Source organism: Excalfactoria chinensis, chromosome 7 (genome assembly GCF_039878825.1).
Source record: "Excalfactoria chinensis isolate bCotChi1 chromosome 7, bCotChi1.hap2, whole genome shotgun sequence".
Lineage (NCBI taxonomy): Eukaryota > Metazoa > Chordata > Aves > Galliformes > Phasianidae > Excalfactoria > Excalfactoria chinensis.
In genome coordinates, this window is record NC_092831.1 from 13,910,823 (window position 1) to 14,146,609 (window position 235,787).

General features: G+C 50.1%; 11 protein-coding genes and 1 long non-coding RNA gene across 20 annotated transcripts; 6 read left to right on the plus strand and 6 right to left on the minus strand.

The window, feature by feature from the left end:
* Positions 1-11,387: 11,387 nt before the first annotated feature.
* On the plus strand, positions 11,388-31,446 carry ASIC4 (acid sensing ion channel subunit family member 4). Of its 3 annotated transcripts, none has more exons than XM_072342069.1 (10): positions 11,388-12,150; positions 26,937-27,081; positions 27,237-27,364; positions 27,573-27,732; positions 27,997-28,053; positions 28,137-28,290; positions 28,617-28,708; positions 28,991-29,070; positions 29,383-29,487; positions 29,634-31,446. In XM_072342069.1, the coding sequence occupies exons 1-10, from the start codon at positions 11,575-11,577 to the stop codon at positions 29,751-29,753; spliced, it is 1,617 nt and encodes a 538-aa protein (XP_072198170.1). In that variant the 5' UTR covers positions 11,388-11,574; the 3' UTR covers positions 29,754-31,446. The 3 variants fall into 3 exon arrangements, with proteins under 3 accessions (XP_072198170.1, XP_072198169.1, XP_072198168.1); XM_072342068.1 differs by having other exon boundaries at positions 11,427-12,150; positions 28,143-28,290; XM_072342067.1 differs by lacking the exon at positions 11,388-12,150 and adding an exon at positions 26,163-26,817.
* Positions 31,447-31,883: 437 nt separating this feature from the next.
* On the plus strand, positions 31,884-34,402 carry LOC140255020 (uncharacterized). The gene is made up of 3 exons (XM_072342265.1): positions 31,884-31,981; positions 32,154-32,885; positions 32,973-34,402. The coding sequence occupies exons 2-3, from the start codon at positions 32,155-32,157 to the stop codon at positions 33,736-33,738; spliced, it is 1,497 nt and encodes a 498-aa protein (XP_072198366.1). The 5' UTR covers positions 31,884-31,981; position 32,154; the 3' UTR covers positions 33,739-34,402.
* Positions 34,403-35,103: 701 nt separating this feature from the next.
* CHPF (chondroitin polymerizing factor) lies at positions 35,104-39,451 on the minus strand. Its single transcript, XM_072341617.1, has 4 exons — positions 39,062-39,451; positions 37,935-38,499; positions 37,574-37,756; positions 35,104-37,390 (listed from the first exon to the last, which is right to left on the minus strand). Exons 1-4 carry the CDS (start codon positions 39,373-39,375, stop codon positions 36,128-36,130), a joined length of 2,325 nt encoding a protein of 774 aa, XP_072197718.1. The 5' UTR covers positions 39,376-39,451; the 3' UTR covers positions 35,104-36,127.
* A 1,696-nt stretch (positions 39,452-41,147) lies between these two features.
* TMEM198 (transmembrane protein 198) lies at positions 41,148-45,496 on the plus strand. Of its 2 annotated transcripts, none has more exons than XM_072341619.1 (5): positions 41,148-41,270; positions 43,048-43,298; positions 43,403-43,978; positions 44,099-44,289; positions 44,439-45,496. In XM_072341619.1, the coding sequence occupies exons 2-5, from the start codon at positions 43,109-43,111 to the stop codon at positions 44,583-44,585; spliced, it is 1,104 nt and encodes a 367-aa protein (XP_072197720.1). In that variant the 5' UTR covers positions 41,148-41,270; positions 43,048-43,108; the 3' UTR covers positions 44,586-45,496. The 2 variants fall into 2 exon arrangements, with proteins under 2 accessions (XP_072197720.1, XP_072197721.1); XM_072341620.1 differs by lacking the exon at positions 41,148-41,270 and adding an exon at positions 41,602-41,707.
* Positions 45,497-45,708: 212 nt separating this feature from the next.
* OBSL1 (obscurin like cytoskeletal adaptor 1) lies at positions 45,709-58,045 on the minus strand. The gene is made up of 26 exons (XM_072341861.1): positions 58,035-58,045; positions 56,196-57,218; positions 55,652-55,921; positions 55,315-55,575; positions 54,886-55,191; positions 54,516-54,788; positions 53,802-54,074; positions 52,455-52,727; positions 52,006-52,281; positions 51,654-51,926; positions 51,100-51,375; positions 50,732-51,007; positions 50,310-50,585; positions 49,952-50,233; positions 49,150-49,425; positions 48,798-49,073; positions 48,459-48,725; positions 48,104-48,373; positions 47,745-48,035; positions 47,353-47,619; positions 47,015-47,127; positions 46,736-46,889; positions 46,492-46,653; positions 46,287-46,391; positions 45,949-46,215; positions 45,709-45,814 (listed from the first exon to the last, which is right to left on the minus strand). The coding sequence occupies exons 2-26, from the start codon at positions 57,175-57,177 to the stop codon at positions 45,807-45,809; spliced, it is 6,753 nt and encodes a 2,250-aa protein (XP_072197962.1). The 5' UTR covers positions 57,178-57,218; positions 58,035-58,045; the 3' UTR covers positions 45,709-45,806.
* Positions 58,046-58,891: 846 nt separating this feature from the next.
* Positions 58,892-61,306, plus strand: INHA (inhibin subunit alpha). Its single transcript, XM_072342184.1, has 2 exons — positions 58,892-59,255; positions 60,012-61,306. The coding sequence occupies exons 1-2, from the start codon at positions 58,907-58,909 to the stop codon at positions 60,743-60,745; spliced, it is 1,083 nt and encodes a 360-aa protein (XP_072198285.1). The 5' UTR covers positions 58,892-58,906; the 3' UTR covers positions 60,746-61,306.
* A 473-nt stretch (positions 61,307-61,779) lies between these two features.
* Positions 61,780-65,702, minus strand: LOC140254908 (gap junction gamma-1 protein-like). 3 transcript variants are annotated; one of them, XM_072342054.1, is made up of 3 exons: positions 65,288-65,702; positions 62,764-63,955; positions 61,780-62,677 (listed from the first exon to the last, which is right to left on the minus strand). In XM_072342054.1, exons 2-3 carry the CDS (start codon positions 63,929-63,931, stop codon positions 62,670-62,672), a joined length of 1,176 nt encoding a protein of 391 aa, XP_072198155.1. In that variant the 5' UTR covers positions 63,932-63,955; positions 65,288-65,702; the 3' UTR covers positions 61,780-62,669. The 3 variants fall into 3 exon arrangements, with proteins under 3 accessions (XP_072198155.1, XP_072198154.1, XP_072198156.1); XM_072342053.1 differs by having other exon boundaries at positions 65,167-65,702; XM_072342055.1 differs by lacking the exon at positions 65,288-65,702 and adding an exon at positions 64,835-65,020.
* Positions 65,703-67,501: 1,799 nt separating this feature from the next.
* Positions 67,502-84,455, minus strand: STK11IP (serine/threonine kinase 11 interacting protein). The gene is made up of 24 exons (XM_072342391.1): positions 84,264-84,455; positions 83,979-84,181; positions 82,533-82,607; positions 82,131-82,226; positions 81,123-81,230; positions 80,845-80,916; positions 79,827-79,956; positions 79,549-79,652; positions 79,191-79,280; positions 77,620-77,661; positions 76,933-77,100; positions 76,556-76,637; positions 76,087-76,446; positions 75,700-75,890; positions 75,214-75,324; positions 74,253-74,448; positions 72,455-72,949; positions 71,808-71,923; positions 71,506-71,603; positions 71,153-71,331; positions 70,813-70,897; positions 70,477-70,559; positions 68,813-69,039; positions 67,502-68,491 (listed from the first exon to the last, which is right to left on the minus strand). The coding sequence occupies exons 1-24, from the start codon at positions 84,316-84,318 to the stop codon at positions 68,351-68,353; spliced, it is 3,507 nt and encodes a 1,168-aa protein (XP_072198492.1). The 5' UTR covers positions 84,319-84,455; the 3' UTR covers positions 67,502-68,350.
* A 181-nt stretch (positions 84,456-84,636) lies between these two features.
* SLC4A3 (solute carrier family 4 member 3) lies at positions 84,637-114,477 on the plus strand. The gene is made up of 23 exons (XM_072341045.1): positions 84,637-84,762; positions 88,431-88,571; positions 89,246-89,402; positions 92,676-93,016; positions 93,299-93,441; positions 94,033-94,244; positions 99,076-99,227; positions 99,884-100,064; positions 100,744-100,879; positions 101,064-101,238; positions 101,667-101,763; positions 103,502-103,686; positions 105,642-105,855; positions 106,180-106,401; positions 106,778-106,926; positions 107,405-107,599; positions 108,048-108,254; positions 108,834-108,923; positions 110,501-110,667; positions 111,064-111,317; positions 111,556-111,725; positions 111,868-112,041; positions 112,751-114,477. The coding sequence occupies exons 2-23, from the start codon at positions 88,518-88,520 to the stop codon at positions 112,826-112,828; spliced, it is 3,753 nt and encodes a 1,250-aa protein (XP_072197146.1). The 5' UTR covers positions 84,637-84,762; positions 88,431-88,517; the 3' UTR covers positions 112,829-114,477.
* Positions 95,552-105,094, minus strand: LOC140254526 (uncharacterized). 2 transcript variants are annotated; one of them, XR_011904251.1, is made up of 4 exons: positions 105,006-105,094; positions 101,261-101,387; positions 99,325-99,431; positions 95,552-98,977 (listed from the first exon to the last, which is right to left on the minus strand). It is a non-coding gene; the product is annotated as an uncharacterized lncRNA (long non-coding RNA). The 2 variants fall into 2 exon arrangements; XR_011904250.1 differs by having other exon boundaries at positions 99,320-99,431.
* A 4,620-nt stretch (positions 114,478-119,097) lies between the features above and the next one.
* LOC140254740 (unconventional myosin-X-like) lies at positions 119,098-184,110 on the plus strand. Of its 3 annotated transcripts, XR_011904297.1 has the most exons (42): positions 119,098-119,215; positions 126,947-127,045; positions 129,968-130,126; positions 132,251-132,438; positions 132,550-132,684; positions 134,160-134,284; positions 135,061-135,074; positions 135,674-135,758; positions 136,589-136,692; positions 137,448-137,577; positions 138,706-138,824; positions 140,702-140,848; positions 141,579-141,679; positions 143,761-143,827; positions 144,144-144,236; positions 146,747-146,815; positions 147,399-147,481; positions 148,453-148,561; positions 149,359-149,439; positions 150,381-150,505; positions 151,301-151,415; positions 154,571-154,677; positions 157,544-157,849; positions 161,276-161,315; positions 162,882-163,673; positions 165,741-165,864; positions 166,278-166,521; positions 167,273-167,368; positions 168,982-169,075; positions 169,660-169,715; positions 170,891-171,033; positions 171,835-172,029; positions 172,786-172,943; positions 173,477-173,600; positions 175,771-176,068; positions 176,773-176,980; positions 177,403-177,539; positions 178,909-179,032; positions 179,349-179,798; positions 180,703-180,894; positions 181,706-182,440; positions 183,526-184,110. XR_011904297.1 is itself a non-coding variant. In XM_072341707.1 (41 exons), the coding sequence occupies exons 1-41, from the start codon at positions 119,195-119,197 to the stop codon at positions 181,817-181,819; spliced, it is 6,171 nt and encodes a 2,056-aa protein (XP_072197808.1). In that variant the 5' UTR covers positions 119,098-119,194; the 3' UTR covers positions 181,820-184,110. The 3 variants fall into 3 exon arrangements, 2 of the variants coding, with proteins under 2 accessions (XP_072197808.1, XP_072197809.1); XM_072341707.1 differs by having other exon boundaries at positions 181,706-184,110; XM_072341708.1 differs by lacking the exons at positions 178,909-179,032; positions 179,349-179,798; positions 180,703-180,894; positions 181,706-182,440; positions 183,526-184,110 and having other exon boundaries at positions 176,773-176,930; positions 177,403-177,537.
* A 621-nt stretch (positions 184,111-184,731) lies between these two features.
* LY75 (lymphocyte antigen 75) lies at positions 184,732-225,486 on the minus strand. Its single transcript, XM_072342419.1, has 35 exons — positions 225,337-225,486; positions 223,538-223,912; positions 222,965-223,138; positions 222,569-222,733; positions 221,939-222,049; positions 220,608-220,748; positions 219,128-219,316; positions 218,176-218,333; positions 217,691-217,801; positions 216,475-216,563; positions 215,944-216,116; positions 215,573-215,769; positions 214,630-214,772; positions 208,857-208,938; positions 208,200-208,271; positions 206,797-206,920; positions 205,657-205,692; positions 205,247-205,422; positions 204,127-204,191; positions 203,534-203,610; positions 202,264-202,400; positions 201,117-201,222; positions 199,782-199,942; positions 198,968-199,097; positions 196,326-196,558; positions 194,504-194,672; positions 193,355-193,516; positions 192,315-192,437; positions 191,681-191,875; positions 191,117-191,337; positions 190,109-190,283; positions 189,448-189,615; positions 188,118-188,240; positions 187,481-187,648; positions 184,732-187,032 (listed from the first exon to the last, which is right to left on the minus strand). Exons 1-35 carry the CDS (start codon positions 225,419-225,421, stop codon positions 186,848-186,850), a joined length of 5,199 nt encoding a protein of 1,732 aa, XP_072198520.1. The 5' UTR covers positions 225,422-225,486; the 3' UTR covers positions 184,732-186,847.
* Positions 225,487-235,787: the final 10,301 nt, after the last annotated feature.

Here is a 235,787-nt window from a genome sequence, read left to right on the forward strand (position 1 = left end):
TTTTTTTTTTCATCTCTCAAACGCCCGCTGGGGAATTGCAGCCCATGGAATATTAATGCTGCGCAGGATGCCGGCTCGTTAAAATGTCACCTGGCTGTAATTCCTCCTGCACTTATTATTCCCTGGGGAGCGCCGGCTCCCATCCCTCTCCGCCTATGGGGCAGCCCCACGTCCCCGCACCGCAGCACCAGCACATCGTCACCTTGATGCTCCTCCATCATCATCTTCCATCACCATTGCGGTGCGGTGGGATGCTCAGGCTCCAGCACGGCCTCGCGGCACTGCAGGGCACAGGGTCGGCTGTCGGGCAGGGCTGGGGGTAGGGTGGCACCAGGAACAGCTGCCTTAAGGAAACTTTGGCTCAGTTCCTGCAAATTAATGTTTTTTTCCCAAACAGTTTCCCAGCACTAAGCGCGACGCGGGGAGCAATTATCTTTAGTGTCGATGTTATTACCATAAAAATTGCATTGAGGACTTTTCTCCTCCGATTAGAAAGTTAACGATCATCACTGCCTTCATTGTTCCCCGCACCGTGCTCGCTCTAATAAAGAGTCTGTGCACTTTACTTTTCACTTAGCATGAAAATTACCCAGCTGCTGCTGCGAGCGGCTGTGCAGCCCCCGCGCTCGGCTCCCGTCACGGGCCCTTGGCATCCTCTGGCAGGGCACAGCCAGCCGCGGGCGCACGGGGCAGCCCATGGCTTCCCCAGGGCCTGGCACTGGGCTGAGTGTGGGCCGAGTGACAATTATGCTCTTCCAGGGATGTGCCACCAGCAGTCCCTGCTCCACCTTCAGCATCCCTGGCTCCCCAGCCCCAAATTTGCTAGCATGGCCTCCTACCTGTGCCAATGGCTCCCAGCTCTCCCCTTGCCGGGTGTGAACCAGCAGCATGGCTCCCTACCACTCCCCTCCCTTCCACTCCAGGAACCCACTGGGGTTCCTGCCCCGCTCTTCACTTGGACATCCAGGCTTCAGCTCTCACTGCTGGTACCACCATGTGCAATTATCACGTGGAGTGTTTGTATCATTTTGCTCGATACCAGCATAGCTCTTTAAATTCTCAAAGTGCTGTAAAAATCTTAGCTCATCTTCAGAGAGCGCATTTTTTTTTTTTTCTAAAGCTCTTCATTACTCCCTAATTGTTCAAACTTCTCTTCTTTTCCTTCTGATTAAAAGCAGATTTTAAAAGTGCAGCTCAGTTTCTCAGCTATTTTCAAGTCAAATGGATTCCATCCCCCTCTCCATGTATTAATAACCTGTTCTCGTGCATCCCCCAGTGAGCCAGTAAAAGCCCTTCTGAGCAGAGACAAGGTGACAGCAGCACTCCGGAGGGAGCGATTGGAAGGGGGTTACAGCTTGGAGGGAGAGCGATCCATCCATCCAGCTATCTATCATCCACCCCGCTATCATCCATCTACTGGAGAAATAACATTTGCAATTCCGCTTTAGCTCTTTGTAATAATCATTAATATATATATATTTTTTTTACCTTCCCCAACCGGCAGCAGGAGGAGATGCGGCAGTTTGGGGTGCAGGCGGTGCCGCAGGGTGTGTGCAGGGGGGAAACAGGGCTGCGTTGGCATTGTGCTTTTGTGCAGGATGGCCCCGCTGCAGGGTGGCCGGGCAGCATGGGGACAGGGGGACATGTGTCCTGTGGGGAAAGCAGCAGACCCATTTCAGGGGGAGGGACTCACAGACAACCCAGGTGCCTCCTCCACCTCCTGGATGCGTATTCTCTATTTGGCATGCATGGCACAGCCTCTTGCTGCTCACACCCACAGCACAGGCCATGGGATGCCCCATGGTGGCAGGGCTGATCCATACTGGGCTCCCATGCCAGAAAACCCTTTGGTGATGTTCATGGGCTCATGCCATTGGTGGCCCGGGTGTGGGGGGAGCTGCCAGGCACCATGGTGCCAGTGTCCTGTCCCGGCAGATGGCAGCAGGGATGCACCACAGTCTGGCAGCGTGGGGACCTGCCTGGTGCCCCGACCTTGGAATAATCTTCAGTAGGATTAAGAGCTTAAACGTATCCATGTAATTGCCAGGCCCCTGCTGAGCTGGAGAGACCGCGTGAGTGCCAGCACAGAGGGAGGCAGCGCCCAGGCATGCTCCCCCTTCTGCCACCACAGGCACTGGGCTTGCTGGGTCCTCGGTGCAAGTTTCCAGCAGCCATCAGCACTCAGAACATGCTTTAGGTACTCTGCATGCCCAGGGGTCTCAGGCACCCCAAGCTGAACCTGGGCACTGGGCTCAGGGCACCCTGCTGCCAGCCATGAGGCCATGAAGTGCCTGGTCCCCAGGTGCTGGTGGCCGTGTCCCATTGGGACTGTCCTGCCAGCTGTGCGGGGATGGGCACTGAGTGGGGAGCTGCCATCCCAGCCCCCTCCCTGTCTGCCTAATGGTCCCTGACATTTAAATGAGATTTAGTGCTCAGCCCGATGCTGAATATTCATGAGCCCATGCGGCCCTGACAGCCCGGCTGGGGCTGCTCTCATGATTAATAATTTGTTTTTCCCGTTACTGTAAACCTCACCTGCACTTGCTGCTTGATCCAGCCCTGCCGGCGCTATGGGAGCACCCATGTCCTCACAGCAGCTTTGTTCCACCCTGGACACCCCCTGGCAGGGGTCCAGAGCAGAAGCCTCCAGTTTGGGAACCCCCACCGCCATACATGGGGGGTGAATGTGCGACTAGGAGTGGGCAGAAGAATGAGCGGGGAGATGTGAATCATGGACACTTGCTGCTCACTGGGCACGTGGTGGTTTGTCACCAAACGGTGGCCTTATCCCACCCTGCCAAGCACCAGAAAACTGGTTTATTGCTCCAAATAGGTGCTGGCGGCTCCTGGGGTGACTCTATGCATCCCAAAATACTAGTGCCGTGGACAGATGCCACCAGGTCCTCCTCCTCCTTGCAGGCTGGGCTCTGCACCAGGCATGATGGCTCTGCACAAATTGCATAAATATTCATGGCAAACACACAGAAATGTGCCTGTCCCGGCTGATTACATGCGCCCATCCTGAAGGCTGTGGCTGCTCCCTGGGTCTTGCTGGCCAAGCACTCACTGTAGGGCAAATCATGGTAGTAACAGCTGCAGCGCCCACCCCAGTGCAGCACTGTGGGAATAAGGAGCCCCTTCCACAAGCACAAGGTTAAGGCTTCTCCAGGGGAGGCCCCAGGGCATCCAGTGCCATCCTGAGGTGCCATCTGGGGACCCACTTTGAAGTCTACGATGCTGCTCCTGGTGCTTTGGTGGAGGTGTGCATCCAGTCCTTGTGATGCCCAGCAGTGTTCCCATTCGGATCCCTGCACACTGCAGAGATTAATCCCCCGCAGACCTGACCAAGGTGCTGGGCTAATAGCCTGATTTATTCCTTCCCGTCTCTCTGGAGCATGCGAGGTTCCCCACTGTGTCCTGAACGACCTCATGCATAATACCATGCACAATCCTATTAACGCCGCCCTGCCACGCGCTCCCTGCTTAGCGCCGCCACTCGCCGATGCAATTTCCCCATGATATATGGGAAAAATAATTGAACTATATTTGAAAATATATTGAGAGTTATGGCTCGCACCCAGTGGGATTTATAGGGGCCATATTTCACAAAACCACAGCCCTGCTCACCAAGGGGTGATCCCGAGGAGGCGAGGAGAGACCTGTGGCCAGAACAGCGGAGGAATGAGCACCACCGTAGTTGTGGACTTGGAGATGAATGACACAGGGGAACTGCCCCCAGCCCATCCCTTTCACATACTTCCCCTGTTTCACCTGGTCTGTGTTGGCTTCCAGACAAATCACCATGCCAGGCACATCTTTGGTACCACGGGGCTGAAAATGATGCCATGGCACAGGAGAGCATCCATCTTTCATTCCATGGCTGTGATTTGGTTCTGCTTGGTGAGACCCAGACCTCCACTGCACATCACCACGCCTCAAGGGGTACAGGAGATGATGCACCAGATGTGCTCTGTGGGCTGGGGATGCCCCTCTCCGTGCCTCAGCCAGAGCAAAGCACCCATCTGGCTGCGGCCCAGAGAGCAGCCCTGAATGGGAACACGTGGGCACGGGGCAGCTGCAAGCACTTCCCAGGCACCCAGGGTGGCACGACGATGCCAGGGTTGTGTCTGTCTGCAGGAAACTCCCGGCGTGCCCCGGGGAAGGGAGCTATAAATAACTGGCGGGGACTGTTTGGGAGCCGCTTTGTGATCAGGACAAAGAGAGGCGGCTTTGCGCTCGCTCTTCATTAGCTGCCTTCCTCTGGCTGGCCGGGCCGGGATGCGCTCACATCGAGCGACAGCAGGATGTAGCTGCCGGTGTCAAGGACGTGAACAATAAGGGCTTTAAATAGCAGCACTGCCTTTGAAACCCGCTTGCCTGCTCCAGAGATGGAGCTGGGGAAAATTCCATGGTGTGAGAAGGCTGGGGATGGTGCACCCCAGAAAATGTCCCCAAGGATGGGACTGTGGTGGCATGGGGTGAGCAGGCGGTGCTGTGGATGGGATGCACAGAGCCCTCAGAGCCATCCCACTGCCAACATGGTGTCCCGTGGTGCAGGGCACCGCCCCAGCAGAAGGGGCTATCGGTCAGGACGGTTGGCACGGTGCTGGGAGCTGGGTGCTGCCCATCATGCTGATGGAAAAGGATCGGTGCTGGAGGGACACGTGCGCCCGCGTGCATGTGTGCGGGGGGGCCCGGCTGTGCGTATTAGCAGGCCCTTAAATCAACACAGCACTTCAGACAGGAAGGAAATAGGCTTTGCCGACGGCAGGAGCGGCACTTGCTTTGTGCACATTACAGAACATCAGGAAAATGTCAAATTTACATAAAAATGATACAAACTCATTGGAAGAAACATGCATCCAATTATCGGCCCCAGCGCTGGCACGGCTCCGCAGCCAGAGGCTGGCCGGCCGGCCGCTGCGAGGTGCCCAGCCCCAGGGCACACATTTCATCTCCAAGTGTTTAACATCAAAGCAGCGCACAGCCGGAGCTCTGCGGGATGCGGGCTGGGCATGGCTGGTGCCGATCATGCTGTTTTGGGGTGCACCGGGGCCATGGCATGTGGATGAGGCTGTCCTCAGCTGCTGCCCACCAGCTGTGCCCACTCCCTGCTGCCCAGGACTGATGGCCCATCCCGACCCCCCGGCTCGATGGATGCTCCGCTTCCACCCGAGCCGCCTGCTGGGATTGATGTCTCACTGTGTGCAGGCAGCAGCCGTAACTCACGTCCAGGAGCTGGGCTCCCGGCTCGTTACTCACCGGGCACCGACACACCATGAGTTACAGCTCTGTCTCACAGGGACAGCAGCAAGGCACCAGGGGACATGGTATGGGGACAGGGGCATTCCCATCCTGTGGCCCTGCTGTGTCCATGTACCAACCTCCTGACACTGGGGTGGGCTTGGGGGTGATGATACCACCAGGTGCCCATCTGGGGGTGGCACCCGCTGGGTTTCCCTCTATTGCACCTGCCGGAGGGTGCCCGGGCTGTGCTGTGTTGTGCCGGGGAGGCTGACGAGCTGTTAATTACAGGTGCTGCTTGGCTGCTGCAGCGCGTCTCTGCAGCTCGGCTGGCAGAGCCGTGCGGCGGGTGACACACTCCATGATAAATTGATATCCCGTTTAGCATCAATTTTCCCTTCTCTGGTGGCAGACAGCTGTGCTAATGGGATGGGACAAGTGAAAATGAAATAACAGGCCCTGAGCGCACCAGCACGCGCCGCACCGGCAGCCCTGCTGCATGGCTGTCAGTCTCATGGGGACAGGCAGGGACACACACCCATGGGGCCAGCACCCAGCTGTTTGCAGCACCCAGTGCTCTGCCCTGGCTGCACATGGGTTATCAGGCTCCTCTGTGTCAAATTGGTGCCTGCAGCATGTTTGTGGTCACGATGTGCATGGCGGATGGTTCCCAGGGATGGCTGGTAATTGCAGATTGCTCAGCACTTACTACCTGTGGCATGTTTGTTATTTGCACAGTGTTAACCCTGTGTCTAAAGCGCTGGGTGGTGGCTGCTGAAACTCCTTCAGCAGCAGTGCCAGCTGTGGTTTTCCTGTTCACCGTGTGCTCAGCCAACTCCGCAGGCAGCGCTGTGTTCCAGGTGTGCCCAGCGCCTGTTCCATTTGGCATTTCAGCATTTCATGCTCGTGCTGCTGCTATCCACAGTGTGCTGGTGCTCCTGTTTGCACCCCGTGCTCAGGATGCAGCGCAGCTTGGCACTCGGTGCTTGCAACACACCCTATGCTTGGTGCCCAGCTTGCAGCACAGGGGAGCATGTGGGTTCCCATCCCCACAAAGGGAGCTGAAGAGGGCTGTGTGCTGTGGGGTGCTGAGCCCATAGCTGTAGCTCTTGGCAAGAAGAGATAAAGGCACATATCTCCTGACAGCCCATAGGGCATGGGGGTGCCCTCACTGCATTGGAGGGGCCATGGCACAGAGGTTGAGGCTTTAATCACACAGATGTCAGGGAATCAGGAGCAATGGTTCCCATGGTAACGCTAACTCTGCCCCTTGCCCGTGGCGCAGCGGCTGTGCACACGCGGGGCCATAATGGGCACCATGTGGCTGAGCTATGGCTGCTCGGGGACCCATAACTTTGAATTCCTGACTTGGGTGCATTTAAAACCTCAGCCATAATGCCGCGTCGAGGCGGTTTATAGCTCTGTTGTTTTAGGACAGATGAGCAGGAGGCAGGAGTTGCCAGTGGGGCGAGGGGCAGCACCCCAACGCTCCTCCTGCCCTCTGTCCAGGGGTGCTGCCCACTATCCCGATGGCAACGGCACGGTCCTGGTGGCTGTAGGGCACAGGGCAGGGCCCGCCGGCGCAGCCAAGCGCAAAGGAGCAGCTGAGCAATGTCTCACGGAGCATGAAGAGCCGCTCCTCACGCTCCACTGCCTGGGCGTGCTCCCCCAGCAACCCACGGCCCCGAGGCGGGGGTGAGCAGGAGGAGTGTGTCCTGCGGGTACCAGCCCTGCTGGGACGCATCATTCCCAGACATGCCCAGGGACCGGAGCAATGGGCTCCGTACGGCTCCGGCCCCGCTGTGCCCACCGCCCTCCCGCTCCCCCCGCAGGGACAGCCATGCTGAATAGGGACGCTCAGGGTGGCACTGGGCTCTCTGCCTCCCTGTGCACAGCTGTGCCGTGCCCCTCTGCTGCCATACGGCTCCGGGGACGGCCCGTGGCTACAAGGTGCCTCGCAGCTATGCCAGCTGTGCCCACGCAGCTGTGACAGAGCGGCAGCCGTGCACAGGGACTGGAGGACGGGGACCTGTACCCGGCACCGGGGGCTGCCCAGCGGCTCGTCCCAGGACGGCATCCCGGCGCTGAGCGGCACTGCCGGAGCACCTCCCAGCCCCGCTGCTGCCCTCCCTGCGCAACTGCCGCAGCTCCCGTAATGTATTCATCCCAGGGTGCCCCGGTGCAGCTGCAATATCATTATTGGCGTTTATTACACCATTAGCTTTAAAGTTTTATAAACCACCAGGCAGGTGACAAGTGGCTGGGGGGGACAGAGGGACTGTGTGGGGATGGCGCTGGGGCGGTCCCAGCTCAGTGCTGGCCCCGGCATTCTCACCGCCCTGGAGCTTTCTCCAGCAAACCGGTGGCACCCTGCGCCGGGCACATGCATGGCTGCAGAGCCGCTGGCAGACATTTTTCTTCCCAGTCCACTCAAATCAGGCCCTCAGTCCCTACAGAAGCTCCCTGGTGCGTCCCCACAGCCAGGACCCCAAAACTGCAGCATCCCAGCATTGGTTTGCAGGAGGAAGCAAAAGGTGTCCAGGGGCACCTTGCGAGAACTCGTGCGCTCAGCTTACAAAAGAGACTTTGTAATTGAGGTTTTGCGCTTAATGAAGGAATAAATTGAATGGGAGTGCTGTCCCTAATTGGGGTGTTGCATTAATTAACGTATTGCACTTAGTTGGGGTAAAGTGTTTAATAAGGTATTGCGTTTAATGGGGTTTTTTATGCTGATGGGGTCATTGCATTGATGGGGTGTTGCATTATGGATGCATGTGCTGTCCCCAGCAGATGCCACCTGTAGCTCTGAACAGGGGACTGGCTCCCCACACGTGGGGGTTTTGACCATGCCCAGTCCCACAGTCATAATGGGACCAGACATCCCGTCATCACACATCTCCCCACAGACACTGCCCACTCTGACCTGCCAGGCGGGCACGGGAGCACAGGAAGGATCCAACTGGCACTGCGGCTCCGCAGCCACGTTTCCTCCAATTAGATCAAAATTAACGATTATCCTGCAGTCGCTCCTGCTCTGGTCCCACTACCTCCCATAGCCAGGACTGCTGCTGACAGCTGGGGAGGGGACAGGGGGACCCTCACTGGTGTGTTTGCATCACGATCTGTCCGGATGGAGGGGACGCAGCCAATAACCATCTGTCGGCTGGGTGGCAAGGCAGGAAAATCACAAACAAATATCTCCCAGATTGGCCCGAGAATAGAAAAGGACAGCGACTGTGTCTCAGAGGGGATGAATCATCGGCACGGTGCTGGAGGGCAGCAGGCAGGATCGGTCCCACGCACACGCTGCTGTGGGTCAGGGCCAGCCAAGGGGCACTCTGCTTAGCTCCAACTGCCCCATACCCCACAAGGCCCCTCCCACTGTGCTCATAGCATCCATATGGTCTAAGGCTGCAGCCTCCCTGCCTCCACTCTTGCCCAGACCCCTCTGCCTGCAGCCCACCTCTGTCACTGCTTTACTATCGCCATCCTCTGTGCTCTTTCAAATTAGTGGGGATTTTTCCTGACGGCTGATCCCGGACCGGGCATGGGGCAGCTGTGGCCAGCAGTGAAAGCTTCAGCTGCCCTATGAGCAGCGCTGCTCCTCCTTTCCACATCCGAACCAATGAGGCTTCTCCTCCCCTTCCCTACCTCCTGGCTGCTTTTCCCAACAGCTGCCTGCCTGCTGGGCATCAGGAATCCTGGCTTCTGTGTGCACAGCCCCCTGCATGTCCTGTGTAGGTCCAGCTCTCACACTGTGTGCCCGGCCAGGGCTGCCCTGGGCACTGAGCGTGGTGACGCTGCCCACTGCCCATCCACTCGCTCTGGCTGCTCACTGGGTGCTTCTGCTCCCCGAGCCAGCCTGGCTCTTCTTGCTTGTCCTTTTGAATTGGATCGGATTGTTTTCAGGCCATTTCTCCGATTTGTCAACATCATTTCGAATTCCAGTCCTGGCTTCTACAGCCCTCGCAGCCTCCCCCTGCCATCGGAGCGCAGTGCGTGGGCTCTGTGCCAGGACCCTGCTGCTCACCCAGCCCAGTGCAGCGTGAGGGTGCACGGTGAGCCAGGAGGATTCCAATTTCCTGACCCACCAGCGAGTCCCCCATCCTGCCTGCTCCTGGCACGCTGCAGTGCCCTCCTTGTCTCCTCCCACCAGCCCTGCGTGCATGTGCCATGCTTAGCCAGTCGCAGGTGGGAAGCTCCGGTGCAGAGCGGTTTGAAACCGGACATGCTGCCAAGCTGCAGCCGGGGCTGATCCCAGCTGGTGCCTCACTGGGTCCCAGGAGAAAGCAGCCTCCAAGCACTGATCTCCCTGAGCCCTCCCATCTGCCAGTCCTTGGTGCAATAGCTGCCCGTGCTGCCCCAGGAGCTGAGTTCCCAGATGGACCCATCCCATTTGGGCAGTGGGAATCTCTGCCAGCCTCTGCACCCACCTGCCAGCTCCATCCAGCACATCACCTGTGGTCCTGCTCACTGCCCTGCCCTGCTCTGCCCCTGCCACAGCTGTGATGGGGCTTGCATCACAGTGCCACCTTTTTGGTGGCACCCCGATCCCAGTCCACCCCTTGCACCCAGTGGGCACAGCAGAGAAGGAGCGGAGGGAGGAGAGAGTGAGCCTCTTTGGCCACAGAAGGCCACGGGGAAGTCTGGCAACCATGCAGCATGTTGTGCCCAAAGAAGATGGGGCACAACCCCCACCCCACGGGCTTTCAGGCATCTGTGCTCCCTGCTGTGGGCCAGGGCTGGCACGTGTGCCCTGCACACCCCAAGCAGGGTGATGCAGGCGGCTGGGCTGTGCGTGCTGCCTGCCGGAGGCAGCCCATCATGCTGTATTGACCTGCACAGAGGCAGGAACATGTGTGCCATGCACGGATCGATGGGAAGATTGAAGATGCGTGTGCGCTCGCTGGACGACCGGGGAAAGCTTTGCTGTTGGCATCGGCAGCGCAGTGAAGGTCACTCTGACCTGCGGCGGGCTCCCCGGGGGGATGCGAGGTCTCTCCGCCAGTCCCCCTGCCAGGCACGTGCCTCCGGCGTCCCCCGGGGGCTGCCCGGTGCCGGGCTTGTGTCGGTGTTCCCCCCGCGGTGCCACCCGAGGGTTGGGCGGCTCGTGGGTCTGAACGGAGCGAACCCTCCGCCTCCAGCTGGGGAAACTGAGGCGGGGAGCCGGGGAGCATCGCGGCGGTGCTGCGCACGGGGAGCGGCCGGATCCGGGCAGCAGCGGGGACCGCGGGCAGAGCCCAGAGCAGGGCGCGGGCTGGGGCTGCGGGCTGGGGATCCCGAGCTGCCACGCGATCTTCGTTCCGCGCGGGGCGAGCGCGGAGCGAGCAGGGCCGGGGGCTCGGGGGGGCGGCTCTGCCCGCAGCGCTGCCAGCCCGCGGTGACGCGCTCCCGGGACCGCACCGGCGGGGGTTTCCCTGGCGGTCTCTGTAGCCGCCCGAGCCGGGGCGCGTCGGGCCGCGGCAGGGAGGCGGTTAACGGCCAGGGAGCCGCCGAGGCAGGAGGAGTCCGCGGGCGGGCGAGCAGGAGGGGGCCGCCGGGCGAGCTGCCCGCAGGCTGCCCGCCCCCACGCGCCGCGCCGAGCCGAGCCGCGCCGTGCCGCGCTGCCCCGGGGCGCACGGGCCGGGCCACGGCGGGGCGAGGCGGAGAGAGCGGCGGCGGCGGCGGGGGGCAGGCTGCGTGCCCCGCCCGCCTCGGCACGGCACGGCTCGGCACAGCTCGGCACGGCTCGGCGCGGCGCGGCACGGCGTGGCGCGGCTCGTCTCGGCACGGCGCGGTTCCGCTCGGCTCGGCGCGGCTCCGGCGGGTCCCGGCCATTCAAACAAGTGGCTCCGGCCGCACTTCGGAGCCGGGGCTGGAGAGTGGGCGCAGCGCGTTCCCTGCCCCGGAGACGCAGGGCCCTTCACACTGCCTCTTTCTCCGGCGCTCGCTCTTTATTTGACGATGAAATAATGTTGACACGTCTTGAATTATTAAGTATTCCCTGGATTTTATTAGCACATGATGCCTAAATGCTGCCTGTATCTGCTGGGGTCTTAACCAGAGAGGAGCGAAGGAGAGAGGCAGAGACACCGAGCGAGGGAGAGGAGAGAGAGGGGTTTTTGACAGCTGTATTCGTGCTGATAAGCGAAGGCACAAGGAGACGATCGACGAGTGAGACAAGAGGGGAGCGGCGGCTCGGAGCTGCGGAGCGGGGCCGCGCTCCCTCCCGACACGGCTCGGCCCTCCCGGCGCCGTGCTGGGCCGTGGGGGGGACCCGAGCCCCCTCCCAGCGCCTGGCCGGGCTCTCGGGCGCTGCCCGTGCCGGGGGGCAGCTCGCTGGCGGGGCAGATGCCGATTGAGATCGTGTGTAAAATCAAATTTGCCGAAGAGGATGAGAAGCAGAAGGAGAAAGAAGAAGGGGACAAGGAGAGCCTGATCGAGGAGCCGGCTCGGCCGCGCTCCCGGGACCTGGCCGCGTTCGCCAGCGCCAGCACGCTGCACGGCCTGGGGCACATCTGCGGCACGGGGCGGCCGGGCGTGCGGCAGACCCTTTGGGCGCTCGCCTTCCTGGCCTCGCTCGCCTTCTTCCTCTACCAGGCGGCCAAGTCGGCGCTGCTGTACCTGGAGCACCCCCACGTCGTGGCCCTGGACGAGGAGGCCATCCGTGAGATGGTCTTCCCCGCCATCACCATCTGCAACATCAACCGATACCGCCACTCGGCGCTCACCGACGCCGACATCTTCCACTTGGCCAACATGACCGGGCTGCCCCCCAAGGACCGCGATGGCCACAAGGCCACCGACCTGCTCTACCCCGACCCCGACATGGCCGACATCGTCAACCGCACCGGCCACCAGCTCGACGACATGCTCAAGAGCTGCAACTTCAGTGGCGAGAACTGCTCCTCTCGGGATTTCACGGTGGTGAGTGCGCAGCTGGGTGCCCCCCTGGGGACCCTGTCGGTGCAAGGGGTCTGACCCTGTTGTGCCACGTCGGAGCAGGGCTGCCTGGCTCGCTCTGGCTGCTGAAGTTTGCATCTCTCCGTGTTTGAGTTTCCCTCCAAGTTTCACACGGAGAGAGAGAGAGAGAGGATGCTTGCTCCTTCCGTGGGAGCGCTCTGTGCTGCAGCACGGCACTGCTGCCGGCTCCAGGGCTGTAGGGGGGCTCCGGGGTGGCTGGGGAGCAGTCCCTGAGTGGGTGAGCAGTGGGAAGGGGGAGTGCAATGATGGGGAGCCCTGCTCCAGCTTCAGTTCGTCACAAGCTGGGCTGCTCCATCGCAGGGTGTTCTGCACAGTGAGAGTGGAATGGGGGGGCAGAAACCTCTTGGCACCTAGCAGAGCCCCTCTGCCTGTGGGGGCATGCACAGGGATGTGTGCTGATCAGGTAGGCACATGCACGTGTGTGTGTGCAAACACATGTGCCCAGAGCCCTGAGCGGGTTCTGCTCTGGGCACGGCCACATCCACGCACCTCAGGGTTGCCCTTTGTATCCAGGGGTCCCCGGCCAGCCCAGCACCGTGCTGCCACCTGCGAACCTGCCGCCAGGCACTGCAAGTGCATGGCTCTGCTAATATTGAGCCTGGAATCGCAAATCCCCGCTGTGATTTGGGAAAATAAATGTGCTGAATGGGCTGAATACCTGATGGGACCCTTTTCAGACCATAATGACTCTGGAAATGAGCCGGCTCTCTCCCACGGCTGCCAGGGGCTGCTCGGCTCGCTGCGCTCCCAGAGCAGTGCTGTCAGGCAGAGCCGCTTGGTGCTGGGGAGCGGGATGTGATGCCGGGGGCTGTGGGGGGAGAGGAGGCTCCGTGGGGCTGGAAATGGCTGATGCAGCACGTCCTGCTTCGCCACAAAGCCGTCTCTGTGGTGCTGTCCTAGGCAAAGCAACGTCTCATGGGGGTGCTCTGGGGGGCGGTGCGGGGTGGCATAGTGAGGAGTGGGGGGCAGCAGGGTCACCCCACAAGTGCTGGGGCTCTGCAGAGCTTCTTGCTGTAGCTGGGCAGCCTGGGTTTGGCTGATGGAGAGGAGTGGAGTCCAGTGGGGTGAGCGCAGGGAGCCTTGATGCGGGACGTGTGTCATTTGGGGTTTGGCCAGTAGGAAGGCAGTGAGGCCACATTGTGTCGGGGGGCAGCGTGGTGTGGCAGTGGGGTTTGGACTGAGCATAAGCTTGCCAGCATGCAGAGTGACCATTAGGACAGTCACCAGGACTGCCCCGTGTGCCATCTCTGTGCACCAGAGCAGGCTTCAGGCAGGAGGGTGGTGGGTGCTGGCTGAGCCCCAGCACAGGAACCCCATGCTCAAGGCGTTGGGAGCTGCCAGCAGAAAGGGGGCATTCCCATCGCCTCTCACTGGCTGCTTTCCTGACGCACCTGGAGCAAAGGTGCAGGGCATAGGTCTGCGAGGTCCCTTTGCTGGGTGCCACATCCCAAAGCCTTGCCAGGGAGACCTGCCAAGGCAGCAAGCTATTTACAGCAGGAGCTGCTGCTCCAGCTCCCTGAACCAAACCCATCCCTCATGCTTCTTCCTGGGGGTGACCGAAGCTCAGCACCAGCAGCATCCCAGGCACCAGCGGGTCCCGGCTGCTGTGTGTAGGTTAGAAGCTGCTGTGCCCACCAGCTGTGCCCTGGAACAGAGCACTCTCAGCCCAGCCCTGGGTACCACATCCCTTTCAGTGGTCATCGATCTCTGTGTCCCCACTGTAGGGCATCCAGTGCCCAAAGCAGCAGCTGCGACCCCAGGGAATGCAAGGAAGTTCTTGCAGCCCCCAGAGCTTTGTCACAGGGTGCTGGTGGCCACCCTCCCTTCTGCACACAGTGGCCACACGCATGACAGCCGTGGTGGCAGTGGGCAGCCCACCTGCTGTGGCTGGAGCATGCCCCCCAGCACTGCTGCTTGCATGATAAATAACTCATGCGGATCCTTTAAGTAAGAGCCGTGAGTGGTAAATGATCTTCCCCTATTTAACGTCACAAATCCTCGTTCTTTATGGGATAGCAAATTAAGAAACTATGGGGAGAAAAATCCCCAGCGTAAGCATCTTCCATGCAATAAAGCCGGGCTGGGCTGTAAATCTCCCCGGGCGGCGGGGACAGCACTGAGCCGCAGCGAGCTCCCCTGCAGCCTGCTGCCAGCTGGGCCCCATGTGCAGGCTGCCGGCAGCCCTGGGATAAGCCTTTTCCTGCGCACCCCTCACTGGGATGTGCCCCGTTGCCCGTGCTGCACAGCAGGCACAGCCAGAACCACACTTCTTAAATGCCGTGTTTTCAGCCGGTTTTTACACTGGACTCGGTGCTCTGCCTGATGCGGTGCTGCTCAGCCATCGGGGCACTTGTCCATCCCATTATGCCCCAGCAGGACGTGCCGTGCCGGTGCATCCCCATTCCCACGTCTCTGTGGCTCCCCGTGCTGCTGTCCAGAGCAGCCCTGCTGCTGTTATACATGAGCCACCCAGGCACAGCTCGAGGCGCTGCTTGTGCCAGAAAACGGGGGACTTGAATGTAATTCGTTGCCATTTAATTTTACACAATTCCTGCTGCTTAATCCACTGAGAAATGCTAATTTATACAATTCACGTCTAAAAATAAATGTCAGTCCGGCAGCTCCCAGCAGTGGGTAGCTGCTCCCCCAAGCCCCTGCTATGGCAATGTGTGAGAGACCCCAGCTGGGGGAGCACCCCATTCCTGGCCCCCATACACCCAGGCACGAGGCAACCGTGTGCCTGGATACCCATGTGCCTGTGCATTCAGGTCTTGGGGTGCAGCCATGGGGCTGGCAGATGCGGGCTGGGGGGGGATGTGGGGTACCGTGGCATGACAGCAAGCAGCTCACAGGATGTGGGGGTGTCAGCGCAGCCCTCATCACAGCAGCTCTCGGGGCTCCGTGGGATGTTGGGAGTCCCTGCAGGGGACGCGAGCAGGGTGGCTCCAGGCCTGGTGGCAGCGTGGGGACGGGCTGCTGGGGTGCTGGGGTGGCAGCGAGGGCGGTGGGTGCCCACGGGATGGGAGGGGGAGTGGGGTGCGGGGGCAACACAGCGGGGGAGCGGAGATGCTGGAGGAGCCGGCGGCTTTCCCACCGTCTCCCTGATTGAGATCGGATCACCGGGAGCATAAAAAAGCTCTCTTCATAATTATATTTAATGAATTGACTTTAAAAGCTCTTACACTCTTATCTGGCTAATTTAATATCGCACACTTAATAAGCCTGTCTCCGATACGGGGGGGAGCCAGCGGCCACGACGCCCGCACCTCGTGTGGCTCCCCGGGGATGTGCCACGTGTCCCGTCCCGTGTGCAGGGTTGGGGACGCTGCTGTCCCCTGGGGCTGGGGCACCAGCGGGGTCCCGTAGGGCTGTGCCGGGGCTCCCTCGGAGGAGGGAACAGAAGGTTTACAGAGATGCGCTAAGTGATGCCAGTGGTTTGGAGCCCATAAAGAGAGACGGTTTTATGTAAGACGACTATATAAAGCGCTGCTGTTCTGCCATTGATGAGATATAGGCCTTTATTTATAGAAGGCAATGTTTGCGGTGCGAGTGCTGAAAGCCAGCCAGGGACCCGCAGATAGGGCGTCGAGTCATTTCACATGCAGCTGCCGTCGACACTGTTCACACATTAAAGAAAAAAAATTAACAAGTTTGCAGCCAGTCAGGTGGAAAAAACAATAATTGTCGAAAACCGTATTTCCCCCTTTTTCCAATAACAAATAGCTGGAGCGCTGCTGGGGAGGCTTGGGCTCGCTCGGAGCCTGCAAAGAGCACTCTGAGGCTGCGACACGGCTGGGTGGGAACAGGAGATGGGCATCGCGAGGGACCTGGGAGCAGGAGGAGGTGGCAGCATTGTCACCACTGCATGGAAAGGGGCTGCACATCAGGTGCTACCCAGGGCACCGCATTTCCTCCCCGTGCACGCTGTGGGGCTGAGGATGCTCCGTGCGTGGCAGCTGCACACATGGGGACGGCGTGGGGTTATCTCTGTGCCAGATGTGGCTGGGCTTTTCGCCGGCGAGCGAGCAGCACGTCCCCGTGGTCAGAGCGCCCTGCCAAATTTCGTTTCATGCACGAAAGGAGGGAAAACTTCTCATGATTAATTGTGCAATAGGGGAGAACATGCAGCTCTCGAACCTGCTCCGTGCTGATCACTGCCCTTTTTTCCCCTCGGTGGAAGTGCAGCCAGGGAGAAGGGGCGGCTCTCCCCCGCGGCACCACCCGGCCGTGCTCAGCCGGGGCAGGAGGGCGTGAAACCCCACAAGGGCCGGGAAGGGGTGGAAAACCGGCCAGGGCTCAAGCAGCTTTCTCGCAGCTCCCTGCACGCTGCTGCGGGCTGATGTCCGGGGCCGTCCCCTGCTTACGCTGCAAAACCTTCCCTGTGCGCGCTGATCTGTGCCCTCGGTGTGCTGCGCCAGCAGTGGCTGCAGGCAGGGCACTGCCAGCCCCTCCGCGTGCTGCTGCCTCATGTGTCGCCGGCAGCAAGGAGAGGAGCGTGCAGCTGAGCGGGTGCATCTGGGGTCTGCGCCCTGAGAGATGCTGCTGGTGATGGGGCCAGTCCTCCTTGGACACTGGGCAAGGGTGGGGAAGGTCCTTGCGTGGGCACTTCAAGCTTGCTGCTGCCCTGTCTGGGAGCAGACAACGTGCTGGGTGCTGAAGGGCCGCTAAGTGCCGGCTCAGCTTGGATAGAGTCAACAGGTTTTATTCCAGCAGAACAAAAGGTTGCCTTCTTGATTGCAAAGCTGGAAACACAAGCACAGGTGGAAAGGGGAGGGCAGCAACGCGAGAGGCTGTGAGCACAGGGGATATATGGGGCCAGGGCCCTGGGTTGGGAGGGGAAAGTCAGCACCAAGCTCATCAGCCAGAGCCCCTGATTAATCACATGCTGCTGGCCCTCCAGCCTGCAGCTCATTAGCAGTTTAATTCCCGGTGCCCATCGCACTGGAGGGCTGCACAGCTCTGATTGCTGCCTGCTGCAATCAGACCGTGTCCCCCCGCCCCAACTGCAGGCACATGTGGTGCTGAGGTTGGCCATGCCCCCTGGGATGGGACAGCATGGGTGTTATGGGTGCTGAGGTCAGACATGGGTTCTGCACATTCGTTACAGCCACTGCAGAGAGCTGGCAGCTATCCCTGGGGCCAGGTCATGCCCATGTCCCCTCCTATGTCCAGCTAGACCCCACAGCCCAGCCAGCTCTGTGGTGACGCTGGGCCAGGAGCGGCTGTCAGTGCTGTCAAGTGCTGTGCTCTGCTGCACTTATTCCTCCTGACACTCCCACAGAGTGGTGGCCTTGCATCCTGCACATCCACATGCAGTGCCCCTCGCCTCCTGCATGCCACCATCCCACCCCTTCCACCTGCTGCAGCTCATTGGGGTCCTCTGGGACCCTTCCTGAGATGGGTATGGGGGGGTGGACATGCAAGAAGCTGTCCTGGGTGCACAGAGGTGGGTGCTCCAGGGCTGCAATCTGTGCTGTTTTGTCACAGCCTGAGGAAGGAGGGGACCACATGGAGACATCAACCCCAGAGGAGTGGAGAAGCATTTCCATCTGCCTGCGATGCCTCAGTGCCAGGGGTGGCCTTAGGAGTGGGGCTGTCCCTGGGCCACCTCTGCACAGTAGGCATCTGCTGCAGCCTCCAGCAGGGCAGGGAGCAGCCGCCTCCAGGTCAGCATGGGGAGCGAGGATGTATGCAAGGCTGAGATTGATGCAAGTAGTAATTATGTCCTGGCTGCTCAGCCGCCACTGTGGCTGCAGAGAAAAGGGGCTGAGCCGACAGCGTGTCCTCTGTGCCTGTCCCCATGTCCCCAGGCAGCTGTGGCCCCACTGTGCCCTGACTGCACCCTGCTACCCAGCTTCCTCTGCCCAACCCACAGGAGGTGGATAGAGGAGGCAGGAGTGGTACAGCCAGCATGCTTGGTGCTGAGGTCCTGCTCATCACAGAGCTCTGCAATTACATGTGCTAATTATGGGCAGAGGTTCGCAGGCGGTTCCTGCCCTGCCAGCACCGTGCTGCTATGCAAGGATAGGAACGGAAAACCAGGGCTGCTCAGCATCACTTCCTTCTACACTGGCCTTGGCACAGTGTAGAACAGCCAAACTCCTTACAGCCCCACCCTATGACATGTCCTGCAATCCCATCCCACCCCATCCTATGTCATTCCGTCCAAGCCCACCCCACCTCATCCTATTCCATGCCAGGTAAGTTTGCCCAGGCTGGCAGTGAACGATGGCATCCTCGGAGCCCCATTTCTCATGGCAGTGACGGCCACTCCACCCACAGTGCTTGGCAGATCTCATTGCAGTTGCTCTTCAGGAGGAGTTTTTCAGGCTCTAACCCCCTGCGCTGCCACCACTCTGACATCTTGTTTCCTTATCGCCTGACATGACCTTAATTAACTCCCCAGGCTGATAACACTCTGGGCTTCTCCTTCAGGAGCTGGATCTGAGCATCGCTGTGTCTCACCCATCAGGGGATGGCTGTGCACACACCGGGGCAGGCAGAGAAAGAACACTGGGTTGACATGAGTGGGACAGGGCAGCATGGGCAGGACACATTGCACATGGGAATCACGGTGTGCCACAGACCAGCAGAAGCCTGGAGCCCACTTGCAGCCCCCTCCCCAATTCCCAGAATCCTGGTCCTGTCCATCCCAGGTACTCAGCTTCCATCCTGGGGCTCCCAGCTGCTGAGCTTCTCCAGCTGTGGGCATCACTTGGAACATCTCTTGCAATGCTGGAGCTTGCAGCCAGGTTCCCTCCCCATGCGGCTTCTCTGGGGGGACCCTGGTTGTCACTTGAGCTCCTGGCCCCAAGGAGGGGTGTCCCAACCAGCGGTTCCCGCACCCAGCAGCGCGCAGGCTGGGGAGAGCCATCCCCTATCATGTTTGTTCCATTGATTTAGTGCCGCGGAGAGGGTTTAATCAGCCTTTAGCCTGCACGCTCCAGCATTAAGAACAAATCCATTAGCCACGAGATAACCACAAAGGGTTGCGCTGAGACTGGATGAGGTCCCAGCGCCTTCAAGATGCAAATTGGCAATCAAAGATCAAAGCTGTGCAGCTCCCTAATCTCTACTAAAAGGGCTCAGCTATTAACGAGCCCTTTACCGCTGGGCTGTGATCACCCCACTTCACTCCCATCCCGATGTGCTGGCAGTTGGCGCTGGCCCCTGCCACCCCCCTGACCCCTGTGCTGGCTCTGGGGATGAGGGTGCAGCAGGGGCTTGGACTGTTTGTTTGTGCCTTGCTTCCTTCAGCCTTGTCAGACCGTGTTGGTGCAGCAAGCGAAGCCCCAGGAGCAGTGGGGTGATGGGCTGGCATGGAGTGGGGGAATGGGAGCCATACAGGACTCGTGCGGTGACTTTGGGAACAGGGGAGATGGTGGCAGGTTGCCTCCCTCCTTCTGTTCATGGATTGATCTCGGTTCAGCCTCAGTACAGCCTCACCAGGTGGCTCAGGTCAATCCCTGCCAGCCCCAGGGAAATCAGCGCTGGGGAGTGTGGTGTGGGGGTGGGTTGTGGGGCTTCAGGGGGGGGACTCTGGGGCTGCGTTCCCCTTTTTTGGATATCCTGCCCGTGCACGAGGCATCAGCTCCAACACAGTGCTGAGGGCCAGCTGCAGGATGGGGGCTTTGCCCCACTTTCCTCCTGCACAAAGTCCCAGAGCACCAGAGAGCTGCAAAGCCACCAGGCTGTGACAGGAGCTGAGCTGCCAGCCCCATCAGCACATCTCCAGCAGCACAGATGGGCTGCCGGCACTGGGGCATGGCTCACTGGGACCCTGCTGGAGCAGCACGCACCGCTGCCCAGCAGCCAGCACAGCACTTCTAGCCCGGTGGGCTGACAGCCCGATGCGCCTGGCCCACTTTAGGGAGCAGCATCCTGCCTTGCCCACCGGGGAGCTTGCTTTGGGCTGGGCTCGGTGTCCTCAGGCTGGTGGTATAGCCATGCCATCGCTCAGTAAGAGGAACAGGCAGTGAGGCTCTGGCAGCATCCCAGCTGGGTTGACAATAAATCTTATCAGTGTAAACCCATCCGCAGGCAACAGGATAACCCCCGTGACAGCCCGGTGAGCACGGAGGCTTCATCTGCACGGTGGCAGTGCCGTAGATTCACAGATAACTGCCACGGCCGGAGGGACCGTGCCTTTGCTAACACCGGCAGGGTGGCAGTGGGACAGCAGTGGGGTGGCCTCACGATGCCAGCCACGGGTGTGCCCAGTGGGATGGACACATAGCGTGGAATCAGGGCAGCACGCACATAGCTGAGGCTGTGCCATGCGCAGGGACAAAGAGCAGGGAATGTGTGGCAGTGGCAGCGCACCCCGTGCCCGCACCCTGCTCCGGCCGGGCAGGGGACAATGCCAGCTGCCGTGCCATCCGCGGTGCCAGGCGGCGCGGGGACAGCGAGGCGGGCTGGCAGGAGCTGCTGCCCCGGGCTGTGCACGCCGGCTCAGCGCCTGCATTTGCTGGCGGTGCGGCCGCGCAGCCGTGGGAACGGTAATGAGATGGAGCAGCAGAAGGACGGCGAGATAAGGCTGCCTGCGCTGCCCCAGCAGATTAAACGCTGGGATTAAGCAGGCGGTGCCAGCTCTGCTGCCTTTTTATCTCGCTGCTTCTCCCCTCTTATTCTCCCGCAGTCGATAGTGAACAGTCTCGGAGCTGTCAGCAAAGGAAATTGCTTGTTAACCCTTTGGGGACGGGCACAGCGCTGCTGCACATCTGCCTCCAAAGGGAGAGCTGGAGTCCCTGGGGCTGGTGCTGCCAGCACCATGCTGGGCATTGATGTACTGCAGAGTGACAGCACACAGAGAGCAGAGCCTGATCAGTGTCTGGCCCCAGGGACCCTGCGTACCCCACCTTGGGGCATTCCTGATGTTCCTGCTTCCTACAGTGTGTGGGATGGATGGGCTCAGCACTGCATCTGGAAACGACACCGCAAGATGGGGACCATCCTTGGTCCTGCAGCCAAGTGGCACAGCCGTGCTGCGTCTGCACCGCACAGCACATGGCATCGCATCTCCGCCATTTGGAGCCCAGTACCCAAAACCACAATTATTGCTCTGTGCTCATGTTTTGTTCAGTCTGCAGCAGAGCGAGGCTGGGCTGCAGCCCATCACTGCGATTTTCTGGAGCATGATGTGCATTGCGTGCCTGGGGGCTGCATGCCCAGCATGTGGGGGGGGGGTCTGAGGATGTGGAGCTGGCAGGGGAGCGCTGGGGGGGGTGTACAGAGATGGCAGGAGCACTGCTTGGTATGGGCCAAACCCATGCCAGGGAGCACTTTCTCCTGCTTCAGGTTCACCTTTCCCAGTCCCTCTGGCTCCGCGGTGCCTCTGGCTGCCCACATCAGCCTCCTGTACAGAGCCACGGGGCAGTGCCATGGGGCAGAACCTACAGCTCAGCACCCAGCCATGTGCTCAGCATCTCAGAGAGGTTTACTGGCTGCCACCAGGATGAGCTGAGCCCCCCAGCTCATGTCCTTGCCCCTCTGCACCCCTGTGCTGTGCTGGACACCATCCCCCATTATCTGTCAGCAGCCCCAGCTCTTCATCTTCAGCAATTCCCTTTGCATTGGATCCTTCAAACCACCCAGGTGACCCTTTCTGTGTCAGCTTTAAAGTGCTCAGTGCAAGCAAATGGCACGAATGCATAAGCAGCTGCAGAGCAGCTGGGAGATCTGCAGGGAGCAGCTTAGCCCCACCAGCTATTGCCTGCCCTACGGCCAGGGCAGTGGTCCAACCCCAGTGGGGTGCTGCCCCACAGCTGCTGTGGGATGCAGAGGGCACGTTCAGGGTTTTGCATAGCCTTGCAGGAGCAGCGTGGATGCTGGGCAGCCAGGGCAGAGAGCTACGGGAGCTGGAGCAGATGCTGTGCAGGGCAGCGGGCTGTGCAAGCAAGCACAGCCTGAATTAGGAGAGGAAATGGGAGCAATTGGCACGTGTGGGCTGGCAGGAGAAAGGCTGCGAGGGGATGGGATTGCTGTTTATAAATACATCAAGGGAGTAAACACAAGGGAGGGAAGAGAGCTATTTGAGCTGAGGGACAATGCTGGCTTGAGAACAAATGGTACAAACTGGCCATGAATAAATTTAGGCTGGAAATGAGGAAATCAGCGAGGAGCTGGGACTGACACCGCCCCACCCCCCCACCCCAGGAGGGGAAGGAGGGGAAGGAGGGGAAGGAGGGAAAGAACAACCCTGAGATGGCACCCGTTGCACTGATGAAGGCAGCTGTGTGCTGGCACTGAGAACCACTGATCCCAGCCCCTAGCCTCAGTGTCACATCCACCCTGGCGCTGGTGGTGTGGTCCCTTGGAGTGTTGGTTTGTGGGAAGGGCTCCACACAAGTGCGGGTGCCCCAGCAGCTCTGCCAGCTGACAGCACAGCTGAGCACTTGGTATTCCGGCCACGAGCCCACTTGGCACCAGCAGGGCTGCACCAGCCCCAACTCCCACGTCTTCACATCGGCTCAGCTGGCCCTGCACAGAGCAGCACATCTGTGTGAGGAGGTAGCAGGAGGGGTCCCGGCCCCTCCAGGATGTGCCCTTGTTTCAGGGACATCTGATGCAATTTGAAATGCTGCGTGGGATGCTCCAGAGCATCCCTTTGCGGAGCCCAGCTTGGTGCTGGTGTGCCGTGCTTGGAGCCAGGTGTGCCCTGCTGTTCCAGCACTGTGGCTGCAGAGCACACTGGAGGTGGCGGTCCCATCCCCAAGTGGGGCTGAATCCGGCAGGAGCCATCCCTGCCGCCAGCATCAGCCCTGTGTGGGGAAGGTGCACATTGCAGAGGGCTGCGAGTGTAGGGGACGACTGCACCGGTGCTGAAGCTGGGATAAAGCCAAGCTGGCACTGGTCCCCATCCCTCCAGAGAGCTGGGAAGGGAAATGGTGCGACCATGCATGAGAGGGGACGTTTGCAAAGGCAAAAACATCCCACTGGCTCAGAAAATTGCTGCAGAATCGGGCTTGAAATGAGTTGAAATTGCTGAATCCAAGCGGATCTCATATCCTGGGCAGTTGCAATGCTGGCGTCAGCGCTACGGCTTCCCTCTCTGGGCACCCAGGCGGGAACTGCCAGCTCTGTGCAGGGGGTGGGATGCTGGGAACACAACTGAAGGCTCTGGGCAGTGGGGAGGGAGGGGGAGCTGGTGAGGGGCTCCAGCAGGGTCGGTGCTGCAGTGTTTCAGGGGGGCAATAGCGGAGTGGGAGGCAGCATCTAAGGAGATGGCATCACCCCAGCTCTGCACATCATCCAGAGGACACCCCTGGATGGCCAACCCATTATCACCAACCCCTCCATTCCCAGGGCAGCAGCACTCCGGTCTTCCATCCCCAACCCATTGTACCCTGGTGATCTCTGGGTTCAGCGGGTGCCGTGCTCTGCATGTTTCAGCAGGGACACAGGACAGGGCTGTGTGTCCCGGGATGCAGGAGCAGGACCTGTGCCCGCACCACACGTGCTGCAGCTTGTTTCCCTTGCATGCAAACATTTGGCTGGGAGCTTAGTGCGGCCTCTTGTCTCTGCAGAGCAATCAGGATTTGTTGCTGCTTGCAATGTTTAATGTCGTCTTCCAGAGGCTAAATACCATGGGGAGCCGTGTAAGCTGCAGAAATACCTGTGTGAGCTGGGATCAGCCAGAGGCAAGCACAATGGGCTTGTCACGGTGGGGATAGGGGGGTTTGGGAATGTGTGGGGGCAACCCTCGTGCTCCCCTGTCAGAAGAAACCTCAGTGCTAGCGAGTGGGCTGCTGTGAGGATGCTGAGGGCCGGCATCCACAGGGTGCCCAGCACCAGGGGAGCAGGGCAGGGAACTCTGTGGGGTGGGATAAGGATGCTCCAGCACCGCTTGGGGTGGGAGAAGGAAACTTCAGCCCCTGAGCGGCAGTGATCTCTGGCTGGGATCTGCCTGCTGCGGCGCCAGCAGCTATTTCTGTCAAGGTCAAAGTGTCTCCACGGCAGAGAGCAGGGAAATGAGGAACCGTGTTGAGAAATTACCTCCCTAATGGGGTCTCCCCTGCGTGGGGATGCCGGTGTGTGGCAGCTGAGCAGGCAGACCATGAGATGATGCAGGAGCCCTGCTCTCAGCCCCAAGGCCTGCAGCACGCATGGGTGCCCTGTGAGAGTGAGAGGAACAGGGTGCCTAGGGGGCCTTGTCCCAGCAGAACACACGCATTCCAGCCCGCAGGGCACTTTTCTGGGTTAGCTGTGGGGAGAAAATCATCTTCCCTGTGCATGCAGCTTCTCCTCTGTCCTTCCTCTCCTCCTCCTCCTTCTCCTCCTCTCGCACTCCCTGTTATCTAATTGGGTTTGTCATGCTGGAAAGCCAAAGCCCTTCAGGACTGTGCTGTGCTCTCGCCAGCGAGATTTCACAGCTGTCCTCAGCACCCCAGCAGTCGACAAGTGAGTAACTCAGCTGTGAGCTGTGGGCACCCCTGCCTGCCCTGCACACCCGTGGCTGTGCCTGCCTGCCTGTGGCTGTGATGGACGGGGGACGAAGCCGCTGCCACCTCCAGATCTGTTCTGCTCTGCCCAGCCCTATCCGCGTCCCTGGGGTCAGCTGTCCCCACGTGCCCTGCCTCTGCATCCTGCCGCATCCCTCTCCCTGCTGCAGGGAAATGGTGATGCTGCTCGCAGATGTCTGAGCTGACACGAGATGGAAGCACTCAGAGAAATGACATTTCCTCTAGCTGGGGAAGCTCATCCTCCGTTTAAAGAAAACTAATATAAAAGCTGCCCTGGTGTGTGCAGGGCTGATGCTATCGGGCTGGCAGCCTCCAGCTCGCAGAGCTGCAATCAATCTCAGAGAGGAGTCGAGGTCTGGCAGCCCCACAGAGAAGCACTGGCACGAGTCCCAGCAGTGGGGGCACACGCGGGCTGCTCCTGTGGGCTGGGGTGAGGCCGTCCCAGAGGTGCCAAGGGCAGGGAGCCTATAGCACCCACGGCAGCACTGCGCTGTGGCAGAGGCCTCACGTGCCACAGGGCAGGCTGCTCTCCACTGTGGGGCTGGGACAAGGCCCTTACTCCCAGCACAGAGCAGCGCAGGCTCCTCCAGGCCCTGCAGCTCCTCCGAGGCCTGCCCCCGGCCTACTCCTGCCCTCCTCCTGCTCTGCCGCTGCCCAAGCCCGGGCCTGCCCCTGCCCTACTCTGGGCCGTGCCCGCCCTACGACAACTCTACTCCTGCCCTACTCCGGGCCCGCTCCGGACAGGGACGCGAGGCCGGGCCGTGCTCAGCCTTGAGCCGGCGGGGCCCGGCCTAGCGCGGCGCCCTGCTGCCCCCTGGCGGAGCCCGGCCCCGCGGGCCCCGGTGCGGGCTGCCGGGAGAGCGGAGGCTGCGGGGAGCGCTTTGAAGCGGCCTGACGAGCTGTCGGGGCCCTGCCGACAGCCGGTGTGCCTCCCCCCGCCGCCACCGCGCTCTGATCACAGCCGCAGCCGTCACTTCAAAGCGCCCGCCGGGCTCGGGAGGGCTCCCACGCAGCATCGGGCCCACGGCGCAGCCCCACGGGGATGGAGGGCGATGGGGTGCCGGGGGATCCGGGGGCCGCGGTGGGGAGTGGGGCAGCACGCGGTGCCGGTCCCCTCGGAGCTGGCACCGTGCTGCCAGCTCAGGGAGAGGGCTCCCAGCCCCACAGCCGCTTTGCCACACATCGGCTGGGGGCCCTCGGGGCTGCGTGCAGGACCCTGGGCCAGAGTGCGGGGAGGGCCGCGCTGGGGCACGGCTTCTCTGGGCAGGGGGCTGGACGTGGCATCCGCGTGTCTCTGTCCTGGGACGTGAGGGGCTGCCGGGACACCCAGCCTGGGGTAGCGCCACGTCACCCCACCCCCCAGCCCGGCTTGGGGAGGAATTTTCCATTCCCAAATCGAGGTTGGGGAAGGCGTGCGTCGGCACCAGCCCCCTCCTCTCCCTCCCCTCGCCCGTCACAGCTCAGGAAGGCGCCTGCCACATTTGGCTCCGGGAAGGTGCCGAGCAAAAAGCTCCCGGGAGAGAGACGGTGAGTGGGGCTGTAGGGTGGGCGCGCAGGGTCCGTCCTGACCTCAGCCATGCCGCTGCCCCTGTCCTGCTGCCCGGATGGAGAAGCCCTGACAGCAGCACAGGGTGGTTTCCTGCGTGCCACCCGCATCCCAGGGCTGCACTACATGGGCACACGACCACAGTCCCGTCTGCGCCGCCTGCTCTGGGGCCTGGCCTTCTTGGCCTCCGCAGGGCTGCTGGCCACTGGGGCCACCGACCGCCTGCACCACTTGCTCTCACACCCCGTGCACACGCGGGCACGCCTGGCCCGAGTGCCCCAGCTCCGCTTCCCGGCTGTCACTCTCTGCAACCCGAACCGAGCGCGCTTCCTGCAGCTCACCAAGCCCGACCTGTACTCGGTGGGGCAGTGGCTGGGGCTGTCCCGGGAGGACCGCTCGCTGGTGCCTGAGCTGCTGGCCGTGCTGGGGGATGAGCAGCGCCGCTGGCTCACGCGCCTTGCCAACTACTCACGCTTCCTGCCGCCCCGTCGCTCCGAGCGCACCATGCAGAGCTTCTTCCACCGCCTGAGCCATCAGATAGAGGACATGCTGGTGGAGTGTCGCTTCCAGGGCGAGCGCTGTGGCCCGCAGCACTTCACCCCTGTGAGTCCCTGCCTCACACCAGTCTGCATCCCAGGGACTGCTCCATCCTGTAAAGAGGGCGATGGATGTTACCCTGCTTGCTGAGGGCTCTTCATCATCCCTCTCCTCTCCATCTCCAGGTCTATACGCGTTATGGCAAGTGCTACACCTTCAACGGGGACCGGAGGAACCCACGAGTGACCCGCCAGGGTGGCATGGGCAACGGGCTGGAGATCATGCTGGACATCCAGCAGGAGGAGTACCTGCCCATCTGGAGGGAGACCAGTGAGTGGGGCTGCGGGTGAGCCGGACACTGGGGGTGCTGGGGCCGAGGCGTGGGTTCTGGGGTGTACAGGGCCACGGCTGAGGGTTATGCTGTGGGCAGGCATGCAGCTCTGGGACAGGGCTGGCTGCCCACTCTCCCTTTCCATCTCCCACAGATGAGACATCTTTCGAAGCTGGCATCCGTGTCCAGATCCACAGCCAGGATGAGCCGCCCTACATCCATCAGCTGGGCTTCGGTGTCTCACCCGGCTTTCAGACGTTCGTGTCCTGCCAGGAGCAGCGGGTAAGCATGGCTCAGAGGGGTGGTATGAGGCGGAGCTGGTGCAGAGCCAAGCGGGAGGGCAGCTGGGCAGTGCCATTCGTAGAGATGACACTTCTCCCCATGAAACTCCAACTTCTGCCGGGTGGTGCATCATGTCCCGCAGCCCCAGGGAAGCACACCAGCTCCCAGTACCATGTGTTGCTGCAGTGGTACCCTTTCATCCTGGCAGCTCACCTACTTGCCGCAGCCATGGGGGAACTGCCGGGCCAGCGTGCAGGGAGAGCAGACACTGCCCGGCTACGATACCTACAGCATTGCTGCCTGCCGCCTGCAGTGTGAGAAGGAGGCCGTGGTGCGGAGCTGCCACTGCCGCATGGTCCACATGCCAGGTGAGGGGTGTGCCTGCTGGTGGGGGGCTCCCCAACATCTCCATCCTCCTTCCCAGGGCTGCTTCTTCCAGCCTGCACCCAATGGCCACCTGTACCTCATCCCATTGCACCCAAGGGTCACTCCTTTCCCATCCTGCACCCAAGAGTCACCTCTCATCACTCTGCAACCCTTAGCCCCTTCCCAGTCTGCTCCACATCTTTAGGGGAGCGAGCCTAGGAGAGGGGGATCGAATTCCCAACCCCTGACCCGCTGCTTCTCCACAGGCAATGAGTCCATCTGCTCTCCCAATGTGTACATCGAGTGTGCTGACCACACGCTGGGTAGGTTTGGGGGATGGGCAGGAGATGGGGTGAGCCGGGGGAGATCAGAGGGTGCAGCTGTGCCCAGCATTGCATGCCTCCAGATGCAGCAGTGGAGGACAGCCAGGAGCGTTGCAGCTGCCCCACACCATGCAACCTGACCCGCTATGGCAAGGAGATCTCCATGGTGCGCATCCCCAACAAGGGCTCAGCACGCTACCTAGCCCGAAAGTACAACAAGAATGAGACCTACATTCGGTGAGCTGCTGGGGTGGGAAGGGGGCTGGGGTGGCTCTCAGAGGCATGTGGGGACAGGGGATTCTAGGAATCTGGGATACCCCCACCCTGCTCCTGGCAGTTTGTGTAGGACAGGTTTTGGTACACACAGTCCCTCCAGCATCCTCTCCCCAGGGTCTCTGTGGTGTCCTCCCTGCCTGCATGTCCGCACCACACAGTCCTACCCAGTGTCCTGTAAATCCAGCTTAAATAACACACCAGGGAGCACTAAGGGGCGGGTTGGAGAGGGGCCTAGGGGAGGCTGGGTGGTGGTAGGTGAGCTGGTGACAGCCATGGTGTCCCCACAGGGAGAACTTCTTGGTGCTGGACATCTTCTTCGAGGCACTCAACTATGAGGCCATTGAGCAGAAGAAAGCCTACGACCTTGCTGGGCTTCTTGGTGACTCCCCAGCTTTTCCTCAGGACCCAGTTCATGGCTGGCCATCCCTCATCCTGCACACCCCTGCTCCCTCCATCCCGCAGCCCCCGATCCCATCACCATGCTGTCCCTCTTCATCCTGCAGCCCTATCACCGTGCTGTCCCGCTCCATCCTGCAGCCCTGTCACCATGCTGTCCCCCTCCACCCTGCTGCCCTGGCACTGCTGTCCAGCCTCAACCCCAGTGACTTTGCTCAGGCCATGCAGCAGCTGCTGGTGACCAGTTCTTCTTCTTCGTCCCCAGGAGACATCGGGGGACAGATGGGCCTGTTCATTGGCGCTAGCATCCTTACCATCCTGGAGATCCTGGACTACATTTATGAGGTGCTCTGAGTCCTCTAGGGAGCATTGTGCCAAGCAGGGTCGAGACTCCCTAGGGAGGAGTGCCATGCATGGACACCCCAGAGGGCCGTCCACCTACAGCTCCCAAACTGGGGAACTCCCAGCAGGAGGTGGTGGGAGGAGGATGGATCCCCCAGTATTCCTCAGAGGGATGCAGGCAGATATGCTGTACCCAGCATCACCCCGTGTCCCTGGGTCAGCAGTGAGCATGAGGAAGGCCCATGCAGACTGGTTGCTCACATAGGGTCCCACCTGCCTGTGGGTGCCCCAAGGCTGATCCTCTTCTGCCCCCAGGTGATCCGCGACAGGGTGAGTCGTGTCCTGCGGCGCACCAAGCCACCCCTGAAGAAGCCCTCAGGGAGCATTGCCACGCTGGGGCTGGAGGAGCTCAAGGACCAGGTACGGGGGACGTGAGCAGCTTTGTGGGAAAGGGACGTCACTCCCAGGAGCCGGGGAGCTTGGTGGCCTCAGGCAGCTGAGCCAGGCTGGAAGGGTGGGAATTAACGGGACAGGCAGGATCCCCACTGATGCTGCCATCCCTGCAGAGCCCCTGTGAGACACTGGGCCGACACGTGGAGGGCACCTACAATGCGGGCATCCTGCCCAACCACCACCACCGTCACCACTACCCTCACCAGGGCGTCTTCGAGGACTTCGCCTGCTAGGCCAGCTGGGGACAGGGGGTTCCAGCCCTTGCAACCCCATCCTCGTGGAGAGGGATTGCAGCCTTGGGACCGGCACTGCCGCAGCCCCCAGCCCCTTCGTCCAGCCCCTCCGCTTGCCCCGTCTCAAGCACACAGAGCTGGGGGGCCGCCCTGCCAGCCAGCAGCAGAAGTGGCCTCACACCCTTGGCTTCCTGCAGGAGCAGACCAGCAAGGGGCAAGGATAGGCACAGTAGGGGGGATTGGGGGAGCAGGGGCCCCCACAAGGCAGTGCGTGCAAGGGGTGAGCTGGATTTCCTGCAAACCCCTCCCAACCCCTCCCTGCTGACCTCTCCTGAGGGAGGGGGGGGGTCTCTGCCCTGCACTGTCCCCCCAGGACCACTCATCCCTTCCCAGGGAGTCACCATCCTGCTGCAGGTCAGGCAGGGCTGGAGGACACCCATCTACAGCTTCACCTGCATGGCACCAACCTGCCACCCATCTGGCCCTTGGCACCACCACCACTGTGACACCCCCCAGACATATCCCCACCTTGCCCCAGCCCCACATAGCCTGCCAGGGCTGAGGTTCCCTTCCCACTGCTGCTCCCAGCCAGACCCCTGCACTGTGACTTCCCACACTTCTGTGTTAAGCCCCTGTCATGCAAAATGACTGTCAGCCCCAAATCCTCTCCTCTCAGTGCCCCACATCCCATGCATCGCCCAGAGCAGATTGCCCCAGGTGCAGTTCCCTGGCACACCCAGGCAGTGTGAAGGCACCTGTCCTTGCCACCCAACTGCTGCAGCTCTTCTGCACCATGCACGTACCCCCGCCACCGTCCTCCCCCCAGGTGCCGAGCACCCACTGTGCCTCTCCCAGACTGTGTACAGATAGGAGGGTGCCCTGCACCCAGTCCTCCTGCTGCCGGGGATGGCAGGGCCTCAGCAGAACCCCCAGCAGCTCACTTCCCATAGGACATTGCCTCCCCCTCCACTGTAGCAAACACCAGCGCAGGGCAAACAGCCCCGAAATATCTCAGGAGGGGGGGGGCGGGCTAACAAAGCCCCCCTCGAGACGCACATATATATAGCAGAGAGGGAACCCCATGGCAGGAATTGGTGACCTCAGGGGGAGGCTGGCTGGGACCGGTCCCTGTCCTCAGTACGTGGAGACCTGAGCACAGCCATGCCCTGGCCAAAGCCATAGTTGCAGGGGGAGTCCTATATATGGAGGCATGGGACACAGTGTACAGGGACCAGCGCATCTGCGTGGCCCAGTGTCCCCGCAAATACACCCACACTTGGAACTGTGTTCTCCAATGGTGCAAACATTGTGGGTACCCAACACTCCTGCAAAGGGGCACACAAAAACACTCCCTAAGCAGGGCATGCACAGCATGCATCTGGGGGGTCCTGGTGCCCACAGGGCTTGGTATGTAATGGTGTGTGTCCCCAGCCACAGGGAATGCCCCCATCCCCCATGCCTACCACCTCCTCCTGCACCATCATCTGAGCAGAAGCAGCAGCATCTCCATGGTGCCACACGGACAGGAGGGTGCCCAGTGCTGTGTGCAGGATGCGGCCCCCTCCCTGCCAGTAGGACCAGGCTCTGGAAGGGGTGGGCATGGGCACCATGGTGGGAGGGGACCATTGGAGGTGTGCGTCATTGTTTTATAAATGTACAAAAGCTCCCTAATAAAGAGGCACAAGTAAGTCTGGAGCTGCCTGTATGACTGGGGGGCACAGAGGTGGGGAGAGGTGAATGTCATTGCCCCGTGCATCCCCAGAATGAGGAGTTGTGTGTGCCGGCACCCAAACTGTCTGGGCTGGGCTGGAGCACAGTGGGTGTCCCAGGGCAGGGCAGCACTCAGCTGGGCTCTATCAGCTTCACACAGGCAGTGCTGGGGGCGGGAGGGGGCTGTGCTCTCCCTACTCCAGGAGCTGCCAAGAGCCCAGAGGAGAACCAGAAAGGGCAGAACTGAGAGCTGGGGGCTGCAGCAAGTGCTGCCCATGCTATCACTGCACCCTCTAACCCAACGCATGGCCAGGGCTCCCCAGTAGTCACTCGGCGTTGGGGTGCGCCAGCAGCAGTGTTGTTGGCCACTGGTTCCCAGGCATCTTATCAGCTCCAGACACAGTTCCTATCAGAGTGTCACTGCTGCCTGCTGTGCCACTGCCCGCCCTCACACCGTGCTGCTGGTTGCCGCTGCTTCTTCACCAACCATCCGCAGGCCGGGGCACCGCACAGGTCAGGTTGGTGTGACCCCCGGGTGCCGGTGGAATCTGGAGGTGGGAGGTGGAGGGTGAGGGCCGGAGGGTGAGAGCTGTGCTGGAGGGTGGGGGGGGGGCAAAGGGGGAGTCTGCATGTCTGCGTGCTCCCAGCCATCTGCAGCACTGGGAGGTGCCCTGTCCCACTGCCCCGCAGGATGTCCCAGCACAAAGCCGCCCTGATCCACACCAAGGTGGTGACGGGCAGCTGGTGCTGCGTGCTGCCCCGCGGTGAGGACGTGTCGGAGGAGCTGAGCGAGGAGGAGTGCAGCATTGCCCGGCGGGCACAACGTGTGGCACTGGAGGTGCTGGAGGATGCGCTGCGCAAGGACCGCGTGCTGATGAAGAACCTGAAGGATGTGGTGGTGCTGACCGGGGAGGGAGGAGAGGGCTGGGTGGAGCGCTACGCCATGCTGACCGAGCGGCTGCTGCGGAGCCTCATTGCACAGCTCCAGCAGGCCGCCTTCCGCAAGAACCCGCGCAAGGCCGGCTCCTACGCCTACGTCAAGAAGAACGCGTGGGACCGCACCATCTACCTGTGCCCGCTCTTCTGGCAGGCGCCTGGCGAGCTGCAGAAGGACTCACAGCCCGGCACGCTGATCCACGAGGCCTCGCACTTCCTGGGCTTGCACGACATCACTTACGCCACGGCCAGCTTCAGGGCGGGCGGCGGCGGCACGGCCATCTGCACAGACGGGCACATGCCCCTCTCTGAGACACTGCGGAAGGCGCTGCTCAACGCCAACAGCATCGAGTATGAGTTCGAAATCGTGCTGAGGCACCGGCAGCCTTATCGGGGTGGCTGCTATGGCTGCTGCGGGGAGACGGCACGTCACTCCATCTGCGAGAACGCACTGCCCTGGGCTGGGCCGGCCTGCAGGCCCCAGAGGTGAGCGTGGCCCAGGATTGGGGCGGTGGGGGTGGGAAAGGCCTTGAGGCCGTGTCCCCTGAACTAACAGCCCTCTGTCCTGCCCAGCGCGGCTGCCAGCACCATCGGGGACATTGTGCAGCTGGCCCTGCTGCCTGCCCGGGATGCCATGCAGAGGTGTCTGTGGGACATGAGAAGAGTGGCAGAGGCCCTGGGCCAGCACCAGCGGGCGGTGCTGGTGGCCAACATTACCGGTGGGGTGGTGAGTGTGGCGGGGGGGGTGGCAGCCATGGCCGGGCTGCTGCTGGCCCCTGCCACACTGGGCAACGTGCTGCTGCTGGCGGCTGTGGGTTTCGGTGTCTCTATGGCTGGGAGCATCGCCAGCGCTGCCGGCACCGTCAGCAGCAGTGTGGGCTACCTGGTGAGGAAGGGTGAGGCTGAGACGCTGTTGGAGAAGTTTGCAGCACAGGCACAGGCTTTCACAGGCTGCCAGGAGGCTGTGGGGAGGGCACGGAGGCTGCTGGAGGCGCTGGGGCAGGAGGAGAGCCTGGATGTCATCCTGGGGGTGTTTCGGGTGGTGGCAGGGCTTGGGCGCAGCGTCTTCAATGGCAGCAGTGCCCTCAGAGTCAGCACGGTGCTGGCAGGAGCCGGCCCTGCCACCAGCCTTGCTGGGACAGCCACCTATGTCCTGCTTGGCCTCTGCCTGGCCCTGGATATCTTCTTCATTACCAAGGACTCAGCACACCTGCACCGTGGTGCACGCTCGGAGCTGGTGGGGAGCATCCTTGTGGCCACAGCTGTGCTGGAGAGGGAGTTTGGTGCCATCGATGAGTTCTGTGAGAAAATCAGGCTGATTCTGGAGGAGCAGGAGTGAGAGCTGGCATAGTGCTGAATCCCACCCACACGTGGTACTCCTGCCCAGCTGCTGGTGATGATGGGAGCCTTCCAGCAGCTTTGTGTGTGCGCAGATCTCCAGTAAAGCTATTGCACCTGCTGCCATCAGCACTCAGCTTTTTTAATTCTGCTGGACTCCAAAGGGCACAGGGCAGGCACGGCAGCCCACCACCTGGACACCACCCCCTGCCACATGCCCATCACCTGCTGCCTCTCCCGCAGGCATTGCTGGCCCCTGCAGCTGCTCCTTGCCTGCACTCTGCCAGGGTTCAAAGTACTGCCCTCAATCATCCACACCCTGCACTAATGTAGTGCCCAGCAGCCAACCACCGGGAGCACATAGTGCCCTTTTGGAAGGCTGCAGTGAGGGAAGAATGCCTTCAGAAAATCCCCTGCAGGAAAGCTGTGAGCAGCAGAGAAGTTGCCTTGTGCATTGCTCTCTCCGCAACTGCAAAAATACAGTACACAAATGTGCCACTCACACATGAGCGGCCAATTAAAAGACACTGTTTGCTTGAGGATCACAGCTCGGTGACAGCTCAGGGTTTGTTTTTGCAGCTGATGTTGGCTTGCTGTATTAACATGGGACGTTCTCCTGTCGGCTGATCAGACCGGGCTCCTCTCAGAATGAATGTATCTGTAACGCACCTGTGCTGGCCTCGCTCCCTTCTGTCCCAGATTCAAATTTAAGGGGAATTAAGGATGTGCTCAGGGAAGATCAAAAATAGCAATATTCAAAGCCTGCTGATTGTTAGCATCCAAACTGTAACAGCCATGCATTTACACACACACTTCTTTACAGTGTGAATCCAAGGAGCAGAGCAGGAACACCTGTACAACTGAGATAGGTTTCTTTGGGAAAGAATTGCCATACAGCCCTGGGGGCTCCAGGGGTGTGCACAGCACTCATTCACTAAGAGCAAGTAGGTTTAACTGATTTCCTTGGGGATTTCTTCTTTGATGTGGGAATTTTGTGACCAATTGCTGAAAGCAGCTACCCCAGAAAGTGCTACTGCTGCAGTAAGCGTGGCCAGGGGCCTCAGGCTGCCCTGCTCCCTGCCCCACAAGCTGCTGGAACACCTTGGGGAAACAATGAAGAGTGGAAGCAGCTCAGAGATGATGCTGATGTCACAACTTCATCAGCACCCTGCTTTAGCACCAGCAGAGCTCACACAATCAGCAGGGGCAGGAATTTAGAGCACCAGGGATGCCAAGGCACTGCCCCCTGGGAGGAAAGCAAAGCCGTGGCTGTCACCTTGCAGCCCTCGCTCTACAGTGGAGGGGACACAGTACTCACACCCCTCACACAAGCAGTACCCCCAGGCAAGAACCATGCAGAGACACTCATTCATCTCTTTTATTAGTGTAAACATCCCCCCTCCTCTCCCCACTATTAAATACAAACCAGGAGCACGGAGCAGCTCCCTCAGTCGCTTTCTCCTTAGGAGATGCGTAGCCGAACCTCCCCTGGAGCCCAGCAGTCTGGGAAGGGATGGGAATGTTGGATACGTTTCCCCCCAACCCAGGCAAGCAGAGTCAGGGGGAACGCAGGGGGTCAGCAGGGCCTATAGGCCACATCCCCGAGGCAGGGATGGCTTTTGTCAGAGGGCTGCGACCTCCAGCGTCCTATTGATACTGCGAAGGCCAAGGCGGCCCGGGTCAGGGTTCCCATGGGGAGCAGCTCACAGTATGGAAACATGGCAGGAGCCCTCTAGCACTCCTTGCAGCCCTGGGGCTGCAGCCCACCTGCCAGCAGCCTGGAAGGCTCAGGCTTCTATCTCCTTGCCACATGGCATATGCTAAATCCAACCTCATTATTGCTTTGTTAGGGGCCCACCCTGCTGCTCCAGGCTGCAGCAGCACAAGGACATAGCCCTGCCCATGGCACAGGGCTGATGCTCCCTTTTGCCACAGGGTGCCTTGAGGGCCTGGCCAAGGGAGTTGAATGAGCACCAGGCACAGCCCTGTGTCATGGGGGAAAGAAGGAAGAGCGGGATCTGCCCCAGTACCTGTTGGTCCCTCACGGCAGTCACAACTCTGCCACAGGGACTCAGTGTGGAGCAATTCATGGGACAAAGCGAGGGCCTCCTCCCCACTGGGCCAGCAGCGAGCAAAGTGGCAGTGGATAGTGCTGGGGTGAGGAGCTGGGGGTCCCAGCACGCAGCCCGGCAGCTACAGCCCAGCTTCACCCCACACACTGCAGCATTGCAGCTGCCCTGGGACCAGCCCAGGCTGGCAGGCAGTCCTGCTCATGCAGCGTCGGCAGCAATAGTGACCACCATCCCGGAAGGAGGAAGACAGATTTTGGGCAGCAGATCAGTTGAGGTGGATGGTGAGCCAGGCAGGGCCAGCACTTCTACGCCACAGGTTCAGGTGCTGTTCCCCTGCTCCTGCTCAAAGAGCACCATGGCCAACTGGGAGCGGGACCCAACACCCTCCAGGCTGCTCTGCACACAGCGGTGGTAGATTTCCTCACTGAGCCGTGGGTTGCAGGCCTGGTGCCGGTAGTGCTGCAGCAGGGAGGGCTCCACAGCCCGGAAGACATGAAGGTTGGAGTATTTGATGAACATGTCATAGATGTCCAGGGTCTCGAGGATGTCCTCATTCTCCTGCACGTCACTCGCCATGCGGGTGCGTGCTGCCATGTAGTCAGCATTGTAGAAGCAGGCCTCATGGAAAACATCACGGTCAAAGCGTCCCGCATCCCGCAGGAGGTCCAGCATGGCAGGTGGTGCCTGATTGTGGTAGGCGACAGCAGGGTTGTAGCCCTGGAAGTGGATGGGGAAGAAGACCTGCCAGTTGTTGATTGTGTTCATCCGGCAGCGGTTCAGGAAGTCAATGGTGACCTCTGTGCCCACGCCAGCCACAAAGAACAACGTGTCCACGGGATGCTTCTTGGAGATGATGTCCATGACCTTGATTTGGGAGGGGGCATCTGTCTTCACGCTGATCCACGGGATCTTCACCTCAGCATACTTGCGCTCATACTCTGTGATCTGGGCCTTTACAGGGGCAAAGATGTCATTCTGGGTCACCTGCTGGGCCTCGAATGGATCGTAGATGAATAGGAAGGTGAGCACTGCATTCTCGCTGCTCTCAAAGGCAGCTGCTGCATAGGTCTCTAGGAAGTGTGCAGCATAGTCCAGTTCATGAGCAGTGAGCGGCAAGATGACGTTGATGCGGCTGGCCTCTGTCACATAAGGCATGGGGATGATCTCCACCTCGCTGAGAGGCCGCACCAGGTGCACGCGCTTGGTGACGGAGCGGCTGTGACCCTTCTGTGTGACCACCTCCACCTGCAGGTCCAGCGTGTACTCCATGCCACGTGTGGGGTCAAAGCGCCGATAGCCATTCACCAGCTGCTGCTTGTGGACGTGCAGCACCGGCTGGTACTTGCGGTTCAGCTCATCCATAGCTGTGGCCACCACATCAGCCACATCAGCTAGGTCTGCGCCCTGCAGCTCACATTTGGGGGAGCCATCCACACAGGCATAGACCTGATCTTCTGTGAAGTAGTCCCAGCGCAGCACCTCAAAGCGAGTTTTGGGCTGGAATGGAGGAGGGATGCCGATGGGCCACGTGGCGCTGTGGTCCCCATCTGCAGACAGGCTGCTGACGTTCTGGATCTCGAGCTGCAAGTGAAGAAGTAGAGGAGTCTGAGCCCAGGTCCACCTGCCAGGTCCCGCCACATACAGCTGGTCCCACCCCAAAGTGACTGCTGGCCCCAATATCAAGGCACAAAGGTGACCCTGACTGGAAAGCGCACGAGTGATAGCAGAAGAGCCCAGATCCTACCCAGCCAAGCCAGCTCTCACCTGGAGCTGCTGAATCTCCTCGTATGTCCTCTCCAGCTCCACCTGCGCAAAGTACTTATGCAGCCGGTACATCTGGACAGGATCCAACACAGGGTGGACAGTAAATGCACTCTGGAAATGGAGGTCAGTCTCCTGCTCAGGATTTACATTCTTCCCCAGCTCAAAATACTGGTAACGTAGGCCCTGAACAAGTAAGAGATGGGTTAGAGCTGACCCAGACCCACAACCCCATCCCACTGCATAAAAGCACAACAGGTTTCAAGGCAAACAGCGCACAAGGGCCAGTCCTGTGTCTCTGGCAATCTATGGGGACACACTGCTGGGGGGCTTTGCTCTGTGCCAGCTCTGCTGCAGGACCTACCTCGTGCTCCTCGGTGCAGCTGACTGCCGTGTGGTCAATGATGCAGCGTCCCAGCCACTCGTCAGGCCGGGAGCTGAGGATGTCATTGCGGCAAGACTCCAGGTGCTGCTGCAGGCGCAGGAGGAGGCTGCGGGACAGCAGGTACCCAAAGCCGCCAGAGCAGTAGCGTCCCTCGGTGTCACCACCAATGAACTCCTCAGGGCGGCCCAAGTAGAGATGGGTGTCGATGCTGAGGTGGGCCACCAGGCGGTTGATGCGGTACGCCTCAGTGTAGGTGTCATCCTGCACCAGGAAGAACCAGTCGAAGTCATTGACGCAGTGCTCCAGCAGGTACCGGATGGTCTGGTACATGTTCCAGATGGGCCGCTCATCGCCGTGGGTCACCACTGTCATGCCGTGGGGCACCTTGCGGCCCCGCGTGCCCGTGAAGTAGACCAGGCGCTCCAGGCGGTGGGCCAGCGTGCGGTTCACGGCCACCGCCAACGTGCCCAGAGTGCTCTTGGAGGTCAGCACGCCCACGAAAAGCCGCTGCCGCATTCCCAGCTCCGTGCTGATGTAACGAGTCCTGCAGGAGGGACAGAACCCCTGAGCCCGCAGTGCCAGCACTGGGACACATGTGAGAGCAGCCAGAACCCAGCTGCCGGAACCAGGGGGGGGCGAGGGGGGGAGAAGGGGGACAAAATCCCCATCCCACAGCCGCCCCCAGCTGCCGCTCTCACAATGCTTCCCAGGTTGAATCCTTCCAGCCGGCCCCCAGGCAGGAAGCGACCCCCCCGTGGCTCCCACGCTCACACAGTGGCCCCATTCAGCCCCACGGCTCCCCCTGCCCGCCCACCTCCTGGCAGGGGACAAGGAGGGCCTTTCAGAGCTCGCTCCGTGCCATCGGCGGGGCGAGGGCTGGGGACACCACGGTGCCGGAGGGGATAAAGCAGGGTAGGCAGGGATGGGACGGAGCAACGGGGGACGGGAGGTCAGGAGGAAGCGAAGCGGCAGGAACACGCCCCGCAGCGGCGGCGAGCAAAGGGCGGCACGGCCCGGGGAAGGCAGGGGGGAGGCGGCCGCCCCACCCAGCCCCTCCGCTCGCACCCGCCGGGCCTCGATCCGCACCCGCCGCCCCCGCCCCGCACCTGACGGCCTTCTTGGCGGCCCTGCCGGGGCTGGGCGGCCGGTAGGGCACGACGCGCGGCTCCCAGCTGTCGGCTCCCAGCCCGCCGGGCACGGCGTTGGGCCTGCGCGCCGCGTTGCCGTTGTGCAGCCCTCCGGCCGGGGGGCCTCCCGGAGAGCCGTCGGACGGCGCCGGGCGGGCGGCGGGGCGCGGCGGCGGCCCGCAGGGCTCCTCGACCCAGGTGACGCTGAGCAGGCTGAGGGTAAAGCCCAGCGACACGCCGATGGCCACCGGGCCGGCGGGCCGCAGCACCGACAGCACCAGCGACAGCCGCATGGCCGCGCGGCTCCGCGAGCGGACGGGACGGACGGCAGCGGCGGGGGCGGCTCCCGCTGCCCGCTCTCGGCGCCGCCGTCCGACGTGTCACCCCCGGGCTCCGCCCCCTACGCCGCGCAGGGGAGCCAACGGGAGGCGCCCGCGTCGGTGACGTCACGGCGCGGCGCGGCGGAGAGAGGGAAAGGGGCGGCGTGGGGGCGGGGCGCGGTTGCTAGGAGACCGCGCGGCCTACTGCCAGGGCCGGCCCCGCCGCGCTGCGGGGAGGCCCTGCGGGAGGCGGGCGGGCGGCCAGCGGCTCGGTGCGCCGTGGGACTGCGCTCCCAGCGTGCCTGCTCCGGAAAAGCGTTCCCAATTAAGGAGCAATTAAGGCCTCGAGCCTTTCGGAGCCCCGCGAGGCCGAGCTTCGTGCGGGGCCTGGCTAAGCGCTCCGCAGCCCTCAGCCCCGGTGCCACGGAACCCCGCATAAGGAACGGGGGCTGCCGGCACAGCCTGTCCCATCCCCTCTGCACACCGAGGAACAGCGAGGGGCCGAGGCCGCGGGGTCCCGCTCAGGCCCTGCTGTGTGAGGGAGCAGCTGGCAGCGCCATGCAGAATGTGGGACAGTTGTCCAAATGCAGCCCATTCACAGGCTTCCTTCTCCTGAATAGGCAAGGAAGTGGAATGGGCAGAGGCGGTCACATGGAGAGCAGTTTAATAGAGGTGCCAGAAGGGAAAAGATGCAAAAGAAAGAAACGAGCGGAGATTTTCCATGGAAAATGGCCAGAAAGCAAATGGGATCATAAACAGCCAAAGTTGCTTTTGTTTTCTGTATGCACAGAAACACGATAGAAATAGATTTCCTTCCCAGATGCAAATATTTCATGTTGATCACCTTACACGAACCCAGACCATTCTGTACTTGCGATAGGAAGAGACACTTGGCTCTGAAAGCGCTCTCATTGGCCTGGGCTTGGATTCAAACACAGGAAGGGACCAGAAACGAAACCGGCCCTTCAGAGCCGAACTGAGACAAAGCGATGGGCAGAGCGAGGCCTGCAGCAGCCTCCCCCCCTCGCAGCCCATCGGGGTAGCAGCCAAGCTCAGGGCCCCGTGCGTGTCCTGAGGAGCTCTGAGGCAAAGCAGCCCCCTGCCGTGGCTCTGCTCCCCAGGCAGCCCTGGCAGCTGCAGCTCTGGGCTTTGTCTTAGGGTGGCGTGGGGCTGCCGGGGGAACGGTGCCTCTGCCAAGAGCCTGCCGCTGCCAGGAGGGGCCGTGCCAGGGGGCCCTGGGAGCTGCAGCTGGGAGCTGCAAGTGAGGGGAGTTCTGCCTCTGCAGAGCTGCTGCCCGTTCCATTTACCAGCCTCCTCCCTGCCTGAGCAGCAGCTGCAGCTTCCCCAGAAACACACACCTTTCCTTTCTGCTAATTTCCCCACGTGCGTGCTCCAAAGCAAGGCCCCAAAGACCAATGGCTGCACACCACGGAGCAGGGCCCGGTGCACGGCCCGGTGCACATCCTGATGCGTGCCCCAACGCTCTCTGCAGCGCGTGCTCCAACGCCTCGGTACACAGCCCAGCGCATGCTGCAATGCCCAGTATACCTCTCAAGTCTGAATGCACGCCGTGCCACGTGCCCACATACACTTCCCAACGCAATCCCTATGGCACCGCCAAGCGCACCCCACAGCTCGGCCCCACCGCACAGCCCCACTCACACCCGGGCCCCGCCCCATCCGCGAAGCCCCGCCCCCATACCCACCAGGCCCCGCCCCCTTCCGGCGAGGCCCCGCCCCGGCGGCGCGGTGACGTCAGGCGGAGCTGTCCGCTCAGCACCGCGCCGCCACCATGCGCGGGGGCCGGGGCCGGAGCCGAGAGCGCCGGGCGCCGCGGGGCCGCCGCCGCTGCGTGGCCGGGAGCGCAGGTGCGGGGCGGGCGTCGCGCGGGGGGAACCGGGGCGAAGCGGCGCCCAACGCACGGAGCGCCGGCGGCGGGCGGGGCCTGGAAGTACCGCCGGCCGCGGGCGGGCAGCGGGCGGGGCCGCGGGCGCGGCCGGGGCTCGGGAGAGCGAGGGCCCCGCTCCCGCCGCGGGCCGGGGGGGAGCCCCGCCGCCTCCGTCTCGAACAAAGAGCGAGGCGGAGCGGCCCGGCAGCCCTTGCGGCCGTCGCGTAGCAACGCCGCGCCGAGCCCGCCCCGCCGGGGGCCGGGGAGCGGGACGGGGCGGGAGGGGGGAGGGCGGGGGGGGGTTGGGAGCCGGCGGAGCCGGGCCGGTGGGTGCGGGGCGCGGGCAGCGCCGGGCAATGTGACCCCCTGCCGCCGCTAATAGGATCGGCGCGTGAGCGGCTTTGTGCGGATCGCGGGGTAATTCGGGGCGGGACGTGGCGGCGGGGCCGCGGGGCCGCCCCACTGCGCGGGTACGGCGGTAGGTTTCGGCCGTAGGAGCGGTACCGGAGTCCCGCCACCGGGCCCGGCGGCGCGGCGGCGGCGGGTGGCGGAGCGCCAATGAGCGGCGCGGCGCTCCCCTAGCAACACGGCCGCGCCAATGGGCGCCCGCGGCCGCCCGCCGCGCTGCCCGCGCCCCGCAGCCCTTCCCCGGTCCGGCGTGGGCTGGGGGCAGCGCCGCTCACGTGGCCGCCCGCACCCCGCGGAGCATCGCCGCCCGGCGGGTAAGGTCCGGTCCCCTTTAGCCTCCTCCCGGGGGCCGTAGGGGCTTAGGCAGGCACCCGGCTCCCGGGATTAGGGGCTGCGCTCAGCCCTCCCCGCGGCCGGCAGCGGCCGGTTTGCAGCCGGCGGGGCGGGGGGGGAGCGCCAGGTCTGTCCCCGGGGTGCGTTTGTGCCGGGGATGGATGGGACATGCCGCGGGAGCGTAATTACAGACCGGTAACGCTCGGGGGGGGGTTGCTTTGAAGCAGCTGTAACGTGGCACTCAGATGGATTACCGGTGACATTATACGGGTCCCGAACAAAACTGAACCTGGAAGCGTGTCCTAGGAACAAAGAGGTGTGGGAGCAGCCCGCAGGTGGGAGTGAGCAGACAGAGGGCTTAATTGGGCTTAAGCCGGAGCTGGATCCGTCTTTGCAAGGGATTATGACCCCTCCGTCTGTGCAGGCACCGCAGGAGCAGGGCACCCCCCAGCCCCGTCCTGACCCTGGGTCAGTGCGAGCAGGGCACGGGGTAGGGGCAGCAGCTCCATCAGCCTCATGGGTCATTGTTGGGTCGGGTCGGGCGCACAGACCTGCTTTCCATAAGGACACTGCAAGCTGCAATGGGAATGAAAAATAGCCAGAAATATGATTAGAGGATTGGCGAAAATGCCTTAGAGTACAAGCGTTAAGAGCCCAATCTGTTTAGCCTACAAAAATAGAAGATTGAGGGGTGACTTAATTACTGAACATAATTACTTCCCAGGCGGAAAATGCCAGGTAGTGGCAGGTTCTCCCATCCAGCAGGGAAAGGCAGTGGGAGGGCCAGCAGCAGGAGTTGGACGCTGTCCCCGTGCGCCTTTTGTCCCCAGCCCAGCCGTGATGAGGCCGTTTTCTCACAGATGGGTGCTGGGATCTGGGGCAATTGTCTGAGCTCGGCACGGAGCCTGGCTGGTGGCTGGGCCAGCAGCATCTCGGGGATGGGGGGATGGAGGACAGAGCAGCCCTGGCTGGGTGGGCACCGCCTGCATCCCCTCTCTCCCACCCTCTCTCTGCAGCTGGAGCCGGTGCCAGGGCACAGCTTTGCCCGCAAGCGATGGGACAGGAGCGGAGCTTTTGATGCCTCTCCCAGGACTCCCCAGAGCCATGACTGCAACTGTGCAGACGCTGCGCTTCAAGCTGTTGCCGCACGACACGGACCAGGAGTGGGCGCACAGCTGCCAGCAGGAGATTGAGCGCCGCTACCAGGTGGTGCCCTCGGTGGTGTGCGCCATGTGCTGCCTCTTCGGGATCATCTACTGCTTCTTTGGTGAGCCAGGCCGGGGCATAGCAGCTGGAGAGAGTGAGCAGGGAGGAGGCGGTGGGGGTCCCCGATGGCCGTGCCCCCTGCTGACGGTGCTGGTCTCTCTGCAGGTTACCGCTGCTTCAAGGCTGTCATGTTCCTGACTGGGCTGATGTTCGGCTCCATCATCATTTTCATGCTGTGCTACAAGGAGCGGGTGCTGGACACGCAGCTGAGCGTGGAGGCGTCGGTGGGCATTGGGCTGGGCATCGGGGTGCTGTGCGGGCTGGTCACCATGCTGGTGCGCAGCGTCGGCCTCTTCATGGTGGGGCTGCTGCTGGGGCTGTTGCTGGCGGTGGCTACGCTGGTGGTGATGGAGCAGTTCTACCACCCTCCCACGGTGTGGATCCCCATCGCGCTGCTGCTGGGCGTGGGGATGCTCTTTGCCGTGCTCACCCTGCAGTGGCAGCGTTTCTTCACCACCCTCTCCACCGCCGTCTTCGGCAGCGCCATTATGACCGTCACCGTCGATTACTTCATCGAGCTCTTCCTGCTGGTGCAGTACATCTATGAGCGTATCAAGGTGGCCCCCGCTCGCCCTGTGTGCTGGTACAGCTGGGTCATCCTGGGCGTCTGGCCGCTGCTCACCGTGCTGGGTGTCCTGGTCCAGTGGAAGGTCACGGCCGAGGGTTACTCTCACACTGAAGGTGAGCAGATGTTGGGGCAAAAAGAGAGGGGGTGACATTGGACACAATATTGGGGTGCCACCAGCGGGCGGTTGGGGTGCGACAACACTTTGAGGTGCTGACCATCCTCTCGCCCCACAGTGATCATCAGCCGGCAGCAGCGCCGTGTGCAGCTGATGCGCATCAAGCAGCGGGAGGACCGCAAAGAAAAGAAGAAGAAGCGGAGGCCCCACCACCCACCTCCCCACCAGCACAAGGCACACCCGCCTGAGCCCGCCTACCGCCGCAAGCCCAACCCTGTGCGCCGCTTCGATGGGGACGTGCTCTCCCCAGTGAGTCCCACACCCAGGGTAGAGATCTCCCCAGGCCTTGGCCAGCTCTTCCTTCTGCAGGGGTGGGACGGGATGGGTTGGGACGGGATGGGTTGGGACAGAATGGGCCAGGATCAGAGCTGCTCACCTTCTGCCCCTTTCTCATGCAGAGCTACATCCAGAGTTTCCGAGAGCGGCAGACAGGGCCATCCCTCAACAGCCTCATTGCCAGCTCCCATGCTGTGGTGGACCTGGACTATGACTGCAGCTCCACCGTGCCCCTCACCACAGGCTCCGGCCCCGCCATGCGGGTGTAAGCCAACCCAGTGACCTCGAGTGACACCAGCACCCCAGCCTGCTCCCACAGACCTCTTTGGACACATGGGGCTGTTCCTTCAGCCTCGGGGCTGTGGAGGCTACGGATGGAGAACCTTCCTGGGGCAGCACGGGACTCGTCTCGGTGAGCCCAGGATGACTTTGGGACCCAGCCATGCTGGGGACACACCCAGGCAGAAACTCAGCCCACGGACTGGGGCTACGAGCACCCATGGACTCACAGAGTGTGGTGTGAGCGGCTCTGCTGCACGTTTCCCCATGGCCTGGGCACACTCCTCCTGTACCCTGACTCCCCCCTCTCCATGTTCGAGCCCTCCCAGAGCAGTTTCCCGTGCCTGCTCCCTCCCCATCGCGCCCCACAGCAACTCCCCAAGTGCCTGTCCCCACGTTCCTTCTTCAGAGAGCAGCTCCCCAAGCCCCTGATCCCAGAGTGATTACCCTGAGCATGTGTGCCCCATCCCACCCCAGGCAGCACTCCCAAAACCCTGCCTTTTAGGGGTTCCTGCCCTACACAACCTCCTTGCCCCCAGAGCAGCTTGCCTGCCCCCTTCCCCTGTTTTCCGGGGCTGAAGTGGGGCAGACTCGGTCAGAGGCTGCCAGGGTGTGGGGCTACTGCTGCAGGGTAACGGCACCGGGGCTCTGTCCCACCCGGGCACTGTGCACACTCCCCTGAATGTTTTGACGGGAGCCAGGACGCAGCCTTCGGGAGGAGGCTGGGCTGCCCCAGGGACACCCCCGGCATCAGAGGCCATCGCTGTTTTGCTGGCGACTGGATTTTATAGCGGCTGGGGGGCCCTGAGGGCAGCACCTCTGCGGGGCAGGGCAGGAGCCCCTGCTTAGAGCACCGCTGCGGACAGAGGCTCCCGCCTTGTATATACTTCTCTTGCTGTGATTTGTATTAATTTATTACGGAGTGAGCCAGGACCTCCCCGCAGGCGGGATGTGGGGGGACCAGAGTGGGGTGCCCCCGGGTGCTGTCCCATCCCCGGCTGCCACCCCAGGAACTGCATGTTTCTGCCACGCCGTCTCTGCAGCGCTGCGCTGCCGCCGTCCCCCTTTTCAGCCTCTTTTGTAAATGTGCCAAACGCTGCTGAGGCCACGGCCACACAGTAAAGAGCCTTTCGGAACTGCCGTGCCAAGGTGGGGGCTGCGCCGGGGGGCTGGGGACCTGAGGTCCATGCGCTCCGTGTGCATCCCAGCTCCTAACTCCCTGCAGGGACAAAGTGTGTTGGGGAGCAGGGAGGGAGGCAAAGACCCCCACCCAGGGATCAGATCCCCAAAGCGGGAATGGGTGGGACAGATGGATGTGGGTGCTGGTGTCACTGCATCCCTCTGCGTGCTCACCTTCCACCAGGAGCCGCGCGGTGGAGCGGTCATCAAAGGCGTCGCAGGTGTATGAGTCCTCATCCTCGGGCCCCACGCGGTGGATGATGAGTGTGCGGTAACAGTCCAGGTTGCAGATCTCATACTTGTCACCAGCAAAGATCTCGGTGTCCCCACGCAGCCAGCGCACGCGGCCACGGGCGTGTGACACGGTGCACTCCAGCGTCGCCTTGTGCCGTGCCAACACCGTCTTGTCCCGCAGAGGCTTCACGATGCGGATGGGCAGCACTAGGGCATGGGGGGGAGACATCAGCATCTGCCACCCACAGCCCCACGGTGCCACCCTCCGTGCCTGCTACCTTCCACCTGCAGGCTGGCCTCTGAGCTGGCCCTCCTGGCTGCAAAACGGATGGTACCCGCATCCTCAGGGCGCACGGCGCAGAGCAGCAGGAAGTGCCGTGTGCCTGCAGAGGGGAGTGGAGTTAGTTCAGCACGTTGAATTCTCACATCCCCAGTCCCAAAATGGAGTGCAGGGCATGCTGCCCAGTGTGGGAGGCACAGCACCTTCTTGCCGTATCTTCACCGTGCTGGACACCTTGATCTTCTCCCCATCACGGAACCACTCGCCCACCACATCACCATGGGACACCTCACACGTGAACACAGCATTGTCACCTTCCTGCACACGGGCATCTTGCAGCTCCTGCACGATGTGGACCTGGTGCTCTGCAGAAAAGGGGCATGGTGCTGGGGCCAGCTGGGTGCCAGCACCCTCTGTGACACGAGGGTGGGCAGCCAGCAACCATACCATGGACATGCAGCATGGCGGAGGTCTGGCAGTCACCCGCCTCACAGGTGTAGATGCCGGCATCAGGCAGCACACAGCGGCTGAGCTGCAGGAGGCGGCGCCGACCTGCAGAGTACATGCGGCAGTGGGGGCCTGGCCGCAGCTCCATCCCATCCTGTGTGGGCAGTGTGGTCAAGGTCAGCTGGGTTGGTGCCCCCCACCCTGCGTACAATCTGGCAGAGAAGGTGGCAGCCGGGGGATGAAGCCACCAGCCTGGATGGTGAGGGGAAGAGCTCTCACCTTGAGCCACTTCACCTCAGCGCTGGGACGGGACAGCTCGCATTCAAAGGTGGCAGCTCCTGCCTCTGGGACCTCCAGGTCCTGCAGCAGCTTCACCATGCTGATGGGAGGCTCTGAGGGGAGGCAGTGTGATGGGAAGGGTCAGTGAGGGAAAGGCATTGGCACCAGGGCACAGGGACAGAGAGCAGTGCCTGGGGTATCTCAGCGCTGGGTAGGGGTAACCTTTCCCCAGGCACTAGCTCCCCACTGCTAAGCACCTATCTCCTCAATAGGAACGTTGTGTGCTCAGCCTTGGCACCACCCCCCCAGTACCATGCCCCATTACCCCAGTGCCGTACCCCGCACAAGCAGGCGGGCACTGCAGCGCAGAGTGTCAGCAGTGAATGTGATGGTGCCCGAGTCCTCCAGTGCCAGCCCCTCCAGCGTCAGGCTGTGCGTACAGCCCGTGGCGCTGATTTGGCACGTAGCACTGGGCTTCACCCGCACACCACCACGTGTCCAGACCCCGGGCACACCGGTGTGGGACAGCTCCAGCAGGAAGGTGGCTGTCTGCTTCTCAAAGGTCTCCACATCAGCCAGAGGCCTCCGGATTGACACTTTCTGGGCTGTGAGGGATGGGGACAGTGCTGGTGAGCGGTGCCCCAGCACAGAGCCCTTTATCCCCAGTCCTTGCCAGAGCAATCCCCAAATACAGGCCTTGTTCCTGGGAGCCCCATAACATCCTTTCAGCAGGATGACCCTGCGGGGTACTCACGCTCCACACTGAGCTTGCCCTGCGTGCGGTCATGCAGGCTCTCGCAGCGGTAGGTGCCACGGTCAGAGGGGCTGACACTGCGGATGGTGAGGGTGCGCCGGCACCCTGACTCACACATCAGGTACTTGTCACTGGGCTGGAGGAGCACGCCTTGCTTCAGCCACTGCACCTCGGCTGCCTCGTGGCTGACCTCCACCTCCAGGCACACATCCTGCTGCTCTTCTGCCACCATGTCCTGCAGCTTCCGCACAAACAGCACCTGTGCCTCTGCAGGGATGAGGGAACCAGTGCACAGCCCTTGAGATGCCCCATTGCCCCGTCCCCATCCTGCTCACCCTGCACACTGAGCCGGGCTGTGCTCAGCAACCCCTCGGCATTGGCTGTCACAGTAGCTGCATCACTCGGCTGGCAGCCACGCACGGTGAGGCTATGGCACAGCCCACTTCTGGCCACCTGCAGCCGCTCGCTGGGCACCACTGGTCGCCCATCCAGCTGCCACGTCACTGCCACGTCCTCAGGGGACACCATGCACTTGAAGGTGGCATCATCACCTTCCAGCACGGTCAGGCTCTGCAGCTCCACAATGATCTCTACCACTCTGCGCACTGAGCATGGCCATCAGGGCACATGCCCATGGCACAGAGTCGGTACTGGGGTTCTGGGGTACCTGGCCTCTGGGACAACGCTTACCCTGCACTGTCAGCGTGGCCAATGTGCGGTCATCGTTGGACTCACAGCAGTACTCCCCAGCATCCTCAGGCCCCACACAGCTCAGTACCAGCGAGCGCTCCCGGCCTTGCACCCGGACCTCATGGCGTGCATCAAGCTCCAGCACCTGCCCATCCTTCAGCCACACCACGTCACCACGGGCCTTGCACAACTCACACCACAGCACCACCGTCTCACCCTGCCGTGCCCGTACATCTGAGAGCCCACGCAGGAACTTCACCTGCAGCTCTGCACAGACAGCCATCAGTGTGCGCATAACCCCAGCACCGTGCTGGTCATCTCCCTGCCACCAGCACTCACCCCGTACGCTGATGACGAACTGCATCTGGTCATTAGGGGACAGGCAGGTGTAGACTCCAGCATCCTCCTTGGCCACATTGCTGAGGACCAGGCTGTGCACACGGCCATCACACCGCAGCTGGCAGCGCTCGCTGGGCACCGTGAGCTGCTGGGGGCACAGCCACGTGATGTCAGCTTGCTCCTTGGACACGACGGCTGAGAGCACGGCACTGCCACCCTCCAGCACCAGCAGCTTCTCCTGCACCTCCTGCTTGTTCACAAACAGCACCGGTGCCTCTGCACCAGGAGCAGTGTTCAGCCCAAGGTTGGGAATACTGGTCCTGCCCTGCAGGGGACATCTCCATAGGCTCACCTTTCACATGCAGCGTGAAGTACACCTCGTCATCCCCAGCATCACAGAGGAAGGTGCCAGCATCCCCCAGTTCCACTTGTTTGATGGTGAGGCTGCGTGCTGGGCCCTCACTGCACACCAGCAGCCGCCCACCCGAGAGCAACTTCTGCCCATCCTTCTGCCACTGTGCTTCTGCTGTCTCTAGGGACAGCTGGGCCACCAGCGTCACACTATCCCCCTCCTGCACCTCCAGCGGGCTCTGCGCCTCCTCCTTGTTCACAATGCGCACAGCCTGGGCTGGGGGATATGGGGCAGGGGTGTCACGGTGATGGCAGGGATGGCCACGGTGCCCACTGGCGTGACTTAGGGGCTTGAGTTGCTGTGGGGCTAATGGTGATCATGGTGGCGTGAGCTGGGGGTCTCTATGGGACAGGCTGACTGAGCTGGTGGCTAAGATCCCTCTGGGGAAGGGATCCCAGCAGGGATGCTGGCAGAGCCCACTCCTTCATCCTTCCCAACTGCTGAGTTAAAGACATTGATTTTTGCCCCTCACCAGCCCCAGGCCTTGCTGGAAGCTGGGATACCGGCACAGCCTGCTGTACAGCTGATAAAGGCTGTGCTGAGCTCAGCTCTTGGCAGCCGTAGCAGGAGGAGAGGCGCCTGGGAGCCTGCCAAGGATAAATTTAACCAGCCCCTGCCTGGGGGAGGCAGGAGACATGGGTCTGTTGGCCCTGACCCGCATCTTCCAGGCTGAAAGCTTTGGAGACAGGGCTCTCTCACCCTCACCTGGTGCTGCCACCCTGCTCCTGCCACCCCTGCTCACCTGTCACCTCCACGCTTGTCACCATGCGGTCGGTGGCAGCATCACAGACGTAGCACCCCGAGTCCTCAGGCTGTGCCCCACGCACAGTGAGCTCCCGCAGCGCCCCGCGGGCCTCAATGCACACCCGCTCCCCTGGCTGCAGCTCCCGGCCATCCCGCAGCCAGCGCACGGCAGCATCGGGCCGGGACAGCTCACAGGCCAGTACCAGGTCCTGCCCAGCCACCAGGCTGCGATGCTCTGTCGTGCCCATGTTCCCCACGATGCTCACTGGTGGCTCTGGGGCTGGAGAGACACACCGTGAAAGCAAGTGCTTTCCCTGCCATTCAAGCCCATCTCCACTTTATTTGCTCCCTGTTACCTTCCACGGTGACGCAGAAGATGACGTTGTCATCGTGGGTGTCACAGAGATACTCCCCCGCATCCCCGTCTGTGGCACCCAGGATGACAAGTGCCCGGCGCTGCCCATCCTCCTCCAGCCGCACATGCCCCGTGTCCTGCAGCTTCTCCCCATCCTTGTACCACTTCACCTCCCCGTGGGCATGAGACAGCTGCACCTCCAGCACCAGATCCTCCATGGCCCGGCAGCGCCGGATGGTTGGCAGTGCATCCCTCTCCAGGATCCTGACAGGAGGGTCTGTGGCACCGCTCGCCAACAGAGCCACTGTTAGCAATGGCCAGGAGCTCCCATGTGAGGGAAGACCCAGAGTGGGGATCCTAAGGGGGGGGGGCTGCTGCCACCCTGTCCTATCCATGCACCCAGCACCCCAGGTTCTCGCTCACCTAACACCTGGACGGTGAACATCACCGCATCATCGGCTGCATCACAGAAGTATTTTCCAGCATGCTCAGCTCGGGCAGCAGGGATGAGCAGGCGACGGTGGGCACCCTCCTCCTCCAGCACCCAGCTTCCCCCTGCCTCTAGCCGGGCTCCCTCCCTGGACCAGCACACGGGTGCATCTGGACGGGACAGCTCACAGGACAGCATCACTGTCTCCCCTGGAGACACCTTCACAACAGGTGGAGGTCTCTGCGGCTGCAGGATTTTCACTGGGGGCTCTACAAGGACAGCATGGCACTGGTGCAACACAGCACAGGAGATGAGTGGGGGGGGAGGGCACCCAGGATGGTACTGGGGCTTCCTCACCAACCTGTCACCTTGACATCAAATGAGACAGATTCATCCTTGCTCTCACAGATGTACTCCCCTGTGTCCTCAGCACTGCTCCTGGGGATGAGCAGGCAGCGCCAGGCACCATCCGCCAGCAGCTGCAGGTTGTCGGTCTCATCCACCTCCAGCCCATCTTTGAACCAGCGCACAGCAGCATCGGGCACAGACAGCTTGCAGCGCAGCTCCACACACCCTGGTGCCAGCACTGGCAGCTCCAGTGAGTGCTGCTCAGGGTGCAGGATCCGCACTCGTGGCTCTGCCAGTGCACAAAGGAAAGACGTAAGGATGCACATATCCTTGCTTACCCCCAATGCAACTCTAACTGCAGGGCTGCACAGGTGCCAGGGCACTGCCTCTTGCCCCAGCACAGCGACACAACAGCTGGAGGGCAGGAGCAGAGGTAAAATGTCCCATGCCAGCAGTGGTACCTGTGTGCTCATTGTGAGCAAGTGTTACAGCCAAGAACCCCTTCCAGGAGCCCACAGAGTAGCAGCAGCATGCTTCCCCACATGCTGTCCTAGCCGTGTCACCCACCTGCCACCATGACATTATAGGAGACAGCAGTGTCTCCGGTGTCGCAGATGAACTCCCCTGTGTCCTGTGGGTGGGCGCAGGGCAACACCAGGCGGCACCGCGGCCCCTCACGCTCCAGCACAAGGCTCTTGCCCTCCTCCACCTCCTCCCCATCCTTGTACCAGCGCACCGGGGCCTCGGCATGGGACAGCTGGCACCACAGCTCCACACACTGCCCAGCCACATAGGTGTGAGGGCTCTCCTCATTGGAGCTGACAATCCTCACTGGTGCCTCTGCACAGGACAAAGGACTCAGTGAGGTGACATGGGGTGGGTGTGCATCATGCAAGGATGGGCAACCCCGGCAGCTCACCGTTCACAGTCACCACAAAGCTCACGGTGTCATGCACAGCATCGCATGTGTACGTCCCCGAGTCCGATGGCACAGTCGTGGGGATGTGCAGCCTCCGCCAGCACCCCTCTGTCTGGATGCTCAGGGTCTCCCTGGGCACCACAGCCTCGCCATCCTTCAGCCAGCGCACGGGGGCACCCGCCGGGTTCACCTCACACTCCAGCAGCAATGGCAGCCCTGCCAGCAGCTCCCAGTGCTGCTGAGCTTCAGGCACTGGGGTGATATGAGCCTGTGGGGCTGGGAGGACCAAGAGGACAGGGTATAGCACACTGCCAGACCCACACAGAGAGGCAGCAGGGGAACGGGTCTGTCCCAGGAAGGATGGAGCAGCTGAGAAGCTGCATCCTGTGATGAGGCAGCTGGGCAGGCAGTCAGGGCAACGGGGAGAAGAGGAAGAAATAGGTACCCACCTGCCACCGTGATGGTGTAGAAAACTGAGTCACCACCCACGTCACAGACGAACTCCCCTGTGTCCTGTGGGTGGGCGCAGGGCAGCACCAGGCGGCACCGCGGCCCCTCACGCTCCAGCACCAGGCTCTCGCTCTCCTCCACCTCCTCCCCATCCTTGTACCAGTGCACCGGGGCCTCGGCACGGGACAGCTGGCACCACAGCTCCACACGCTGCCCAGACACATAGGTGTGTGGGGCCTCCTCATTGGAGCCCATGATCCTTACCGGTGGCTCTGCACAGGGATGTGGGGCTCAGCATGTTGCACGGAGGAATACTGACCATGGGGCATGCAAAGCCCTGCATTGCAGAATGGCTTCACTCGCTGTTTGTTTTTGGGTTGCAAGTCACCACCTATCCCACATTCTGCATGTCAGAGGTGCTGGGGCTGCCTTGCTGGCTCATGCTGTGCTGCATGGCAAGGGACACCACAGTGTCCCCATCTCTGCTGCCAGCACTGTGCTGTGGGTGCTCTGCCTGATGCAGTGACCTGCCTTTTTCCCTGCTCCGTGCAGGGTTTCCACACTGTGACCATGCTGAGGTGTTTTGGTTGCCTCCAATGCTCAGTGCCAGCACACAGCAGTGCATTGTGGCACACAGCCAGCCTGCAGGGCCTGATCTGCCCCACACCGAGCCCACATCCGTCCCACTCCCTGATCAAACGCTGTGTCCATGGGGGCTGCTAGAAGCAATCACATCGCTCCAGACACTGAACCTGAAACTCACCACCTCCCGTTGGGGTCTGCCATTTCCCCATGCCCTGAGAGACCCTCAGAGCAGCAAGTGGCATTAATCCGTTGGGAACTGGGCAGTGAGCCTGCAGTATAGTCAGCCAGAGGGAGACTGGCTGGGAACTCCCAGCATCTCCATCCCTGCCCTTAACTTCTGTGCTGGGCACCATCAGCAGTCAGGGAGAGGCTATATGCCTTCAGACCTGTTGCTTTTCACCAAGCTCAGCTTACACAGCCTTCTTGTTTGTGGGGCTGTGGATTTGGGGCCGGCAGCAGGAAGTCTTTCTCTCCTTTTCACTTCTCATTATCTTTTCCCACCTGAGCTGCCAACGGCCGGGGCAGCCACCACATGGTGCTGTTGCCAACAGCCGGTCACCAGTAGCCAGGCAGCTGCTAATTTTTAGGGCAGCAATTACCTCTGTCTGTCAGAGTGGCATCCTGCTGTGAGTTGCCCCATGCCAGGTGCCCCTACCTCTATTTTTATGCACTGGGGTCATGTTTACTGGGCAGCAAACATCATTTTTGCAGGGATTCACAGTGCCTGCTGTCATGCACCCCTCTCGGCCCTTGGGACTCACCTGCCACCGTGATGGTGTAGAAGACTGAGTCACCACCCACGTCGCAGACGAACTCCCCTGTGTCCTGTGGGTGGGCGCAGGGCAGCACCAGGCGGCACCGTGGCCCCTCACGCTCCAGCACCAGGTTCTCACCTTCCTCCACCTCCTCCCCATCCTTGTACCAGCGCACCGGGGCCTCGGCACGGGACAGCTGGCACCACAGCTCCACACGCTGCCCAGCCACATAGGTGTGAGGGCTCTCCTCATTGGAGCTGACAATCCTCACTGGTGCCTCTGCACAGGACAAAGGACTCAGTGAGGTGACATGGGGTGGGTGTGCATCATGCAAGGATGGGCAACCCCAGCAGCTCACCAATCACAGTCACCACAAAGCTCACGGTGTCATCCACAGCATCGCATGTGTACGTCCCCGAGTCCGATGGCACAGTCGTGGGGATGTGCAGCCTCCGCCAGCACCCCTCTGTCTGGATGCTCAGTGTCTCACTGGGCACCACAGCCTCACCATCCTTCAGCCAGCGCACGGGGGCACCCACCGGGTTCACCTCACACTCCAGCAGCAATGGCAGCCCTGCCAGCAGCTCCCGGAGCCGCCGTGCCTCAGGCACTGGGGCAATGTGGGCCTGAGGGGCTGGGAACCCACATGGAGGGGTAAGAAACATGGGAGGTGCTTCCCACCTGTTGCTCTTTTACTCATGGGGTGCTCGGTAAGCTCACCTTGTACATGCAGTGTGGCTGAGTCCCGCACACCATTGGCCACAAAGGTGACACGTGCACCGCTCTCTCTCAACCTTGCTGAGCGGATAAGCAGCGAGTGTTCTGTCCCGCAGTGCTGCATGCTGAAGCGCCTGCTCCCCTCACCTTGCAGCCTTGTGCCATCCAGGAACCACTCGCCCTGCACGGAGGCTGACAGCTCCACAGAGAAGCGTGCATCCTCGCCATCCTGCACCCGCGCATCCTGCAGACCCCTCTCCAGGCACACAGCTGGCACTGCAGCACAGCATGAGCTCAGCCTCATGGTGTGTGAGCACCTGGTACCACACAGCTCCCACGCTCCCACCCACATGGAGACCCTGTGTCCCCTCACCTAGATGCACGCAGCCATGGAATTCCACGGGGTCACTGCGGCCGTGCTTGTTGACAGCACAGACTCGGAAGCAGTAGTCGGCCTCGCGGGGCACGCTGTCGCCCAGCACCTGCACACGGCCGGGCAGCTCGGTGCTCAGGCACTGCACCCAGCTGCCACCTGCTGCCTCACGCCGCTCCAGAATGTAGGTGCTGGGCGGGCAGTGGTGCACATCAGGTGCAGGGCACCATGACAGCAGGGCTGCGTTGCTCTGCTCTGTGCTCAGCTGGGCTGCCATCGGTGCACTGGGAGGGTCACGCTTCACACCTGGAACACACGGCACAGTGGGGATTGGAAGGTGCCGTCCCACCTCTCTGCCATTTCAGACCCCGGTCAATGCAGAGAATGGAGGGTACAGGGAGGCCCCATGCAGCCCAGCCCAGGACTTACACTTGACGCGGAGCTGGGAGGATGTCAGTGACTCCCCGACAGAGAAGCAGATGATGCCCGCATCCTCACGGGTGACGTGCACCAGCACCAAGAGGTGTGTCCTGCCAAAGTTCTTCAGCACGGTACGTGGTGACTCGTGCAGCTGCAGCCCATTGCGGCTCCAGCAGACCCCCTCCATGGCCTCCCGCGTCTCCACGCAGAAAGCTGCATTCTCGCCTTCCATCACATCCAGCTTCCGTGGCAGCCTCTTCACAATCAGCCCTAGGAGAGGAGACATGTGAGGGCAGGGGGATGCTGGGGCTGCATTATGGGATTGCAGAGCTGGGCCCACGCCCACCTCGTACGGAGACCTCAGCGATGCTGCGGCCCCGGTCCTTCATCTGGCAGAGGTAGATGCCATCATCATCGGTGCGGGCATCACGGATGGTCAGGCGCCGCACCACGCCGCACTCCTCCATCACGTACTTGTGGCTGGGCTGCAGCTCCCGGTCCTCCAGGAACCAGGAGGTGGGGATGCTCCCCAGTGGCACCTGGCACTCCAGGACTGCATCCTCCCGCTCCGCCACCTCCACATCCTCCAGTGGCACCTGGAACCGCAGTCTGTGCTCTGCCACCAAGAGAGATGGGAGCTGAGGGTGCTTAATATCCTCCTTGCTCGGCACCCTCCCGACCCCCTGAACACCACCCCTGGGAGCACCCATGCATGCAGTACCCCCACATTCCTCCCACATTAGCAGCACAGCCGTGGGGAAGGAAGACGGCAGCCCCCTCTTCCCAGCAGCTATTTTGGGATGAGGCAGCTGGGCGGGAGGCATTTGGTATGGGGCCTCAGGGAGCACAGGGAGCAGGGGATGCAACTCAGCCCCAAGGCGCACACCTACCCTTCACCTGCAGTTGCACAGCACTCAGTGTCTGCCCAGCCGTGTTGGAGGCGGTGCAAACATACAGCCCCTGGTCCCGGGGCCGGCAGTACAGCACCTTCAGGATGAAGTAGCCCTCACGGTCCTCGTAGACCAGGTGCCGGCGGTCGGGGACCACGGCCTTGCCATCCTTTTGCCAAATGATCTCTGGCTTGGGCTTGCCAGTGACATAGCAGCGGAACTTGGCATGCTTCCCTGCGCTGACAGAGAACACCTTGGCTCTTGGTGTGCCGTTGGGTGCCGGTGCCCAGGTGTCAGTGCCTGTGTGTCGCAGTCGCCGCGGCTGGGTGCTGTCAGAAGGGGAGCACCGGGGCTCCACAAGGAGCACAGCTGCAGCCAGGGCCTCCTTGGAGCCGCTGCGTGCCCGGCACACATAGACTCCTGCATCCGGGGGCCGCACTCCAAACAGCTTGAGGTAATGCCAGTCCTCAGGTTGCTGGCCCACTGCAAAGTGGCTGCTCTCGAAGAGGTCACGCAGCTTGCGGCCATCCTTCTCCCACTCCAATAGCAGGCAGGGCTGCCCCAACACTCGGCAAGAGAAGGTCACGTCCTCCCCACGGCACACCCGTGCTGATGAGGGCCCCGCCAGGAAGGTGGGCACTCGGCAGCCATCATGGCCTTCCTCCTCCTCCTGCTGATGCTCCCCAGCCTCCACTCGCAGTGTGGCAGCAGCATAGGTCTCGCCAATGCAGTTCTTGGCCTTGCAAACATAGAGGCCGCCATCCTGTGGGGTGACGCAGGACACCCGTAGGCTGTACACGTCCCCCTCAGCCTCCATGCAGAAGCGGTCCGAGGGCTGGATTGGAGCTGTGTCCTTCTCCCAGAGGATGCTGGGCTGGGGGTCACCTGCGATCTGGCACCTCAGCACGGCATCAGTGCCACTTTGTGCTGTGAAGGCACGTGGGTAGGCCAGGAACCGAGGGGCTGTCCCATGGCTCTCCATCACCCTGGGATCAGGGCAGGAGGATGGCCAGGAGCTTCAGCCTGAGAACAGAGAGTGGGGTCAGGCTGCGGTGCAGGGCATCTCACCAGGAGCAATACCACAACGAGCCCAGACTGGGAGGTGGGAGCTGCCTGTGGGGCACGGGGCTCGCTGGGTCCCTGCAGTGCTGGGGATGGGGCTGGCTGAGGAAGAACGGGCCCCAGCACAGCCCTTCCCCACCCGCTGGGGCATTCCTGCAGTATCGGGTGGTGGCAGAGCCGCATTCCTGCCGCATCTGGGCTGTCTCAGTGCACAGGTGCTGATAAGGGGCTGTCATGGGGCTGGAGGCATCCGGACGCATCCGGGTGCTTCCTGCCTGGCTCAGCAGGGTGAATGGGAAGAGGGGCCCTGTCCAAGCGTGATCCCAACCCCAGTCCCTGAGTGTCCAAGGCCAGGACTGGACATCACCGCAGGGTGCAGGGGGACAAACAGGAAACAAGTCCTGCTTTCGGAGGGTACCACCTCCACACCCAGTGCTGTAGGTACCCGTGCCCAGAACCACGGGCAGCAGAAGTGCTCCATGCTTGGAGCCTTTCCTGGGCAAGGCTAAACCTCATCCCCTGTCCGTGTTACAGCCAGGGCTGTACAGAGGCATCTATGCCTCCCTCAGGGATAGCAGGGACAAAGGGAAACCCAAACATTCCCTGGCTAGGCTGAAGGGGAATGTGGGACAGAGCTCATCCCCAGAGGCCAGGGCCAAGTTCCCCCCAAGCCCTCACTCTAGGTGCCAGCACACAACAGCCCCACGGCTCAGCCCTCCCTTGCTCCCCCCCTCCTCCGATCACTACACAGCACCGTCTCCTGCCTCAGGCACCCACCTCGCACCAACACCTCTGTCCTGCAGCTCCCGGTGCCGGCACACTGCTCTGCTGCTCGCCCAGCTCTGCTCCCCAGTGTCAGCATGCAGGGACCAACCGTTAGGAATGTCTGCAGCTGCCGTCCCCAAAAATACCTTCTGATGACATGCCAGGGTGATAAGGCTGAGCCTGCTCCATGCAGCGTCTCAGCAGGGCAAGGCTGCCCTATGTATAGCACCGGCAGGCAGGCAGCACAGCGGCAGCCGGGTGCAGCAGGCCTGTTCCTGATGGGCGTGTATTCAGCCCATGGCACTGCACTGTGCACGGCATGCAGCATAGGGATGGGATGTGCTGCAGCCAGCCAGCCCAAGTGGCACTATGGGACGCTTCTCCTGTAACTGCCACAGTGTCCCAACTTCTGTCCGATGCTGTCCCCAGCCATGGCCTGTCCCCAAGCAGAGGGTCCCTCTTCCCACTAGTCCTCGTGTTCTTAACACCCCAGTTGCTGTGACAATGCCACTGCCCTGAGCCTTGTATCCTTGGGGCATCCCATCCACACCCAGTATGAGGACACCCAACCTGCCACCCCCATGTGTCTCCCACGCTGTTGCTCTGCCTAAAGTGCACCCTCAGCCTCCTGCTGGACCCCAGACCCCAGCATGGAGGCACCCAGCTGCAGGCCCCCATGCCCCCTCCATCCCTGCCTGCCCCCAGCCCCACACACTCACCACTCCAGCAGCATGCACCCCACTCACCCCCCTGCCCAGGCGCCGTCCCCCCCTCAGACCACACTGTCCTTGCAGTCCTCACATTCCAGACGTCTCAGTGCTTTCACTGCCCAGAGATAATATTCACGGCGAACAGACATTTGCGTCAGTGTCAGATACGTCTCAATGCCACCCTGCCCCAGGGTGAGCGCAGCGGGCAGACAGGCCGGGCTGGCAAGTAGAAGCACACGGCAGAGCCTCTCAAGCTGTCCCACTGCCATGCTGCTCCTCCTGCACCTGCTGCCTGCCGTGCTGCCTGCCAATGCCCTGGGCAGCTGCACCGGGGCCGGTGCTGACCGGCAGCTTGTCCTGGCCAAGGTGCGGGCACGGGTGCTGGAGCATCTGAGCCCCCCGGCCATGCAGGAGCCTCAAAAGGATGTGAGAAGGGTGTATCGCAGAGATGTCCTAGAAGAGGTAGAGGTGCCACCCGAGGAGCAGGAGGACACATCCCAGGTGATTCTCTTCCCTTCCACAGGTGAGAACTCTGATGGGACAGAGAGGGTGCAGGGGGTGACATGGGTGCTACTCTGGGGCAATGGGGATGTGGCAGTGCCAGAGAGAGGGGAAGGTGGAAGGGAGGTGACATGGGAGAGTGCCCAGAGGTGGAACAGGGGGACACAGGGAGATGGGAAGGGCTGAGGAGCAGGCAGGGCAGGATACTGAAGTGAAATGGTACAGAATGGGGAGAGGTGCTAGGAATGGGATGCTAAGTGATGGGGCACAATGCTGAAGGGTGGAGTGGGATGCCCAAGGATGAGGCTGCAGTAGGATGCTCAGGGTTGCAACAGGATATTCAGGGTTGCAGCAGAGGTCAAAGCACAGTGGAATGGGTACGCCATTACCAGACCATCACAGTGCATGGAGGGGCTTGGTGATCTCACAAGGCAGCTCAGCCAACCCTGTCCATATGAAGCAAGTGGCTGAATCCCCCCACCCGAAGGCCATGGGGTGCCGGGTGCCACAGCTGTGGCTGTCTGGCAGCACAAGCCCGGCACAGCCTTGCACAGGGCTGGATCTGCTGCAGGGCTCAGCTGCAGGACACAAAGCAGCAGGAGCTGTGTGGCACTTGATGCAGCCAGCTCCCCTGTTTCTGCAGCAGGACAACCTGCCTGCACCCACAGATGACCCCATGGCACCTGCAGGTGCCCCCCATATCCTATATCCCCCATGCTGGGGATATCCTATATCCCCATGCTGGGGCATGGCACTCTGAGCCACTCTTTCCCCACAGATGTGCCATGCGAGCCCACACAGCCGGACAAGCTGCTGGAGGAAGAAGGCATCTTCACTTACCTCTTCCAGCCCTCGGCACACGCCCTGAGCCGCACGCTGACATCCGCCCAGCTCTGGTTCTACAGCGGCCCCTCAGCAGCTCCCAACCACTCGTCCCCCACCGTGCTGACCCTCACACCGCAGGGCAGGGTGCCGGTGGCAGCCACAGCATCACGGACACCAGAGCACTGGATGGTGTTTGACTTCAGCCCCGATGCGCTGCCCCAGCTGGCACAGCCGCTCTTCGTGCTCCTGGTGCGCTGCCCCGGCTGCCCCTGCCTGCCTGATGGGGACAAGATGCCCTTCCTGGTGGCCACCACCCGTGCCAAGGCAGCCGGGCGGGCTCGCCGCTCCACCGTGCCCTGGTCGCCGGCTGCACTCAGCCTGCTGCAGCGCCCATCGGAGGACGTGGCCACCCACACCAACTGCCGCCGGGCGTCCCTCAACATCTCCTTTGAGGAGCTGGGCTGGGACAATTGGATCGTGCACCCCAGCAGCTTCGTTTTCCACTACTGTCACGGGAGCTGCGCTGAAGGCCACGGGCTGAGCCACCGGCTGGGTGTGCAGCTGTGCTGCGCCGCACTGCCCGGCACCATGCGCTCACTGCGTGTCCGTACCACCTCTGATGGTGGCTACTCCTTCAAGTATGAGACGGTGCCCAACATCCTGGCACAGGACTGCACCTGTGTCTAGCAGCCAGTGTGGCATAGCTGGATCCACATGAGTCTCCCCACTGCCTCTGGACTGCCCCAGCGCTAGATGATGAGCCCATCTCAGGGATGGAGGAGTCACTCACACAGGCACCACGCAGCCCGGGGCAGGGAGAGGGACCCAGGTGGAAGTTCTGGCGGTGCCACCCTCCGTGTGACAGCCAGGGTTTCGTGGTTCCAGGCTGTGTGGGTGCTGCAGCCCTGCCCCAGGGCTGTGCCTAACCTGCAGTGTGCCAGCTGTTGCCCTGTAATGGCAGCCCAGTGCCTGGAGCCAGCTCACCCACATCTCTCCTCCCACCAGAAAGACAAGCTGCAGAGCACAGCCACCTCCCCCTGCTCCCAGGGACAGGACAGGGACAGATGGATGTGCCAGGGCATGTCCACATTGGGGCTTACACAGGTGGCAAGGCTGGTGGCACGCAAACAGCAGCAGCAGAACCTGTTTGCAAGATCAGTGAGGCAAGAGAAATAAATCTGCTTTCTTTACAAAAACAACCTTAGAACACTGGCTTCCATCAGGAAAGGCCTCAGAGGCAGTGCGGTTATGCAGCAGGGTGTAAAACGCAGAGGCTTTGGGCTGGAGGAGGGAGGGGAAGGGTGAGCTGCAGGCATTCAGCAGCATAAAGCGGTGCTCTGCAAGGGGCCCAGCTCTGCTCCAGCATCCCAGGGAGGGGAATGGTGGAAGCACCAGGGCCGATCCAGCCCTGAGCAAGGGGAGAGCCAGACAGGCATCTGTCCCCGCGGCTGCACCGGGATGGGGAGCACAGGGCAGCCCTACTGAATCCACAGCTGCACAGGAATGCGGCAATCAGAGCAGTCCTACTCCCGCCACGCCAGCAGAGGCTGCCTTTGGCTGAAGCTGCCTCCGCACAGTTGGAACAAGTGAGTCACCCCACGCCAAGTGGGGCGTCCCGTCCCAACACCGCCAGCCCCACGCAAGCAGCCGGCCCGCCCCAGCCCATCTGCGCAGGATCCCCTTCCCCACCCCTTCCTCCCAGAGGACCGGATGCAGAAGTTCAGTACAAAACGTCTCCAGGCTTTACTGAATATAGATAGTATTAAAAAAAAAAAAAAAAAGGCAAACAAAGTCACAATTAATTATCCAAGTACAAAACAACGCTACAAAATTCACCGCGTCACCCACGAGATGATCAGAATGCCCGAGTGTCCCCCTGCTGACCCGCTCTGGGCACTGCACAGACCCACACAGGGCTCCCAGCCCCACAACAGGCCGGGGACTATTGGCTTTGGTCCAAAGCCCAAGCAGAGCTGCTGGCATGGAAGTGGAGGAGATAGGAAGGACAAATTCAAACCCCCTGTGCTCCCTAAAAAGAGCAGCCAGGAGAGGGGGAAGCCAAAGGGGAGCCGAAAGGGGCCCAGCACAACCCATGCGTGCTCACTATATGGGCACCCCCAAGCAGCGGTGCCACTGGGATATGTCTCTCCCAGGTCCCTGCTGTCACCTCTACTTCAGGCTCAGTGCCAGTCTGTGGTACAGCCTGGCCAGCAGCACCTGGGTGTAGTGTGAGCATCCTTAATGCTGTCGTGACCTGCATGTGGACTGACAGTGTGGGGGACACACGAATGGGAGCTGCTGCAGGCACGGGGAGTGGGGAGGGAGGTGGGGATACAACAGGAAGCAGGGAAGGGAGGTGTGGGCCCAGAGTGGGATTCGGGAGGGGTGTATAAAAATGCCAGGGTGCACGCTGCTGAGCTTATCAAAATGTACAAAAATAAGATATTCCCTTTTATATAAAAAAAAAAAAATAATTAAGAACAGTGAAGGAAGGTTCCCCCAGCCCCTGCCCCCATCGCTGCCCGCCGGGATGGAGACACCCCAGGCAGCCCCACCAGACAGATACACGTCACCGTCCCACGCCGTGTCCCGCACCGTCTGTCCTCATCGCTCACAGCCCTGTGGGAACAAGATGCAGATCAGCGACCATCCTGGGCTGCCCCACCGCCCTGCCCTGACACCAGAACCTGGTTCCCCCAGCTCACCCGTGCTGCGCTCACAGCCGCCGCCCTTCTCATGCGCCAGGTTGAGGCGGTTCTGCTCGGCAGCCATGCCGTTGGCCTCGGGGCTGCTGCTACGTGAGGGGCTGGGAGCCCGGGGGGGCGGCTGCAGGTGGAAGGCCATCTCCAGGTGCTCCTGGGCCAAGCGCAGGTGCTCACGCAGCCGCTCCAGCTCGTGCTCACGGGGAGCGCCAGCCAGGGCGAAGCGCTCGGCCGCCGAGTTGGCCAGGTTCTCCTGGTAGTCCAGCTTGCCGTCAGGCAGCGGGGCCTTCAGCGGCTCCTTCTTCAGGGAGTGGTAGGTGGGCGGTGCGCTGGGGGGCTTCTTGGCGTAGTGTGGTGTGGGGCTGCTGACGGGTGGGCTGTCGGGCTGGCTCAGCGCATCGCGGATGCGCCCCACGCCCAGGTGCAGGAGCTCGCAGATGTTGAGGAAGAGGCAGAGCCCGCTGACGGCGTACATGATGAGCAGGAAGATGGTCTTCTCGGTGGGGCGTGAGACGAAGCAGTCGACCATGTGCGGGCAGGGGCTGTGGCTGCACACATAGGAGGGACTGACCTTAAAGTGGAACAGCAGGTACTGCCCAAAGAGGAAGGCCGACTCCAGCAGCATGCGGCACAACAGCTGCAGCACATAGGCGCGCATCAGCCCATCCTGCTTGATGCGGCGCCGGCCGTCGTGCTTCTCGCCGCCCTCTGTGCCCTTCTCCTTCTCCACCTCGATCTCCTCAAAGATCATGGGGTCCTCTTCGTTATCATCCTCTGCCTCCTCGTAGTCACGTCCGGCTCCGCGCCGCACCACTGGCATGCGGCCGCGCTGAGCTGCCGGCGCCCGGCGCCGTGAGGACTCAGGCATGCGGGCGATGCGGTGCATGGCAAAGCCCAGGTAGAGCACTGACGGGGTGGCCACCATGATGATGTGGAAGATCCAGAAGCGGACGTGGGACAGCGGCGCGAAGGCGTTGTAGCAGACATTCTCGCAGCCCGGTTGCTGCGTGTTGCAGACAAACTTGCTCTGCTCGTCGTAGTAGATGGACTCGCCCCCCACAGCCGTCAGCACGATCCTGAAGATGATGAGGACGCTGAGCCAGATCTTGCCCACGAAGGTCGAGTGGTTGTTGATCTCCTCCAGGAGCCGCGTCAGGAAGCTCCAGCTCATCCTGGCCAGGCAGTCAGCTCAGCCCTGGTGGAAGGCAGACAATGAGCTGCAGAACAGGCAGTAGTGCATCTCACCTGGCCCCCCAAAGGCAGAAGCCCCCACCCAGGGCTTACATCCCACCCGTTACCCACCGGTGACTCCTAGGCTCCGTATAGCATAAAGGTGAGGGCACCAGCAGTCCCCAGTACCTCCTCCCCTACTGGCACCAGCCAGGATGTGAGGAGTAGGGGAAAAGTCGGGACGCTCACCCATCCCAGACAGGATGTATGTGGGGGAAGAGTCACCACGGCAAGGGTAAACACGGGAGCAGGGCAGCGCCTGCTCTGGTGGGCGAAGGGACAGCCCAGAGCCAGGCACTCGCCTGCCACCTGGTCCCTGTGCCGTGCCACGCCCCGAGCCACGGGCACGGCGAGGGAAGTGGAGCACGAGGGACCGGGGTGACGGCAACGGGCGGCACGAGGCGGGCAGGGAATTGCACAAAGTTGCAGCTGACGCCAGATGTCGGGAAGGAAACAGCCGGGAAAGCGCAGCAGCTTCTGGCCGAAGCCGCGTGCAGACGGCTAACGGCCCGGCCGCTGGCACGGGGCTGCCGCGAGGGCGGCAGGTGGCGGCGCTGCCCGGGCGCGGCACGGCGGGGAGGGCGGCGGAGGGGACGCGTTCCCGGCCCCCCTCCTGCCACGCCGCCGTCGGGTCAGCCCCGTCCCCATCCCTCCGGCCGGGACGCGGCTTCGCGGACCGCTCCTGGAGACCTCTCGCGCCGCTATTGTTCCGCTCCGAGCCCCGCGCCGGCGACGGGCGCGCGCCGGCACCGTGGCTCCGCCAGCCCCCGGCACCGAGGATCCCAACCCGCCCCTCGGCCACCCCGCTCCCCCGGCCGAGCGCCCCGCAGGGCTCCGCCGCCACCTGCTCGGCCGCCGGGCCCCGCCGCAGGGACGACGCTTTGTGTCCGCGGCCGCTCCTCGCCCGGCAGCGCGGCGCCCCGGGGCCGGAGCGGGGGGCGGCCCGGGAGACCCAGGCGGGCCGGGGACGAACGCGGGGCACGCGGGTGTTACGGGCCGCCGCCCGGAGCGGGTGGCCGAACCGCCACGCGCGGAGCGGCACCGCGCGGTCCGGACCGACCCACGCGAGCCCCCGCACCGCCCCGCCCCCAGCCGCGGGGCCCCTCACCGCCCCGCACCCGGCGGCCCGCGGCCCCGTCGCTCCCCCCGCCCCGTTGCTGCCCCCGCCCCACTCACCCCACGCCGGGACGAGCGGCTCCCGCCGGCGGCGCGGCGGACAAAGCGGCGGGGCGTTACGCCGCCCGCCGAACAAAGGGGCCCGGGGCCGCCCCGCCCCGCGCCGCCCGCCGGTACGGACCTACGGGCCCGCCGCGAGCCGCGCCGCTTCCCGCCGAGTTGACGCCGCTCTCGCCCGCCCTCGGTGATTCGCGGCCCTCGGGGCGGGCCGGGTGCGGTACCGCCGGGCTGGGGAAACGGGAGCGGTGTCCGTGTGCCCCGGCCCCGCGCAGGCAGCGCCGGATCTCGTGGCTTTGGGGCACCGGGCCGCCCCCAGGGCGCTGTCCTTCCCGCTGCTAAAATTGGCTGCGGAGGGCCGGCCGGACAGGGGATCCCCGGGGCAGAGGGGCTGTCCTCCCTGGGGATCCCCGCTGTGGCAACCCGCGAAGAGCACCGTGTCCTTCCGCCCACGGCGCTGACGGGAGAGCTGCCTTGTGCAACCCGGGGAAGCTGGTGCTGCGTAAGGACGGGCTGGAGGGAAGCGAGAGCGCCGTCACCCACCGCAGGATCGGGCCGTTGGGCAAAGCCTGGCGCTGGAGCAGGCACACAGCACGCGGTTACGGCCGAGAGGGAATGTGGCAAACGCGTGCGGACAAACAGAGCTCCCAGGCCCGGGGGAAGCCCACGCGTCAGGCCGTGGCACCCACGGTGGGTGCTCACACAGCGCCGTGGCAGAGGCGCCTTCTGCCCCCAGCAGGCTGTGCCTCAGGGCGCGCAGTGGAGCAGCGGGCTCCTTCCTGCCCTGGGTGGGCTCTGCTGGGACAACCGCTGCTCCCAGGGCAGCCACCAAGCTGCGTTTGCTCGGGTGGGAGGGAAACCTGACTGCCTGGCCTGGCCTGCCACACACAGCCTGTCCCCACTCTTCCCCAACTAATCAGCGCTTCTGGCACTGGGACAGGGAGCAGACGGCTCCAGCAGGGACTGTTTGTCCCGATACAGGACAGCTCCACAGCCACTTTAATGACGTGATAACAACCGGAGGCACGCTCCAGCAGAGGAGTGCAAAGGGCAGCAAGCGGCTGTGCAGGTAGGGTCTGCTGGAAGCAAATAGCCAGTCCCTCTGCACACATAGCTTCATTAGAAATAGGGCTCCCCCAGCCGCTGTCTGCTCCCAGCCCAGCTGCTGGAGAGAAGAGACAAAGGAAAGTGGTGAAAGAGCCAGACCTCTGACCAAGGTATGCCTCTGAGCACACTGCATCGGCACAATGAGATCAGTTCCCCATCACTAGCTGCAGCCTGAGCAGCCCCACAGCAGTGTTCAAGTACAAAGGGAGTGGGGGTTATGCCCCAGCTGTTATCAGATTAAGGGAAAACAAAGCAAGTGCTTGATGAAGAGGCAGCAGAGGGGCTAGGGCAGCACCACCTGTGAGCTTCCTCTGGCAGTAGCCAAGGAGCGGGTGAGAACCAAAGTGCTGGTGCTGAACCAAGGGGATGGACCTGCAGAGAAAAGACTGAGAGCAGAAGCAAGGATGAGTGGTAAAGAAAGAAGTAAAACAGCGTGAGAAAGACATGGGCAAACAGCTGAAACATTCAGGTCTGTCAGTCCAGGCTTTGTCAGACACCTCAACACACCCAGGTGCAGCAGAGCAGAAGCATGGCTTGATTAGGGTGGAAAACACCAGCTGGGATGAAGCTGTGTCAGGGATCAGAGGAGACAAAGGCTGGTCTGGTAACTCCAGTTTTGACTCTTGCGCTTTATGTAAAATACAGTTATGGAATGGGAGGATAACACTTAACACAAGCACCTTAAATGGCAAGACGAAGACAGAACAACCTTACTGCTCGTTACTTGGTGCTGCTGAGACTCCTTCCCCCAGACCAAGTGCTGTGTGCTGGCAGTGCTTCCACTGAGCTCACTCCCATTCGCAGTCTGAGATCACTGCAAAGGAACGGAGAGCAGAGGCCATATGCCCATTTAGGAAGAGGGGACAAAGCGGAATGCATTGTGACATCTGCCTCCAGACGCTATAGATCTTGTCAATCCAGTCTATAGAAGGCCAGATAAAAACCTTGGCCACTGTGGGCCTTCAGCAACTGAAACTGCTTCTCAAAGTGACAAGAGAGTCTAAAAATAAACAGATTCCAAGAAAGCGCCCAACGGCGTGCTGTGAGGTGGCCTTTACTACCACAAAGTTGAACTTCCTACTCTCCTAAGGCTCTGGGTTAGGGTTAGGGTTAGCCAGGTTGGTTGTGACCTTGTTCCCCTGCCAGCCCCAGAACTGGCTCCTGGAAAGCGAGGAAGCTAGTATGCAAGATCTTACTAGGACATCACAGCAATGCAAGAGGAAGGAAAATATGGCAATTCAATAAATAGAAGCTTTTTATTACGATAGAAAATAGTAAAACTCATGTTAAAATAGACTCTTAGCTCTTGGACTGCTCAGAAAAGCCTAAGCCTCACTTTTACCTGTCAGTGTCCATGAGGGCCCTGACCCCCCAAGCAATGAGCAACACAATTCTGTGGTCAGAGCCTCCCAGCTCTCCTCCCTCCCCAGTGACAGTGAAGGACTACAGCAGCAGGTTGAGCCAAGCCCTGCCAGGCAGGCAGGTAAGGGCTCTCTATGGGGTTAAGAGTACAACACGTGCCTTATCCCTTTGTGCAGTCAGGCTCCTGTTTGAAGCAGGGAGCTTTTGGGAAGCTGTGGATAAAAGAAGAGGGAGAAAGAAAAAGAAAAGAAAGAATCATCAGCTGGTAGCTGCTCTGAGACAGCAAGGAAGGCAGCAAATACATCTACTAGAATGACCACAGTATCCAACTGCCTCCATCCTGCTGATTTGCCTGAGTCACACCACAGCCCATTGAACACTCTCTGGCTCAGCTCTCCTCTTCAGTAATACTCTGTACTATCCTGAAGGAGACTAGCAAACACCACCAAGTTAAAACTCTGCGTAGCTTACACAGTATTACAAGGAACATCCCCAACCGCCTCCTTCCACGGCCAGCCCAGTGCAGGTGAGTGACTGTGCGAAGTCTGGACCATTGTGTGCTCCCCTCCTCCTCACCAGAATGGGTCAGGGGCAAAACTAGAGTAGAAAGCAAAGGCCACAGGACAGCAAGATCAGATGGGAGGGGACACATTTGTGCACCGCTGCCAGCACAGCAACACTCATGACTCCAGGTCCTGCCTGCCCACAGCTGGCAAGCTCACTCCAGTCCCTCGTACACAGCTCTCCGTAGCTCAATAGAGAACATCTCCTCCCAGGGCCTGCGGATCCACTCCACCAGCTCTGTCAGGAGCTCAGGGCACTCTGTGCGGATGTGCCAAGTGCTCTCCACCTTCAGCACCTGTAAGGGATGAAAGAGATAGAGGTGGATGAGCAGGGCCCCACCTCAAAGGCATCAATCAGCCCTGAGCTGCTACTCTACAGCACAGCTGCCAGCTCCTCCCAGTTTCTAAGTCATATCCTCCTGCTTTGCTATCAGACATGAAAGTGTCCCTGCATGACGTTTGTATAGCAGCGTATCGTTGCACCCCCTCTCCTCTGTGGTGCAAGGCCCTGGGTTAGCATGGGAGATGACAGCCCCAAAACGCTCTTGGCAGTAACAGGATTTGAGCACAATCCAGCCCTTAGCATCTTGTGTGCCCCATGACCTCCCCTTGGTTACCTCATCATAAAGCATCAGCTTGATGTCGCAAGGACAGAGGCGATAGGTTATGACATTGCTAATACTGCTGATCGGCTGCTTCTCCTTCAACTGGATGTTGCTCCTAGAAGGCATTTCTGCCTCATGATCTGCATCCAAGGGGGGTTGCACCTGCCACTGGTGATTTTCTTCCAGCAGAAACAGCATGCTTCGTGTGCTCAGCAGGGTCACAGGGGAAGCAGATGCCCCTAAAAGGATATGAGGGAACAAGAGACTTTGCTTGGAGCCTGAGTCACCACAAAACCAGCTTTGCTTTCCACTCCTTCCCTAGGGAAATCTTTTCCAGCAATAGTAACTGTGTGAACGGCAGAATCCAGCTTCCAGACTACAGAATGGTAGATAAATGTACCTGGGCTTGACCAAACTCATTGCCAGAGCATGCACACAAAAGACTGCCACCCTGCTAACCTTCAGCCAACATCATCACGTGGGGCAGGAAAAGGAACTTCAGTACTCTGACCTCTTCAATAACTATAATAACTACTAATATGCTATTCCTTATTTAAAAGTCAGCATCTCTAGCTAAAAGGCCACCATTTTTTTGTCCTGAATTTGCCTGCCTGTAGATTGGATGGATGGAACGTGGCGTAACTAAAGTTAAATACCAAGATGGGACATGTCATAAATACAGCAGAAAGCAGGACAGTTTTGGAGGGAGTATAAATATCACCTAGTTGCTTCCAGTGGATTCAAAATGAAAATCACTAGAATCTGGGAGTAAGTCAGATGCACAGAGCTGGCTGAGGTGACAGGGAATCACTAACTGCTACAGCAACATGTTGCTTTTCTTGTCACATCTCACTCTTGGGAATCAGTAAGAATATCAGAGATGAGATGTTTAATTAGTCCAGTCTACTTGGCAGCAAGGCCTCAGCTTGAACTGCGTCCAGTTTAGGGCGCTGTACTCTAAAAAAGGAGGAAAAAATACCTGTTGAGTAATAAAAGTGTACTTTTAAATTATTCCTCCCACAGGCTATTTATTCAATTAGACTGAGACTAAGAAACATACTTCCTACAGACTCCTAATTCTCTTATGCCTTCCTGGTGGCCAATGGCAAAAGAGGCTGCAAGAGCAGTGACAAAAACTGTCCCAAGATAAGAAGACACTGGAATTGTTCAAGGAATACTCAAATGCCAAGCATAGCTCACGTGGACATCAGCAAGATCTGGCATAGAACTAGTGGACTCCAGCAGGCTCCTCTTATTCTGTCGTGTAGGAGATTAGACACCTGCTTCTTCCTCACAAGCTGAAGAGCCTTTTAGCTCCTCAACACATTGCCAGCTGTGTGTGACCCCTGAGCTCATGGCAACAATACAACCCTTGGATCACCACCAGCTTCTCAGAAGCCATTTTAAGTTTTCACCAAATCTGGTGTGCAAAACAAAATGCTCCCTAGAGTCTGGACTTCTGTGTAGAAAAGGGCTAGGAGATTCAGCAGGTATATAGGAAGAAGCATACTACTGTCCTATATCTCAGCACTAAAAAGCCCTCACCCACGCTCCTGCCACAACTTGCTGTTGAAGCCATGGCCCAGCTGCATTCCCACATGCTGAATACCAAAAACATGAGCACCTAAGAAGAAAACACAAGGTGTAGTAGATCTAGCCACTGAGATCTCCTGTACCTTGAATCAGGTAGGCCAGCAGGTAGAAGAAATAAGTGCCACCTGCAGCTGCAGAATCTGTGTTCCTGGAGTCCAGCAGAGGCCTGGAGGAGATACAACAGTACAACTCTCAAAGAGGCACTGCCTCACTCAGCAGCTCCAGTGAAACCCCTTTGCCTGCACATCCCTGTGCAGCAGGCACCCAAACCAGCTGCCCTAAGGCTATCGCACAGACCTGGCAGCCACTCCTGCTGTGCCTCTGCTGCCCTGTTTTGAGCACTCTGCTTCCCAGGCACTGCTGGAAAAGTGGATGTCCTTTTCTACCCAAACTCCCAACCTCTCAGAGGCTGCTCTTACCAGAGCCCATGTTGAGGATTCATTTCCACAGTGGGGATTTCCTTCACCTTACTCCTATCCTTGGCAGGCAGCTCTTGCATGAGATCTAAAGATGGGTAGAAGGTAGAGATCTTTTACTGCAAGCCCAGGGCAGTATGTAACAGCTCAGGAGAGTTCTATGGTCTGTAGAGAGACCATGATACCATGATTCATGATACCAGTGTGGTTCTCTCCAAGACCTTTTTCTGAGCTGCCAAGATGTGAATTTCCAACATATATCCAATTTCAGATCTCCTCATAGCTCTTCTGGAGAAAATCTTCCAAATCCTCTCCCACCTCCCTGCTACAGATCCAGCCTTACATGTCAGGGTCTGCAGGAACTGGTCACAGCAACTCTGGTTCCGGATCAGCAGATTGTAGGAGGCTTTTGGGTTTTCAAACTCCATTCGTAAGCTCTGGTGGCAAAGTCCCACTTCCAGATGGGAAATATCAGACAGGTAGTGAGAGTCATCCTTCTTCAGCCAGTCTGCAGGTTGTCCCCTAATCACAAAGCACAGCCCTCAGCAGCAGCAGGATGCCCCATCTCCTCTCCCACATTAGACCACAGCAGGGGGCTTTACCAGAAAAGCCTTTGCACATCACCACACCTCTCGGGTAAGGCTGGCAGAGGTGGGCACTACCCAGCAAAGTCTCACTCGCCACCACTCTCCTCACCTGATAACCCCAGTAACTTCCAGCACATAGATCCTGAGGTTAGAGGCAACCAGAACTGAGAGGAACTCTTCTTGTCGGCCAAACTTCACCATGTTCACCTAGAGCACAGGGAGGACAGGTGATAATACTGGCCTGCCCCTTGCCAGTCTGCCCATGGGAAGAGCTGACCCGGATATGCTCCAGCTCCCTTTGCACCCTTCAGTCTCCAGAACACAACCTCAGAGCAGAACTTGGAGCGTACCTACGATAGCCTAGGAGCAGGGCTGCCCACAGGCTGTAGGAGAGGAGCTGCGGGAGCTCACCTTGAGGAAGCACTGGAACTCCTCATCGTTCTCCTCAAAAACCTCCATATCCAGGTACAGCTTCAGGCGATGATCCACAGAACGGAAGTCCCTTGTGTTCAGCACGTTGTTTGCAGCTGAGGAGAGCAAAGGATGAGATCGAGACGCTTCCCACCAACCAGAAGCTGTTCAAGCATGCAGACCTGGCACTAGGGAGCAGCATTATCCTCTCAAGACATTCCCTCAAGTATCTCTTCTCAAAACAAGGTCAGAGCTAGGGCTTTCCAGGCTGTGGTCTGGAACATCAAATGTGAGGGGATTCCATCACTCTGACACTTGCCCCTTCAGAGGTCTCCTTCATATTCAGCCTATGCTCAGCTGTTTAATCAGAGGGGAACACTGCTTTGCTGACAGATTTGGCAGGAGAGCAATTCCACACCTTGCCCACAATATTAGGGACCAATTGGGTGCTGACTTAATTTTCCCTTCCTTCAGGCATGAAGGCTGAACAGGGAGGGATGTGAAGCACTCTGCCCACAAGAACCAGTCATCGAGGCTTGTGGCTGATAATCTCTTTCCACTTTAAACAGGAAGCAACACATCCTGCAAGCACTAGAAACAGTGCTCAACACCCCTAAACCCTGTGTGTGCAGTTCTGACATACTCACAGGGACTGAGGTTCCACATTTCCTCTGAGTCAAAGCTCATAGAGAGCTGTGAAGAAGTGGGTCCACGAGAAGCACTGCAACGGTAACTCCCCATCAAGCTGCCCCCATTGGTGTCTGCGTGGCTGAGGGACAAGCACTGGCTCTTCATACCCAGCTCCTTCTTCCCATAGCCTCCATCTGTACTGAGGGAGTTGGAATGGATAGTGCTGTCATGCTCGCCACTCAGCTCTGGGGTCCTGGTGCTGTTGCTGGTATCCATCTCTGAGCTGTCTTCCCCACCGATGTAGAACTTCCTACTCTCCCTGGCCAGAGCAGGCACTTCCTCAGGGCCTTTCTGCTGGCTGCCTCCCTCCAGGACAGAGACTGACAGGTCCTCACTTATGCCATCATGACTGGGTGGCACAGGCGTGCTGGAGCTTACTTCTGAAGGCAGGATTACCACATGGTCACTGGAACAACTGGGACAGGCTACAGGCTCACCAGCTGCTGAAGCATCTATGGAAGATTTCATTAGGGATAAAAAAATAAATAAAATAATAAATAAAAACCATGGTGACCAGGGTACTCTGTAGCTGCAACTGAAACCATACCAGGATAACGATCCCTTTCCTCCACTTAAATCCACAAGTGCTTACAGTGCCTGTGAAGCCCAAGCTCACGTTCGGTCAATGCAACTTTCCTTAGTCACCTCCTTATCTTCAGCCAGCCAATCTACAACTCTGCTGTGTCCATTCTCCAGCTGTCAACCCTTCTGACCTTACTTCCTGATGCTAATCTTCACCCACACAACACCCCCAGCTACATCCTGGAACTCCCTATGGGGAAGGACTAGCCTAGGATGAAGAGGAAAGTGTCCCAGGATAGAAGAAAGCACTGCAGCCAGGACAGTGTTTCTGCCCTCTATGCAGAGTTCTCTGATCCCAGGATACTTCCTCATACCAGCAGCATCTTCTGAGCTAAGGCAAGGCACAACACATTTCAAGTACAAGCTGAGCTTTGAAAAACTCAGCAATTAGAAGATGCTTATTCAGCACTGGTAATTCCCCAGCTAAAATACCACATCTAGCTTCAGACATCCAGAGAAAAATGTGGACAAGGCAAGAAAAGAACAGAGGAGATCAGCGAGAACAACTGGATTGTACAAGATATGACTGACAAGTAAATTACCTAGGGTTTTGGGCTTATTTAGTCTAGTGGACAGAACACAGGACTAGCTGTCTAGGTGGAGAACAGCTCTCCAGCACAAAGAAAAGAATAAATCACCCTCCGTAGAGGAAGCAAGAGTGGGCTTAAGATCACAGCCTGCAAGACCTACGTTAGGGTTGTGGTTGTTTTTCTGATATTCAACAGCCACAGCTTTATCAAAAAGACTGAAGCAGACTCCCTGGAGGCCTCTATTATCAAAGGCCTTTTAGAACAAATTAGTTTTTGTAATAGAACTGACCACAGTTTCAACATGATAAGACGCTACGTGACCTTTATGACTTCTTTTTGATGTGAGATTTTTGTGGACCATTTGCCAGTTTCCAGCACTCCTAATATTCTCCCAAGCCAGCAGCCACCCACAATAGAGGCAGTGTTTGCTTAACAGTAAGAGAGTGGCTTATTCCTGCTAGTGAAAAAGACAAGCTCTTCTCTACCTAGACCAAGTGGGTACATCCCATAACAAGTTTTAAATCCAGTACAGTCAAGGTATCACCCCCTTCTACACATTCTATGCTCTGCACCATGGCTGCCATTTTGGTGCTCTGCCTATGCACTACAAGGCATCCTTTTTTTCCTTGAGATTACATCCTACCTTGATTTAAGGCAACTAGTGTCTCCAAATTTTTGGTGTCTCCAGACTCTGCAGAATAAGGGCCTTGCTGCCAGGTAGCCAGGGACTGCAAAAACTCATGTTTGCATTTCAGACACTGGAGCCTCAGGGATCCCTTCTCCTGCTCCTGATTTCGCCGATTCTCTTCCACAGCTGGGGACAACACTTCAAGCACACACTACAAGTAGCAGCAAAAGGAAAGTGTCAGAAGGCAGCTATAATTGTCCTAATAAAAGCAGGACACCTCATCACCTCACTTCAGAGCACAAGGGGAGCAGGACCACATCCCAGCTACTTAAGGCACACCAGCCAATCCGTGTAACCTTGGCTAAGGGCACGGAGCTGCACTGCTGAATACTAAGAGAACCTGTTTGCAGGTTTTTGCCTCATATTTACGGCCCCCTCTTGAACTCTAGTCTTAAATGTCCTACCTATTTGTGTCTTCTCTGTGGCAGCTCGCATAACTGTACTTAAAGAAAGAAAAATGCTTGCATTTGAGTTCAGGGTCACTACAGCTATGGTACAGACCAGAGCTGCTGTAGCACTGATGCTCTCACCATACAGAGGGCTGAGCACAGGTTAGCCCATCACGCAGCATCCAGGAAACATTATGTTGCATGTTCACAACACGTAGGGATCACTAACTGGACTACTAGAAGTCAGCACACCTATTTCCAATGGGAAAAAACTACAAGGCTTTTTCGTTGAGAGCACATTTATTCTCCTGAAGCTCTGCTGTTCATGGCTATGCTTGAAGGGCCCTCCACAGGTCATCTGTGCAACAGCATCAATCCCAAGCTTACAAGTGAGACACTGTCTACCTGGATAGTCACAGGACAGCAGATGTATGTGTGCTCAGAAAAAACAGGCTCTGTTCTTACAGAATCCAGCATCTTCCAGAAAAACTGCCCCCTTCCCCACTCTTCTTCCCAACCTCCCTCACCTGCAGACACTGCTCTGGACAGTCATCCAGCACCACATATTTGCGCTTCTGCCGGTCCTTGCGAATGTAGGTGAAGTGCAATGTAAGGACAGGGAAAACTCGCTCCAGATCCTGCAGGAGACAGAAAACCCCAATTCCAGGAAGATGACACAATATCCAGCATTCAGACCACATTTGTTTGTAACAAACGTCATAAACAATGACGTGCACAGACTTGATTCTCACTGAAAGATCCTGATAGCATCTGGCAGCTGGACCAACTCCAGCTTTGGAATAGAGCTGGTGCTGGCTTCTGCTGCTTTATCACAGGTACTCAAGCAATTTCAATGCTGTTAGATACATATGCATAGAGTAGAAGAGACTCTCGGTCAGGCTTTGCAGGCATTAGAAAGACACCTGCAGGGTGCTCTGACAAAAGTCAAAATCCAGAATGCTGACCCATACAGGGAGTAAGATGCCAAAGGCTCAAACAGAGGAAAAGCTCACCATCCTCTTCCAGGTCATTGCAGAAGTCTCTATCTTCTGCAGGCATTTCAGCTCCAGCTTGTGGAGGACTCTGGCAGCTTTCAGTTCCACCTCAATCACATGCCTAGCTGTGACTCGCAGGAAGATCCAGTCTGACTCTGGGTCCCCTTCACCTTCTATTTGGCTCACGAGCACTGGCTGGCAAAGATCCACTGCCAAATAAGACAACAGCACAAGTCAGTGCACCCAGCAGGCCTTTAGACCTGTTTGTCCCAAGTTCCTAGAAGTTCCACAATGCTGAGTAGTATGATAAAGGATTAAGAATATCACATTTGATCCGACTATTCTACCATCATCCAAGCCCTCACATGCAGCAGTGAAAAAAAAAGCACCACAAAAAACATTTACCTTCTGGCTTCTCATTTTCTTCCTCTCCCAGCATTAGCTCATCTGCCTCCTCTTCTCTTTGTTCTCCTCCCAGAGTCTCACCTGGCTGTGCTTCAGATTCTATTTCTTCCCCAGCATTGTGGAAAGCAGGAGAGGATTCTTTTGGGGATACTTGGAGTTTTACTTGTTTTGGGTCAAAGCTCTCACTCTGCAAATCCACTGCTGCAGGCCTGCCTGTGATCTCATCAGCAGAACGGCTACGGCAGATGACAGGTACTTGGTCATGCTCCTCCAGTCTCTTGTACTGCAGCCAGTCAACACCAAAGCGATCTCTGAAGCTGTCCATGCGCTCCATCTCCTTCTGATGCTGTAGAACCAGACCTGTAGAGAGAAAACTTGGGAAGTATGACAGTAGTCACCATGCCAAAGCACTCATCTGACTGGAGGCAGCTCAGCTGCTGTATTACTGATGAAGAAGTACAAGTCTTACCAGCAGAGAAAGGTAAAGCCTGGGACTCATGTTCTGTGTCACTGGGCTCTGAAATGCTTGCTCTGCGTACTTTGACTTTTCCCTGGAACAAACAGGATAAGAATAGTTGGGAGGCACCAGAACAGCATCTGATCACAGGCTCCGCCAAGCCAAAAGGCTCAGTGCTGTTACAGCACAGAGGCACACTGTGAAGCATTTGTTACAGTATGTCAAGACTGACTTTAAGACAAGTCCCTTCCTAATGCAGAGCAGCGCAGAGGCTCAGTCACACCCAGCCAGTATAAGACCACATCCCACAGCATCAGGCATTCATGGAGCAACAGCCCCCTCACTCAAAACACCAGCTACATGGTTAAGAAGTTGTCTCTGTTCCAGACCTTGCCTTTCTTTCGAGGGAGCCTGACGGCCACGGTCTCAGCTGGGGACTGGCTGTCACTGAAGTCAGCAGCACAGGAACTGTCCAATGCATTGCGATCCAGTATGGTCTTCTCTGAGGTAGAAGTGTGGATGGACTGTGACACACTTGGCACTAATTTTGGAAGGTGCTGAATCCAAAAGAAGAGAAAGATGTCTGCTGAGTGTGAAGGGGGGACAAGGGAACCAAACCACAACTCAAGTTAGCAACTTTCCTGCCCCTCAACCTGAACTTCTACCATTTCAGTAGAAATGGTGTTAACAGTTCATGCCCAACTGACTGGACTGTTTATCAGGGCTGCTCCAATTTAACCCAACCTCTGTGTCTCTTAAAAGCAGCAGATGAGATGCTGGGAAGCATTTGTTTTGCTGAAATGTAATTAGAGTGTCAAGTATCAGATAGTTCCTGAAAGGGAAACAGGCAAGGCTCCAAGATCTGCAAGGGCATGTAGGACAGAATAAGTTACGCTGGCCAGTCCCAACAATTACTTGAGATCATCGTGGACTGAGCCAAAATGAACGGGCTTAAAACAATCAAGACAGCTAACAGGAATTTTACAGGATGCTTACAGGATGCACGAGGAGGCAGAAACCTGTCGCACTTCCCACTCCCAAAGCCAGCAAGATTAGTTTATTGCAATTACACTTACCAGTAGGTCTGAGGAAGAGAGTGGTTCTCCATCCAAGAGGAACTGTAATTAGAGACCCATGTGCAGTCAGGTTCCACTTGGCTGGTACATACACAGGACAACATTTACTGACTCCTATTTCCCTTCAGGCCATCCAGAGTTGGGATCCTTGGCACAATGCTGCAAAGACTACCAGAAACAGCCCTGTTCCTGCCTATCCATCATGCCTTTAGTTGAAGCTACTTGACTCAACAGTATGTATGGCCAGAAGGGACCTGACCTTCCCCTGATGCAGCTCCATGCTGTTCCTTTGGGTCCTGTTGCTGTCACAAGAGAAATCGGCACTTGCCCCGCTGCTCCCCTCAGCTGTAGCTCGCCATGAGGCCTCCCTTCAGTCTCATTTTCTCTGGGCTGAACAAACCAAGTGACCTCAGCCACTCTTCATACCTCTTGCCCCCTAGACCCTTCACCACCTGCCTCTGGACACTGATAGTTTTGTCTTTCTTATGCTGTGGGGGCCCAAACTGCACCTAGTACTTGAGGTGAGGCCACACCAGCACAGAGCAGAGCTGGACTACCTCTTCCCCCAGTTGGCTGGCAGTGCCACAGACTAAGGATCAGAGTAGGAAAAACGAACAGGAACATGGTTACAGAGGGAGCACAAGGGTTTTCTGATGTGGCAGCAGAGAGCATGGCTGCATGAGGCAGAATCCTGCCAGGAATGGCAGCACACTGAGTCCTTAGCAGTTGAGCACTGTCAGGGCTTGCTGTTACTCACTCAGTAGTTTGAGAAGAGGGCTCAAACAAATGACTGATGTTTTACAAGACAGCAAATAGAATAATTCTGGAATTTATAGCGTGATATGATATACAGTGATATCACAGAATACATTGGGTTGAAAGGGACCTTAAAGAACATCCAATTCCAACCTCTTTGCCTCAGGTAGGGCTGCCTCCCACCAGCTCAGGCTTCCCAGGACTCCATCCAACCTGGCCTTGAACACCGCCAAGGATGGGGCACCCACAGCTTCCCTGTGCAGCCTTTTCAGTGCCTTACCATCCTCTGACTAATGCCTAACTTAATTTTCTCCCCTAATTTAAAACCATTTATCCTTGTCCTATCGCTATTGACACTGTGTAAAAAGTTGGTCTCCATCTATTTTTTTTTGCCTGCTGTAGGGAGCCTGCTTTGCAGGGGGGTAGACTCAGTGAACTCTAGAAATCCCTTCCAGCCCCTGCAATTCTGTGATTTTGTGATTTTTATTTATTTTTTTTTAAAGATCCCTCTGATTAGCAATAGGATACAACAGAACAAAGAGAAATGATGAAAGAGGAGATCCCTTCAAGCACACTCAACTGGTCTCAAAACTGATCAAGCAGAAGGGGAAGAACCGTTAAGACCTGAGGTCTTACAAACCTGAGATCAGCCAGTATACCTCATGAAAAATTAAAGATAAATTACTGTGCCTGAACCCCAGAACTACTGGATTCAATTTTCAGGTTTACAAGATTATTTCTCCTCATTTGTCCCCGAACATCAGAATACCCAGGATACCTTCAGATTGGGGCAGGAGGCACATAGCAATACTCACATTGGAGGAGGCTGCCCTGGGAGATACGTGTACAAGGGTTGCAGATCTATGGTTTTGGTGGAACCACAATGGGTTTCCCTCTAGATGCAGCTAGGGAAAGGAATTAGAGAAATAGTTACTAGAAGCAACATTCTATGCCTCAATTTAATCTACCTAGAGACTCCAGCATTTCTTTCTGCCTCAGGAAGCATCTTTGCAGAAGAATGGTGATCAATCCAGGAGACATCTAAGCTTCCTGAAAGTTGTTCAGCAAACAGAGAACTGTATTCAAGTATTCCCTATCAAGCCCCTAAATCATCAGGGGCCTTTTCAGTACTGACTCTGAGAAATACTGAGATTTAAGTCCTTTCACACTTACTTTTTTTAAATAGTGTAGAGTGGACAGTGGTGCCAACTGGGCATGTTCCAGCAGCAGGTTATAGGCCACATCCAGGTGCTGCAGATTCACCAACTGTTCAACCCCTACAACAAAGTGAGAAGCCATCGGCATACTAGAAGACGCAACTTAGAAAGCCTGTCCCAGCCACTCTTCCCCAAAACTGAACACATGCAAAAATAGCTGTGCCCAGGATTTCAAGTTCTGTTCCTCCTCAAGAAAATCTCAGACCCAAACACTCCTCTCAGCTGCAGACTCACCATTAATGCTGTCAAGTTCATTGTTGCGCAAGATCAGAGTCACCAGCTTGGATCGGCTAAAGACGCCAAGGTTTGGCACTTTGGACAGGAAATTATAAGCCAGATTGAGGTACTCAAGTTCTGAAAGGGTCTGTTAGGAGAGAAAAGCAGCACTGAGATCTTAGCTCCAAGTTCTGAATTCAAGACAAGGTACTAACCCCTGCCATTCTCTCTGTCCCACCAAAACCACTTAAAAAGCAAGTCTCTCAGACTACAGCAAGACTTCAGCGCTCATATTTGGAGTAGTTCATCCAGGGGTACTCAGCACAATCTTTATAATTTACAACATTTACTAGGACTTTTCCTCTTGTACACCAACTTCAATGCAGCAAAGGAACTGGACATCTTGCCTCAGCCAAAGGACTGAACTTGCTAACAAAAGAAGTCCCTTCGCACCTTTGGAAAGAAGGTGGTAAATGACATATTGTGAGCCTTAGCAACTCACTGAAAAGATATTTCACAGCTTCTGTGAAAAGCAGCACATCCAGAACAGCAGAGCCTGGATTTCAATACCTTTTCCCAGAGACACATGTGCTGCTATGACAAGCTTCCATCCTTCTAAAGTAACTGACAGGAGATTTTGTACAGCAAGAAAGAAATGCTTCTGGCTGCCTGGAGAAACCAAACAGCAAATCTCAACAGCCCCACGCCTCGCTGCACAGATAACAGCAAAGCTTCAGCCACACTGACTTGTGGCCAAGTGATAAATATGGTAATGCATACAGTAAAGGCTTCTATCAGAGCACATGAGGAACGCTGCCTTCTCTGCCCCAGTGGTGCATGGGCTGTACATACAGGGGACCAGTTTAAAGGCTGCAAGCACTGCCCCTACATCACATGCCAGTTGGACCATGTCTCCACCTCCTGTCTTACACTTCACTTAGCAAGCTCACATTGACCTATCAGGTTAGTGATCACAGCTCTTCAGCAATGTCCGCTTTGTACAAGGGAACTCTGGTGCTCAGCCCCAGATACTCACCGTTAAATAGTGCTCACAATCTTGGACCTTGTTGTGACTCAAATCCAAGACTCTAAGTGCATTCAGTAATTGCTGAAGGATGAAAAGATACTAAATCAGATCCTATAAATGTCTCCAGTGCAGCATGCAAAGGCTGTCCTGCTAGGAGAGGCCAGCAGAATTAACACCACTCCCTCCCTCCCACCCAGAGGAAGCAGCACCAGCAATGAGTGGTCAATTTCTGGCCACGATCATCTGCACACTTACACTCACGCATGCAGGAAGGATGCCCAACTCACCAGTGAGTCATCCAAGGCAGTGATGGAGTTATAGCTGAAGTTGACCGTCTGCAGTTCCAACCAGGGGAGAGCACAGCTCAGATCTCCACCACATGCTGAAATGATTTCCTAGGAGGAAGTGAGGAGCCATTCCTCGGTTAGCACTAGCTGTTACTGTAACAGCAGATGAACACATGAGAACAGTAAGTCTAGAACAAGGGTGACAAATTGTGCCTTACAAATTGTGCCTTGCCCAGAATGGATTAGTGACTTATAAGTCATTGCCAAGTATTTGAAGGTGGTGGAAATTCCATAGTTAGATATTCAGAAAGAAGGGGAGATATGCTTTCGCAAGCGGCAATAGTTAACCTAACGTGTTGCAATTCAGAGACTCTGAGTACTTAAGCACAGGTTCATGCAAACAAAACCACTTTTTCACACCTCCATCAAGGACAGACCCAGCGATCAGACACACATGCTCTGGTGGAACATGTTCTGACAAGCAAAAGAATCCTTCGAAGTGCTCTCTGACAGCAGCCACTGCTCCCCAGCAGGCAGCTGCTTCCAAGCCACACAGAAGCCCAGAGCCCCACCGCTAATATGACCCACACTACTCAGTTCTCCATGGTTGGAGCTTGCCTTCATGTCTCAGAAACCTGCAGTGCAAGAGTGCAGATAAGGCAGAGCACTTCCTTCTGACAACCAGCTCCAACTTGAGATTGCTGAGGTACAATCAAATATGCTATGACTGGCTACAGAACTTTGAATGGATAAATGGGCAGAGACAGACCTAGTCAGTACAAATATTGGCCAGAACAAAAAATTCTCAAGCAGCTAAAAAGGAGACTGCAGAACACAGATGTAATTAACCAGGGAATACTTCTTCATTATTTGCAGGGTAGGACACCAGAATGGATAAAGGAGAAACAGCTGTATATGAGATAGACTGATATGGTGCTTAACATTGCCCCCTTATTTCCCTATTTGATCTCCCGTGTAGCTCCCCGTGAGCTGCACAGAGACACTCACCTCCAGTGTACTGATACATTTGGAGCAGGTTAAAGATTCCAGTTGAGAATAGACAAATCGCAGACCCCGGAGGCAATGTGGAGGGACAGACCTCAACTGCAGCAGTAATAAGAAAGTAAGGACAACACACATCAAAATATCACAGTGCGAGAGGCTGCTGTTCCAGGCCCAACTGCACAAGGATTCTCCCATTTTCCTGCTGGAGCCTCCCTCCCCAACACTCTGACCATTGTTCACACCCAAGCTGAACCCTAAGAAAGCACTGCAGTTTAGATGTAGCCCTGTAGACAGGCCACAAAAGCCAACCCAGTTTTTAGGAGTAGAGGCATTCTGCAACCACAAAACTAAGTAAAGAGCAGCCACACCGCAGGACTGAAAGCCAGTTCTGCCTCCTGTACTTACTTCCAAATGCCGGAGGGACTTGAAAGGGAATATCTTCACAGTAGATTGTAAAGCACAGTTTGGAACATGAATGAGCTAGAAAAATCAGGAAAGAAGCCTTATATAAACCTCGGTTTATTAAGCAATACTGTTGTGAAGCAATACTGTTGACATACCACGAATGGGCCCCTTCTCCAGCTCAGGTGTTAAATAACGTGCTCTGTTATTTAACATTATTTAGTGCCCTCCATGCTGGCATCTACATTGTCTCATGGTCCCACAGTTCAACAAAGATCTAACAGAAATACAGACTAGGCAGCACAAGGCTGCCTGGCCATAGAGCTCCATTTCTTCTCCCTTGCTCACATGGCTTCACCGCTTTCAGAGCTGCAGGAAGGTCTGACAGATGGGATCCTCATCGACCAGCATTAACTAAATAAAAACAAATCTACGCTATGAGCTACGTATATCAATCATCTGAGTGGAACTAGAGCACTGGTGGGAGGCGTGCACGTACATTTCACAAGAACGGGCCAATTAAGGCAAATCACAAGCAGGTAGATGGAATATAATGTTGGTCTCCAAGACACAGTTAACATCAAACTGAGGTGGCTGTAAATGTCTCCTTTGCAGCCACAGGCTTTTTTCACTACAGGATAGTTAAGACCACGTTCATAAACCACAACGGAGCTTATTAGACTCATCTCCTTTCCTTTTCTTTCTGTGGACAGCACTTAAACAACCCTTCCGACAAAGGAAGCAGTGAAGCAGTTAACACTCCCACTGCAGACACCAGGGTACAACCAGAGAGACCATCTCTGCCAGCTACATGCACGCAGAAGTGACTCATCAGGTGCAGAACAGACTCTCAGGGCCTCCTCAGCATTATGGCTTTCACAGCTACAGCCACGGCTGCAATGAATCACCACCGGCTGCTGCCAGCACTCATACAGCACGCTGAGCAGGATCCTTTGCAGGGAATGCTCATTCTGGGAAGCAACCATGGCAAATTTGAACAAAGTTCTTGTCAGATGCCATCTCTGCTTTGAGTCCAGAGAGCTCAACCATCTCTTTCTCTGCCTTTCCACGGACTTAGGAATCTGAACAAGCTGATGCTACAGGGAGCAGCCTGCCCTTTGCCTGGGGCCTGTTATTTGGTTAATACAAGTGCTGACCACAACATCCTCCTGACTTGCCCTTCCTCGCCCTGTTGGAGGAGCTGTATTTCTGCACAGGCTCTGGGCCCCCACTCTGATCTCCAACTCAGCAAACTGCAGAAAACTCTCAAAGCAACATTCAAACCGTTGACTCCCATCTGCCTCATGGGGAAACGCACAGACCCGCAGGCTCAGCCACAGCACCTCCAAGCACAGCTGTGGGGCTCAGGAGCAGCCTATGCATGCAATTCCCTTCTCCTTCGGAGCCTATTTCAGCTCCGCCGCCGCTCCCGGCCCGGGCAGTACGGACCTTGAGGGAGTGCGTTTTCTGCAGCATGTCGAACAGGAACTGCGCCTGGAGGATGGCCGCGGTCTCGGCCGGGTGCGAGGGCAGGGCCACGAAGCCGCGGTGCTGATTGCGGGAGCCCAGGTGCTGCTCGAAGACCCGCGTCAGGTGCTGCAGCGTGGGGGTGAGCAGCGTCAGCGTGCTGGAGCCGTCCAGGACCAGGTCTCCTGCGGGGAAGGGAGAGCGGGGCAGGCCCCTGAGCGCCGTCGCCGGCCGGGCCTCCCCACCCTCCGAGCGCCCGCCTCTCACCTGTGTCCTGCAGCAGCCGGGCCAGGCCGCTCACCAGCGGCTCCGCCGCCGCCATCCGCGCGGGGGAGGCTGAGGCCGGACGCGGAGCGCAGACCCTACCGGCTCACCCCGGCGCACTTCCGCGTTACCACAGAGACGCGCCGCGCCACCGCGGCTAGAGCGCCGCCGCTTACATCCGGTTGCCATGGAGCCCGCCCCAGCGTCCCCCTCCCGCCCGGCGGGGCCCGCGCCCCCCGCCCCGCCGCCGTCCCCGCCGCTGGGGGGGGGGCCCGGCCGCACCGCCGCTGGGAGGGGGGGCCGCGACGCCGCCCCGCGGCCCTACCTGCGAGCGGGGGCGGCACAAAGGGGCGGCGGGCCGCGGCGCGCCGTGCGCAGGGCCCGCGGGAGGCCGGGGCCTCAGCGCCGCCCGCTCGCCACCGGCACGGCACAGAGCGGTGCGGCGCGGCGCGGGTCGGGCGGAGCGCGGCGGCAGGCGGCTCTCCTGACCCGGCGGTGCGAGGTAGAGACGGGGACGGGGGGGGGAGCGCGGACACGCGTGGGGGGCGCCGGTGCCTCGCGGGGGGCGTGAGCGGGGGCACGGAGCGCCTTACGGGGCGGCACCTGCTGCCTTCCTCCCTTCCTGCCGGCTGTCCGTGTGTCCGTCGGGGCCGGCCATGCGCAGGGCTGGCTGCTTGTCCGGTGCGGCTGTGTCCTCTCGGAGGGGCTCTGACTGTGTGTGTGTGTTCGTGTCCGTGTCTGTGCCTGCCCCGTCTTCCCCGGTGCCTCTGGGAGCGGAGAGCCAAGGGAACGTGCTGTACCCCACACGTAATGGTCCTGTGTCCGTTTGTCCGCCTGTTCGGTAGGATATGGAAGTCACAGAAATACTTAAACCTTATAAAATACTTTAGTTTAGTTACAGTGTAGCCACGTAGAAGAGAAAATCACCGGTTAAACCGCTGGTGCCTAAAAACTTAGTGTGCTCACCGCTTTAAGTGCTGCTGCTTTTCCTTGTGCCGTGCCTGGTCCTGTGCCTCCCCCCAGGGTGCAGGAGAGCTGGGCTCAGTGCTTCTGTCTGGCTCAGTGCTCAGGCTGTGGTAGCACCTTCTGCTCAGCCCTGGCGGAGCTCAGTCTGCATGGGGAAACCTTTCCAGCTCCCCCATCCTGCCTCTTCTGAGCATCATCCTGCCCTCCCGCATCCCAATGCCTGTGGGGCTTTATTTCTCTCCTCACAGCAGCCCGTTGTCTAGACACCCCATGGCTCCCAGCTGGATTGGCAGCGGATTAGAGAAGAGCTGAGGGGACCAGGGGGCTGCTTCTCCTCTTGCCTCTGCGGCAGCCAAACCTTCTGCCAAGGGGCAGTGAGGGCAGTGGGCCCCTGTGTGCTTCCTTGGCAAAGCAGGGCAGTCCCTGCCTTGGCAGAGTGAATTGGCCTTTGGGGACCAGAGAGCCACTCTGGATGCTGTCAGCAACATGTGGCCCCCGGGAGCTATCAGCATCACGGGGACGTGCTGGCCTGTTTGATTCTAGCCGAGACTGTCGGTGTGCAGCATGGCAGTGTGGGGGAGCCCATGCTGTTGCTGATGGCTGCGTTCTGAGGGGAGAGTCCCTGCAGGGATTGCTGCGTGCAGGGATAATGCACTGGTGGAGAGAGAGGGAAGGTGTGAGAGTGTGCCAGCCAGCAGCCTGTGCATTTTGCTTTCTTCCTTTCCAATCTGGCCTGCTGGCATCACACTTCTATTACTGAAAATTACTTGTAGCGGGAATGCTGAATCACGTCCTCCCCACAAGCAGGAGATAGATGAGGATGGAGGTATCCTCCTTTCAGCTTTCTTTGCTGTTAGTACTCCTTTGTCTTGTATTCCTCTGACAGCAACCTGGGCAGGGCTGGCAGCAGGTTGGGCGTCAGCACAGTGCTCATTAGCAGAACTCTCCTTGATATTCATTTCAAACTTCTCTTTTACATGTTAACTCATTTCAGAGTCTCTTTGTGTGGGATCACCTGAAAAAAAACACCACCACCAAAACCCTTTATTCATGTTTCACGTCCTTGAGATGTTTCCAGAGTGCTGGCACGTCCCCTCCCCATCTTAGTCATCCCATACTGCGCCAGACAAATTTAGCTCCTAACCTTTCCTTATAACCAATCCCTCTGGCCTGCTGGCAGATTTTGTTGCTCTTCTCTGAACTCCTTCTGTTGCAGGTGGTAGAAATGCCAGGGAGGATGCGAGGAGCATCTCTGACAGGTTGCAGCAGGCTGCAGAACAAGGGGCAGGTGGCCTCTAGCGGCCAGCACTGAGCGCACCCAACAGGAGCGATGTGCCGGGAGCGCTTCCTGCAGCCTTCAGTTTCAAATGTGCTGCTGTTGGATTTTGTGCAATGATACTCTCTTCTTGAGTTAAAAGCAAAAGGAAATCAAAGACACGCATTACCCTTTTCTCCATCAGGTCTCCTGTGGAAGAAAATAAAAGTAGTCTCCTCTTACAGATCATTTCCAGATCTTTCTCCTTTTTTTTGCTTTCTCTCCAAACCCTTTTTCTTCCATTTCTCTTGGAAAACAGGGTGCAGACTTGATGATTACAGCTTAAAGAGGAGCCCTTGCAGACCTGCAGATTGAACTGGGTATTTTCATCCTGTTCCTTTTGGTTTGGATTCTCCCATTGCTTTTTTGACTTCTGTCTCTGCACAATATTTCTCTCGAGCTGTTCAGGTCTGATAGAGGGGTTTGGTCACTGTGGAGTCCAATGAGGTGTGCCTGAGGAATTCCTTCCATTATGTTTTGCTTTGCTCACGATAATGAGGGTAAAATTCAAAGGGAGGTAAAGAATAGCAAAAATCTCAGGTTATTCAGCTAGCAGGCTTTACCTTATGTTTTAATTCTCTTTCTGTCCACGTAGCTGTGTTAGTTCCTCTGGTGTTCCTCATTAAAGTTGGAAACGATCTCTTAAGATCATCTTAGTCCAGTTGTCAGTCCATCGCCACCATGCCAGCTAAACCATGTCTGTAATGTTCTATCCTTTCACATTCACTCCCTGTCATTAAGAAATACCCATCGTTTTAGTTTTTCCATCCCTGCTCTGCCCAGCACTGAGCAAATACTGCATGTGGAGTGCTCCTGGAACCTCAGAAGGAGCAGCCAGCACCCATGCCTGCAAGTTCTGGGTGTGCAGCCTTACTGTTGCGCTCTGCTGCTTGCAGCCGTATCGCATTGCAGCATGCCTAGCTTCTAGCTGTGGTGCTTCTGGCACTGTTCAATAGTTTGTTCATTTGCATGACTGTATCCTGAGATAGCTGCTAGATCTATAGAAGTGGTCTGAGAGCTAAATGTGTACAAATGGCTTGAGAGAAGGTGGCTTGGACCAGGAGAGTGTGCTTCATTGGTAATGACACTTGCTCTTCAAAGTTGCCTTACAGACGGCCCCATAGTTCTTGGCTTCATAAGCGTGTGCCTTCAGGTGGGCAGAATAAGCAGAGACTCTGTAGTTAACACCTTCTGGAGATCTTCAAAGGTAGAAGGAGGGATGGTGGAGTGAGTGCCCTTACTCATGTTACCTTTAGACTATCTGTTTTAGTGTCACATCTCGGACAGTGGCCCATACCAGGTACTTCAGATGGGATGGTAAGAAATGCCTGAGCAGATCTCTGGGATGTAGCCTGTAGTCCTATAATACTTCTTCCAAAGCTATCACAGCTAGGTGACAGCTTATTATGGAAGATGGCTTTTGTCATAAATAGGACAGCTTGTTACCCAGAGAGATAGCAAAGCTATTCTCTAATTGTGCACTTTTTTCCCCCCAGTGACATCACTGAAAAAAAAATGTTCCCTTTTGCCAATTTTGTAGTCATTTGTATTCTTCCCTTGTAGTGTTAACAAATGTCTCTTCTCTTGCTCAGTGAGATGAGAACACTTCGCTTATCCATCCCTCTGCGCAAAGTGCTGTGGATGTGCTTATAGCTTCTGTCCTTCTCCACATGAGTTCAGATGGGTTTTCAGAGGCCTGAATCTTCCCAGTTCCACTCTGTGAGCCATCTCAAGCTCACCTAGCAGGAGGCGATGCAGCTATGCCAGGCGTAGCCTGCCCTCTTACTGCAGCTTCCCCGAGGCGGCCTCTCTGGGTTAGGACCACAGGGACTGAAGGCAGTGGGTGGCAGTGTCCCACGATATTCGCTTGTCCTGCCCTCTCTCCACAGGTTATGCCACTCTCCAGGTTTCCTGGGTGCCTGCCGGTGAAAGAGAAGGGTTGATATTTTGCCCAGGCCCTTAGGTCCTGAACCAAAATGGCAGCTGGCGAGTCCCCTCCCGTAGGAGATGCGTTCATCGACCTGCAGCAGGTGAGGTGGGAATCTGGCAGCAGCAGTGCCATGTCTGTCCTGGGAACTACCCTCAGGGCCACATGCACTCCCCATGCAGATAGCAAGCTGAGGTGCAGAGAAGGCTGAAGGTGTTGGCAAACAGCAGGAGCCTCTGAGAGCACATGGTGTCTGTTGCTCTGGTGGGATGGGAGCTGCAGGGGCTTCGTGGTGCCAGGGGCCAGCTGGGGGTGTTGTTGGGAGGCACAGCTCTGCTAAAGCCACCTTGCTCTCTCTTTGTGCCCAGCACAGACAGATTTGTCACCGTTGGGCCTCCTTCTGTTTCCATGGAAACTCGTGAGTCCATAGCAGCTCAGCACTGGCATTTTGGCTGTATTGACAGACAATTGTACCAGCTGCGGCTGCTCAGGAGGCAGAAAGGGCAGGTGGTGATTACCCACCAGCAAAAGGCAGAGGAACACCCGTAGCCTGAAATGGGAGGAAATTGGGCAGAAAAGCCTGAGGAAGGCGTGCCACAGGAAATGGGAACCCCAGGATTGCAAAGGAGCTGTGCCCAGAGATGAGTAACTGTTCCCCTGCCCTGTCGGATGCTGCCTGCTGCTCCTCAGAAGCCCAGCTCCATCTGCAGGGCACAAGAACCTGGAGGATGGTAGGAGTCTGCAGTGTTTGATTGTTGTCTGGCGATTTCTGTGCAGGGCAGAGATCGTGCAGAAAAAGCCTCTCCTGGTGCCGAGGACGATGAGGACTTGGATAAGACTTTATCAATCGAGAGATTTGGGGACCTGATAAGCAAGTCAGCATCAAGCGATCTGGAGAAGCAGAGACGCAGCTACAGTGAGAGAGATTTTGAATGTATGTAGGTTTGAACCATTGTACCCACATCCATTCCTAACCCTTGCTCAGCTCCATGTGTTCTGCAGCCTTTTACCGGGGACCTGCAAACCTTTCCTCCCTTTAGAGTGTTTCCAAAGGGATGCTTACACCCAGTGCCCACTGTCTTATGTCAGTCTGTACCGGTGTCCCAATTTCCTGGAGGTGTACCTCCTACACAGCCCAGGTGACGCGTAGCCCAGGTCACCTCCTCACCCAATGTCAGGGACCTCTGCAGCCACCTCTGAAGTTTCCACTTTGAAACTATTTTTCTTCCATATGGCTGCAAAGAAACATCCAAATATGGCTAGAAGCCAGGCTGTCCTCCCCAGTCTGAAAGCAGATGGTTCCAGTCAGACATGCCCATGTATTTCTAAATAGCAGCCATGAAACCATCAGGCTTATCTGCTCAAAAAAGGATTGAAAATTAGAAATGGAGCATGAGTTTAAAATGCTGCGGGTATTTCACCTGGAATCCTCTGATCAGCATGTTCATTCCTCTAATTGCCCTTCCATGAAGAAGGCACCAGTCAGAGTCACCTTAGCTGTAGAATGAGAGTGTGCCCACAAGAGCAGTCATAAGCTATTGCCTGCTGTAAATAGTCACAGTAGGTTGTAGTAATGATGGTAACGGGCGGGAAGAACCCCCCAGCTAGCAGGCCTGTGTGTGGCAGACAAGTAGCAATGGTTGGGTGAGCTTTCCAGTTTCCAGCTCTCTGCAATCAGATACTGCTTATTTCCCGGCTTAGCTTTGATAGGATACAACCTTAGGAACATTTTGTTCTAAGTACATCACCAGGCTGTTTTCTGCTTGGCCACTCATTTCCAATTGGAGTTGCAAAAGTTTGCTAGCAACATTCAATTACTATAATGCACTCCAGCTGCTACTTTCTGCTTGTGCCATCTCTCTACAGAGGCTACATTCAAACAGAACTTTCCACCTGAGCACACAGTCACTCACACTTGTGGCTGCAGGATGCTCGTTACTGTGCTGGCAGTACTTACCTGCTCAGAGCTCTGTGTGTGCACAGGTGTGTGAGTTGGTGCAGAGCATGCAGATGATCTGCTTCAGCATGCATGGCAGAAGCTTCCTGGAAAATTTGCTTAGAGATTTGTGCTGTTTTGTTAGTTTGAGTTTGTTGTTTTTTTCTTTCTTAACTAGAAGAGTTTTTCTCTCTTTGTTAGAATCTAGCTTGTTTTCCTTTGAGTTCCTGTTATCTAGGGCTAGGACTGTGTCAAACCATGGCTCTCAGAAATTTTATGCACCATGTATTCCTGAAGCTGAAAGATCTGGTAGGCTATTAGACTTTGAAAGATATTCTCCAGGCTCATGGAGGTGAATGCTCTCTGGTTTTAGAAACATTTGTTACCCCATTCACAACCACTACTAATATGTGGGTTCTTTCTTCTGGACTCCCTATCCAAATTACTTTTTCATATCTTTTATTCACTGGGAAGTGCAATCAGACAGTGGTTAGGCCAGAGCTTTCCATTCAGACCGGCAATGCAAGGAAGGGCATGGGGAAAGAGAGTAGAAGCTGGGTGCACCGAAGCTGCTGAAGGATGGGGAGGAAGAAGAGGGAAGAACAATGTGTGCTGTGCTTGGGAGAGGTGTATTTTTTTCTCCCCACCAGCCTTCTTTTGTGGGAGAAGTGATCAGCTGGCAGAAGTGCTGAGGTAAAGGGTGGTGCTGCTCTGTTCTGTGCCAGACCAGCCACTTGCCATCGCTGCCCTTCCCTGCAGCCTGAGGCCTAGGCTCTCTGCTGGTCCAAAATGCAGACATTTCTGTCTTAGCCTGATGCAAACAGCCTAAAAGTGAGACCTAGGCTGTGACTTCAGCACCAGCTTTGTGCACCACTGGGGCCTTACTTGCTTTTTGTTGCATGAGGAATTGATGCCTGATCTATCTGTGGCAGGCAAAGCAGTGCCTGGGGGGTGCAGAACAGGAATGCCTTTCTCCTCAAACCTGTCTATTCAAAGCGAAGAACCAAGGAGCACTTTGGATGAAAAAGTGTTCATTAAGAGCCTAAACTTCCCATTTTGCATTTGTCTGACCATTCCCAACCTCTTCTAATTCTTGCCACAAGGCTGAACCGAGGGGGTGTGTGAAATATTCCTGCTGTTCCCAGGGGGGGAAACAAGGGAGAAAAGACTTGAGAAACCAAAGGAAAGGAAACATGACACCAGAACAATGAACCTGCTTGGCTCTCCCAGGGAGAAGGTTACAGCTTCCATTGAAAATGTCCTTTGAAGGTAGTTTTCACTATAAACAGATTTTGCTGCCATGTCACAGGAAAGCTGGGAAGGAACCAAATCAAAACAGGCTGGAAACAATTCCTCAGGAAGAGCTGCTGAGCAAAGCCCCCTTGCAAAGCGGCTGGTGCCCCCGGCATTTCAGCTGCTCCGGGTGCTGCCCCAGGGGCCGTGCATCCTGCAGGCTGCATCTGGAAAGCTTTGTGCCTGTAGATAGACCGGGCAGAAGTAGCTTTCCCATCTCTTGCTGGGAGATGCTGAGCTTACCCTGCTCCCTGCATGGTGCTTTGACATCGGTTTTGAGTGATGGCTCAGAAATGCCATTAATTTCATCTCGTTGTGTAATTCCCACGACACCCAGGTCAACTCCATATGAATTTCTCTTTGTGGATTAGTTTGAAGAAAAGTCCTTCTGCCCTGTTTTTTACCCTGGTTTTTAAAGAGAGCCTCCTAACCGAGCCTGCGTTTCAGAGGCTGGTACCTCACGGAGCCTGAGATGTGAATTTGTTTTGCATCTGCACTAAAAGTCTCGGTCTGTGATTCCTGTCCAAGCCCGTGAGTGAAATAAGGCACATCTATTTAAGTCTAACTAAAGAACACTATGCAGGAAAGAAATGTTTGTAAATGACCCAAACTCTGCTTGTTTGAGAATGTGAGAAGTATTTCCCCATGTTTAGGAAGGGGTTGTTGTCTCTGGCAAGTCCCTGCAGCTCTGCACGGCTGTGTGAATGGTTTCAGCAGCCTCGGGAGAACCCTGTCTTGCCCAGGGTGGCAAAGAATGTTGGGGTGGTTTGGCACTGCATGAGGGCTGCCTCCTTAGCCACTTGAGGCTGACCACAGCCTGCCACATCATTGGAAGAGCTTTGCTGTGTCCCTGCGGGCTGGTGGCTCTCCTTGCCCTTCCTGGCCCTTGATCTCCAGACCATGCTGTTTCCTGGAGGGGCGCCTGGCAGGTTCCTCCCAGCCTCTTCCTGCCCCTCTGACTCTCTTTTTCTCTCTCAGTCCACCGTCAAACCTCGCACCACATCCATCATCCCCTTTCCACTCACCTCCCTTCTGCCCTCAAGTTCCAAAAGAGGCCCCCCCGTGCCAGCAGGAGGAAAAAAAGAAGAAGGAAAAAAAAGAGAACCTCAGTACCCCCCTCAGAAGTCACCCCTACCATTCAAGAAGTGGACGAGGAAGGAGGAGAAGAGGAGGAAGAAGAGGAAGAAGAGGAGGAGGAAGAAGAAGAAGGAGAGTCTGAGGCAGAAGAAGCCCAGGAGAAGGAGGTCTTTACAGAATCTGTGGGCGAAGCTCGTGGGAAGGACACATCTCCTAAGCTGGAGCCCCCAAGCAAACCGAAGGCAAGGCTGGAGCATCCCTGCCTGTGTGGGGCTTGGAGGCTGGGGCAAGCAGGGGGAAGGTTGAAGGAATAGTAAAAGAGAAGTCATTGTCTTGAATGAATGCTGAGGAAGGTGTATGCATGACCATGTTTGGGGTGTAAGACATGAGGGAAGATCAATATAACTGTTCTTAGAGGGTATAAGATATAAGGGGAAGAAGCCTTTTCTAGGCTGTGGGGATGGTGGGAGATGGTACATGCGTGCTTGGTCTGGCTCTTGCTTTCAAGGTTGTTGTTTCTGCAGTTCACTATTGGCAGCGATGAGGATGAGTCTGGCAGCACTCTGGCCCCAGCACAGTTCCACGTGGAAGAGGAGTGTGGCATCCTGTCCTCCACACCACACCTCACTGACCTCCTGCAGGACAAGGGCCCTGCCTCACTCCACAGGTAGGAGGGCAAGTATTGAGATGCTGCCACTTTGCCTGGCTTGGGTCATCGCACAGACCCAGCACTTGGGGTGGCACAGGGAGTTATGTGGCTCTGCCCAGTCTCAACTCTCCTGCTGAACTGGAGGGACTGTGGAGCCCAGTGACTGCAGCAACACCGCTGCTTTCCAGCAGGATGGTCACTTTCTGGGACTCCTGGGACCTCTTTGTGTTTGTGGGTTCCTCAGGCTGTGGATTTGAGGGCACTGGGTAAACATGTGAGGTAATCTTTTTCTCAGCTAGCTTGTGTTGTGCTGACCAACAGGTTGGGAAGCCCAGGAGGCACAGCACAGTTGAAGGTCATGAGGTCCTCAGCTCAGAGATGTGTCCCTAACACATACCTCAAGCTGATCCTGCTCTGTGTTGTGGGGCAAGGAGGAGCAGAAGGGTTGGTAGGACAACCTCTAGGTGTTGGGACAGGTGACTTCTGGCTCTGCTCCTTCTCAGGGAATTGTTTTTCTGGGCTGGGCCAAGGGTTCTCATCCCCTGAGAAGAACCAGTGCCTGCCCCCACTTATCTCCTTTTCTACCATCAGTCTCTTTGATCTCTACAGCCTCCCTGGACCTCGGGAACGTGTTTCTCAGGGCTGGGAGAAGCGCAGGCCCTGGGGCCAGGTGGCAAGTGGACAACGAGTTACCTATGACTTAAAGGAGAGGATGTGCATTGGCAGTATGACCACACTGGAGAGTGCAGCATATCAGCGTGTCCCCACGGATGAGGCTGAGGCCCAGATGCTGGCATCTGCTGATTTGGATGGCATGAAAAGTGAGGTTTTACTACACTATAGCGTGCATGCTTTGCATCTCCCTGCTTTACTCTCTTTCCTGATAGTTCCACACACGATCTTCAGCCTCCCCCGACAGAGCTGGTCCTCATCTCCCTGTCTCTCAGCACCTGCTTTTCTAGCTTTGACTCCTCTCTATCAGCTTTTTTCTATCCAGAGCTCTGGTCCCACGTTTCCACATGAGCCCAGCACCACTCCTCCCACCCACCCCACAGGTGCCAGCCCTCCTCCACCTACCCCACTGCCCTTTCCTTTTCAGGGCTCCTTGCCTTTCCCTGAGACCCAGCTCTCTCCTCTCCTGACACACTTTCCCAGTTAGCAGCCCTCTGTGTGACACGCCAGCTCTGGGATCGCAGCCACCTGATGTGAGAAGCCTTCCCCCTCCTACGTGCTGCTCATAGAGAGGCGGCTGCCCCTTCCAAAACGCATCTGAGGGGACTGCCCCTATGTGCGCGTGAGGGCAGACAGGAGAGACGTCATGGAAATGCACGCTCTGGGCCTGAGGACATGGAGAATTCAATAGGTTGCTTTGCATGCTGGAGAGGGAGGGAGACACCAGAGGGGAGTGAGGGAGAGAAGCGGTGCTGCATGCGGAGCCTGCCTGTCCCTGGGCATCCAGCAAAGAGCCTGCGGCACAGCGAGGATCCTGCTCCGAGGAGCTGGAGGAATATTTCTCCCCAGGAACATTCCCAGGCGCAGCCATCCTCTCCAGGACCTCACCAGGCCCCAGCAACTGCATGCCCTGTGTCCTGGGGACTGAGACACTGGGGCCTGCCCCAGGACTACATTGAAGCCCCCCGGGGCACCTTGCTTGCTGCACTTCAGCCTGGCAGCCCCAGCTGCTCCTCGGAAAGTGAGTGGCTCATGGCACCTGACCCCTGACCTTCGCAAGGACAACATGATCACCTTGCAGGAAGGTGAGGAGGCGGCGAGGGAGTTGGAAGAGGGTGGCAGCCCTGAAGCAGCAGTAAGTGCCCGTGTTCGCAACTCACTCGGCTATGAAGACTTTGATGAATTTGCCTTCAATTTTGAAGACTATGATTTATGGGAGGCCATCAGAAACCACCTGGGTTACCCAGGTGGGGAGACCACCTGTAAGTACCAGAGCGATGACCCCTGGGTGCAGCTGTAGAACAAAGCCCCCAGCTGTAGTGATTAGCCCTGACCTTGTGTTTACTGTCTGTTGCTCTCCCTGTGTTAGGTTGGTCAGGTTTAGAGAAGGTACTCTCTGCCCCACTGCATGCAGCCCGGTGCCTGGGGGATTCGGAGGAGCTGTCTGTGTGTCAGTACAAGGTCTTTGTACAGATCCATTTTGTAGTATTGAGGCACTTCTCTGTGTGTTTCTTGCTTGAGCAACCTTGGAGGCAGCTGCCCCTTGCTGTTTGTACCCACTGGGATGTAACCCACATTGTGGCCAGAGGAAAAGTCTCTGCTCCCAAGCACATATAAGAATAGAGCAGCGTCTCCTTCCATCTGTGGCACAAGGTGACAGTGTGCTGTTGCTCTCTGTTTGCTGGAATCTGAGCAGGGCTGCGGATCTGACAGCAGTGTTGGGTATCAGGTTCTGAGCTCTGTGCTGTAGACTAATGCCCGGAGGAGAAAATAGACTAGTCCTAGTGTCTGCAGGATTAAGAGTTGTTTGTGAAAGTAGCTGATAGCAAGCTGTCGGCCTGGAATAGGGAAAGAGGCAGGAAGGAAGAGCAGGAATCACAGGGAAGGAGAAATTAGGAATCCCAAGAGCAAAGAGTGTCTATTCTCTGCATGTTTCCTTACTCGTGCACCCCTTGTGGAGAAGTAGCTCTCTGAGCCATCCCGGAGGCTGCACAGAAAGCAGCACCTCACTGCCATTGCATATGGGCAGCCTTTTCTCAGCAGCTGAAGGTATCTGTGTGTGTCACCTTGGGAGGGATGCTGCTTGTGGTCATTGCTCCATGGCAGCTGCCCAGATCTACTCATCTGGATCATGTTATATGTGTTTCAAAGCCTTGTACAAGTGCACAAAAGCAGGTGGCGTGGCCCCAGAGCTATCCTAGGCTTTGCAAGCAGGTGTGGGGAGGCAGAGTGCAACATGGGCTCGAGAGGCTTGATGGAGTTTCCTGCTCTACCACAGCCTTCTGGTATGATCTTAGGTAAAACATTTAACTGCTGATTCCTCTCAGCCCCAGCAACATTATTTCTGTCTCAACTAGTCTATCTTCATAAGCCTTGCAGCCTGTGGGGAAGGAATGTCCGCCTATGTGCTTGTACAGGGACCAGCAAGTGTGGATTTGCTTCTGGATAGGTCTGATACTTGTTACTGTAAATTCTTAGACAACTTAATAGGAGCAAAGTTGAAACCACAAACCTGGAGCTAATTGACCCTGTCAGCTCTCCCAGGCTGAGCAATTTGTGTGTTAAGAGTGTGAGCATTAGCTGCAGGCTCACCTAGGAAGGGATGACTGCTCTTGGGAATGTGGAAGGGACAGTGTGTGATATGCACCACTTATACAGTGGGGACATTTGGCTTGCTGGCAGTTAACAGATTCATTGATCGCTACAGCTAATACTGCAGGTGCTTGAAATAGGATGTACTGTATAGTCAACTCTTAATTATTTCTGCACAATAAATCCACACTGTGGATTAATCTCGCAGAGATGCAGCAGACAGAGATGGCAGAGACAACAGCATCAGGTCTGTGCAGAGCCAGCTCACATCCAGCCAGGGTCACTTACTCAGCTACTTGCTGCATGTTCCTTTTCCAGGATCAGCTCAGATGCAGGAGGAATGTAATAGCTTTAATGCAGAGCAGAGTCCTTGTTGGACCTGAGCATGTCTCTTTGGATTTCTTTTAATGACCGGAGTACAGGGAGTGCCATGCAGGGACAGCTGGGTGTCAGCAGGGATGAGCACAGAAAGCCTGCATTTCTTCAGCTCCCCTCGTATCTTCCCTCCTCTTCACAGATGCACTGTATAAACAACAGGCATAACCTCATCTCACTCTCAAATACTTGTGTATGTCTGCATGGGTATAGTTCTGTTTTTGTCTTCACCTTCCCAATTACACATGCTCTACTGCATTCTGCACACACTTAGGTGTATGGTTATAGTACATATTCCAAATGTATGCTTATATATACTCACACACATACTGTCCCACTCCAGCTAGAGCTGGGAAAGAAATTGAGGGGCAATAGCTTTTTCCAGAAGCCAGCATATGGCCCTGACTTTTTATATGTTGCCAACCGTTTTGTTTAGTCTAAATTCCCCCAGAGATAGAGATTCAGTCTTCTTTCTAGAGGTAATGCTATAGCTTTACATTGGGGCAAATAGGAAGAGTGCACCATCCCCGTGATGCTGAGCTAACAAATTGCTTTCTAGTACCAGTACAGCTATTCTGATGCCTCTATCTGAACTTTCTGCTGGTGGAAAAAGGGTAATAAATGGAGGAAAGCAGGAGCCAATACACAAGTGAAGGCATTTTCCTGCTGCGTTGGACTGACTAGGACCGATACTCTGGAGGAAGACCTTAATCAGTATAAAGTAACATTTGTCATCTTCAGACTTAAGGTGGAGGAAAAATGACTTAGGAAAACCAACAACAGCAAGAACATCGTTTGGAAAAGACTGTAGGAGGCACTCTGTGGGAGAGTAACGCACCAATTTGTTGTCTCGGAGCTGCCATAGGAATCATGCTGCATCCTCAGATGCTGTCACCATCTCATGCTGTGCTGAGGAGCTTGGCTTCAGTCAAAGAGAGAAGATCTGTTCTCTGGGCACATTACCCTTGGATCTTGGTCTGAGATCTGGTGCTGAAGAAGGACATCAGGCTTCAGGTGCTCGCTTGAGCTTGATGTTCATTTGGGGGAAGCAGCTGTGGGGCATGAAAGAAATGAGAAATCCATGCACAAGTCTGAGGAAGTTAGAAACATATGCATCAGTGGGCAGAGATTGGCTCCTATTGACATTGCAGAACAGTAAGTAGAGCAGGGAGGAGTCCAGCTAACAGCAGGACTTTCATCAGCGTGGCAGCCAGTGGGTGAAAATCCCCCGAGGCTCAGTATTGATTCATGTTATATTTAATTTAGCAACCCAGATTTCCAAGAAGCAAGGCCGTGGTATGCCTGGCCTGATGTTGGGCTGTTACTTTCCTTGCCAGAGATGCGCAGATATTTTCCTGCAGCGAGCATCAGGGAGAGCACAAAGCCTTCAAGCCCACTGCTTTTCACTACCTTTCATGCCCAAAGACAAGTCTTGAAGCCAACTGCAGAAAGATATGCAGAGACATGAGTTTCACCCCAGAAGACTTTGGCATTGCCTTGCAAGGAGATCAGCAAGCCTGCTTGGACCAAAGCTGACTGAGACCACTGACTCTGTGATCTACCTGGAACAGCCCACTCATCCTGGAGCAGGGCTCTGAAGTTTTCCCTGTCCCCATGGAGTGTATGTGCTGAGGAAGATCCACTTCTGTGCCATACTGACAGGGCTTCAGATTGCTTTTTGTTGTGGCAACATGGAGAAGGTTCATGCACTACTTAGGTACTGTGAATAAAACCTAAAAGATTTTGCGGTGATGCTCCACTATATGCACAGCCTGGGAGGAAACACTGATATTTAAAAGAATTAACTCTCAGACATCAGGAACAGGTGGAAGTAGGCAGGTGAGGTGAGAAGGATCTTCAAGGGTCCAGAGGATGATGGTGAGTTCTCCAACTGCCAGGGCTTTGCTGGTATAATCTAGAGAAAAAGAGGTGGGTTTGGATGTGTTCCCATGCCAGACAGTGCATTTCCACTAGACACACTGGTGGTCTTTTTCTCCCTTCCTCTGTGTTCAGGCCACCGCTTTGAAGACAACCCTGGTGTAAGGAGGCATCTGATGAAGAAACCATCTAGGAGCCAGATCACCAGGACGAGCAAAAAAATAGCATCAACCCCATCAGTTAAGAAAAAGAAGAAGAAGAAGAAGTTGGATAGAAAACCCCATGAGGTATCTGTGTATGGTCCTCCCACACTTGTTCAGAAGCCATAAATCAGGTTGAGAAACAGACATTTTAAGAAGTGTAGTTTCAATATTAATACTTTACGTAGCCTTGGTAGGGACATTTCAGTCTCTTATCCATTATCAATGAAAGCTGAGAACACACTTTTCCAATAAAAGCTGAGGCTTCTCTGGAATCACAGAGCTTCAACTCTGGGAAAGACATAAAAAAAAGTCACAGAAATTGTAGTGCTGTTTGGGAAGTTGGCAGCACAGTAACATCACCACCTTCTGGTAAGAAGGTGTGAAGGCCAAACCGTGACAGAACATTAGCATGGGAAATTTGGGGGGGGAAACTTCTTATTCTAGCTGAGTAGGCAGAGGACAAAGTTTAGTTTGGTAGAGAAGTGCCCAGCTTTGATTCACTCTGTTTCCTCTGCCTGCATTGTCTCACTTATAGCTTTCTGCTGCTCCATGTGGTGGTGAAGGCTCCTGCCACACATAGCTGTTTCTGTTCTCTAAAACATTGTTAGCTAGGGCAAGTTAGCCCAAGCGTTGCTTTAGAACAGGTAGCACATTGAGAATAGACCTGAGGCTTTCCACGTATTTCTTGTAGAACCTTACCCATCAGGGGAATTCTCACATCCTCACTGCAATTTGCACAGGTATTTGTGGAGCTGAATGAACTGGTGGTGGATAAGAACCAGGAGATGCACTGGAAGGAAACAGCCCGCTGGATCAAGTTCGAGGAGGATGTGGAGGAGGATACGGCCAGGTGGGGGAAACCCCACGTGGCTTCACTGTCCTTCCGCAGCCTGCTGGAGCTCAGGAAGACAATTGCCCACGGTAAGTCAGAAACTGCTTTGTGCTGCTGGCCAAGATTTGTATATTGCCCTGGGACAAGTTTTGCTGAACAGCTCCTGTTGCAGTTTGGCTGCTCACTGAAGACATGCCAATGGTGTTTCTGTTCAGGCTCCTTGTTGGATCTGGGGAGTACACAGTATGTTTTCCAGGATATTGTAACAGCTCAAGGATGTCTGACATGGCTCCTTGCTCTGCTTCGCTGCCTTCAGGCACGTGGCACTGCAACACCTAGCTGTTCCATCAGGTCTTGGATCCATGAGTGAAAAGTGCTAGAGCTACCCGTGCATCTGGGGTTGAGTGTCTTCAGTATCTTCTCACTGAGTGGGGAGACGCTTTCTCACTAGACCCCCTTCAGGGTGAGAGCCTGGAATGCTCACATCCCACAGGTGATTGGATACCAAGTATTTCTTCAGCTCTCAGACTGCCTGCACAGCATCTTGCAGTTTCTCTGGGACAAAGGTTTACATAGAGGTCATGGGATAGCTGGACTTGTGGCAGTTCTCAGCTGAGAGTGTTAAGTTAAGAAAGGCTGAGAGGTGCCTGCACTGGGAGGAGGGCCTGGTGCTTGAGGGGCTGTTGCAGGACATCTGTGTTCCCAGAGCATATGTGCGGCAGGGAGTGCTGCACAATAGGAGCCGGGCTCTTCCTCTCCTCCTGACAGGTGCTGTTCTTCTTGACCTGGAGCAGACCACACTGCCTGGCATTGCTCACCTCATGGTGGAGACCATGATAATCTCTGACCAGATTAGAGCAGAGGACCGTGCTAACGTGATGCGTGCCCTGCTGCTGAAGCACAGGTGAGTGGGACACAGCTGAGGGCTGTGGGAAGCTCAGAACTCTGCAAGTCCTGGGCAACAAGGGACTTGGCTATACCTCAGGTGACCAGATCACCGCTGTGGTGGGAGAAAGGTGACTGAATGGTGGGAGAGGGAAAGGAGACTGTCTAAAGCAGCACAACGATGCTACCTCTCCCTCCCCTAGCCACCCAAATGATGAGAAGGAGGGATTCTTTCCAAGGAACCACTCCAGCTCCAGCATGAATTCTATCGTGGGGAACCACCACCACAACCACACCACAGACACCTGTGTGCCCCTCATGGGTGAGGAGCGAATTGAGATGGCTGATCCCAAGGCCCATGAGACTGAGTGCAAAGAGGTAAGGGTGATGTGGGGGTTACCTCTCCTTTTTCCACTCCTCAGGGTCACCCCTTGGCCTGTGGCAGCACACAGCAATGCTTGATGTCCACACCTGGGCCCCTTCACATGTGGGCTCATCCTCACAAAGGCTGAGATTGCCTGTATCACCTGGAACACAAGAAATCAGGTCACTGCATTACAGTTTTGGGACCTAGTTTTAGCCTTATGCTTTATGTGAGTGTCTGCTGGAGTGTGCGATGGCAGCGATAGCCCTGGAATTTGCAGCATGATCTTTCACTGTAAGGCTGCCTTTCTAGTGAAGCAGGGAGCCAGACCATCTGGTGTGGTCCAAGACAAGCCCAGATGCTGACATGCAGTGGAGAGCAAGGCTGTGTATGGAAACAAAGGCACAAGGACAAGCTTCTTATTTTTACTCTTTCCTGGCAGAAAAATGTGCACATCCATAACTCTGAGGGGCACCGTAAATACCTGAAGCTAATGGAGAAGATTCCTGAAGATGCAGAAGCCACCGTGGTCCTTGTGGGTAAGAGACAGCATATACAGACTACCCCAACATCAAAAAAGACCAATTTAGATCCTGGTCTGGGCCCAGCTGTGGGTGCTCTCTCTCCTGAGAGATATTTGGACATCTAGTGTGCATTTCCAAAGCTTAAGTTGAGAAGGTGCTTTGAACATTCTCTCATGGTGACAACTCACACCTTATCTGTCTGTAATAAATATAAAGCATGATTGGATGGGGTTATTGGGTTGTTGGTTTGGGGTTTTTTTGTTTGTTTTTTGAGATTTAGAAGTACTGATCATGGGTAATGGTTGGGAACTGGTGCCTAGCTTAGAGGTGAGCATTTAACCACAGTCACCAAGACATCCCATTTTGAAGTTCAGAAATAGTTAAGTGCCCAATGCACTGATTGCCAGCACTGCTGTAAGGCATTGTGTTATCCTCTTCCCAGCCTGGGAACACACCTTGCCAGCAAACAGGTCCTGCTCCTGACTAGTTTTGGTTGCACTTGCCAAAGAGCTCTGAGTTTTAAGAATTAGAGCCCAGGAACTGGCAAAGCCTCTGGGATCAGCTATATCAGTACCAGGACATATTTCTCTTTACAAATGAGAGCCATGGGCAGGCAGGCTGAGCATCAGTGGGTTTAGTATCTTCTGACCACAAAAACAGTCCTCTTCAGCACTTTGCTGGCATTGACTTCTAAGCAAACAACTGTGCTACAAGCAAAGTAAATGTCATTGCCTGTCTAGCAGATAGAAAACTTGGGCAAAGAGTCTTGGCAGCTCAATCAAGCTTAACCACAATGAAGCCAGATTAGTTTCATAAATGCACTTTGAGTATTCAGATGTCTAAATACTGAGCATTTCTGTATCTTGGGATCCCCATGGTCATTCAGATCACACAGATTTGCCAGTCTGGCAGAGAATGTAGCTCATTGCTGGACACAGATGGCAGAAAGTTCAGTAATAATGTCAGAGAAATAGAAGTTCTCAAACATTTGTGTTCAGCATGGGAAGGAAGCAGCTGGTATGCTGGAGGATGCGGGAGTGTTTCCCAATCTGTTAGGAGCTGTGAAGGCTGCCAAACATTCATGAGATACAGACATCATAAAACAAACTGTGTAATTCATACCTATGAATCTTTGGAGAACTGGCTTATTTTCATCTGAAAAAGGTTTAAGAATGCAGGGAGCATACGAGAAAACCAGAAGAAAGCTAATCATGTCAGTGCTCAAGAAAGGACATACAGCAAGCCAGCATGTATAGGTTGTTTAACCTGACATCCTTCCCAGCCAAAATAACAGCAGAACTAATGTGGCATTCAATTAATAAAGAGCTAATGGATAAGAATGTAATTATTGCTAAGCAGTGGGGTTTATGGGAAATAGGTCATGTTGAGTAAACCTGATTTCATTCTTTGATGAGATTAGGAGTTTCTTTGATAAAAGTAACTGCCAACACGTAGGAGACTTCCTTCCATAAGGCATTGGCTTAATAATAAACAACCTTCTGATTTAAAAATCAGCTCCTTATAGTGTAAGTAGAGCTCGTGTAAGAGATTGAGGAAGTAAACTGGGGAGTGATCAGTGACCAGGGAGACACTGAGCAGACCTCAGCATGAAGCCTGAGTCTTTGTCAGTAATCTAGAGACCAGCTTGGTACTGCAAGACTTAGGGAACCTCCTGAATTGCCATTTCCACAAAGGCAGCCCACTACAGCTCACCTCAGTGATTAACTCTGCTCAAAACATTGCCTCCTGGTAGGTTGTGTGCAGTTCCTGGAACAGCCAACTATGGCTTTTGTCCGACTAAATGAGGCCGTCTTCCTGGAATCTGTCTTGGAGGTCCCAATCCCTGTCAGATTCATCTTTGTGCTGCTGGGACCAAGCCAGGCCAATATGGACTACCATGAAATTGGTCGGTCAATCTCCACCCTCATGTCTGACAAGGTGAGGAGCTGACTAGCAGCAATGAAGGATAGTTCCTTAGAAATCTATCCTGGGACAAGAGTGTTGAGGCAAGGCTGTGCAAAGAGGCCCGGGTGGGAAAGATGAGCCTAAACAGCTAGAATTTTTAAGGGCAGCTTAGCTAAACCAAGGTAGGGTGCTCCATTGCAGAGGAATGAGCTGGACAAACATATGTCTGGAACAGAATAAGGTAAGGGGAAGGGTTAGTACATAAAAGCAGGAGTAAAGTACTACCCAAGATTAGAAGAGTTGTGTTCAGTTCACATTTCACAAACAGAGGTAAGGAGGCTGAGTGATGCCTGTGACTATGATGCCTGGCTCAGGACACACTGGCAAAACCACCTAGCAATGCCTGGGGTCTGTTCATCAAGAGTTATGCCTTCTAGCCAAGTCCTGTGGCTGCAACATAGAAGCACATCAGCGCAGGAGGAGAGATGAGGAATAGAACAGTTTTTCTTCCAGGCACATGTAATGCTAGAAGTTCCCCATCTGGCTAGATGGCAGGAAAGTGAAATTCATTATCTTGGTAAGGAATTAAAGGCAAAGAAGAGATAATCTGAACATCTGTTGAATACATCCAAGACAGGAGAATCAAAAGTTCACAGGGTCTTCCTGGCTAATGCCATGGAACTATAACTGAGTAACAAGCCTAGCTCTCTCTTCAAGACTATTAAAAAGTCCACTCAGAGCAAGTGGATTGTAGGCAACAAGAGCTGAACAATCTCTTCCCAGGAGTTGCACAGAGCTCAGCTGAGGCTGTTCTGAGTTAGAAGAGATGAGCTGCCATATTTCAGCTTCAGTGCTGTGTCTGTGGGCTGATCTTGCTCATCTGAGCCTCTGTTGCTCTTGCTGGATTAGGGGAGTCAGCAGCAGCAGCTGAGGCTGTCTATTGCAAGGTTACACGGTGACTGGCGCCAGGAAGAGAGGATGGTATCATTTACAGCTTGAAGTTGTGGCTCCAGGGAGTCTGTGTGCTGCAGAGACCTTAACTATCCCTACCTGCTTCATAGGCTGCTCACTTGTTCATCATCTTCTAGCCCTTTCAAGAAGTAATGCAACACTTCCACCTGTTTACCAGCCACCTCCCTTACTATTTTCAGTAGGGCTGGCCCCTCATGATCCCCATAGAGCCCTTCTTTGTCATTTTGCCCTTGTTGTTAGGAGCATCTCCAAACCTTTCTGCCTAGTTTCACTTGTACAGCTTATCTCCTGCCACAGATACCTGTTTTCTTTTCCTCTACTACTGTAACAGCAGTGAAATCAGCACAACAATAAGGTGTTACAACAAGAAGGATGCTCACCTGTCTCTGAAAATCTAGGCCTGCAGAAAGACTTCACAAAGGGGGGACCTCCAGCAAAAGATCCTTCCTTGGTGGCTGTCAGCCTTTAAATGAGGTCTAAGCCAGACTCCACCCCTTCTAGTCACACAAGTGAATTATCTTCACCTGTACTTCCAGTGCTGACTAGGTCTTTTCTCCAGGTGCTCAATCGGTGATTGAGGCTGTGACTCAACAGTTTTCATACAGCTGTATTTTCTATGTAGGCACCAGGATAGCTGGGAAGTATAGGGCTGAATTTATTTGTGGAGAGATTCCACTGGGGGGAGCTGCATGGTCTGGTGGATGCGTAGCCAGCAGAGTTGCTGTAGAAGCACAGTTTTGGGCTAGAGCAGTGGGACTGAGGGAGAAAAGCAAGGTCATTGGGAAGGACAGCCCAGGAAGGGAGGAGAGGTATGGTATTAGGTGAGGTATTGAGTAGAAGGGCAGGAAGGAAGGATTCAGGAGAGTGGATCATGGAGTAGCAGTAGTGATACAAGCAGCGAGTGGAAGGAGTGGGCTGTTGCTGAAGGGTCGTGGCAAGTGATGATTCTAGGCCGTAGATGGCTGAGCACAGGCTTGGTCTGAGCCTTCTTTCTCCTTTTTCTCTGCTCCTCCCAGCATTTCCATGAGGCTGCGTACATGGCTGATGACCGTCAAGATCTCCTCAATGCAATCAATGAGTTCTTGGACTGCAGTATTGTCATTCCTCCATCTGAGGTGGAGGGGAAAGACTTACTCAAATCCATTGCCACCTTCCAGAAGATGCTGCTGAGGAAGAGGAAGGAGAGGGAGCAGAAATCCATGAAGGAAGGAGATGTCCAGGAAGCCAAAGGTCTCTCCACTCACATTTGGGCAAAAGAGTTTGTGCCTAGTGCCTTGCGTGCCCCAGTGGGCCCTTCCCTCACAGAGCCTGGCAGAGGGGTGAGCAGGGCCTGGCTCCAGCAGTGGGCAGTGGTGGGGGGGAAAAAGGTAGGGGTATAATGGAGGCAGGACAGAGGCTGTAAGCAGCTGGGGATACCCAGAGGCTGTGGGGTGTGCAGTTCTGGGAGGCCAGATTAGCATGGCAGGAGGAACATCTCCATGGGGTATGGAGAAGGGCAGCCCAGGGGTGGCCCTGAATTCCTTTGCTCAAGCCCTGCCCTCCATGCACCTCCAGAGCTGTGTGAAGTGAAGGCTGAGGAAGAAGAGGAGGAAGCTGAGGACGACCCTTTGAAGCGGACTGGAATATTTTTTGGAGGTCTGGTTCGGGACATAAAGCGCAGGTACCCCAAATACCTCAGTGACATCAGAGACGCCTTGCACAGCCAGTGTCTCGCAGCCGTTCTCTTCATCTACTTTGCTGCTCTCTCTCCTGCCATCACCTTCGGGGGACTCCTAGGTAATGGGCCTGCTTTCTGGTCTGCTCTTTGCACGCTGGAACACTGGCTGTGTCTGTGGGATGCTGTGCAGGGGTGGGCTTTGGTGTCGCTTACTTAAAGAGAGTGGAGGTGCTGCACTGTGGTCACTGCCTTGTCCTCTCCCTGCTGCTTGGCCTCTCCAGCCTCAGCCCACTGCTCCTTTCCAGGCAGAGCCCAGGGCTGGGGATGGGCCCTGGGAGCCATCTCCCTAGAGTACCCTGGACTTCATCTACCCAGTGCAGGGAATGTCTGACTCGTGGGACAGACCTGCCTCCTCCATGTGGAGCTGTGCCTACAGACTGCAGTGATAGTGCCTGTGTCCGGACTGTAACACTTACATGTTGTTCTCTTTCCCAGGAGAGAAAACTGAGGGTCTCATGGGGGTCTCCGAGCTGATAATCTCCACCTCAGTTTTAGGGATTCTCTTCTCCCTGCTTGGAGCCCAGCCACTTCTGGTCATTGGCTTCTCAGGGCCTCTGCTGGTGTTCGAAGAAGCATTTTACAAGGTATTTGTGAAGCAGCATCCATTCGTAGCACCCGTTCACTCTGCTGATGCACTGGAGAGGGCATTTCCTAGGTTTCCATAGGGATTGTGTTATTTGGATGCTGTGGGTCCTGCCAGGCTGTTCTCAGCTCAGCCAGGGCTGGTTCTGCTTGTGCTGACCCTCTGTAGGTCAAACCACTAGGACTTCTGTCTCCCATTGCCATTTCCCATGGGCTGACCCTGTTGAACTGTGACAGTGGTAACAGCACTCCTTATCTGCTGAGTGCAAGGGAAGCTTTGTCCCCCAGCCCTGCATGTCATCCTTCCTGCCATAATGAGCACATGTAACTGCATCCTAAAATACTGCTCTGGAATACTTTACCTATGACTCCAGCCCTGAATTTGCTGTCTCTGTGCTAGATGCCTGTGGAAAGGAGAGTGCCTTTTTTTCCAGGAGAATCTGTGGAGATATGAGTAATTTGTTACCCTTTCCATTTCAGTTCTGCCAGACTCAAGGCATTGAGTACCTGACAGGTAGAGTGTGGATTGGTTTGTGGCTCATCGTTTTCATCTTCATTATTGTGGCAGCTGAAGGAAGCTTCTTGGTGCGCTACATCTCTCCCTTTACCCAGGAGATCTTTGCTTTCCTCATCTCCCTCATCTTCATCTACGAGACCTTCTACAAACTGTACAAGGTAAACCTTCCCCTGGGAGATGGGCTGCCACATCTCCTGGGGCTCCCAGGAACCTGCTCTTTCAGCATACAAGAGGCAGCAGGACAGGGTCATCACAGCCATAGCTTCCCTAGGTGTTGTGCAGAGCAGCTCTCTGCTGGCCTCCCTCAGCCCAGCACAGCTGGCCGCTGTGCCATCAGAGGCTGGTGGGGTGATTCCTAACATCTGCCTCCCCCTCTTTTCCTGCAGGAGGCATTAAAGAGAGGCCGCTTTTCTCTCCCCAGTCCTTTCCAGCTGGATAGGTTGTGAGGCAAGGTGACAGATGCTGAGATTGTCTGCATCCTCCATCTAACTACCCTTCCCTTTCTGCAGAGCAGGATGCCCTCCACATCCCCTTGCCCCCAGTAATGACAGTACCCTCTGTCCCTCCTTGCACTGACTGTGCCTGCTACTTCTCTCACCTGTCCAGGTGTTTGCAGAACATCCTCTGCTGAAGTTTTACCCACCAGATGTGCAGAGCGGCCTGAACGCTAGCATGCTCTCTGCAGATGCCATGTCACTGGGAATCAGGATGCAGCCCAATACTGCTCTCCTCTCCCTCATCCTCATGCTTGGCACCTTCTTCATTGCCTTCTTTATGCGCAAGTTCAAGAACAGCCGCTTCTTAGGAGGAAAGGTAAGAAGTTTGTGGGGCCAGATGATGAGGATGGAGGGATGTGCCGAGCAAACAGTGCTTCTTGTTGCAGCCCTTTGTTCCTTGTTGAAAGTTTGAATGAACTTGTCTGCAGCACTCTGTCCTCTTAATGCCTTATTCAACCCTATAATAATCACAACTGCTTTGTTCCATGTAATGCTGGTACCATCACCCAAAGAAACACAAACAATTGCTTAAATGCCATGCAGACAGGATGGTAACCTGTTGTAGGCTGTGGCTGAGAGCTGGCTATTAATCATAGCATCTGCACTGTCCTGCTCCAGTGAGCTTTTCAGAAAAGTCCCCTGGGCTTTGGGAAAGCTCCTTTGGCTGGATGCACATCTGTTAAGGCAGAATAAAAGAGGACAAGCTTAACAGTTTGTTCCCTTTGACATTTCTGTATATGCAAAGCATCTGTGTGATACCTGGAGCACCAACAAAGTAGGCCAATTGGAGCAATTGGCTGATCACGTAGGAGTGGCTGGAGGACTGTAGCCCTTGGTGTGGTGGGTGTGAGGAGCCAGCATATGCTCTTTGACAGCGAGGGTGTTTGTTCCACAGGCTCGGCGGATCATTGGTGACTTTGGGATCCCCATCTCCATCCTAGTCATGGTGCTGGTGGATTACACCATCACAGACACGTACACACAGGTAGGTACCAGTGCTGCCCCGGAGCCCCTCCTCCTGCACAGGCAGTGATCTGTGCCATACTGTGTCCTGCTCTTGTGCAACTGGGGATTTACATTTCCTGCCTCATTAGTCATAACAGTGCAGAGCAAACAGAAATGCTTCCCTCAACCTTACTCCCACACTGAAGGGAGGCTCTGAGGGTCTGTCTGAGATGGAAACCAGAGTTATAGGGGCTGCAGTGCTCCAGAACCTCTCTGATGTTCCTGCTGTTAGTAGAGGAGGTTTTAGAGAAGAGAGAGAACCAGAACAGCTAATTCCCTGTTTGTAACTCTGAAACCTTGTATTTGATCATCAAGACATAGCCAGTTTATTCACACTGAAAAGGGTGCCATAAAACAGTTTCTGCAGTGTACTCAGTCACATGTTTAGTACTTATATGTGTATGCTCTCCTTGTCTATAGACTACTAAATATTTTGATTGTTTCTTCTCAAACACAACAATCTCTTTCCCAGCTTATGCACAAACTTAAGTGTTATCGAACATACCCATCCCACAGATTCCCCCCCCCCCCTTTTTTTACTAGATGCACTATTAAATTTTTTTGTTTTGGTATTTATTACAGCTACCATTAGGGAGAGGGTGAAAGGCAGTTCCTGTTTGGTTTGCCATGCAAGGTTTTATAAAGGCAGCCCAAGGCTTCATGGATTCCAAGTGTATTCCTAGTCATTTAAATCTCAATGTAAAAGCTGGTTTTATCAGACAATAGTAAAATCATACGCTTTGTTAGATCTTTTTCATACCCCTCTATGCTTCTACAGTCAATATCAAAAGCATTATCATTTCAGTATTAACTCAGCATATGTATAAAGCTTCCTGAGAAAACAGTACTTAGTTACACAGCTTAGCTCAAGTACAAGCATTCCAGAAATATTATTCATGCTTATGCTGATTAACATAAATGCAAATCATAAACTCTCACTGCAGTGTTCATGCAGACAGATAGCACAAGCTGCTGTAGAGCTTTACAGAGGCAAGAGTTTAAGTGCTGGTGAACACAGGGCTGGGCCCACAGATAGATAGGAGTCTGTGTGGTCTCTAATGGGAGCACAAACTCGATGTGCCCTCTGGACATACTAAGAGTGAGGTCATTTCCAGAGAATGTGGTCAGTTCCGGGGCCCACACTGCAAAAATAATACTGAAAAATGTCTCAGAAAAGGCTTAGTGTTTGGAAAACCATCTCAGAGGCGAGTTACCAGTCCAAGATGCTTGGTTTATCCAAGCAGAGGTCAAGGAGCATTTTAAACATGATCTGCAAGCCCTGACGTGCGGGTGAGGTTCCTGAGAGAAGACAGATACTGGTCTCTTGGACAAAACCCAAGCGAATTCCAGAAGCTGAAAGAGGAAATGAGACAGGCAGCTGTTAGAAATAGGGGACATGGGATTTTTTACACTGAAGTGGATAACCCATGAGAAACCTTGAGTCAGGGTGGTGTCCCATCACTAGAGGTGTTCAGACCAGGGTGTCCAGGAGGATCAAGGCTAGTGGGCATGTATGTATTGATGAATAACTGCTTGGTTTTGTGGCTACACCATCAGAAGCTGAATGTCCCATCTGGCCTGTCGGTCACATCTCCTCACAAACGTGGATGGTTCATTCACCCCATGGGCAGCAGTGGGACCTTTCCATTGTGGATGATGTTTGCCTCTGCCATCCCTGCCCTCCTGGTCTTCATCCTTATCTTCATGGAGACACAGATCACTACGTGAGTACTTCCCCTGCCAACACGCACCATCGCTAACCTTCGGGCAGGCAAGGCTGGGATGGCCACTAGTGCCACTAGCATGGAAACGCACCCAGCATCCCAATGGGATAGCCAAGGCAGGGTCCTGCCTGTTTCAGGCTGTACCTTCTTGGGTTCTCCTATCATCTCTCAACTCCCCCTGTGATATGATGTGATGGAGATCTGCCTCAGCCAAGCACAGGAGGAAACCTCTAAATTGAGATTGGCTTCTTCCATTCCTATGCCTGGCCATGTCCTTGTCCCCATGTGTGCCCTGTTTAGGGAGTGAATGTTGTCCCCAGCTTTAGTGCTGTCCCTGGGCCCTGACACTTCCTGTGATGCAGTTGTGCCTGGCTGACACAGGCTCTTTTTCCTCAGGCTGATTGTGAGCAAGAAGGAGAGGAAGCTGTTGAAAGGCTCTGGCTTCCACCTGGACCTGCTGCTCATTGGCACTATGGGGGGGCTTTGTGCACTCTTTGGACTGCCCTGGTTGACCGCAGCAACAGTGCGCTCTGTCACCCACGTCAATGCTTTGACGGTCATGAGCAAGGCCATCGCACCAGGAGAGAAGCCCAAAATCGAGGAGGTGAAGGAGCAGCGTGTGACAGGAGTGCTTATTGCCGCCCTTGTCGGTAAGCCTTTTGTTTGTGTGAAGTGGGAGGGTCAGGGCTGCCCACTCAGATCTCATCATGCTGGTGTACCTACCCTACTTGCAGGGAGTGCTCCCACATACGCTCACTGCAGCTCTCCCAACACTGGTCTTTCCCCAGCCAGTGCCCTCTTGAACTTTTGCTCCCCAGGAGGTGGGAGGGGGCTGGGGGCAGAGGGGCTGGCATGGGATAAGCTGTGCTCTGAGCTCTATCTCTGCAGGCCTGTCCATTGTGATGGGGAACATGCTGCGGCAGATCCCGCTGGCTGTGCTCTTTGGCATCTTTCTCTACATGGGGGTTACATCTCTCACGGGCATCCAGCTCTATGAGCGATTGCTTCTGATCTTCATGCCATCCAAGCACCACCCCGACCACATCTATGTTGTTAAGGTAAGTGAAGACAAGCTGCAGGAGGGCAGGGGAGGAAGAGGCAGGCAAGGGAGGATGGTGCCTTCTTGGTGATGCTAGCTTTGATGACCCCTTGGTGATCCATGTGGGAGAATGTGTTCTTAGACTGAATTTACCTCCCTAGGTAAAGACGTGGAGGATGAATCTCTTCACCTGCATTCAACTGGCCTGCATTGTGCTGCTCTGGGTGGTGAAATCTACGGTGGCATCTCTGGCCTTTCCCTTCGTTCTGATCATGACAGTGCCATTGCGACGCTTTGTGCTGCCCCGCTTCTTCCATGACAGGGAGCTCAAAGCCGTAAGCAGACAGCTGTCCTTACAGTCTAGCTCAGAGTGCTGTTGTGAGGTTGAGGAGATTGGGCAGATCAAAAGGCTCGGAGATCCATGGCCACCAAAACTTTGCCTTTCCCTGCTGTATCTGATGGTCTGAGATGGCTGATGGCTTCCTCTGAGTTTGTAGCCCTGAAAATAGAATATGGGATGGGTGGGCAGCCTAGAAGGAGACGGAGAATCCTGCCACACAGATACCTGGAGTCAAGGTTTGCTTTTCCATCCTTCCCCCCACTTGTGGCTATTTCTGCACGGAGACAGCAGCAAGGGCAGCCCAGCAGCACACCATCTATTTGGCAGAGGAGCACTTAATCACAGTACCAGGGTGCTGGCAGCTCCTTGGGTGCTGGCAGCTCCTCAGGTGTTGCCTCCTGAGCTCCTGTTGGAGAGCGGTCTGGAGCTGCAGCCAGAAGTACAGTGTGCCTGGGTGCTGCTGGCAGGGGAGGAGCTGCTGTGCTGAAGTGCCCCAGTGCTCATGTGCTGTTAGAATAACAGTGTGTTGGGTTGGGGAAGCATGGGTGGGCATAAGGGGCAGGAAAAAAGGGGCCTGTTGGGAGGGAGGAAACAAGAGCTTTGCTCTTCCTGGAGCTGGTGCAGCCACGTTGCATAGCTCACTGCACACTGTTGGCACAGTGGGCTGCTGTGGCCTTCAGAACCTGCTCTTTGTCTCTCCCTAGTTGGACTCGGAGGATGCAGAGCCGAACTTTGATGAGGATGGCCGGGACGAGTACAATGAGCTGCACATGCCTGTGTGAACTGGAGCCTGCCCTCCCTACACTTGGAACAGGCTGCTCACACTTGCTCATCCCTTCAAGGACTAGCAGGAGACTTGCCACATGTCAAGCAATCTTGTCTGGACCAACAAATGGCTGTTCCATAGCTCCACAGGAGGCAGCCCCATCACTCACTCAGCAGAGGCTGTTTGTCTCTCTCCTCTCGGACCTGGTGGGCTGAGAGGTGCCTCTCACATCCCAAAGCTGTGTGGGTCCAGAGTGCCTGTGGGTCAGGGGGTCTGCCCTGTCCCTTGTGGAGGCAGCCTGTGTTCAGTCTCTGGGTGGTGAAGGGGAGCCATGCCAGCTGGTACCACTGTATCCCACTCCATTTCCATGAAGCTTGGGTGTTGCACCGTGATACATTATTGGGCAGTCACAGGAACAGGCCCAGTGCCGCCTGTGTACGGACAGTGGGCTCCTCACAGGCTGGGTGAGGACACCAGCCTCTGTGCTCAGCTAACAGATGCCTTGCTCCTGTTCCCTGTGTTCTTGCAGCCAAACTGCCATTCCCTGCATCTGAGTCTGGAGCTCCCTGGGAGGCACAGCCAAGCGAGCCCTTAGTGTATGCTCCAGCACAGGGGCAAGGAGAGACCAGTGCTCTTCCCTGCTTGGCACAGCTTCCCCTGTACTGGGGACAGGCCCTGCTGTGTCCTGGCATTTTGCAGATGAGGGGTGCTCTGTGAGTCCTGTCCTCTAGGCTTTCACCTGGAGGTCTCTCTCTCACAGGGCCGCTTTCTGCCCTTGCCCAGCACTCAGGAGGTTAGTTCATTTCCTCATAATTTTCCCAACACTCTTCCCAAAAGGAAAGCAGCACTGGGGGAAGATGAATAGGTACCTTGGAACCTTGGGTGCATGCCCTTTTGCAGGAACAGAGTCCTTTGCTATTCTACACCTCCACAAAGGTTACAAGGGTCCTGATATCCATTTCCCTGTTCTCGAACACAAACCAAATTTAAGAGCTATACAAGAGATGCAGTGTTGGAGCATGAAATAGTCCTGTGGGTTCCCACTCTTCCCCTGTGCAGTGATCACTGGTTCTGGCTCCTCGCAGCCCTGTGTTGAAGTCACAGATCCCCTTGGCCCCATTTCTTCTCCCATGCTGGAGTGACCCTTCATGTCCTTTCCAGCTGGGAAGAAGCAGCATTCAATGTGCCCAGCACTTAGACCCCTTGGGCCTAGCAGGGATGTGTCCTAGGATCTCTGGACCAGCAGCCTCCATTCAGAGCAGGTGGCCGCAGCTAGCAGCTCTGGCACTTGGGCAGCTCTGATGTAGTGCCCTGATGGTAGGAGCCAAAATGGCCTTGTGGAGATGGCTGGGATGCGTGCTCCAACACTGATCAGCCATCAGATTTGGGACAAGTTGCTGCCCTCGTTCCCACTTATTAGCCTGGCTCCTGTGGGAGAAGGTGTGTCCCACACCTCCCTGGGAGGCTGCACAAACACCTACAAAGAGCAAAGCCCCTCCAGCAGCAGGCTCCAGCCCCACCACTGTGCCCACGCAGGGTGTCTGTGTGTCTGTGGCCGTGTGCGTCCTGTCCTCCCTGTGTAGTGTAGGAGGCTGTTGTCGCTGTGCATTGTGACTCCTCTGACTGTAGTGGAAACAGCTACACCAATAAACTTCACAGGAACCACGTCTGGCTCCCTGCCCCCTGGATGAATGGGGGAGATGTAGCAGGCAGAGCTGGTAGGGTGGGTTGGCACCCAGCAAAGGTGTAGCAGGGCTGGGGAGCAGGAAGCAGGGTCTTCTCCCCATTTACCACCAGGATCAGTAAATAGGGGCGTGTTAATTGGGGGTACATTAGGTTGGTTAAAATTCCTTGACCCAAATCTGCTGCTTGCCCACAGCAGCAGCTGGTGAGGGAACAAATCCATTGGGAGCGAGGGCTGTCCCATCATCATCTGCTACCAGCACGGTTGTGGGCTCTGCCGCCACCATTAGTGGCTGCAGGAGGCTGAGCTGGCTGGGCTGGGGACCCCACGCTGCCTGCTGGACTAGCAGTCAGGAGCCCCATGTTTAACTAGGAGCATGTACTTGCAGCCATACACACACACACGCCTGTGCCTGCACGTTCAGCAGCACATGAGCCAGTCTCTTTACCCAGCCTGCAGAAACATGACAAGCAGCTGAGTACAGAGGAAACATCAATAAATGCACTTTCCCTCCATGCTTTCTTCCCAGATGTGAGCCAATCTGGGCAGACAGCCTTCAGTCCTGCCCCAGCACTCTTCCAGGTCCCAGTGAGCTGGCTCCAGCCTGGGGGTAGGTGCTGGTGTTGCTGTGGGGTACAGGATATCACCCTGCTTCCTGCAGTCAGTGTTGCTGGCTGCTCCTGGGGCTGGGTTTGCCTGCTGGTATGGGGTAGGTGGCAGAGGGCAGAGCAGGGCTGGTGGTCATCCTGCTCCGAGGCTGCTCCCTCTGTGGGACAGCCAACTCCCGGCCCCACAGCATCCTCTCCAGGTGCTGGCAGTGCTGCTGAACCTGCAAAAGGAGGCAGAAGGAGCGCTCAGCTCCTGCACATGCAGCACGGTCAGACACAGCCTGGACAGGAGCATTGACACAGAGCCAGACCGCAGCGCTTACCGCATCGATCCTGCGGACAAGGATGGGCCTGACCTCCAGCTCCAGCAGCCAGTCGGCCACCAGGATGCTGCGGTGGTACTCCTCCAGCTCCAGCTGCTTCTGCAGCTCCTCCACTGGGGCAGCTGGAGGTGCACGCCCCCTATGTCCCGCGTACCCGGGTTCCATCCCCTGGCACTGCAGTTGCAGGCGCAGGGCACGGATGCGCCGGGTGACACTGTGGATCTGGGCGTGCAGGGCGGCTGCTCGCTCAGCACGGGGCAGCAGGACCAGCAGCTCCTCCCGGCTCTCCTGCAGCTGGGCCTGCAGTGCCCCAATACTGCTCCCTGCTCCCCAAAGTTGCATTGGGATGGGAGAGTCTGGAGGCCTGGGGTCCTTATTGCTTGGCTGCACAGAGCCTGGAGTTGGGCAGAGCCTGTACCTGCTCCGGTGCAGATGAACCCACTGCCGGGCAAGCTCAGCTGTGGCCAGGCTCTGGTGAAAGATGTCAGGAAGCAGCCGCAGGACCTTCGCCACGGGCCCTGCATTGGCAAAGCCCTGCAGGTCATGCAGGCTGCAGGGGCTGAACACTCGCTCATGGAGAGACCCTCCACGCAGCAGCAGTGCCCAGTTGCGACGGTGCGTGAAGAGGAGCGTGGCCAGGTGTGGGATGGAGACTGGGGGGAGCAGCTCCTCATGCACATACAGATGCTCACACAGCCGGAACACCACCCTCGTGTCAAACCTCTCCTTCGTGGCTCGCAGGTGCTGCAGGTAAGAGCCCAGCCAGCTTACGTAGCCACACACATCAGGGCTTGGTGAACTGGGCAGGTGCTTGGAGAGCTGCTTCAGGTCCTCCCAGCTGTCCAGCCGCCCTGAGGGGCTGTGAGGCAGCACCAGCAGCAGCACTTTGTACAGGGAGTGCAGGTCAAAGCCGTGCTGGCACTGCTGCACGTGCCGCACAAAGGCATCGATTTCACCTTCAAGGGCAGAGTAAAGGGCCTCCATAGGGGCGGAGGGCTGGCAGCTGGGATCAGAGCTCATCTGGAGGGCTGGAGCCGCAGTGATACACCCTGCAGGGGGAGCAGTTGGGTGCCTGTGCCCCAGCCCAGGGGGATGCTCTGGGATGGGACAGATGTCCTCCTGCTCCTTGCAAGTTGCTCAGTTATGTCTACATTCTGACTTGCATCTTCTCCTGCCTCTGCTGCCTATACAAAAGTAAGCTGCCGGCCTTGCTTGTCTGGAGAAATCCTAAAAATAGGAAGTCTGCTCCCCAAATTATTATCCGATTATAAGCCGTATTATTTTAAACCATTGCGTGTTTATAGAAACTATTTGGTTTTCTGTCTTTGCCACCTGTGTCCAAGTACGCTCAAGCTATCTTCTTAGTTAGCAATCAGTCTTCTTAGTTAGCTATGTTTGCTCTCTGCAGCCAGGAGGGGCTGGCACATTTCTGCTGGGAGACAGCGCTGGCAATGCTCGCATGGCTGCACAGATGGGAAGTTAAGAACATCGATGGCCAAGACCAGCTCCATGGCAAATCTGGGGGCCAATGCCACTGACAGGTTTCCCCTTCCCCCATATCTCTGTCTGTCCTTGCCTGAGCCCAGCTGTCTGCTTTCCAGTCCCTCAATCTTTAGAAAAGTAAATTAAAACATCACAACAAGTGAATCACACTTCGCTTGGACTCCACACATTCCTGCCACAGCCACAGCCCCCCCCGCTCTGCCTCTTTACGCCCTCCATACACTGAAATAAGGCACTCACCAGCCCAGGGAAAGGATCTGGGGAAAGGAGAAAGGGCCGAGTCGCAGGCACCTGGACACGGATGCAAACCTCCCTCCCCATGGGAACAGCAGGCTCAGACCTGCCCCAGCCTTACAGAGCTGGTTGCCATCCCCCAGACCTTGCCCGTGACTTTGGGTGCTGGCAGGGTGACAGCTCCCTTCTTGTGCAGCCAGGGACAAAGCAAAGCCGCAGGTGCCTGCTGGAATGGTCTGGCCGGAGTGATGCCTGCAGCTGGCTGATACCCTTCTGAAGCACGAGCTGCACAGCAATGCTGTGTGTGAGCACAGCCCCGCTCACACGCGTGATCTATCAGGATCCACGAGGCTGTTTGTAACGGAGCCATCTGTGAGCTCATGGCGCACACACCATTAATAGCAAGGTCTGGGTCAAACAAAAGCAGGGCGGGCGTAATGGGAGAGGAAATTAGGTGGATGTGCTCGGCTGGCCTCATCCCCGTGTGCTCCTACTGTAATTACAGCCCTGAGCAGCTCAGCTCCTCCATTCAGTGATCTCACCACCAGGGCTGCATTTCTCCTAGCCCAGCTGTGCAAACCACGCTTTGGCCTCTCAAAAACGTGCACCAGTGCGATGGGAGCAGGGGCAGGGACCTCAGCCAGGGCATGCAAGAGAATAGCAGGATGGGTGAATAGGACCAGGGGCCCTATCTGCAGGAAGACAGCTGCTTAGGGACTTGGTCTGCCCAGCACTGCCATGGGAGAAGGAGAGGCACAGCTCACACTCCTGGGGTGCAGCCAGGGGAGGTGCCCCCAACACTCTTGTGCTCTCCGGGGGAGCAGGTGCTGCACTGCTCCATGTTGCCCTGTGAGATCCTCTCTAGGCGGCCTTAATCACATTCCTCCGGAGCAGGGACACATCTGGCACGAACATGATCCTGTCCCCAGGGAGCCTGGGCTGATTCCTGCTGCACAGCCCCCAACCGGCAGCTCTTTCATGAGGCTTTGATCATCACCATCCTCACCTTGCTGGGGACAGGGATGGTTCATGGGAAGGAGGAACTGCCCGGCTCTAAAGATCCGCTGGGGTGATGCTGCCAGCCGTGTGCCAGGCCCGTGGCAAAGGGAAGCAGGATGTGCCTGGTGTCCAGAAGGAATTCCTGCCGCTGTGTCCCCGCCGGCTGCCCAGCCAGCAGGAAGCTGACTCACAGCCTGCTGTGCATCCAGCCCTCCTGGTGAGCAGCACCTAGCAGAGACAGGAGTCTGCAGGGGGGCTGCGTGGATGCAGGGAGACGGCTGGGGAGGAACAGCCGATGACAAACTCACGGCCACAGAGGGGACAGTCAAGGACAGCTCTGCGTTGATGTAATCCCCTCCGCTAGCAGGGTAATTGGCCTTGCGGATAGGAGCATTAGATGGGAGATAAGGGCTGGAGCTGAGCGGCTGGCAAAGCTTTGTGCCACGTTTTCCTGAGACAGGGAATGAGGTGCTGACTAAGCTAATCCAGCACCAGGAAGGAACTCAAACGATTCTGTGATTCCATGGTCATGCCTTGGGGGGGGTGGAGGGGGATGGGGCAGGGGGGCCTCTACAGCGAACTGCTGTTGAAGTGAAAGGCATGCTGACAGCCACTGACTTGTTGGGAAAACAGACGGTTCGGAGAACGAAGGTGGACCAGAGTAGTGGGGGCGGTTGGCAAGGGGCAGGTGGGCATCTGCCTGAGTGGGACTGTCCTACGGCAGAGGCTGCACCGTGCCATTCCCATCAGCCTCACCACGTTCCGTGTAACGGACGACATCTGTCTACCCTCAGCGCTGTCCCCACCCGCTGTCCCCTCCGACCCCACGCCCTTCGCGTCCCGCAGAGCCCCGCTCCCCGCCGCTGTGCCCGCTGACCAGACGGGGGGCGGGGGGCGGAGGGCCGGCCGGGCCGCTCCCAGCTGCTTGCGGGGCGGAGCCAACAGCACGGCGCGGTGCCGGCGAGCGGTGCCGGCGGAACGCGGCCAGCCCAGCCCGGCGATGCGGCGTTGAGAGCCTCTCCGTGCCGCCGATGGACGCCTCGCTCCGCCAGGTGGGGGCTCCGGGCGGGCAGGGGCAGGGCTGCGGCGGGGCCGGGGCTCGGCGGGGAGGAGGATGCTGCTCTGACCGTATCGAGGGAGCCCAAGTTTCACTTTTTCTCTGGCTCTCGGGTTTGGTCGCCGAGCGCCGCCCGGTCCCGGTGTGCCGAGGGCCGGCTGTGCGGAGAGAGCCGGAGCCCACGCGATGCTCTGTTCCGGCCGTTCTTGCCGAGGGCTCCTTGCAGGAGCGGGGAGAGGATTTGTCGCATGATAGTCATGGCTGCCCAGATACGCTCGCGTGCTGCTTTAATCCCCTGGAGCGACCGAAGGGTCCGGAGCCTGCCGCTGCCTGCGTGTGCGTGTCACGGCTCGGCTGCCACACGCGGCACGGGGCCAGAGCCCGCTGAGGGATCGGGAAGGCGTGAGGTGATGGGAAGGGAGGGAGCGTCCGCCTCCATCCTCGACCTCGCTGTGCCGCTGCCGGTCACCGTCCTACGGCTGCTCTGCTGGCGCGCCGGTACCCGGCATCGCCGGGCTGCTCTCCTGTGCGTGGGGCATCGCGCCTTCTGTCCTAGCGCACGTGTCCGGCGCCGTGTGTACCCCAGGCCTCCCCGAATCCTCCCTCCTCCTCTCCTCGTCATGCTTCCAGCCCAGCCTGGTGCTGCTTTCGGTCGCGGCATCGTGCAGCCCATGCTGGTCCATGGATCTGTGGGGTGATGGAATCATCCTGGGCTCTGCCGCTGAACCTCGCGTTTGAGACCGGGGCCCTCAGACACCCTCCACCGGCTCCCGTTGGTTTGCAAGCCGTTAAACCCAGCGTCTGCCACCCCCCCTCCCCCTTCCTCTGGGTGCACGGGGAATGGGCAGCCCCTGGGGAGCAGCTAATGGACTGGGGCCGCCCCATCCCCCAGGAAGCAGTGCCCTTATCGGAGCAGCTGTTTGCCCAGATCGGGGAGGGTAGGAGTGGCTGCTCCGGGCTGCACGGCGGGGACTGCCCCCGGGCCGGCACAGCAGTGCCCAGCTCATTGCAGCCATTAACTGATTAACCTGCTGCTCTGGCAGCCCGAGCTGCCTGCATCTAATCAGATGGAGGCCAGGTTTCCCAAAGGGCCATTTCACCAGATTCTTTATGCCCACCCCTCGGTCATGGCCTTTTGCAGCAGAAATAGTCACATCAGGCCTGAATGTGCCTGATGGAAGTGGGAGACAGGAGGGGGCTCAGGTGGCTGGGGCTGGAGAACCAGGACAAGCACGTGTGGGAGAGCCTCGAGCTTTGCTTTGCAGGAGGGGCAGTGAAGGCAGGGAATGCTTGGCATGCACTGCACCCCGGCTGCTCTTCCTTCTTCTCCATGGGGGGTTCTTGGTGGGAGGGCAATGCCTGAGCAGAAGGGAGTTGCTCCACCTCTTGCTGCTGCAGCAGGAGCCAAGATTGTCCCAAGGGATGCATGTCATCCTTCACAGTGAGCAGCTTAAAGCCAGCATGCTGCTGGCCTTACTTTAGCAGGCTCCCATCCTGCATTCACAGCATTAAGATAACAGCTCAGCCACACGGTTGGGCTCCAGGGTTAGATGGGGATGCTCTGGGTCTTCTAACTTCCCTATCTCCTTCCTCCCTTGGCATGGTGGAGACCAAGGGAACTCTTTTTCTTTGAAGTTTATCTATGATAATTGTTTTGATGTTGGGCTCAGCCTGCTTCTCCTGGCTGTGTCCATGCAGGGGTCCATGCCCATGTCCCAATGGCTGTGTCCTGCCTGCTGCTGCCCATCCTGTGCCAGACAGGGAGGAGCAGCCCCAGAGGCAAGGGCTGTGGCTGGTGGGTGGTGGTTTCCCTGCATGTCTGGCAGGATGTGGGTGACACAGAGGATGTGACTCGCTCTCCAATATTCCCTGAGGAGCAGGAATGCCATGATTGGGGTTAGAGGGGACACCGCTCCCATCCCATTCCTGACTGTGCCTTGGCTAGAGGGACCAGCAGCGTGGCCGCACATCCATCTGGTCTGCACAAGGTGGGGTTCCTGAAAGGGTAGTGGGTGCAGACATCCTGGAGGATCCTTCCATAGACTTATATGCAGTGAGGAAAATGGTTCGTCTGCCTTTGGTGACACTGAGCACGAGCGATGTGCTGTCTTTCCAGATAACAGTGAGCTGAGTGCCTGTGTGTTAACTACTGTTGGCTTCAGAAAATGCTGTGTTGGAAAGGAGTGGTGCATAGGGCATCATCTTCAGCAGGGGGCTGCTGCGTGGGGGGATTCTCATTGTCCTCCCTCCTCCCCTGAGGACTGCAGGCTACACCACTTTTTCCAATGGCTTCTGTGCAGCTCAGCGAGGTTGTGATCTCTTAGAAAAGAGGATCTTGAGAGACTGGGAAGGGAAGGAGAAATGCTGACAATTGTGTAGGTAATGCTCAAGGTCAGTGGGAGAATGTGACACAGAGCAACCCCTCTCTATTCAGTTGCTCTGAGTGGCTGAGCAAAAAGAAGTATTGCTGCCCAAGGGCAGTGACCCATGAGTGTTCCAGGCTCTTGAGATCCTCTTTTCTAGGAGGTCTCCGTATTCCTGCTGAGCTACATAGAGAGGCCATCAGGGAAAGTATGGACCCTATGTGCAGAATCCCCCCCCCCCCCCCAGATGCATGTTCCCAACATAGCCCAGAGCTACAGAGGTGGGTGAAAGGCCCCCTGCAGATACAGGGCTGAGGTCTTTGGTGAGGAGGTGGAAATCAGGGCTCTGGGGCTAGGACTGGGCTGTGCGTTAGCCCTGTTACCTTCGTATTGAGTCAGGGATGGGGATTTGGCTGAATCACGCTTTCTGGAAAGTCTTCTTTCTGAAGGATCCCCCGCTTTTTGCAGTGTCTCCAAGTGGTTACACAACCCTGCTTTAAAATAAATCCTGTTACATTTCTGAAGTGCCTGGCAGACACATCCGCCTTTGGGTCCTGCTTTCCTTCTGCTGGGTGAGAGCTGTTCCATCCCAAGTAGCTGCCTGTGGACCCATGCTGGGCCTGTGCTGCTCTCCTCCCAGTGCTGTTGGTGTCTGGGCCAGATAGGGCAGCGCTGGCTAATCAACCTAACGAAGTTAGCATTTTCAGCAGCCCTTTTGCATTACAAGGGATCTTTCTGAATAGCAGAAATGACCAAGCCTTTTACATTTGCTCTGTAAGCCTTCTTTATCACACCTCAAAGCATGAGTAAACAGGAAACTTCCTTGCTCCTGTTTATCCATCTGAGACACGCATCAGCTCTGGTTGCAACCAAATGTCCTGGGAGCTTCAGCTTTGCAGTCCTGTTGGGTCTGTGATTTCCAGAAGAAATTCCTCTCTTTGAAGTGTTCCTTGCATTCCTGAATCAGTTTGGCTGTATGTTAATCCCATTTTGTCCAAACAAGCCTGGAATCCATGGCCTCACCCTCATGGACGCTCACTGCTCTACCAGCTGTTGGCATTATCAGCGCTGCTTTTGATTTTCCGTCCTTGCAGAGAACACAGAGTAATACTGACCCCATCGCTGCAGAGAGCTGCCAGAAACTCCTTCACTTAGTACCACCCCATCTGCCCCTTATGTTTGTGCATTAATTGAAGAACGTAGCAGTCCAGTTGACTGGACATCTTTCCTCACATTGACCAGTGCTGTACGATTGAAGCTGGACTACCTTGAAGTTCAAATGGCTGAGGGCAAAAAACCCTCTTTATTTCCCCACAGGCTGTTACACTGTGCAGCGCGTGGTTGCTTGGGATAACCCTGGAGAGTCCTCAGTGAGGCTCTGACCCTTCAGTCTCTTGGAATTTCCTCTGCGCTTCCAGGCTTATCAGAAATGAGTATCAGCTGGTGAGGGACTTGATGGGAACGCTCGGACCTGTTGATTTTTAAAATGCTTCACATCCTTTCCATTCATCAGTATATGAGAAAGTTCAGCAGCATCTCAGTGTGATGCAAAGGGGATACTTTCCAGGAATGTTTATTAAAAACTTGTGCATGCCTCCATTGTTATTCACAATGCTGCCATCCCCAGCTGGTAATAGGATGCTGCTAACAGCATGTCTTTTTCCCCAGTGATTTCGAAAGAGAAAATAGTGAAGCATGAACTCTGCTGGCTTTACTGTTTTCCAGCCTATTAACTTTTGAGGACTGTTTCCCCTTTTTCCTCTTTCACTGTTGCTTCAGAAGGGCTGAAAGTGCATCCTAGGACAGAGGTGCTCCACTTGTGTTCTTAGTGGTGTTTGAGGCAAGGACACTCAGGGCGAGCAAAAACCAGGAACGTGTCTCATATGAGGAGTTTGAAACACTCGAGATTTCTTTATTAGTGACATGACAAATAGGGGAAGACATGGCAAAAGAGCAGAAGGTAATGGATGAGACAGAGGGGGTGGATTGGAATTCTCTGTTCCTCCACCTCTGTCCAAGGAAAGGAGGGATTATTTTGCTTCGTATGAATGAGGGGGATTAAAAAGCGTGCTTTCCTATCTAATGTGGAACTAGAAGGCACAGCTCCACATGGCATGGAATTACTGAAGTCAAGGATTTGTGAGATGCAAAAGGGTATAGGTTGTGTGGGACCTGCCATACTGTGTATTAATTAGCAAAAGGGAGACGTCACTCAAAGCAATGTCCAACTAGAGGCAGGGAAAGCTCTTGCTCAGCTGGGAGCACCTAATTGGTCAGTAAGAACTTGGTGGGGACTGGGGAGCACCTGCCAAGAAGCTGGGAAGGGTGCACACTGGCTCCCTTCTCTGTGCATCTTGTGCCCATAGCAAAGGGTTTTGCTCTCCCCAGCTGCACTGTGATGGCTGCTGCCATGTTCCCATCTCTCGTTGCCCCAGGTCTCCTGAGCCACCAAGCCCTGCTCCTGCTGGTCAGCCCTAACATAGGGACTGGCCCTGTGACTTCATCTCGAGCTGACACCAGAAACACCCCAGGGTTCCTTTGCTCCCTCCCATATGGATCTAGGGTGTCACAGACTCCCCCTCCCCATTAATCTCGTATCCATTAGCTAAGTCTCTCCATATCTATCCTATCACTTATTCATGATCATCCAGATCAATCTGTTGAGAAGTGCATTTATTGAAACCTGAGCTTGGCTTTCTCTGGATTACACAGGCCCTTAAGCCCCATTGCTGCTGCCTGGTGTACCACCATGAAGCCCACTGAGGCCAGGAAGAGAGCTGGCTTAGCACAGTGCAGCTTCCAAGCCTGGGAGCGTATGGATTCACCATCCTCAAGACAGAGGCGTGTATATACACTGCAGTACGTGTGCAGCACCCGCACTGACTTTGAGTCTCAGTGTGGTGATTGGAGGTGGTTGCCCAAACCAGGGTGCTGCCAGGGTCTCTCATAGCATTGTATTTGCAGGTGGGTCTGTTGTCCGAGTGACTTGCTTGTGGCACAGAAGCTCTGGCACATCAGGACTTTGTTCTCTCAGTAGCAGCTGTTGCTTCATTTTTATTAAAAAATAATTTAAAAAAAATAAAATAAAAAGGAACTGGGAAGAAAAGAGTGATTCTTGTTACAGAAGGAACTCGAGGGCTTTTCCCATGGAAGCTCAGTCTTACTGTCTGGCAGTCCTTAAGTTTTCTGCTCAATTTAATCCTTTCAATGGATCAATGTGAGGCATGGTTGGTGTTGGTGTGAGGGCAGCCTCTCCAGTGTCACCATCTGCTTCTGTATTTAGTCAGGGTGCCTTGGGGAATGTCATGTTTAGAAAAAAAAAAGGGTTGATTGCAGGAAATGGGGGCAATGCTGGGCAGAAGTTAGGATAATTTACTCCGTGGTTCCTATTCTGAACGTCTCATTGCTGTCTGGAAACAGTGTAAATGAGTGCAAGTCTACTGGGCAGAGTTAATTGCTGATGTGAAAACAACTGCAACCTTGAAGTAAACTGAAGTAAGTTCTGGATGGCAGAAATGCTGCAGTGCTGGGGAGTTCCATCACGTTGCCTCCTGCTCTTGGCAGCACACAGGAGAAAGATCTCCAAAAGCACATGGTGAATGGTACACTGTAGTGCAGTACGGTGCATTAGGAGGCCTTCTTTCATCTTGCTTTCTGCTGGGAACTCCGGGAACAACTTCACAGTTTTTTGATGTCGACTTCTTGCTCTTGACACTGTGATGATAGCTGAGAACTTTTGGTGCAAAAGGTCTCACTAACACTTGTTGCTGTTAACACATTGGTGCAGAATCTGTGTACAGTTTGGGAAATGGATGATTTCTGCTCAACCGTGTTTTGCCCACGTGTCTTAGGGCATTTCAGTGGGAAATCTGCAGAATGCTGCAGCAAAGTTAGAATTAAGTCAGTTTGCTTCATGTCATTCAAAGCAGCTTCTTTATCGGGAGGGCTGGAGGTTGTTGGCCAATATGTATGTCATCTACAGAAAGGATAATCCAGGCTACCAAAATGAAGGACAAGGAACTATTGTTCCACATTCTGCCTAATGTAATATAGAAATACTGTATCAAATCTCTTCTAACATAACGAGCCTGTAAAAAGCTAATGGTGCTGACATGTGTAGGAAGAATGTAAAGGCTTCGACAATCAATATCTTAGGGATAGAAAACAAATCAGGAAGAATGTAGGTTTGTGAATCGGTGAAAAAGTCCTTAATATTAGTGAACAGTTGAGCACAATGGCTTTTTTGGAATACCTAGCAAAGCAGAATTTGTGTTTTCTATGGGAAGGCGCAGGGCAGATTGGTTTGCAGTAACCAAAGCGCTGGTTGTTATGCTTAAGTCTGCATGACGCAGGCCATGGTTGGCAAGCAGGACGAGCTGACCCAGCAGGCTGATCACCCCAATGCTTCTGTAGAAATGCTGAGATCTGCTTGCTCCGTCCCTCCCCTTTGGGATTCAACTGGTTTTTATTTTGGTAGAAGCGTGATGTGGGCAGGTCATGTTGCATCTGAAGGTCAGTGAGGATCCGCACCGCTCTGTAGGTGACAGATGTTTCGGTAAACCCATTTATTGCCTTTTTTTAGGTGCTGACTGGCTGCATCCTTGCACAACACCATCGTGGCATGATTCTGCAGAAAGCTCTATCAAAACTAAACTAATTTTGGTCTGCATGACTTAGCCCAAGAACACAAACAAAGTTTAAGACCATTTGCATGGTGATAGAGCGACTTGTGGACACAGGGCACTGATGTTTAGCAGAAGGCCATGGATAGCTGCCTTGGCCATACTCCTGTGTAACTGGAAAGTCTGATTGCTGTTCACATCTTAACCCCTTTCCTCATCCCACTTGCACATCCTTCCCTGTGATACGGCTTGGGTTTCTGTATTGAAGTTTGGAAACACCTGGCTGAGAATCACCCTCAGCTGGGCACAAGTATGTGTTGCCAGAGGTCTACTGCTGGGAGATGCTGAGCCACGTAAGGACCATCATATATGTGTCTGGGAAACACTCACATCATGTCCCTTACCCAAGGAAACTCTTGCAAGAGAGGAAAGCAGAAAGCTCTGTGAAGTCTGCTTAGCGTTGGCTGATTTCTGAAAGCACTTTGACCTAAGTGGTGTGTGGGTGTATGAAACTGTAAACATGCTCTATTTACATTTTCTCTTATTATTATTATTATAGCATGACATTTGATGACTAGCTGCTCTAAGTTTGAAAATGTTTAGACAGTTTAACCCACTATTCTATTTCTATTTTTCCTAAAGATTGATGTTTCCTCCAGCTGCCCATGGGTGTTGGCACCCTGTGTGCGAATCCTGCCAGCTTCAGTTCTTTCTAATGGGAGGTTTTCTGTTTTTCTGCAGGGTGCCAGGGTATGGCTGTGGGAGCAGGACCAGCTGCAGCCATGCACTGTTGGCCTGTGTGCCGATGGAAACGTGCGTTTCACCTCCGATTATGGCACCGTAAGTGGAAATTTGCACAAGGCTGTATGCTGTGCCTATGCAGGAAGAGCAACTGGTGGCCATTCGTGGTGGCTTTCTCTATTCATTGCTTTCTGTGAGAGCTGTCCTGTGTGTTTCCTTTGCCTGCCCTCTTAATTGCTTGGTAACTGACTGGGCTATCTTGCCCCTAGTGAAAGCTCAAATGAAAACATCTCCATTTTGGTTTGGATTGGATGGGCCAATTGATCCCTAAATGTCGTGTCCTCACTCTCTGGCCCTGCCTCACTGCAGCTCTGAGGTAGGATGTCCAGTATTATACCACAGAGCTTTTGCCATTTGTTGTTATTTCCTTAAAAACATCTCGAGCACCAAATCCATCAGAAATGTGACTTCCTGGAAGGAAAGGAGGAGCCGACGCTTATGAAACACAAGAGATTGGAAAACACATTTGAAAGGGACCAGCACAGTGCTTTATGGATAAACACAACTGAGATATTGAGAGGGATATTTGTTTGTGTACTCCTTGCACTCAATGGACAGATTTGGGGTTGAGGAGGAAACCTTCCTCTCCTGCTCAGCCTGGCCTGGTTGGCAGTGCTTACCTTGGGTTGTCTGCTGGCCAGGTTTCACTTTATTCCTGATCACTGTGGGGACTTGGAGCGAGTCCTGGTCATTTTGTTTTGACTGTGGGCTCGAACTGAGACAAAATCAATTCATCACTGGAGAGAAAGTGGAAATCTTTGGCTGGGTTGTGAAGTGCTTGTGTAGTAATTTGATGGCTGGCTTGTAGTTAGAAAACAAAAAGCTGATATTTTCTTCCCAAATTAATAAAGATCTTGTTAATGCCTATAATGTTCCCTTTTAAACATCAGCTGCTGTTGGAAAAGAGGGATTCCAGGGGCATCTCTGCTGACAGATCAATTTGTCTGTGCTTTCTCTCTTGCTTCAGGCAAATTCATCCAGAGAAGTCAACTCAGCCATGCAGACCACAAGCCAGTCCATCCCCACCATGTGCAGAGCTGGGGAGGGGGGAATATCCGGGTTGCTGGAAGGGTCTGGAACTAAGCAGTGGGAAAATGAGGGTCTCCTCGCTAGCATGGCTGGAGATGGGCAGGGGCTTGGATCAGATTCTTCTTTAGATGGGCATGATGTATAACACCAGCCAAGAGCCTCAGGACAGGGTTAATAGATGATGATCTAATCCTGCTAATCATTTAGCCTTGCATTCAGGGCCAGTTTCTCTTCAGGTTCCCATTTTCTCCTGTGTTGTCTACAGGAGGAAGTAAACAGGCTCTGACCCATCACACAGTTATTTTTCATACACAACAACCTTTTGGCACAGGTACTCTAAGTGCCCAGGGTCTTCTGGGAATCGTGCACTCAGCTTTTTTTCCCAGACATCTTTTTTATTGTTTCTTGTCTGGCCCAATGGCCACAATTGCTGACAGTGCGATGGTAAGTGGGTAATTGCCAGGGAGATGCAAGGGAAGATCACATCATACAGTTTTGGGCTTGCTCCCTTCCAAGATTTGTCTGAGTCAGCAGAGGGAAGAGAGGCAGGGGTTTGCTGACTCATGGGTTGAGAGTGCTATGGTGGCTTTGCTCCTGATGGTCCAGTTCACATCGTACCTTTGCAGCTCATATTCTGAATTTAGGTGTCCTGTTCTCCCATCCTGCTTCCTGGTGAGGTCTCTGCCCCTTGGGTACAGGCCTAGCTCCATGAGGATGATGCTGTGAGGGGGCAGGGTGACCTCATTCTGTCTGCAGCTTCCAGCTGCCTGGCTGCCCTTCTGCAGCAGCTGCAGCAGCCTGCAAGGAGCAGGCGGGAGAAAGCAGTTAGATCAGTGCTATGGATGGTGTGCTTATTCTCCAGGGGATCTGTAGGGTTCCTTGATGGCATGTGGGGAAGCTGACAAGCAGGGGTGAAGATAAAACGATGCCCCAGAAGGGAAGAAATAGCCCATTTTCTTTGCAAGGGTTACGACAGCCTGCCTGCATGAAGTATCTCATTCGTCTATCTTGGGTTTTGCCATCTAATGCAGCCTGAGATGCTGGGTGGGAGATGGTACACAGCTGAATCTGAGAGTGGGAAGCAACTGAAATAGCATTTGTGAAATGCCAGCATCATGCCTGAGGAGGAGGAAAGGAGGACAGGGATTTGGCTATGGTGGAGGGGAACAGCAGTTTCATCTAAGTTGTGTGCAGGGAGGTGAGGAGGATGACCCGATAGCTGAAGTAAGGGCTACTGAGGAGGAGGAAGCTCCAGCAGGAAGATGGTTGCAGCAAATGAGGCAGGAAGAGTGTGTAGATAGAGGAGAGGACGCTTCAGAGCAGTGATAGAGGTTAATAGGTGTCACTTTGAAAGCTGCATCAAATGCGTACATGCCAGCATGTGCACGGGAGATCTCTACTTTGGCTTCTCAACTGCTTTGACTTCCTTTACCCTTGACACAGCCACCAGACACCAGTCTGCTCCAGGGCAAAACCTGAAATGTGAACAAGCTTTGCCTACACCATGCTGCAGTCAGAGATGTGATCCCACCTGTGCTTCTGTGCACGGCTGCTCCTGGTCTGCTGGGAATAGCTGCCACTATCGCTCACGCAGAGCACTGTGTACAATACCTGTCCAGGTGGTGCCCTGCTCTGGCCAAGGGGACTTCATTAACAGCCAGGTAGCCCTGCATTGACCTGTCCTGACTGTACTGAAGGTGAGGGACAATTCTGTAGCAAAGGCAGGGAGTGTGCTATGTGGGTTGTGGCCAAGGAGCCCCAGTAGGTAGGAACAAGAATGGAGGAACTGCTATAAAAATAGGGAACGGATCTGTGCCTTATTCATTTCCTTTTCCAGTGCTGAATATAAAGAAAAGCACTTGTTTCTGTAGGAAATCAGACTTGTATGCCCAGGTGACATGCTCTTATTTGTCCTTATTCCTGTTCCTCCAGGTGTTCCAGTACCCCAAGTCCTCCCTTTCCATAGAAAAAGTCTTGCCTATGCACCAGAGCAGCATCGATGGGGTAGAGGACATGTCCATGCTGGGAGACCTGCACGAAGCTGCCATCCTGCTCAACCTGCACCAGCGCTACCAGCAGGGTAACATCTATGTAAGTGCTGAGCTGGGCCATGGCTCTGCTGGCTGACAAGCGTTGTTTGTCTTTGGAGCTGCCACTTTGCCTGGGAAACACTGAATTAAGCATTGTTTCCTGAGCATTGTTTCATGTGGATAATAAGAGATGTTTTTTTCTGCTTTTGCCTTGCTAGCTCCATCAGCCCTATGAGATCCTTTCCCTACTGTAGGGGCCTCTCTGCCTATATAGAACTCCCAAAATGTGACCTTCACCTATAGGATTTTGTATCCACCACAAACATCAGTCACTTACTAGCTGGCACTCGTGTTGCCCAGATTCCCTGTTGTTGCTGTTCAGGGCTTATAAATGGCCAAGTAGACAGGAAAGTACAACAGGCTGTTGCTGTGTATCGCTCCTGAAGTCAGCTAGGAAAGCATGCCTGTTGCCTACTTTCCTGCTTTTACAAGCGGTTGTGCTTTTTTGAGTTGCTCTGCTCCCCTTGCACAGCAGCGTACCAGCACATCTCATGATTTCCCTCTTGGCTCCAAGGAAGGAGGCAGGCATCAGGGGAGGGAAGTAAGAGGGAGAGAGCTCTAGGATGAGGCTGCTGGTGGCAGCATGCTCTGCTTAGGCTGAATGTTGTGAAGACCGCCTTGGGCTGCTTTACCCCTACCTCGCCTGTCCATCCTCTGTGTGTACTCAGAATTTTTCAGACTATGACAGGAAAAATGTAAATCTATGTTGCATAGCAACTGTTCCTAAGGCAACCGAACTGTATGCACCTGTATTCTAGGAAATGATCAATAAAGTGACCTGGTTTCTGAAGCACCTCCTGCACTGGGATGAGCAGGATGAAGTGCCCTTCTCACCCTGCCTGGCACCACACTTCTGCCTCTGACTGTGTCACCACAGCCCTGTCCCTCTGCTCCTCATTGGCACAAGCTCTGTGCCTCCTCCAGCCATATGGAAAGGTGTTAATGTTCGGACGTGGTGTCATTTCTTGCCTGCACACAGTGTGTATTTAGTATGTTCCTAGTTCACAGTTAGAATGTAGTAGGCCAAGGTCACAGGTGAATCTGTACTGAGAAAGAAAAAACAGATCAGGAAAGTGTGCTGTACAACTTTCTCAGTGCTTTCCCTTTGGCTCCCACTTGTCTTGCCAAAGGTCATCTGCTCTCTCATTGCTTCTGTCACCAGTGAACTGTATTTCTGCCTGTTGTCCACTTATGTGGGTACTGCTGGTAATGCAATAAGACCTAGGTGATGGTTTGTCCCTGGTGATCTGTGTTGCTGCTTTACTACATAACTCTTAAATAGTTTGGTGACTACTGCAACTTATTAATCTGGCTTCGGGCTTCAAAGCTTACCATTACAGTATAACAGTGAGAAAGCATGTGCCTTTCTCATCACCAAATGTTCCACTTAGAGCTTCTCCAATGGATGCATGCAAATCCTTTTATCTGTATGTGATGACTGGTGGTTCATGGTTTGGCAGTAATACTAAACAGCACTCCAAGGGTTTCATCTGATACCCTACTGCGAATGGCTGCTCCTGGAGTGGAGCAGCAGCCCTGTGAAGGAGGCCCCCACCCCAGCAGCAGGATTTAAGCTGGACATTGACCACGTTGTGGATTCATTGCTAGGAGAGAGATAGCACCCTTGCTCTGGGCTGCAGCTCTGTATATAACTGGATTTGAGCTGGTTGGCTGAACTGAAAACCAGAATGAATTTCCTTCTGACTTCACAAAAGAAAATGTTTGAAACTGGTTAAATTGGCTTCAGGTATTTTATTTTAAACCTTACAAACTCTTTTCTTAAATGGAAGTATTTTCAAATGAAATATTTTCAAAACAAAGTGTTTAGAAAATGTCACAATATTTTGACTTGAAATCCTTGAGCTTCAGCTGTCAGTCTCGATTTGCTTTTACCGTGTAATTTAAGCTGCTCCAAAGAGTATTTTTTCAGCAGCAGCAGAATGATACACTTTAATATCTCTTGTCTTCGTGTCCCCTCTTTGTTCAGGAGCTGCTTGAACCCAGACAAGCCCCCTGCACCTGGGGTGGAGCCATGGAGGTGTCCCCTGACCTTCCTTTAGTCCTAGTTGCTTTTTTTCTTTTTTTGAGCTTGATTTCCTTGCTGTGTTTTGTTTTCTCCCCTCAGACCAATATCGGCTCCATCCTGGCTTCAGTGAACCCCTACAAGCCCATCCCTGGTCTGTACAGTGTGGATGCCATAGAGCTGTACAGGCAGCACCGCCTGGGTGAGCTGCCTCCCCATATCTTTGCCACTGCTAACGAGTGCTACTGCTGCTTGTGGAAGCGTCACGACAGCCAGTGTGTTCTGATAAGGTCAGAAAGGGGGGAATTGGCTGCTCTGGCTGCATTGTGTGCCGTGGGTTGGAGGGCTGTTACTTTGGTTTGTCCTGGAGCTGTGAGTGCAACACATCTCTTCCTCCACAGCGGAGAAAGTGGAGCTGGAAAGACTGAGAGCACCAAGCTGCTGCTGAAGTTCCTGTCAGCCATGAGCCAGACCTCCCTCGGGGCCCCAGCCTCTGAGAAGAGCACACACGTGGAGGAAGCCATCCTGGAGAGCAGGTGCGTTTCACCACCATATCACTTTGCAGGCACTATCTTCTGGGCAGCACTTGTGTTTGGGCTGGTGGGCCTGAGCAGAGGGTTAATACTCCAGCAAGGCTGGGATTTCTACAGCCTTCAGTAGCTCCTCTGCCATGCCCACCTCTGAGCTGGCCCACAAGTCAAGGCACAGCCCTGGTCTCACATCTCCTGTGACACAGTGCCCTATGGCCATGGATGGAGGGCACATGGGTAACATCCCTCTGTGAGGCAGGGCAGTGTGGGCAGCAGGAAACCTTTGGGAAAAAAAAATAAAACTCTTAAGAACAGCACAGTCACGACTCAAGACTTGCTGTGATCAGTTGTTCTATAATCTGTTATAACGAATAACTTCTGAATAATCCCCTATCTGCGTCCGTCTCGAGAGGAACCGCACAGCAGACAGATGGAGACATTTAAAAAGCCCATATTTCTCAGGGTAACAACTGCGGTTGGTTTTTTTGTTCAAAGCTATGTATGTCTTAAAATCGAGCATGACGACACCCAGGCCATGCTTGTAGGATCTCCAGGCTCCGTGCTTGTAGGGCCTTCAGGTTATTTTAAAATTGGCTGCATTGCAAAATGGAATATTTTAATCCTGGATTCTGTGTGTCGCTTTGAATGGTATTAAGTTTTTTCCCCGGTGCAAGAACCAAACTGCGTGGTAACTCACCCCTTCCCATCTGTATGAGCTTCCTGGAGACGGGAAGGTGACCAAGAGACAGAGCTTTCCAACTCATCACCCACCCAAAGTTTGATAGATTCTTTCCCTTTTTTTGTGATACTTTTTTTCTGAAGTGAATAATGTGAATCTCTTAGAATGAAGTTCCCTAATATGTAATTTGTATGTACTCTCTCAGCTTGGAAATCATGTGACCTGTATCAACCCAATTGAGTTTTTAAGTAGCAGGATCAGGACCCGACCAATCAGTGTAGTGCTGCTTGTTTGAAGATGTTTGCCTGTAAGTTTAAGAGATTACTGAAATTGGCTTCTCTTTCAAAAGAGGAAGCAGAAACAAGAAAAAAAAAAAAAAAACAGATGTTTTGAAGCTGCAGTGTTTGCCCTAGATGGTGCTCCTGACCATCATGAACAAAATATGAGCCCATTCTGTGGGGTGCTGCTGTACGAAGCACACGACCTGCCGGCCTCTTACCATTTCTGAAGCTGTGCTGGTGGGGAATGCCCTCAACGGAACGAACACCAGCTGCTTACACTGATCGGGGTCTGATTTAATTAAGTCAATCCCAAAGGTTTAAAATTGCATAGTGCATGGTGACAAATTGCTCTTGCCATCTTTCTTTGCCCTTGAGCTCTTCCTGCTTGTCCAGTCTGGGGCTTTAACAAACGAATCTCGCACAGCAGTGTGTGCTGTACAATTGGCAGAAGGCTGGGCACAGGCTTTGTTGTAACGGTAATCACATCACCACTCCCTTCTTTGTTGCCTTGTTTCTTGCAGCCCAATTCTGGAGGCCTTTGGAAACGCCAAGACGGTTTATAATAACAACTCTAGTCGCTTTGGCAAGTTCATCCAGCTGCACTTCTCTCAGCATGGGCATATCCAGGGCGGACGAGTCACTGACTGTATCCTTTTCTTTGGTGGACCAGGAATGGTTGGAGGGAGTGGAGAGAAGGAGGAGCTCAGGGTGGGTCTGGAAATGGCTCATCACCATTTATTGATTATTTAGAAGGGTGAAACCAAAGCAAGTCAGTACGTCCTGCACAGTATTTGTATGTAGAGGACGACGGGAATTCAGAGCACCAATTGCAGCTCCTCCTTTTGGGGTGCCCATCTTCAGTGGACCTTGAGACCTTAATCAAGGACAGGAAAGGGTGGATGTAGTCCAGTTATGTTGTGCCATGACTGCTTTCTTCCTTGTTTGCCCACATAGTCCTATCCCAAAGGCTGTGACACATCTTTTATCTAATGAGGCAGCTAAAGCTGCATTTATTGACGTTGGTGTTCAAAGCTGCCGATCACTGCAAACCACACCAATTTCCACTGGAGCAGCAACCAGATGAATTTACTACTGCTGTAAATAACAGGCTGGGATTGTTTAGTCTCTGCTCTTTGTGATGTCGGTAGATGAAAGATAGCTGTCTCTTGCAGAAACCCAGAGAGCTGATGCAAGACTTATGTGAAATGCAGTCTCTCAGATTGAAGTGGCCCCTCTAATCTCTCGAGGTAGCCATGGTATGGCTCATCCTTTGTTAGGTTACCCCACTGTTATGCAGGTCTTGTGTTCTATGGGACCCTGCCCTTTTATATGTCTCTTTAGCACATTATACCTCTGTGGAAAGTGCGTAGTGAGGAATAGCCATATACTGTTTGAATGCTTTCTCCTTGACACGTGGGTCAGATTTACTGGAAAAGGTAGGTGTCATTTCTATCATAGCCATGGTGAAGCAGTGCCAGTGCTGCTGTTGCCTCCACCCCTGGGAGCAGTGTGCAGACACCAGCTCTTCAGATGTTAATACCACAACTGCCCCAAGTGAGGAAGAGGGTGGTGGAGGGACAGGAGGTTCTGTATCCACTGGAGCCTGTCCTCCTGCCTTTGATAAACACCAGGAAGTCCAGAGGGGCTCTAAGAAAATGGGTTTACTGAGGGGAAAAGGAGAGAGCAAGTAATTTGGTTCCATGGAGATGCTTATGGTGGTACAACTCCAAATGTCATCATCTGTGCTCTGATTCAATTTGCTTTGGACTCAGGAGGCTCACTGAGGGGCAGGACCAGAACCTGCAAGGTTCCATTTCCCCATGGGCACACTCTCAGTGAGTTACATGCTTAGCAGCACAGCAGCACAAGAGAAGATCTCGATGTTCACCTTGTTCAGGCAACATCATTGCTAAGCTGGAGGCAGCCTCTCTTGTGCATTGGCCCTAGAGATTTACCTGTATCCCATCCTCCCTCCACCTTTGCAACCACAAGTGCAGCCTCTTCCTGCTGGCTACGCCTGCATTCTTTGTTTCAGAACAGAGTGGTACACCAGAACCCTGGAGAGAGGAATTATCACATCTTCTATGCTCTGCTGGCTGGTGTGAGCGGGGAGCTGAAAGGTAACTCCATTTTCTGGGGTATTGCTTAGTCCCCTCTCTAGTCCAGCCTGTAAAGCCTTGGCAGCAAAGGTGCCAAGTGAAACAGAAAACAGTGGAGACCATGGCTAGCATTGCTCTTATCTGCCTTTCTAAGCTGGTGTCCCAGACTGCTTCTTTTCCCTTGTGTGTAGTATATTCCTACCTCTTGATCATCCTTTTCTTCTTTCTCCATAGATCTTTCAGTTCTCCTGTGTTCTTTTTGCAAAGGGGGATCAAATCTGCAGATAGTATTCAAGATGTGGTTGTGCCACATGTATATGCAGAGACCTAATTCAGCTTTTTATGTTTTGCACTGTGTTCCTTCTGTGCAATTTTCAGTAACCAGTTTTTGATTGCTGCTCAGCACTGAGACGTGTTCAGAAATCCTACTGTGGCTCTCTGAACCGTCTCAAGTGGAAATACTTAATTTAGAGGTCATTGCTCATTGTGTATACTAGGACTATTTTTCTGTACACTTAACAAGATTGAATTTCATTATTTTTTTTTTCCTTCTCTTTTTTCCAAGTCATTTCAGTACTGAAAGCTCCTTCTGTGCCTCTGCAGGCAGCCTGAGGTCTGACTGTTCTAAATCATTTTGCATACCACTGCCAGCTTTGCTCCTGCACACCCCCTCGCTCAGTGTGGTCACTGTCTAGGGGCACCCCCCCAAGGCATATGGAATCTGTTTAGATGAACATACCCATTGTGGTGACCATACCCATTGTTTTAGGGTACCAAGACTGTAGGAGGAAAGGGCTATTTGCTAAATAAACTGTTGTCTCTTTCTTTCCCTGCTTCCTTTGCTGTTGCAGAGAGCCTCTCCCTTGCTGAGCCGGAGTCTTATCGGTACTTGAGCCAGTCTGGCTGTGTGAGTGATGAGAACTTGAATGATGGAGAAATGTTCACTAAGGTCATGGTGAGTTCTGCTCTAATCCTCCTGAGCTTCCTGGGTACAATCTCATGGGCTAGGCGTGCTGCAGGATCTGGACCTGACAGGCAGAATTGATTTGTCCTACTTTAAAACCTTCTCAACTCTTTTACCTGCTCATGGTAAAAACAAGGCTCAAAGAGTGTTTTTAGTGTACAGCAGTGGGAGAGTCTGGGAAGCAGTCAAGGATGAATAATAATTTAGAACAACGGAGACTCTGGGGAATGTAATTCTCAGCCCTCTGTCCCATACTGATTCCTGAGAGCTCTCTAGATGTCCTGGTACTGGAAACCTCACATTGACCATTTTAAAGGGAACACTTAAGCATTCTCCAGAGGTGTTCTAGTTGTATCACCCCTGCAAATGGCATATTCTGAAATACCACACTGTTTTCTGTCAACATCTACAACTTTTCCAGAGTTCATGAGTTCATCAGGATGAATATGCAATCCACGTTTTGTTTGATAAGTGGTGTGTTATCAGCCCAAGGGCTCTAGTAATGTAGGTGGAACCAGATAGGCTAGGTGAGTGGATAAAAGGGGGAAAGAGAGCAGTTTAGGATTTCAATAGCTCCTGCTTAGATGTGATTTAAAGGAAAGAAATGTCTCTAATACAGTAGAGGTTTTCAATGACAACGTGGCATTTATACTTCAGCTGAGGAGTGGGCTCGGGGTGTAAGCATGGTGGTTCCATTGTACTTTGGTTGTATCTACAGCCAACACTGGCTGTGTGGTTTTGTGTAGACTGCCATGAAGGTGGTGGACTTCAGCAGCGAAGAGATCCGAGACATCTTCAAACTTCTTTCTGGCACTCTTCACCTGGGAAATGTTGAGTTCATGACAGCTGGTGGGGCCCAGGTTACAACCAAAGCAGGTAAGTAAGACCCTCATGACTTGATCAGTAATGCAAAACCCCATAAAACCCTCAATGAAGTTTACTGTGCAGTTCTTTCCCCCTATTCTGGCCAGCAGTGCCTTTGCCAGAGGATTCCCTGCAGTTTAGCCTTGCCTCCGCTGCCACAGGAGGCATGGCCTCAAGCATCAATATGGTTTAGTTGGGCTTGAATACTTTCAAAGCAAGTTCACAATCTCACAGTTTATTTTTTGCTTTGAAAGAGCAAGGAGGAGTTTTAGACTGTGGCAGAAATGCTAATTCAGGGCCTGAATCAGTTACTGAGCACCTGGTAGGAAAGCAGGGTCAACCCAGGGGAGCTCAGATGCATGCAATGCACTGAGTGACTGAAAGGGGTGGATCCATGATCCATCCCTTCCCACACTTCATTTAAGGGTTAGCAGTGGAGGTAAGGGTATCTCACTGGAGATTCTTGCATACTTGAGGCCTTCTAAAGGTAAGCTATTTTTTCCCCTTTATTTCTGTATCCATGGCTGCTGCGTTTGGGTTTGTCCTTGTTTACTGCAACGAGAGACTTTGTTACCCTGCTATTATTGCTATACTTTCCCTCGTGTTATAGTGTTACATAGATAAATCTATTTCAGATTTTCCTCTGAAGTGCCTGCTAGTTTGCACTGTTACGGATAGCCAGCCTGAGCTGTGCTGATAAAGTGACTCCCTAGACAAATAGAAGTAATGAATATATATCATGAATGCTTGAAGTCTACAGTTAATTTCCTCTTTTCTGGACACAAGTTCAGCAATCCCACACTGCACTCTTGTGCCTTTAGGAAAATGTATCTTCCCACTTGCTGGTGCTGGGATTTTCCTGGTGTTCTGCTCTTCCTGTTGTGAGTAGTAGGGCTGACTTTAGCCTGTGTCTGTTTGCAGCCCTGATGAGTATTGACCCTGCCTTATAGTAGGTATGTGAGCACACAGCTTCACGTGTGCCAAGGAGAATTAAGTAAAGGGACTTCTTTTGCTGGAGCTTAATTGCTTGCCTTAGAGGAGTCCCTGGGAATTCCATGCTGAGCTACAGAATGTGGATTCCTTGCCCTGTTGGGGATCCATCCGGGGGGAAAAAAAAAACGTGTCTGTCTTTCTTGTTAGTGCTGAACATTGCCAGTGACCTCCTGGGCTTAGATGCCTTCCAGCTTTCTGAAGTCCTGACTCAGAGATCCATGATTCTGCGTGGGGAAGAGATCAGCTCCCCCCTCACTGTGGAGCAGGTAAGTATCTTAGTGTGTTCTGCTGCTTCTGTGTTTCCAGGCCGTCTATCATCCGCTCAGGTTTAGAGTTCCCTGTTATACCCTCTCAGCTGTGTCCTTCAGTCTTTTGCCCTCAGCAGTACATCAGATCCCAGTGTTGCCACTTCTGCTTTCTAGACTTTAGGGGCAGGCAGTGCACAATACCAGTTTTAGATGACCTTCAGTAACCAGGTTGTGCTCCTATCATGCAGAGGGTGCATCAGGTGCTTTGTGGTCATTGAATGTGTGCATGCTTTTGCCTTGCAGAATTCCCAGGTTATCTTGTGTTTATTGGAAGGTAAAAACTGACACGCAGTTACCACAAAACATCCAGCAGATGTTAGGCTGTTACCCCACAGTAGCTTGATTGTGTATCCACATGTGCAGAATTGCTCACCAAACTACAGTGTTCTTGTCTCCAAACCCGTACTGCCTGCTGGAGCCAGTTCTGCTCATCTCTTGCATTTCTCTGTGGTTCATGGCAGTGTTGTTCCTACTGGCTGTAGCTCATGGTGCCACTGGTCACTTGAGGGCACTCTTGGTGCTTTAGGTCTATGCATAGATAACTGGAAAATCATCTTTTGTCATTAATAAAGGCAAGACGCTGGGAAATGAGGGCTACTGCTACTAAGACAAAATAAGCATTGTATTATAGCAAAGTAAATATCTGTAATGGAAATCTTGGGCTAGCACAGACAGCAAAGGGTTATCAATCTGCCCTGTGCACTGGCAGAGAAGCCAGTGTTTCTGGGCTCCCTCTGACAGATGTCAGTCCAGCCTTGCTTCTCATTTCCTGCCAAAGGTGTTTCATGGCCTCTTTTAAGCACACTTGCTACAGCAGAGATTGGAGCTGAAAAATAGCCCTCAGACAAGGCCAGCCTTTAGCATCCCAGCTCTTCACTTTACAAGCTTCAGTTTATGTGAAGTTTTTCACTTTGTATTCATTTTTCTCTCAAGTAAACAATTAGATTCCTTCAATACTCACACACAGGCAATTTTCTAAACCTCTTTTCCTGCTACAAGTGGATGGTACAGCTTAGGTGCCCTCACTGGGTGAGCCTGTTGCATTGACCAGCAGGCCTATATGGTTGTACAGGCTCTTAGCCCCCATGTTCTGCGCTCACCTCTTCCCACTTGCTGCTGTGGTAATGTGATGATGATGCTGCCAAGCATTTCATCTTCTGTAACGGGCTTGCTGCCCATCTGAGCTTTGACATTTCAGTGGGTTGAATGGATGAACCCGCCTGAAGGCGGGCAGGGCTGGGAGGGTGAAAAGGGCCTTTGAAAAATCTCATGCCATGCTGTGGGGGCTGTGGTTTTGCTGTACAGCTGGATGGGGGGGTGGGTCTGACTCTACTTGGATTCTGCAGCTAGAGAGCTTGGGGTCCTTCCCTGTCTTGATGTGTGAGAGATACCTGGAGAAGGCTTGTATGCCTGCACTTTGATAACTTGGTGGCAGAATGTTCTATGAGGTTCCGCCCTGCCGGGTTTGAACAATTGAGCTGATACCTGCTCTACAAGGGTACTGAACTGAGGAATCAGGATGTTCTGTGATTTTTATGCTATTTTGTCTGTCACTGCAAATACTGGCTTACTTGAGAGTTATTTTGCCACCTATCCTACTCCAGCACCTGTTCCAAAATACATCATTGATTTACTTTATTCTATTTTTTGCTAATTCCTTCAGCCTCTCTTGATCAGTTACCTAAAGGTCAAACATGGTACATCTGTGCAAGTCTGGCCTATTTGCAATCCTGAATGTTGAGAAATGGAGGGACCTGAATTCCTGTAGAGATTCCTGATGCCCCTCATGTCTTCTGTTCTCCCTGTGACTTGTTTTTTCCTCTCTGCATTTACAGGCAGCAGACTCCCGTGACTCCCTCTCCATGGCACTGTATTCCCAATGCTTCTCATGGCTCATTGGCAAGATTAATACGAAGATCAAAGGCAAGGAAAACTTTAAGTCTGTGGGCATCCTGGATATCTTTGGCTTCGAGAACTTCCAGGTCAGGATTTTGTTTTTCATAGGGTATGTTGTTTTTGAAGAGGTCAGGTGATGCAGGGAGGATGTTTTGTAGGTTTGTATCCTGTGTAAGATAGTATAGGGCATTTTGGGGCTTGTCCACTGTCTCCTCTCTCTGGAAGTGGCAAAGTCTGTTTAGCTGCCTGTTTTTGATACCTGCGTTCATGCAGGCTGATGTTCAAGATACAGTTTGTGACACATACTCTAAGCAAGTACTACTTCAGTGCTACTTTAGTATTACTTATATCTGTTTGCTTTGTGCTTATATGCAAAGTAGATGTTCAGTTCTTACATGTATGTTATCTGGTTACATCCATTTCACCTCTTGCTGAGAATCTAGTGTGGAATACTCCTGTTTGCAATTGAGAAATGTATGTTGAGCAACTATTTAGTGACTGCTCGGTCATTTCAAAGAAGAGGAAGCCCAGTGGCCTAACCTTTACAGAACAATGTTTCTTTCATCCTGAGAAGAAATGTGATTGTCTTATAGCATCCTTTACTACTATTTAGGCCTATTGTGTTAACCAAGCATGAGCCACAAAAATTCTTCTCCTGATGGGTCTCCCCATACTGTCTTTCTTGTGTCCATCTTGACACCCTTGTCCCTGTGCTCTCTGGCTTTGTTCCAGGCCTGGCACCTTCCCTATAGCTGTTGCAGGAGAGAAAACTTATCACAGGGACAAGACTATTAAAATCTTTCTTTCTTCCCACAGGTGAATCGTTTTGAGCAGTTTAACATTAACTATGCAAATGAGAAGCTCCAGGAATATTTCAACAAGCATATCTTCTCCTTGGAGCAGCTGGAGTACAACAGGTGACAAATGGAGGAGTAGGGCCTTTATTGCTTTTGAGGGTGGTTGAAAAGAGGACTTAATTCCTCCTTTGTGTTGTCCAAGCAGGAAAGGCAGCTGAGCCTCGGTGCAGCCCTGACTTTTGGTGCATCTGTAAGTGCCATCCGTGGGCTCTTTGCCAACATAAGTCACTTGTCTCCAAGCAAAAGCTGTCTGCCTTGCAGGGTTTTGAGCCCTCTCTTGTTATCAGATGGTGGCTGTCATGAGTCTGAGTCAGGCCCAGAAAGAGCATGGCTTAAGTGATGACTTTCTGTTGGGCTCTCAGTATAGCTAGCAAACCCTCCCCAGCACCTGACATACAGTCCAAATCAATTGCAACATGGTGTGGGTCTCCTGGGAACTATGTCCTTCTATGTACTAGACTCTTCTATTAGACCTGTGAAAACTTCACCTTGATAGTATGTCTGAACACACTTCTTCCTGTTCTGTGCCTTTCCATTTGAGTTCACTGGTTACGGTCAGGTTGGTTGTTTCTGTCACTTGCTGAAGATAGGATCAGAAGAGTAGCTGCACTAGGTTAGTCAAAAAACTTGTCCTCTCTCTGACATCAGCAGAAAGTGGATGATGTCTAAAGGAGAGTGGAAGGACAAAGGAATACGTCAGATACTTTTTCCAAGTGTTCTCCCATTTTCCTCCCACCTTTTCCTTAAGATGTGCCATAGTTGGCTGTGGTCTCATGAACCTAATGTCTGGCACACAGTACTGTCATCTTCCATGAAATTCCACAGTCTTTCCAGAAACCAATGTCAACTTTCAGTGTTCACATATGGTGTGACAGCAACTCCCAAGCTCACCCTCCTATTGGTAGATAGGTAGATATCTGGCATCTCTTTCTGATCTAGAGTTTCCAATGCTGTGAAAATGTTGTTTTTCCTCAGCAAGGAGATTTTAATCAGACTTTTTCTTTTTTTATAGAGCATGGGGCCCTTCTGCACGGTTGTTTTAATTCTGTGAGGTTCATACTGGATTATACTTTGAAAAGTACCTGGGATGCTCTAGATTACTGCAGCTTCTAGAGGAGCCTGCTAGAGAAGTGCTTTGGTTCTTGCTCTGAAACAGAAGCCTTTATGTTTGTGAATGAAGCAATTGAGTAGGGTCAGTGAGGGCAAGAGAGAGCAGCCATGTAAAAGGAGAAGCTGAATAGGCAATTCATGAAATTCTAAAGATTACAAAACTGCAAGGCTATTTATATACTCACTTCTCAGACCAACTCCACTCTTGCAGGAAGCTTGTGTTGGGAATGGCACTGCGACAAAAGATTTTTTTTCTGATGATCACATAGAAGTTTAAATCCCATGGCTGAACTTTGGGAAGGATGAGAGCATTTTATTATTGACTGCTCTTCAAGTTGTTGTAGGATGATGTCGTTAAAGCTCATCATCCACAGTACCCGCTCTGCTTCTTTGTGTTTAGTAAGTAGCCTTACGTGTTTTGTCATTCAATCAGACAAGTGGTCTGTGACACCTGAGACAACTTGACTCAATGGTGACTGCATTGATAGCAGGAATCTCTACTTCCTTCAGCTCTGGAAGGACTTAATGCTCTCAGAAGTAATCCAAGAGGCCTTTTGGTAGAAAAAAATATATATAGCCTTCTGACACTTGTTTTAACATTTAAACATTTAAAGCTGTGAGCTGGTATTTTTGTCATTAAAGCAATGAGATGATCTGCTCCATTTAGGGGTAGGTAGTTTTTTTCCCATTCTTAAGGATTGAATTTAGTTTGCTGCTCCCAGCCATTGGCCACAGGTTTCTGAATGCTTTGGACCTGAAAGTATGACACCTGGGCTGAGGGCTTGTAGGGAACACCTTCACTGTCTTAATGTTAGTCTTTACTTGGAGGGACTCTGTATCAGAAAGTCAGTAAGTAGTTTTACTTTTTGCCTGTAGTCTTTCTTGCAAGTGTCTTTTTTGGGCATAGGACAGCCCAGCTCCTGCAAATCCTCCTCAGTCCTGGGAAAGCCATTCTCAGCCACTTCTCTCCTGTGGCTCAGGGCATTGATTCTTCCCTTTCACTTAATTTTCTGTTTGTTCTTGACTGTCAGGGAAGGGATAAACTGGGAAGCTATTGACTGGATGGATAATGCGGAGTGCCTGGACCTTATTGAGAAGGTGAGCGACTGTCTGGAACAGATTCCAGGGATCACAGTGGTGTTTGTTGATTATCTCGGGGCCATCCATGAGATCTCTCGGTTTTAAAAACAAGTAGTTGCTTAAATCCTCTTTCCTTTACGACTTGCCAGAAGCATGAGCTGTTTTAGCCCTAGTTCCAGCTTTAAGAAAGCATATCCATGCTTTCAGCTTAAGCTTTGCCGGGTATAACTTGCGGGTTATTGCTCACCACATCATTCAAATCTGTTTCTTGGCTTGTTGCTATGTAGTTCAAACCTTTGCTGTCTGTGAAAGCCTGTCTCTTGTTTGGCTGCAGAAACTGGGTCTACTGGCTTTGGTGAATGAAGAGAGTCGATTCCCCAAAGGCACAGACAACACCCTTCTGGAAAAACTTCACAGCCAGCATATGGTAAGTAAGAAAATATCCCGACAGGCAAATGATCAGTATGTTAGCCCTATCAGCATTTCAAAGCTGAAAGTGAAGGTTTTGCTGATGTAAAATATGTGCTTTGTGCAGGAAATTTGCAATGCCCTAGGCTCTAGTCTGCAAGTGTTTAATAAGGCTGCACTGAACAACAGTAATAAAAGAAGGAACCTGCAGATGGTTTCTTGCACACAGAGAGAGGGAGCATGCAGGCTGCAGGTGGAGATCTGACTTTGTGGCATGGAATGGAGGTCAGGTTCTGCTGGTCTGTGATGGGATGTGGAGCAGCACCATGGGCACAGGATGCGGCTGCATGGTGTGGGTGGCTTTTTTCTGCCAAGTGACTCACAGTAGCCTGCTCCAGAGCAAGTCAAATCTATCTCCTGGGGCTGGGGATGGTTTTTGCTTCATGACTTTTAATGGAAACTCTCTTATTGTTCTTAATTAGTTACATTCTTTCCTCTTTCTTGTGTTCTGGATGCAGGAGTAGGAGGGTTCTTTCCTGCAGGACAGAAAGTTATCCTGGGGGCACAGCATCCACAGTGAGATCGCTGTAGCAGTCCTGTACCCTGTCTCCAGTACAGCCAGCACCCTGTTCATCACAGTAGATGAACAGAGTCCTAATAGACTGAAAACAAAGCAAATCAAACACCATAGCAGGTGCTTACAGAGTAATTCACTACTTAGCAATAGCCTTGTTGGCCAGTAGTTTACCTGCTCCCCTAATTAAGGGTTCATCCCAGCCTGAAAACATACTAATTCATATATTTTTATTTATTTATTTTTGTTTTTGTTGGAGTAGGTGCAGATATTCTCATTTTTCTCATTAAATATTTTGTTGGAAATATTTCCTTTCTTTAGGCTTAAATGGATGCCTTCAATTCAGTCTGCTGTGGCTTTCCCTTATACTAAAGGTCGAGGTATATAAGAATGCCTGATTTAGCTTCTCATTGGTATTTTGTGTATTTTAATATCTCAGTAATATTTTAATATATCGCTTATTTTGTATTTTCTTTGTGAACTGTCCCTACCTCTTAAGTTTGTCTCCAGATGGAGAAATTTCAAAGCTCCTCTTTCTTTCTGCTGTTTGTCTCTGAACTCCTCTAGGTGTTTTCCCTAATCTTTTCTGAGATAAATAATCAAACCAGAAAGCAGTTCCCTTGGTAAGAAGGTGCCTGTTTATTGTACAGCAGCATGAGACCGTCAGCATTATTTTGCATTCTTTTATGCCCCTCAACATTTTGGTTGCTGTTTTTGGTGATTTCTGTACATTGAGTGGCCTTTTCATTAAGCTGTTCATAGTGTCACCTCTACCTGCTTTGAGGAGATAGCAGTTACCGTGGAACCCCAGGGCCCATAGGAGAAAGAGAAGAACTCTGTGAGGAGCTGGAGCACAGGAAGGAAAGTGAAGTAGGCAGTGGTCTGGAGTTTGTATTTTTAGAAGGTTGAGTGTTCTTTGTACTGGTTGAGTGTCTCTGGTGGGCTGGAAGAGTTTTAGAAGGTACCAGCTCGCTTGCTAGAAAGCCTGATGGACCTTGTGGGAGAAAAAGCCATCTTCTGCATTTTCTGTGGATTGCAAAAGGGTTAATGAGGAAGAGCATAAGTGCTGAGACTTAAGAGAATATGACCTCTGACTCTGGGTTGCGTAGCTGTAGGAGAGCTGGGAGAAGGAACTTGGAGAACTGTAGGCATGGATGAAATTTACGGATCTAATAGCTGGGGGCTGGGCAAGCATTTGGCAGTGAAATCTACTTGGGGTTACTAATCAGACAGACCTTGTGGAAATAATCAGAGTTGTGGAGTGCGGGAGTATAGACATACTGTGCACTTGCCTTTTTCTTACTCTACATAGCCACTGCTGGAGGCAGAATGCTCAGCTCGATGGATCACTTATCTCAAGTAATGTGGCTGTTCTTGTGTATCTAAGGGTTATCATGTAAAACAAAGAAGGAGGGGCGAGGGGGGGGAAGGTGGAGAGAAGGAAAGGGATATTAGAAGAGCTAGAGAGCTAGTAAGAGAAAGGAAAATAAATGTGGAAAAAAGAGGTAGAGAGGTACAAAGAAAGATGAAATATAGAGGAAAACAGGAGACATACGTGTATCTCCTTTGACAAAGTAAAATATGTAGGAGTTCTGCAAAGCTGCCATCTTCCCTGCATCCTGATCCCATGTACTGCACCACGTGGTTTGTGTGGAGCTGAGATTTCATGGGTGTCAGACATGCAAGAATTAACATTTCATCCATGGCATGCCTGCCCAACCTTGATTCTGCAAGCCCTTGCTCACATGAGGAATGCCTTGAAGGGCTGGATTTTTCCATCTTATGGGAATAACATATTTGCAATGTAGATGCAGATAACTGCTGCACATGTGGTCAGGCTCTGCAACAACTAAGTCCTTGCCCATCTCAGCATTGCCATAGTCATGGCTGAGCTCCTGACTGGTCCTATTTATTCCTACAGTGACATTAAGATGCCTTTTTCCCTTTCATTTCAGAGCAATCCTTACTATGTGAAACCTCGAGTGACAGATCATCAGTTTGGCATAAGGCATTATGCTGGTGAGGTAGGTGTTTATGGTGTGTCTGTGAGATGCTTGAGCCTGGGTGTGAGGTCATGGAATATTTGGATGAATGAAGAATCTCTCTGAGCTGTGGGTATGCCTCATACTAGAGCATGGGAGGTGCAATGGGCTTGAAACAGTGTGTCATTTTCAGTTTCAGTATCCTCCAACTGCACACTAAGGAAGGGCTGAGAGGAGGGCATAGACTCTCATCTGCCAAGCAGTGGTAGGTGGGAACACAGGGCACTGCGTGGCACTGGTGATAGTTTCTGACACAAATGGAGTAGCTCGCACCTTGCAGAGGATTTCCTCACTTATTGACTGCAGGGCATATCTCTGCAGCTGCTTCACTTAGCTCCTGGCTTTGAGGTTGGTTTTTCTTGTTAAAATTGATGGCTACAAGCCACCTTCTTGCTAGTAACTGCTGAGCTCTGGAGCTCCTTCTTTGATCCTAAGAACTGAGCTCCCGACAGGTGCCTGCAGCATTACTGCGTAGCTCTGCTGGAGGTCTTATATGTTGGCATGCTAGCGCAGAAGTTCTTATGACTTGTACTGCCCTGTTCTAGCAGCTCTATCTTTGTTGTAGGTGCTTTATGATGTAAGAGGCTTTCTGGAGAAGAACAGAGACACCTTTCGAGATGACATCTTAAACATGCTGAAGGACAGCAGGTATGTATGTCCCCATTATGCTTGAGAGGAGCCCACATCTGTTGGACTGGACTAAGCCACAATCACCTAATAACCAGATCCAGGAAGAGTTTCTTGCCTTTGCATAGAGGCCACTTGGTTTCCACTCTGTTTGTCAGTGTGGGGCTCCCATGGTGTGTTTCATCCAACCTGAGCTGTTGCTGCAAGACCAGGCACTGTCCTCAGTATTATACCCCAGTGCTGCAACATGACCTTAGAGAAATGAGCTGTCTTAGACCCCAAGCAAGACCTGCAATGCAGAGATGGGACCTAGAAGATAGAGAGGCATTAAGTAACGTGGTAGACCCCAGAAATGTTTGTGCTGTGCCTCCACCACACGCTTCTTATCAGAATCCATGTAATTATTGCCTTTGGTCTCCAAGCTGATGAGGCTGTTTCAGTATTGTGTCTGTCCTGCTGCGGAGTTTGCACTGTGAGCAGCCTTGGCACAACCTGAGGGAGCTGAAAGAATGAGCTGCTCTTGATTGCCTTACTCAGACAGCAGCATCTGGGTAACATTTTATATAGGGAATTAAGCCAGAATTGTGGTCACTCTTGTCCAGCGCTGTAGAAGGACTTGGTATTTCAGCAAGCCAGAAAGGGAAATTCTGCTAGAAACAGTCAAAACAATCCCAGTGCTTGTGTCGTTTTGTAAGAACTTATCTAAGGAGAGGTAAAATGGAGTAGAAGAGCCCACATAGATGACTTGCACTGTGAGTAGCCCTAGAATCTCTCTGGTTCTGGAAGGGTTGTGCTTATGACAACATGAGCATCTCTTGGGCACTGCAGGTGCGGCCACAAGAGTTGTTCAGAAGGGGGAAACAGCACAGTGTAGCTGGAATACCGTGCAAGATGCTTTGCAGTGGGAATGGAACAGTACCCAGGAATGAGAGCCATACACTCACAGATGGTGGGTGCCTTGTGTTGTCTTTAATTCTTTTCTTCACCCTTAGGCTGGACTTCATCTATGACCTTTTTGAAAGAGTCTGCAGCCGTTGCAATGAAGAGACTCTGAAGATGGGCACCCAGAGGCGCAGACCGACTGTCAGCTCCCAGTTCAGGGTAGGATGTTTTCCAAGAGAGCAGAAGGCTGCTGGGGAGGAGCAGATGGGTAAAGTGAGGCCTGTGGCCAAGAAGAGTCATTCATCCTCCTTTTGTGTCCAGCACTGGAAATGTGCAGGAATGTGGTAGAGCTAAAAAAAGACAGTGCCGCTGCCCCAAGGATTTCTCTGCATAGCGTAAAATGTGAGATGTTAAGACTGAGTGGAGTGGCAGAGGAAAAGAATATCAATTATAGAGATCTATATTTTTTTTATCTGAAGCTCTTGAGGTTCTTTGATCTTTCATGTTGGTTTGGTGCTTCAGCTAAGTGTGTGTGTCCTGTTCAGGCTGCATCTTTCACAGGCATAATGTCAATCCCAGTAAGACCTTGTTGGGCAACCTACCCACCAAGACTGTCTGCACACTCGCGTTAATTTCATGGTTTTAACTTTATTTGAAGTTAATTTGATGGTATTTAAAGCTCATTTAAAGTTGAATATATGTTTTAAAAAAATAAATAATTTGAGATGGCTGTAAAGCTCAGAGTGGGGATGGCCATGTACGCAGTGTTATGGCAAGCTGTGCATATGTTTTGAGTGGGAAGGGACAGCCTGGGTTATTGAGGGCAGGCTCAGTAACATTACTGGTGGCATAGTAGAACAGTTTTACTCTTTCACTTGATGAATGTGATATAAGAAAAAGCAAATATCAGGAAAATATCAGGAATGGAGGGCTGCTTGAAAAGTGCATTGCATCAAATGAACCTCTTTCTCTCCTGTAGTGACCCATCCCCTGTCTTTTTTCTTGCTGCTTTTTAGGATTCTCTCCATTCCCTGATGGCAACACTTAGCACTTCCAACCCGTTCTTCATCCGCTGCATTAAACCGAACACAGAAAAGGCAAGTCCTCCATCCAGCAGAACGCATGTGTGTGGTGTAGGCACCGTGAGCAGCAACGCTTGCCCAAACCAAACAGGGAATCAAAGCAGTCCCCCCTTCTAGTTGTTCCATGGTTAAGGAAAAATCTACCTTCCAACTGATCAGATTAAAAAGCCTGCATGCTGAATAAAATGCAGCTTTTCCCATCTCCCCTGTGCTTACAAATCCTGGAAGATGAACTGGGCTTGTGCAGAGCCCAGTGCTGTTGCAGAGGAAGCAGTGCTCCTGTTTGTTCTGGAATGCACAGCTTGTGCAGTGGGAAGCATCTCCCGCAGCTCCAAGGCAGAGGAGGTGGATGCTTCGTGAGCAAGTCACTGTGCTCAGAGACAGGCTGGCTCCCATTGTGCTGTGAACCGTGGCAGGAGGTTCTGCAGCTAAATAGGTTGGGTGGGGAGCCCCAAACCGATAGTTTTCTTTGTGTGTTTTGAAACCATGTGTGATATGGCAGAGAAAAGCCTGCTGGGAGCTGCGTGCCAGAAGGAAATCTGCAGTTTGTCTTTGGTTTTGGCAGTAAAAGGCTGATGGGGTCTTCTGCATGGCTGCAAAGACAGCTGAGTCAGAGTTATGCATTTTGTATGTGTTAATATATTTTCTCATTGGTGTGCTGCCATGAGCTGACAGTGACTGCACTCTGCAGACTTTTTTTTTGCAGGATCCGCCTGATTCCCTTTTGTCGTCCCTTTTCCTGCATGGTGCACTGCTCAGAGGTTGCTTTCCCAATAAACCGAAGCTCACCCTTTTCCCTTGGCACGCCCAAATAAGCAGAGTTAACCATCTAGAAATGGATATACGGGCTGCGGCTACCTGTGCTTAGAGGAACCATGCAGGTCAGCAAAGAAGCAATACCATGGTAACGCTTTGTATCTCTTCTGTTGTGTTTTTCAATCTGGATTGCAATGCAGGCACCAAACCTCTTCAATCCAGATGTGGTTCTCAATCAGCTCCGGTACTCAGGGATGCTGGAGACAGTGAAAGTTCGGCGAGCAGGTTTCCCTATCCGGCGCCTTTTCCAGGACTTTCTCAGCAGGTAATTGCTGGCATTGTATCACAAGTGGTAACAGCGCCAAGGTATATGACTTCATATGTTTGTTCCCTTTGCCGTTACTGATATGGATCATTTGTGTGATGTTTTTCTAACCAGGCCCCTATAGACCATTCACTAGATGCTTATGGAGACTGCTAGCCTTTAGGGTAAAAGTAAGGATGTTCAGGTTGTGTGTAACTTTGCCACAGGTTTGGTGCTGTGATGCTGTGAGAACCAGCTGTTCACAGTATGTGAAGAGGCAGTATCAAGCCTAAGGCCTTTAATCTGGCAGGCTGGAGCAAATGTTAATGGCAATATTGTTGATGGTTAATACTGGAGACAGTAAGTTTTACTTTTGGTTGTTTGTTTTGGTTGTTTGCACCCTAAGGGTTTCTTGAAGTTTAAGTCTGGAAGAGACTATTGAGCGTTGTTTCCTTTGTGTTTTGGAACATGAAAGATGACCCTTATACCAAACAACATAACTTCTGCATGATAAAAGCATGTGCTTTAGGAGTATAGTTGTTCTTTATTGAAAAATGCCGTTGAGTTGGTCTTTCATTACTGGGATTGCAGCTATTACTGCCAGTGTAGTAGGAACAGAAAAATGGATAGAGGGATGGAGGTTTCAGGATTGGAAGGGAGACCTCCAAATGAAGAAATGAAGTTCCAGCTGGGATCTGCCTCCCAGAGGGAAAAGGGCTGAGGGGAAAAGGATCATAGGAATCATGTAAATAGATAGGGTGGAGGTGAGAGGGATAGTGTCACGCATGGTCTCATGAGATTTTGTTTGCTTTCTAGGTACAAGATGCTTGTGAAGATACCAAGCTTCTCAGACAACAGCAAGGCTGTGTGTGCAGGCTTTCTTCAGGCCTATGACAGCACCAAGAAAGACTGGCAGTTGGGTAAAACCAAGGTACTTCATCAGTTATCTTTCATGTGACGGGGAAGGACCTGTGGGATTCGCTCTGAGGGTTTTTTCAAGTTTTGAGACAGCTTCATAAAAAGGTGTGAGCCTTGGGAGGCACGTTGCTGGGAGTGGGGAGCTACCTCTAATGCAACTCTATGTATATTCCAGTAATTTATTGGAAGAATGGGCCAAGATAGGTGGTATCCAGTGCAGACAGCATGATAAGCAGTAGGTATATGGTGGTTCACTTTCCAAGGCTTTTCTTTGTGTGACTGCAGTAATCTTCCAGAAAGAAACATTTCTCATTTTGGTGTATTTCTGGCCTGTGATTCAAGTGGTTTCCATCTTTGATTTGGGAATCTGTTCTCTCCTCACTGGTCTCTGCAAACCAGGAACCATTTCAGTCGTTCATGTCCCCAGATAACCCGTGCGGCTTGGGTAGCTGCCATTCTCCCAGGACTTGAGTGTTAAAGCCTGTGTGGCATGTGTGTGTATGTGCTGCAGAGCTGCTTTGCTCAAGGAAAGGAGTTGCTAGAGCTGGTAAACAGGGAACTTGAACTTTCTTCCTAGTATGACAAGGGATAGAATATAGCTCAATGCAGGAAAGCACCCTGTGGTTTTGCTTTTTTTCCCAGAGGATTTTGAGTAAGGGTGAAGTGAAGCTCCCAGCTAAGGGTGTGTGGTGGAGGTTATCATTCTGGAGAGAAAGTCCCCTGTGTGCTCTCGGTGCCTCTTTGCAGCTCCAGGTGCAGCTCTTGTACCCAGGTGAGATCCACCCTTAGTATGGAGTTGGGAATAGTGCTGCAAAGAGGTGTGACAGGCCAGTGGGGACGCAACCTAGGAAGGAGTATGAGAAGTGAGTGAAGAACACGGCTTCTAGAAGGGAGAATACTTCCTGCAGAATGAATGGAAGGATAATTATATCCCTTGCAATTGTTTGGAGGAGGAAGGAAAGGACTCTGTGAATTAGTACAGGGGATTGTGAAGCTTGGGAAAGGAAGTGGGGGAGGAAGGGCAGGATGATCTTTGTGTTTTTCATTAAGAATAGAGCAGCTGCTGTGCTGGCAATTGTCAAATTAATGTTTATGAAAGCTATTAATGCAGGTTCAATCCGGTGGCATGGCAGAGGTGAGGGCTGGGATGCAGACATGATGATGGAAGGCCTTGTGCTGATGTACCCTCATCTCCACTGGGGTTGTGTTGGGCTCCTGTGTCCCTTTCCTCTTTGCTCAGGAGCACTGTGCTGGAAAACTTGCCCAGTGTGTGATGTAAGCAGATAGCAGTAGCCTGTAGCTTTGTCTAATTGTTCATTCCTCAGAAGAAAGTGGTTTCTTGTTTTCAGAAAGTGCCTATGAATTATGACAAAGAAACGGCCACCTTACAGCTATTCCCACAAAGCATCCAAAACATTTCTGGATTCAAATTCACTTCACTCCCATTATCTGCAGGAGACTGAGGAAACACCCTCAACATGCCATTAGCTTATAGACAGGCACTGTATTTATGCCACGTGTTGTTTGAGATGTACCCTTCCATCTATGAACATATACAGAAAACTCTGCGGGATTAGGGTTGGGTCTTGAACTCTGCATGCTTCAAAGTTGTTTTTCCCCCTCCTTACTGGCACGAAGAAGTCTGTTTGCTAGCAAAATACTGCCAGACTTGAGTATTTTTGCAATTTGATGAAGATAATGGACTGAGACAATGTTTTGCTGGCTGCCTTCTTGAAATGGGTGACTGCTGCTCTGTTCTGGAATGTAATTGAAAGAGCAATCTCTGCCTCAAAGAAGTCTTTAAAAGATCATTGAGTTGACAGAGGGAGTGGATGTACAACTTGCAGGGAAGGGTGCCAGCTTCATGGTTGGCAGTACCCTGATAATGAACCTTCTTTTAAGGCTACCCGTGGTTACTTAGTCATTACCAAGCAGCTCATTTCTTGGGGCCATCTTAACAGAAGTGGCTCCTCTGGGTAAGAGCTGAACTCAGGGTGATAACTCAGGGAGAGATTTCAGTATGTGGTGGGTGTGGCTGAGAAGGAGAATGAGCCTAAATAGGGGATGGGGCCAAAAGCAAGGATGGAGAAGAAAGGGTTGTAGTTCATGGGGTAGTGTAGTTGTGCAGAGTGGTGAGTTCAGCTCCCAGCCCATGCTCATGGCTGTGCTTTGCAAGTGGGGCAGCACTGCCCTCCTGCAGCCTGCCCTGCTGCTGGTCCTGGCAAGGACTGAACCCATATTACTGTGTCCATATGGCGGTGGTGCTGTGCCTGCAGCCTGTGAGGACCAACTGTAGCCAACTTTAATCTAGGCTAACGCTGCTGACAGCCCTGTGCTAAGGCTGCAGACCTTTTCAACAGGCAAAGCGCGTATTTCGGCAACTTGCACCGACCTCCTGCAAGTCAGCTGATTTAAAGTAGCTCAGATATGTCAGGCTGCTTCCTGCAAGCAAGCCCTTATCTTGCTTTGTCTCTAAGATAGTGCTCCATCCCTCGTGCAAGCATTTAGCGCTGAGCAGAGGTTCGAAACAGAGGTAGTGGAAGATGCCAGAGAGAGCCCAGTGGAAAGCCAAGTGCAGCCGCTGACATTTGGAGAGCTCTCCCGCGGGGCTCAGGTCCCGCAGTGCACGATGCAGAGCAGGACTTCAGCCAGGAGCCTCTCCCCGCTGCTGCTGGGGCTGAGCGGGGGGAACGGGGTATGCTTCGCTTCACCCCTCGAAGGGCCCTTCGGCTCTCCTGATGCTGCTAGGACCGCTGCCGAGTTCCGGAGCCTGGAAATCGCAGCCTTCCTGGAAACGCGGTGGGGTTCCTTTGCAAAGCGCTCCCCCGCGGCAGCAGGTTGCTGCGGTGCGACGCTCGGGGACAGCTGTCAGTCGGGAAAGGGTTAAGGCCAGGCGCACAGACGGGCTCTCCTCCTCCCTTCTCTCCCTCCTTCCTCCGCTCCCTTTCAAGTCTTGACCGCAGAGGGCGGGAGGCGGGGGCTGGCCGCGGGGCCGAGCTCCGACGCCGCCAAACTTTGCGCGGTGCCGCGAGCGAGGGCGGCCGGGCCGGGGCGGCGGCTGCGGGCAGCCCGAGGCGCTGCGCTCCAGCGGCCGGGACCTCCCGGATCCTCCGGGACTGACTTCTTTCCTCTCTTTGTGTTTCTCGAAACTCCTCCCCGCGGCGTCAGGTTTTCCTGAAGGAAGCTCTCGAGCAGAAGCTGGAGAAGGATCGGGAAGAGGAGTTGAGGAAAGCTGCCGTAGTCATCCGGGCCCACGTCTTGGGCTACATGGCAAGGTCAGTGCCGCGGGCTGCCCCGCAGTCCCTCTGCTTATGAGCTCGATCCCCCGCAGCCCTTTTCCCCTCGCCGGCCGGGGACATCTCCTGCTTCCTCCTCTTGAATCCGCGCCCTCCCTCCACGCCGCTCCTGCAGGATCCCGGTGCCTGCTGCTTGCCCCGGTACCACCTTCCCAGCCTTCGGGCTCTCCTGCCCCACCTGCACGTGGGTTCCTTCCTTTTCCTTATGCTGTCAGCTCTGGTTCCTGTTCTTCCTGCAAACTGCTCACAGTCTTTCTCTGTCTGCTTGCCTCGTGATCTCCCTCTCCTTTTAATGAACTCTTCAGCACTGGGCTTTGGCCAGCTTTGCACCAGCGCTCTCCTCTTGCTGCTTCCCTTTGCACCTGACCAGCGAGGGCTGGGGGAACCAACTGTGGTGGACAGCCCCTCCTCTGCCCCCAAAGCCAGCCAGCAGCTGACTCCCTAATGGCTGTGGTATGCACGCTTAATCCCAGCAAGATGCACTTTCCTGGTGGGTCTCAGCCCCTACACCTGTCAGTCAGGGCTGCGGGGAGGTGGGATCCTGGGCTGTGCAGCTCTTGCAGAAGTGCTACCATAGAGCCCCAGGTGGCTCATTCAGTACTGAGAAATGCATGTGAGGAGTTGTGCCCTGCCTTGCTAATGTGGGGGCTTCTATTCATTTATTTATTTCCCCTTAGGAAGATGACTGAGCTAGTTCTATTGTTTTTATGGGAGATTGTAAGTTTTCAGCATCGAGGCCTCTGCTCTGCTTTACTTTGTGCCTAGCATTTAGACAGAGGGGCTGGGATTAGCACAGAAATTGATTTTTCTGGGAAACATTGCTGCAGGCACACAGGATTATTGCTTTGCTGAGTTCCTTGGCAGGTGGCTGCTGCCCAGCAGGGCTGTGACAGAGGCAGCGGTGCTCCTCTTGGCTGCAGGTCCTGTGGTCAGCAGCCCGCATGGAGCTGGATTCATCTCCCATGTGTTGTTCCTCCACAATTCTAGAGTAAGCTGTGTTCCCCAGCTTGGGCTGCAGGTTGAATTTGTGTGAGTTGGCAAGGGGATACGGGGAAGGCAGAACAAGGGAAATGAAATTGGTGGTTTGCGTGCAGCAGCTCAGGCTGAAGGGTGTCTGTTGTGGTCTTGAGGGCTGAAGGGGGACTTCAGTGTGCCAAACCCTGCCCAGCTCCAGGCAGATCTGCCTGCTTGTCTGCCAGAGCTGCCTGAAGCTGGGCAGGGTTTGGCACACAAAGAAGAAATGCCAGCAGATGCGTTTTGTAGAAATCAGAGTGCCCTTTCTGATGCTGCCTTGGCAGAGGGTGCTGGTGCAGCTGTTTGCGCCCCATGTGTGGGGCACAGGGAAGACAGAGGGACTGGAGCTGAGGGACTGCAGCTCGGGAGCATTCCATCTGCAACTTCCCAACTCTCATTGCCTCTTCCCTTTCCTCTGTTTTTCTCTGTGCTTCCTCCCTTTGACTTGGTACTTATGGAAAAAGTGTGACCTCTGGGCACTGCTTCCATTAACATACCTCCCTTGATTTTCTTGATCTATCTGACATGCAGGGAGGTGGCAAGCTGACAACATGGGTCCCTGTTGCCATTTGAAGAAGGTTTGATTGCCAGGAAGGGGATTCTGAGGTGTGCCTTCCCCTCAGGGGGTTGCAGAAGGTCTGTGGGAAGGATATGTGAGAATACTGTGCTATTTTCTAGCATGCTTTCGAGGACTATTAAGACAGTACAGGATTACTGTATCATACTGGCCAGAGCTTCCATGTAACACGTTTTTCCTCTGTGAATTCCAGTTCAGAGTTAAGGAGATTATGATTTAAATAGTACTGACGATCATTTCCCTCAGCAAGATATGACAGTGTCTGAATATCTTCAGTTGCTTTAAAAAAAACATGGTGGCTTATTTCTAGCCTGAATAGACTTCAGTTTCAGGTCAATTAAATCTTGTTACATCCCTTGTCAAATAAATAGAAATGCTGCCCAAATGTGTTTCTCCTCTGGGTGCTTTGCTGGGATTAAGTCATTCTGTAACCTTCTGTTTCCAAGTGGAACAAGCTCCTGAAATCTCTCAGTAAGCCAGAAATTCTGGGTTCAGTCCTGCTTTGTCAGAAATCACTGCAGGGTCTTACATTGTTCTTGAAACAGAGCTGCTAACGCTGAACACAGGATAAAAGCAGTAGCACTGTTCCCTTTAGCACAGCATTTCTGCCTGCAAGTATACAAATCCCAGTCTCATTTTTCTTGAGCGCTGTGTTGGGAGTTGGCATCCAGCTGGCAATCCATGTGACCCCTAAATCCTTTTTTGACTTGCTGCTTCCTAACGTAGTCTCGCATCAGGTGTGTTTGGCTTTTGATTCCTCTATATGTGACCTTATGGTTTGCTCTTATGGACTGTTGAATGTTTGCTTGGATTTAGCTTACAAATGGGTCTGGATTCCTGTGTGTTGGTAACCCTTTTGTTATTTGCCTGGGTTCCACATTGTGTACAAACTTCCACCAGGGCCTGTCTTTTTCAGGTCTGCGGTGAAAGCAGTCAGTAATGCAGAGGCATCACTCAAGTACAAAACTACAGAGTAATGATTATTTTATTTTGGGTCCTACCGTGGACCTAGCTCCTCAGAAGGTCTTCACACAAGTAGGTACCCATAGAAGCCCACCAGTGGTGGGCTAGAACACTAAGGAAAATGCAAGTTGCAGGCAAAAGAATCTGAGGAACAACTTGTTTTTATTCCTGAGCAGTGCTGTTCCAAGTTCATTTATCCACAGATGTGATAAGATCAATCGTACTCTAGGGCATAAGAAACGCGGAGTGTGCATTGCTTCGTGTCACGTTAAGTGTCTGGTTCTGTTTTAGGAAGAAGTACCGAAAGGTGCTAGTCAGTGTTGTCACAATCCAAAAGAACTACCGAGCCTACTTCTGGAAGAAGAGCCTCCTGCGGCTGAAGGCCTCTGCCATCATCCTGCAGAAGCACTGGCGTGGGCACCTGGCTCGCAGCCTCTACCGACACCTGCAGCAGCAGGAGCTCCGGCGGCAGCAGGAAGCAGAGGAGAGGAGGAGGCGAGAGAAGGAAGAACAGATCAGAAGAGAGGAAGAAGAAAGACAATGGCAAGAAGAGGAGGAGTGTAGGAGGAAGCGAGAGGAGGAAGAGGTGAAAGAAAGGTACAAATGGTCTTTCACACTCGTAATGCCCTGGTACTGGAGATACTGGGGTGCTGCAGTGGGTCTGGGGCAATAGGTTTTACTGATCAGGCCATTCCTGCTGCTGTGTACCTCTCTTCAGGGATGCAGATGTGTCAGGAGGAGAAAGGAAAAGCTGGTATGACAAGCAGGCAGTCTGAGCAGGGACAGTTTATCTGTTGAGAATCTTGCACCTCTTGCAACATTTCCTATTCAGTCTTTAGTTACCTACATCTATCCCAACAGGGTGTCTTCTGACAATCTTGTGTTTTAAGAAGCACAATGATGCCATTACATGATGATTAGATGCATTTGAAAAAGTAAATTCTGTATAATTTTGAGTAGTTCATGAATAATTTGTTATATACTATGGTATTTTGTTATATGCTTGGTTTGAGGCTGGATCTTGGCAGTCTGAAACGTGCAACAAGCATCATGAAACACCAGGGTCAGAAGTGTGGCAGAAAGTGAAGGTATTACTTAGGATTTCACAGGTGGCAGCGGTGTGATATATCTGCTGGGACAGAGCATGGAGTCGGTGACACCAACAACGAGCAGTTCGGTTAAGGAATTTGTTGGATATCACTGACAGCTCCATTTAATCATTGTGTCAGTTTTCAGCAGCAGCCTCATCACAACACAAAACCGTATGAGTGGCAGTACCTGGTTTACAGGGATCAAATGCCACAGACATGCTCTCAGGTTTGAAGTCCTCTTCCTGCTGCACAGAGCTGCTCCCTACCTGGTTTTAGATGAAAGGATTTCTTCTGTATTTCTGCCCTTGCCTTCTAGCTTTCAGCCCATAATAGATGTGTTGAGCCAGCATCATTACGAAGAAATGGCACTGTTCCTAGGAATTGGGAAAGCTTCTTGCTTTGCTTTCATTTCCTACTTGGTCTCAAACGGCTTCATTCAGTGAGTAGCTGAGAAAGGTACTAGGGGACAAAGTAGGGAAATCCTGAACTTCCATTTGACCTGAAAAATGAGGTGGGAGCCCATGGAAATCACTAATTGGCTAATCTGGCCAAACTGGCAAATTTGTCTGAGAACAAAAAAAGCCACCAGTAACAGAAACAACAAGAAGAAATACGACCAACCAAAAAAGAGCAAGTCGAGCAAGATACACATGTGGGGAGAGAATCAGAAAGATCAGGATGCAAACTGACATATAACCAACTGAAAGGTGATATGAATGGTTATTGTGCATGCACTGTTAGTAGAAGGAAGACAAGGAGCAATTTGGGATAATGTTCAACAGGAAGAACAAATTAGGATGTTTAGGAAGGAAAGCACTTGATGCTATTTTTGTCTTCCTAAAAGGCTTAGCTGCTGTACAATTAGCACAGATGTACAATTAGCAGGGAAAAGAGGTTAGAGAATGCTCATATAATACAGGTCACCAAATCCAGATGACTTCTTTGTAGAAATAATACTTGGAAACTTTGAGAAATACTGGCTGGGGCAGTTTGAATCAGTAGCTTCTCTTCTCCTGCTTTGGAGTTTCCTTAAAACTGGGAAATTCTAAACGTGATGACTTCCTCTTAATATGGAGAAGAGGGAGAACCAGGGGGTTGTGGAGCAGTCAGCTTTACCTCAATTTCAGGGGTATACTGAAACAAATAATGAAAGAAGTTGTTCTAAGTGCTTGATACAGGAGGTAAGAGCCAACATGGGCATGTGAAGAGCAAACAGCATTGTTATGTTTTGTTCTGTAGTAGTTTGATGTATATTATAGGTAGGGAAAAGCCCCAGAGGGTAGTAGGTACGTATCTTGACTTCAGGAAGGGCTGTGACACTGTGGCAGCACTCATAAGATGCCACAGGGAAGGTGGTTTAGTAGGTGAAAAAAGAGTAGGGTTTGTATTTTACCTGCACAGCATTATTGCATTTTAATTAGTAAAGAGTGGTAGTTATTTGTTAGGAGGCAACTATTGAATGGGATTCTTCCAGGGCATGCGTTGAATATGGTCTTACTACAATGTTTCCAAAATAAGTTGGATGAGGAAATAGGAGTATCTTTGTTACACTTGTAGATACAATTGTCAACAAACAGGGTTGTTTCTGTAAGGTGTGGGGTGATTGCTCTGTTCTGTTTGGCCCTGGAAAGGATTCGGTGCGAGTGCTGTCCCTAACTGCAGCTGTCACAGTTTGGGAAGAATATGGATCACCTGGAGATGGATGGAAAGCAGCAAAAAAAAGCAGAGTTCCAAAGTATGCAAGGGGCAGTTGAAGGAACTGGTGTGTAGACTGTTGGTGGTGTTTCCAGTGTGCTTTGTGCTGCTTCTTGCACACTCACATTGTTTCAGGCTACTGTTTAATTCCTGACTACTCCTAGAGATTTTCAGTTGGAACCATCTGGATCCCACTTCTGTCAGCTTTCATCTGTGAATATTTCCTAGTTTATTTGTGTGTGTGAGAGAGAGTGCAAGGGCAGAAACTCTTGTGGCTTGCAGCTGCAGTGTAGAATTTAGCTGGTAAAGACTGTAGGGCCTGGGAAGTAGATACTGTTGACTTTCTGTTCTGCATGAGCCTGGATTACAGATTTGCAGGTGACCACTGCCAGTGTGAATGTAGCTGCACGGGGTTGCTGGCAGGCAGCCTGCCTTTGGCTGCATCCCGTCCCTACTCTGTTTGCATGACCCTGGCACTGGTTGTGCTTCTAGTTCAGCTGCCTGTATCATGATTGCTCTGGAAAATCTGGTCATGGGGAGAGCTTTTGCTCTTTGATCTGGATGGAGACGCAGCAGCGTGGGATAGTTTTTTCCTCTACTCCATGTTTACTAACAAAGTGACTTACAGCCTTTACTAGTGAGCTAGGTTTTGCTTGCTGCTGAGAAGTTCTGGGAGCTGGAGCACAGATCTTCAGAACAACAGCTTCCCAGCTTAGCTCCGTAACCAAGTACAGATGTTTAGTAGTTTTCTTCTGGATTTAACGTAGTAAATACTGAATGAAGTATGAGTTCAGCTCTGGGGTTGCCATGATTCTGTTTCATTTGAAAGCAGAGTTTCCAAAAACCTATCAGTTGTTTGCAAAGCTTCATTTAATATCCGTGGCTGTGTAGTGTGTCCCGTGATGTTCGGAGGATTCAGTTGACATTTATCATGAATCTAACTGATCTGCTGCTGTTTCCAGAGTCCTTCCAGTGTTTCAACTAATCCAGTTTCCTGACTGATCTGCATGTTAACTGTGTGGAGACAATCTGTTGTATCCACAAAGGTCATGCCAACCACAGAGAACTGGATTTATACTAAATTGTAAAAGCTGTTAAATGGGTCTTACAGTGGGTGCTTTACTTTAACCCTTATCCATGGAGAGATGATGTGTCCGTGTAATTCTAAAAGTCTTCCCCAGGAGAACTGAAGCTGTCTGACTGTCATGTCCTGTGTTTATCTTCTTTCCTTCTTCAGAGAAAAGGAACAGCTGAATTCCCTGCTCCAGGTGGCTCCGGTAAGTTTAGCATTTATTCTTTAGATACAGCTTCTGTGAGTGTCTGTGAAGGGTCCAGTATTGCCTACGCTTTGCCTAGAGCTCATATCTTTATTGTGGCAGTGCTGCTTATGGAATGGGCTTTGTTCATTCAAAACCCACAGGTGCTGGGCTTTGGCAGAGGTGCATAGAGGTAACAAGGTGTGTTGGGTGTTTTTTTTTCTTTCTAGGCTCATGTACCAGCTTGCATAATTCCTATTTGAAATTTTCAGTGTTGTACATGCAGCATCCCTTTTTATCTGTAATGCTTGGGCTTGTTACATGACCTTGTGCTGTGCTCTGCTGTGACACAATCTGCTTTTCTGGATTGTTGCCTGTAACAGCCAAAATAAGAGTGCAGACGGCTGCTACTGTGGCTAAAATAAACTCCTGGTAACTAATCTAATTGTTGGTACTCGATACATCAAAGAGCAGACCACCTACCCTGAGGTGTGTGAAAACAGCTGTGTATCTTCTTACTCCTCTTCCCAAACCATTTGTTCCTGAGTTTCAGGCTGGCTCTGCTCAGGGGAGGTGATGGATTAGAGAATAAAAGTTTATTTGTCCACAAGTAAGAGTCAAGTAGAGAACAAGCAACAGAGCAATCATAAAGAAAATATGGATTGTGGCTTAATGGGACAATGCGTGGTCTGCCTTGCTGTCTTCCTATTGGGAAGTATATTAAAACCTTTTGGAGTTGGTTGTTGGTTTTTTTTGTTTGTTTTTTGTTTTTGTTTTTTCCTCTCTCCTGTGTCTGTTTTCAATATCCTCAGTTGAAGAGAGAGTAGCTTCATTTTATTGCTAAACCTTGGTAAAAGCTACTAGTATATTCTGCCTTCCAGAATTTCCTCAGTTATTTCAGAGTGTAGGATAGAAGATGATGGGGATGCCAAGAGTCCCAAGAAATCAAGGGTAGAGTTTGGGTGGGGTTGGAGCGGGCACAGTGCTCTTTCATTGCAAATATCCCTTCCAGCCCCAAACCCTGATGGTGAGACCCCAAACCAAGTAAACAACAAAATCTCTAAATCTTTTCATGATGTATTTTAGAAATGTTCAATTCTTTGGCCTATTATTCTTATGTATATTTGTATATAGTTCATAGAATCACAAGGTTGGAAAGGACCTACAAGATCATCTAGTTCAATTGTCTTCCCATTACCGTTGCTACCACAATTTTTTTCTATTTATATATGTGTTTGAGACAGAGCTCAAAAAAAGGGGGGATGCTTCTAATGAAGTTTTAGACAGCAGTAACTTTAGCAGCTGGCAGAGAGGCTCTTCTAAAAAATTCACTGATCCTAGTGAGCTACAGAAAGGAGATAGGCTGCTGGTAGAAAGGAGGTACCTGAAGATCAGTAGTTCTGCTTTTAGCTTTTACACCATGGATGGATTGCAGGTGCCTGTCAGAAAAGGAAAGGATGCCTCGTGTCATCTTTTTGCATATGGGAAGGACAAGGCAAGCACAGGAAATGGGAGAAATGAAAGATCCTGGCAAGGAATGCACATAGGTTAAAGAAGCCGCTTTAACACTATTGTAAATTCTTTAAGGTGGAAACAGTAAAGACCGAAGAAGTAGATATTCCACTGCAAGAAGAAGAGAGACGTCAGATGGAGGAGATCTTAAGGCTGGAGAAGGAGATTGAGAAGTTGCAACAACAGAAGGAGGATCACATGTCTATCATCTGTGAAAACACCAGGAATGAAATCAACCGGCAGCGGGAGGAAGAGATCCAGAGGCTAGAAAAGGAGGCATCTAGGGTTGCCCAGGAGTTCTTGGAGCTGCTAGATTTTGGCAATCTGGATGAGAGCGTACAGAACTTGGAGCGCTCGCTGTCAAGTGAGGGGACACTTAACATTGACTGCAGCCTCGTTGCACCGCTGGCAGAAGAAGAGGTAGATGAGGGTTTTCATGCTGACGATGAAGTACGGCCAACTTCCAGTTTGGTGGTTGTCACTCAGAAGGGCATGAAGAACAGTGATAACTGCCTGGAGGGAGATGTGGGCACAAGACTTTCACATCTCCAAAGGGAAGTGGGAGAGGCTGCCCCTGCTCCAGCACAACCCATGGAAAGGACCAGTAGCCCCAGGGAGCGGAGTGCCCTCTCTGACCCAGCAGAAAGCAGTTGCAGCACTGTCTCAGATACGCTGAGGAGTAACAGTGGAGAAGTGGGAGAGACAATTTACAGTTCCCCTCAAGATATAGAGTCTGACTATGACCATGATGAGTTAGATGGCTGCGGGGATGCAGGCAGTGCCTCAGCTGAACCTCTGAATGGTGAGGAAAGTCTGAGGCACTCCCATGGCACCAGCCTGGACTCCAACCGGGGCAGCCTGGACTCGGTAAGAATCTCCTTCCGTTCATTTTTCTGGACATCAGCATATGACCTTGTTGATATTTATAACATCCTTGCTTGCTTACTAATGCCTGCTTGCTGCAGATATACTTGCTAATATGTAACTCTCTTATGTCAGCAATTAATTTGGGGGAAAAATGGGGGGAGAGAGGCTGAAGGCGAGAAGGCTTGTGACTGTCCAGTGTCACTGATACACAAGTGAGGACATGTGTACCTAGGCTAGTTTAGATTGCTTGCATCACTGGATATCAGCATAAGATTAAAAGCAGGCAATTAACATCTTGGAGATACATGTCCTGCCTCAGAGATCCTACAGAGTTAGTCAGAGTTGTTGGTGGGCAGTCACAAGAAGAAATGGGAAAGGCTGAGGTTTGGTTTATTCCCATCACTTAAAGAAAGTCTGTTAGTGTTCAGAGTCAAGGGATTCTTTTCAGCTGTTTTCCAACCTGGGTCATTCTGTGATTCTGTGATCTGTGTGTGCACAAACTGAGCTGTTGTAAGAACAGAAGGATTACTGTGCAGATCAACACGGGTCTCAGTGAACACAAAGGCCATGGAAGCTTTCTGTTCCTAAAGCTGGGCTGTTTGCCTTGCACTGGAAGCAAGATCCCACACTAAGATCCCATCTTAGATCCAACACTGGGCGCTGGACTTTCTGAGTGCCTCCAGGCTATGGATGCTTAAGGGTGTCACAGCAAACTCACAATAAACCAGGATGTCAGATGAGCCCACAAATGATTGTAAAGAGTTCAGGTATGAAGCCAATATCAGCCATAAAAATCCTTCAGATGTGATGTCTCTGAAAGCAGGGACTTGAATGACAAAACATCTTTTAGAAAATTACTTATTAAGACATTCAGTTTTCTTCATTTGTTTTTCATCTGCAGTGGCAGATTTTGACTTCTCTTGAAAAATTGCATGTTTTTTTTTCCTTCTTGCATTTCTCTAATGTCAGCTGCCAGCCGTCTGAATTTGTTATGATGTGATCTGCTTGAATAAAGGTACCTTCTCTGTGGGCAGGTACTCATGGATCACTGTCAAGTAGTCTTTCAAGCCATGAATCATCCTGTCATGGTGCTCATCACAGCTTCACCTGGTTTCTACCATTCTTTTAAAGTTTAAATAGAATTGGAGGATTTTTGTCTTGCTCCTCAATGAGAAAGACCAGTGAAAAATCCAGTTGCACTGTGTCATGGCATGAGCCACAGGGAGAGGTAACTGCAACTGGCTTAGGGTCTCATCAGCAGCTGCTGATCCAGAAGTACCTGCTTTTTGAAGCGTAATGGCAACAGGGAAAATGAATACATGAAAAGGAATGAGACAAAGAGGAGGGCAAAGGGGTTGAAGAAGGGGAATGAAAAATAAAAAGAAGTAATGTACATTTGGTGAAGGAAAAAGGACTGAAGAGCTGTTTTCATTCCTATTAAATCAATGCAGCTCATCGTAGAAAGTTGTATTTAAGGCAAGGACAAAGCAAAATCTGGGATTCTGCATGTGAATGTGGCTGAGGGCAATTAGTTGGAGAACAAGGACAAGTAAACACTGTATTATTATCTCAGTAATTTCAATCTTTGTTATTTAGGATTCAGTTATTCTGGAAAAATAGAAGAAAAAAACCTCAGAAACCTCCTAGCAGGGCATTTCTGTGCCAGGAGTGGGTCAGTGCTCTGTCCTGTCCAGCATGCTGACCTGTCTGCCAAAAAAATCTTCCAAAATGAAAAATTCTCTCTTAATCCCATTAAACTAGATTTTGGACTGTGGGCAATGCCATGAAATAGGAAGTTTTGCTCCTTCAGGTAACCGGAGTTTTCTAACTGTGTTCACTGCTGAATGTCTCTCCCTTTCTGCTATGAAAATTCCATGTTCTCTGGAGACTCTTGCTTAAGGCATTAATGGGTAAGCTGTCAAGCTTTAGTTTTACTGTGTTCTTTTTATAAAGAGAGTGTGTGTTTTGCACCCTTCTGATCATGTGATTCCACAGTCTTGTTGCTTTGCTCCAGTCCTCCTGTGACTGGGAGGATCTGAGTAGAATGGATTCTGCTTTTCTTTTTAGTTTTTGGACAGTGAAGAGGAAGTGGATGTTTACATAGATACAGATGAAGAGTTTTGTAATGGACGTGTCACCATCTTCAATGGCTCAGGACCACCCTATTTTCACAGCTATCTCTACATGAAGGGTAAGCAGCTTCAGCCAAAACCATAAAGAACTGGATTAGGAAACCTGCTTCCTTCTTTTATTTTTTTATTCACAGCCATTGTCTTCCTTTGCAAATAGTACATATAGCTAGGAGGTGTGTATCATGGATTAGGCTGAATATCTTTGGCTCTGAGGTGGGCCACTTGGTGTGACTCATTCTGAACTACAGGACTGAAGACCATATAAAAATATTGGGTAGTGCATGTATTTTGTGTGTGTCTCACAAATTCTGTATTCCCTCTGTCTGAATTTCAGCATACTCTTCATCCTCTCCCTCAGCTCCTTTGTTGACAGTGAAACTGCAGTGGCACTTAAGCACTTGTGATGCAAGGACCAAGAGGGGAAGTGGCTGCCATTGCACATCTGATGAGATCTTGTTCCCTTGCTTCGCAGGAGGTCTCATGAACCCATGGAGACGGCGCTGGTGTGTTCTGAAGAATGAGGCCTTCATGTGGTTCCGCACCAAGCAGGAGGCGCTGAAGTCGGGCTGGCTCTATAAAAAGGGGGGAGGCATGTCGACACTTTCACGACGCAACTGGAAACGTCGCTGGTTTGTGCTTCGGGAATCCAAGCTGATGTACTTTGAGAATGATAGCGAGGAAAAGCTGAAGGGGACAATTGATATCAGAAAGGCAAAGTGAGTGAGGAATGAATCCTTTTGATCCCTAGTATTTGCTGTCTAAATTGAAAGCTAATGAAGTGTCCAGTGCTGCCATTTCATCACTTTAAAGAAGAACTCCCATAGGGACTGAAGAATCAGAAACATAAGGGAAGGGAAAGACAATTAGGTCTTCTAGTTTTACTCTGTAGGGTGTCTGGAATTATTTGTTAGTCTCTTTCCCAGTCTTGTGTTTCATAATCTGGCAGAAGCTTTTTGAAAACCATGGATGAAGCCAGACCAGGAGGAGCTAATTAAGTACATACCCCATGCAACCTACCCTACCCTGTCTCCATCTGCTTCTTGGCTTCTCAGGCATTTCACAGAGATAGTATGAAGCTCACAGTGTGATCTGTGTTTGGCAGCATATACTGTGCCTTTTCCTGAGCCTTCCATGTTCTTTTTGCCACAGTAGCCAGTTTCCTCAGCTCCTGCTCTCAGAAAGGAGAGACTAGTCACCTTTTAGCTTTGTGACCCTATGAAGTGCCAAGAAGAGCAACACATCCCACTTTGTCAACAGCAATCTATACTGATTTCTGTTATCTCTTCTGTCCAGTCTGTTGCTGGCTTGAAGAAAATTCATTTAACTCCTTATGTTTTACTTTTATAGTAGATTAGTGTAAAAATCTATTTAAGAGGCTCCCAAAAGATATAATGTGACAATAACTGAAACAGTTTATTCCTGTAAAAGATATTCAGCGCGTGGCTCTTGTAATCTGCTGTGTTCCAGGGAGATTGTGGACATTCATGAAAAAGAGAATGCTTTGGACATTGTGACAGAAGACAGAGTTTATCACATTGTGGCAGAATCACCTGAAGATGCCAGGTATAAGAGGGCTCTTTTGTTGGGCTTGTTCATTTGGTTCAGATCTGACCTAGCTGCTCATGGGAGAGCCTGGGAAACACAATCATGGGAGGAAAAAAGGTTGGGTCCTAGGAGTCATCTACTGGGAAGTGCCACCCCTGCTCTGGGGACTGCCAGTCTTAGCTACGAGGAGGTGGTTTAGCCTATCAGTCGCTCAAAGAACTGCCACCTTCTGCACGTGGCCCTGAGCTTGCTGTTTTCAAGGGTTACTTCAGGAGACACACAAAACCTTAACATAAACTGCAACCCCTAATAGCTGATATATTTATTAAATGGAGTCTTGAATCAAACAAAAAGTCTATTCATGTTGCCTGTAAATGATTGCGAGAGCAGCTGGGTTTTATCCAGGAGACAGAGAAAATGCTGCGGCTTATCAGAGTCTGTAGTGTCATCTGATAAAATCTTCCCAGTGCAAAGCAAACAAATGACTCATATCCTTCCTTCTTGGCGGCCAGGCAGTGGGAATCAGTTGTTTGAGGGCAGGTTGGACAACCTGTTTGGGCTATAGAAAGCCAAGTTATGAGGTTACTAAGCCTAGCTCCTTATGTCTTCCGCACCCTTCTTCCACTCTCAGCAAGTCTTTGGCACTGTCAGCCTGGCTAGTGCAACTGTCTCCCTTATCTACTTCCATCTGACTCTGTGACTTATTCAGGTTTGTTATTTTGTTTGGGTGTAGGGGGAGGAAGGGGTGAAGTGTTTGGTCACAAATAAATGAACAGAAGTAGACTGAAGAGCAGCCATACAAATGAGAAACAAGCAAACTCAAGGGGTAGTAGCTGGAGAGAGAGTCATTTCTTAACTCAGAATCTTTACTACTGCAGTAACCATTCCCAGGGATTACAGAATGCCATTACAGAATTGCTGGAACAAGTGACACTCAAATGTGGTCTCTGTGTCACGGCAGCCTCTGTCCTGACGGAGAGGGCACCAACACTTGCAAGGAGCAGATCAGCAGATGTCATTGAGTATCCAGTTTGAGAACCCTCTATGAAGTGTAGACGTTTGCTGATCTCACTGAAAGCTGCAGATAAGAATCTGATTGTTCTGCAGCAGAGATTCAGTCTCCAGATAGGTCTGTAATAAGAAGCCTTTTCACAGACAAATAGCTTCACTCCAAACAAGCTTATAAAAACCTTGTGATTAATAGAGAGACATATGACTTTCAAGTTTATGAGCAGATCAGAGAGTAGTTAAAAAGGCTCCAGTAGTCTGTAGGGCTTGAGTCCCTGAAGATCCCAAGTGACCCTCTCCTTACACAGGCTGTATCCTCTTCTCATTTTGCTGCCATGTGCTGCTCCCTGGCGAGGCTGCTGCCTGCTTGAATAGCAAAATTGGGTTTTGTGGGAGCAGCTGTCAGTGGGTTGGAGAACACACACTGGATTTTCATGGGTAAATAGGAAGGAAGGAAGACATTAGGTTATGGTATGATCAGCCCAAGAGATGTTGTGCAGCATAGTCTTTAGGAAACTGTGAATGAAGCAGTGTTCCCACTGGCTGCTTTCCAGGTTCTTTGATGATATTCCAGACCTATTTTCACTACCCCATCCTAACTTTGTGTCTGTTTTGATTGCCAGCGATTGGTTTAATGTTCTGAGCCGAGTACACAGTGCTACGGCACAGCAGCTGAGGGAAATGCAAGATGAACAGGCCAACCCAAAGAATGCTGTGGTGAGTTACTGTGCAACCAGTCCGTGGGCATGTCCAGAGCCATCTGCATTTAACTATTTTGTGTGTGTTTTTCCAGCATGAGGCAGTGCGGTAGTTCATGAGATATATAAGATAATTGCACAAAGCTGGTAGAATAGAGGGTAAGCAGTGAGGAGCAGGGTGATTGTGGTGGCTATCAACTTGATCACCCGTGGATCTCCTCTTGGTTCACCTCTTGCAAATGAAACGTTTCTGGGTGGGATTGTGGCACTAGGGCTTTTTGTCATGGTTTCTGAGACAGATAAGAGTCAAGAAGAGCAATGTGTCTTACTGGCATTGAGATGTGGAGGCAGAGGTTATTTCATACCTTTGTAGTGCTGTCTAGAAACGTGCAGCTCTTTCCTCCTGTCCTCTGGTGTCCTTGCACACTTTCTCATGCTGTTAGGGAGCAAAGATGACTCACTCATGCCTTTCTCTTACGCTCATTTCTACTCAAGCTATTGGAATTCATAAGGGTGTTTTCAGGTCTAATCTTATTCACCAAGAATGATGCCTGTAACTTAAGATGCAAGCAATTCCTGTTGCCTTTCTCTTTTACTGTACAGGGAACCCTGGATGTTGGGCTTATTGACTCTGTCTGTGCCTCAGACAACCCTGACAGGTAGGTACCACAACCTGACCACCTCTTAGATTGGAAACTCCCTCACTTATTTTTGTGGGTAGGCCTGGATTTTGTTTGTGTTTTGTATTTGTTTAAGCTTGTATAGGTTTGTCTCACAAATAAACTCAGCTGAAGTCCTTAGTGTTCTTCCAAGCTACCCTACTTTCTAGGCGTGAAGGTCACAAGCATGTTATTGTCTTTGAGTGAAAGTTTCTGTACACTCCCATCCAAAAAGTGGGAACAGCATAATCTTCATGCCATTTTGTATCACTTTGCATTAGCATTTGATTATTTTCTCTAGTGTTAACAGTTCAGCCAGAGCCCAGTTTCTCACTGCAGCACTGAAGTAAAATGTTAGCTATTAAGCCATTTACTTCTCTGCCCTGGTTTTGGTGTTCTTGTTTGCTTTCTCACACAGGTTGCGGGGACTTTGTGGCTACTAGTTTAGATGATGTGTATCTTGGTAGCAAACTAAGACTTTTTTTTATTTATTTATTTATTTATTTATTTTTTTTAATCAAGAGCTTTTTGCTAGTATCCAGCCTAGTCTCCTTATAGTTAATTTGATGTGGAATACTGATAGCAAAATTACAAAACCATGACAGTGTCCTACTGAAAAGAAGAAATAAGAGCACGAATAGTAAGCTGAGCAGTCAGAATTTCTTTGTGGATCTGCTGAGGTACACTCTTCTGGAGCGTCTGTGTTTGAATTATGTTAAACAAATTCTGAGGAGAATGCTTATTTTTTGTGATTTTATGCAGCTTATTTTTATCTGCTGCTGCTGGGACCTGCTTTTTCTACTGCATCACTGGTTTTAATAAGAGCAAGCAGAGCAGCTGCACTAGCTCAGCCCAGTGGTACCAGCATGAGCTCAGCCCAAAGTCCTACGCTTATGAAACCAGGGTGCTTTACAGCTGGTCCTTAGCTAGTGAAGGTATTATAGGTTTAGAAAGATGTTTAATTCTACCTGACAGGTCTCTGCATTCATCAGTTTGCAGAGCAGCTGCATAGGAGGAGATGCTTTTAATTTATTTTTTTATGCTTCCCTGTAAGTTTGTATCCATAGACTTTCTGCATTGCCTGCAGAACACTGGAGGATGTGGCTTTGAGTGTGCCATGACGGGAGATATTTGTATGGCTATGGCTGATATTTACTGCGTATTTTTTCTTACAGACCAAACTCTTTTGTGATCATCACAGCAAATAGAGTGATTCATTGCAACAGTGACACCCCAGAGGAGATGCATCACTGGATCTCTCTGCTGCAGAAACCAAAAGGCGAATCTAAGGTGGATGGCCAGGAATTCCTTGTGAGAGGTAATAGGATGCAATCATGCTATATGAAACTCATCTGTCTGTGATCTGAGCAGGAGGTTTGAGTGCAGCTAATCCAAGTGCTTAGCAGTGAGTCAGCTTCAGTGAGTTCAGAAAACTAGAAGTGGAAGAATAAGTATTTATTTGTATGTTTATTTTTCTGGTGTTAGTTCCACAGCCTATTTCAACACACTGTCCAGCAAATGCCAGCAGAGAATAGGAGGGAGCATGGCTGCTTTGGAGCAGCTGGCTTAGACTGACTATAACATGACACTGCAGCTTTTGTTCTCAGAAAACTCTGTTCCTTCTGACACCTGTCATGTTGAGGCAGAGGGAGGGGGAGAGAGCTTTGCGAGACTGCTGCTGTATTCAGCTAAACAAACCAACCTGATTCTGATGGACGCAGTGTGAATAATGCTGTAAGGCTGAGCAAAAGATGAACTCTGTCTCTAGTTAGAGCTTGGCTGGAGATGGAGGCAGTCATCGCATGATGACTTGTAAATGATTTATTCCTGTGGTCACGACTTGGGAGAGAAGTATCCCAGACAGAAGATGCCTTGATGGCGGGGGTGAACTGTCACAGACTGCTGAGAAGAAAATACATTGGGCTGAAGGATAGAACAGATCAATGGAAATCTGTCTGATTGCTTAGAGTTACTGTGCAGGATGCTATTATAGCCAGTAAAGCAAGACTGGTAGTAGGAGCTTTTTTTGCAGGGTGTTTGCAGCCTGATCCCAGAGCAAAGGAAAGGTTTGCTGTTGGGGTGAAAGATAACCACTGACATGTCTGTGTTCCTGTGCTAGGCTGGCTTCATAAAGAAGTTCAGAGCAGCAACAAGGTGTCCTCTCTGAAGATGAAGAAACGCTGGTTTGTGCTGACAAACACTGCCCTTGATTACTACAAGTCGTCTGAGCGCACAGCTGCCAAGCTTGGCACACTTGTGCTCAATAGCCTCTGCTCTGTAGTGCAGCCTGATGAGAGGGTCTTTAAAGACACAGGTAAGAAGACGGAAGCAGTTCTCAGCAGGTGGACAGTGTTTGGAGTTGCCTGAAGAGGGGAGGGTGCAGGAATGTAATGTGTCATGCTGAGATGCAGTCTTGGGGATATCTGAGGCTCTGTAATTGCACACATCATCCCCACACAAACCATGGGAGACTTGCAAAGGGCCAGAGAACAGTGTGCAAGTGATGGCAATTCCTTCACACCTGATGGCAATGCACCGTGTGGATGTTTTATCACTAAGTAGTGTCATTATTTATCTAAATCTTTTCTAAATAGACTTGAGTTCTTAAGTTCAAAGATTAATACCATTAACACTGTAAATAACTGGGATCAGTGTGATTCTCTTAAATAACAGAAAGGGTAAGCACCTGAGGTCTTTTTTTTTGCTGCATCACTCAGCTTGCTAGAAGCAAAATATGCCAGGGATCTGTCCTGTTGGCTGGTCATTTTTTTGAGTGATAATCACACAGTGTAGCCCAAATCCAATCTGTGAATGTGAGCTGCCTGGTTGGTGGGGAAGTATGTATATTACACTGTGATACTGCTATCTTGGAAAGCTTTGCTGGGGCCATCCCACTGCTAAGCCCATTTTGGGAACTGGGAATGGTATTGCCTGCCCAGTCCATTTTAACCAGGTACACCGTGCTTTACCGTTGAAGCAGCAAAGGTTTTCCTCTGACACGTGTTACAGACAGAAAGGGAAGATGAAGTGAAAACAATCCTCATCTTCCAGCCTCTTTGTGTCTCTACAGGCTATTGGAACATCATTGTTCATGGGCGAAAGCACTCATACAGACTGTACACAAAGCTGCTGAACGAAGCTATGCGCTGGGCCTCTGCTATTCAAGGTGTCATTGACAGCAAAGTTCCCATAGAAACACCTACACAGCAACTCATTCGTGACATCAGGGTAGGTGGCATCATGCTGATTTCTGTGTGGCTAGGAATGGGATTGCAGTCTAAGGATAACAAAACAAAAGAAACCAAAATGATTGTCTGCCTAAATAATTATATCTAGTAGAAATTTTTTTAACTGGAGCTGTAATGTGAAACCCTGGGCTGTGTGGTCCTAGGACTGAAGTAGTGGAAGTCAGCTAATATCACCAAGTTTTAAAAAAAAGATTCAAGAGGGATCTGGAGAAATATACTTGGCTCTCCTAAAGGTCTCTCAAGATGAGCAAGCATGGTGGTGATTCTGGTCATAAAGTTCACTTTAATTTCTCAAAAGCTTTAAGTCTTTTTGCAAAGGCACTGAAGAAGTTAAGCTGTAATGAGGCAGGAGGACGGTCCTCTCGTGGACAAAATAATATTAGTTAAAGGTTAAGCTGCAGAGGTTTGCATTAATAGTTGGGTTCTGTGTCGGAGAGAGCATTTCCAACTGCTTGTTTGCTGGTTGCTGTGTCACTCCACATTCAGAAGTGATCTCAAGAATTCTTCTTTTAGGAAAACAGCACTAACCTTGAAGTAGTGGAGCAGACGTACAGGAGGAACCCAATCTTGCGGTACACTCAACACCCTTTGCACTCCCCTTTGCTCCCACTACCGTATGGAGACGTTAGCATCAACTGTAAGTATTTTAGCCATGTGACAGCCTCTTATTTTGAGGGTCATGGAGGAGCACCCCAAAATTATTAGTTCCCTCTGTGCAGGTGAAGTTCATTTTGAGCAGTGCATCTTGCAGGGTTCTGAGAGGAGTCGTGCCTTTCTCTTCCCAGAATGTGTTCTGCATCTGCAGTGTTCTGACTGAGGAACACTGATTCTTACAGTAAATGGGGGGAGGTAGTTGATCTAAATGTACAGCCTGCCTTCTTGAGTTGCTGATGGTTCCATTGTAAGTCCTAGAACAGGATTACAACATGAATCTGGCAATGGGATAGTATTTGTGGAGAAACTGATACAGATTGCAAATGAATCTTGCCTTCAAATGCTTTAGGAAAATAGCTAGACTGATAGCCTTCAAATAGCCAAAGTGTGACAGTGGCACTGAGTCATAGCATGAGCATGATGAATTTTTGCCTGTGTGTATCAGCATAGAGAGACCTTATGTGGGGGAGAGAATTTTATTTCTACTAGGAAACTCTTCCTTTGAGGGATGCGTCAAAGGATGGCAATTGAAATGTCATTAGTAGAGGTTATGGAGCAAGTCAGTAGAAAGAGTAGAACAAGCTGCTGAGACCAACTGGTCACCTATGTAAGGGAACTTAGGAGGGCACTAGGTGAATTATTAATAGCAACAAGTAATATCTTGCTTAAAAGTGCCCTGACACCAGAGGAATGGCATTTATCAAAGGAATGACGCATAGGTAATTAATGCCTCTCTTATAAAAGGGTTTCAGGAGAGACCTGGAGAATTTCAAATCGGTAAGTCTGACTTCAAGAATCAACAGAGTCTGTAATAGAGAGCAGCAGTAGGGAAGGAGGTGATAAGGCCTTTGTAGAAGCAGATTATACCTCAAAAATGTCTTGAGCTCTTTGAAAGAGTTGCCAAGCCTTACTGGTACAGGTTATCCTCTGTTGTGGTATAAGTGGGTAGATTCCTGAGGCATATTTCGGCAAGCCTTTTAAACAAGTGTAATTGCTTCAAGATTATAAGGAAACTTTAATCAGTTAATTCCATATTTAAATGATTAAGAAATAGGAGTAAAAGGAGTTTTCTAAAAGAGAATGGTCATCAGAAGATTTCAGTGCTAGCACTGGTAGTGTTTGATGTATTCGTAATTGAAGTAGAAAAGGGGATGAGCACTGAAGTGACAACGTTTGGTGATGATCCCAGACTGGCACGCTAGAACTGAAAGCTGCTGATGTATAGGTGACATACAGAAGAATTTTTAATACTGAATGACTGAAGTACAGGGTGTTTTTTTCCCAGAAATTAACTTCAATCTGGATAATGGAAAGCAATGCGTTTGAGGAAGAACGGACTGACTCAAAACAGTGTTGGGTCTGTGTGATCTTGTTCTGCTTAGGGAAGTGAACACCAATTCACATAGCTTTATGAAAATGTCAGCTTTTATGCTGAGCAGGGAAACAAAGCAGCTAATGCTAGGGTTTGAATGCTTAGAAAAGGAAGAAGAAAAAGGCTTTATGTTGGTATATTGATGTGTCGTGCACTTGCATATTGAATAGAGAATGTGTTTTGACCCTCAGTTACAAAGATGTAGGAGAAGTGGGGAAAAAAATATGTTCATGGGATACCAAAGGCACAGAAAGATTTGATTCCAACAGGGATTAATTGGAGGAAGACTCTTGAACATCTGGAAAAAAAGGCTGGAGGAATGTCATGAAGAAAGTGAAAGAGGAAAACTGTTTGCTGCCTTTTGCAGGAATCAAACTAAATGACATATTGAAAGCACAGAAGCAAAGAAAGAAGTGTAATGTCTAAGAATAGACTGGCACTTGAGATCAGTTTATCGCTTGTTTTGTATTGGTTTTTTTTTCTGTGAACTGAATTGGTTTTCAACATTAATTACCTTTAAAAACATTATTCTTTTCTGTGTGGGATATTCAGAAATGAATTTGCAGTTGTGACAAGTTGAATATTGGCAAATATTACCTAAAGCTGCATTTGCAAACAGAAAGTAGATGTGTTAATGAATTGTAAGTTCCAAGAAATGAGCCGATTCAGCTCCTCAGGTTGCTTTCCCATCACAGACTATACTGTTGTTGCTTGTCCTACTGCTGGACCAGTAGGAAGAGGGTGATGCTCAACTCTTGTCACCTTTGTGATTGTTCCCTAGTGCAACAAGAAAAGGGTTACAGCAGCTTACAGGATGAAGCAGTGAAGATTTTTAACTCCCTTCAGGAGATTGAGACGGTGTCTGACCCCATACCAATTATCCAAGGCATTCTTCAGACCTGCCATGATCTGAAGCCCCTTCGTGATGAAGTGTATTGTCAGCTCATCAAGCAAACGAATCACATGCCACATCCAAACAGCACTGGGAACCTGCACCACTGGCAGCTGATGGCATGTATGAGCTGCACTTTCTTGCCCAGCAGAGGGATCCTTCGCTACCTCAAGTTCCACCTGAGAAGGTGAAGGTCCTTTTCATTTGCATTATTCCCTTTCCCTACTTAACTTGCACTGTCTGTTGTAGTTGTGTGTCTCATCCTCCTCCTATGGTGAAGTGAACCTGTAGAAAGGTGAGGAATGTGCTTGCATTCATTCAGTGAGGTATTCAGCAGCAGCCATAGGCAAAATGGGCATTCTGGAGTAGCAGATACAGTAAATTGGATTTGCAGTGTTTTTCACCTTTTTTTTTTTTTTTTTTTTTTTTTTTCTAATTAAGCACATGTAATGCTTACAATATTTATTTTTAATCTGCTTTAGCCTCCAATTTTTGTGAAATAAATTGTTTATGTTTCTTCCCAGTTTATGTTCAGCATCCAATGCAGCTTTCCAAAGCAGTCTGTACTGTGATAAATAATGGAAAATGCCTGTAAAGTCTGTTCGATTCCTTCCAAGTTAGGAAAGAGTGAGCTGAAATTCGGGAAAATACACAAATAGTTGAACCTCTTGGACGCTTCAAAGTTCAGTCTTCTTTTGTCATGTGCTCCTGAGAAATCCCACTGCAGTGAGCATTTAAAGCAGGTTCCATAATTCCAGGAATTAACTGGGCTCGTCTTCCTGCAGTTGTTTGATATTGATGTTTCTACCTGCAGTATTCCAAGTTATTTGGTAATGTTCTTGCTTTCTGTTTTACTGTGTAATGGCCTGTTTTACTTCTTTTTCCAATTAGGGTAAAAGACCTTTTTCCAGGCTCAGAAATAGACAGATATGCACAATTCATCACTGATTCCCTGAAGAGAACAAAGACGAGGGAGTTTGTGCCCTCCCAGGAGGAAATACAGGCTCTTCTCACCCGTGAAGAAATGACCACAACAGTGTACTGCCATGGTGGGGGCTCCTGTAAAATCACCATCAATTCTCATACAAGTGCTGGGGAGGTAATGCACTCATAGCATCAACCAGGTCTAAGAAATCCTCTGTGTCTAGGTACTGAGCCTGATGATGGGGCTCCTTTTCTATATTAATCTTCAGTTTTTCAGGGTTTAGGAAAAGTATTTTATACTGTCTTTCCTGGGTATCTGAGTTGATCACTGTCAGAGATGGGCTGAGTAGAGCTGTGTGTATTGATAGTTCCAATGACCAAAGTCCAGCTATGCCAGCTGTCATCACTCCATCCTGCTCTCACCATTCTATCTCCATTCTGTTCATGGCTGCTTGTGATGGCATTCATCCATCTGCACAGTCATTCTGCTGTGAAAACAACATGTCTTTTTTTTCCCCCTGAGAAGCTCACTTCTGAAAGCATGTGCAATGCCTACGCTATAATATGTATCTCTCTTGTTGTGTTTTTTTTTTGCAGGTGGTTGAAAAGCTGATCCGAGGTTTAGCAATGGAGGACAGCCGTAATATGTTCGCTCTCTTTGAACATAATCAGCAGGTGGACCGCGCTGTTGAGAGCCGAGTGATTGTAGCTGATATCTTGGCCAAGTTTGAGAGGTAGAAGAATGTTCTGTAGAATCTTTGCTTTACCTCCCAGTTGGTCATAACCCTGGGTTAAGTGAGAGCACAGACAGGTAGTTTTGTTCAAAGGAGGTGCGATGTTTCTGGAATTCATTTTGATGTGAGCTCCCTTTTGGTAAGGTTCAAGTGCTCTTTCTCGCTGCGGCAAAAACCATATTCACATCTGTTGCAGTGATGAAGAAGCATTACCTTTACAGGGCAGAATTAGCAGCGCTTTTATCAAAGAGTAATGCTTTCCTAGCAGAGCTCAGAGAAGGGCTGGTTAAGTCACTGTGCTGTCTTGAATGTTCCCTCTCTGTGAAAGGGAAATACTGCCTCCTGGCAGTGAATTCTTACATAATGCCTGTGTCTCTAGAAGTACTGAGGGCTATCAGTAGTTCAGAACAGCCATCAAAATGAGATTTCCTCGCCCTGTAACTTTTATTATTGTGCTTAATGGGATGGGTTAGTATAGGACACACAAACAAATACCATCTGTGAGCTCCTTGTCCAAAGGAATGATATAGCATGAAAGCATTAAGCAGTGGAGATGCTGCTTGTCAGATGTTTGAAACACTATGGTCACAGCCATCAGAGGTTGCTTTGATGCCTATGTAGATGTTTCTAAACTGCAATGAGTAACTGTTCACCTTGCTTATTATGAGTGTATACAGTTCTTAAGGACCATCTCAACAATGTAGCTTTCAGTGCTGTTTCCTTTGAAGTTCTTGGTGTCGTCTCCTCTAATTAGAAGACACAAGAAAGTTAATCTGTTTGTATAAATGATTCAGGGTACTCAGCCTGCTGCCTTCTATGAAAATGTCTTGATATCAATTAGCTCTGATAACATTCTTGTCAATTTATATCATAATAGCTATATCAGAAGAGACAGCCAAGAACTGAGTGGGCATAAATGGAGCTCTAATTTCTTACTGTGGGCTGTGGTTTTTGCAGAGAAAGCTGGCAATACCATTTTGTATTTTATGTTTATTCTAAAGAGAAAGATAAGTTGTTCCAAATGGTGACAAGACTCTGGTTGCAAAAAGGATTGAGGTTACATGGGAAAAGCATCTTGAAAATGGGGAATATTCAGTGTCCTCCCCACAACTCCTTCAAATATCTAGCTCCATTGATCCGATCTGTTGGAAGAACTTTGGGTTCTTTTGAATAAATATTCCATTTAACTAGGAGGAGCAAAGTGGAAGCCATCAGATAAGTCTGCTGTGCTGCCCTGTGATTGCCTTGGTACATTAGGTAGTTCTGTATGCTTTCTTCAGAAATCCAGGGGCACTTCTATAGCATGAGTTGTACTGTGGATGTACCGTGGTGCTTCAGGTTGCAGTTTTTTGTTTCTTTTTGCTTACAGACTTGCTGGTTCTGAGGAAGAGGAGGAGGAAGGACAATGGCAGCTATATTTTAAACTGTACTGCTTCTTGGATATAGAGAATGTTCCCAAAGATGGAGTGGAATTTGCTTTCATGTTTGAGCAGGTAAGCAAGCAGTGGGAGACTTAGTTTCCAAGGGTGGCAGAAGCATATTGGAGTATACAGAAAACTGTATTATCTTGGCTTTAGAAGTGGGAATGCTGATCTGAATAGAAAAATTTATTACCTTGAATTTTTGACTAAAGTGTACCCAGCAAATAGACAGAAGTTCTCTAGGGAATGGGAGTATTAAAAACAAGGTCTTTCCTTCTTGGATTGGCTTTGTACTAAGGCATGTGCAACAGGAATCTGTACACAGACCCAGCTTTGAATCATGACTCTGCTTTCTAATGAGTCTGGGGGACTTTTTGCTCCTTTGTAGGCTCACGAAAGCCTCATAGATGGTCATTTTCCTGCACCAGAAGACACACTGCAGCGCCTGGCAGCACTCCGGCTGCAGTACCTTCACGGAGATTATTCTAAAATAAGTTGGAGTCTGGATGGAATCTATCCAGTTAACAGACTGAAATCCAAAATACTGCACTCCACAAAGAGCAGTGGTACCAGCAGTCACACTCTGGAGAGGCGACGGACCAGCTTCCTTGAAGGGACCTTGAAACGTGGCTTCAAAACAGGCTCTGTAAAGAAGCAGAAGGTAGAAGAGGAGCAGATGATGGAGATGTGGGTGAAGGAAGAGCTGTCAGCTGCTCGTGCAAGCATAGCACAGAAATGGACCAAGCTGCAGGGACTCTCTCAGCATCAGGCTATGGTGAAATACATGTCCATTGTAAAGGAGTGGCCAGGTTATGGGTCAACCCTCTTTGACGTTGAGGTGAGAGATGTATAAATGCATTTAACTGCTGCCAAGTAGAGGGGTCAGCCTGGAGAACAGAATCACAGAATTATAGGGGTTGGAAGGGACCTCTAGAGATCATCGAGTCCAACCCCCCTGCCAAAGCAGGCTCCCTACACCACGTCGCACAGGTAGGCGTCCAGGTGGGTCTTGAATATCTCCAGAGAAGGAGACTCCACCACCTCCCTGGGCAGCTCTGTGTATGATATGGCTTAGCAGCAGAAGGGAACTTCCAGAAGTTGCTATTCTGTCTGTGTAAGCTGAGAGAAAGCTTGTAGTACCATGTACTCAACAAGGTGTGATGCTCAGCTCAAGAAATCTGATGCATCCTGCCTAACTGGGGGAGATGATAAATTCCAGTTTCATTTTTGGACATTTTTTCCAGGCTTAGGAAGGTGGTAGCTAGCGGAGTGAAGGTAAAATGAGGCCATGTTGTACTTGACAGCAAAAAATGCAAGCCTCCTCTGCAGTGGTGTTACAGAAACCTCTCAAACTGGGTCAGTTCAGCCGCTGGGATTAGCCTGCTACAGTAGGAATCTGTAGCTCCATTTTTTTGTTGTTGTTTTTATGTTGCCTGGAAGGATTGTGTGTCCTTACTGATTTTGCTGTAAAATAATATATCTGTAAAATGATGGGTTTTAAATATGATTAGAAGTGTTAGGTACTACAGTCACTTATTACTCCATTACTATTTACTTACAGCTGTGCCATTTCTAAGTCTTTGTGGCTGGAGTATTTAGATGCTTCCTTCTGTAGGTTTTTGGTTTTTTTTTCCCTACTGGGATAGAGAAACGAAATATTCAGCAGCAACCAGGAACAGATTCCTTGAATTAAAGGTGATTTAATTCTCCACTGTACTGATGCAAGATTTCTGTTTCTGCAGTGTAAGGAGGGAGGTTTTCCAAATGATCTTTGGCTTGGAGTCAGCACAGAGAATGTGTCTGTCTACAAACGTGGAGATCCTAAACCACTGGAGACTTTCCAGTACGAGCACATTGTTTTCTTTGGAGCACCACAGCCCAACACCTTCAAAATTACAGTGGACGAGAGGGAAATGTTCTTTGAAACTTCCCAGGTATGTGAAAGCATTTGTTGTATGTGTGCTTTCACTAGCACTCCAGTAAAGCCCTAATTTCTGAGGATCAGACAGGGTTATATGTGAGAGCTCTTGCTGAATGATCAGGACAGCCAAGGAAAAGGATGAAGGAAGCTTGAACTTGAAGTGTTGTGGTACCCGGTCCTGAATACAGAGATGTACAGAAGAAGGAACGATGCTGGTTAGAAAGTGAAGGAGACTGAGTGGTCTTCCAGGGCATGTGGGATTTCAAACTTTGGGTGCTCAGTTGCTTCATTCCCTTTCAGTTTATAAGGTGGGACTTCACAAAATTACCAAAAATAAAAGGTGTTTGGAAGTGTTACATGTGCTTTTTGAGTTGCAAGCTCGGTAAAACAGAGCATAAACTTGTCGAGGAATAACAGGTACTGCTGTGAGATCCTGGTGCTCTCCCAGCAGAATCTGTTGTGTTAACTCCCTATTGCTGCATCTTAGAGGTGACGTGGGTCTGTTCCTTTATGGTTTGTGCATTCAACAACACGCTAGAATAACCTAGAGAGGATTTTCCAAATAGAAAAATCACAGTGATTTTAACATTTATTTGTAAATGCCTGCCATTATCCTTGCTTTCATTGCCCAGGTCATTTGGGTATGTAACTGTCATGATCTCAGTTCCTTTATGATTATCTATACTGTCATGTACACATTTCATCTTGCATACCAAATTTACGATGCCATAACTTTGGACAAGGGGAGTCTTTCTGCAAAATGACTGATCTGATCAATGGAAATATATCTTCAATGTGCTTACCTCATTGTGTTCTTTCTCTAGGTGGGCGAGATAATAAAGATCATGAAAGCATACATCAACATGATAGTGAAGAAACGCTGCAGTGTCAAATCAGCCACCAGTGTGGACAGTCGTGCCAGCATCTGGACTAGGTGATAAGAATGGACTGCCAGGAGAGAGAGGCAGATGTTTGATAATTGGTATTTGCAACTTGCCAGCACAAGTGTAGCGAAGATGTTTTTAAGAACTCCACTCGAGTGACTACTGTATTAATGAACTGAAGTGGCATCTGCAGTACCTGGGATTTGCACCTCTGCCCAAAGACATTAAACAGTAACAACTTGTTAAATATTAACAGCCCAAACCTTGTTTTTCCTGGCTTGTCTGATGAACAGTGTACCTTTTAAAGAAGCGAAGACAGAAGCATCTTCTGCCTGTCCTCTCTGCTGCTTTCACAACTACCTGCCATACGGGTGGAAACAAAACCACAGGAATCTGGACTGTACAGGAGGCAGGCTTCAGCTTCCTTAAGAATATTCAGTATGCAAACATCTGGGATCGGGGACCATAGCATGGGCTGCAAAGAGAATATTTTGTTTTTATTTATTTTGTAGGCAACCCTAAAATAAGTTACGAGGGTTTTCTCTTCAGGATATCCTAATGATCTGATCTGGTTTAAAAGGAAAAAAGCCTTTTCGCAACTGAAGCCAGACGATCCAGCAAAGAGGTCAAACACTACGTGAATGACCATTAAACAAACAACTAAAACCATGTAAGGTGAGTTGTTACCTTCCGGTGTGTGTTCACAGGTACATATATGTAAAAAAAGAAATGGCACCTTAAGTAAATATTCTGAGTACTCCATTTTAGAAGAAAATAGTGGGGTCCAGCACTGCTGAAATACCTTGTCAGCTGCCATTCTGGGTGCATTCCACTGGGCACCTGTTGCCTAAAAATGAACGACAGCCTTTTCCCCGGTACAGCTCAGAAGGTGAGACTGATTTAGTTGCATTTCCAGAAGATCTGTTTTTCACAAACTTGGGGTTTTGGATAGAAGTCAGAGATTGCAGTGCCTGCATTAAATCCCTTATTTCTCTAGATGGGATTTTAGGCTGACTGGGATCCCAAAATTTAGTTTTAGATGAACTGTCTCATACTGAGTGAATAGATGCCTAGATAACCCCTTAAAGACAAGGATTTAATTCCTTTGTACTACTGTAAGCAGATACCAACTCCTTCATTCTCTGCTGAGTTCCAATTTGAACTGCTCCTATCCCTAAATCCCCTTCCTGTCCCCTCCAGGTCCCTACTCAGCAGCAAAACGTGAAAATAAGGTTATTTTGCTGAAACAATCACTTCTTAGAGGGTTTAATAGCAATTTGCAATTTGAAGAAGCAAAAGATGGAAGCAGGAGACTGAAGACAACTGTCATTGTTTAAAATAGTACTGGATAGTGTGAGTTACACTGTAAGTTGGCTGCTTTGGCAATCAAGGAGCCCTTAAGGCTAAGCAATTTATATCTTGGTCTTGGGGTCCTGGAATGCCAAGGCCCTTTGAATTTCCTAATGGAGCTGGAAGGCAGTGTGTGAATCACAGAATCATTAAGGTTACAGGTTTCTGTAAAATCAGCTGTTCCCATTTCTGGGGGGGGGGGAGGGGGTGTGTCAGGAGTCAGGAAGAAAGGCTTTTTAATGCCAGTTAGCTGTGCAGGAGAAGTTTCACAGACCAGAAGACAAAGAGTCGGCATGCACCAGATTTGGATCAAATTCACCTCGGGCTTTTGCCATTTCACTAAACCTCTCACAAGAATAGTGCACGAAGATAAACCACAGTGCATAATCCTGCTTCTCTCTCCTCCCAAGCCCACTGCAGCATGTGCAAACAAACACTGCCCACCTGCCACATAAGCCAGCCTACAAGGACAACCACCACTGCGTATTGCACTTCCAACTGGAGTTTTGCCTTAAACAGCTTTTCTGAAGGACCTTATGGACATCCCCTTTGTATCACGAGGAACAAACAGACAGCTGGGGTCACAGTCAGTGCAGGGGCAACCTGAGACGTGACACGTATGGCTCTGCACGCTGACTTCATGGCTATCAGCACAGCCTTGGTTATCCCTGTCCTAGCTCTGCACTGTTCCTGTGTTCTGGCCGTGGGGTTGCTGCAGGCAGCTTGAACCCACTTGGGAATGTAACTCCCATTAGTATTCGTTGTAATTTTGCTCATTTCTATTACAGAATTCCTTCTGCTGTGTTTTTGTTTATTTTCTTCATTTGTAACTGGCTTTACAAGATGAAACGTTAATAAATTATTGGACTGCACAGGCTCTATTCACTGCTGGGCACGTTGTGCTGTTTACTCAGACATCCGAGACTTCACAGCCAGAGGAGACGGCAGCCGAGCCGCCCACACTGCGCATGCGCAGAGTTTGCTCCTTTAGCTGCTTTCAGTGCCGCCGCCATTTTGGGTGCTCCCTGCGGCTCCCAATCTGGTGTTATATATATAATGTGTATTTTATATATATATATATATATATATATATACATATATATATATATATATATATGTATATGTATATGTATACATATATATGTGTGTGTGTGTGTGTATATATATATATATACATACACAATTGTATACTAGATAATTATATGCTCTAAATAGATATAAAATAAATACATTAGCCCCACACAGCAGTTTGTGCAGGCACTTGTGGTTAACAGCTGTATCAATTAAGTTAGTTAAGAGCCAGGTGTACTTCAGCCTTTCTATTACTCAGACTGGCATGTCTGTACAAACTATGCAAGCAGCTTAGTATAAATAATTATGTATAATAAATCATGTTTTAAGCTGGAAAGTTACTGATGCTCCTTTTCAATATATGAAAAAGATTTTGATGAGCTTTCCTATTTATTTTCTTATGATGGCACCATTTATCTGGTTTAATAGTGATCAAAGCCCCTTTACTTTGTGCTTTTTGATGCAGTGGTGGATGAGCTGTACCATAGCTCCGATAACTGCTTCGCTGGAAATAAAACCAGTGTAAGCAGTTTAGTGTTTTATTTAGCTTTATTCTTTCAGTAATAATCTTGCTGTGTATTTCAATTGAAGTGGGTTACTCACCTGCACTAAGGCAGCTGTGCTTGTTCAAATGAGAATTACCAGTGATGAGACAACTTGGGTGTGATGAAACAAACATAGAAAAGGGGCCTTACAAAATTATTTACATCATTCATAAGAATAAAATATACATTTTTTTCTTTAAATTATAAAAAGTATATATTTATATTTTGGGATTTAGCATTTTTATCACTAATTTCCACTTTCAACTTCAGCTTCACAACTCAAAGTGTTCAAAGTATAAACACCTATAAAACCAGTAAATCTCCAAGCAGGATTTTCAACATATTTTCCCACTTCTTATTGCTGTGAGAAAAGGACAACAACCAACACTTTTTGTTGTTAAAGCTCATTAACTTAAGTCATTCAGCAAAGCAACTACCCCATTAAGAAAGAAAAAGGAAACGTTCACAGCTGTGCCCAAGTACCAAATATACAACAAAAGTGCTTACTTCTTTACCAGCAAACTAACAAACAAGTTTTTCTTTGGCTATGTTCCTTCACTGTGCTATTCAACAAGTACTAAAGTAATATCTACAAGAGGTTCTCTATTATTAATGCAGATGATAAGCAACACCTGCTTATCAAAATAGTGCAAACAGGAACAAAGGAAAGTGCTGTCCGTTTCAGTAAACTGCAGGGAAATAAGGCAGCTGAACATAATTTATCACCTTGCAATGTTGCTCCAGAGAAATCAGTAGTAAACTTCTCAGCACATCAGACCAAATGTACTCCTGTCCATCATATCACACCATTATTACTGCACAGGGGGTGGATCTGGTCTTTTGCATATATACTCCTTCATGAAAGTAAACATCTGCCCTTTGCACTTTGCTCTGAAGAAGTCTGAGGACTCCAAAACACTGATCAAATCATTAGAAGGTGTACAACAAGCTGTCTTCCCTTTTTCCCCTTATAGCTTTCTTTGGAGTGCATAGATCACATCACATACAAAAAACAAGTTTAAGTTTTATGTAAAATACTCAAGTATTTTTAGCATTTACATACACAACTTAATTTACCATACATTTGTCCTCATTCCTTCCTTAGATATTCCTTCGTTATTTCTTGGACAGATAGCAGATATTCCCTTTATATAGTTAAGCATTTAATCATAATAAAAACCAACAGCATTACTGGAGGTAAAGTGTCAGAAGGATTTCATTAAAGGAGATAAAAAACTGGAACACTCCCATCCTCAGGCATCACACTGCAACAGATTATACAATGGTCTTTCTTTACCATTTTATCCAGAAGAAAGTCACACAGGTCTAATTTCAGAGTAGTTTGAAGCCACTGGATAGAACAGAGTAATTCTTCTTCTAAATGCTACTCTAAGTGCATTTGTTAAAATGTTTCAATTTTTCTGCTATGTCTAGATACTGATTCCAATGTTCGTCCCTCAACCATTATAACTTGTTTATTATTATCATTAATCTGGGGGAGAAAGTAACAACATTCTCTTCTTCCTTCCCTGCAACATAAAAACTTATATTCTAGATAGACAGGAAAGAATGCTTCGTGGTCTGATAACTCCGTTTTCTCCCACTGTATCAGAATTCATAACAGCTCGTTACAAAAATCACTAAACCAAGCGCTTCCCTCTCTGTGCTAGCCAGACAATCCAATCCAGCAGCACGATCCTCAACACATCAAAATGGCACATCATTGGCCCGGAGTTACTGAGTAAAAATTGTACAGAGTTAGAGAATTCATGAGGCAGCTTTACATGCGTTCAATAAGGTGACATTGCATGAAGTAAGTCATCATTAATTATTTAATTAAAAACATTTTCCAGTAAGGAGATGGAAAATAATACTCTAAATTAAAATACATTACACAACTCCAAAAGAACTTGTACCTTAAACAACTGAGGCCAAATGTAAATAATTACTGTGGGCTTGAATCAAAACTGCACGCTTGTATAAAGGAACAAAACTCAGTCCCCGTTAATAACCTTATTACTTTTTCAAAAAGAAGTAACAAAACATCAAGTAGTTCAGTCCTTACGGCTTCACACAGTGAAGTTCATGCTAAATTGCCTAGAAGGAACAGTTCTTCTCAATAGCCATCCTTTGTGAACACATCATCAGCTTCATCATCATTTATCCCTCTTTGATAACGTACAGAAGAAAAGGCACTCCAGTGAAGACGCTTCTTTTTACAGATAAACCACACGAACCCAATAACAAGGACAAGGATAATTAGCAGGGCAAAAGCTACAGCCACCCCGGTGTGATTAGAACCTGTAACAGAACAAAGAAATTTTTAAGAACCTTGGTACAAATATTTTCACAGGGTCAGTGTTTAGGTAGGTGAACTCTACTGCTGTATTTATACAGATATCATTTGGCTTAAGTCGAGGCAAACTGGTTCACCAGGTTAGTAGCCTTCAGTAACTGGAAGTTAGTTTCCAGTATGAATTAGCATCTGTTTATTTTTAATAACTCAGTTGTTAGTTTTCTAATTGTGATGTGTTGGAAGGGACCTGTGGAGGTCAAAAACCTACTAGTTTGCTGCACCAGAAATTCTGCACTCATTTCAAGCAAGCAATGTGATACATCCTCTCCTGTAAGCAGTGTGGTGAAAAAGAGCGTGAACAGCTATTTTGTTTTGAAAAAGAAAAAAAAGAAAGAAAATCCTGAATACAGTCAGTGAAATGTTTAACATCTGCTCAAATCAGTGCTCATGTACCTAAAGGAGCTTTGCAAACCACTCTGCTTTGACTATGACTGCAGTCAACCTTGGACCACTTGCCAGTTGTGGATATGATAACACTGCATTTTTCACTGAGTTCTGTGGTTCTGTTATCCCAGTTGGCGTAATTAACTGATGAGCCATCAAGCCAGTGCAGGGACTGACCTGTTGAAAAAAAAATTGCTAAATTAGGTCACCAAAATTACATTACAGTAGCTCACAAACTACTCATTTCTTTACATTACAAAAAGAAACAGGGCTGATAACATAACCCATATATTAAAAGCAATAAGTACAAACATGTCCCTTTTAGCCACATCTCCAGATCCTTAGGATCTGATTTATTGGAACAGATAAGACATCACCATTAGGTATCAATGACAGTGTCAGAGAAAAGCAATGTCACTTATTCCTGATTATCTCAAATGCATGGCAGGAAGAGATTTAATATATGGAGGAGTCCAGAGAGCTCTGCACTGCTCAATGAGGGATGCCAGCCCCAGGCAGGGGTTAGTGTGGGGCTACCAATACTGTATAATTATATTCTCATTCGAGGATTTATGCATATTTTTTATTTTTATTTTTTTTTTTAAATTTTCTGCACAAAACACTCATAATCATTGCTGCTTCTTACCCTTAGAGCTCTGAGTCAGTCCAAGCCATACTTTTCTAGTAATTAGATCATTTTCCTTTATGTGCGTGCTCACAAATGCATTCTCCTCAGCATCCCCAATGGTCAGAAGGGCTGCTGAAGGATCTAAGGGGAACAGAAAAATGGTCAGAAGTGTAACATCAACAGTTTTCATTGTGCTCATACATGAAGTTTTCTGCAGAAACAATTATAAGAGGAAAGCAATTGCCAATTTGGGTTTATAACATCAATTTGAAGTAACCAGCAGAAGGAAGACAGACATTCCCCCTCCCTCAAGTACAGTGTAATGGTATGCAAGACCATTTCAGGTGACTGGTTATGCTAGCAGGACATGTGAAATAAAATGGTGTAAACATACTGCAGCTGTGAAATACTTACATGTCACATACCAAAAGATACATCCCTGATTCAGAATTACCAGTCTCATCCAAGTGATAAGCCCTTTTGAAGAATTTACTTGAACAAAACTCAGCGTTTGCAAGAACTGTTCAGCATTTTGCTGAGGAAAGTTAATTTCTAAATCAATCCCCCACCGTACCTCATATTTTTATATACAGTGTTACAGCATTTAAGGAGTAAAGAGAGAAAAGCTACAATGAGGATAGGCTCAGAGCGTACCCGTTCTTTACCAGTATATACAAATACAAGCTAGAACCTTAATTTAGAGTAAGATTACTTTCTTTTTCAACCAGTAGGCCAGTCAGGACTGAATAGAAAGCTGCATTCAGGACTGAGTCTATTAGCACTTGTTTTTCTTCCTCCTGTACCTACTGAGTTTAACTTCACATCATGCAATGACAAAACATTGTGACAGTCACTAGCTTCTAAAGAAAGAAGTTCAAAGACTCTGCACACGAGGCTGCTTAAACTTATCATTTGCAATACATTCCACACATAGGAGAGAAAATCCTTTCGTTTGACAGTTAATATTTTTAGTGATATTGTGTGCCCTAATAACACCTACACTGTATGCGCTTTGGACTATTTGATAGGGATAGCTTTGCAAGTAGCTAACAAAAGCCTCGAACAAAAAGCACTGCTGACAGCACTAATTTTATTTCAAACAAACCTATCTAACCCTCAAATTTCTAAATCCTCTGTCAATGGGCATCTGAATTTCCTTTGCAGATATGCCCATGTCAAGAACCTTAATGAGATGTTCAAAGTTAGAACTAGCTCTTATTTTTCCTAAATTAAGAAGTAGGGCTGAAAAGCCAAAGTCTAACTAGTATCAGTTCTTCAGTTTTGCCTTTTTAATTCTTTTGGTACAGAGGACTAATTGTAGGTTGTAATGTGATGAGTCTAAACATACTCAGTTTCTTGCAGACTTTCTTAGCATCTTCCACATTATATACTGAAAAATTGTAGAAAGCCATGTCAAATGCATAACAGTGATCCTTATACTGTATCCATGGTAGTTCTCCACTGAGTTGGGAACATCCCGAGGCTTGGCTCACTTGCTTTTGCTCCGATTGTCTCTCTGGAAAGATAAAGATACTGGAATTATTTCTGCTGCAGGAGTTTGTGCAGTTTCTTTGCTGCAGTAACAGGAAAGTAAAAATCAACAAGAACTACTTGTCCTACCAGCACCCCTGATTCCATTAGCATACCTTCCTTCTTCATGTGCAGTGGATGAATCTACTTGAAAATGGACATGAGACAAGTCCCAAAGGCTTGGGGAACTATTTTTTTTCCCCTGCCTTACAGGGTGTTTCAAAGCTTGATGTGTTTGATACAGATTTTGATTCAGAAAAAGACACGTAAGAGTTGATACAACACAGGTGACCAAGAGATGACTAGGACTTTCTTCAGTAGAATGGAGAGAATAAATATCATATTTAAAAGCATTCCATCATTCCTGATAGAAAATTCTATAAGAAGTAACCCAGCATGGTCTTTCAGCTCTAACTAAAGCATGTAACGGGACAATACACAAGACAGTTACAGAAAATACTTTAAAACATTACACTTACCATTTGAAAAGCTATAGCAAATGGCTCCTTCAGCAACACTTGTACATTTTGCACGGTTCCAAGATCCTTTAGTATCCAGCAGAACACAGTTCTCAGTTGTATTTGAGTTTTCTAGCTCCCATGGATAATAGTCAAAACTGCTTCCATCTGACCATTCAAAATTAGCTTTACTTCCCTAAGTAAAGGAAAAAAAAACAAACAACTTTCAAGCTGCTGCAAATGGTTGTGGTTTAATGCTTGTCAGCCATTAGTAAGTCATGTAGCAACAGTTACCCATCGGCAAGAAATCAAAATGAAAGTGCCTTGCTCTCTCAATCCTCACTGAATAAATGTGTAAAACTGCATTTTCCAACCAATTCTTAACACTGAAATCATAGCTACTTCTTCCAACTGAAAAAATACAGTATCCTTTCAAGTTTAAACTTGCAATGCGTCTGTATTATTCTGCAGGGAACACCTTAATTTAGTCCTGCTCTTCCATTTAAGCAGTCTATCTTTCTTGATATGAACATTACTAGACTTGCTAACTGCTGGGCTGCAGTAGGTAGAGCTGGCCAGCTCAGGATCTGTTTGCAGCATCAGCTCACACTTCAGATACACTGCTGGAAACCCTAGAGAATGAAGACGGAGTTGTGAGAAATTGAGGGACTCATTCAAGACCAAAAAAAGGGATGCAGACAGCAAGGGTACATGTGGAAGTGATGCTTCTGCTCTCTATGCCAACTACCTCCCAATACCAGGCAGCCCTGGGGAGCAGGGCAGGAAACATGGCTGGGAACACACACACCCAGCTTCAAGGATAAAACAGAGATAGAAACAGAGATAGATCTGTAGCTGCCTCCTGGGAGAAGAGATGCACAACTTCCTGGAGAGCCTTGAAGTCATAACTATTACATGAAAATGGAGCTTCCACAAATCCAAAGGAAAAATATAGGAAAATATTTTATGTTCTGTGCAGAGAATTATTTACAAACTCTGCTACTGAGGTTACCAAAAGTACATACTTACATCATGAATGGACAACCCAAGCCACAGCGGGTAGCCATCCTGCTTGACGATATCTTCCAGAAATAACTGCTGTGATTCACTGTGTACACTTGCTAAATCACTCATGTTTTGCTTGCATTCTCTCACTGCATCATACCACGTTAACTTTTTCTGAAGGATTCTGTATCTTCTGTCTCCATGTGGAATGAACTCAGGCAGTGGAGGCTTGTGCTGCTGGGGTCCTATTTCAAAGAAAAAAGAAGATAAGAAATTCTGTACATTTCAGTCACATGACTAGGAACACGTGGAAGTATTAAAATCAATCTGTAATGCTCAATTCAAGAGTCAGAAGCTGCTTATATCATGTAAGTTATCTTCTGGTATTCTGAGCACCATGAGGGAACACATTCATTCTGAATATCACAGCAGTTTGGCACAGACTGGCCCTATGTCCACAAGAGCCCATGACAGCTGTGCTACATGTTTCAGCGGGAATGAAAACCAAAGCCTTGTGTACGTATACACAGGAGGTGCTGCAGGACCAGGACTTAAATTATGACCCTCATCCAACACTCCACCACTTACCCCTTTCAATTTTGCAGGCGAGAATACTGTACACATTATAGTGATGAGCTTGCCAACTTTGAGAATAATTATAAATATCCCAGAAACCATCAAGATTCACACCAGCAAAAAAGCTGTTCTTCTTTATGATCGGTCTTCCCAGCCTCCAGTTATTGTAAGTCAGATGAGTTTCATCATACCACTTCAGAACTTTATCTGTGGAAAATATAGTGTACTTATCAAAACATTGGCACTGTGTGTACAAATATCATTTAGCTTTTAAGGACATTAGCAGATATTCACATTGGGGGAAAAAAAAATCAGCAGTGCTCTAAATTACTGTAAATCGCTTCTGTATACAATGCTAAATATGTTAGCATTACTCATCCAGGCCCCACATCCTGCTTTCCAGGGAAATCAAATGTAGACAAAACAGCACATACTGGATTTAATTATGACTCAGACAGAAAGCCTGTCCAGTTATTTTCTTCTAGAAGATAAATACAAAGATAAATGATTATTGTGTGTTTGCATGCAGTGTGACTTTGGTTGTATACTGAAGTAGACAAGAAGCACTCAACGCTGCAAACTGTTGTTAATCCAGTTATAACAAAAGAAAAAAAAAAACAGAAAAGAAAGAAAATGTAGAACTCACCACTATCATCATAAATGACACCCAGCCAGACCCACACAGCCAGACCACTGAATGAATGAAGCTGCTCAGTAACAAAACTGTTTTCCTCTTCATCTCGAACACTCAGAACAAAGGCTTCTGGGTCTGTTGAAATTTTTTTGTTCACGTTACTTTCTTACAGATTCACTTACAGCATAAATCACTTTTTGCTGCTGTCATTAATTACTAAGATGGGTCCAAAAAAAGTGTAAAAGCAAGACAAAAGAACCAAATGAAGAGAGGGAAAAACAGTTCTCTAAGGTGCTATCAGCAGTGCTTCCCCTGGTTCAGGCTGGTTCAGATAAGTGAATCACTCAGCCCTGAAGATTCTTATGGGTTTTACCATCACAAAGAGTTTCCTGTAGTTAAAAACTGTCTGTGTAGAACATAAAATTATCAGCAGTCTTTCACAATGTTCTTCATACTTTTTATCTTAACACTGTTCAAGTAAGAAGACTGAACTAAAATCAACTCATGAAAAATCAGTTTATGGCAAGAAGCATGCACGTGCATGCCAGGAGTAATTACTTAACATAAGAGAGAAGATTTATAAGTATCTGCTTCATTCAGGACAGACAGGAAAAGCCCGTGTGCTTTCCTGAATTGGGCTGTTCTCAGCCTGTTTACTTTGTTCACACCAGTGTTCCACAGAAGAAAGAAGATGAAAGACAAAGGAGGTGTGACTGAAAATCCAGAATGCTGCAAAGGGCAAAACAATTACTCAAACTATTTAAAATTTGCTGATTTTACATTAAAAAAAAAAAAAAAGAACAGGCATTTTCCGTTTATTAAAGTTCTCAGAATTCAGGAATTCCCGGTCAGTTCCCTCTCAAACACTTCTAATCAGAACAGCACAAATACAAACAGCATCAGGCAGTGCAGCACTGGTACATGCTCTCAAATGCTGCAGCCTCCCTCATTGCTGACTTTGTTGTCCTTTTAAGACAGCAAATCAGATCTGTAACTCATCTCCCTTAAAAGCTGCTATGCCTTTAATACCCGTAGTTTGAATAAATACTTACTCATTTTCTTGCATAAATGATGAGCTTCTTGAGACTTCATTTCTCGCCATCTATTTTTTGTTATCATAAAAGTGTAGCAATTGTTTCTAAATGATATCCAGGGTGTATTTTTAATCTTATGCGGGCACTTAACTTGTGTTACTTGTTCTTTTTCAGTCTTCTCTAAGGAAGGGAAGGAAAACAATGATGACATGACTTTATTTTAACAGTTAATCAAATAAACAACAATTTTCAGGTAGCATTCACAAACATGCAGGAAAAACAGAAATGCCACCCTGTAAGTGTGTGATGTTACTGTTCTCAGTTTCTTCATGGCAGTGAGGTGATTTGCTCGTTTGTGGTTTGATTTATTTCTTTATATAACAAAAATGGCAGTGAGTATTACTGGTGCCACAGCTGGCAACACACCCTGGTTCTATGGCTTTATCTAATACTTGGTAGGTGAGAATAATAATTCTTGCAGCTGCTGAAAGTGAGAGCATCAATTAATTAGGGATGCCACAACACCAAGTATATTGCTGTGACTCTGGATGTACAACAATGGCTTAACTGTCTTCTCCCTAAATAAACAGGAGTATATAATGATTTCATAGGGAATAAATCTGTGACGGTTTCTCTGAGATCTTTTCATTTTTGAGAAAGCGGCCATGCTACACATGTATCCCACCCAAGGCTGTCCTGCTATCATATGTACACATTTAGAATAGTTGTGAACTGAGGATGACTTTGGTGTATGCCTTTTAACTTGGCATCTACCTGCTGCCTTTCTACTCAATACAGCCATGGGTCTCCTTCCCTGTACAGACTTCAGTCACCTAAGAGACTTCTGGTGGTCTCAATATTAAGATGTTAACAGTACAGAGTTAGCAGAATCTTCTTCTTATATTGTCTTATGAAAACAGTGAAGCTGGTGCAACCAGTTGATGGTATAAAAGCTACAGTCTGGGCCAAACCAGTCACACTGAATTCATTTGTAAGTAACTTATGGATTAAGATCAATAGGTGCAAGTAACCCTATTTTAAACAAGCCTGTCTCAGGGAGTGCAATATAAAAAAGCTTTCATTTTGAAGTGACAATCTGCAATTTCCAAATATATTTAACTGTATGACAAAATGCAGCTTTTGGGAGTACTGTGCTCAGATACGTACTTTCTGGTGAGTAGCAAATAGCACCTCGATTTTCAGAGTAGCAGTCAGAAGTTTTCCAGAAGCCATCAGTATCCAAATACACACACTCCTCACTTGTCTCTTCATCGTCTTCAGACCAGCGACTGAAGCTTACATGTTTCCCATCCAACCAGCCGTAATGTTTTCCACCCTAGCATTGTTAAGTCAAAGGGATGAGCTTACTTAGGAAATATATATATATATATATATGTATGTGTGTGGTACAGAAAATACAAAATATTTACACTGTCCAGAAAATGCTGAACAGATGGCACCCTCAGTGTCTGCCTCTGCTGTGAACTCCTCAAGGTTTGACTAATTTCACAACTTGATTATTACTTTAATCGTTATTTTAATCACAATTGCAAGAAAATAAATCAGTTGAATTAGACAGCAAAATTTTTGTTTAACTATGTTATGGAAGGAGACCTGGCTAAGAGATGTCCAAATTATATCATATGTGCCTGTAAATAAATGGCAGATAATTTTATCTCATTTTGGAAAGCTGATAACATCTGAAACCAAGGCCCAGTCTCAGTTTTCTCCACAGTGAGTTAAAAGTAATCTATTAGGTATTTAACTAATTTAATAAATGAGATGCGTTTCTACCCTGGAGGATGCAGGAGGAATAAGAACATGTACAACAATCACGCTATCCTTTAAGAACCCTACATTTAAAGTGTTCTGGAAATCCCCCCTCACACTTGGTAATTTAATTTCCTTTGTATTTTCCGTGTGTAAGATTCCAGCGCTGGAATAACAAGCCCTGTTGACCAGTTTCATTAGAATTCCTTTTCATGTGACTTTTTAATTGTGCCCAAGCAACAGAGTGTTGCAATATTGAAAAGCTACTGCATGTCTGAGCTGTACGCAGCAAAATGAATCATTTGATCTTTGCTTGCAGATAAAGATTCAAAAGAGGAGGGAAAGTAAGTTGTTCTGGTCTCTTCATCAAGATCAAATGCTTGTTTCCTTTTAAAAAACATTCTCCATGAAGCATACACCCAAAGTTCTATCTTTCCCCCGCTTTGCCTAGAATATTCAGTAGCCCATTACTGACACAGGAAGATCACAACAGCACAGATGCCAAATGAGCACAATCAGCCTTCATTGTAAGGCACTCTTCAAACCACTTTTGCCATTTTCTTGGAGTTATCTCAAGACAAAAGTGTTGGATAAAAAAAAAAAAAAAAAAAACAACTTTGTAATCAAGTCCAACCCATTTCATGAACAGCTAAGGAGCTCTCTGTGCACACCAGAGATCTCCAGAAGGTTCTCTGGGTAAAAAACATTAAGCAATAAAGCAGAACCTAACAAAAATAACACTAAATAATGGACCAAGTTTAAGTTAAATGTCTCCAGAAGCATTCAGTGATTTATTTTGGATTTTGTCACTTCTAAATTCTCCCTTTTAAAGTGATTTTGAGTTATCTTTTTACAGCGGTACTGTAAACAGTGGTGATGATATCAAACAGCAGTATCAATTCCATTCCTTAACAGAAGAGACAAAGGTAATTCCACAACCTGTGTTGCTGCTACCTACAATATATCCTTTCATGGTATAATCTTTTAAAAGGAAGTGCCTCCTCTTCATCAACCCATTCAGCAAAGTCCAACAACTCACTACTTAACTTGGAGAACTGAAGATTCAGAACCTTAATCTCGAGACCTTTCAGGTCATTAGTAGTAAACAGAAAGCTATTCCCAAAACTCATTTATTTCTGCATTTCTTTATCCCAGTTGCTATTTCATACAACTTTAAAATCTACCATAAGCCACAATACAAAGAGATAATAAAACTTACATCTCTGCTGAAGAGTCCAATCCACAGTGGGTAATCATGAAGGGCAGCCTGAACAGCGAGAGAAGCCTGCTGGAACTGATCTGTGATGCTAACCAGCTGCATCTTGTAATTTATGCATGCAGCCATTGCATCATTCCAGGTCAGATTCTTCAGAATTACTTTATATTGAACATTCTGATAGCTATACGTGTCATTGAGGACTTGCTCTGTCTGGTTATCAGCAGCTCCTATACCTAATGAAGAAATCCAGTTAGTAGGTAGCTAAGCAATGGAACACATTCCAATCTCTCTGTAACAAACAGAAAAACCCATCTGCATCCCACTCTGGAAAAAAAGGTATCAAAAACTGTTTTCCTAGGCAGCAGATTATACTCATGATTTTAGTTGCGAGCAAACGCCTTTGGCACTTTAGATAGAGAACACACAGAAATCCAGGAAGAATTATTTTCAGCCAGTCTATTTTTAAATCTCCTTCAATCTGGCTACAGGTACTTTTCTATCTATTTTTACATAACTGCTGAATAATGTTGGAAATTTTATTTACTGGAGGGAAAAAAAGCCCACAACTTTTGCAATTTTAGTTAAATGCAGCAATGGAGAAATGACTCTCTGCTGCAAGACAGCAACTGCCATACTTGATTCATTCATCTCTACGGAGCTCATGGATTTGTGTGTATGTGAATCCAGTGGGCCATAAAACTCATCTGTGCAGATCTTGCAGCATACTGCACAGTCCCAGAGTTCTTTATTGTCATCTGTGGATACAGGGAGAATTTATTCCGTCTCTACATGCACTGAACTAATTACAGAAAACCTACCTCGCACAGGGAGGAGTGTAACTCACTGTTTGTGTTTTAAGTACTCAGTCTTATCGCAGTTATCAGCATCATACTGAAGGCAGACAGCTCAGTGATGCGTTGCAATAGCAGGTAATAAAAGATGCAAACATTTCCATGGGTGGTAAATTAAAGCATGCAAAGCTGGTAGCCCCTCAAAATTGGTACACAACCAAAAATAAGCTGTCTCTCCGAAAGGCAGAAAAAGACTGACACTGGAGGTATGTCAAGCAGAAAAAGGCTCCCTGAGACAAAAAAAGCCCCACTCATAATAGCATAAAAATGGCTAATTGATAGGCTGTCAGGGCCATTTTTCAAAACATAAGAACAGAGAAACATCATAGAAATCTGATATTGATGCACTATTTACAGCTTTCAATAAACCATAGAAGTGACAAGCTGAAACAGACTGCTCGCATGTTGTCTGTGTCTGCTGCCAAATGCTTTCACTTCATATACAGCTTCCAAATAAGAATCATGGAACCAAAACTGTCACCACATATCAAGGGCCATCCAAAGTGGAAAACGAGTTAGTAGAGAAAATTTTCATTTTTGAAAGAGAAAATAAGTAATTGCTGATTATGAACATTTTGAGAAGTTGTGCAAATCACAATCACGCCAAGACTTCCATGGAACCTGAAGTTATTTTTCTCCCTACAGGATGAAGCCCAAGGCAACAGGGACTGGTCTCACAGCTGTCCCTGCAACATTCTGAGATCCATTCCAATCTGAATCATCTTAAGATCTGTATCACCAATGACCAGGACAAATATATTCCCTGGCAGTCCCAAACCTTCTCTCATTACAACTTCTACAGCTCTGGCTAGGAGGAAGTGCACCGATGCTTTGGTTAGGCCAGGCTGACAACGTGCTGATCTACACAGATAAATCACCAAGTTTCTTTCAATTAAAGATTTGTTTTCCATTTTCTATGACTACAACTCACCTCACAAAGTTCCAAATTTGGAAACTTGGTATTTCTAAACTATTTGGCACGGGAATAAAAAATATTTTTGTGAGGATAGAAATCAATTTGCCTATTTAAAAAATAAGAACGTGGTTATTTTTTTCTTGGGTGTTCATTTTGCACAACTTTTTTTCCCAATTTTTTTAAAGGAAGTGTTAGTTATGTTAGTTATTTAAGAGGGTTATTTGCATAGCGGAACATACTCAAAAGTGAATATGCTGAATATTAGCCCATAGCAGTAATTAACGTAGGAGTAGGTACATATGTTTGATCCAGTTCCAGTACACAGTGCGACTGACCTATATGGCTGAATTAGAATATTATTCTAAGTTCAGATTTGCAAGGTTTGCTCTGGGGAGGCTCATTTTAGCTTCATGAATACACGATAATTCTTATTCTGATAGTGCTAAGAAGCAGAGATGCTTAAGTTGGATGGAAATATTGTGAGATTTTTCCCAGGGTTTCAATTCTGCCAGTTTTACAAGGGAGGATGGAACCACTTGTTCCAGCCCTTGATGCACATGGCATCACTACCCACAGAATCTTAAAGCTACAACAGGCTTAAGTATGATTTCAGTCAAACCACACATTCAGAGTCATTCAAGAAAATAGACACTTTCTGAACTGGGCGATGAAAAAGAAAAGAGAAAATCATACATAGTTGAAAAAAATTACCCCAGATCACCCTTCATGTTATGCTTTTCCAGAATTTACCAGCTCATCGTCTATAAGCATCTTGCTCTTCAAGTGCAATGATTTAGACACACTAAAAGGTCTCCTGGCACACATATCTTAACAGCAAGCTCTGGCTCCAATTTATTTTGACTCTCCAGACTTACCTATAGGACGCTGGCAGATGCCCAAGAAGTGCCTGTCAGCGCAAGCAGTGAAATTCCACGTTCCAACATACTGAGACTTAGGATCATTGAGGATTACACCACACTGATTGTTAAATTCTTCATCAAAAAGCTGAAAACCAGAGATACACTTATCAGACTATAATAAGGTATAAACATACTTGTGTACAGAACATAAGGCTAGGAGAACGTGATCTGTCTGAACTTGTTTAAGAACTTTCAAAGGAGTGGTGTAATACAGTCTGCCTATTTTACAAACAGTACCAGGTGCTTGGACTCAAAAAGAATTTGTAAGCTAGATATGGAGGAAGAACATTAAAGTAATGCCTAAAAAAATAAAGCTTAAAATAAATCTTGTTTGCGGGTGTGATTCCATTACACTTATTATGTTCCACCATGGTAGAACAGCCAAATACCAACGTATGATGGTTACAGATACATTCTAAAGTGAACCAATAATTATTGATGGCATCTTTTTGATGACAGTATTTACATAGTCTATAAATCACAGATAGCAATTACAGATGAGTCATTAAACAGTTGTTTGGGTTTTCTTCCTTTACCTTTCAGTGTTCTGTATTTCAACTGAGAAGACATCATTCAAATAAAGGTCCAAACAAACAGAATTCCACTGCCGTCAGTCATTCTGTTTGCCAATTAAAGTTACCATTTGGGGGAACTGGACTGGTTTTTGATTTATGTTTCTTTTGGCTTTTTTTCTTTTGATACAACCAATATTCAAAATTTCATTACTCGATAGTCCAGAGAAATCTCATAGTCCATAGTCAGAACTTACATCCAGTGGAATTTTCCTCAGTCTTCCTGTCAGGAGCGGGTGAAAGTTACTATACAACAGCCTGCTCTCATCTATCCACTTGTTTTCTCTTGTGCTGAACAAAAACTGCAAACCAATCCAAATATCTCTCGGCATTTGAGGAAGCAAGGATGTTATAAAATCTGTTGGGCAAAATAGTAAATGTACATACTGTAGTTCAGACAACAGCAGCAAACACTAGAAAAACACTTTGCATTAATAAGGAAATGCAACTCTGTTTTAATTAGCTTCATTTTCCTAGACCTTTAATATTTTCAAATGCTCAGCATCCTTTCAGTGTTCTTTTATCTGAATGGAGCAGACTATTGCTATTTGTCCTCCAGATCTTCAGATGAGGAGCAAATAATGTATTTAACTTGGCTTTGCATCCAGTACTTCCTATCCATGCAAAAAAAATTCAGAAACTGCTTTTCCACAAGTCTGTAAGATCTTATGTTGCCTTTCTGTGAAAGAATTTCCTCCTGCCCTCTCAAAACTGATGGAGAAAATAATATCTCCCATCTAGAAAGATGGAGATGTACCCTGTAAAGCAGAACCATTTCTTGGATTCTAGCAGAGTGTGCCCACCCCACCATCAAAAGTAAGTAGGATTGGACAAAAGAGGCCAGGATTAGATGGAAAAAAATTCAGCCAAGAAAACCTGAAAACTCAGACTCCACTTACTGAACATTTTGGAATGATATGATGGCCTTCGGTGAACCCCCAGGCACCAAAGGCATTTGCTGAGCTTGTCTAGATTAAGAAGACAAATTGAAGCTATGTAATTAGCTACTGCTGACATGTCTTACCTCCTGGCCAAATGCCAGGTTGGCCTTGGCCTATTTTCTGAACTAGACAAACCCATGCAAGATTTACATGTCAGAACTAGCTACCTCCTAAGGCCACTGAAGAAGCCCACAGAAACAGGCACGTATCTTTAAGTCAGCGCCTCCATTTCACGTATGTGGATTTTGCAATTGAGGGGTTGTTGACGAGACACAACAACAAATATGTGGCCTTTGGAGTACAAAGACTACAGTGCAAGTTACGTTTTTAACTTGCAAACAAAACATGGAGAGTTTTTCATCCTTTATTCTTACTTTTTAAAATAGGTTAAGTTAAAACGCTTGCTGACCACATCGCCATCTTAGGTATCTAGCAAACAATGGACAATGCATTTTTAATCTTGTCTTGGATTTTTTGAATCCTGGTGCACCTTAAAAGAAGCAAGAGATTTTAGGCTCTAGCTCTTAAGCAGAGCTATACTGAGTTTGGAAGAGAAGCTGCATATCACAAGTGCCCCCCAGCTCACCATACCTTGCTCAGCTTGACTTGAGATGCATGGAAGAGAGCCTCCAAAAGTTACACACTTTTCATTAGCTGCATTAAATGTTAAATACTCAGATTTCATCTTTAGGAAGCACTGCAAAAGAAACATAATACATTTTTCTTTGTGCTATTGCTTCCTAAGAAGTAACTGATAAGAAAACCAACCTTAAAATCTCACTTCATGTCCTGTAATAAAACATAGTTACTTTTTGTCAGAAACAGGAGGGACATTAGCTGCACGTCCTCCTGGTTATATTGACAGAATAACTAAATATAAAAATGACCAGTAGCGTCACTGAATAGTCCCTCATCGAGGATCAGAATTCCATAATTTTTAATTGTCTACGTCATGATGATCACGTACTGTTTGAAGAAAGAGAACTTATACATGTGTTAACATGAAAGTCAGTAGGGTTGGACCAAGTGTCTTTTATTGCAATGTACTATCTTTTGGAAAAACAACTTGGGAACTCTGAAGCTATACTCTGCAACAATGTGATATAAAGTGGAAAACCTTGGCACAGTGTAATGCGCCAGTTTTGATGCGCACTCCTTTTTATGTACACAGAACAACAACAAACCACAAAGGAGGAATCACAATCTCACCAAAATTTCAAATGACTTGCCTTGTAAAATAGAATTGAAATGTACTACAGTACGGCTTCTGACTTCTGGTTCGTTCCTTATTAAAAAGCTTCTTCTAATTCCTAATCAGGTGAAATCCCTAAAGAGGCTTGCAAAGCAGACTGTCTGGCAGCTTGCTGGCTGCATATGATTATTCATCAAGAGAATCAAGATATTTCAGCCACAAAAATCTTATCCTCTTCTTTTCTAATCCTTTGCTTTCTTAAAAGCAGGGTGCAAGATTAGACAATAAAACCAAAGTTCTTGGACCTCACCATGTGGTGGGGGGAATATGAAAATCCTGAAATTACTGCTTTGAAAATAAGAAGCAGCAGTTCTGCATACGCAATGGAGAACTGGAGGGGATGATTTCAAATCACTGTGCGTGGTTTCCAAAAGCAATCCCACAGTTCATTCCTAAACACACTTCATTTTTTCTTTCAGTAGGGCACTCCAGCTTACTGATCTACTAAAGACAGGTTCTGATGATTGAACTGTATTATTTCTGTACCTTGTTCCGAAATCGAAGCCAACCCTTAGGGCAGCCTCCTGTGACTGGGCGGTAGCTGGGATCGTGTTTCTCCAGCAAGGAGGCATTATTCTTCTCACAAATGAAGGGCAGCTTCATGTTACAGTTAACCGGGTAGTCTGCAAAAAAAAAAAAAAAAAAAAAAAAAAAAAAGTAAGTTTTGAGAAACAGTTATGATAATTTCTACCGTGCTGAAACTTCTATACATACTTTGACATGAGAAAGACCATAGCAAAGTCCTTTTCAGTACAACCACACTGAAGTACAAAGCAGTATAAAGCTTGAAAAGTAACAGCAGAGCAAAAGACAAATGTAAATGCTTTATATAAGAGACAATAACGTATTCTTCTTACAGACCCAGTTTCTGATCTCTTACTTTGAGTTGCAACACATCACATAAGTGGAGGTAACTTCAACAGAAAAAAGCTGAATTTAAAAAAAGATTTTGAATGAGAACTAATTGCATTTTCTAGCATAGAAGATGTGTGCTCTAAAACCTATTAAAGCAATAAATAAATAAATAAATAAAGCCAACAAACAACTTTTCTGAGAGTCTACCCTGTAGCATTGCTTTCCATTATTCCAAAATTAACTAGACTGGCCTCCTAGTCAATAAGATTTTTTGGTTAGCAGGGATGAAAACAGGTCAACAGTATATAACAGAAAAATATGCTTTGAAGTGGAAATGATAATAGATGGGGTAACTCATTCAGTCTTCAGAGGTCGCAGATTCTTCCCCAGTATGAAGCACTGCTGATAGCAAACAGCTTCAAGTATCATCCATGAGGTAGGCATTTCCACTGCTTTGTTTACCTCTTTCAGCAGGACTCCACTACACGATGAAATTTACATCTCCGGCTGCACATGCAGTTGCAGGTATTCAGTCAAGCTACTCTTAACACTCAATTTTCAGAACTCAGAATGCATTGAGAATACACAAAAATGAAAAAGCCACAAAAAAAAAAAAAAAAAAAAAAGGTTTCACCTAATTAATTAATTTAGGCTACAAAAGGAGTTAACAATCAATCATCGTTACCAACCAAAAACAACTGTTATCTGAATTCACATTTCCCTCTGGTCATCAAAAAAATATTATCATGGCTTCTCCCAAGAACAACAAATAAATGATTCAGAATTGAATCAGTTTGTGGCCAAGAAGATATTTGCTCCTAATTCTGTATCAGAGTTCCAGCAAAACAGTAATTGCTTCATAACAACGACTATGAGGGCAGAAGAATAAAGCCAACCATACCTCTATACCAGCTCTTCCTAGAAACGTACCAGCAGTCCCTCAGGGATCGATCATGGAAGCGTGGAAATAACTGTAAACTGGATACAAACATTTCAGAGTCAATCTCCAATCCATTGTGATCTTCAAATGGAAACTCTGATAGCAACAGAGCCAGTGCTTACAAAAACGTGGGCTGAGAACTGTTTCTAGGAGACCCCCTACAACACTGGAAAGGACATGGGAAGAAACCAGACCAGGAACAAATATTTGGTAGCTTCAGCAGTTACTTTATAGTACCAACGCCCAAATAAAAGAGATGTGCAGAACAAGAGTAGATTATTCACTGCATGCTGCAATTGCTTGCATGCTATCAAGACAAGATAGGATAGTGGACAAGAGCCTTTCTAAAGTATTTCTGAAGCTGTGTGTTGCCACAGTACTTTGGAAAGCTAAGATTTCGCTCACAAGAAGCCCATAATACTTTACACAAGCCTTGCACAATGCAGACTTTGCTGTGAGGCATCCCATCTCTACAGGACTATAAGCTTAAGTTCTCCACAACATTTCCTAACTGAGTCTGGGTCAAGCTTAAAATAAGGCAGTATTCTACATACGGTGAGTGATAGCTGTAGCCATAATCGATAAACTTCAGCCACCACTTCTGTTCACTGTTTGATAACTGTGGAGGAAAAAAAAAAAGGTAATTTTACAGATTACAGAAACAGATCTCCAGACTCCCATCATCAATAAACCAACAACAAAATCCACTTCGATCTAAAACATTTGTTCATTTTAAAATGTATTCAATGTATAATTCTTCAACATTAGAGAACAATATATTTAGGTAAGAATGTGCCAAACTATCAGACATAGGCACCTCCTATTTAAAAAAAAAGCAAAGGAACAAAGCAAAGACAGTGCTGCAAGGTTTCTCATGAGTACATGCTGGAAGCATTCCTCCTGCAAAATTCATGGCAGCAATGCTACCAAACAACCATGACATGGCTGTAAGCAGCCCAAAGCAGATGTGGTTTCACAGGACCTTACACAGAATAATTCTGTGCTTCCAAGAGACGGTCTACCAATAAATAGATCATGAGTAGGGTAGAGATTTAGAAGGTCAAATTTTCAACCTCTCCTGCCTTATAATCTCTACTTCTGGGTCGAGCTGTCAGGAGAAATTTCACCAACAGAGCTTAGAAACTGCTGATTTCAGAAAGTGCTGCTTCCTCACAAGCCTGAAGACAGGCACTCACAGAGGTGCTGAAACATGAAATGCTTCTGTAAAATTCCTTAGAAGAATGCACTTACGTGCAATGAAGACCACAAACCCCTTTCCATAAAGGCTATCAAGACCATCATGGCATTTTTAATTAAATCCTCTCCTCAGGTAAGAAATTATGTGTTATCCCGTGAGTAAAATTAATAGCTGGGGCAACTGTTAGTCAAGTATTTGCAGAAAATGTGGTGCATACAGATGAAGAGAGATTTTCTCTTCATTCGGAGATTTTTCTTTCCAGTTGTTGAGGCTACTCTTAAATTTCACAATTCTTTTACAATATTGACATTGTATTCTTTCAACTCATGTTTTTCTTTTAAATACAATTAAAAGCAATGAAGGCCAATAGAATAAGAAAGGAAATTATGGACTAACATTATTTTAATATTGAAAAAGTTGGCAACAAAACTTCCCTGTAGTGAAAAGTATCTGCTAGATAGATTAAACTTCCTTACCTTTTCTATCTGAGATAGTATTGTCCTGAGTTTTGGGTAAGACTCCACAGAGGCCAATTCACTATCATTTTTCTGACAGTAGGAAATAGCTTCTTGAAAGCTCAGGTTTTTATCTGGTACAAACCACAGCTCTGCTCCATCAACAACAAGCGGGACTCCATGAATTCCAATTTCATCTATACAGAAGTATTGCATAAGAAATCAGCTCTGAGAAACTCATTCTTTTTCTTCATATATTAAACTGAAGTTTGACACCAGGAAAAGTCAACATTCATTCTCACACTTAATTGCTATCAGTCATGACATGTGCTGTTATCCAAAAGGTGTTATGGTAGTGATATGCAAAACTAGTGAGATATATATCAGCAGTAACTACACACACAAAGAAGGGTATCTAAAAGTCCATTTACCTGGTATATACCACTCAGGTGTCTTTGGAGTGCTACCTGTTCAGAGAAAAAAGGGAACAGTCACTTCCAGTTCACCTTCTAGTGAGACCATTCTCATACAGAACAGGAGTGATGTGTTACACTTGTGCTTCTCAGCATGCACAATGAAGGAGAAAAAAAGGAGGATGAAGTCTTGCTTAGGTTTAATAGTCTAAAATATGATGATTAAAAACAAATGGAATCTTTCCATACCTCAGTCTTAAATATGTTTGCGGGCTTTTTTTTGTGCTCCCAAGAAAGATAATCAAAGTAATATTTTACCTAACTATGTTCCCCTTAGGACAGGAATGTTTCATGCCCTAAAACGCCTTTTAATGATCTAAAGCACAAAAGCCTCCTGGATTATAGCACTTCTCATACTGCATGAAAAGTGCGGATCTGTGCAGAGATTCCATGCCATTCCTCTGCACTCCCACTCCTCTATCCCACTACAATGAGGAGCAACTTCAACAGCTTTATCAGAATTAAAGATAAGAGGTTCATTCACCTGAGGAAGAAGCAAATAGTATACCCAGGATGTCTGTGGTCTTTTATTTACAAGTATCACCTGGCTTCTGTCATCTCACCGACTGAGAATTCCCTTTATGCTTCGTGGGACAAGAAGGAATATGGGATAATACATCTGATACATCATGATAACACATACTTCTCCTCACGTCCATTTTCTGATATGTCTTTGAGCATCCTAAGTACAGTTTATGGCACAGGCAAGGCATCTCATGTACTGACCTCTAACGGTTCACAGAGGAAATACAATAAAACACTGAAAAGTTTCTGCTACAGGGTAAAAACGATCTCTCAGTAGCAGATAGCTTTTTGTTTTTCTAGTATGGAAACACAGAGAATACCAAGAATGATGCCTTTCTGAAGCTTATCACCCTAGTTCCTGCTTGTAATTATCTGCTGCCTATTTTATACCTTCCAACTTGATAACAGGCAGTATTTCAGACGTGCTGACCTGCTCTCAGCTAGTTAGACCTAAACTACTTAAGGTTCAATTTCAAATTCCACCAACTTTAATTCACAAAAACTGTTAACACAAAGGAACTGCAAAGCTGTAAACAAACTCTTTCATACAAAACACATGCAAATGCAGTTTACCTTTAGTTATCTGGCAGACCCATTCAAGTTTAGCCTCACAATCAAAAGGCTTGAAATAAAACTCCAGGTCTCTGCCTTCATGGAAATAAAATCTCCAAAATGATCTCCGTGAAAACTGAAAGGTCTGTATAACATAGGAGCAGGGAACAGAATTAGCACAGTATGGTCCTTGGAAATGTGAAATGAAATTGTGTTACAAAAGTACCTTGGCAAAGTCATCATGTCCCTTCCACACAACTTACTTTATAAAACTGACCATATACGACTCTTTAATCGTAACTCTTGATGCTAGCCAAGCTTGCCAAGCAATTGGATAAAGCGTTTAAGGTTAGCCTATGTACAGAAGCTTTTTCTTGCAGCATTGTTCCTTCATTTTTTATTTTTATTTTTTTGTAGCACAGGGGTCCTGTCTCTGCTTATTATTGAATTCTCTGTTGCAACTCCATGCCCTGAAAAAAAACAACTCATTTCTCCTCAGAAGCAGAACCCATCTGAAATAGCATAGAAACAATCTTTTAAGATAAGATTATTTCTTACAGTCAAGCTTAAAATCTGACTTCAGTCTTGCTGATCTCTCCAGTAAGGAGAATTTTGTTTCATTTAGTGAAAAGAGCACATGACTAAGCCTAGCGGGTAAAGGAGCAAGGTTACTGTATTCACAATACCACCTTTAAAGTGCTCTCCTTGTCTCACGCTTACATCAGCCTAACATTGAAGAGGGCAGCTTCTCAGCTTAGTGTCACAAACATGGGAAAAAAATGAGGGGAAATCGCTGAGAACAAAACCAGAAGTATACAACTATTGTTTCCTGCGATAAGTTGGAAAAGCAGAATTGGTTCTAAGAGACTGAAATAAGCCATGAAGAACATCTTGAATGAAGAACTGAAACAAAAAGTACAGTCTATTTCACAAGTAAGCAAGGAAATACAGCAAACGAGCATACATACTCCATCTGGCTACAGCATCCCACTACACTATTTCAATCACATTTTTTTACTGGTAGTTAAGAAAAAAACTAATCAAGATAGTAAAAGTTACTTTACAGTTGGTTTTGCTTCTGCTGCTTAAGATTCCATGTTACTTTCCTAAGTGTTATGTGTAATATTGGACAGATATTTAGTATGGCATTTCGAAACAGAAAATAGTGCTAAAATATTTTGTAGTTCAGAAGAAGTCTTATGACAGGTCAGCATTAGCAAAGCACTGAGTTCATTAAAACTGCTTGAGTAAGGGAAATGCAACAGTAGGTATAGATTAACAAAGGGAACATCAGCAGCCTTTTACTATACAAAGAAAACTTCTTCAGCAGTCAACTTAAATTCATCATACAGCTAGTAGGAATACTTCTTCCAAGTACTTTTACGTATAAACATGCTGCTGTTATTATAAACCTTGAAACTAACCTTTAAAGCAACACAATCCCTTGTGTCATACTCATCTTCCAGATAATCATGTGGCAAGACAAGACCAGTAACCTGCAAGTGGGACAGGATGAAAGAATGATTACTTCATGACTATTTTTGCTATGGTAGCCTCTTTAAACTTGCAATCTCATGAGGTTTTGCACTATTATAATGCACACTAATAGACAATAATTGCACCAGAGGGTTAAAAAGTACCTGTTACCATAGAAGGAAAAAATAAATTTAAAAAACTCACATTTTCAGGCAAATAAAATCAATTCCAGTTAAGAAGGTATTTTTTGGAGAAGTCTGTTCTATCAAGAAGATAAACTGATCAACTCTTCCCTCTGCTGTTACATTAAAACACCTTCTTCCCTCCACCAGCTTTTAGATATTTACTACTATATTTCCATTAAAATATTTTAATGTGATAGAGACAGATAACAGGTTAAGTTTATTAAAGATATCCTTTTAATTGGAAAAAGATATGGTTGTAATTGGAAAATTGCCTGGATAATAGCACTTAAGTGCACCATCCCCTGAATTATTCATCTGTTGAAAGATATGCCATAATTTTACTGAAGCATTTATAAATCTATTTTTCAATCTAGTCCAACAAATCAGGACATGACATTTCCTGGTTAAAAGTTAACTTACGGGTTTATCATCACTCCATTGCCAGGTTCCCAAAGAATCTGGACTCCTCTTATTCATTCCAATCCATACCCATCTGTCATTGCTGTAAATAAACAAATGTTTAAGCCAACTACATGTATCAACATGTCTAATAGAAAGACTAAGGAATTGCATTACTTTGTATCAAGCAAATACTTAGTATCAAGCAAATACTTAGTATCAAGCAAATACTTAGTATCAAGAGCCAGAAGTTTACCACTGTACACTGCAGCAGGTAAAGCAGAAAATGGCCTAGAGGATAGGTGCTCTTTGCATTTGCATTTAAGAGGATGTGTAGGCTAGTTTTCCCTGTGGTCAAGGCAGGACAAGTAGATCAGGTAATTCCTTCATTCAGTAAATCACCACTTCAACAATTGTCACTTGAAATGGAGGTCTCTTTTCCATACTTTTCTCTGAGACTATCACAGGGGGTTATTTGGCTTGCTTCTCCTCATCCACCTCCAGGTGACCTCTCCCCGTCACCTGCTCAAACACACTCTTCCTCAAACGACATGGAAACTTCTACTCACACAGAACAATAGACCTCTTTTCTCCCTTAGGTTTGTCAGTGACACAAACAAACTGAGCACGGGTACATATCTGAACTTTGCAACTTCATAAAAGGGGCACAGTCAATAAAACTGCAAGTTCAGTTCTGTGCTGCAGCCTATACTTTTTGAAATACCATTTTTGTTCTAGATACTGAAGTTTAAGGCAATTCACTCCAATCTGCTAGTCTGCCCAAGAAAAGTAATAGCTGGTAACTGCTGAAAGCAGCAGAGAAGAAAACGGCAACTCTTAACTGAAATTACATCCAGTGTGAAACCCAACTACAGTGAAGTATCAGAAAAGACACACTCGTTAATGTGTTCTGACAGAGATAATGAAGCAGCAGTGCCACAGTAGAGGGTTTCTGTAAACATTTATCCGGACTACTGTTACATGAACTGATGTTGTACCAAGTACAGAGAAGGATATTTGAAGCAATGCAGAATATTTAAGATATTAGCTTATTAAAAAGAATTAAAGTCTTTCTTTTCTAGCTTTTAAAAATAAAGGAAAGGGATATAATTACTGTTACCAACAAATTAGGACACTGAGCCCCCAAGAGGAATAACTTTATGATGAAAAAGTACACAGTGACTGAAGGAATCACAGCTCAGAAACAAATCTGGACTCAGAATGGGAAAGAGATTTCTGGCCAGCAGAGGTGAGAGTTTGGAGAAGGCTTCTAAAAAAAATACAGCGGTGACAAACTATCAGATTGATTTTAAGATAGAACTTGGCAAGCTTGTGAATGTAAGTCTAGTATGTAGAGGAATGGACCTAAACCCAGCTTAAGAGCACAAGAAATGTTAAGAAATCCCAGGGCAACACAACGAAACTCTTTGTTAAGACTGTGCCACTGCCTTCCCACATGTATCACCATGAAGATGCTAAACTGTGCCTGAAACACCTGACAGAGCAACACCAAAAAACAAAGAAAAGCCTGCGAGATGTTGCAGATGTGTTCCCAAGACCTGAACACTGAAGTGTGAAAAAATAAAAATAAAAATAAAAATAAAAATAAAAATAAAAATAAAAATAAAAATAAAAATAAAAATAAAAATAAAAATAAAAATAAAAATAAAAATAAAAATAAAAATAAAAATAAAAATAAAATTTCAAGAGTGGCTTCATGAAAACAGGTCTTAAAGCTTGCACTTGGGACTCAGACCTATAAGAAACAACAGCACAGCCTGGAGTACACAGGTGAGACATGTGAAATCCAGGAGGGGCTATGGTGCTTTACTTGGTAGGACTCGTGCTAGGAAGAAAAGCATCAACCACCAACAAATCAATTTTTCTGTTTTTTTCCTGCCTCTCAACTCCAGTGTTACATTCTAACATCAGTGTGATGGTGTGATCACGCTAATGTGATCTTACCATACTGAACAGTCTTAAGACTTTTAATATCACCAAAAAGTCCTCAGTGACATCAGCCTAAACTCCCTGCATCACTCCAGATGGAAACTGAGCCATCCACCAGCTGTCAAGCAGCTAAGTGGCCTCTGGCAATTTGCCTTTAGGACTTATTTTGCTGTGATTGTTCTTTCCAACTATGAACCAGACACTGCTTAACGCTCCCCTTCCTAGTCCTCACCAACAGGCCGAGTGCAATTCAAGTAGCTGATCATCACAGGGGAACATCTGCTAAAAAGGAAGTCCCAGACACTTGTTTCACAAGTATCTGCTGTAATAAACCGAGGAACCAGAGCAACTTTCCAGTCTTTCAACTTGCTCAGGCTTCTATGTTACAAAGCAAACAAAAATTACAAAAAAGCATGCCAGGTCAAGAATTTCTCCAGCCTATCCCCTAATTCACAACTATTAGTCTGTTTTAACAAGGTTTTCCAGCTGATTGGGCACTTGCAGGTTAACATACATTTTGGAATTCTTTAGAAATGAATGTAATTCAGTAATTGTTCCACTGCTCTTGACAACACTTCTAAGCTTACGTAAAGACTTCTGATAACCCCCTGAAATTATACTGTCACGTCATCATGGAAAAGAATGCCATTAAGCATGTAAGACAAGTATGAATTAGCCTCTACTACAACTCGGCTAGCAGCAAGGGACCTGCTTGTACTTCACTTATCTGTGTTCTCACTGCAAAACATTTCAAACCCATCCTGCAGACTGCTATCAAAATGGATTTATGTCTGCCAGAGCATCCTTTCAGCTACATTCCTGGAACGACCTCTAAAATCTAGGTTATCCTGAGCTTTAACCTAGAAAATAGGTGCAGTGTGTGCTTTATATCGGACTTCACACTGGTTAGCAATGAAAGACCCTAAATCTCCAGTAATCCCTGCAGAATACCACTGGCTTATCTCTCCTACAGAACTAGAACTTCATAAAAGCCAACCTCGTGCAGGAGTCGATAAATATTGTTTGAATTAGTGCGATTGCTATGTGAAACAGTATCTTTCCTGCTGTCCTATTCTAACTGCTGAAACAAAATAACACAAGATGAAGAGCCTAAGTGAATTGCCATGCTCTTCATAACTCTGGATAAAAGATAAAGTGTAACAAACACACATACACCTGGGCCAACTCACGACTTTCAAGGAAGGACTGGTGCTTCTGACAGCAATATGCAAGAAGCCACTTGATCCTTCTTCCTCCCTCTCTAGCAGGCTGCTTCCACTGACTGAACCTCCATCCAGCTCATTACCTACTCTGACAGGTAAAGGGAGGACAGTTGGACTAGATGATCTTGTAGGTCCTTTCCAACCTTGTGATTTTATGATTCTATGTCAGAAGAAGAACAACTTCACCTCAGTCACACTGCTGTTTTGGCAGTCATGCTAAGGAAGAAGATCAGTCTTTTCTTGCAAACTCCCATGACAAAAGGGCTTTCTAGATTCTGTCATTACAGAAGCAGAGCTGTGCATACAAAAGGCAACAGGTTTTGCTTTAGTAAGGTGTCCTCACAGTAATAGTATTTCTAACCATCCCAAGCTATTACTCTCCTCATGTCCTGCACCACTGCCAGCTATAAGCTACAAAACGCCCAGAAAAACAATCCTAGTAGAATGAAAGTAAGATAACAGGATCTGTTCTGCCTGTATTGTGTCCCTTGAAGTAAAAAGAGGTTATCTCATATTTCTTTCAGACAGGAAGGCTGGCAGGCAAAATTTATTTTCCTTTGCAATGGCAATCGCCTGACTTGGCTGAAGCTGTCCTAGTTCTTGTTTGCCTCTAAGGTGGAATCTGAGTAAAGAACAAAATGGACTAGGCAGGCTGCCCTTTTCCTGGTGAACCAAACTGTCTCTTGCTAACATTTGAAAACAAACACTTCTCAATGACTCACTGGAGAACTGTGCAAGTAGGAAAAAAACGAAACCAAAAAAGCCAAGGTGTGGCTCCTTCCCTGAGCTGAAATAACCACACTGAGTGAATACCTCAGGTCAGAGTTTGAATTGAGTAAACACAGGACAAACCCTGTTGGCTGATCACTCCTAACATTACCCTACAATGATTTCTTCCAGGTACCTAAACATACTGCTCTTGGTGAAATAATTCTGTTGTTTTTCCTCTCTTTTTTCAAACGAGCTTATTTTCAGACAAGCTACCCATTGCTTCTCATGTCTGAAATACTTCTTTTAATCTCCACCTCTGGGTAACTTAAAAGTGTAAGCAACTTATAAGCAACTCATGACATTGTCTAAAAAAAAAAAACACTTAAAATGTCTTATACAACAGCAAATTTGTTACATTTCTCCTCAGAAAGCTATGCAGTGTTTCAGAAGAGGTTAATCCAGACAAAAGTATTGCATTTGGGGTTGCATTTGACAGGTATAAATCTGACTGCAAGCCAGTTTATACTCTGGGCTCAAAATATCATCCCATATTTATATACTGAGTTCAGTGTATGATCCCTTTAGAACATCAGAATTCTAGCAGAATAAAATACTGGAGTACTGGGACCGCCTTTCTTTCAGGCTGTTGCTTTGATACATGGGACTATTAGCATCATGAGTCAGGTGATTTTCTGGAATGACAAAAGCCTCCACCATTAAGCTTCTAACAACAACAAAAAAAAAGGCCATTAACTAAACAATAACCCTCCTGAGATGGTCTGTGAGCAGCAAAGTACTTCCAAATGTTTGCTCTAAGTAAGAAAAGAAGTTAATTCCCTAATCATATCCCATAGTAGATCAGGTATAACATTACAACATTTGTCAATGGTTTAAGATGCATCGCTAAGAATAATTTGTACACTTCTATTCCAGGGACTTCAGTCACTTTAGTAAAGGAGTCACAGTGGCTTTAAACAAGCAAAGCCGTCTATTTATAGAGCATATGAGTTTGGTTTTGTCTTTTAGCACAAACAGTGAGTAATTTTCATGACTTATGCACTTCTAAAAAAAGTTCACTGTTTTTTTCAAGAAGGCATCTCTCCAGTCATCAAGTTTTAAAGTTTAATCACAGCATTGTATGTTGGCAGCTTCTAAAATAATTATGATTTTGTTTGTTGATGAAATCAATTTAGATCACATAACTGGCAGCACACGAGTTTAAGCTGGCAAAAGTTCTGAAAAAGCAGGCTGCCAATCAAAAAAACATATTACACAATGATCTGACATCACACCAGTGCCTAATAAAGCTTTGCAGTGACAGTTCCTTTGATTAAATAAAAAGCCTAAGATTCATAAATTATGTAGCATTTAATTTGTTGATAGCAGAAAACTCAGCACACCCATCTCTCGCACATACAGCGTTAGTGCAGTTATGCCAAGCGGGATCTGTGCCAACCAGATTGCTGGACACTACATTATTCACGTTTTCAAAAGATAGCACTCAACTTAGTCGGGAAGCATTTCATGAATAAAGATGAGACCTATCTGGAAAGCTCAAATAACTCATTCCTGAAGAAAGTATCAATTAAGAACAGATGCAACTAATTCAGAACGGAGAAGGAAACACTTAAAACAACACAGATTTAGAAGAAGATGCTCCAAGTACATCTCTCCTTTTTTGTGTTCCCCTGAGTGCTGTGAAACATTTGCCCAAGCTGTACTCCCTTGACATTTTCCAGGAAGGCAGTGACACGACCAGCAGTTCAAATGCCACATCTAGCTGCTTTTACTGTGGGAAACACAGTCAACGTACACCATCTCATACTTGCCATTTGGGGTCAGCAGCAGCTTTACAATTTACAGCAGCGTGCGACTGAAATCAAAACTGTATCCCATGGCTGCTTTGTTACCTGATAATTTTTCTCAGGATGGAATGAAGCGCCTTGATTTCCTCTGTATGAGTGAAGCTGGGAAGATGGCCTCCGAGTGCTTCACAGAACCTTTCTGCCTCCTCCCAAGTCCTGGTTCGCAGCACTCTTTCACTGTGGAAGAACTTCACAACAACCAACCATTAGAGCAGAAAAATGACAGCACTTTTCCAGTGATAAGTGTTTGTAAAACTCCACTGTGCTACTCAAACACGGACACCACATGTTGGAATTAATAATCAATATGTCCAAAGGGAGAAAGCTTGATTTTAAATCGGACCTCTTAATTATTTTCTCAGTTTGTTTGACAACAGTCAGACTTTGAAGTTTAGCTGACAAAATTTGTTTCAAATGCAACGTATTCCATATGGCAGAATTTCTCTGTTTTTCTTTACCGGAAAGATTTTAGAAAACAACACCCAACTCATTCCAAAACAGCAAGCCAAATTATGTGTTTCAAGTGATGGCATTTTTCAAAACGCAGGGTGAACTACAAAGCCCAGTTTTTAGTGACACAGGACCATTTGGGTGCTGCAGGCACATTTCTTTACTTCCTCCTTTGCTACCTATATGCATCAGAATTTAATGTATGGCTCATACACCTCAGCCACTTGATCCCCTTGACTTCAGTCCAAGCCAGTTCCCGTCAGCAGGATCTCCCTGCACAGACATGTTGCACTTGGTCAACAAAAGATTTGAAGAAACTGCCAGAGCCAACTGTCACACCTCATCGGCCGAACAGGGACAGCTATACTGCACAACACAAGAGCCACCCATTCAGGATCTGTGCTCACAGCTCTGTTATTTAAGCTAGATTTCCCACACCTTGCTACATGAGCTGTGTACTGATCACAGTTCACTGCAGACACAAAGTGGTTGCAAGACAATAAAGAACAATTAACATTCAATAGGAATAGCACTTTACCTTATAGCAGGCAAGGCCAGATCCATTATGCCACCCAGGGGGACAGGGATCAGATGGCTTTGGGAGCACTTCTGGTTCCTTGGGCAGCCCGATGTATTTTTTACAAACAGGGAACGCTTTTGTGGTTTTACAGTCCTTAGTTTCCCACTTTCCAAGAGATTTCCCACTGGACATGGCCACACATCCTCCTGAGAACTCTAAGATTTAAGCCACCAGATAAATACTTAACACTGTTGTCTAGTTTTCCAAAAATCCAAGAATTTCTGAATGACTATTTTGCTTCATCCTTGGAGTCCCATAACATGGTGCTCCAATGCTTACTGGATGTAAAACAACAGCATTTTTTACTTATTTTGAACTGCTCCTTTTACCTGGTTGCAACGAGTTCCAGTTAGTAAATGTCACAGCTTCACTTTTTTCCCCATCCACTTCAGCCCAGGAATACATTCCAGACTGGCTAATGTCTTGCAAACCAGTCCAGAAGTATTTTTCTTCAACTTTGGTGTGTTTTCTAATCAAACTGTTTATAAATTCTTGCTCAAACCTGAAAATTCACAGATTAATCTGAGTCAGTACTTATAAGACATCTGAAACTACCGAGTCAATCTGAAAACCAGGCACTGTATTACATTAGTTAGTTGAAATAGTTGCCCAGACAGTCCTGTATTCAACACAGGGTCACAGCAGGCTCTGTGAATTTATACACTTCTAAGAAGGCTTCACACTGAAGGTTTGCCATTGTCACATCTTGGAAAACAGTTTGTCAATTCTCTGTGGTAGCAATTTGTCTATATATTTTTTTTTCCTGTTTGAAACCACTTCTTAGCAGATAGAGGTTTCATGACTGTATCTCTGGGATCCTACTATAAAATGCACACTTAAATTACAGAGATTTGCTTCACCTGTTTGTAACTGTAAGATTGCACTGTGTTCCAAATGAAACTTCCGTTTTCAAAATCTTGTAGCAGTAGCTTCCGTGCATCTCCCAACCCTGATTAAAGAAGAAAACACATGCTAACACATAACGGCTTCATTTAAGCATTATCAACAGGAGAACAGAAATCACTAACACTGGTTGGTGCCTACAAGCTGGCACACCATATAAAAAAAAAGAAACACAGTGCATCACACACAGGGTCCAGTATTATCAACTCAGATTTACAGCCCTAAGAAATAATGTAACCACAGAAATAGAATACGGCACTGTTGTAGCTTGACTCTGCAGTGTCTTCTGACTGCTATGTGTATTTAGAGAGAGGAACACAAGGGAGACAGTCTCGTCCTGTTCAAAACAATGGGAGTTTTGATGCTGCTCCACCAACGCCAGGATTCACACAGAGGAAAGATACAAATATGTTATTGGTGCTTCTTTACTTAAAACATCTTTTCTTCTGAAAACATTTGAACTTACAAAAATTCTCTCTTATTCAAATATTTTCCCCATAATTACACTGAAGTTTCAAGGAATACTAAAGTGCTCTTTGCCAATGCACTGCTGACTGAACAGCACAGAAAGCTGTGCCTGGCAGACACTGAAGAGACAGAGTATGAATACCCCCAGGATGTACAGAAAGATAAGGGGAAAACATATTTTCTGTTTCAGGCAAAACACCACAGAGAACAAAATAACTCTGAAGTTGCTAATAACGCCATCCCAATATCATTTAAAACAGAAAAGACTTCAGGACTTATTTGCACTGTAATATGTTATGCTAAAGAAAAGAAAGAACCAGCCTTAGTGGAGCCAAAGAACTAAGATGAGTCAAGCGAAACATAGATAAATGAGAAAGATTATGTTTCTGCTTTCTCTGCATACCCTTACACTGCAAATTGCTTATCCTAAATTTTAGAAGGCGTATTTAAAGCAGAAACTACAAAACAAAGGGCACAAGTGATAACATACCTAGTATGTTTTTTCCCAACAAATGAATAAGATACACCTCCTGCACCCAACCTCAACACTTTTGACCATAAGCAGGATGGTAATGATCCTTTCTCAGTTGACATGTACCATAGGTTTTATTGTACAATCATTACAAAAATACTAAGTAGATCAAAATAAGTAACTTAATGCAAGCTTCTGAAGTGAAGGTAAAATATGTACAGACTCCCCATTACCTCATCCAATGAGCAATTTTTGTCCGATTTTGTTTCATTTAAAATTTCTCCTTTTTTCTTACATACATATTTCAAGTTTTCTTCACAGGATTTGACTCTCCACTGCCCCAGCTGTCCAAAGGAAAGGAAAAAGAGCATTTAAAATTCTCCAATCTTTACACAGTGAAGGGGCAGAGTTTTCAGAAGTGACAAAGCCAGAGTGCCTTTGGTTACTTGCAGTACCAAGAACACTGTGAGTGGGATGCCCTGGGTTATACACACAGGTGAAAGTTCTGTAGGGAAGACAGAAAGCTGAAATGTGGAGATGGGAGAATACTGGATCACGTCTGAAAAGGGAACAGGTTGGGGTGGTGGCAAGTGCAGAAATTCTGATTTATCTCCCTTGGATTTCACATACATCAATGTCAGCTTTACTATGATGGAGAGAATGAAGGGGAGGGAAAGGGGAGATTAAAAAAAATAAATAAATATCATCATATTCTTACCTTGCCTGAATAGGACACACAGTTAGGAGTGGCATTAAAAGGAACATTTGGCTCATTCTGATCCCAGTATGTAAAAACCACATCTGTGTGATCTGACCATTTGAACAAGGTCGGTACATCTTCATTCCTGAGGCCCATCCACACTTCTTCTTTAGCATCTGTAATTTAAAACAGGGGCAGCACAGAGGTTTCAGAGAAGTACTCACACTGACTTGAAAGGACTGACAGAAACCTCATCTTACTAAACTCAGATCCTATTTAAAATACTGTGTCATCTATGCTTTTATTATAATAAGAACTGGACTTTGAGACAAGCCCAGATTATTTTTTCATTTTTAAGCTGTATTCACAAATGGGAGAGTATACTTTACAGAAAAGGCAACAAACAAAAACAAAAAACATGCAAGAAAAGAAGCTCAACCAAAATCTATTTCAGAATGCAGACAAAAAAAAGAAGACCACAAAGTACAAATCATGTTTATCAGTTCAATGACCCATCAGCCAAAAATCCAATCCAACTATATCTATGATTCTGTCTGAATGAGAAAAGTGAACAGGTGTTAGACATTATAAATGAGACAACCAGAAGTAGGATAGCTCACTGGAACAGGTTGCCCAGAAAAGCGGTTGATGCTTCCGCCCTGGAGACTTTGAAGGAGAGGCTGTTTCAGGCCCTGGGCAACCTGATGTAGCAGTAGGTGTCCCTGTTCACTGCAAGGGAGTTGGGCTAGATGGCCTTTAAAGATCCCTTCCAACTCTAAGGATTCTTTGATTAATTAAATAAATACATGAATATAATAGAGCTAACTAAAACAAGAACAAATAGAGAGGGACCAGGGCTGAGCAGTGACACTCAGCACCAGTATGGGTACAAGTACAGCATTAACACTTTCATTTAGAGCTGGAGATTCTTAAGGTGCACAGCACTTGGTGCTCGACTTTCCCAACTCACCATTGTGAAGCTTCGTAACAATGAGTTCCACATCTGCCAGTGAGTGTATGCTGATGAGGTTACTCTTATTTGCTTTGCACAACTGATCTGCTGTAGTCCAAGATGCCTGGTTGTTTATCAGCATGTAGCAAAAACCATTGTGGGGAAGCCAGCCCTCATCACAGCGAGTATCCAAGTGTCTCCAAAACTCTAATAGCAAAGAGAAACTGAATTAGAGGCTTTTATTTAACACTGAGCAGTGTATTGTGTTGGGATTTTTTTTATGTTTAAAATCTGGCAGTACCTTGAAGGCAGCAACCAGAATACATTACCAGATAAACAACACATCTCCCCCCAGCTAACATTTTAAGAAAGGCTCACAATTTCGTTAAGCAAATAAGCTTGACTATGCAGTGTTTTGGGGATTAGCAGCATACTGGGGCCATGAGGTGTGCAAAAGGAGAAAGTAGTTAGCGGGAGTAGAAGTAACAAGATAACTCATACTGAGCTGGTTTTGCTATAAGCAAAAGGCTTAGAAGTAACTGTAAGCAAGATTTCAAAAGCAATTAAAAGCAAAACAAGTTACTGTTACTGTTAGATAACAGTACTGTACGTTACTGTGCAGGACAGCAGCTTCAACACAAAGTTGCTTGTTTTGCTCTGGAAGGGGTTTGCACTTTTCTAGGGCATTATTTTATACATACATACACACACAGCAGTACCATGCAAAAGACCAGTTCTGAGTAACTCACATAGAAACAGATGCTTAGTTTCAAGTACTTTTTCTTCTGCAAATTAAGATATTCAAGAATTCAAACTGTTTTTATGCACGCTGAAAAAGTCATATGCTAAAAGCTTTTCTGTTCCAAAACGTAAAATCGTGGGTGTGTATGTGTGGAGAACTTTTAAACTGTTCTGTTTTTCCCATTGTGTTATCACGTGCTCTTATGAGATAAAAGTAACAGATCCAATAAAGACTACACACCAGGCAAGTTACCAGCTCTTGCACTCTTGATTTCCACTCCTGGGATTGGTTTCAAAACATAGTAAGGCCATTTAATGACTTCTATTTGAATTAAACAGTTGGATCCAAGCCCAAGGCAAGTCCCATTTTTTTGTTCATAAACACCAACAGTGAGAGAAATGGGTTTAAAGCAGCAACTGAAAGGTCTGAGGTGCAACTCTTTGTTCCAGACTTTCAGCTGCATATAAGAAGACACGAGCTATGGAGGTCTGAAAAAGGCATGGCGCAAAGGGTGGGACTGCACTGGGAAATGCTTTGTGTATTAATGAGAAAGCTGCAAAGAATGAAAGCTGTTCGTGATGCATCATCTCGACATTGAAGACAGAGAGTCTGATTCTGGTCTGCTAAAAGACCCAAAGCTGCTGTGAAGAGTTTTGGCAGAGATGTCTCAGAAGGCTTGGGGAGGAAGAAAACAATTGCATAAGTGAGCACTGCTCACACATTAACATACAAAAACAAACACAAAAGCTGTCCTACCTGTGAGGTTTGAAACCTCCTTGAATGACTTCTTGCAAACATATGGAAGCGGATTCCCACAGTGGTAACTCTGCCACTGACCTGAGGCAGCATTCATTGCCACACAGCTGGTCCCATCCAGAGGGGACGAATCCTGCATATCTATAGATGGAAAGAAGGAAAAACAGAAGAGTACAAGTTATCAAACAGCCAGGGAGTAACTGCTTCTATTTTCTTTTGCTTTTCAATACAATAATATGCTTTGCATATTAAAGCATCTCATTTGAAGGGCATTTTTTGCTTCTGTCTTCTCCACAGGTCCAGAGAAATTTTTTTGTAAGAAAGAAAGTTACAGAATAAAGATATTGGGACTTCTATGCCAGTGTTCAATCGTACAACCAGGAAAAATGTTCTATTTACAATACAACAAACCCTTGGCTGAGAACTTTCCCAGACTAGAAATATCTCAAGGGAGAATTCTTTCTGCATCCCTCAGTTTCCTTTGGCAGCCCCTTTCCAGACCAACTCCAAACATAGCTCTGCACAGTTTCTCAACATAACCCTTACCTTAACAGACAAGGCCCCAGATTAAAAGTTCTGCAGTCCACAGCTTCCCTTCAAAGTTCCCTTCCAATGGGACCTTTGACTTTCTTTCTATGAAGCCTCATGCAAACCCAACCTGTGCCCCATTTCCCTGCACTGAACTTGTTCAGTCTCACACAGGAAAAGACCTTAATTCCTCATGGGAGAATACAGAGAAGACAGGGACAGGGTCTTAATCTTTGTGTTCCTGACTATTACACCTCATGTATCAATATCCACATCCTACTCATGAGAATATTACAAGGACATGCTGAAAATTCCCACCAAGGCCCTCACTGATTCTTCTAGGAACTCGGAAGGAATTAGAAAAGCTTTTCAAAGGATTCACACTTCTTTCATCTTCACCTTACAACAAATTTAAGTGATATTTAAGTCTAAAAACATGTTAGACTTTTGAGGGGCACTGGTTCTTGCACAAACACCAACAGTGTAATTCTCTGAGGGAAGCCAATGTCATTCCGTCAATGAGAGGAGAAATTCTAGTAGTGAAGAAGTCTACAGCTGCCCTAACTAAAACAGATCTCAAAGATACTATTTAGGTTTTATCTTTTTAGAGATTTACCCTAATTTTTCATAAATATAGCAAGAGTGCAGAAAGATTTAGGCTTTCTAGGAGGAAAGGATGCTTCTGAAATTTTTAGAGAAATGAAGCAACAACAGCTTTGATTAAATACACTGGAGAAGAGAAGAGTGAAAAACAGAAAAAAGAGAAATAAAATGCTGGTTTCTGTTCTAAATATTGTCATTACCTGGATGCCAGTTGACAAAATTCAAAGGTTTGTGATCTGACCACTGCCAGCCTCTAGAAACATCCAGCTGATTTAAGCCAATCCAGAAGATCTCAGCGATGTCATCCTTAGCTAGGTACATACATGTTTACACTGTTATTATTGTTTCTTAAGAAAACAATTTGTATAAAATATTCATCTTCTATTGTTCTCCTCTAAAATAAAAACGTCATCTGAAAGTGCCTCCAAGTATCTGACAACTGATCACAAGCACGCTGACAGCCCCTCCAGGCCAACCCTGAACATTGGTGAAGGCTTCTCCTGAAATCACTGCAGCATGCTGCTAACGCACCAGTGCAATGGATGTGCTTACATCCCAGTGACTGCCACTCTGGCTCATATCTGAGATACTGGGGATGATGCTCGGTATACGAAGCACAGCTGACCAATGAAATCACACAGATAAATTAAAAACAAACAGCACTTGCCAAGCGAGTTGCTGATCTCACTTTAGTACACAGATTATACAACAAGGCATTTAATGGTGAACAAGTTTTAACCAAGAATTTTAAGGTAGAAATTAAAATGCTGCCTTCACTGATGTTATTTACCAATATTACCTGATAAAAATAAGCAAATAAGTACATCTACCTTGTATGTAATTTAGCTCCGATGCATCTTGGATGCTAAGTAAGTCTCCACCTTGCCTTTGACATGAAATATAAGCTTCCTTCCAAGAAAGAGCAGACTGGGTATTGAACTGGTAGCAGTGTTGAGAGCCTGCATCGTGTTCCCAGATATCACGACAGCCATCCACTGTGCAAAGGAAGCAGAATGTACTCATAACTACAGGTATACTGAAACACCATGAATATTTCAAACAAACAAACAAACAAAAATGTGTGCTGGTTGTTCTGTTAACCCTGCAACAGAAAATTAACCTTTGTTCTTATCCAGCTTAACAGCAAGTTGTTGTGCTGAGGCAGAACTGTATGTATGTGAAGTCACAGAATGTTTTCAGGACGCCTATTTAAAAACCCAGCGTACCTGGCTGTAAGCAGATTCCCCATTTTCCATCACGAGTATAATCTTCAGACGTGGCGCACCATTTCCCACCAGTGTGTGTCCCATCCTGAATACAGACATGATGCCAGGTCGCATTGTACAGAAAGGGGAACTCACAGGGTTTCCCATAGGAGTTCCCATCTCTGGTATAAACCTCTGGAAGGTAAAAAAAAAAAAGTAGGGAATTAGACACAAGTTGTCTATGGGAGCAAAAGACACCAAAAGTCATTGTTTGTACTGACATAGTTAATTCAAAAGCATGCAAATCACACTCGTGGTCTTAAAACACAGTAACGTGTTGTTACAGATAATATACAGCAATACCAGAACTGAAAGAAACGAGAAAAAAAATTTTTTTTGTACTTTTTCTTTTGTGTGCTGCAAAACACATCAGAAATGTGCTTCCCCCTTTCTGCTAAGTTAGGTACAAATATACTGCCTTGTTAGAAGCCAGGTCGTTTGCACAAAGAAGGAAGAAAGGCTCTCAGAATCTATGAGCAGGGGGAAATTTAACTCAAACAGAAATCCCCAACCCAAACCCCTGCACAAACTCACCACGGTATGGATTCTGGCATATATCACCCGAGGAGTTGCCGCTTCTCCATTGGTCTGACACGTTCATGCTCGCAGTTACGTAGGCACTCTTGACGGTCACCTTGTACTGAGATGCACCAACCACAGAGCCATCAGCACACCGCCACCACAGCCGAAGGTCTGAGTTGCAGTCCACCATTCTCAGGCGGGATGGTAATTTGGTGAATATATCGAGTCCCAGGCACTGCTTGGTGCCCAGATGGAAAAGGCGGCTCTGGGACACCCATTTCCACAGAGCTTCACTCGTCTCTTTGCAGTCATCTATCACAAGCCGTGAGTTTTTAACTTGTATGCACTTGTTGAGCGTTTGGTGCCTAATGGTGAATGCATCGCTGCCTGTGTAAGAACAAGTGAATGGTCACGTATGGGTACAACTCAGTATCACTTTCAGAGGAGGCTCTTTGAAAAAACCTGGATCACATTCTGAGGTGCACTACCAGCAAATACAACAACAGCTGCCTTTACATTGCACTGTTCCTTGTATAAGCTGCAGCTTCCCAGTAAGCAGATTTTCCTGTCCTTACTGAGTATTCTTTACCTCAGGAACAAAAAATAAACAAATCTCTTCAGAAGGCTTTACAAAACAAAGGGATAAAGCGAGGCTGTTTTCCAAGCCTGATTCTGTCAATGAAAATGATTCTAATTTTAACACGTACCGACTGGATCAATCCCTGTTTCAGCACACAGCCCAGAGCACAGCGAACATCAACGTGCACTTAGCAAGCAGTTCTAACAACGGCCCGGCAGCCGGAGCTGTGCCGTCCGGGGCCCGCACGGCTGTCACTCGGGTGTTTAAGGGAGGAATCTGCTGAGTAGCACTTCGTCCCTCACAGTCATTCACCGACAATCGCATTCCTACTGCTTGGTTTTATTTTTTATTATTTTTTAATATGACTTAATAATAGGCTTGGCTGAACGGCAAGGAAAATACTCAGCGCTGTTATTCAGTACATTTTACCACTACTTCCCAGTACACCGGGAATTTTCCACCGCAGCAGTGCCAAGCAGCCTGCAGAACCGGGCCGGCCGAGCGCACGGCAGAGCCCCGAGGCCTCCCGGACCGGAGGTGCACGCTTTAACCGACCCTCCCCACTAACTCTCGGCTCCAGCCAACCAGCGCTGCCTTTGCGGGCCCTTTCTACCCTGTGTTTCCCCAACGCTCCCCTCCCTTTCGCTTTTCATTCTCCGCTCCTACCGTGCCCCACGCCTCCCCTCGGATTTTCCTTCTCTTCGTTCTTTCACTTCTTCCCATCTAACTTTCATTCTTACATCCAGAAAAAAGCCACTTCGCTTTAAAATATCCCCACAGAACCTTCTGTTCCCTCACCAGACCTCCCAGCACAGCAGCTCGCTGTGCGCAGCTCTCCGACGCGGACCGTCCCGAGCCGCGGTGCCCCCGCGCAGCGCCAGCGCTGCCCGCCAGCCGTCTGCTGCGGGTCAGCGCTCCGACCAGCTTTCGGGACGGCTTGGTAACCTTTCCCCCTGCCTGTGCGTGCAAAACTCAGAGCTAAAAACTCTCTGACGATCTGCCACGACGTTCCTAGACAGCGCAGGGCAACGATCCGCCGTCCCTCCGTGCATTTCCCCGCTCCCAGCCGTCCAAACTTCTGCTCGAAGCCCGCTGACCCTCTCTGAGCCCGGCCCCCCCCGCGGGACGAGCCCGGCGGCGGCCGCTGTCACCGTCCCGTCCCGCCCCGTCCTGCCCAGCACCGGGAAAATGGCACCGCGGCGCCCCCTCTCCCGGTGGGTTTCCTCATTACCCGAGTCGTCCCGGCGTGCCGCGCAGCAGGCGAACAGCCAGGCGAAGCAGCAAGCGGCCGCACAGCGTCCCGCAGCCCGTCCCATGGTCCCGCGGAGGGACGCGCACAGCGGGCTTGTTAGAAGGGGAGCGTCGCCCCGCCGCCGGCTGCCCCCCGATTGGTCCGCCCCGCTGCGCGTCAGCTGTTGTCAGGAGATCTGTAGCACAGAGTTTGGGGCGGGGCGGGGCGCGGCCGTGCGGGACGGAGCGGGGCTGGCGCTGCGGGAATTGGGCAGAGGGCAGGGGAAGCGGCGTGGGGAGATGAGAGGAAAAATAAGGAGAGGATGGGAAAAGCGAAGGGAATGAGGAAAAGAAAGAAAAAGAAAAAAGAGGGTAAGTGAAAGTAAAAGTGGAGTGTGTAGAAAAGCTTTGCAAAGTTGAGGGGAAAAAAACAACAAAAAAGAAAAAGCTGACTTAATTATCCCTATAGAATCCAAGAAAAGTAACAAAAAAGAAACTAAAATCAAAAGGAAATTAAGTGGAAATTCCAAGAGGACAAAGAGTGTAAAAATGACAAACCTGATCTAACTGATCTAATCTATAGCAATTAGAGTTAAAAGTTTTTAAAAAGAGATAGAAGAAAAGGCAATACCAATAATAGCAGACGTCAAAGTAAGAGAATGGGAAGTGGGTTACATCACAGCTTGCTTATACCACCCCTCAGCCCTCCCAGCAGCATGGCCATGGGCTGCGTTGTGGTGTGAGGGCTGCAAAGCTCTGCTGACAGCACCCACCGTGCCCACACTGTCCTCATGGCATGTGCCAACACCCACTGTGCCCGCAGGCCATCCCCATAGGCCTTGCCCACAATCCCTGCCTATACATGATCCCCACAGGTCACAGTGGCTGCTGTGCTTTCTAAGAGTTGGCATTTTCAAGTCACTGGAAACTAAAATTGCAGCGGGCTGATCTGGTTGTGCCAAGGAAGGGGGAGGAGGTGGGGATGGGAGCATCTGAAATAGCTGCTGCTGAGAAAGCGATGATGCTGAGGACAGGAAGTTGCAGAAACCAAAAATAAAAGCACAAAGAGATGGGCGACCAGTTGGCTTAAAGGAAGCAAAGAGAAAGAAGAGCTGACAGAAAGTATGTGAAATAAAATTGTGTCTGGTTGTAGCCTGTGATTCAGTGATTCATTGCTGACCTGGAAAGGCTACAACCCCAGCTGTGTAAGAAAGCATTTGCAAAGTTGCAAGGAAAAAACATTTTGGCTATGAAACATCTATTTTGATTAGGCTTAGAGGAGAAGTTGTTCAGGGAGAGAAACATTAGATCTTCACTGAGCTGGGCAGGGCAGCACACAGCCTGCTTTATGCATTTCAGATGTGCCCATCATGCAGGAATCTGGCCACCCGGGGAAGGCAGGAGTGAGGGTGTTGGGAACTGGGCTGAAAGAAGTGAACGAAACCAGGCATCTGTAAGTAAGCAAGTGCTCCATGCTGCTGGGAGCTGCAGAGCCAGTCCTGGCTGCAGAGGCAGGGACTATTCTAAAAATTGGTTTCAAGCAGAAAGAGGTTCCACAGCTGCAACAAAAGTGAGGCTCTCCTATGCAGAAGTGTTTTCTGGAAGAGCAGAGCACTCGTGTCTCCACACAGAGAGTAGGAGGCAGAAATTCCCCGCTGATAGAAAAGCAAGCTACTGAAAGTAAAACATGTTGGTGAGGTGGTGTGCCACTTCTTAAATAAAACATCACAATAAGAAACACTGGGTGTGATCCCTCCCTGCAACCTCATGAACCTGTGTCTAATTTTTGACGTAATAACCAGCCACCCCAGTTTTATCACAGAGAGGAGTTTAGCTTCAAAACTAACAGCGTACAGCACACACTTACTGAACACATAGCAGAAATACATAGTTCCCTTCTTCCCCAGCCGAGCAGCAGGCAGGAAAGGATATGCAGACTCAGATCCAAACAAGTGCTTTACAGAACCAGCACGATTCAAGAAGGCTCTGATTTGATGACAGAAGTTTAAAAACCTAACTTAAAAAAAGTTACTGAAAACCATACGCTGTGTATTTAGTAGCTTTGCTATATTTTCATATCAAGGACATAAAAAAATCCACATAATTTTTGTTTGTTTGTTGTTTCTTTTTATCCTTCTACTAAGATTAAAGAAAAACTGCAGGACAATGTTCTGTGGAAATGATCAGCTAAAAGCTGAGTAACTCGTGGTTGTGAACCTGCTGGTGGGCTTGCACTCTGTGCAGTTTGCCTAATCAAATGCTGTGCAATCTGATGCCACTACAGCAAAGGACTGGCTCCTGCACATCTCTTGCTAAGGAAGCCAGCTTTCAAAGGCAGTAATTCAACAAGCCTTCTCCCTGCTGAACTCGCTGGCCCTCCCACCTAAATATGTGCCTCTCGCCTACAGAAGAGATGTCTCTCCTGCTTTAATTACACCAGATTTTGCAAAGAAGAATGAGAAAGTAATTCCTCCAGGTAGACGGTTGTACCTGGGATGATTACTCTGCAAATGAAAATAAAACCAGTGAAGCAAACAAGGCCAATAAACCAACCAACAAACCAGTATAGAGGAGGAAATAGCACAGGAGATAGCATCTGTGTGTTTGTGTCATATGATAACCTTCAAAAGTCTTGTACAGCATTCTGTACAAAGCTTATCAAAATTAAAGCAGTGTCAAAGACTACTTCCAAAAGGATAATGCTGGCATTATCAATGAGGTTTCTGCATTTGATGTGAACTGCTATGTGAATGTTACTCACATAACAGCATAACAGGCAAAGTTTCTGTACTGCAAACCACAGATGTTTTCACATCCCCATCCATATCTACAGCTCACTGCAGAGCAGCATACACAGCAGAGCAGACTTCAAGCATGCCTAGAGAGAAACAAATAGAGATCTTCAGGTTCAGAGAGACTCTACAGCAAAGCTGACACAAACACACAGCAGCCTTTCCTTCTGCTTCCAAGCAGATGACTTTGCCTTTCCAATCAAAAAGCCTTTGGAGGTGCCAACATCATGACTGAGAGCCTTTTCTAGTAGTCTTTCTTGTTCATCAACAGACATCTTCCTTGGTTTTATACCCATATGTTTATAGAACCCATACGTTTATAACAATAGTATTACCTGCAGAAAGTGTCAACACCTGTCTATCCATAAATCTCCACCTCATCTCGCTTCTGCTCACCACACTAAATTGGTACTTTGCCTGAGCAGCCTTCCTCCCTCTTTTACAATCAACACTTTGTAATCTGGTTTTTCTGGCTGGGTTGAGAGCATCCACATGGCAGCGAGCACAAAGTGAATACTGGAAAAGGGTTTGCTACCTCCAGCATCTCCCAAGAGTGGGAAGAGGCTTTGGAGATGTTAATTTCTTGCCTCCCCTCAGAAGTAACTTTGAAACTGGGGCATCTAAACAAGGAACAAGAGTTGTTTATTACTTTTTCCACCTTGCAACATCAGTGCCTGCAATATCCAGGCCTTCACAGGAAACGTAACAAAGCAAAACAGATGAGGGCTTAAGAGATTTGCTGAAGGAGAAATTAATTTGCTCCTACCTAGATTCTGCTTATAAGTTTGGTATTAATACATGTCTCTGGTTTTAGTAGAGAGCCTGCTAGCCCTTTAAGATACCAGCCCTGGGCACGTGTAAAGGTACTTTAACGAAACAGAAACTCAGAGAACTGCAATACTCTAAGTGTGGCCAAAAGACAAATGATTCTTTTTTGACACACAAAAACAGTTTGGCTTGGTTAATTTTGTATGTGGTGATGGAAAAACAAACAATAAAGCTGAAAGGGGAGGTAACACGCATCCAGCAGCTGATCTGGGTGTAGGGAGGTCAGAGAAAATCTTTAAGCAATACTCTGGTCATTATTTTTGTTGCATTAACTCCAACTGATGATCTTTTCTTTGTGGACACTTACCCTGTTTGCTGGCTTGCTGTTTTATCTGGCTTTTGCAGGCTGAATTATTTTAAAATATTAATGAAAAATATTAATGCTTTTAGCAAAACGGGAGCAGAAAGAAAAACAGCTTTTCTCTACTGTTTCTTTAGATTTCTTGGTACAGCAGCCTACCCTTTTAACATGTTATGAAATGGTCATTGTTACAATCAGGTTATGACAAAACCACACAATCTGAATTTTTATATATCCTTTGTATTTCATTAACAATCTACATGAACCTCTAGGATGAGTTCCAAGGTTCTGAGTTCTTAGCTGGGTTTGAAGGGTCTGTTATTGTTAGGAATCCTTACTCTCTTCAAGCTTCAGCATTTAAAGAAAAATATATATGCTTGATATTACTACAGCATTTTAGAATGCTTTCTCCCAGTACACAGAAACACAGTAGGTAATTTCCAGAATTCATAAAAAGGAATTACAAACCTTTATTGTAATACAAGCCTTCTTTCAAAAGTGACTGCCAAGTTCTGTCCTGCTGCATATTCAAACTCAGATTAGATGAGGCTTCCTGAAATAATAGAAACAGGATTGAGAAACAGGACAAAGAATGGCACGTGGACACATCCACTCCTCTGCACCTTCCTCTCTTTATGGTGGGGAATGTCTTCTGCGTGCATTGGTTTGGCTCTGACTTTCTATGTGCACTTGGAACAACAACAAAATAATAAAAGCAGTGCTTTAACATTCTGAGAACTGCTAAAAACACTAAAGTGAGTGCTGAATGATACGTTTTTGCAGCACTTTAAGTAAAGGTTTGTGACACTGCACTGTAGATTTTTAATGGAAGCTGTGCCTCAGTATAGTAGTTTACTGACAGTTAATATGTTCACTATCTCCTCAAAAGCCATTTTCTGTTGTAATGTAAGATCATTTTTCATAATATGTTTGTGGAATCTGACTACTCAAATTATATTTTTGCAAGACAATAAACTTAATGCAAAAACAAAAACAAAACAGAATACCTCAGTTTGGGGGGGTAATTTAAAAGTTCATCATTTTTGATTTGGGCAGTGTTCTTAAGGAAATAAAAACTCATTTTATTTCAAAAGCCCTTCTACTCAAATGAAAGACTGGTGGGGTTCTTTTTGTCCTTAACCATGCAAAGCAGGTCAGTTCTTTAAAAGAGGAAGGGACTCAATTCCCTAAAAGGAGAAGGAAGTTGTGGTTTATGTTCTCTCACGCCCTTCTGAAGGCAAATTTACCTTGTTGGAGGACAACACGGATGATATCTTCTCCAGCAGATCTATCCCCACTGCCCTGTGCATGTGACTAGCAAGAAGCATATTTTTAAAGTGCCACTGAGAGGATGGTAAAAAGAGCATCATTTCAGACTGATGAGGAGCACATCTGGGATTAAAAGAGCTTGTGTGGAAAGGATGGATTTACTGGGGGTTACACTGCTGGCACTTGAAGTCCTGAAGAATATGACTGACCTATAAATTGAAGAGCAAACTGTGTTGAGAATCAGCAATTAGCCATGAGCAAGGGCATAGAAATTCTTCTTTTTTTGAGTGCAGAAGAGGCTATAGAGCAGAAATAGTGAGCAGGAAATAGACAGAGTGCCTTTTAAATAGCAGTGATGAAAGAAACAACACCAATGACAACAAAAATGTTAAAACTACAGGGAACAAACTGAGGGAAATTTTAGATGAAGACAGTGGCATACTAGGCATGTTAGACATCACAGTACCAGGATATAAAATAAATGGAAAACATAAGAGTCAGTTTGGCTGGTATAAGGTAGGGACATTTGCTGGTGATCGCTGAAATCAAAGGAACGTACAAGAGTCCACCAGGTGACACGGGCTCTGCATGAACTGAAATGCTATCTTTAAGTGTACATAGTGCTGAATCTGCAGAAATTGTACTTTGGGTAACAACCTTGACTCCACCAACATAATTTCACAGAGCAGTTGGACAAGGAAGTCATGGAAGAGTCTTTCATTTGGTCCTCATTAGTGTGCAAGATCTTATGCTAGATCTTCCGCTTACAGCTGGGGTTGCTGTTCTGGTGCATACATTCAGAATTCCCCAGGTTTAAGAAAGTCCAAGCATTACAGCAGCTACACCCAGCTTCAAAAAGAACAGAGACACAGACACGACAAAACTTGTGAAAAGGAAACAGAAAGGAGCAGCTCGAAATGTTACGGATATGCTGCACAGCTGCTAACGTCTTGAGAAGCACTAAAAGGAAGCAGACACAGGATAGTGTGACCACAAGACAGGCTATCAGAAACAAGAAATTGAATTCATCTCCAGCTGAAAAACCACAGGCCAGAGTCACAAGCTGATACATTAAAAGGAAAACACAGTGTCAGAGCAAGAAAAAGTGGGAACAGCAGCTAGCATGAGAAATCAGAACTAATATTAAACTCTTTTCAGATACATCAAGACCAAGACCACTGAAGTCTGATGGACCAAAGACATCTGCAGAGTAAAAGAGTAGAGAGGCCAAAATATTTGTGGAGAAAACCACATGTTTATGCATGCACACACTGCAATAAGCAGGTGATTCCTGTACTTGAACCCTTCTTTCTGAGGGAGTCAGAAGAGCCTTTGCCTGAACCTGAGCTGATTGGGAACAGCTGTGACCTAAAACATGTGGAGTAGAAATCCCCAGGAGCTACGCTAGGCACCTGAGCTTCCTATGGGAGTGCAGCTAATAGCAGCACATAAACTTTCTCTTCAAGCTTTCTCTGAGCATGGGGAGCAGTAGCGTGACACCAATTTCTAAAATTATTCTGGGGGCAAAAAAGAGTGAGTCAAGGTGGGTGATGCTGAAGGCCATCAGGCCTTTGAACCAGACAAAGCTGCAGAAAGAGCAATAAGGTCTAGAGTTGGTGTGCAGCTGGATAAATAGGACCTGTTTGAGCAGCGTCAACACAATCTCTAAACTTAGTATTTACCTTCCAGGCCTCTCGAGTGCTTTTTGACAAGGTCAGCAAGCACGTGGATGAAAGTAATCTGGTTGATATGGTCCACCAGTGATTTCTTGAACAGGATGACAGCTCCTACTGGGAGAAAGATCAGCAGGCATTCCCAAAAGGAACTTGTTTGCATCTTTCTGTTGATCTGAGGGGGGTTCTGCTGTAAAGAAATTATTAGTACCTTAGCTTTATCATTACTGAGAGTGAGATTGAAATATCTTTTATTATTACCCACAGCTTACATGAGGCTGCAACTTGAACAAGAACTACCTGTCTGTGACTCAACACTCGCAACAAGATAAAGTTTGTGGGTGGACAGTGCATACAAATGAGTTTAGAGAACTTCTACTTGTGCTCAACACTATGGGTAAACCAGGGAGAGACTATGAGAGTACTGCTATCAGCTTTTCATCACTACACAGTAGTTCAGGTGAGTTGTTTTCATGTACCTGATGCAGAACATGAGAGGGAACATTCAGAAGCTGAAGATAATGCACAAGAGCATAGATCCCTTATGACACATATATGCAGTGCTCTGCCCATGTACTAACCACTAACGAGCTTCTAGTCTCTTGACTTTACAACAGATGTTAAGCTATAAAGTCTAATTATACAACATTTGGTAACTCCAGATCTCTGGAGATTATCTAGTGCAACCCCTTGCTTAGAAAGAAGGATCAGCTACAGCAAGGTGCCCACAGCTGTGTCCAATCACATTTACAGTAACTCCAAGGACAGAGACTCCACTGCCTCTCTGGGCAGCCTGCTCCAGTGTCTGACCACCACCAGAGTAAGAAATATTTTAGTTTTAAAAAGAACTTCATGTAATCAGCACAAGCTAACATACATCTTGTACCTTCACCGGAGGCCACTGAGAAGAGTTTAGCTGCCTCTTCCCTCACTCACCCCAGCTTTAGGAATTTAGGTGAATTAATAGGATCTCCCTGAGCCTTCTCTCCTCTAGGATGAACAGTCCCAGTGCCTCATATGACAAATGTTCCAGTCCCTGAACCATCTTTGTGGTTTTTGTTAGACTTGCTCCACTGAATCCCCATCTTTCTTGTACTGTGGAGTCCAGAACAAAATCCAGCACTCCAGATACATCTTTCCAATACTGAGTGGGAGGGGAAGATCACCCCCCTTACCACCTGACAACACTGCATTGCAGCAGTCCAGAATGCTGTTGGGTCTTCTTTGTCACAGGGCCACACTGGTAGTCCATGTTCAAGCCAGTGCTCTCCAGGACTCCCAGGTTCTTTTCTGTAGTGTTCCCAACTATTTGGTCCCCAGCTTAGGCAGAATTTATTTGCATTCATGAGGGTGTGGGGGTATTACTTCCAAGTGGAAGATTTTGCATTTCCCTTTGTTAAACTCTGATTACTGATTCATCCAGTCTGTTGAGGTCCCTCTGAATGGTAGCACAACCATCTCCACGTACCAGCCCTCCTAGTTTGCAATTGTCAGCAGACTTGCTGAGAGTGCACTCTGGCCCATCATCAAGGACTGTTAATGAAGATGTTAAATGGCACTGGCCCCAGTATTGACCTTGTGCCACTGATTATCATCTTTTGTGCTGGGCATTTCAATCAGTTTTCAGTTTGCCTCACTGTACGCTTGTCCTGTCATCATGCTGCTAATGAAGATGCTATGACAGCACTGAAAGCCTTGCTAAAGCAAGATGATTAACATCCACTACTCCCTCCTCAACTATCAACCTGATCACTTTGTCACAGAAGGCTATCGGGTCTGTCAGACATGATTTTCCCTTCATATGTCCACAGTGATGACTCCCACTCCTCTTCAGGTTCATTTTTTACAATAACGGTGGCAAGGCACTGGCACAGGTTGCCCAGAGAGCTGGTGGATACCCCATCCCCAGAGACACTCAAGGTCAGGCTGGAGGAGCTCTGAGCACCTGATAGAGCTGCAGGTGTCCATCATCACTGCATGCAAGTCAGACCTGATAACCTTTAAGAGTCCTTTCCAACTCAAATGGTTCCATGATTATTTGCTCCACCACCTTCACAGGTGTTGAGGTGATGCTGACTGGCCTTGTAGTTGCTCACATTCTCATTCTTCTTGATGAGAAGTCTGACATTTACTTTCTTCCCATCCTCAGGAACCTCCTCTGATTACTGTGACTTTTCAAAGCCACTTGAGATTGTCCTTGCAATGATATCCGTCCTCTGCACACATGGATGTAGCCCATTAGTTCCCATGGACTTGTTCATGTCCAATTTCTTTAAATGTTCTGATATTCTCCACTGTGAGAAAGTCTTCATTGCTGTGCTGCATGAATGAAAGTCTTCATTCAGATGCTCCCAGTGGTCTCAGAGGTGTGGAATTCCTGAGATCAAGTCTTACCAGTAAAGACAGAGGGGAAGAATACACTGAGTTCTTTTGCCTTTTCTGTGTCCTTTGCTACCACCATCCCATTCTGCAGCAGGCTCACACTTTCCCTAGCCTTCCTTTTGCTGCTGGTAGACTTGGGCAAGTCCTGACAGTTCAGCATTACTCAGTTCCTCACTTTTTGCTGAACTGTCTCAATGGAAAGTTCCCAGAAAGAGAGAGAAGATGCTGTTGTCTCCTTTTTAACAAATAGTTTACCAGTTTGGATATCTTTGTTATGAACACTCAAAAGGAATCCCCTTTTTTAAGAGGAATCTAAACCTCTTATCATTCCAGGTGAATTCAGTAACTGTAAATCTAAAGCCATCTCTCATAGAAGTTGATCCTTCTTATTCGAAGTATGAAAAGAAAGAGCATAAAGAGGAGTCTAGGTCTTCTTCATTTCTTTCCCCACAAACGAGTACTGTTACTAGTGGAGCAGCTTCTTTCTTAAACTCTCATTGTGACCTGTTGAACATTTACTCATTTGTATAAAGTCCAACATTTAGACTATGCTCCCCTTGCACTTAGCACTTGATCTGACAATCTGAAATCTTCAGAAAGACAAAGTGTTGAAGTATATTGATTTTAATTTTTTTTTACTCAGGCATGGATATTGAACATTATTCTCATCCTACCTCCAAAACAGAATGATCCAACCGCTGCCTTCAGAAGTGAGTCCTTAAGGCAACAGTATCTGTATTGGTTAAACTTCATCTTTAACATTTAGTTCCACGTTCTGCACTTGTAGCCATGAGAACTGCAAGAGAGGACATGACAGACACTGTAAAGTAGGAATGAGCAAAAGGCAAGCCAAGAATGTTGACTTTAAAAGCAAAAGTTAGTGGAGACAGAGTATATTTTATTCCTCTAGGGAGCTGTGTTTAAACAAAATCATTGAACACAACATAAAGCACGGCCAGTGCTAGAGATCATTTTAAATTGAAGTTGACTTCATCTCATTTTTTAAACAAACAATACAATGGATTTTGAAAGGTTTTAATGCCTTACTATAACGCCATAACAATGCTGTAATGCAACAAGCATTGGAATGTAATCTCATGCTTTAACCCAACATCTAACTGAAAATACAGCTACTTCATTCATTTCATTATACTGTATTCTAGCACCTTCCTTTTATTATCCTGAACTGAGAACAAAACTTCTTCAA

Bases quoted from the DNA above. Each gene is read 5' to 3' on its own strand.
- ASIC4 (XM_072342069.1), top strand. From the start codon at position 11,575: ATGCCGATTGAGATCGTGTGTAAAATCAAATTTGCCGAAGAGGATGAG. The intron at 27,365-27,572 runs GTAAGCATGGCT...TCATCCTGGCAG, and splicing joins TGTCCTGCCAGGAGCAGCGG to CTCACCTACTTGCCGCAGCC. The intron at 29,488-29,633 runs GTACGGGGGACG...CCATCCCTGCAG, and splicing joins TGGAGGAGCTCAAGGACCAG to AGCCCCTGTGAGACACTGGG.
- LOC140255020 (XM_072342265.1), top strand. From the start codon at position 32,155: ATGTCCCAGCACAAAGCCGCCCTGATCCACACCAAGGTGGTGACGGGC. The intron at 32,886-32,972 runs GTGAGCGTGGCC...TGTCCTGCCCAG, and splicing joins CCGGCCTGCAGGCCCCAGAG to CGCGGCTGCCAGCACCATCG.
- CHPF (XM_072341617.1), bottom strand. From the start codon at position 39,375: ATGCGGCTGTCGCTGGTGCTGTCGGTGCTGCGGCCCGCCGGCCCGGTG. The intron at 37,757-37,934 runs GTAGGTCCTGCA...TTACTTGTTCAG, and splicing joins GCTGCACCGAGGAGCACGAG to GGCCTACGTTACCAGTATTT. The intron at 37,391-37,573 runs GTGAGAGCTGGC...CTTCACTTGCAG, and splicing joins AGGAGATTCAGCAGCTCCAG to CTCGAGATCCAGAACGTCAG.
- TMEM198 (XM_072341619.1), top strand. From the start codon at position 43,109: ATGCCTCTCCCAGGACTCCCCAGAGCCATGACTGCAACTGTGCAGACG. The intron at 43,299-43,402 runs GTGAGCCAGGCC...GTCTCTCTGCAG, and splicing joins GATCATCTACTGCTTCTTTG to GTTACCGCTGCTTCAAGGCT. The intron at 43,979-44,098 runs GTGAGCAGATGT...CTCGCCCCACAG, and splicing joins GGGTTACTCTCACACTGAAG to TGATCATCAGCCGGCAGCAG.
- OBSL1 (XM_072341861.1), bottom strand. From the start codon at position 57,177: ATGGAGAGCCATGGGACAGCCCCTCGGTTCCTGGCCTACCCACGTGCC. The intron at 55,922-56,195 runs GTAGGTGTGCGC...TCTTGGTGGCAG, and splicing joins TGTGCAACTGCAGGTGAAGG to AGCACAGACTGCGGTTCCAG. The intron at 46,392-46,491 runs GTGCTGTGCCTC...TCCCCTCTGCAG, and splicing joins GGTGAAGATACGGCAAGAAG to GCACACGGCACTTCCTGCTG.
- INHA (XM_072342184.1), top strand. From the start codon at position 58,907: ATGCCACCCTGCCCCAGGGTGAGCGCAGCGGGCAGACAGGCCGGGCTG. The intron at 59,256-60,011 runs GTGAGAACTCTG...CTTTCCCCACAG, and splicing joins GATTCTCTTCCCTTCCACAG to ATGTGCCATGCGAGCCCACA.
- LOC140254908 (XM_072342054.1), bottom strand. From the start codon at position 63,931: ATGAGCTGGAGCTTCCTGACGCGGCTCCTGGAGGAGATCAACAACCAC.
- STK11IP (XM_072342391.1), bottom strand. From the start codon at position 84,318: ATGGCGGCGGCGGAGCCGCTGGTGAGCGGCCTGGCCCGGCTGCTGCAG. The intron at 77,101-77,619 runs GTAAGTGTAATT...TTTTGGATTCAG, and splicing joins TCTCTTCCTCAGACCTACTG to CACCTTCCAAAATTAGTGCC. The intron at 75,325-75,699 runs GTGAGCTTTTCC...TGTCTCCTGCAG, and splicing joins CAATGACCTGGAAGAGGATG to GATCTGGAGCGAGTTTTCCC.
- SLC4A3 (XM_072341045.1), top strand. From the start codon at position 88,518: ATGGCAGCTGGCGAGTCCCCTCCCGTAGGAGATGCGTTCATCGACCTG. The intron at 103,687-105,641 runs GTGAGGAGCTGA...TGCTCCTCCCAG, and splicing joins CCACCCTCATGTCTGACAAG to CATTTCCATGAGGCTGCGTA. The intron at 110,668-111,063 runs GTGAGTACTTCC...CTTTTTCCTCAG, and splicing joins ATGGAGACACAGATCACTAC to GCTGATTGTGAGCAAGAAGG.
- LOC140254740 (XM_072341707.1), top strand. From the start codon at position 119,195: ATGGACGCCTCGCTCCGCCAG. The intron at 141,680-143,760 runs GTGACAAATGGA...CTTGACTGTCAG, and splicing joins GAGCAGCTGGAGTACAACAG to GGAAGGGATAAACTGGGAAG. The intron at 172,944-173,476 runs GTAGGTGGCATC...TTCTTCTTTTAG, and splicing joins AACTCATTCGTGACATCAGG to GAAAACAGCACTAACCTTGA.
- LY75 (XM_072342419.1), bottom strand. From the start codon at position 225,421: ATGGGACGGGCTGCGGGACGCTGTGCGGCCGCTTGCTGCTTCGCCTGG. The intron at 202,401-203,533 runs GTATGGTTGGCT...TTTTTTTTGCAG, and splicing joins TAGGAAGAGCTGGTATAGAG to ACTACCCGGTTAACTGTAAC. The intron at 201,223-202,263 runs GTACAGAAATAA...TTTCTTTTGCAG, and splicing joins GGCTTCGATTTCGGAACAAG to TGCTTCCTAAAGATGAAATC.